The 288,358-nt window shown below is 36.9% G+C and overlaps 2 protein-coding genes and 1 pseudogene across 8 annotated transcripts; 1 reads left to right on the forward strand and 2 right to left on the reverse strand.

The window, feature by feature from the left end:
* Positions 1–70,904: 70,904 nt before the first annotated feature.
* CCDC59 (coiled-coil domain containing 59) lies at positions 70,905–78,217 on the reverse strand. Of its 2 annotated transcripts, XM_004280602.4 has the most exons (4): positions 77,986–78,217; positions 76,705–77,041; positions 75,505–75,604; positions 70,905–73,757 (listed from the first exon to the last, which is right to left on the reverse strand). In XM_004280602.4, exons 1-4 carry the CDS (start codon positions 78,137–78,139, stop codon positions 73,596–73,598), a joined length of 753 nt encoding a protein of 250 aa, XP_004280650.1. In that variant the 5' UTR covers positions 78,140–78,217; the 3' UTR covers positions 70,905–73,595. The 2 variants fall into 2 exon arrangements, with proteins under 2 accessions (XP_004280650.1, XP_049550103.1); XM_049694146.1 differs by lacking the exon at positions 75,505–75,604.
* A 61-nt stretch (positions 78,218–78,278) lies between these two features.
* Positions 78,279–209,871, forward strand: METTL25 (methyltransferase like 25). 6 transcript variants are annotated; one of them, XM_012537039.3, is made up of 13 exons: positions 78,279–78,579; positions 97,162–97,326; positions 97,810–97,916; positions 105,254–105,853; positions 108,466–108,613; positions 143,060–143,154; positions 146,607–146,636; positions 151,343–151,416; positions 163,547–163,640; positions 175,096–175,170; positions 175,721–175,792; positions 177,333–177,441; positions 198,642–209,871. In XM_012537039.3, exons 1-12 carry the CDS (start codon positions 78,324–78,326, stop codon positions 177,423–177,425), a joined length of 1,809 nt encoding a protein of 602 aa, XP_012392493.1. In that variant the 5' UTR covers positions 78,279–78,323; the 3' UTR covers positions 177,426–177,441; positions 198,642–209,871. The 6 variants fall into 6 exon arrangements, 4 of the variants coding, with proteins under 4 accessions (XP_012392493.1, XP_033263024.1, XP_004280651.1 ...); XM_033407133.2 differs by lacking the exon at positions 198,642–209,871 and adding an exon at positions 179,171–180,346; XR_004477331.2 differs by lacking the exons at positions 177,333–177,441; positions 198,642–209,871 and adding an exon at positions 172,917–172,988 and having other exon boundaries at positions 175,721–175,784.
* On the reverse strand, positions 79,703–81,779 carry LOC101279423 (LIM domain-binding protein 2-like; annotated as a pseudogene).
* Positions 209,872–288,358: the final 78,487 nt, after the last annotated feature.

Raw genomic sequence — 288,358 nt, forward strand, 5'->3', positions numbered from 1 at the left:
CAAAGCCCAAGACTGTTGTAGGAATCTGAAAATGAAATTTAAGGTAGACAGACATCCAAGATATGACTTTTCATGCTTTTATATTTTTAGTATCAGCACTGAAGCTGAAATTTTCACTATTTTGTTGGATTTATCTTGGATGTACTTTAAGCATCAAGAATAAAATGACAAATCCCATCAGTTATTTCAAAACTTTAATCTATAAAATGCCTTGTGAGGTTCCACATATGTCCATAGAAAGATAGTAATGTGTTCTGATAAATATAGGTAACAGAGTATTCCCTTTTGTCTTCGGCCAGTCCACTACACAGATGCATCCTTGGCCTCGAGGGGCATATGTGAGGTGACATGTTTATGTATGCCTAGAAATCCCTGTTTGGCAATCCATCCTCTACACCTCCTAGGCTGAGAACAAGTTGGGTAACTGGAAGGAGGAAAACTGTGCTGAGATCAAAGTAAATAGAAATAAATCCCACAAGAGCTCTTTTGATAAAATCCAGTTTTCTTTCCTAACTCTCCACTGCATTTCTGAAACTTTGCTTAAAAACTACCCATTTTGATGACAGAGCCATATGTTTTTGTTTGGGCTTTTAACATAAATGTTTATAGAGCCCTTACCATATGTTAAGGTATTGTGCTAAATGGTTTAAATGGATTATCTCACACTAATTTAAAAAGATATATGCACCCATATGTTCATTGCAGCATTATTTGTAGTAGTCAAGATATGGAAATAATGTAAATATCCATCAGTGGATGAATGGATAAAGAAAATGTGATCCACACAGAAACACACACACACACACACACACACACACACACACACACACACACGCTGGAGTACTATTCAGCCATAAACAAGAATGGAATTTGTAACAACATGCATGGACATTGAGGTCGTTATGCTAAGTGAAATAAGTCAAAGAAAGACAAATACTGTATGATCTCACTTATGTGTGGAATCTAAAAAACAAGACAGAAAAACAAAACAAAACAAAAACCAAGTTCATATATAGAGAACAGATTGGTGGTTGCCAGAGGCGAAGGGACGGGGTGAGTAAAATGCGTGAAGGGAGCCAAAAGATACAAACTTATAAAATAGATAAGTCATGAGGATGTAATGGAATAATGTTATATGTCAATTATACCACAATTTTTAGAAAAGACAGTTCATTCACAATGTAATTTAACAAAGACTATATAGTCATTCCATATTTTATTAACTATTTTATTCATATATTTAGACCCTATCTCATCCCACAAAGGAATTGAGTTGTTCAGACAATAATAATTATGAAATCCAAATACATTGTATTACATCTAGCTTTAAACATCTGGAGTGAGGAGAAACTCAGCATATACAGAGGCAGATCATTCCTTCAGCTAGGAATTTATTTAGATAGCTTTTTCTCATATATTGAGCCAAAATCTGTTTTCCTATATCTTCTACTTCTTTATCCTAATTTGGGGGCCATTTTTTCTAGCAGCTGTATTGAGATTCACATACCATATGATTCACCCATTTAAAGCGTACTATTCAGTCCTTTCAAGTATATTCACGGAGCTGTGCAGCCATCCCTACAGTACATCTTAGAATACTTTAATCATCACAAAAAGAAAACTTGTACCATTCAGCAATCACTCCCCATCTCTCTGTTCCAATATCCTGAGCCCAGGCAACCAGTAATCCATTTTCTGTCTCTGTAAATGACTTAGTCTGAACATTTAATAAATATGGAATTATACAATCTGTGGTCTTTTTTTTTTTTTGGACTGGCTTATTTTCCTTAGCATAATGTTCTCAAGATATATCCAAATTATAGCATATATCAGTACTTCATTTATTTCTATTGCTGAATAATATTCCATTGTATGAATATACCACATTTATCCTTTAATCAGTTGATCAATATTTGAATTGTTTCTACATTTTCGCTATTTTGAATAATGCTACTGTAAATATTGGTGTGTAAGTTTTTTTGTGGACATATATTCTCATTTCTCTTGGGTATATGCCTAGGAGTAGAATTTCTGGGTCATGTGTTAACTCTACATTTAACATTTTGAGTCACTGCCAAACTTTTGGTTTGTTATTTTTCTGAACATAGCTCTATGAGATATATATTTAAAATTATATAAAGTATACTTGTATAGTTTAAGGTATATTAATAAAACAGATACCTAATTTAATCAGTTGAAGAAATAGGACATTGACAACATCCTGGGAAGTCTGAAATTATGCCTTCCTCTATCATGTCCTTCCCCCTCCTGCCTGGAGATATCCAATGTTCTTACTTTAAAAAAAATAACCCTTGCTTTTAACAATGTAATTAGTTTCTGTTTTTTACTTTAATTGAAATAATATTGTACATACTATTAAATTAGTTCTCTTATCATATTTGTCAGATTCATTCATTCATTATTACATCTAACTGTACATCCAGTTTCATTGCTATATGACACCCATTCTATGGGTATACCACACTTTTTTTAATTCATTTTCCTGTTGATGAACATTTGTGTTGCTCTCAATTTGGAGTTATTTTTAAAACCTGTCAGTATAAAAATTTTTACAGTTATCTCCTGATACAAACATGCAGGAGATTCTCTAGGGAATATATTTGGAAAGGAATAACTAATTTTCGTATCTTCAGCTTTTCTAGATAATGTCATACTATTTCCCAAAATATTTACCAAAAAAACCTATACTTCACATTCTTGCCCCACAATTTTTTTTTAAATTTCATGTCCTCCTCTGGTGAGTAATGATGTCTAGTTATGACTTTACTTTGTATTTTTTAAATAATAAATGAGATTGACCAGCTTTTTATTTGTCCATTGACCGCTTAGATTTCCTGTTGTGTGAAGTCTCTGTACAAGCCTCTTACCCATTTGTCTATTGAAGTGTCTGGCTTTCCTCATTAGTTTGTAGGAATCTGTATACATTATGAATATGAGTATTTTATTGGTTATATACACTGCAACTTCTACTCAGTAATTGTCTTTATTCTTTTTATGTAAAGAAATTTTAATGTAGTGAGACTAATGGTTAGGGGTTTCCACATCTAAACAAAGAAATATTTCTGTATATCAAGTATTACATAAATATATTCATTGGATATTCTAAAATCTTAACTTTAGTCACCTGCATTTGACTTTTGTACAAATGCAGAAAATGGTATGAGCAACTGGTTATCATTTCTGTTCATTTCTTGACAAACATTCAATTACCCCACTACCATAAGTTGAAAAGGCCATCATTTTTTTTTCCTAACTGCAGTTAGGCACACCTCTGATATATATGCCTGGATCTGTTTCTGGACTCTGTTCTATTTCTTTGGTCTATGTATTTAAACTTGTTCCAATACAACACTTTATTTTATAGCTTTATAAGGAGACTTAATATCTGTTAGAGGAAGTTCACCAACAATCATATTCTTTTTCTTCAAGAAAGTCTTGCTTCTTTGCATTTCATGAAAACATTAGAATTAACTCCTCAAATTCAACAACAGCAGCAGCAACAAATCTATAGTGACCTCAGTGAGAATTGCATCAAATCCACAGATTAATTTGGGAAGAACTGATTATCTTTACAGTACTGTTTTCCAGTCCATGATCATAATATACCGGTTTATTTAAATATATAGTGACCTTCAAAAAATGTCATAATTTTATCCATAGAGAGCTTGCACACTTTTGTTAAACTTGTTCCTAAGTACTTGATATTTTTGTTGCTATTGTGATGTTATATTCAAAACTTATATTTTCTGTTTGTGGCTGATATAGCATTGTATAGTGATTTATTGTTGGGTATTAATTTTGTATCCAGAAACTTTGCTGAATCTTTTCATTATTTGCATAATTTATGTGTATAATGTCAAACAGAATTAGTATTATTTGGCATCCAGATTGCAGATCTCAAGAGAAAGCTTTCAATATCTCATGAAAAATTGGTATTTGGTAATAAAATTTCATGAGCCTTATTAAATGAACTAGAATGTTTCCTCCAATTCTAGCCTCTCCAAGAGTTTGCATAAGACAAGAATTTCTTCTTATTTAATCTGATAAAAGCCATCTGGGCTGAGGTTTTCTTTGTCAAAAGATCGTTAATCAACTCATTTTATGTTTATAGAACAATTCCTGTTTTCTCTTGCATTGACTCACTTTGAAAAGCTATATTTTCCTAGGAATTTGAACATTTTTTCCATATTTTCAAATTTATTGGCATAAATTTATCATAATACCATCTTTCTGTTTACTGTCTGTAGCACCTATGCTTATGTTCCTTTTTGCATTCTTTATAGAGATTATTTATGCCTCCTCTCCTTTTTTCATGATCAAACTTACCAGAAGTTTGTCAATTTTATTGATCTTTTCTCTTCAAAACAACTTTTGGTTTGGTTGATACCTCCTCTTTTATATTTGTTTTCTAGATCATTAATCTCTGCTCTTATATTTATTATATTCTGTCATATAGTTTTGGGGCTTATTTTGCTGTTCCTTTCTAACTTTTGGAGACATGTAGTTCACATTAACACTCAGCCTTGTTAGCTAAGGTAATATTTACAGCTCCAAATTTATAATTATTACATTAGCTATGTCCCCTTAGATTTTCTATTTAGTATTGTTTAATTAAATTTAAAATAGCCTCTCATTTCCTCTCATTTCTAATCAGAATTTCCACTTATGATTTTTTTCTTTGAACCGTGAATTACTTAAAACCATGTTTCCTAATTTTCCATTTTATGGAGATTTTCTTGTTAACTTTAAAAAAAATTACTTTCAATACTTAAATGCACTTTGGTGAGATAACATGTTGCACATCATTTCAGTCCTTTTAAATTTTTTGAAACTTTACTTAGGGAACAGTCGATTTTTAAGAATTTTCTCACATATGCTTTAAAAGTATGTATATTCTTGAGTTTCAGAGTCTACTAGGTCAACAATATGCTAATCATATTGCTCATATCACACTTATTGTTTGGTCTGTTTGTTCTATCAACTAATGAGAGATGTCTGCTAAAATCTACTACCATGACTGGAGATATATGTATTTATTGTGGTAGTTCTAAAAATTATTCCTTCATATATTTTGTATATATGCCTATATGGGTACTTGATGCCCATATATGTATAATTTTTATAACTTCCTTGAGAATTGAATTTTTTACCTCTATGAAGTGGCTGGCTCTATTGCTAGCAATCCTGTTATACACAGTCAGTTTCATCTGATAGTAATAGAGCTGCACCTGTTTGCTTTTGGTTACTGTCGGCATGGTAAACTATTCATGGTTGGAGGATTATTTTGTTGTTGTTGTCTTTACTCCCCAAGTGATGAGAATTTTTACTACAACTCAATTCAAAATTCCACATGTGACCATAATTTCTGAAGGACTTGTTTTTCTTTTCTCCTGCTCTGCTAAGTGGCAGAGAAACTTTTTTTGTAAGATCTGGGGATGAGAGTGTGGGTAGAGGCAGCTTTAGCTCCTTGTTCACACTTACCCTGAAGCTGTAGGCCTTTGGGGCCTCAGAATTCCTGCATTAATCCATACATCGCCCCTACCCCACCCCACCATGTTTTATAGTATCCTCAGCTTTGACTCCACATATAGTTCCTCACAAGGTCATCAGATCTGAAACTAAAGATAGCCTAGCCCAGGAAAAGCCCTCAGGGAAAAATCACCTTCAGCGCAGCCTACCTTTCAAAGTTCTTGGGATCTTAATTTGCCACTCAACACATTTGTTATTCCTCTAAAAACTTTATAATTATTCTTTCTATATCTTAACCGGAAAGACTGTATATTATAATAGCTAAGAATGCAAATGCTAAAGTCAAGGTGACCTGATAAAACCCAGTCTCAACTGTCACAGTAGGGAAATTTTACTTCACCCATATGTCTGAAGGTCAGTTTATTCAGTGGTTCAAGGACATTGTCAATGATTGGGGTCTTTTTATCTTTCTTCCCTGCTATAGTTCAGTATGTTGGCTTCTTCCCACCATGGTCTCTAGATGACATTGGCAACTTCAGCCATCTTTTCTTCATGGTAAGGTCCAAAGACCTTAAGAAACATTCTCTTTGTCATGTTTCTAAGAAACTTTCCCACCCACCTCTCCTTACAGGTCAAAATATTCTCTTATGCCCATTTCCAAACCAATCATTGGTAAAATGGTATGGAGGCACAATGATTGTCTTAAATCAGTCATGATTCTGGGGCTGGGGGTGAGGTTTTTACCCTTGAGCACATGGCTGCTATAAAGACAGTTAATAGCTGAAGAAAACCAGGGTCTTATTAAAAGGACAAGGAGGGAGTTGGCTGTGGGTAGAAATAAATAATCTTGTTTTTCTTTTCATTATTATCATTATTATTATAATTATTCAATATATTAATTGATAAAATGTATTTCATAGAGGACAGCCAAAGCTGAACCCTGAAACACTGTTAGAAATTCTCTTATATGTTTATACTACTTCATTAATCTGGACCCTTTAAATAGTGCTCCCTGATCGATTATTTTTCTAATTAACTGTTCAAGCATCTGTCTTTTTTTTTTTCTTTATCTTTTTCACAAGTATAAGATAAAAGAGCTTGTCTATTGACTTACTAAAGTTCAGAAACACTATACCTAATGATATTGGAGGGGAGGGTGTGAGGTTGATTATCAGTCTAGTATTTCTGTCATATTTCTGTCAAAAAAATTTTATTTGGACTGATATGATTCATTTGAAATGACTCCATCTTGGCTCCTGATGTCCACTTTCTTTCCTTTTTTTTTCTTTTGGTTAAGAATCAATATCAAGTCATAAGGTCTCAAGGCTATAGTTATGCATTCTACTTTCTTCTCTTCGATATATCAATAACTTTCTTCAGCCTTCTAGATCCTCTCCACGATTCCTCACAGATTATAAATATTAATACTGGCGGCAGCTGTAACGGTGCGGGAAACATTTTGGAGCAACTTGCTATGTGGCTAGGCTTGTGCTAGGATCTTTAAATATACTAAAGTCATCTAATCCTCAGAGCAACCATGTAAATTTGGTATTGAGTTACAGAGAAGACAAGTTACTTGCCCCAGACAAAAGCATCTTAAATCTGGAGCCCACACTCTGGGCTATTGTGCAGTAATGTAATATAGCAGGCAGTCCCTTCAGTTATACCCTAGTCCTATAAGGAATAATTCAAAATATGGTCATTTTTAATCTTAGTTCTCACCAAGATCACACCAGGTTCTACCATACTAAGTTTGATTATTTTCTTTATCCACCTAGCATCTCAACCTTACTTAAATTGCTAAATAAATTCTTAGTCACTATCTTATTAATATAATTTGCTTCTATTGATGCCGTAATTTCATGTTTGAGATCCCCTTAGGGCTGTAATTTATACTACTCCCACTGTTTCCTAATGCTAAACCAATGTATTGGACCTTATTTGTGAAAAAATTCATAAAACCTTCACATCAAAAAAAACTGACAAATGTCAACAAAATATGTGTGAAAACTTACAATAACCGTACTATAAATCACCTGTATGATGTAGTAACAAAAGTGAACATTTTCAACCTTATTTTTAGAACATGTCTGTATGTAAAACAGGAAATATTTGATTACGTTCACCCTAAGTAATGTCTGGATGTTAGCTGGCTTTAAGGGAACAAAAGTTTAATATCAACAAATAAAATTCTCTGTTAAATTCACACACATTTTGTGAATTTAGAATATTTTTATAGGAATTACAAATATAGCTATATACAATTAAGTGAAATGATCCCATTCCATCACTTTTTCTAAAATGTAAAACCTTGTCCATGTATAATGTATTGCATCACTGTAGTCACTTTTTAGCACAGCTTTGGTTTTCATCATAAAATGGCAGTCAGTGAGTTACATCATATGTCCAAGGCATCATTTGTATTCTGCCTGTAGCTTTTTCTAAGTCCAGAACATTTTTCTATCCCCACCCAAATGTCAGTACACAGCTGTACTTCCTCCCAGTTTTCTCAGTGTATATGATTGCTTCTTGGTTCATCATAATAAAATATACTGTATCAATATCCATATATAGCAATGTTAGCAAATCCAGACTGAGCCTCAGATTTCATAGGCAGTAATGTAAATACCGTTAGGAGGGGATGAGTAACATACACAGCACTCTCAAGTTTTCCCTTTCCAATTGTTCTCTCTGTTTATCTTTCCCCTCTTTTACTGGATTTCTTTGGTTTTCTGACCCTGACTAGATAAGGCAATGTCTTATTCTTAAAAGTGTGGTTTGATGTATAGACAGCTTTGAGAAATTAGTAAACTATGCATCATCTCACTTAAAAAAATGCCATATGTACACATGTACATATACTGACACACAGAGGCAAACTAAATGTAACAAATCACCTTGTTATTTTGATATCGTGCATTCACAATTCAAGTGTATTTTCTCACCTGCTAATGAAGAATTCCGATTAGATGACCTCTAGTCTGGCAAGCTATGAAAAGAAAAAAGAAACAACTTCTCATTACATAAATTTCCCACACTTGGCTGTATGAAGCACTGTAATCATCTCTTTTATCAGGGACTTTGAGGAAATTGATGAAGAAACTATTTACATCTGAGGGGGTAACAATTGATGCCACTGGTAATTAAACCACAGACTTTATTTTCCTTTTCTCACTGTTTCCACCCAATTAAGGCACAATGACCCTCTCCTAGGTGTCATTTGGGTCTCAGATGGTGGCCTTATTACTAAGAAAAAAAAGTGCTAAACATTAATTAGGGAGAATTTTTTTTCACTTTTTTGGGTTCCAATCTTAACACTTTATTCTGTTTGTATTTATTTTAAAATAGATGACTACAGGAAATTCAGCATAGAAGTCTTGTGTCACATGCACAGTCCAAAATGTGGCTTGCAAATTTTCAACTGCTCTGGTTTTCTTGGTTTGGAGTAGGATTTTCTTCTACATTTATTTTCTTGTCCTCTGATGAGTTCGTGAAAAGCTATGCCTTTTGCACCCATAGCTAACAAGTTCCTTTCAAATGCCACCTCACTTTTCTTGGTGGTAGAATATCTCTCAGGGTTTGATGCATAGCCCCAATCTCTGGTTGTATGCTGAAGGGGAGGAACTGGTATGGTACAGAGTATTATGATAATCTCAAAATCAGTATTCAAAAATAGGCAGTATATAATGAAGGGGTGAGAGAGAGAGTGGGGACACAGACAAAATACTAGATCTGTGAGTATAATAATGACCAAAATCTGACTCAGTCCTTGCCCACCTGAAGCTCACAGTCAAGTTAGGTAAAACACATTAATCAAATAATCATACAGCAAAGAAAACGTACATGATGTCTTGAGAGTTTGCAGCTGGGGAGCTGAACCAACCTGAAAGGCCAAAAAAGCTTCCCTGAGAAAGTGATACTTTGATAGATGAATGGGAGTTCAGTGGGCAAGGGAACTCTGACCTTCCCAGGCTACCAAGCAGCTGGAAGAGCTTGTAGCTGGAAGAGATATGGCTCATTTGAACAAATAAAATAAGTTCACTGTTAATGGAACAGAGGGAAAAGAGAGGGTGATTGAAATAGAGACTGGAAAAGAAGGTGGTATAAGACCAGAAAGAGCCTTATAGACCCAGAATAAAGATTTTGGTCTTGAACCTGAAAGCAATACAAAGAGATAAAGGTTTGTGTCTCTGTAAAAATACAAAGTCATGACATTAAAAGATTTATGTTTTCAAAGATCACTCTGGCTACAATTTTGAGCTCTATCCTCAACTGTCTGCCTTTTTTGGAGCTCGGAGTTGTTGCTGCAGAGGATTAAAGCAACTTACTCTTCCATCACACTGAATACATCAGAGTACATAGTGACTTGTTTTTCACATCTATATTGAATTTAAGGTATTTATTCCCATCTCTCATGCCTAAAGCTGTTTAAATTACCATGGAGATGGTTTGTCTACAGTCATAGCATCACAGCAACTAATCTTAAGTGGCAAGCTTCTCTTGGTGGTGTCTCCCTCTGGAATTTATTAAATGAAATCTACATTTTGCTTTCTAAGAAAAATGCAAGCTCATATATTTATTCTGACACCTATCTGATGATTGCATTTAATTACATGTAAGAGTCCCAGTCAATAGACAGGCATTTATATGTATAACAATTTTAAATTGTATTGCTAAGACATTTGCACTGTTTTTGAGATATATCTTAATACATGGAAATAGGAAATAACTAAATATTATGCCATGCTCAGTAACACACTTAAGATTTTTTTCTGAGATAAACGTGATTGTCTGCTTAAGGCATCAATTCAAAGCAATACATCATACTTTTAATATGAACATTACCCAGTTTCTAACCCCTTTGAGCTATTTTATTTCAGTAATTCATTATCACTTTTTCTCAAATCTTGATGAAAGAAAAGCTGAAATTGCATAATTTATGTGACTAGGAAATTAATAAATAAGCTAAGGAAATACATCATCAAAGCACAGTTAATTCTAGAATACTTTCTTCACTGGTCCTCTTCTTATGAGCTGAAGACTTTTACAGTGAAATAAAGCACCAACTGTCCTGTCTGGACAAGTCTTGACAATCTGTCATGTATCTACATCCCCTGATGCCATTTGTCATTTCTCCTCTCAATTTGTAGAAATTCTAAAAATACAAAAAGACTTTCTAAGACTAGTAGCATTAATATCATGAAACAGGCATGCTATTTTTTTTTTTTTTTTTTTTGCGGTACGCGGGCCTCTCACTGTTGTGGCCTCTCTCGTTGCGGAGCACAGGTTCCGGACGTGCAGGCTCAGCAGCCATGGCTCACGGGCCCAGCTGCTCCGCAGCATATGGGATCTTCCCGGACCGGGGCACGAACCCGTGTCCCCTGCATTGGCAGGCGGACTCTCAACCACTGCACCACCAGGGAAGCCCAGCCATGCTATTTTTAAGTTTTGTTTTCTGTTGCTCTTTTCTGGTAAAACTAGCTCCATGCTTCCACCCAGTGAGGTTTCTTCACAAAAGGACTAAAGAAAGAAGAGGAGAAAGAGAAGGAAGGGGAAAAAGAAGAATAAGAAGAGGGCAAGGAGAACAAAGAACAAGGAGGAGGACAAGGAAGATGAAGGGGGAGAAAAAGAAAAAAAGCACTTTTTTCTTTCAAATCTTAGTTGGAAAACCTGAGTGTCTGCCTTTGACCCCAGGGCCATTTCCCCAAGGACAGCAACTGCTGAGCTGTACCCAAAAGTGTCTGACCTCTGTTTAACAGACTGTGATCTTGCTATGGGCAGGAATCCTAGTAATACAAATGTCTGATTAGCAATACCAATCTAATATTGCATTTGACAATATTTCATTCTAATGCAGCAATCTAGAAAGACATGTATTTGAAGCTCCAATTTAATACTGTTTGAAAATACGTTCAGAATGAGGCCATTTTAGTGCCTTCATATTTTAAAATTTCTTTCAGAGGTATTATTTTAGATGGATACAGAAGTATTTTATATAGAAAGATATCTAAAGAAATATAATTTGCATAATTTTCCCCAATAGATGCAGTTTAAGTGAATTTCCAGAACTGGCAAATATGTAAATACCATTGATTCATTTATTCGATAAACATGTATTGAGCATATAACAGTGGTGGGAACTGGAAATATAAGGATGATGAAAAAAATTTGCTGCCCTCACAGAGTTTCCTTTATTGTGAGGAGACAGCATACAAATAAACAAAGAATATAATGTCAGACAGTGGAAAGAGTTGAAGAAAGTTAAAACATGTTAAAGGAATATTATAAATAATTTGGCCAGGGAATGTCTCTGAGCAAGTGACATCTGAGCAAGGAACAAAATGATACAGAGGAATAAGATGTTGTTGAAGAGCATTCCAGAATGAGGTTATACAGTGGGAAATGGCTGTGAGGTGGGCATGTATTCAAATAACATCACAACAGTAAATTGTACTTTTGCCAAGTAAGTATATAAGACCGAAAATTATAAAACATTTTGAAGGCAGTCACTGATTTCTTATAAAACATAGTTCCAATTTAACCAAACACTTTGAGAACCATCCATATTCTCCTAATTAAAGTAAATAGCAAGAGCTTATTAATAGTTTTATTTCAATTACTTTGAGGTGGTTATGAATTTTCAAGGCCATGTCCCTGGATACACAGACTAAAGTTTTTGTTTTTCTGTAACTCACCTTCGTCTTCATTTTGAATCAACACTTTTCTTGACGGAAAAGCATAATCTTATTCAATTCCAAGTCAGTTATTTCAGACCCTCTCCCTGAATGACATAAATTCAAGAAGGCTTACACAACACCATGACACAGAGGTAGGAGGTTGGAGGGAGAGGTAGGAAGTAGGAATGTTTTATTTTCTCATCTGTTGAAGTTCAAATTCCTGCTTGGTCTTTTGATATGTTCCTTTTATGACACTGGCAACTGTGGAAGAATTCTGCCTTCTCATTAAGTCAACAGCCACATAACCCATGGTTGTTTCCTGCTCTGTATCATTGTTATCACTTTAAAGATCCTTTAGGTCCTCATCATTCTCAGATGCAAAAGAAAACAATGGTTGCTTCCCCTGTCCTTTGAGAGTATGTGATGATAAAAGATGCATCCCCAAATCTCGTTTCAGAGGAGGGTTTGGGGCCCAGATGTAGGGAATGTGGTCAGCAGACAGTCTCTAGCTGTCAACCCCTTCTCAGTCAGTCTCAGACTCAGTGAGCTGTCCTGCCTGAGGTCACACATATTGCTGGATGGTCTATACCCAGTGAAGAGCAAGGTGGGGAGATAGAGACCCAGCCATTTCAGCCAGTCTAGGAAACTGACTGGCAGTTCTTGTTCCAAAGCTTCCCATGAGGTTGGCCAAGGCTGTAACACAGACTTATCCTATCCTATCCTGTTTCTTCCCTCCTTCCTTTCAAAGATTTTAAACCCCTAATAAACATCTTGCACCCCAAACTCTGTCTTAGCATCTGCTTCTGGAGCACCTCACTTGTAAAAGGGTTTACATCAATTTGTTGAGCCTACCACACCCTCTTCTGCCCAGGCATCTGATACAATTGTTCCAGTTCTATTTTCCCACACCATGGTTATCAGATGGATGTGCCATTCTGCCACCCAGGCAACCAGGGGGAATGTCTGCTTTAATCTCCCAAACTCAGAGAGGGGGATGATTTTTACCACCCAGCTTAGAACTAACACCAGAATGGGAGGCAAAGCATGAGGGTCCTTCCCAGTGAAATCATTCATTCTCAGCAATTTCTTTCTTCTGCAACCCTTCTCTCATGAGACCTCAGAACTGCAACTATAAAAATTGGTTTAGCAAGAATTCTCCCACACATGCATTCAGATTCTGAATCATGGCTTTTTGTCTAACTTTAAAAGTAAAAATGTGTACTTTTTCTCTGTTCCAGGACAACTCACCCCCCACCCTCAAATGATGGGTGAATCATGTTTAGCAGCCGGAGTTAAAGGGAAGGGAGAAGGTCACAGAGTAAAAGTAAATTCACAATAAAAGAAACATACGTTTCCAGTGAGATCCAACCTCCATCTCTCTGGGGCAGTCACAGGACACACACCTAACCAGTCTAAGCCCTTCCCTGGGCTTCTTAATAACTGGAACAGAATGTGGGACACAGAGTTTTAATACCTAATAACTAAGCTGCAAGAAGTCCTAGATACTGCTAGGCGTCATGTACACCCCTCCCCTGCTCCTGGGCATAGAAAACTCACCTGCATGACAAAACGCAGAGGAAAGGCAAGATAAAAGATCTAGGAGATCAAACAAAACCATCCTGATGACATTCAATCCCCTGAATCAGTACCTATGGACCCCAGAATTATCCTATTCCTGCTTTCCTGAAGCTGATGTTTGGCTACACCTTGGACTCTAAAACCTCTCCCAGAATCCTTCCAATATTTTTTTCCATAAGTTGGTATAAGCTGGGGTTCATTATGTGGAAACAAAATAATACACCTTACAAAAATCATTGGAACATTTGAATGTCCAGTGGTGACTTTTGGCCTGTGAAATGTACCCACTTACACACACACACACACACACACACACACACACACACACACACACAGAAGATTCTAGGCCAAGGAATAATCTGATCTCTGAATGACAACTTAATATACTCACATACTCCCAACTCAAAAAATTTATTTCCACCTGTTATTCCTGGGCTATTTGTGTCAGTATCATTAGCTTATAAGAGCTGAGAAAGATGTACTTGATTTTCCTAGTGTTGAATGTCATATGTATTGATACTTCCTTAAGGGAGTCCAAACATTTCTGGAAAAAATTAGTTTTCTAGTAATGCACTTACCAATGAGAGCATTCAATGATTCCAAAAATCACTGGTTCTTAATATTGGTTCTTATTTTCCATCTTTGACATCACCTAGTCATTTTCACACATCCCCTGAAGAAGAATTCATCATTTCAATGATTCCTGATAGCATAATATATTCTCCAGTGTCTGTAATTCAAATTTCACTTTGAAAACTTTCTCAGCTGCTTGTGCTTGAGATTGACAGACCTAAATGACCGTGGCTGCTGTAGAAGCCCAGAAGAGCTCTAAATTTTGGCTCTTATTCCTATGCATGCGATTCTTAAAGGAGCTCTGTCCAACAGAGCACAACTATTCACTCCTTGTGGATAACAAAACCTCAAGAACCACATTTAAGGTGAGATGTCTTTACTAAGAGAGTGGGTATGTCACAATATAACAAATGCAACCAACTGCCACAACTTAACACTCCATGAATTGTGTAGTTAAGTGGTGACAAAGATGGTATTTGCTGTTCTTTGTGTATCTCAACTGCAGGACTATTGATAAACCTAGACATCTAACCTAAAACCTAGATATTTAAGCCAGGTATCTAACCTAAAAATAAGAATACCTGACTGTGCTGGAACTGTCAGTCCCTAAAAATAGACTTTGCCCTATTTTTGAATGAGGAATTCACCATCACTCAGCCTACCTTGAACCTCATCTTCCTCACCTGCCAGCAACACAGACTGATCTAGTTGCCTAATTGATTCGCTGATATCTGCATGAACTCCTATTTGCACCCATAAACATATTCCATTACTGGTATTCTTCAGTATGTGCATTTCTATCTATAGGTCCTTTCCATGAAGGTCCATGGACACCTTTTCTGATGATGCCACAGCCTTACCTGGAGCCATAACACACTCCACAATATCTGTCTGGACTTTTCTTCACCCATGTTTGCCATCTGGTAATTCAATAAGTACTAATGGTGATGTCCATACCTGGGGGAAAGACTACCCTGAAAAATTCCAAAGCTTTTCCTACTCTTCATGCCAACATACATGGCACAACCACAGGGGAGTACATTAGTGAACTTAATTGCCTTTGTGCCAGCATCATCATCAAGGACTCTTTCCACAAAATGACCCATTTGATATCCTGCTTGAAATCAGTCACCATAGTCAAAATGTTCTCTAGTTGGTATGATAGATCTGAATACACAGCCTCACAAAGTAGATATTTAGGATTACAGGAATGGTCATTTTCTATTTGTGACATGCTCTCATAAATAAAACCAAATTAAAGCTTCCTTATAACACCATAATGCCAATAATTTCTACCCAGGACTAGGCACGTAAATAATAGCTACTGAAAATGATAATAACCATGACAGTTATAGTTTGAAATATTCAGCATATATTTCCTAATTGCCTACAATATATCATACTAGAATATAGAGAATCAATAATGACGAAATAATTTGGATGTCTACTGTCATGGAATTTAGAGACTAGCAAAAAAGACCAATGAACAGTCAAGTACAAATAAATGTTTTTTAGTGACATAATAGAGGAAATAAGAAGTACAGGATGCTATAAGAGCACGTAATGGAAATGAATTGTGGGGAGGGAGGGTCAAGAGAAGCTCCTTGGAGGAAGTGGTACTTAAATTCAATCCTGAAAAATTAGACAATTATCAAAGGAGTTGAGGTGAAGGGGAGAGAAGAGAAAGAATCTGTGTTCCAAGCAGAGGGATCAGTGTGGTAAAAAGGCTGGATGTGAAAAACAAAACAACAAACTTGGAGAACTTAAGGAAATTCATTCTAGTGGCACAAAAATAAACGCATGAGAAGGAAAGAACTGGATGGGCAAGTACGGGGCAGATAATGAAATTCATTTAGTAAAAGACACGCTAAGAGAATTAGAATTTATGCCAAGAGCAATGGGAAATCACTAAAGAGTTTTTATACAATGGTATAATAAGATTTGTGATTTAGAAAGGATGGCATGGATACAATGTGGAAAATGTCCTATAAGAACACAGAACTATCCTCATCACTGCCATAATAAACTCTACTGCTTTTTGAATCCACTTTCTACTGCCCATTAATGTAAATGCATTTCTTGCAATATGGTAAAGTAGAAAATATAAAAGCCCTCAAAATACAAAACCCATAAGACATTGAATAGATATAAAAAACATTTTTAAATACATAGTAGATCAGAAGAAAATATCAACATTTCAAGGAAATTTGAAAAAATGAGTAATTCAAACATGAAGAGTAAACTAAAATTCAAAACTGTAAACACCAAGTTGGTACTGTGCATGGGTAGAATGTACTGCTGCTCTAACCAAGAGCCTTATGGATTACCTGCCTTGAGCCCTTGCCCCTCCCCTATAAAACTAGTATCCTCACAGGGGGCACCTTCATGCAAAATGAAAAGCTATAAAAATGCACCCATGAGAGGAAAATGAAAAGGTAGCATATCTGTTCTCCTAGTCTGGTTCTGTAAGAGAGAGGAAAAGAAATCTGTGCTAAGAATTTGTGATCACAGGCCTGACCTCAGTCCAAGTTTGGTGTTTGAATTCCCATCACTTGCTGAATCCAAATCTCCAAAGCTTGAAATTAATATAAAATTTTGCCCAGTGGCTGATAAATTTTTAAGACTCTTGGTAGAATTAAATGCAAAAGTCATTCTTAAAGGATACACCCCAAGTCCGGGCAATAGACGATTGCCTGCAAAGGATGAGCAGTCCAAAATTAGAAAGCACACAAGGAAACTATCCATTGAGAGCAAAAATCAGCAGATACTATAAACAGCAGGTAAGACCCCCAAGACTTCAGATAATAGAACAATCTTATGTAAAATACTAAGTGTATTTAAATGATTAAGTGTATATAGAAGGGAATAGAAAACCTAAATAAAAATAACAAATACAATCAGAAAAATCCAAGCAGATTTGGAAAAGAGCCAAATATACATTTTATTTATTTATTTTATTCAAACAGAAAGTTACAAAAATATAATCATCCTTATCAGTTCACTCAGTCCCATATAATTAATTTTTTTTCACCTTGATCTTTTGTTAGCACTTTTATGAATTCATAAGTTTTCCATTAGAGTTCTGAAAATGCTTATTCATTCAGTTCAGCAAGATAGTCAGTTACCAGAAACCTGTACTTGTCAGAGTCTTTTCCATGAATTCCTTGAAGATGAAACCCTTTTATAGGAACATTATTGCAAAAGCATCAGAGTACACCCAGAACTGTCTGTAAATGACAAAAGACTTAAAAATGACCACGGTTAAAGATTTGATGAAAGTTCATAATAATGTAATTGACAAGGAAATTTAGTTATTTCTGAGATATACATTTTAAAATAATAACTAGAATTATGACTTATTATAACAGAACATACAAGATTTTTAGGAATTTCATGTAATGTCTGAAACATTTATATTAATATATTTCCATACAACTAACCCAAAGAAAGTTTAGTATTAGTTTTTAATTTTTTAATTTAATTTTATTTATTTTTTTATAAGCAGATTCTTATTAGTCATCAATTTTATACACTTCAGTGTATACATGTCAATCCCAATTCATCACACCACCATCCCCACCCCTACTTTCCCCCCTTGGTGTCCATATGTTTGTTCTCTACATCTGTGTCTCAACTTCTGCCCTGCAAACCAGTTCATCTGTACCATTTTTCTAGATTCCACATACATGCGTTAATATACGATATTTGTTTTTCTCTTTCTGACTTACTTCATTCTGTGTGACAGTCTCTAGATCCATCCACATCTCAACAAATGACCCAATTTCCTTCCTTTTTATGGCTGAGTAATACTCCATCGTATATATGTACCACAACTTCTTTATACATTAGTCTGTCAATGGGCATTTAGGTTGCTTCCATGACCTGGCTATTGTAAATAGTGCTGCAATGAACATTGGGGTGCATGTGTCTTTTTGAATTATGGTTTTCTCTGGGTAATATGCCCAATAGTGGGATTGCTGGATCATATGGTAATTCTCTGTCAATCCAATAGAACACATAAGGAAAATGTAAGCATAGGAAAAAATAACATAAAATAAAATGGTCAAAATAAATGAAAATAACAATTACAATACACATAAATGTAATTTTTATTTATTTATTTATTTTTTGCGGTACACGGGCCTCTCACTGCTGTGGCCTCTCCCGTTGCAGAGCACAGGCTCTGGACGCGCAGGCTCAGCAGCCCTGGCTCACGGGCCCAGCCGCTCCGCGGCATGTGGAATCTTCCCAGACAGGGGCATGAACCCATGTCCCCTGCATTGGTAGGCAAACTCTCAACCACTGCACCACCAGGGAAGCCCATAAATGTAATTTTTAAATCCCTAAAACATATGGGCCCCCCAAAAATGCAGATGAAAGGATAAAGGAAAAAAGGACAGCAGATGCTGTCAAATAAAAATAAGAAATACTAATAAAAAGAAAAATAGCATAAAACAAAACAGAATTTATGGACAAAAGAAAAAATATGTAAAAGTGTTATCAGGCATAAGGAGTGATTGAATGATAAAAAGAAAGATTTTGACAGGAAGATGTTATAGTTATAAACTAAACTATATGTGTGTACCTAATAACATAACTTCAAAGCATTCTAAGTTCTTATTTAATTGACACAGCAAACTCATAAACTGGGTATTGTTAGTGTGTACATTTTACAGACGGAGAAATTTAGACACCTAGAGGTAAATAATTTGCCCAGACTCACACATCTAGTACACGATAGAGCTGGGACATACCCATTTGTACCACAGTTATTCGAGATTCAAAAGGTCATAAAAAAAAAATAGAGTGGAAAGCAACTCCCACAATTTATGATAAAAACAACAAATTCTTCTTTGATATTTTAGACAAAAAGTAGAAAATGAACATATGTTTCCTGGTTATCAAGCTACAGACTGACCTGAGCATTTTCATGGAGTCCTTCCTCTCAGCTCCTATAGCACTATGTCCACTCCTCTGGCACCTTACTGTTGCCTCATACGGTTAATCGCCTTAAATATATTACAAGGTCTTTGAGTTTAGAAGCCATGGCTTAGAGTTCTTTGTTGCATCCAGAGTACCTTATAGAATATATTATACATAAACTATATATACATCTTTCAGCCAGTGTCTGACAAACAGCAGGTAATCAATAAATGTTAGCTCTCTGAACCTCAAAATGGGGTGGCATGAATGAGTTTCATAAGTCAGGCAGACAGGTTTGAATACCGCCTCTGCTACTACTTAGCTCTGTGACATAGGTCAGTTTTCTCAATTTCTTTGAAATGTGGTTATCTCATCCGTTAAGAGTCACACAGTATATCCACCTTAGTGCTATAAGCATTAGTGAGAATAGTGTGTGAATAGACACTGATACATTGTAGGAGCTCAGTAAATATTACTTATACTCTCCCTCCATTAGAAAACTGATTTTATACGGTCTCCATCTTAGAGGTTTGTATTAGGCTTCTCCAGAGAAACAGAACCAATAGAGGCTGAGAAGTCCCACAATCTGCCCTGCAAACTGGAGAGCCAGGAGGCCAGTGGCATAATTCAGTGGCCTGAAAGCCAGAGAGCTGATTGTATAGATTCCAGGTCTAAAGCCTTGAGAATCCAGAGCACTAAGGGCAGGAGAAGATCAATATTCCAGGCAGACAAAAACTGAATTCAACCTTCCTCTGCCTCTTTTTTTTTTTTTTTTTTTTGCGGTATGCGGGCCTCTCACTGTTGTGGCCTTTCCCATTGCGGAGCACAGGCTCTGGACGCGCAGGCTCAGCAGCCCTGGCTCACGGGCCCAGCCACTCCGTGACATGTGGAATCTTCCCGGACCGGGGCACGAACCCGTGTCCCCTGCATCGGCAGGCTGACTCTCAACTATTGCACCACCAGGGAAGCCCTCTTTTTTTTTTTTTTTTAAGTTAATTAATTAATTTGGTTGCTCCAGGTCTTAGTTGTGGCTCACAGGCTCCTTAGTTGCTGCTTGCCAGCTCCTTACTTGTGGCACATGGGCTCCTTAGTTGTGGCATGCGAACTCTTAGTTGCAGCATGCACGTGGAATCTAGTTCCCTGACCAGGGATCGAACCTGGGCCCCTTCATTGGGAACATGGAGTCTTAACCACTGCACTACCGGGGAAGTTCCAGAATTCAATTCAAGCCCTCAGTGGATTGGAGGATGCCCACCCTCATTGGGAAGGGCCATCTGCTTTACTCAGTTCACCAATTCAAACGCTAATCTCTTCCAGAAACGTCCTCACAGACACACCCAGAAATAAGGTTTAACCAGCTATCTGGACATCCCATGGCCCAGTCATGTTGACACGTAAAATTAATCATCACACTTTATTACAGACATTAGGTCCAGAGTCAACAAGAGAATTGCTCTTGTATCTTCCTGAGTATGAAATGTGAAACACAGATCTCATCGACAGCGCAATCTCAAAATATCAGCAGTAGTCCATTAACACCAAACGATTTTTTGAAACACAATTTTAATGGACAGGATCTAAATTCAGAATGGATGAACATAGTTATTGTGACCACTACATTTTAGCAAACTGAAGCTACTTAGACAATAATAAGCAGCTCACACAGAAAAGAAGTGCTTCAGGAACATTAGAGGAATAAGATGACAGAGAATGACTAAAAGGTAGAGAATAATGCAGCCAGATGAAAAGTCCAGCACCTGCAAGTTCACCCTAGTGTGCTGCAATCAGGAACAGAGAGTTTTCTGTGTGAGGTGAGTGTATTTTAATTAGGTACATTTAGGCAGATAGTGCATATAAAGTTGGGTTGTTGACACTACGAATTCTACAAATAGCAACCTGTTTGAATAATAAGAAAAAAAATGTGCATATTTTCAAACTGCATTTCTCTAGATTGGACCTCCCACAGCAAGACCACAGATTTACAGGTTTTATTCTGAAAGAATAAACTATCCTTATAATAAAAGAGAAGGGTCCTCAGGCCCTGAGCCTTCTGACCTCTACCTTCAGTCAGATCCAAGGAGTAAACCAAAATTGGGAGAAGCTTATCAACTGTTATGAAACATAGAACTTAATCTATTTTATGAAATTTCTTTGTACTAGTGTTTGTGTCTGATACATCTTTACTGCCAGCACCTGGCATCATATGTAGTAGGGATTTTGCTTCAGTATATTACTGAATTAGCCTAATTATGTTAAAAATAAACATCTATACTCAAACCATTTGAAACTCAAGTCAAACGTTGAAACTCATGCTCAACAAAGGATAAAAAATTTTGAACCCATCAAGCCAGTTGGTAATCAGCCTGTCTCAACATTTCTCTTTGGTGTCTGTAAATTCTATTTTTCTCTGATTGATCACAGATTCCAATCCTCCCTCTTTAAATATACTTCCACCAAAGTATAAGAAAAATATATTTACTCATGGAACTCCTGGCTTGACGGTACTTGGAAATCTCTCTCCTAGAACTCAATAATAAGGCATTTTGTTGTTCACAACTTGCAAATGTTGCTATGCAACCACATCGAGGGAAAGCGGGGTTTCAAGCCATAGGATACAGGCACACGAATTGAGGTGTTAGAATAAAATTAGTTGAATGTGTATATGTGTGTGCAGGCAAATACTGTTTAAATTATCAAACAGGGCTTCCCTGGTGGCGCAGAGGTTGAGAGTCCGCCTGCTGATGCAGGGGACACGGGTTCGTGCCCCAGTCCGGGAGGATCCCACATGCCGCGGAGTGGCTGGGCCTGTGAGCCATGGCCGCTGAGCCTGCGCATCCGGAGCCTGTGCTCCGCCACGGGAGATGCCACAGCAGTGAGAGGCCCGCGTACAGCAAAAAAAAAAAAAAAAATTATCAAACAGTAATAAGCTGTAAGTATAAAGCGGTTTTTCTGTGAGGAAACAAAATGAGCCAGAAGAAGCAGATTTTCTAGTTAGAAGCTTATAAAGTTCTTACAGTTAATTAGGCCTATCTTTTAATTTGATCACTCAAAGTGCAGCATAGGCGTAAGGCGAAAAAGAAAAGAACAGTGGGTGGACACTTAGCAACTAAATTGGGCAGGCAGCACACACCAGTATAACTCTCTTTTTTTTCTTCTTCCATTGTGGGTAGGAAGAGTGTAAGAATATATAGAACCAGAATTTTTACTAAACCATGTGTGACAGTCATTGTAACAAGATGGAATTCATGATATTCAGAACCTCACACTTTTAGGCAAGCAAAATTTAAGGATACACTTAGAAATATGTGTGAACAGAGCCTACATGATCTGTAAAGGCAAAAGCAAAACGGAGGAGTTCAAATGGAAGTTTTCTTCTCCTACCGAAATAGATTCCCCCAAACACCCCAAAGGTTTATGTGCTGAAAAAGTTCTTTTAAAATTTTTCTCACTTGGGAAAATAGTAGTATAAATGAAATTGTTTTCCTAGAATCTGGTTGAGCAATTGCACTGCCTTTATCCTTGCCCTTCAGCTAAAGACCACCAGAAACACATCTATAATTGAACAAGTTGGGTTGATTATTCACTGAAGCAAAGAGGGAAGCTGCATGGGGAACTGTGGATCATCTCAGTAAGGGGGTGTTAGAATGTATTAGAGGGTTTGGGCTTTGGCTGGGAGCTTTTGAGGAGAGTCTAAGAAAGCAGGGCTTCACTCTAGATGCTATCAGAAAGCAGGGATGTTTCTGTGGTTGGGTATCGCAATAAAGCTCATCTATATGGACAGCCCACCAAAGTAAGGCTAAAGCTGTAATTGGTAATGAAGTAGCAGCCCTCATGTTAGCAAGGGGAGGGGGACGCTTGCCATTTTGTGGATAGCACAGTGACCTTGTTTTCGTATGTGCTTAAAAAGTTATGAGGTGTCCTTGTTTTGTCTCACTCTGTCATGGTCTCAGAGTGGCCTTGTCTGATGTTGGTGTTTTATTGTTTCTGTGCAATGGGAGAACCACTAGCTGTAAGTACCAGGCCAGCACCAAATAACTCTGAAGCCTAGAGCTGTGTCACAACAGTTCCCCAATGTCAAGGGCTACTTTTTTCTTTCTCACCTCTGAATGCTTTTGGAATAATAAATCTTTTACTTATTGTGAAATTAGAATGTACATATGAACTAGGCTTGAGATCTTTGGGTACCATGTTGGATTTACCATACGAAGCAAAAGATTTACCACCACACGTTATATGATCTTCTTTCGTTCACATTATCATAGATCTGTTTTCTCTGGAAATCAACACAATCCCCTCTGCTCAGTAACTAGGCTGCCTATAAATATAAGTGACAAGCACACCCCTACTGATTAAATTACTACAACAGTCAACATTTATGTAGTCCTTATTTACAGAAGAGCTTTATATCATCTTTTCTGTTATTCCTCACAAAAAGAAGACTATGGATGACCTAAAGAGAGCCGATGGCTTTCCAAAAGGCACAGATTAGTGGGACTGAAACATGAAGTCATATTCTGAACTGAGAATCCATTCTTAGTATGTTCACCCTTAAATTTGTACAAACTAATGTTAAACAGCATGGTGGCTGAGAGAGCAGCTCTGAGACCAGGCCACCTCCATGTGTTTTCTCTTCTGCCACTCACTACCTTTGTGACCTTGAGAAAGTTGTTCCACCTCTCGGTGCCTCAGTTTTCATGTAGTATGAGCTAGATACTAAGAAAAGAGAATTTTTCATAGTATCTAGCTCACAGGTTTGTTTCAAAGATTAAATAAGTCAGTATGTGAAATGAGTTGAGAACAATGCAGACTCATCATTAGCATTTATTAAGTGTTAGCTATGGTTCCAGTACCTCAGCATGTGACTTTATTGAAGATTTGGCCATTAAAGAGTTAATTAAGTTAAAATGAGGCCATTGGGGTGAACCCTAATCCAATCTGAATGGAGCCCTTATAAGAAGCGGAAATTTGGACACATAGAGAAACACCAGGGCTGCATGTGCCCAGAGAAAAAACTATGTGAGGATACAGCCAGAAGGTGGCCATCTGCAAGGCAAGCAGTGAGGTCTCAGAAGACACCAAACCTGCTGACACCTTGGTCTTGGGCTCCCAGCCTCTAGAACTTGAGAAGATAAATTTCTGTTGTTTAAGCCACCCAGGCTGTGGTATTTTGCTATGGCAGCCCTAGCAAATGAATGCAGACACATTTGTAAATGTTAGCCATTACTAATGGTTGAACAATCCCAACAAATTTGTTTCCAGCTCTTAAAATTTGTACATAAAGATATTGATGAGATACTGAAAGAGAACACAAAATTACTCTTTCCAATTTTTAAGAGCTGATATCTTCTCTTAGATTTTTTAACTGTTGATTTCTTTCAAGCTTCTCATAAAGATCTCTTTCCTCCTGTCCTCACAGATTCCACCTTATATATACCTGTATATAAAAGTATACATTTATTGCTTCATGCATTTAAATTAGTATATGATATAATCCACATAGTGAAGATAAAAGGAGAGCAGTTAAAGAGGAATAGAAGGATGATAAAGCCATAAATAAGTCTGTAACTAAGCTATAAATGAAAGGTAGACCATGACCAGTCACCAGGAAAAGATTCCTTCTGTTAGCGCTTTTGTTTTGGAAATTAGCAAGACCCAGTAAAGAGATTTTTACAATCCACAGCCACATACCTTCCAGCCTCTGCTGGAAGAGACACTTACGTCTACTCTGGACATAGAAAGTTAATCCATGCAGATACTGGGAATGCTCAACCAGTTCTGACAATAAAAATGTTCTTCCAGTATTGGCATATCTGAGAACAGTTACTTCCAGTGAAGCCTCTCAGCCATGCAATCCTAGGTCACCTAAAACAAGGCCAGCTTCTTCTCATGTCTGCAAATCTCTCTTTATCCCTTATTTTTCTTTGCTAATCTTCTGTTCCTTCTTCCCTCAAGCTGTTGACTCCACTATTTCCACTGTACATTCTAGCACCTCGCTCCATTACTATTTAGGGGGAAGAAAAGAACTTGGAGTCAGAAGAACCAAGTTTGAGAACTGGCAGCTGTGTGAAATCACCTAAGCTAATTATTCCTTCTATTTCTCTGCTTATTCCTCTGTAAACTCAGGGAGCGCTGGCCAGGAAATAAATTAAGAAAAGAAGTATATTGTATGGAAAAAATATAAAAATAATAAATATTGTATAGAAAAACATACATTAAATATATTGTATACAAAAATGTAAATGTTATATATAGTACAAATATATATGTTTAGGAAAATATAAATTGTATATATTACATTAAAAAGGCATCAAGTCATTAATTTCATATTTTCATCAGAATCTATGTAAATTATCAGAGATAGAAAAGAGAAAACAAAGAAAGAATATGGATAGACCATGGAATACTGTGGATTCTTTTACTTACGAGAGTAAGGGTAGCCAAGAACAACAAGGAAACCAATCAAGTTGAGTTAAATGTCTCTTGCAAAATTGCAATGTACAAAAAAGCCTCTCCTGGTTGTCCTGGCAATAGACACCAACCCCACTCCTACTTATGGCAATAGCATTAAAATAAGAAAAAGCACAAGTAAATAGAGCAAGCATTAATTAGAAGTAGATCCATAAAAGGATAATGAAAGAACTGGGGAGGAGTGTGAGAAAGATTGTATCACCAAGACTGATGTCATTATGGGGGAGAATATGACCCATGTATAAATGGACTAACTTGAACCTGTGAACTTGAGAAACCATCTGGACCTATTCCTTCTCTCACTGTTATTTAGGCTAGGCTGCTGAAATAAAGAGAATTAACAATAATTGAGTAGCTTTAAGAAGACAAAAGTGTATTTCTCTCATCTGATAGTCTGAAAGGAGCAGTCCAGGTCAAAAGGCTGCTTTGCTCCATATGGTCATTCAGAAACCCAGGATCCTTCCTTCATGTTCGTCCACCATTCCTCAGTGCCTGGTCTTGAGCTTGGGAGGGAGACGAGATAGCAGAGTAGAAGGATCTTGAGCTCACCTCCTCTCATAGCACACCAAAATCACAACTAACTGCTCAACAAACATGGATTAAAAAAAGACTGGAATCTACCAAAAAAAGATATTCTACATCCAAAGACATAAAGAAGAAACCTTCGTGCCTGGTCTTTATCATATGATTAAAGTCAGGTCACTGTCACATTAAGATTACATTTGGCTAATAGGCAGAAGAGATTGTAGTGGGACATACCCTAGACTAGGTCCAGAAGTGACACACATCACTTCCATTCACATATTTTTAGAGAAAATTTAGTCACATGACCATACCTAACTTGGAAATAGAACTAGCTGTGGGGTTTGGGGGGTCTAGGGGAGTTGAGAATGGAATCTGCCTCAATATCAAGGCAACAAAATCATGCTAAAATAACTAGAAAGAAAGCTAAATGGGAATTAAAGATGTGCATCTATCTAACTTGGACTTTTTTGTGTCTTTTTCTCACTGAATAAAAGTAGATATAATAGAAAAATGTCTACCAATAGCTAATTCACATAAAAATTCTCAGAATTTTCTAAAAACAGTGTAAAGCATATTCAAATTCTTTAGGGGAAAATGTGTTATAAAGTGTAAATCATCACCACATGTTGTTTGGGATATTTAATTGAAACAAATTTTGTAATTATTTTATCTTTTCTAATCATGTAAAAATGTAATTCAAAATCTGTTTTATGCAATTCCAAATCACTTTAAATCCTGTTCTCATTTTACATATTACAATAGCAGGAACCCAAAAGAAAACTTTTCATTTAATAAATGCAATTCAATATTATATGTTTTTGTGGTTACCTAGGTAATAGTTGCCATAGCTCTGGAATGCATAATCAGTTTAACATTTTATTCATAATTGGTGCTACACTATAGCTTAAGATCACTATTTTAAATACAGTCATAAACAAGTGTATTAACCTTCGTGTTATCTGTCAGTACCAAATATGCCTATTTATTCCATCAGGGTCAATATTTCAAGTGCCAATTTATAATCTGTTCTTCTATGCCTATTCCCCTCAAGATCAAGAATTTTATAAAATTTCATAATTGTATATCTATATGTGTATTGGTCTTAAAGATGCTAATAGCTATACAACTGAATCTATATAAAAAAGAGATAACAAGTGCATTTCTATTCTAAGAATATATATCGAACATATAAACCCCCAACATATTTTTAATATAAGATTTATTTCTACTAATTAGGTCAACTGTCATAATTAATTTAGCCAACCACTCTCTATCTAGGAAAAACAAAAAATTTGACCTTAATTTACATGTATAATTCCTAGATCTTTAATTATTGGGTTGTAATTCATTCTGAAGAACTTAAAAGTTTTGATTGGTGTCATACCAGGCATAAATGATTACCTCTTTTAAGCTGTTTGGTAATTTTAAATCAAGAAGTATCATTGCATACCAGAGTAAGCAAGAGCCTAACGTCAGACTTGCAATCAAATTCTATGTCTGAAACTAGCTATGTGATTTTGAGCAAGTTACCTGAAACTCAGAGCCTCACTTTTCTCATCTATAAAGGAGTTTTTAGGATCATTTTTAGTATTAAATGAGATAATGTATGTGGAAACAATCTAATAATAATGGCATGTGTGAGCCCATAGCAATTACTATAACTTAACTGCCAATTAATTTTTCCTCTACTTGGTTAATTATAGATGCAGAAATGTAAATTGTATGCTGTCTCAAACAAAAAAATTTATATAATTTATATTGATACATTTAGCTCTTGGCATCTAAGGTAGAAACTTTTGCATTAATGAAATTTATCCAACTCTTTTTATCAAACACAGTATTTATAAAGACTTTAGCACTACCTATATTCTAAAACTGTAACAGTAGAACTTGACTGGCTTCATCAACTCACTAACTTATTTCAGATCTCTCATCTGTAAGAGAAAATAAAAAATGTAGTCCAAAGAGCACAATGTATGCTGCCTTTGAAAAAATAATCTCTTCTAGGGTTAAAATGTAAACGCGCACACACACACCCACACACAAACACACACACCTTTGCATTGCTTCTCTTTGCTCAAGTTCCAATTCCCTTTTTCTTAACCTTGCTTTCAAACAAGGCTTTCCTCTCTGCTATGAGCACAATGAAACTGCTCCTGTCAAGGTCACCATTGATTTCCATTTTACCATTTCCAAAAGTCAATTCCCAGCCCTCATCTTACTTGATCTCTTAGCAGCATTTGACATAGTTGATCATCTCCCCCTTTAAAAAAACTAAACAAAAGAAAACCAAACAAACAAAAACAAAATCAAAAAAATGTTGGCTTTCTAGGACACCATATATCCTGGTGTTCTTTCTTACAGTCTGACTGCTCCTTCTCTTTCTTCTTTGCTACCTACTCCTCTTTATCTCTATTTTTGGATTGTGGAGTGCGTTGGGTATACTTCTCTATTTACACTCATCCACTCTCATTGCTGTAAATTTCATCTATACTCAAATGTAATCTCATCCAATCTCATTGCTATAAATTTCATCTATACTCAAATGGCTCCCAAATTTAATCTCCACTCTACTTCTCTCAGCTTCATGATAATCTTTTTAAACTAATTGTTTACATGTCAACTAGAAATCTAACATACACTTACACTTAATATATCTGAAACAACTCTTTTTCTCCCCACTAGGACCATGAACCTGTTCCTCTCCCGTTCTTTCCCCCATGTTTCCTCAGGCCACCAGCCCAGAAGTCATCCTTGACTTCTCTCTTTTTTCATCACCTGCATTCAACTCATCAGAAAGCCATGGTGTGAAAATACACAAGAATCCTACCTCTTCTCACTGCAGCACCACTAATACCCTCGTGCAAACCACAGTTCTCCAATGTGACTTTTATCAAAATTTAAATCAGATCATGACACCCACCTGTTCAAAACGTTCCATGTTACTCAGAAAATATCCTAACCATGGTCTTAATGTTCGTATTTATTTTCATAGCCTATCTTCACAATCCCACCCCCTAACTCTTTCTGTGAATTTTCTTCATTTCAGCCACGCTGGCTCATTCCCATGTTCTGATCTTCTCACTGCTATCCCCTCTCCTGGAATATCCTTACCCCAGATCACCAAAATGATTGAAGCTAACTTCCAAATTTCTGCTCCATTATTATCTTATCAATGGCCTTCCTCACTAACCTATTCAAAATAAACTTCCCACTTTTTCTTCTTATCCTATTTTAATCTACAAAAAAAAAAAATGAAATGAATTAAAAGATGCTCCTCTCAGACCTCCCTTCAAGAAAGGATCCATTGCCCAAAAGTGAGGAGTGGGCTTAACCAGCAGCCCAACTATTAACTCCTTCAGAACCTGCCTCAGCTTTGAGTACAGGTGATATGCTTCTCTGGGTGACATCAGCCAAAAACGTGTCAGTACAAAGACCCAGCCATTTCTAATGAGAATTCTTTGCTCTAGAGCGCCTCAATTGACTGGTAGGAATATTGTCAGGGGCAGCATCATAGCTGACCTCTGCCCAACCCCGATTCCTTCCTTTTTTGTTCACTAATGTTAGTCCCCAATAAACCTTTTCACTCCTGTGTCCATTTCAGTGTTTACTTTCTAGAGCACCCAAGAGACACAGCAAATTATATCATATACTTGTTTATTGTATCTCTCTCTCAATAGAATGTAAGTTCTATAAAAGCAGTGAGTTTGTCTTTTCAACTGTGTATGAAAAGACATACATAGTTCCTAATGCCCAAAACAGAATCTAGGATAAGATAGGTAATCAACAATTAATTATGACTAAATAAAGAATGACTTTGAATAAGAGAATTTACTAAAACATAAACAATATTATAACACCATTAATAAAATGTAAATAAAATAGGAAAAATACCAACCACAATTTTGCCATCCCAATAAATCATCTTTAAATTATCGTTTTTTTCTTTAGCTACATCCTTACAAAATTATTTAGTTATATACTTTTAGTCACAACATCACAAATACAATTTTTATTCTATTGGTTAATTTTAACTTAACAAAATTTTTCTAGATTATCATAGAATGTTCAGATTATACATTTCTAGTGGTATTTATGTTTCATGAGAGAGATATAGGATAATTTATTAAATTGTTGAGGTTTCTCTAAATGAAATTTTTCAGTATTAGAAGTAACAGCACAGTAAATATCCCTTAAATGTCTGAATATTTTAGCAGTGAACAGAGCTAGGTTGGATATTATATCAGTAATATTAGGTTGGGAATAAGGAATTTTTTAAATTATTATATGACCCCAGTTTGTTGCAATTTGCCAAAAACAATGCTATGGATGTTAGAAAAGACCTCCTCATTTTGGATGGGCTTGGCAGAAATAATATAAATTAAAGGGAGAATAAGAGTTTATCATGACCTCTAGAAGTGTCTTTGAATTGTCTTTGTATGAACTCTAGAATTGCCTTCTAAATGGACATGCAGACTTAGAATTATGTTCTCAAGCTCTGTGCATACATGCTACAGATGCTAATAAGATATTGTAACTAGGTAGTGCAAGGTTCATATCAAGGCAGTTTAACATGCCTGGTCATTAGAGCACAAGTTATTTAATTTTAATAGCAAGAGACTTTTTCTAAGTTTAATAATCTAATAATGGTCTCAGAAAATTGACAATGTAAAAAAATTATATTTTATCACATTTTAGTAATACACTGAGTAAAGCATGATTTGAAAATGTATAATCCACTGGTACTTCCTAGCCCTTGACAGAGACGAGTAGAAGCTTCATGACATATGAGGTGATAGAGTAAGATCATTTGAGAATCCTTAAGTATCTGCCATACACTATAAGATCATTTACTGAAATTATTAAATACTGTTTCACAAAAACTCTTAAATACTCTTGTTCTAGTGCTCCAATTAATTCCTTGACCTATTTGCAACAAAGCTTCGTAAGGACTTTAGTCTTAACCTGCAGTACAATTGAAATTATTATATTCAATGTAATCCCATTACGAGAGCAATACATGTATTTCATTGTATTTAGTTAAGTTAGGCTAAGCTATGGTAACAAATTCCAAAATTTCAGAGGCTTAACACACCAGAAGTTTTATTGCCCATGAATCAGTGTGGCTCTTCTTCATGCAATCATCTAAGACCAAGTTTCTTTCCATCCTAAGGTTTTATCATTCTCATCAGCCTCTGCAAGTAGTCAAAACAAGAGGAAAGAAAGCATGGAAGAGGCCAACCTACTATTGCAAAAGCCTCAAGGGGCTTCCCTGGTGGCACAGCGGTTAAGAATCCACCTGCCAATGCAGGGGACGTGGGTCCGAGCCCTGGTCCGGGAAGATCCCGCATGCCAGAGAGCAACTAAGCCTGTGCTCCACAACTGCTGAGCCTGCGCTCAGAGTCCGCGAGCCACAACTACTGAGCCTGCGTGCCACAACTACTGAACCCTGTGCGCCTAGAGCCCCTGCTCTGTAACAAGAGAAGCCCACGCACCACAACAGAGAGTAGCCCCCGCTCACCACAACTAGAGTGAGCCTGCGCGCAGCAACGAAGACCCAACACAGCCAAAAATAAATAAATAAAATAAATAAATTTTTTAAAAAACCTTCAGACGAGAATGACACATATTATTTCACATATTTATAAATTTCACATATTTAGCCATATAACTACACTCTAATCACGAGGGAACTAACACAATCTAAATATGTTCATTACTACAGTCTTACTAATGTAAAAGGAGAGAATGATTTTGGAAGAAAGAGTCTCTTAAATATTTATACAAAATTTAAACACTACAAACTATACTTAAAAATTGTACTTAAGACCACTCCTTAGAGATAACTACTGTAAAGGGTTGTTACATATTCCAACTTACTGTATTCATATGTTTAAATATATTTTAAATGAGTCCATAGTGCGCCTAACATTTTTCAACTTTAGGATAAAATTTAAAATTCTTAATATGGCTAGCAAAATGCTAAATAGACAACTTCTTGGCTTCGTCTTCCCATCCGTCACTGCACCCAGCCACATAATCCTTTCTTCTGTTCTTAGAACATTCCCATTTACATCTGCAGTTTCTCTGTCTGGAACCTTCCAGTTTTTTCAGGACTAGAGCCTTTCCTTTCTTCAGATCTCAACTCAAAAGTCATCTTCTTAGAGAAGACTTCCTTCAGCACTGATCTAGGATAGTATCTTCAATACATTGACTCTATCTCATCAACCTATTTAATTCCTCTTTAGCATTTATCACAGTCTGAAATTATCTTATTTATCTTCATTGGGAGATAAGTTCCAAAAGAAAAGGATGTTTCTGTCAAGTTTGGTTTGTCTGGTGTATAGAATGGTACCTCGTATACAATAGGTGCTCAGTAAATGAAAGAGTAAACAAATGAATGAGTGGTTCTATGACTTTGTAACAAACCAACTGAGAATTTAGTGGTTTAAAACAACAATGATTTGTTATTTCTCACCACTCTGTGGATCGGGAACTCAGGCAATACCCATCTCAGTGGTTCTTCTGCCCTAGATGATATTGACTAGTTTCATTCAGAAGCAGTTGCAGTCAACTGGAAGCTCATCTAAGAGATTCTCAACCTTCAGAATGTCTCTCCATGTGCTGCTAATCATTCAGTCATCTAGCCTGGATTTCTTTACATCACGTCTGCTGAGATCCAAGAAGGGGAAATGGAAGCTGCAGTATCTCTTAAAGTTTAGTGTAAAAATCCCAGAATTGCACTTCCACCGCAGTCTGTTGGTCTAAGTAAGTCACAGTCTAGCTCACATTCAAAGAGAGAGAAAATAAACCCCATTTCTTAGATTCTGTGCATGTACAGTGAAGGGAGAAAGTATTGACAGTCATATTTGGAAGCCATATACCATATACCCCAGTATATGGAAATGCTGGCATAAAAGATATCAACATTTTTTAAATCGATATTGCCAAACGGTCTACAAACAGGCTAAAAATATTGTTTTGGAGTCTGCCCTAATTTGCTCAGCAACCCTCTCCTGGATGGATCATACTTTGATTCTTATAGATCAATGAAAAGGAAATTTCAAGTCACAGAAAAACCAAGCTAAATCAAATGTCTTCAACCTGTCTTTAGTCCAAATTAAGCATAATGTACCTAAATTATTTGAACATGACCACTCTGATTTGGGATTTCTGACTGAAGGTGGGAGTCCACCCCTCTGAAGCTTCCTGAGCTCCAGAGATATTAGAAGGTAAATGAGGAAAAAGGAGAAGAGGTGCTCAGATCCATTATCATTTTCCCTGGACAGAGAGTGATGCTGCTGATGAAATCTAGCCACGGTCCCCAACCTTATTCCCTTTAGCCATCTGCTCAAGCAAAATCTCATTAGAGGAGCTTAGCTAAGAGATAAATGCTTTTCTCTCCATTAAGTAAGGTAGGTGGGCAATTTTCCTGAACAGTAGAGACTCGAGAATGGGCTATAGATTTGTTATTCACTCTCCCTATTAGGAGAGGTGAAGATATATACTTATAAAAGAGATCTCAACCTAGTATATATTAGATTCCACTGGGAAAAATGTTTTAATTAGTAGTGTCTATGCTCCACTCCCAGAGATTTTTACTTGATTGGTTGGGGGTATTTTCTGAAAGTTACCAAGGAGTTTCTCACATGTAGCCTGAGTGAGACCTCTACCTTAGAGTAAAGAGTTTGGTAACAATTGGAAAACTTCACTTATAAACAATGTCTATAGTATTGTTTTTCTCCAGACCCATTAAAAGAAAAAAAAAATTTACACAGCTGACATTAATTAGAGATTCTCCTGAAAAATTCCCCCATAGCAAATATTTGTTACTCCTACCCACTGTGTTTAAAAGTGTCTATTTCCTCACACCCTGCCAACATTAGATATTATTAATATTTATTTTTGCTGCCTTTTGTTAAACTAAGTAGAGACAACCACTTAAACATTGTTTCAATCTGTAAATATGTATAGAAAATAAATATACACAATAACATTTTTACTCCTTTAATTCTTTAGGTTAAAACTGATGCTACAAATCTTTTGCTTGTAATAAAGCAACATGACCTTTGCAAGTCACTTAAATTCTCTGTCTCAAATTCCCTGTCTAAAATAAAGGTAATAATATAGATTTCAAAGTGTTGTTACAAACATTTAGTGAAATAATATATGAAAAGCGCTTAGCAGAATGCCATACATAAAGCCAACACCCATTAAGTGATAGGTGTTTTCATTCTATTATTGTTGTTACCTTCTGCTATATATATTATGAGGCACATGTTATCATTTGATAATTCATTTCATGTTTTCATAGATAAATGCACCCTAGTCAGGCTTTGTCTCCATCATTTCACAAATACTGTTTATGTCAAAGTCACCGATGTCTTACATTAAACCAAATCCTGTCTGCTCTTTTCTGATCTTATCAAAGAACAGAGCCTAGTATTCAATAAGAATTTGTTCAATGTATACACAAACTTATTAACTCTCTTTATGACAGAAAAACTAAAACTTGAAGAGCTAGTGCAAAATATCTCTGGGCAAAAAAATAAGAGTAATCACTTTCCCTGAAACTTTGCATATATTCTTTAATTACTTCTAAGTAAATTTGTCAATCAATTAATGTTTATTCAATTGCGAATTAAGTGCTGTCTGGAAATAAACAACAAAACATTAGGCATGATCCCTAATATCAAGGTGTTTTAAATTTAGATGAGACGAATAACTATACATAAAAAGTTAACTACCAGGCAGCAAACATTAAATGCTAAAGAATGACACAAATATGAATAAGGAGAAATAGGTTAAGATTCAAATGCATGTACTTCACAGGATAATAATCAGGAGCAGTTATTTTTGTTTTCTTCATTGTTGAAATGTAATTGCATTTTTTAAAGATTTTGATGCCCAACCGAATATGTAATCTGGTAACAAAATTTTGAGAAACCCTTAGAAAACTATTTCAGACAATTCAGGAAAAATAAAAACAAAAATTTTAATGATGCTTATTAAGAAAAATAACTAAATTGCCCGGAGATGGAAACAACCTAAGTGCCCGTCATCGGATGAATGGATAAAGAAGATGTGGCACATATATACAATGGAATATTACTCAGCCTTAAAAAGAAACGAAATTGAGCTATTTGTAATGAGGTGGATAGACCTAGAGTCTGTCATACACAGTGAAGTAAGTCAGAAAGAAAAAGACAAATACCGTATGCTAACACATATATATGGAATTTAAGAAAAAAATGTCATGAAGAACCTAGGGGTAAAGCAGGAATAAAGACGCAGACCTCTTAGAGGACGGACTTGAGGTTATGGGGAGGGGGAAGGGTGAGCTGTGACAGGGCGAGAGAGAGTCATGGGCATATACACACTAACAAACGCAGTAAGGTAGATAGCTAGTGGGAAGCAGCCGCATGGCACAGGGATATTGGCTCGGTGCTTTGTGACAGCCTGGAGGGGTGGGATAGGGAGGGTGGGAGGGAGGGAGACGCAACAGGGAAGACATATGGGAACATATGTTTATGTATGACTGATTCACTTTGTTATAAAGCAGAAACTAACACACCATTGTAAAGCAATTATACTCCAATAAAGATGTTAAAAAAAAAAAAAAAAGAAAAATAACTAAATTGAAGTCATCTTCAGGAGGATTAAGTGTTTGGGAGAGGGAAAAGAAACCTGTGCTGTTTTGGGCAGAAATTGACACATTTGGTTGTTCTGCCTCATATACATATTTGAGGAATTATTTGAAAGCTAATTATGTATTTCATAGTTGTAATTTTAAAATAAATAGTTAATTGCATATTCCTAACTGCAGAGATTTCTACCACATATGTGTGTTTCCCAAAAAAATAAATGTTTTTCTTCAGAGTAACTGTCTCTGAAGTCATGACTCTTTAGGTGAGTCTAAATAATGCAAATCAAAAAAGTGATATGATTTTTTTAAAAAATCATAGTGTGGCTAAGCTTATCAGATTAGTTTATTGTTTGTTAGGAAGATCTGAGGTAATATAAGCTCATCAAATGCCTAGAGAAAATGAAGGATGCTGTTACTGGGGAAAAGGTCACAGAAAAGGGAAATGTAAAAATAAATGTTACCTACTTTACACTTTTGAAAACAGCTGGCCTGGTCATCCACCAACAGCAAAGTTCTTTAATTATTCTTGAAAGAAATGGCAGGGAGGGTCAAGTTTAAGTATAACCTATCAGCAAAAGACAACAGTCCTCAATTTTCCATGAAAACAATTCAGTAAGATGTAGTCTTGAAGTCATCCTGTATGGCCATATCACCATGGTAACCTCCAGCTCAGTCTGGATGATGTCTGCAGAGCATAAGAACATTCCTTTAAAGAGAGAAGAATGCATGCATGTCACACACATACAAGCACGATGCAAGAGAATAAAAGATTCATTTACAGGAAAGTGCAAGCTGCATGTTGTAGGCGCACAAAGTTTGGATAATAAAACCTTTCTGAGTCTCTTTTCTTATATGAGGCATGCAAAAATTTAACCCCAACTACTGAAGCTGGGAGCATCTCCGATATGGCAAGAAGAAAATACCTATAAAATAAAATGTGAGTAATAGGGGAATATTTTTCCTGGCTACATAATCCAGAAAGTTAGTTTCCCCACCCAAAACCAAGGTGGGAGAAATCTGATTTCTCCTCTGGAGATACAAAACACCTTTTTTTGGAAGCCATGTACCTCTATTCCCAGGCATTACTGTCTAAGGCATTAGTGAAATATATTTGCACATAAGGAAAGCTGCATTTAATTCAATGTTGACAATAATACATTTATCCATGTGAGAAATAAGCACAGACAAAAATAGTTAGAAATAATAACAAACACTTTTATAATGCTTATTATTTAATAGACACTTTACATATATTTACTTTCTTAATTCTTCCATCAACCCTGTAGTATAGGTGCTATTATTTTCCCTCTTTATAGACAAAGAACTAAAAACACAAATAGGTTAAGTAATTTTCTCAAGGCCACGCAGCTAATAAATGACTGATCCAGAATTCAACCTGAGACAGTTTGGCTCCAGAGTCTGTATTCTTAATCACTATGATAAGCCTATATTACCACACAGAATTCTTTTTTCTTTAGATTCAAATGATAAAATGCCTCAAGTCTGCTGTTATGTTAGTTACCTATTGTTGCATAAAAAATGGTTTAAAACAATAAGTAGTTATTATTTCAAAGTTTTTGTGAGTCAGGAATTCCGGAGTAGCTGGGCTGAATGTTCTGGCTGAGGGTTTCTTATGAGCTTGCAGTTAAAATCCTAATGAGGCTACAGTCACTTGAAGGCTTGGCTGGGGCTAAAAAATCTGCTTCCAAAATGGCTCATTCTCATGACTGTTGGTAGAAGGTCTCAGTTCCTTACCACCTGAACTTCTCCATCTAGCAGTTTGGTTAGCCTTAGCACATGGCAGCTGGCTTCTCCCAGAGTGAGAGTTTCCCCCAGAAGAGAGAGCAAAACAGTAGCCAAATTGTCCCATACCATCACTTCAGGCATAATCTATTGGTCACACAGAATGCCGTATATTTATGAAAGCCATACACAAAGGTATGGGTATCAGGAGCAGAGGATCACAGGGAACCACCTGGGAGACTGCTGATCATAACTGTAATTTGAATTTATTTGATTAATGCAAGGCAGGGCTGGGACAAAAAAAAGGCAAGTGAGGTGTCTATGGGCTAAAATTTAAGGAGGCACCAGGGGCCTACCCTGCACTTGTGTGACCCAGAGAAGGAGTACTTCTGTATGTTTTGTTCCCTAGGCACCTTTCTTGCTTCACCCTAGTACCAGCCTTGGTACAAAGGATAACAGGTTTCCATGTTTTAATTTACTATTTTTCCAATTATTTAGTACTGTCGGTTTGCACGTTCAGGGGCTTCCCAGATGAAATCCAAAATGGGCCCTCGTACAGAGAGAGCATGGAGAGCGGAAGAAAGAGGCAGACACTCCAGATTGGTAGGTGGCGGATTTATTAAGCAAAGGAACGTGAGGATTGACTTGGGCACTGCAGAATGAGCAGATCTCTGCTCCATCTGCCAGAATCTTAAGAGTTTATACAGAGGCCTTAATGTGGTTCAGATAGACACTTGGTCACGTGGTCTCAACAACACATTGTTCTCTCAAGGTTTGCTCCATAAACACTCTAATATTGTGATATTTGAGTTACATTTATGCCAGTTTTTCTGGGGCAGTGGTTTATGATCTTACCCTAAAAAAGTTAAAATTACTTCTTCATCGTGAATTACAGCATAATTTATTCAGACTTTGCAGTGTTTGCTCCTTTGTCCTACAAAACTCTGTCATCATTTTTAAGTGCAAGAATGTGACCTTCATTACTAATTGTAATCTGGCAATAAGAACAAGGACTAAATTTCATTTTTTGAATTTAGTTTTGTTTCATTGAACTTTATGAAAAAGGGATAACAAAAAATTTATGAAGTAAACAATAGTATAAAGTAGTGACAACAACAAAAGAAATAGTTTATCCCTACTCTGACATATAAACTTCTTTTTTAACCCATTTTCTCCTAGTCATGGTCTAGTTGCACACAATAAATCCCAGCAAAGATATACTTGTTTGGTTTTTCACTTATATCCTAAATATTTATCTATGTATTATGCACTAACCTTCTCTATATGCACTATTGCCACATAATTCTTATATCATTTCACATCTTGTTTTTAAAAGCGTCTTATTTCAGAAAATTTCAATCACATAGGAATGTAGAGATATTGGTCTAGTAAACCCTTTTACCATAACCCAGCTTTGACAATCATCAGTCACCTAATCAATTCTAAATCAGAAACTGTTCAAACCTCACGAAATTAAATTAGATATTTAACTTGAAAATTAAGTTTTTAAAGCATTTCTCAACTCCATGAGAGACTTTCACTATTTTACTGGTACATATGAGTAGCCTACCTCACCTTGAAAGGATACTTTCCATGGACTGAACTGACAACTAGACAAGAATGAACCAAATGTCTTTGAGTTGCCCAAAAGGCTAGACTGCATTAGAAAATTCCAGACTGTGTTATATATATTTTAATAGATGCAAAATCATATTAGAAGAAATTGAAAGTCACCCCAAATTGAAAAATAGCAAAGCCTCTAGAATCGTCAATTAATGGTGACTTGTTTATCTTTTTCAATTGCTTCAATCATTGTAAAAAAAATAATTTTTAAAGAAAAAATGTTTGAGAAATGATAAATCTGGAGAAAAAAAAGAAAAAAACAAAATGTATTTTGTTATCTGAGACCTGGGGAGAGGAGCTATTGACTGCCGAGTTCAATTAAGTTTCAGAGAAGAAAGTCAGAATTAGCAAATCCTTAACAAGCCACTCTGGCAGGAAGTTAATTTTTGATTAAATAACATGATTATAGAGTGAGGGAGCTTAATTCATAGGGAGATATTGGATGATATCCAAATATATTACTTATTTCTGAGAATTAAAAAACAACTTGAAATAGCATGAAATGATCTTTTAAATAGCATTAAGATAACAACTTAAGAATTGATAGCAACTAGTGATATCTACCTAATACTTAAATATTAACTATTAGCATGGGTTTGGCAATGTAATTCATACTAATATATTTTTAAACTTTTGTTTAAAATATGGCAAAGAAGTTTCCATTGTTGATTTGAACACACATAAAATAGGTAACAATGAAACCTACACTCCAGAGAGTTGATAGCAGCTGTAAAAGGAAAACTGGACTAGGTACCAAAAGATTTAGATTTTAGCTTTAACTCTTTCTCTAAATTCTTATATATTTGGACCTCAAAATAGTTTGTGTAAAAAGTATTGACCTGAACTAAGTTAAATAGATGATTAAGCTAAAATTAAAAAAAAGATTCTCTAACATATGCAATATAAAAGGATAATAATTAAATGTACATGGTAGTTCTGTTTAAGGTTCTATTTTCAAATCAGAAATTATAGAAAAGCTCCAAATGATCTGTCTGTGTTGAACTTATATTCAGAGAGGGGGAAAAAAGTATATGTTACTGTATGATAATGTTACTATATAATATCAACCAGACAGGCTTTCTTCCAAAGCATAAAAATAAAAATACATACTCAGCATAACATAGCCATTCTAATATACATTACTAATTATCAGATATGTATTAACACTGCTTGATATACATTTCGTTGTAAATCCAATTTATATTCTCCATTTGTGATGCAGCACTTATTGAGTCCAATTATTGAACTTTTGAGCAACGATTGTAACTAGCCTGGATTATTTGATACACTCTGGGACAAGGCCTATTTCACTACAGATTCTGAGTAGGAAACAGAAAATACTCTAGATCTCAAAGCGTAGTCTCTGGTTCGGCAATCCGGCAACTTCTTATATATTGATATTCTTGGATCCTACCCCCATGCCTAATAAATCAGAAATTCTGAGAGTGAAGCCAGGTAATCTATGTTTTAACAAGTCCACCAGGTCACTCTGAGTCACACTAAAGTTTAAGAACCACTGCTCAAGATATTTTATGTAAAAGTGAATGAAATACAGGTTAGGTGCTTACAGAATCATTGAGAAGGCTACAAGAGCAAGCTCTGAACAGGGTCTCCAGAAATAAAGAACAGAACAGAACTGACTCTATGGGAATGACCACCTCTGGGTCCACTTCTGGAACAACTGATCTCAAGAACATATGCTGTACCTTCAGGATGCTGAAACTCAGAAACCACTGTTACTGTGCCTCTCAGTACCGGAAGCTGTGGAGTGGAGCCTGAGACGCAGCAGCACCTCACATCTCCATGACTTTATTTCTCACAGAATAACAGTCAAAGCGGACAGGAAGATTGCCTCTGCCTCCCAAATCTGACACCAGTGCACATGGAGAGATCCCCTGTGCAACTAGAAACATGGCTACATGGGAATAACTTAGTGCCGACACTGGCATCCAGTAGGCATCATAGTTCAATCACTACCTGGACATGATCTATACTGTTTTGAAGTACGTAACTAGCATTATCATTTGGTTTCATCACGGTCTTAAAGCATAATTTAAGAGCTACCGAGGAAACAAAGGTTTAGAGGCAATTTAAAAGAATTTTAAAAGAATCACAACTAATTTGCTGCGCGTCATTATCATCATTTATGAATTTGTACACTTGCATTTTCATTGGCTAACTTGAACAAGTAAAACAATGCCCAGCTTTACCTTGGGAAAACACACCTAAGCAATTTACATAAAGATGACAAATAGATAATTGATTGATAGGTAGCAATAACTTACATTTGTATAATATAGTACTTTACTCTCTATACACTATAATTGAGGTAAGTAGAGTATAATATATGCATTTTCATATGAAGAAACCAAGTCTCAAAATTATAGATTGCCACACGATTGTAGCTGAATAATAAGTAAAAGAACGTATGTCTGGGCTTCCCTGGTGGCGCAGTGGTTGAGAGTCCGCCTGCTGATGCGGGGTACACGGGTTCGAGCCCCGGTCCGGGAGGATCCCGCGTGCCGCGGAGCGGCTGGGCCCGTGAGCCGTGGCCGCTGAGCCTGCGCGTCCAGAGCCTGTGCGTCCAGAGCCTGTGCTCCACAACGGGAGAGGCCACAGCAGTGAGAGGCCCGCGTCCCGCAAAAAAAAAAAAAAAAAAAAAATATATGTCTTCTAACTCCTAGGCCAGTGTTTATTCCAACACACTTTAATGCCTGACTATATGTCCTCTGAGAATTCTTACAACACACAGCATTATAGAAGAAAATAGGTGCTGAGCCAGGGACAGGAAAATAGTGTGAGTGCAGGGCAAACAGGAACAAAGCAGGGGCCTAAGGCTGAGTTTTAAATAACGATCAAATTCAAATGAAACTGTTGCAAATCTAATACAATTCTAGGTATATTTGTATATCTGTCAAGATAGGCTTAGCTATGCTGAGATAACAAACAACCTCAACATCTGAGTGGTTTAAAACTATGAAGGTTTATTTCTTGCTCCATTGAGGGATACATGGGAACCCTAATCTGGCATATCTTCATTCAGGAACTCAAGCCAGTGAAGTAGCCATTAACTGTAACACTGCAGATCATCCAGCCAGAGGAAGAGAACACTCTAGAGAATTTCTTACTGGTAGTTAAATGACGCACTTCACTAGATCACACATCACTGACCAGGAGACAGCACATGGTCTAACCCAACTACAGCGGAACTAGGAAGTGCAATCCTGTTACATGCTTGCAAGGTGGAAAGAAAGCTGTAAATACTTGGGAAATAGAATGAATGTCTACCATAATGTCAAAGGCAAATTAATAAAGGAAGTTTTTATCAAGAACTTGGAACTGAAGGTCAGAGACAGCCAATTAAGATAGATGAAGCAATGTTGATATAAACTTGGTATCTTTGAGTAACCATTTTTCCATTATGGTCATAGGGAAGTAGGAGAAGCCAGTCTACAAAGGAAAAAAAATGTGAGGCAAGTGTTTAGAGCAAAACAGAGAAAAGTGACAAATTATAGATCAGGGTCCTGATGGCTTTCTTGATCTTGACTATAAGTGATTTGAGACCCCTTAGCTGCTCTTGAGTTCCACTGGGTAACTCAATATATATCATTACAGTTCCTGTTTTTCCTAAATTCACTCAACTTGGTTTCTGTTTGCAATCAATAGAATATTAATTAAAGCAATCATACTAATTATTTCCATAGTATTTCTCTATCAAGTAAAATGCAATATAGAGTCCAACTAATATACTACTTTCTCACATTAATGGGCCTTACTTTATTTTCCCTGCCCACAACATACTGATACAGAAAATTATTTTAATCTGGAATTGCTATCACAGTATTAAAGAAAGGAAGATAATGGTATTAAAGAATTTGGATATTTTTCTCAAAGTTAAAAAATTGAATTCCATTAATCTATATGAACTCCAATGAAAATAAATTGTAAATTTTTTAAAGTGTTTTGCCAAAACAGAAACAAACAATGATGAGATTTTTTTAAGAACTGACAAAGTGCTAAATGACCAATCAAGTCATCTAAAATTTAAAATATTAAAATAAAATTCATATCAGCCAGAGAACAAACTATTAGAATGTATAATGATATTCAGAGAAATGGAACACTGTTCAACTCAAGCAAACAAAATGTTCAAATTCAGAATGACATGTAAATTACTCCTACCAGCGAAAGTAGAATATATAAGAGAAAATTCCTAAAGTTCCTAAAATTCTTAACATGATTCTTCCAGGAACATTTCGTAACAGCTACATATGTCATGTCCTTGAGTGCAGCTGTGATCTTCCATATATTCTCAAGTTGCAAAGTGACAATTGTGGGACACAACCCTTTTTTTGTTAACTTTATATGCAAGAAAATCATTTGGTTCATATTGTGAAAAAATTAGACAGTCATGAGTAAAGGCTGTCAGATAGTCCAAGCTGTCAACTTGGTCTAAACATTTCTGAAAAGACAAAGTAATTTGACCAGAACTGCCAAAAATGTGCAACTGCTTTAAGTGCATGCTTGAATAAATATGAAACAATATTTGGATTTACTGATCAAAGATAAGATTTTGTGTTACATTTATAAAATTTCATTCAAAAATGTTTTCTCTTAGTAAGATAGCCAACAGTGCTTTTAAATATCAAACACTGGAATCTATTTCTTCAAAAATGCAGCATAAATAAAAGTATGATATTAATCACACAAAGGTTAAGTTTGATGATCTGAAGTAAAACACATACTGCCTATGATAAGATTGTGATTCAATCGTTATATCTTCCTGCATAATCCCCCTAATTTGTAGCAGCAAATCATACGTGTCTAAGCACAGTATTTTACAATATTTTTCTTTTCTATTTACATGGGTTATAAAAATTGTGATTTTTCTTATCATTCATAATCTGTAGTCTCAAGTAGATTCAAAATACTGACCAGCCATAAACATTAGCAGACAGAGACCCAGTGGTGAGTGGCTGTCTGCAACATGGTGGTATTGATTTATTTTAAAAATAGTTGAGTGTCTGCTCAGTGCCAGACATTGTTTTAAATGCTTGGGATTCAGCTAGGAAGATGACAGGCAAGGTCTCTACTTTAGTAAATGTTAATAACTTGTTAGAAAGATATTTTAAAACAAACAAAAATATGGGATATAAGTGCTATGAAGAAAAGTTAAAGAGAGTAAAATTACAGACATATAATGCACCAATGCCACTGCTCAGGACTCAAATTGGATATTCCAACAGCCTCTTTTAACCTCACTTCATAACCTCAACATTAGAGTATTTGTTTATCTATAACATGTGTACACAGTAATAACTAGTTTTCCATGTAAAACCATAGCTTAAAAAATGTATTTATTAACATTAGCTTGGTTTTTCCTCAAAATGGAGCAACAGAAACTTTTTTATACCCATTTTAAAATAGAGAAAGTGAGCCTCAGGGACCTTAAATGGCTGGCCCAGGTCTATGTGACATGCAGGGACTTGAACTCAAGTGCACTGAAGAAAATTTTATTGCAATTCTTTGCTATGTCAGGCACGTGATGGATATTATAACAATGAATATGGCATATCCCTGACTTGAGTGCTTTATCCAGGATATGGTTCACTGTTCTTAATCCCTGGGTATAAACACTAAAATTAACCTGGAAAAAAATCTAACCCATAGATAACATAGGATCCTCTGAAATAAGTCAGAGGCTTAGTCTCTGTCAGTCTTCCTTCTGGTAGATGACTGTATCACCTCCAAACCGTCAGAGATTGCATGCAAAAAATTCAGGTTTTCCATCTTAAGATTGAACCTTCCTTTTTACAATTTATAAATATCACCAAAGATAAATAGAAGAACCAGAGAGCAAGCTCGAGAGAGAACATTAGCAGAGACATCCTTGTTTTCTGCACACATGACTGACATAGTCACACTGGAAGACTGAGGTGGGGGTTCCCACAGCCCTAGTGGTCATCAGCAGAGTTGTACTCAGCGTCCTGTGCAGGACGACGGAAGTGGCTCTTCTTACCATCTTAAATGTGATTTGATACAAATAGCTTCTCGGGATCATTGATGTGCTAAATGGCTTTTGGAGAAATGGACTTAGAAAGCTAATTGAGAGGCAGTCCAATAGATTTCCCTAGAGGTACACTAGTAGATTTTCATGATGAACAGTGTTGCTACAAATGGAAGTGTTCATGTTGGTGATAAAAGGCCTAATATTGGCTAATGTCCACAGTAGTACAGAACAATCAGCAAACTTTAAACAAATGCTTTCATTTATGCCTCCAATAATATAGGTGAGGTTTGCAAATCAAGTCTTCCTTGACTCAATGAATTCATGTTATTAATAAACATGAAAGTATCTTTTTAAAAGTATATTTGACTTTATTGTACTCTATATCGCAGGGAAATCTCTTACATATATATCACTTGTCAAAACATTACAAATTGCATAAAACAGCATTTAAACATTAGAATTAAAATAGTAAAAGGGGAATAATTCACTATTTTTAAATTCAATTCTCTATCTTTATCCTCCTCTCAGAATTATCTAATGGATATGGCTAATTACCTTGGAGAATATGCTTCTATACAGTTTTCTTGCACTAGGTTGTTGGAGGTCATTGAGAGGATGTGACTACTGCTTGACCCCAAGCTGGCTCTAGGCAAGTGTAGACTCCCCAACCCCTTCCCTGTTTTTAAAATGTCCATTCTGCATACCGTTCCCAGAGCAGTTTTCAAGAACAACGCCTTGAGAGAACAATGTGTTGTTGAGACCATCTGGACCGTGTACCTGACTGAATCCAGTTAAGGCTTCTATAGAAACTTTTAAGATTCTGGTGTGTGGGTGTGGAGATCTACTCATCTTGCAGATACCCAAGACAAGCCTCATATGTAATTTCCCTTGCTTATTAAAACTGCCACCTACCAGGACTTCCCTAGTGGCACAGTGGTTAAGACTCCATGCTCCCAATACAGGGGGCCCGGGTTCTATCCCTGGTCAGGGAACTAGATCCCACATGCATGCCGCAACTAAGAGTTCACATGCCACAACTAAGGAGCCAGCAAGCCACAACTAAGGAGCCTGTGAGCTGCAACTAAGACCCAGCACCACTAAATAAATAAATATTTAAAAAAGAAAAAGAAAATACAGATCTCTCTCAGGATAGCCACAGCTTTATTAAAAAAAAAAATGCCACCTACCAACCTAAGTGCTCATAAATGGATGAATGGATAAAGATGTGGTATATATATACATATATACATGTACAATGGAATACTAGTCAGCCATAAAGAAAGATGAAATCTTGCCATTTGCAACAATATGGACGGACCTGAAGGGTATTATACTAAATGAAATAAGTCAGATGGAGAAAGACAAATGCCATGTGACTTCACTCACGTGTAGAATATGAAAAACGAGCAAACAAAATAAATGAACAAACCAAACAAAAACAAACACATAGATACAGAAAGCGGAGTAGTGGTTATCAGAGGGGAAGGAGATGGAAGGCAAAATAAGTAAGGTGATCAACTGTGTGGTGACAGGTGGAAACGAAATTTTTGGTGATGAGCACTCTGTAGTGTATACCGAAGTAGAAATACAATATTATACACATATATAATACATAATGTTATAAACCAATGTTACCTAAATAAAAAGTAAATTTTAAAAAAAGAGAAAAAAAAGCTGCCTCCTTTTGTGTGTGTTGGGGCAGGGGGCATTCAGATTTCACCTGGGAAGCTTCCAAAGTCACAAACCAATGCCAGTCAGTCAAGGTACAAGTAAATGAGGACAAGACCCCAGGAATCTGTATAACAATTTTGTTCTCAACAATTCCTTTCAAGGCTCTCATGCAATCCTGACACAGGCCAGACCCTTGTGTGGAGCCTATTGTGCTCAGGGGACATGGCCATGCATGTGCTGTGAGCCTGGTGCATAGAGGATGCTGGTTCTCAGGCAGCCCAAACACAAGCCCCCAGCGTGAGCACCTGTGCCCAAACAGCAAGGATAATCTCCCAAATTCAAACTCATGGCTTAACAGAGCTTGGCACTGTTGGAGCACTCCATGAATACCTATTTAATTAATTAACTAATGATAAGGGAAAGTGGCAGAATCCAAAAAGTGAGCATAATACTGTCAAATTTTAAAAACAGCAAAGCAAGAAGAGTCAAGAAAAGATGATGAGACTTTCCTATTTAATTAGTATGCCTTTGATGAATCATAAAATGTGCAATATGCTGAAATCATGTCAGTTTAGACTGACTAAAGGGAGTCTACAGTACATAAGGCCCACTCCCTTGTTCTCAGATAGGTGAATTTCTCAACTTTCCAACAGAATGGTTCTCTCATCTTTTTTCGAAAACCTCCAGGGACAAATGATTCCACATCATCCTGAGCAGATTGACATGAAAATTTCATGAGAATAAACCTAATGGTGTTAGATATAAAATTGGTGATTAATCACTGTGCCATCTTGAAACTTAATTTTTCTTACTCTCCTAGTAAATCCTTTATAAGGACTGTTTCTTTTTTTTTTTTTATGAGTATGTTGAAGAATTCACACAAAAGGTAGAATTCTCACTTCCCTTTAATTTTTACAAATAATCTTAGAACAATTCAGGTAACTAAGGTTTTGGGGGGAAACAGTTCTTACTTGTACATAAAGAACTATTACATGCTCCATTTTTCTGTAAATAATTCCATTGGCTGGATTAACAAACACTGTCACAAAAACACAGAATTTTTTTAAAGCCATAGATCACTGCATATATATTTACAAAAAGCCATAAACAAACATGCATTTCTCCTTATTAGAACTTAAATAGATGTTTGAACATTAAGGCAGTGATGATTCTAAAACATAATGAAATTCTAAGTTAAGCCTTTATGTTTGTTTTGAAACCAATATTCATAGGCAACTGTGACCAAAGCAAACTTTTATCTACCACGTTGAGTTCATCTACCCAGGATATGTTATTTATCCACTACCAATAATTCTTCTACAGAAAGGAATTAGTAGCAACACCATTGATTTACTTTAATGAATTCTTAGGAGTGCTTCTATTTAATTTTTATTTATTTTTCTGATAATAATAGAATTGTAAATATAAAAATTAATATCTATTTGTAGAAATTTTGGAAAACTGAAAATTATGAAGAGAAAAATAAACCACTTGTATTCCTGACAACCAGCATTCCAGCGCTAAATTCTCCTTATATTTTTGGTATATTTCCTCTTGGACATTTTTAATTCACAAATGTAAGTAAAATTAGGGTTATTTACTGAGGGTATGTGTGTCAGTAGCTATATGTCTATACACAGATACACAACATATGTTTAAACAGTTTTGCATCATCATTCTTAATGAGACATTAAGTCATTTACACAGCACACAATATATACTGACAACAAACAGGAAAAAAATGTGGCGCAAAAATGAAATGGATATATCAAACTCAGAGTAATAGAGTTACCCTGATAGAGCTTTAAACTTAACACTAAGCTTCCTGGCTTAAAAAAGATTTGATACAACAAAATCAGGTCTACCTCTGCTATCACATAACAAGTGGCCCACAGGGCTTTTGTAACCTTTGCTTGGTTGAATTACTGCTACTGAGAGATTCAGTGAAGCATATTCTACTTCACAGCGGTCTCCATCATTCTGATATTCACAAATATCAACGAGCAGCAGCCTGCAGACAAAATCTTTCATTGGAATAACAAAGCTTTTTCAAAATATCCAATATAAACTAGCCCCTTTATAAGTTCCTAAATCATCAACCCCCTTTTATCTTACACGTTTGCAGTGTTTTCTAATTTCTTACACTTTAAGGAAAGAAGCACATCAAAAATGTTTAGAAACGTTATTCATTCAAGACTTTCCTGTGTTTATCTGTATGTTCTAGCATTTTTTTTTTTTTTTTTTTGCGGTACGCGGGACTCTCACTGTTGTGGCCTCTCCCGCTCTGGAGCGCAGGCTCCGGACGCGCAGGCCCAGCGGCCATGGCTCACGGGCCCAGCCGCTCCGCGGCACGTGGGATCCTCCCGGACCGGGACACGAATCCGTGTCCCCTGCATCGGCAGGCGGACTCAATCACTACGCCACCAGGGAAGCCCCGCTCTAGCATTTTAAATGAGTGCTCATGTGATCAAAAATAAGTGACAGAATACTAAGGTTATTAACTATTCTACAGTCACTTTCTCTGAATTTTTCATGAGTTTGATTTTCAAAAATAAGTTGGAATTACATTTACTCTACTCCATACATTATTTCAGTTTTGTATTATCTGCATTGTATGTATAAATTTATGCCAAAAATTATCCTTGTTCAAAAGAAAATTTAGGTTCTTCTATAGGTTCTAAACTATGTGACTTCGGCTGAAAAATAATAATAAAAATAATAATAATAATTTAAAAGTGGGAATTCCCTGGTGGTCCAGTGGTTAGGACTTCGTGCTTTCACTGCCGAGGGCCTGGGTTCAACCCCTGGTTGGGGAACCAAGACCCCACAAGCTGCGTGGTATGGCCAAAATAATAATAATAATAATAATAACAATAATAAAATTATGTGACGTATGGTGAGCCAACAAATATTTAGGCAAGTTTTGATTATATAGGCATAAACTTCTAATAATAAAGATATTTGATGGAATAAATATTTTGAATTCTTAAATTTATTCCCTAAATCAGTAAAAGAACACGTTTAAATAATTTTTAATTCCTCACTAGTAAAACAATACCTTGTACACCCTCTGCTGGCTTGAAGAAATAGTTTAACTGTAAAAAGACATTCATATATTTGTATAGTAATCTAGCATAGAAAAAACAGAAACACTTTAAAGGTTACATAAAGACTTCAACTATAATAATAATTCAAGTAAAAATAAGCATATTTATTCTATTTCAGGCTAAAAAATTACAGTTTAGTATCATAAGAAGTGAGTGTTGAAAGAATATTAACATAAGATCACAGTAATCAAAACAATTTGAGGCAGGCACAAGAAAAGACAAAAAGTGTAGAGTAGAGCATCCAAAAGAGTGTATTAGGAATTTAATAAATGACAGACATGACAGTTTAATCAAGTGGGGAATGAGGACTTTGATAACAATGAATGGTGACATAATTAGTCACATTTCTGGAAGAAAGCAAAGATTAAACCTTTACCTCTGTACAAAGGCAAGTTCCAGATGAAATTTTAAAACTTTAAACTCTAAACCCATATAAACACTAGAATAACATTTTGGAAAATTTCATAGCTCTCGATGGGAAAAGTCTTCCTCAACAAGACAGGAGATTCAGAAGTTATTAGGGAAAAGGTAGTCATATTTAACTACACATACATTGTCATAAGAGGAAAACACCATAAACAAAGTCGAAGGCAAGTGATTTGGGGCAAATATGGCAACAGATATGATAGGTAAAGACATATATTCCCTCAGACACAAAAAGGGTTTATAAGTTGGTAAGAAAAATACAAGGAACCTAATAGAAAAAAGAAACCAAAGTCTTACTCTAAGGAAATTCATAAAAGAAGAAATCCAGATAGTCAATAAGCATACAAAAAGCTGCTCATCCTCCCAGGTAGTTGAGAAAAGTGAAAGTGAAATGCAACCTCACAGCTGTTAGAATTCCTATTATCGAAAAGATGAGGAATAACACGTGTTGGAGAGGATGTGGAAAAAAGGGAACCCGCATACATTGCTGGTAGGAATGTAAATTGGTGTTGCCACAGTGGAAAATAGTATGGAGATTCCTCAAAAAATTAAGAATAGAACTGTTATACGACCCAGCTATTCCACTTCTGGGCATTTATCTGAAGAACAAGAAAATACTAATTCGAAAAGGTATATGCACCCCTATATTCATTGCAGCGTTATTTACAATAGCCAATATAAGAAAACAACTTAAGTCTTCATTGATGGATAAAAGGATAAAGATGTGGTATGTATACACAAGGAGATACTACTCAGCCAAAGAAAGAATGAAATTCTGCCATTTGCAACAACATGGATGGAACCTGACAGCGTTTTGCTAAATGAAAAATGTCAGACAGAGAAAGACAAATACCATATGATTTCACTCATATGTGGAATCTAAAAAAAAAAAGAGGAACAAACAAAATAAAACAAAAACAAACTCATAGATACCGAGAAAAGACTAATGGCTGCCAGAGAGGAAGAGGGTTGGTGGGTAGGTGAAATGAGTGAAGGGTGTCAATGTATGGTGGTGGATGGTGACTAGACTTGTGGTGGTGATCACTCTGTAGTGTATACAGTTGTTGAACCATAATGCTGTACACCTGAAACATAAAAAATGAAAATGAAATGCACAGTGAGGGTTACAAGTCATTAATAATATAATTATCTTCAGCCTCGTGCTAATTAGCAAAATTTTAAAATACAGTAACATACAGTGCAAGCTGCTTCAGTCTTTTAAAAAATATTTGGCAATATCTATAAATCAGACACACACACACAACTTTCGATGAAGTAATCCTACTTGGGGGAGTCTATCCAATAAAAATAAAAGTGCCACAGTACAAACATGTCAGGCCATGTGTTTAGTGACATTTAAGGTGATATATTTGTAATGGCAAAAAATAGGGAGCGTTCAAATATCCATCAAAAAACTTTGGTACAGTCGTTCTCTTATGCAATTATTTAAAGGAAGATGTAATTATATGCATATATATTGATCAGAAAGAGATATGTATTGATCATAATGACTCATTAAGATGAATTTAAGAAAAGCCATAACAGCAATAGGCTTTTTATATACAATTTTTTATGTTTGTGTGAGCATAAAAGACATTGAGGAAGAAAAAGAACTAGGCCCTTTAGAGTAGCTACCAAGTGGTAGGAATGAAGAGGGTGGGAGCGAATTTTAACTTCATTTATATATCTTTGAATTTTTAATTAGTTAAAATGATTACCAATACATTCATAATTAGAAATTTTAATAAAGAAGATAAAATTGAAAAGAAAGAATTAATACGAAGTATTTATCTTTCAGGACATAAAGTACATTCTGTACATATTTAAGTTATAGGCTCTATCTTAATTCCTCTTTGTTTTTCTCCCCTTCCCTCCTCCCCGCCCCTCAAAAAAGTAAAAGAAATTCTATCCACCCAGCAGTGTGTGTCCATGAAATATGGGTGGAGAGAAGTGACAAATGGCAGGGGAATTTCCAGTATGGAGTAGGGGAACAATGACACGCCAAGCACACATATTTGAGAAAACTCCCCAAGGGGTATTGAACCCCAATCCCGTGCTGAGAACTACAGTTTTACAGATTAGGTAGGGAAAACCTTCTCCTCATTTGCTTACCATGAGTTTCACTGGCGGTGGGCGGGGGGACTGGCTGTGATCACAGGTGCCAGCAATACTGACTCCCAAATAGCTTCAAAATTTTTCTAGAAAAGTAGTGTAGTATTTTTTTCTCATCTTTGGCTGCACATTAGAATCAACTGGGGGGCAAACAAACAAAAGAATAGTGTGTGCATGCTGGTTGAATCAAAATTTTGGAGTTGAGGATTGTTCCTCCTCTGCTAGTAGTTTTTAAAAGCTCTCCAGATGATTCTGAAGCACAGGGGGGTTGAGACCATTAACAGGGTTAAGCGCCTTAAACCTAGTGCTGAGACAGTTAACTAGAATCCGCTGCATGCCTCGGCCAGACTGCCTGAAGGAGGTAAGAAGATGGTTGTTGCCAGATAGAAGAGAATTTGAAACCAGGAACTTTAGACACACTGCTGTATTTTTTTTTCTTTCCATTAATTTTTAGAAACAGTTTTACTGAGGTATAATTTGGGGGCTATCGTGAATAATGATTCTTCTATAAACTTTCGTATCCAAGTCTCTGTATGGATATATTGTATATTTTTTCTCTGCTTTTTAAGTAGATACCTTGGAATAAACTCACCAAATTGTATGGTAAGTGTATGTTTAACTTCTAAAAAAACTGCCAAATATTTCCAAAATGTCTGTACCATTTTACATTGTCACCATTAATGTTTGAGGATACTGAGACAATTTTCATGTATCTTTCATGTTTCTGCACATTTTATGAGCAGAGCAATTGACTGATCTCTTGTCTCAGGCTATCTCTTTTTAAGTATCTTCGTATAGTGAACAGCCTTGAAAAAGCCAGGAGCACGTTTGCTTACTACCTAGCGTAATAAGATAATGTCTTCCTCTGAGGCAAAGATCAGCAGATTTGAAGATTCAATTTCAGAAGATTCAGATTCCCTAAGCTTAGGGCTCTTGAGCTGTGATAAATGTCCACTGCACTCACAGCATCCCCTTGGCCCTTACTGCCATCACCCTGTGGAAATTAGGGCTCAGGGACCTGATGCAGGAAAATAATACTCTGGCTACCACTATTGTTTTAAGTGATAAACTGTCCTTTGTCTCAGAGTCAAGGGTCTTATGTCTTCTGCCAGCATCCACAAAATGTGGAAGGCTACTTTGTTAGCTTTCATGTAGGGTGAAATCTCAGCCCTTTCATGGTTTTTGGCAGAGAGTTCTAGTTTCTCCACATCATCATCAACCCTTGGCATTTTCCCTTTTGGATTTTAGCCATTCTAATAGGCGTGATTTTAATTTGAATTTTCCTAATGACTAATTAAACTGGGCATCTTTTCATGTACCTATTGCCCTCCTTATGTCTACTCTGGTGATGTCTTTATTCAATCCTTGCCCCTTTTTTAATTGGGTTGTTTGTTATTATTAAGTTGTGGACGTTCTTTATGTATTCTGGATGCAAGTCCTTTATCAGATATATGATCTGCAAATACTTTCTGTGGCTTGTGTTTTCATTTTCTTAATGATGTCTTCCAAAGAACAAAATTTTTCATTTGATGAAGTTGAATTTATCAATGCTTTCTTTTTTGGATCATGCTTTTGTTGTCATGTCCAAGTAACCTTTGCCTAAGCCAAGGTCACAAAGATTCTCCTGTGTTTTCCTCTAGAAGTTTTATAGTTTTAGCTTTTACATTTAGACCTATGAGCCATTTCAAGTTTTATATAGGTCAAGGTTTTTTCTTTCTTTTTCTTTTCTTTGTGTGTGTATATGTGTGTTTGTGTGTGCATATGGTTATCCTATTGGTCCAGCACCATTTATTGAAAAGATAATCCTTTCCCCATTGAATTATCTTGTCACTTATGGAAAAAAAAAAAAAAAGCAAAACCTGATCATTTCTACATAGGTCTGTTTCTGGGCTCCATGCTATTCCATTCATCTTTATGTCTATTCTTACGCAATTTGCAGCATCAATAAGTGGGAATCTGGTTTTATGGTCTATTTGATAATCTCTCCTCATTCTGATATTTTTGGTTGTTCTAATAATTAACTACTTCCATTCATCAGTCTTATCATCAAATGATAATTTCTTATTTCCTTTCATATTTTCTTGAGGGCTCTGCTATACACTACATACAAAAAATTGAGACAGTCTCAGAGACTCATTGAAAGGGACTATACCAGGTAATCTTTTTAGAGACAGACTCATGGTTACAGCCTTTGGAGTTTAAGTGAAAATTGCTCAGACAATTTTTAGGCAGCCCGGAGGACTGGATTATGATTTTCAGGAATCGTTCTCATTCAGAAGCAGAAGATTTCAAGAAAACAGATCCAGAAGAACAGGAATTAATTACATAGAATCAAATACACTAATGAGGCATATTTACTTGTAGTTATTTCTTTGGACATACTGTTATTATTATTTCTAAATATCTATTTTCTGATGTGTTTATGAGGATGCCTTTCCTTTTCTTATTAATCCATTTCTAGCCCTCAATTTAGTAGACTATGCTCTTGTAAATTGAAATGAAACCTTTAGAAAATGATATCTGAGTCTCACTGACCTCTAGAATTTAGAAAGAGATGCTTTCATTGAGTCTTACTATTCATGACAATTCATTTATTTCATAGGTTCAATAAAAATCCATCTTTCATTTTACCCGGACACATTTGACAAATTGACAGTGCAACCAAGGTCATAATAGAGTATTATATTTGATAATATGTCGCAGAAGCTCACCATTAAGGAATAAGTGTTTCACTTCACATATGGAACCAATGTCCACAACATACTCACACCAAACTGAACTGGCATCTATTATATGAATTACAAGATCCCAGTCCCAAACTGATAAGAAAAGTCACTTCCTGGTAGGCCAGGGCTCTTAGACTATTTGGGTGATTTCAGAAAGAGAGTTCACCCAAATTCATAGGGACTGCAAGAAATCTTATACAAAGAGACTTTTGTGCTTGGTTTTCTAGATTCAAAACAAAAGAGCAAATAAAGATTTTAAAAGTCCAATCCTATATTCCTTATGAAATTTCTAGATAAAAGTTAATTTTCTAAGGGCTTCCCTGGTGGTGCAGTGGTTGAGAGTCCACCTGCCGATGCAGGGGACACGGGTTCGTGCCCCGGTCCGGGAGGATCCCACATGCTGTGGAACGGCTGGGCCCATGAGCCGTGGCCGCTGAGCCTGCGCGTCCGGAGCCTGTGCTCCGCAATGGGAGAGGCCACAACAGTGAGAGGCCCAAGTACCACAAAAAAAAAAAAAAAAGTTAATTTTCTAGCCTAAATTTGCTCAACCCTGTATTTTCTATGAGCCTTTATTAATTAGCACTTCTCAGTACAGTAAGCCTATGTAAATAATTAGGTCAAAACACAATGACACCAACCATTTTTGTGGTTAGGCATAGTCTTTGGAGATTACTTATGATCATACAAGGACAATGCTTGAGAAAAACTGTCTAAAATTTGGAAATAAGATGATGGGAGAGCAATATATCCTTTCAATGTCATATTGGAATATTGTTTAACAGAGAAATCCAAAGAATATTTTATTACCCAGAGAAATCAATAATTCTGTTGTTTGTTTGTCATTATCACCTATCAATTAAAGACCCAGACCGTATGATTTTACACGGTAACTTGTGTATGTTTGTCTTTATTTTCTTTCAGTAGAAAATATAATCCCCCAAATTATGGTTTTATTGCTCTGTAGGGTATTAACCAGTTTTGTATCTAACCAGAAAGCTTATTTGGTATTATTTTTCCAATGACAACCCAACATCTGTTCCTTTGAATAAACTTAACCTTCCTGCTAGTTACCTCATTAATGAATTGAATACATTTTTACAAGTGTTCATTCGATATTTTATGATAATATTCTTAAACTTTAGAAAAATATACTCTGACATGTCCATGGCACAAAACTAGAACTCTTGCTCTAGCTGATTAGGGAAGTCAGAGAAGTCTGTCCATAGAATTGATAACTGAAATTCATTTATTCATTCAACAAAATATTTATTCAAAAGACAGTATATATTTTAAAAATATTTATTAAACATTTACCACATACAAGGCTCTCTTCTAGACATTATAGATACAGTGGTAAATATGGCATACCATTTCCCTGCCTTGAGGAAACTTATAATATTCACCTGAAGAGACACACAGTAAATAAAATAAATAAGATACATGTTAGTTAGTGATAAGTTTTAAAAAATAAGGCAAAGGAGGGAGATAGGAGATATGTATTCGGAGGAAAAGATTGCAATTTTACTTCTGATAGTCATTGTAGGTGATCTTTAATAAAGACCTAAGGAAAGATGATTTAAACTCTTAAGATTTATTAAGGAAAGAAGTCTTTTACTATACATGGACACATACACGTATATCTCACCATTCACTATATTATAAGTTAAAATCACACAATTTCAAAATATTTATTTATTTAAAATTAATGAATAAGATAGAGAGGCTTACATGCTAACATAAGTAATGCAGTTTGTGAAAAATAACTATTTTTTAAAAAATAACTATTTTCTAAAATAAAAAACAATAAGAAAAATGGCATTACTCCATATTTTTGCAAATCTCTTATTTTTTTCAGACTTAATAAAAGGCAGTTGGGATCCCATATATGTTTCTGTATCCAATTTGTTGCAATATGTTGTTTTGGTTGAAGTATATGAAGGAGTTCCTGCTTCACATATATATATAGTTGGGGAAAGAAGAATTATTTTAATAAAGGCTTTGGGGATAATTAATTTAATTTTTAATAATGGCTGTGGTTAGCAGCCAGTTAAAATTCCACACCTACCAGGCTGGCAGCCTCCTCAGTAATAAATACATTTCTTAGAGCTTTGATGAAGGAAGTATTCTCAAGTATCCATCTTTGGGATATGGTTGGAAGGGGCTGAGTGGATTCATTCCAACGTTTCTGTCTTTTTGAGCCTTCGGACTTCTTCCTTTAGAGTATACCAGCAAAGGTCAGGCATTTCCACATGTAAAATGTGGGTTATTGATGAGTCCAGGCTTCAATGAGCCAATTCATCAGATTATTAACAACTTTTCACATGCTTAGGCCAATATATCAAATTTCATATTCTGGCTGAATGCATCCATGACAGTGATTCAGCCTGATTATGCCTTATATTTTATCCTCCTTGGTCTAATCCCTTAAAATCCACTCCCACACCCATTCTTTAGTTTCTTGCCAATAAAGATTGGAGAGGTCCTGAACTCCTTTGGGTGTGTGGGCCATCTCCTCATAGAGCAATCCTCGTCCAGAAGCAGTGATGGGTGTGTTGTGAGGGGAGTTAGTTTGTGATGCAAGTGCAGTCATTGAAAGGCTTTTATGCAGAAGAGGGTTTTTTTTTTCCCCTCTATGTCTTGTATTTGAGTGAATTGATGGTGGGAGTGGGGAGAACATCAAAGTTCCCAACTTCATCCTTGCTACTCAAATGACCCTTTCTCATGGTTTAAAACTCCACCCCTTCTGCCACCAATACTTTTCTATCAGTGTAAGAGACCTGGCCCACTTGAGAATTTATTTGAATTCTGAAATCCTCAGAATTGGACCTTGGACTTGGTTCTCACCCTCTGGCCATAGGAAATGAGGAACTCCTTCAAGACTTCTTTTTAAACTTTCTAATCATCTATGCCAGATATTTTTAGTTTTCAACTGTTCATTTGCCACGTATATACTCTCTAGGGCCATCAGAAAGAGCCAGGTGACACCACAACTTTTATTATTATTTTTTTTTTTTTTGCGGTACGCGGGCCTCTCACTGTTGTGGCCTCTCCCGTTGCGGAGCACAGGCTCCGGACGCGCAGGCTCAGCGGCCATGGCTCACGGGCCCAGCCGCTCCGCGGCATGAGGGATCTTCCCGGACCGGGGCACGAATCCGTGCCCCCTGCATCTGCAGGCGGACTCTCAACCACTGCGCCACCAGGGAAGCCCACCACAACTTTTATAATCACTGTTTTTGCTATAACAACTGAGTTTTACATCCACTTGAATTCCCAATACTGTTGCCTGCCCATATACTTCATCACATGCTAAAATAAGTGATCATGTGAGTAATCATAATGTCACTGCATGTCATGGATTACCCATGTCCATTCCCAGCACTCCTCAAATATGTGAGAAATCTATTTCCAAAATTTGAAGTTCTGCTTCCTGAGACCAATTTGGGTACCAGTTATTATACCAGTCAAGGTCCTGGCAGGAAACAGGTGACATAAACTGGAGAAGAGATTCGTAAGAAAACTATGTACACAGGTACAGGCAAGGTGTAGAGAAACCACAGGATATGATTTGATGTCATTTCCAAATTCTTACCCTCCCACCCTGCCCTTAGGACTTCATTTCAGTATGTCACACAAAATACAAATTTGGAAGTCATCCAAGATTATCCCTTTTCTATTACATCCCACTTTCAATTAATTAAGTACATCTAAAATAACTGCTCTTCCCTACAACATTGTTCCTACCTAGTGTGGCATAACGGTTCAATTCTTACTGAATCATGAGAATTTTAGTACAACATATATTGCATATACAGGAGCATCAGGAGAGGATGTTAAAGAAATAAGAAAGTAGTAGGTCATGGAGAAATCCATTGTCATAATGAGGTCATTTTCTTTAATTCATAGCAAAAGGAAGAAAACGGGGTTAGCAGAGCCCTTTATATTTTTATATTATTTGTGTTGTCACAGTTGAACACTCAACTTGAGAAAATGCATTAATACAACATCAGCACAAAATATGTGAATTTTAATATGTAGCACATCCAATTACAGCACTACAAAGAGAATTAGGAGAAAAGCAGCTATAAACATCCAGCTGCAGAGTTTAAGCAGTTTCATGCTGTGACTTTAGATAATGCAAATTTTATGTTCTCATCTCATTTTAGAAAACAAAATGCATTATATTAAAGGTCAATCTGTATTATAACCGGGGAATTATAAACTGTAACACAATTCAGAGAACATATAGACTTTGTTCTTTATTTTGATCAGTATTACTGGGGAAATGTTCAATTGCATTACATGAAATGAAGAAGGCCAACCTGTCTAAAGGTCTCCCTATCTCAAATATAGTACCATTTATTAACTATAAAGTATTGGGGTGAAACATGTCCACAGCTCTCCCTGCCTATGCTGTATTGCCTGTTTATTTATGTTAACTATTATATATATAACTACGTTAACTACAAAATGTGAGGGTAAAGAATAACGATTGGTCGCCTACCTGTGTTGTAGTAACATTTGTTAATATATAAGTGTGGATTGTTACATTACTTACAAATTAAATGTAAGCTAAATTCAAGTTTTTTACTTAGTCCATAAGGGATTCTTCAGGCCAGACAGCCTTTGTACAATTGTCTAGCTTTGGTTCAAAGAGGACTTATCTGTTAGAAGGAAAGAACAAATGTCATGTGTTCCAGAAAAGGGCTCATTAAATCTCAGGATGATAGCTGGACATTTTTGTTATTCTGAAATTAATCATTACATTGTTAATGGTTCTTTATATGCACAGGAGGGGAATAAATCAGACTTAAGAAATACATGGTCCGGATCCCCATTCTTCCTGTAACCTATGCCCATCAAACCCACATTCTTGGGTTCCTAAATTTGGATATCCATTCTTTTTTTTTTTTTTAATTTAAGGAACTTATAATTCCAGAATGTCATTTTGAGACCTAATGTTAATTGCTTTCAACAAAAACAAACAAAAAAACATATTTAATGAAAGCATATTTCCTCTCTAGAATATCTGTATAAGATTGAATCTTCTAGAGAACCGAAAGTTTCTAGAAACATACTACAATATATCAGGATATTATTGAAAAGGAATGTGGTCATTATTTTGCTTCTTTTTTTTTTTTTTTTTTTACTGAAGTATAGTTGATTTATAATGTGTTAGTTTCAGGTATACAGCAAAGTGATTCAGAGATACATATATATATATATATATATATATATATTCTTTTTCAGATTCTTTTCCATTATAGGTTATTATATGATACTGAATATAGTTCCCTGTGCTATACAGTAGGTCCTTGTTGTTTATCTATTTTATGTATAGTAGTGTGTATTTGTTAATCCCCAAAGCCTGATTTATGTCTCCCCACCTTTCCCCTTTGGTAACCGTAAGTTTGTTTTCAATGTCTGCGAGTCTATTTCTGTCTTGTAAATAAGTTTATTTGTATTATTATTATTTTTTAGATTCCACATGTAAGTGATATAATATGATATTTACATTTCTCTGTCTGACTTACTTCACTTAGTATGATAATCTCTAAGTCCATCCATGTTGCTGCAAATGGCATTATTTCATTCTTTTTTATGGCTGAGTAGTATTCCATTGTATATATATATATACCACATCTCCTTTATCCATTCATCTGTTGATGGACACTTAGGTTGCTTCCATGTCTTGGCTATTGTAAATAGTGCTACTATGAACATTGGGTTGCATGTATCTTTTCAAATAGTTTTCTCCAGATATATGCCCTGCAGTTGGATTGCTGGCTCATATGGTAACTCTATTTTTAGTTTCTTAAGGGACCTCCATACCATTCTCCATAGTGGCTGCACCAATTTACATTCCCACCAGCAGGACAGGAGGGTTCCCTGTTCCCCACATCCTCTCCAGCGTTTATTATTTGTAGACACTTTGATGATGGCCATTCTGACTGGTGTAAAGTGATACCTCAGTGCAGTTTTGATTTGCATTTCTCTAATTATTAGCAATGTTGAGCATCTTTTCATGTACCTGTTGGCCATCTATATGTCTTCTATGGAAAAATGTCTATTTAGGTCTTCTGCCCATTTTTTATTGCATTGTTTGCTTTTTGATATTAAGCTGTATGAGATTAATATCAAAATTAATCCCTTGTTGGGATTTTAGAAATTAATCCCTTGTTGGCCTCATTGTTTGCAATATTTTCTCCCATTCCATAGGTTGTCTTCTTATTTTGTTTATGGTTTCCTTTCTTGAGCAAAAGCTTTTAAGTTTAATTAGGTCCCATTTGTTTATTTTTGCTTTTATCTCCATTATTCTAGGAGATGGATCCAAAACAATATTGCTGCGACTTATGTCAAAGAATGTTCTGCCTATGTTTTCCTCTAGGAGTTTTATAGTATCTGGTCCTATGTTTAGGTCTTTTAATACATCTTGAGTATATTTTTGTATGTGGTATTAGAGAATCTTCTAACTTCATGCTTTTACATGTAGCTGTCCAGTGTTCCCAGCACCATTTATTGAAGAGACTTTCCTTTATCAATTATATATTCTTGCCTCCTTTGTCATGGATTAATTTACTATGAGTTTGTGGATTTATTTCTGGGCTTTCTGTCCTGTTCCACTGATCTATATGTCTGTTTGGGGGCCAGTACCATACTGTTTTGATTACTGTAGCTTTGTAGTATAGTCTGAAGTCAGGGCGTCTGATTCCTCCAGCTCTGTTCTTCTTTCTCAAGATTATTTTGGCTATTCCGGGCATTTTGTGTTTCCATACAAATTGTGAAATTATTTATTCTAGTTCTGTGAAAAATGCAATTGGTAATTTGATAGGGGTTGCAGTGAATCTGTAGATTGCCTTGGGTAGTATGGTCATTTTAACAGTATTGACTCTTACAATCCAAGAACATGGTATATCTTTCCATCTGTTTGTTTGTCATCTTTAATTTCTTTCATCAGTGTCTTAAAGTTTTTGGAGTACAGGTCTTTTGCCTCCTAGGAATAAATTCCTAGGTATTTTATTCTTTTTGATGCACTGGTAAATGGGATCGTTTCCTTACTTTCTCTTTCTGATATTTTGTTGTTAGTGTATAGGAATGCAACAGATTTCTGTGTATTAATTTTGTATCCTGCAACTTTACCAAATTCATTGATGAGCTCTAATTGTTTTCTGGTGGCATCTTTAGGATTTTTCTATGTATAGTATCATGTCATCTGAATCCAGGTGTTGGAGCTTCATGTTTTTTGGAGCCAGTTACACAAAGTGATTTTTTTTTTTCTATCTCCCATTTGTACAAAGTACCATTTCAAATTAATTAAAACAAAATATCCTTTCTTTAAAAACGGTGGTAATTATCATAGCTTTATGATAAAACAATATAATTAGGAGCTTTCATCTTTCAATAAGCCTATGTAAGAAGGAGTTGGAAAAAATAATCATATTTTTTTCACTCTCTTTCAGATCTGAAAGATATACAGTACTCTTTTTCTATATTTTCTTTCCATTAAAATTGAATATTTGTGTGATCCAAAAGAGTTTTTTTAATTTTTTAAATTTTATTTTATTTATTTATTTATTTTTTTTGCGGTACATGGGCCTCTCACTGTTGTGGCCTCTCCCGTTGCGGAGCACAGGCTCCAGACACACAGGCTCAGCAGCCATGGCTCATGGGCCTAGGTGCTCCACGGCATGTGGGATCTTCCTGGACCAGGGCACGAACCCGTGTCCCCTGCATCGGCAGGCAGACTCTCAACCACTGCGCCACCAGGGAAGTCCAAGAGTTTTTTTTAAAGCACAAAAAGGAATACTTTGTAACATCCACCTGATACACATTATGGCTTAGTTTAACATAAAATATGTTATGAATTTTTGTATAGATATTTTATGTAAGACAGAAATGTAAAGAAAATTTTATTCAAAAAGTGGTTAAAGGTTTTTATACACAAATTTCATTACATTGTTTTTCATTTTAGGATAGTCATAATCTAAAAGTCAATAATTTGCAATTAATTAGAAAATTATGGCTCAACATTATTAAATATTATTTACCTATAAATAATTAATATAAGGATTTATCAGACTATTTAATGATATAAAAATATGTTTGTAATACAGTAAGTGGAATATAAGACACTATACAGGGAAGATGTATACCAATGCATTAGTAGTTCATAATTTTACATAGTTTTCCTTTATAAAAAATCTGCATTTTCATCTGACTCTAATATTATTTAGGGAAAATCTATAATATTCATTTACTTATACATTTTTTTAAATGTACTGCTGCTTGGCTTATTCTTTAGCATAATTCATACTGTACAAAAATTTGTTGGCCACCAGATAGCTAAGAGAACCCTTTTGTGTATACATCTGATACTGGAAAATAAGAAAAGACAAGTATAGATAGTTCTTAACTATAATTTTTTTAGAAACATGTTATATGTGAGTTTGATAATTTTGACTATCTTTTCTTCATTTTTATAATTGTAAATGAGTCACTGGCTTAAAAGAAACTTTCATCAAATAAGTAATGAATATCATTCCTATTTGGAAACAAGATGCTTGAATCAACTGAAGTGCCATTTTGAAAACTTTTTTCACAAAGAACAAATTTTGAGGAATTTATTTGTGGTGAATACTATTCTCTGTATGAAATGTATGAAGCATGGATTGCACATCAATTTATTAAATTTGATTAAGGGAGTATATTACAAAGAATGATAATTTCCTCAATGGAAAATGGCAACAATAATAGTGTTTATCAGAGGACTGATAAGGGGAGTAAATGAGATAGTGTATATAAAGATCTTAGTATAATTTTGGGCAACTGACTATATTTTATTGCAAACAAGTTGATTTAATCGATGTGTAACATCTCAAAGAAAAAATGAGATACACAATATTAAAATAATAATTAGGTAACTTACTATGTGTCAGTTACCAGTATAAGTGCTTTGTATGAAATAACTTATTTATCCACTTAAATTACTCTATGATTTACATATTATATCAGGTCTACAATCTTTCAGCTATAATTTTGAAAGGCAAAAGTCTCTGAAAACTTTGTTTTGTTTTGTTTTTCACACAGGCAAAAATCTGACCTGAATTGATATGAGGCTATTTTTATTCTTGAATTATCTCTTAGTTTGAATATTTATTCATTTTGCTGCAGTAATTTTAATATACTGCTTGAATCCCTACTGTGACTGTTATGTAAATATATGGTGTTTGCACTGAATTACCTATCTAAAATCCAAAACATTCTGAATTTGAAACACCCTTGGACCCAAGGGTTTTGGAAAATAAGTTATGAACCTATATTATCATGCTCATTTTACAGAAAGGTAAACTGGGGCGCAAAGGCAGTAGTTTTTTTGTAATGTCACACAGCTTGTAAGGAGTAGACTTGTGATTAATTTTCATGTAAACATTTAACATGGTTCTAAATGGTTTTCTCATCATTTCTTCCTTTTCCACTGACTCCAAAGTCTGCAAAGATTATACTGGTCAACCAAGAAGAGTCAGTTGAGACTAGACATTAATTTATTCAAATGTGTGTGTGTCATGGTTACTCCAAAGTGGTGCAAAATGCTGTGCCAGCATGTACTATCCGAAAAAAACCCAACTGTGGCTTACTGTATAATAATCAGTCTGAAATGTGGAATTACAGGGTAAGCAAATTTTTCAAAGGGCTTAAATATCTGTCTTGATTGAAATTTCACAGATGGAATTTCTAGAGTTATCCATGTAGCAGCTTGGGGTAGATGTTAGGAAATTGAGTTTCTGTCTCTGGCTTAGAAACCAAATCGTTGTGTGACCTTGAGTAAATAAGTAGTATTTTACTTCATAGATTCCCACTTCTAAATTATATTTAGAATTCTGTTTCTATGAAATATAAATGAAATAAATGTACATGAGTACAGTTAATTGAGCCATTTTTAGTAAGGCCTAAAAGTAGTATTTATTACTATTTCAATGTGTAATCTTGAGGCAGTTTGTCCCATTTCATAGTATCAGAAGCCAAACTCGAAATTGTCATCTACGGTGTGTCCCAAGATTGAACATTTAAGCTAGTTCTCCAACTCTTTAATAACTTTTTAAAAAGTGGCAAAACAATAATTTTGTAATCACAACTCTAAACATAAATTCCATCCTTAGTCAAATTGTAAATATGTAAGTTGATAATTCAAACATATTTGTTCCTGTCATACTTTACATAAATTATTAATGTTCCCTGGCTTTAGGCATTATTGGGACAGTAGAATACTGCAAACTCTTAAACTATTTCAATCAAGAGCAAAGACCTATTCTCTCCTTTCCCACTAGATTAGTGGTTTCTCATTTTGAGAACAATATGTATTCCATTATTGCTAAAACTTCTTTGTATACAAAAAGGTTGTTGTCATGACTCCTGTGGATGGCTTACTTTTTAGGCCACTAATGTAAAAACATTCTATTAAATCAAATAATGTGGATAAGCCTTCAGAGTTGATGATAAGAGTATACACCCTGGGAAGCATATAGAAATATCCAGAATTATGAATTGTGTTAATCCATATTGCAGAATATATCTCAAAAAAATAATTTTAAAGGGCTAGGCATGGGTTGCTCTAAATTTTAGGCCTCTCTTCTCTGATTCAAAACTTAGATTTGTTTTTTTAATTAATTTGTTAATAAAGTATATCAAAAATAAATTTGCTTGGAAAAGCAGTTTGGGGGTAAATGTAATAAGTGAATTTAGCAGTAGTTTATCACTTTTTAATAAAGGAAGCAGTTACTGTGAATGTTTACAATTTAAAATGATACACTGATACTACGCCAAATTACATGTAGATTAGGAAAAAAGAAATCCAAACTACTCTTCTCAAAAAGCAAGCATAAAATGCAGGTCACACAGATATGCTAATGCTTTTAAAACAAAGTCAGGTTTTAATCTACATTTAAAAGCACAAAAAGTCACCTTCAAATCCTACTGCCATGGTATTAACTCAAGCAGAATTTCTAAAAGACTTTCTCATAAGGATGGCAAGTGGGAGTAAATGGTATTAAAGATCTACTTGACTTTTTCCACTTCTATGAAACCAGCTCCTTCTACTAGTTTCTCTATTTCTAGTGTATTAATATTACATATACTATAATAATAGTATATGATAATAAAATAATTTTAGTATGCATATGTATAATAATAAAAGACCAAATATAGGAGGCTCTCACAAAAAAAGTTTGGGGGGATAAGAAATGGAGTTAGGTCTTCTATAACCCTGAGATGGTGAACAGTCTCTGTTCCATATTAGGAAAACAAGATCTCTCAGTGACGTCCATTGGATGGCTATATCTGGATTGGTGGGTTAAGTAAGCCCTAGGCTGGTTAGAGTGTTTGTATGGTGCCCGTTTTAGGATTCCACCATCAAAGCACCTCTGCATTATATGTGATTTCCCCAATTTGGGATTATGGCATTTGGCTGCCTCTGCTTTGTATGTAGTGTACCCAAGGTCAAAGTTCATCTGTCCCTTCTTGTGGTTATCCCTCTATCCCAGAGGAGAAAGTTTGACCATAAGGAATTCAGTCTACTCTGGCATAGAATCATCTTTGAGTGTCACTATATATCAGAGGTTTAGCAAAAGCTGATTCATTAAGATAACAATTTTCTGAAACCTATACAACTGTACTGTATTACCATAAACACAACTGCAAGTAGAAATTTTCCTTGATCCAAGCAAACCTTCTAGCCAGTGATGAACTAATTTTGGTGGATGGACTATTGCTTTGCCTTCACTAATGGATTCTGTACAATCTGTAAGGTTGACATAAGGTAGGCTAAATTTCTAAGCCTAATCAGCTAACAGGTAACATGCAATAAGCCCTGGTTTCACCAACCTGATATAGGGAAGAAGGAGTTACTCAAAATCAAACCTTAGAAAACTTGCACTGAAGACCCTTGGTATTGTATCCCACTATCATTTTTATATTATTTTTTATTTCTTGCTTATACCTGAAAGTGACATGTATTTGTGTTGATCATTATCTATTATTGTTTTTAGCCTCTGAAATTGAGTTGTAACAAAAGTTGTCCCCACTTAGACCTCATGGCCTGTGCGGGTTTTGATCAGGTAAATTGGGCCTCTGCAGAGAAACACAGGAAAGTTTTCCCAGACCTCATATGGATCATGGTCATTGGGGACTAGAGTAATCACAGATGCCTTGCATAATAACTAGAATTACAAGATACTGATAGCATGGAGATATTCAGTAAAAAAAAAAACAAACAAATTTCCCATATACCCAAGTGTTTCTGCACTAAATGCTATTGCAAAGGCACAGGCTAACTATAACCATGTATTTCGAATACACCAAGAACTGCATATGGTTAAACTCAACTATGCTGAAAGAAAACAATGATCTAGTGATATTTGGGTTAAATGACCAAGAATACCAGAACAATAATTACAAAAAGAGAATGATTGTTTTAAAGAAATTCATTCAGCTGTCTTATTTTGTCAGTTTCAGGCATGGGCTATATATCCATTGTCATCTCCTTGGTTCACAGTTCTTGGGCAAAGTGACTGCTTCTTGTCTGCTTCTGGAGACTTTTTTGACTCAGCCTGTTTAAGGTCTCATGTGAGTAGAAATCCACTGATTTGGTAGTTGGTAGCTTGGTTGGCAGTTTGCTTGCACTGTGAAACATGTGCCCATAATAAGAACAGAAATGGTGTTCAGTAATGTCGAAAAGCATTTTCAAGTTGATATGTGTTATGGATTGAATTGTGTCCCCCAAAAAGGATATATTGGAGTCCTAACCACCAAGACCTCAGAATGTGACCTTATTTGGAGGTAAGGTCTTTACAGAGGTAATCATGTGAAAATAAGATAATTAGGGTGAGTCCTAATACAACTGGTGTCTTTATTGTAAGGGAAATTTGGAAACAAAGGCATGCACACAGGTAGGACACCACGTGAAGACTAGAGTTTGCTAATACATGCCAAGGAGCCAGAGCTAGAAGAAAGACGTGAAGCAGATTTTTTCCTAGTGCCTTCCCAGGGAGCATGGCTCTTCCAACACCTTGATTTCAGACTTCTAGCCTCCATCCCTGTGATGGACAATTCTGTTTTTCAGAAGGTTGGTCTGATTGCTGTGAGTCAACTGTAGCTGGCTTAAATTGAGCAGTTATCCATCCGGAGGTTTGATGGGGAAGGACGTCAACTTGGTGGGGAGAGAAGCTTCTCATACAGCTGGGGTGGTAAAAGCTGCTCATTTAGCCTGTAGCCCTGCAAGGACATTGCCGTTGGCTTTTGGTCTGCCTATGTGCTTCTATTTAATAACCATTTTTTTCCTTGTGAGTTTTGAATAGCTTCTACTAAATCATTGATATTGTTCCCACAGTTAGTCAAAATATCTGAAGAAGTCACAAATCCTTTAGGTTTCATGACATTTCAAAATCATGAGCAATTCTAAAAGCATATCTTTTGTCTTTTGCCACAATAAAGGCTTCAGTCAGAGCTATTAATTCTGCTACCTGGGAAGATCAAATATTATGAAATGGAGCCCCTTAATGGCTGCATTTTCAGCAGATACAAAAAAAGAGGAGGCCTTTGTAATTTCTAAAATAAAATCCATCTATAAACCATATTAAATCAAGATGAACTAAAAGGGGTTCTGTAAGATCAGTCCTGGGCATGCTTTCCTCAGTTATTGCTAGAGTCACATGTTTCCCCTTCATCCTGAAAAGAAATCAAATTACAAGAGTAAGGTTTGAACTATGTTAAGCAGTGATGTGTAAGAGATAAAAAGGGCTTCATAAATGGAAAAGTTGCTGATAGAGAAATCTTGAGTGTTGTCTAAAAGTAACAATGATTGTTCAGCAGGCGCAAACCAGAGTCAGTGAGAAGCAAACAACATATTAGCAGAGGCTTCAACCAGTCTGACAGCTGCTGCCGAGTTCTGCAAGCATAAAAAGTATGCCTCAGTTACTAAACTAAGGACTAGGTTAAGAGAGGCAACCTACAGGCTCCGGCGAGCTAATACTCCTAATGTATCATCCTGTCTCTCGTGAACAAAAGGAGAAGGGTTCAACATGGTTAGGGGTACCCAAAGTGGGGGACTGTTGAAGAGAAGCAGTGAAAGCAGAGAAAGCTGCTTTCACTTCTGCTTCGCATGGAAGAGACTCAGGAATTGTTGCTTTAATAAGTTCATGAGAGGACTGAGCTACTTTTTTTTTTAATTAGGCATTTATTGCTCGCAATAACCAGTTAATCCCCCCAAAATTCTTTTCATTGTTTTTTAGTTTAGAAAGTTGGTCAAATGGAATCATCTCTGTTCTGGTGAATGGAAAACATCCATGGCTGACAGATTCTGACCCAAATAATTTATACAATTTCTTAACAAAATTATAGCTTTTTTTCTACATGGTTTGTAAAGCTTTTCAGCAGATATTGAAAAGAGCTATATGAAGTCTTCTTGTGAACTACTTAGATTAAGAGGGCACAGTAATCTACATATTGTACAAGGATGAACTCTCAAAGAAAAATTAAATCCTTTGTTTAGACTGACTTGTTTAGATGGAAGGAAATATGAGAATTCTGTAAATCTCTGAGGTATAACCATCTAGATATACTGTTACTTTTCCCGCAAAAATAACAAATATTAACCGTCTTTATCTATGTGTCTAGTAAGGAAAGCTGCATATAAACTGACCACTGTGAAATATTTACTTTTTCAGGGATGGAGGACAGGGCATATTTGTGTTGGGAACTACTAGGAATCTAGAGATCACAATTCTATTGCTCACCTTGAGATCCTGAACAAATAGGGGTAGCCTTTTCTGATCGGTTTCTTAACTGGCTGTGTGGGAGTACTGCAAGCACTAAGATGTGGCCATCCTTATTCTAATAGACTCAGAGGAATGAATTTTATTCCTGAGATTTCTTCAAGTTTGAATGGATACTGGGATGACCTCAGTGGGGGTTATAAGGATTCATTTGAATCTTAGTAGGTCATTTTCCAATATTCTACTCACGTCAGTAGAGTCAATATTCTATTCACGACTAATCCAAAAAGTAGAAGGATGCTAACATTGCACCGGAGAGGACGGTACATGTGAATGAACTGCTATAACTTGGGTTGTTCTCATGTGGTGCCACCTGGCAAACCTTTAATTTCATGATGTTGTTACAGAGCAAGTCTCAAGTAAGCTTGCTGGAGCAGAGGCACACAATGGAAATTCGTAAAACTTGCAAGACTAGTAAGATCATAGATTTCAATGTCTTTTGGACGCAACCTCCCCAGTTATTTTATTAGTACTCCAAGGAACAGGTTGAGATAAGTGGTGAGATTTAAAACAGAAAACGAAGCATCCTCATTGAAAGGCCTGCATACAAATAGATATAACGCAGACAGTGCTGTATCTTGAGTGTCATTGTTGGGTCCCTAATTTGACTTCACAAGCCCCTTTCTCAGTTTCAGCAGGCAGCCACTTTTCCATTGCCTTAATCTCTTTAGAGATGTCACATTTCCTAGAATGTTTTATACCTACCATGTGACTGAACCATTTCCCTCCTAGGCATTTACCCAAGAGAAATGAAAGCATATGTCCGTCCACACAAAGACCTATACACAATGTTCACAGTAGCTTTATTTGTGGGAGCCCCAAACTAGAAACAACCCAACTATCAATCAACAGGCAAATGAATAAACAAATGCTGATGCATCCATACCATAGAGTACTTAGCAATAAAAAGGAACTATTGATAAATGCAGCAACACGGATGAATCTCAAATTTGTCTGACTGAAAGAAGCCAGACAGAAAAGAGTACCCAGTAGATAATTCCAATTTTATAACATTTCTGAAAATGCAGATTATCTATAGTAACAGAAAGCAGATCAGTGGCTGCTAGGGACCCATCTGGGGAGCCCCTGATAGGATTGATGACAAAGGGCCATGAAGAAACTTTTGGAGATACTGGTGATGGATTTGTGATTGTGGTGTTGGTTTCATGAGTGATTACATGTGCCCAAACTCACCAAATTATACATTTTAAATATGTTCAATTGATTATACCTCAATATATCTACGTATGAAACCCAGGGTCACTAGGCCCATGAAGTGTGCATCTCTGATGTAAGGCTCTCAGCTCCGTGGGTGACTCGATCAAGTGTTCTCAATGGCAATTATCCAAATACTTAAAGAGAGCCCAGTGTTAAACTGCCAGTAAAATGCAGATGTCCCACATTTTACTATAAATATTTCCCTTTCAAACTCCTAGGGAGAAAATAAAGTCTATATATTAAATTACCTTTCAAGTTAATGTCCAAAGGCAAAAAACTCAAAACCCCAAATCCAATTCTCTTGCCCTTATAAGGTAAAAGTCCAACAAGTCCCTTCCAGTTTCTTATTTTGTTCACTCACAGCCAGAAATGTTAATGCCTAGATGGATTCCTACAGCAGCTGCAGCCTGTGTGTTTTACTTGGAAATGGATGTAGCTCATTCAGCTCCTCAAAAGTTAATATTAATTCAACATCAAGTCTATGGTGTGCCTCAATTTTTAAAAGGTCCAAAGAATAGAACATCCAAAGTAATTATAACACTTGCCTCACACTCACCAGATTTACACAGCAGTTATCCTGGACAAAACTATGTTCCCAGAACCCAAGATTTGTTATTGTCAAAGACAATTCATAGTACAAACTCTATAGTAGAAACTCATGGGTCTGTAGGAAGGAGAACTGGGGATGGCTTCAGCCTCATCATAATGCCAACCAGTTTATGCCAATTGTCAGGGGTCCATGCCCTGCACACTTCAAATAAACTGGAAGAAATTTTTCAGCAAGAAGTTAGATTTATCACCATGTATTTAGCATGGCACACTGTATCTTCTCTCTGGCATTTCAAACACTGATAGTATCTTGTATAGATTTGCTGTGGTGCAGTCCCAATCACAGGGTGTCATTTGTGGTCCTGATCTTTCCTATCTAGTATTATCAAAATCTCTTTATATTCAGAATTTGCTCTTTTACACTGCATTTTATGACTGGCATGATTTATTTATTTACTTATTTATTTTAACATCTTTATTGGAGTAGAACTGCTTTACAATGCTGTTAGTTCCTGCTTTATAACAAAGTGAATCAGCTATATATACATATATATCCCCATATCCTCTCCCTCTTGAGTCTCCCTCCTTGTACTTTTTAAATGCAGAATGCTCAGTACAGTGGGAGGACTTACCAAAACCCTAATGCAATATTGGGCTGCATCTGTTACCACTTATAAAGGATTGCACGTTACTATGCAATGTTTTACAAATATTATTGCAGTTCTTTTGTTTTAATGATGATAACCAAGCCTTTCTCATTTTACAGTGATTGCAAGGAGGCAGGAGAAGCAGTATTCCAGTTCTTTCCCTTGGCTCACAAACCTACCAACAGAGACAACACTGGTAAGGTCCAGTAACAATGTTCTTACATGATAGGGTCCCGCGGGATCTGGAAAGCTTAATTCCTGCTGTGACACTGCTGGGTTACCATCATCATTCAAAAAATATTACACTAGCAAGCTATGTACATCCACTTAAGGAAAAGATTATAAATATCAAACTCTGCTTTATAAAGACCTCACTATAATATGGTGGGGGCCAAAGGTAGAAACCTGCTTACAGGTTTCTGGAAAGACCATCCCCCTATAAAATGTACTTAATTTAAAATAAATTAAAAAGTCGAAGGGGAGTCTCTGCCTCCTTCACCATTCCATTACTATGGAATTTCAAAACTGTAATAGTTGATTGCTAAATTTAAACATTTGATTGAAATGATTCGTTGAAAGCTCTGCTCCCTTATTTTCAAAACACTTTATTTCATCTGAATTTCATATGGTATAAAAGTTATTACATGCTTGAACCTGTTGCTCAAATAGCAGGTTCTTTCAGTTCCTTTTTTTTTTGGCCATACCAAGCAGCATTCGGGATCTTAGTCCCCCGACCATGGATGGAACCTGTGGCCCCTGCAGTGGAAGCATGGAGTCTTAACCACTGGACTGCCAGGGAAGTTCCCTCTTTCAGTTTTGAAGGCCAACCTTCATTCAGCAGCAAATAATTAAGAAACAAATCATATATAATGCAGAGCATATATAGAAAATTTTCTTTCAGAAAAACAAAAAATATTTGGACATTTTATATTTAGTATAGCTTAGCAATCCAGTCTGTGTTGACAAATTTAGTTAACTGTTAGGAGGGACAGTACATATACAAGAGAACTCATTAGCCAGCATATATTTTAACCCTTGATTAATCAGGCAACATGTCTGACCTAATTTTTTTCTTGTATTTTTTTTAGAAGATACTCCATTTGTAAATTCAAGTTTGGTTGCCCCTTTTTAGTCTTTTTGCTCAATATTTTGAACACTTCCATTTTCTTCTTTTTGTAGAGCCTTTGAGCTTCTTCTCTCTCTTGTTTTCTCCTCTCAAATTCCTGAAATTATTAACATATATAATTTTCATTAGTAACAAACAATAGATATTGTTCAATAATTTTGTTGAAATAGCTATCACCATGCAAACACTTCAGGTTTGTCTTATATTTTGCAAAATGTGAGGTGTTACTTGTAAGTGCAGCAGTGTACCCTCTTTGCCGCTATGATACATGCTATGCCATAGAATAATGTAAAGTTAGTAAACAATTTTAATTATTTGTATACAAATAAAATTAAAGCACAAAGAAGGCACATTTATTTAATGGTTTCACATTTAATTAGATCCACTGAAGAGTCAGAAGTGACGTTAGAGGTTATCTAGTCCATGTAACACAAATCATTTCCAGAATATCTGGTATTCTTTTAAATTTGCCATCTGATCCAGATTTAATTCAAGAAGCATTTATTGACTACAAGCTATATATATGTAAAATATTGTGCTAGGTATTATGGTTTTGATTATTTAAGAATTAATCATGCTCATTTGACTTGCTAAGATAAAGACTCAAATTCATTGGAGTTTAAAGAAAAATAATTTGAAGTTATATAAACCTGAAAATCACTACTTGAAATACAATATTCTTAAATATAAAAGTTAAAAATTCTTAAATAATGTAATATGTGAACTGTTTTTCAGTTTCCCCTGTAATGCATATAGCCCCCAAATGACACAGCCTTACATTTGTATGGTGACATAATTAACAAAGTGCTTTCATATACGTCACAGCATATTCCATCCTTTTAAAACTTTTTATGCTAGGATTTATCTTCACCTTACAAATAAAGGGCTGATGCTCAATTTTCACGGTTACAAAGATGTAACATTTATATATACATAAAGGAAGTTTTTTTTGAAACAGTAAATGTTTTTCAGTATAATGGTCCATATTCCATCTGGTATACTATTTCCAAAGGTGGCAGGTATCAGAAGGTTGGTTAAAAAAATGCATAATCTTAACAAACTGTGAAACAAAGGTCCAGTTTTTCCATGGAGAAATGTTTCTGCTTTACCCTAGTCTGCCATCAGTTTAAGAATAATCATACGAATTTTAGATGTTAAACTTCCAGATTTCTTAATTACACGATTTGTAAAGCTAAGACATAAAAGAAATTATATGTCAGCACCATCTTTGGGCTATTTTTGATCGATGTGCTCTCCTTTTTAAAGTGATAGATTAATATAGCTTCAATATAAGAAACAAGAAACCACAAATAAAATAATTTTGTTGAAGCTGTGGATATTTTTGTTCTGCTCATTTGAAAAAGGCTGTTATAATTTTGGGTTTCTGAATGATAACAAAGTGTGGTAACTTTTTGCTAAGTTAATCTAGTAAGGTTTTTAATAAGCAAAACCAACTCTTTAATGTAAATTTATGAAAATCATCTACATTTTTAAAAAATTAGTAGTTCTCAAATTTTATTACGCATAACCTCTTGAGGCACTTGTTAAAAAAAATGCAACTATCTGGACCTTACTCTTGAGAAACACTGTCCCAGATGCTCATATTATTAACCTATGAGCAGTACCTTAAAATCCTATTCTTGACTACTACTATCACCTCTCAAGGGTAATATAAACAGTCAAGGAATCTGAATGTTGAAATTCTCCAGCTCTTCTCAGATTATTCACTTACTCAGCAAATACTTACAGAGGGCATACTATGTGCCCCATATTAAGAAGAAAAGCTTACATTTACCCTTAGGATAAAGGAACATGAATCTAAATATTTTAAAAGTAGATCTTACTTGTCTCTTAGCAGCACGCTTAGCTTGTATCTGCTCATACTCTTCCTGTGCTTTTTCATTTGATGTTTTCTTTTTATTTTTCTTTGGAATAGTAATGGAACTTTGCAAGATAAATGAAAACAAATCACAAGTATTAAAAATAATATAACCAAAATTATGACACAATTATGTCAGACAGTATTTGTATAGTCAAATCTCACTAATGCAACTTAAGGGGTGGGGGTGAAGAGAATTTGAAAGAAAGAAGACATTAATTTTATTAGTAAAATGTCCAAATAACATATTAGAAATTTTGTTACAGCTTTCAAGATATAGAAAATAGTAAATGGAAAGTCTTGGAGAAATATTTCACCCAGGGAAAATACAGAAAGCTCTGAAAGATCTGAAAATGTTTAAAAACAGGAAACCAGCATATGAATGGTAGAAATGACAAACTGAAAAAGGCATTAATTTGAAGGACGTTATGAAGGACCTTGGGGGTGTACATGAACTTTAATCCCAAAGTTCTTTGACCAACTTGTCTCTATTCCGTTTCATTTATTTTTTTAATTGCAACCAAGTCTATGTCCTCTTGGAAAAAAAAAAATCCAGGTTAATAATAACAGTAGTAGTAGCAGTTAAAACTCATGTAGCACTTCCCATGTATCACATGCCTTTTTAAATACCTATATAAATGAATTCATTTAATCTTCACAACATCTGAGATAGGTCTAAGATACCATAGCGTGTAAATAATCCATTCTGGGGTTGTACAACATGGCAGCTATAAATTACATACTTACTATTATTATTTGCATTTTAGAGGACATTGGGCACCAACATATTAAAGCCAGCTCCAAAGTCCACGATGTTAAGCACTACACTATAATACCTCTCAAAAATTAAATTATTTTTAAAAACATACATTAATAACAGGAGTTAATCATGGTCCAAGTAAGTTAAATGTACTTGAGAGGCTGAAACCTAAAACCCAGGTCTCTTAATTCCCATTCCATTACTTCTTCTATTAAGCCTACCTGACAATTTATAGTCATTTAAGCTAACATGAAAGCCTCCATGAAAATATTTTCACATAATTACCTGTGGCTTCTAATATGCCTTAAGAAAAATCCCAATTAATACAGAAATTGTTCTATAATCTCTTTCCTAAAACCCTACTTACATCTACAATGAAGAATTTCAAAAGATGGTAATACATACTTTATTCTTATGCTACATTGTTCTTCTGGATGAGGCTGCTCAATGCTACAATGTTCTTCAGACAAAGCCTGGTCAGTGCTACACTGCTCTTCTGGCAAAGGCTGATCAACTTGTTCTTCTGACAGAGGCTGGTCAACTTGTTCTAACAAAGACTGGTCAGATTTTCTAAGCTGCTTCCTGAGTCTTTCCTCTTCAGCTAAATAGAGATGTTTCAGATGATCAGGGTACCGATCCGTGAACTGGGATTCCCGTGAGGTTTTAGCCTTCTTTTCCTTCCATATCAATTTCTTGTAATTTTGCTGAATTTTTAGTTTTCTTCGAAATGCAAAGCCTTGTCCTGTTGAAGAATATATCAGTCATGAATTACTTTCTGAGAAAATAATTTGCATGAAAAATGTAGTTGCTAAATTAAAATTAAAAACTTTTTATATCATCACGTTTAGGTGCTAGAATTACATTATGTTTTGCTGTAAAACGTTATTTCAAGAAAACAAGTTTAAGCTAATGGAATGAACAGTATACTGGTCCTTTGCAAAAAGACCAGGCTAACGGTAATTGTGCAGAACTAAAGAATCTCAAAGAAGGAAAAAAGAGTAGAGTGTTGCACAACTCCAACTTATTGTACTCACAAACAGATTTCTTAATTCATCTAAAACACTTAACCTAGGTCTTCACTAAATACCTCCGGGAAAAAACCCTCGCATCTACTACCTTACGTTAGAGAAAATACGACTGATTTTCTAAAGTAATTCAACGCAAATTCTCAACAGCAATTATCAGAAAACTACCTATTTAAGATTTATACATTCCAAATGGGTTTTTTAAGTACTTACAAACAGCAAGACAAAATGAAAAACACAAACTAAAACGAAGCAAACACAGTAAGAGAAGACTGGAGGGCTCTGGGGTATTTGTAATCAGCAAGAGTGTGGGGCAGGACATTTCCGGCCTCGCCTTCTATCCTTTACCGTAATACATGCACAAATGGACTCATAGATTCTCTCTGCTTACGGTTTCACGGAGAAAATGTAGACGAAAAGAGTTCTCATTAAAAAATGGGATTAAGTCGAGGAAAATGTTGAAAGATTTAGAGCAACACTGCCTCGCCTTCCCATCCAGAACTCTGAGACGCCCACGGCTTCAGCAGATTTAAGAATAGATTTCTCTGCCCCAAGTACGGCTCGGTCTGGTTCCTAAATCCTTCCCAGCTTGGGCGGATCGCGTATCCTAAAATTTCGCAGGCCCGAGGACTTGTAAAAGGCTGCCTTCTTACATACATACCCTCGCGAACGCTCCCCGCGAAGGCCTGCGGATAATTAGGTCGCCACGTCCTCCGTTTCATATTCTTATTTCTGAATCCGACCAGTGAAACGCCTTCGCCACGCGACCCAAAGCTCCCTGTCTGCCCCCTTGCTGCATGCCTTACCGGCGCCATGGCACACCAACCGCGGCGCCAGAAAACCACAACTGGCGCGGTAAAAAATACGTCATCAGGCAGAAGCAATCAGCCGCCCACCCACAGTCCAGATCGGAATTCTACTTATCCGGCCTATACTTTCCACTGAGCCCTTGCCTTGCGGCCACGTTTGCGCCACCTACAGCCCGGGAGGGTGGGCGTCATGGCGGCTTCTGGGCCGCTCCCGGTGACCCAGGACCTGCCCACGTTGCATGCCAAGTTGCAGGGGCTGCTGCGGTTCCTGAGGGAAGCCCTGTCCATTTCCAGTGCACATACGGTGGACTTCTACACAGAGTCCGTGTGGGAGCAAGTGGTCGACTTGCCCCCGGAGACAGTGCTGGCGGTGCTGAGATCGGCGGCGGCGGCGGAGGCCCAGCCCTCGGAGGCGCGCCTCCAGGTGGAAGCCGAGAGTGGATCAGGTGAATGGAGGGTGGGCGGGGCGTTCAGGAAGGCGGAGAGACATCCCGCCCAGTGAAAGGTGGTGTACCGTAGCGGAAGTCGAGCGGAAACAGGTACGCGGCGGGACTGGCACTGGCGGGGCAGGGATGCGCTGCCTGGTAGCGAGCGGAGCCCCTTCTCCGCTTCCTGGAGGCGTGGGGCTGGACACTCCTCCCGAATCCCCTGTCTTCCATGGGTGCTTGTGTATTTCCACAGTTTAAAGAGAGCAAGAAACATTGCTAGGACCTTTCTTCATTTAGTAATTAAACAATCATTTTCTTAACTGGAGGGGAACAGTGCTTATAGATTGCATGTGGAGCACAGCAGAAGATAAATCAACACCTAACAATCAAGATCATTTCAAATGGTGATTATAGCCGAGAAGAAAATAAAACCAGTCAACTGTGATAGCGACTGTGTGAGGAGGCTGCTTTCACCTGGTTGGTCATGAGCATGAGAAGGCGCCGGCTGCAGTGAGCCGCAGGAAGGGATTTCAGGCCCACGGAATCGCGGAGGCCCAGGGCAGGAAAGAGCGGGGTGGGTTGAGGTTCAGATGCCTGAGTGGCTAAAGCCAGGTGCCGGGCAGTGGCAGGTGCGGCCAGGGAAGTAGGCAGAGCCGGATCGCGCGGGGCTCTCTGGGCCTCGGAAGGATGATGGGTTTGAAGTAGGATGAGAAAGCTTTGGGCAATTTAGTCAATATAGTGCCTTAATATACTTTACATTTGAAAAGATAACTGTGATAGTTATTTGAAGAACAGACTAGTGGGGCAAATCTGAGAGGCCAGTTAGAAGGCCATTTCAGTAATACAAGGAAGAGATGAGATGATGGTGGGCTAGGATGGTAGTACTGAAGACCGGGAATATTTGCTATCTCTTTTGAAAACTGTTTATAAAATATCTACTACTGAAACTTAGATTCTACTAAGGCAAGTACATTTTGGAAGTAGTATGATGAGAAGACACCAGCAGGATCCTGGGATTTCTTCTACTTTGTTTCCAGGCGGTCCCAACCTTGCCCTTGCTGGTGAACTTTATTCACTTGAGCATTCTCTGAAGGCAAAGCACCACTGGGGGGCCTTCCTATGATAGAACTTGGTAAATAGTGGTTTCTTTAAAGTCACTGTTTATTGTTGGAAAGTTAGGCACTTTTTTTTTTTGGTCGTTAACACAGTTTATTATTGGCACACTTAACAGTAAAGCATACATAAAATCCAGCTGTTTTATAATACACGGAGCCACTGTCTTTACACGTATAGAGAAACGCATTAATATGCAAATGGGAAAATTAGTTTTTTTATAAAGTTTCACATAAATACACTGGAATTGCTCCCAAAGAAAAGTCCTCATAAAAGAACCAGGTTAGGGCTTTACAAAATATTATACAGGAAATATACTATGAAAAGAAACAACAGTCAACTCAGATACAACAAGAAAAACACAAAAGAGTTTCAGATTTATTAAACTGCCCACAAAATTAATGGATTACATGGCTTGAAAATATTTGGATCAACAGAAATTTTACAAACGCCTACATTCTCAATGGGCCAAGTGCCTTTCTTGACATAAAAATCTGCCTTGGTGCCTTTGATGACAAAAAGACCTTTCTTGTTTCAGCACTCGGGCTCGATTGAACCAACTCAGGATGGAGGACCAATTGACATTAGCTCGGCCATAAATTACCCTGCTGGGCCCTCTTAGCTGTTACCCTATGAAAGAAAAGGTGAAGGGGGAAAAGAAGATAAAGGTACATTTAAATTACTTTCCAAAAGTGAATTTTTTTCCTTTTCTTTTTTTACTGAAACAAGTAACTCTCAGATGCAAGTCAAAAAGCAGAAAATATTTTACAATATTAAAAAGTCTATCTGTAGTTGGGTTCGGCATAGAATGAGATCCTGAGCACTGAGGGTTTATTAACAATATGGCGTTTGTTGGATGGTTGGGTGGGGCGGGGGGAATGAAATTAACAAATGTGGTTAAAACCGAGCCAGGAGAAGCCTAGCTTTTGCTCTTACTTTAATTACGATCACTGCCAGTATCTGTGTTACCTGTGAAGGCCTCCAGGGAGGGGTCATGGAAGTTTATTTGGAATGATCCTCTCAATTAAAAAAAGAAAGAAAGAAACTCAGATCCCTGTGGTTTAGAAATAGTTATTTGCATGGAAAAGTTTTAATGTCTCTTCCTTTCTCTGCTGTGAGTAAGGATCTGAAATAGTGATTGTAACTCACAGGGGCTATTGACAGTGGATTCCGGAGCTGGTCAATCTTACTGGGAAGCTTGGGGTGGGGGGTTTTCTGATTTGGTCTCTTGAGTGGCGGGAGGTTTACTGTTCCATGGGCTACTGTTCCCCAGGGCTGGTGAACTGGTGAAGTCTTCCTCGTCGTCCATGCCGTTGGCTGCATCATACTGCGTGTTTTCTAATCTAGTGATTAGTCTTTTGTCCTCATCCCCAAACTCCCCTCCCATCAGAGTTGGCTCTCCTACCACCATCAAATCCTCTGAGGAGGACTGAAAGTGACTCCTTCAGGGCCCCTCAATGCTTCTCCTTAAATTGGCCAGAAGGGGTCACTGCTGTTGAATGACACAGGTCTCCATCCCTCCCAGGGTTGAGGCTGCAGTTCGGGATCGCTCCTAGCCCAGGTACCTGACTGGACAGACTCAGGTTGGCAGCTGGCGTCTTCTTGTCGCCCGTGCTGTTGGCAGTGTTCCCAGTGCTGCTGCTGGAGGTGCTGCTGCTGGAATTTTTTTCTTTTTGTCTGTTTCGTTGTCGGTTGCCTTGTGGGTTCTGGCGGCGCCACCATCCGCCGCCACTTCTGAAACAAGCAGGTCTTCAGGCAGTCTTGTGGACTGAGGTTGTAAGTTTTATGTCTGGACATCAGTTCCTGCATTGGCTCCAGTACTACACACAACCTGAGGTAGTTGACGGTGAAATTTGTTAGCCCCATCCTGGTGTTTTTGGACAGCTGATCCAGGACTTGAGGATCTTGTGCATGTAGGGCAAGAATGCTTCTTGGGACTAACTCTCTGTATTGTCTAATGGTAAAGTGCCATGTTTTTATTCTCATGAGATCATCAAAGGTGAACTCCAAGGTCAGTCTGCCTTCTGTACACATCTTGGTAAACATGGGCTTCCCGTGCTGGGTGACCATCGCGCGCTGTCTCAGTCCACCGTGATGGATGAGCTGTGGTAGGATTCTTTTGAGTGTTTGAGAATGTAATACAGCTCAGTATTACAAACACAGTGCTAAAGTAACGGGGGATGAGGGTCCTGCCGATAGCTGCTAGTGTTGGAGGGTCTCCTGCGGAGGCAGGGGGTGGCTGTGGCACACCGTGGGGACAAGGACCCTGGCGGCAGAAGTTCTGGGAAGTACTCCTTGGCGTGAGCCGTCCCAGAGTCTGCCATTAGCCCCACCAAAGAGCCGGGTAGGCTCCAGTGCTGGGTCGCCTCAGGCCAAACAACCAGGCATTTCTTCAGTTTACTCTCATAATGCCTAATACCTATGATAACGTGGCAACTTAAACTCCAAAAGAATTTAAGATCGTGTCTGTCCTGCTGTATTCCAGCACCTAGTAAAATACCTAGCATGCATAATTAAATACTCAATGAATATTTGTTGCATGAGTTAATGAATGACTCATTCTGGCTTCCAAAAGAGTAAAAGAAACTAATTAAATATGAAGCCCAAGACTTTCATATGGGTTTAGCCTAGGCTTCATACAGTGGAAGAATTAGATTGTTTACATATCCTAATAATAACAATAATAGGATTAATTGATATTTACTATTTTCCCTGCAGTGTGTTGTTTGTTTGCATATTTTCCCTTTTAATATTTACATTAGTCTGGCAAGATGGGTTCTGTTTTCCCCATTTGTGAAATTGCCAGTTGAGGAGGTAATATACTAGGGGCACAGCTTGTAATGGAGATGCAAGCCTGGGTCGTTGGACTCCACAGAGTCTGAGGTCTTTACCACTGTGATAAAGGTTTTTCTGGATTATTTAAGATTGAAGTACAAAGGGCATTTATTATCAAAACTGATATTTTGATGACATGGATACATTTCTTATGTTTTGTTTTGTTTTTATTGTTTCCCCTTCAAGAATGTAAGAATTGTTTTGTTCACTGTTGTATCTTTAGTGCCTAGAATGGTGCCTGGTCAGAGTAGGTGGTTGATAAATATTTGACGAACAAATAAATGAATAATGCCACTTATTTGTTCTCTCAGCTAGGAACAAAATACATCTTTTGAGAAACACAACCAATTTTGTGTCAACTCAACAATAATGGAATCTAGACTAGATTATTCACCTTTGAAATGTCTCTGACCCTGCCGAATTTTATATACAAGATATTCAATTGTACAAATGGTCTGCCACCTCCAGTATTAAAAATAATGAATTTTTTATAATATATGCTTGTAAGGAATATTAATTTTTGTTTATGTAAAGATTATGTAAATATGGACATTTTCTCCATTACTATATGAAGTCTGTTGTTTGTGTCAGAGTATTTTTTTCTCTTTGACCAGATTTGTATCTTATTAAAGAAGTGTTAGTTTCTCTATAAGTATAATTTAGCACTTAATTTTTATACTGTTGAGTCAGACAGGGTACAGATTCCAATTCTACCAGCTCTGTGACCTTGGGGAAGTTTGTTCATTCATTCATTCATTCATTCAGGGAACATTTACTTAGTGTCTGCTGTGTGCCAGTACTTTTCTAGGAACTAAGGAAATAGTAAATAAAGCAAATAAAAATCCTTATCTTCACCTTGCTTGCATTCTAGAGGGAATAGAGATAATTTTTTAAAAGTGCCACAAAGAATCAAGTAGCAAAGAGAGGAGTAAATAAGGGGATGGGCAGGAGGAAGATATGTTTGCAATTGTAAATAGGTTTCCTAGCAAAACTTCATGGAAATAACTCTGGACAAAAAATCTAAATAAGGAGAAAATGGAGTCATGAAGCTATCTGGAGGCAGAGCATTCCAGATAGTGAGAACAGGGAGTGCAGAGGCCCTGATGTGGGAGCAGGCATGGTGTGATCAAGGAGCAGCAAGGAGACCTGAATGGATTTCCATTAGGGTCTCACAAGAAGTGTGGTTTTCTGCCAGCTTGATATGAGGAGTTAAAAATGCACAGTGTGTGAAAGTACACTAGCATATGTTTGGCATAATCATTTGGTATTTTATGAGACCAAGTTGTTTCTGAAAATCCTCAGTGTAGCCATTTCAGTAGATTTCTCTTGCCAGGTGATATTCTGGCCTGGTCAGAGTCCTGAAAGTTTCTTTTCCTCTGTTCATCTAAAAAGAACTAGAGAGAAAACAGTATTAATTCTCCACAATTAAAAAGGAAAGATGGTGAAAATAACTATTTTAAGGGCATAAATTATGGGTGTTGTGGTTTGAATTGTGTCCCCCCCAAATTCATAATTCGAAGCCAAAAACCCCAATGTGACTATATTTGGAGATAGTCTTTAAAGAGGTAATTAAGGTTAAAAGAGGTCAAAAGGGTGGTGCCCTAATCCAATAAGAAGAGGAAGAAACACCAGAAGGGTGCACACAGAGGAAAACTATGTGAGGACCCAGTGAGAAGGCAGTTGTCTGCAAGCCAGGGCGAGGGGCTTCACCGGGAACCAGCTAGCTCCGCCAGCACTTTGATTTTGCACTTCCAGTTTCCAGACTGTGACAGATTTCTGTTGTATAAGCCACCCAGCCAGTGGTATTTTGTATGGCATCTTGAGCAGACTAATGCTATGGGCTTTGCAGACTGACTGCCTGGTTCAAGTCCTGGCCTCACCACATACTCGTTTGGTTAGCTTGGGCTGCAACTCTTTGTGCCTCAGTTCCTCATCCATAAAATTGGGATAAATAATTATAGTACCTACTTGATGGGGCAGTCTGAAAGTTATGTGAGTAAATACATGGTAAGCGTTAAGCGGAATGCCTAACAAAGAGCAGCACTTAACCCACGCATTCACTTGACTCATGTTTACTGAGTGCCTTCTACCTACCAGGCCCTGTTCTAGACCCTACTGTTATGATACTGAACACAATAAAATCCCTGCGCATGCGGAGCCTATGTTTTAGTGAAGGTTGATACCCAGAAAACTGTATGTACACGCGCACACACACCCCACTCGTTTTCCAGGAAGGGAAAGTGAAAAATGGTCTATCTGAGGGAAGAGTGTGTCGGGCCAGGTGAATAGCAGGCACCAGGTGGGCACATGCTGTGTGTGCTGGGAGCACAGCAGAGCCATCCAGGTGAGACTGATCAGAGATGAGGTTTGAGTAGCGGCCTGAGGCAACTTCATGTGGGACTTGCAAACCATACTGAGGGCTTGGCTTTTACTCTGAGTGGAATGGAATGCTCTTCAAGGACTTCATGAGGGGGTATGCTGTGTGATTTATGTCTCAGAGGGATGACTCCGGCTTCTTTGTGGAGAAGGTGAGGGTGGAGGAGGTGAGGGTGGAAGCAGGAGGACAGGATAAGGCTATTAAAATAGTCCAGGGTGGGCTTCAGGTAATGGCTGCTTGAAGAGGTCAGGCAGTTCCTCCAGCAGGTAACAATGACAAACACTGACCGTATTATTAAAAACTATTGGAAGGTTCTGGAAGGTGACCAAAGGGGGACAGAAATACGAGCAGAGTTTGCTGTTGGAAAACTGCTACTGATTGGGAAGAACTGTGAACTCATGACTTTCTTGCTGGGGGTGCTTCAAACCCCCCTAGATCTGGCAGTCTGGAACGACATTCTTCCCAGCTCAAGATGGCCACAACAGAGTTCAGAGATGAGAGCAGATGGAAATTTAAGAAGCACATTCTGGAAGGAGGGCCACAGAAGGGCTGAGATCTAAGATGTGAGTATAAACTCTGGCTAAAACCCTGGATGAAGTATAGACACACACCCCCTCCCAAACACACACACACATGTGCACATGCGGGCACGGGAGACTAAGAGAATCCAGCAAAAACACTGACGAAACTAGGGGGATCGTGAACCCTTGAAAGACAGAGCTCCTGGCAAGATGTGCAGACTTGCTGCACCTTTGACAGAGTATATTCCCCAAGCTGTGTACACAGCTTGGGTGGCAAAAATCAAAAGCCTGATTGAATTTCTGTATCAATGGGCAGAATTCAGGGCTGGCAGAGTAACTGGAAATTTAGGCTGGGGAGCGTTGGAAACAAATGTAACCACAGAGAGGATGAGCCCCCCAATCTGACTATCAAATCCACCCAAATCTTCATCTGCCTGCTGAACTACGCAGGCTCAGGGATACCCTCGGGGGCAGGCTAATCAGCAACTGAGCAGAGACACCAGCTGCTGCTCACTGAGGGGGAGATAGATTTCAGTCTGAGTCCAAGCAAGTTCACTTCTTAGTAGAATAACAACAACAAAATCCTTAGAAAAACAAAATAGATCCACTATAATAAATTATCCACAATTCTGCTTTTCAACCAAAAACTACTAGATGTGCAAAGAAACAGGAAAGTATGACTCATACTCAGGAAACTGATTCCAAGTGAGTCCTGATGCTGGATTTAAGTAGCTGTGTTCAGAGAATTAAAAGAAAGTGTGACCCAAGGGGGGAGAAAATGAGTTAATAGGAGCCGATCCTGATTGGGCTCAGATGTTGGATTTAAGTGGCTATCATAAATATGTTCAAAGAAATAGAAGAAAACAGCCTAAGAATTAAAGGGAAACCCAGTATTAATATTAATTATACGACCTCCCTTATAATTGTTTTCATTGGAAGCGTACACACTCATTGACAATTATATTGTTACACACGACCTGTTGCTGATGACACGCTCTCACACAGTTTCTGTGGGGTAGGAATTCAGGAACAGATTAACGGATGGACCTGGCTTAGGGTCTCACGGTTTCACAGTCCACTTGCTGGTGGAGCTGCAGTTGCTGAAGTTGGTTGAGGTTGGGGAACTTGCCCCCACAATGTCTCACTCACATAGGGGGGTAGTTGGTGCTGCCTGTTGGCACAGGGCCTCAGTTTCTCACCATGTGAGCCTCTGTGGGGCTCCTTTCATGAAGGCCGTTGTGTTTGCACGATGTTCTTGTTTTTGTCTGTGCTCAGTCATGGTTGTGGACTTCGCATGGTCACAGACTTGGTCTGATATTGGTGTACTACTGTAAACGCTTTCATGTTTAATAGGGAAGAGTGTGGTCTGTGTGCCAGCGCCAGCTCCACCCCAGCTATAAGCTGCTATCTCTCTGTCACAGCTGATTGTTATTGTTGTTATTTTTTTCCTTTTTCACAAGTGTATTACCAATCTTACAAAGTTGTAGTAAAGCTGAAAAATGATGTAATCTGGCTCCTAACATAGAACTGGGAATATAGCATGGATTCAATAAGTTGTGGCTAATAAATGATGAGGGTTGTGGTAATGATGATGTTGGTGGTGATGGTGTAATTAGGTCTTTCTTTCCTTGGAAAAAATAAATTGTCAGGAACTTCTGGAAATGTATGTGCTCCTATAACACCCCATATACTCTCCCATATCAACACAGGTCATCCTGTTGTCATCGTCCACTGGCTTGTCCCTATCTGCAGCTAGATTATAAACTCTCTAAAAACAAAAGTACAGTGTTTGCCTTTTTCAGTTTTGTGTTCTTAGCACATTGAACAGTTTCTGCCATATAGATGAGTAAATTATTCTTGAAGATCGAAGTGAAGCATAGATCTATAAAGAATGTTATTGAAGGTACCCATGGAAATATGGTACTGAACTAGATAGCTATGGTGTGGTTTCTGTCCATATTATGTTTGTCATCATTGTTTTTGTATGACTTGATCCAACTCATAGGTTTTTTAACTTAATTTGCTATTCTTTTCCAGTGTGAAAATGCAGTACTTCATTCAGTACATTGAAAATTACAGAAAGATACCATGAGAATCTGGAGATAAAATCAAGGCAGGCATCATTTCAGGCTAAAATTTCTGAAAGTTTATCACATATATGGGTGAGATTAACCATCTGCAGAAAAAAGCCAGTAGTGATAGCTTCTAAATACTGATAAAATGAACAGTCTCCTATATCTCCTCTCAAGGATTAAGATTTTGTTTTCCCCACTTCAAGGGACCTAGGCTGTGTCCTTAGGAAGTAATGACTACATATATAAATCTGTAACATTCTCAAGTGAATTATCTTTTGGTCTTCAGGAGTTAATTGGTCTTCATAAGTATAGAAAAATCTTCCAAAAGGCAAAACGGAAGAGATTCTGAGTTAGGATAGCCAAAATACTTTATGAAACCAACATAGATCATGACTACACAGGCCACTCAAACAGCTACCCAGCTTGATTAAAATTTTCTTTAAGAATATCTGGCTTTATTTGTTCTAGTTGTAATTCTAAAATTAGGAGACAGTGTCTCATCAAATGAGTGATATGGGTTATCTCAATGTAAAGTAATAAGTTTATAAAGTCAGTTTCTTGTAACTTTGCTTAGAATCAGTTGTGGAAAACCTATTCAGCTCTCAGGAAATCCAGGTTTCTGTGCCTGCAAAGCCATCCTCTGTGACTTTGCCAAAGCCCAGGGCTGCTCTAAGACTCTTTCAAAGCCTCCAGGGCCTCTCTTGACTCTCTTCTTTCAGCTTCTTGAGGCCCATATGCTACTTCTCCTGTTTCTTGTTATCTCAACTTACATGATCCTTACCAGGATTGGGTGCTGAATAAATGTTTAGAATTGGTTCCTTTTGGTGAGCATCTGCATAATTAATTTACTGTCATTTTAACTGAACAACACAGGAAGTTTTTGCCTATGATAGATTATTTTGTTGCGGTTTCTCTTAAAGTATTTTTATTGCACCTCAATAAACTAAATTGCTTCTTGGCCATTCTAAGTATTTTTTTCTTGGTGGTGGTGATGGTGGTGATTATGGTGCATTGAAATTGTGCTCACATTTAATTTGAAACACATGAAGCCAGAAAGCATGTTGGAAATAGAAAGTGAGAACAACAGAGAAATAATTAGTGTCGTCTGTTTTACTCTGTCGTATTTAACTTTTATCCTTTCACTTTCCATATGTATTTTCCTGAACACTATTTTCCCTTTTTATATTTTTCTGGGTCTTTTTAGCAGACTTCAAGTGTGGAAATAATTTCATACAACAAAAAGATAGTGGCAACTGTCAGCCCAGTTCCTGGGTTGCTACTGTAATTATGGGTAAGGGTGACAAAAATGCAAACAGATCTTTGGGAACTCAGGATAATTTGTCATCATATTTTATTTATTTGATATATATAAAGTGCTTTCCAATTGTTCCTTTTAGGTAGGGCCATTTAGAACTTGAATTTATATTCTAGTTTTTAATGGTTACCCCCCCAACTTCTGATTTCCCCCATATCATTCAATTATTAAGAAGTTTAGTAAAACAAAGTTCATGAAGATTCCTCTTATCTATGGCAATTTTTTCCCTCATTCTACTTAAATTATGCTTATATTTAGCCAATCAGAATAAATGTGTCTTCTGTTTGTTTAGATATTCACTTTTATGTTGCTTGGTACTTTAAATTATTTATTTATTTTTGTTAGACGGGCATTATCTAAAAAACTCAGACTAGTAACTTAGACCATCAACAATAAGAGAGGATCTGTTTAGTACTAAAAATACTGGAGAGAAAAGTGTTATCTTTTCAAAGTTAGATTAATTTTAAAACTATGAAATTTATATTAAGAATTAATAGCTATCTACCAATGAATAAAAGAATAATTTTACGTTGTTTTAAATATTTAAAATGATCTCTAGAAGCCAGAGAAAAAATACTTAGTTGAATTGTCTGTTATAATATTAACATTGGGTAAAGTAAAAGTTGAGGAAGAGTAAAAGATAGTGATTCTTAATCTCTTAGGTCACAAATCCCATTAAAAGGCTAATTCAAATGAACACTATCATACCTCTTCCTTAAAAAGAGGCATATATGCTCACACATAGATGTAAAACTTTACAGATAGCTTTCGGTGATTCATAAGCTTCTTTAGCTCTTAGACCTCAGGATAAGAACCGCTGGTTGAAAGCATTATTAGTATTACAAAGCTCTTTGACTTCATCTTGCTTTAGACCAGCACTTGTACTCATTCTTCTTCTTCTCGTCGCTTTTTGTTCCTTATTATGATATATATTTTCAAACATTTCTTTAACTAATCTTTATGAAGTTCTGAAACTTCCCTTGTGAGGGGAACTGCATTTCCGATATAGCTGCAGAGTATTAGACTGGTATCTTTAGGCAATACCAATAACAGTTACTGAAAATGAATTCTTCCCTCTTTCTTGATCATTAAAATCAGAGTGGCGAATGTAAGGTTTAGGTGGGCATTTTATTTGTTTTTTCTCTATTGCAGTCACCTTAAATAATGGTCCCTAAAGAATAAAATTGATCTGGTTTTTATGAATTATACACATCATTTACAAAAATTAAACAAGTAAAGAGCAAGATCGGAGCAAGATCTGCTGGAGGTATGGTAGGAATTAGAGAAAGTGTATATTTAATGCAAACTCCTCTTGCAGGTTCCTTTTACTTGGCACCTGATTATAACTGAATTCAGTTGAGTAGAATAGACACACATCTATTTTGTGTTAATGTTGGAATGTAAGTAATGGAGTTTAGAATAAGAATAGCAGATGAAATTAAACTCAAGTTAATGAAATGTACAATGGAAAGTACAATTTTAAGAGACAGGTGTGACTTAATTTTACTCTCTCAAAATCCCTTATTAGTAATTTAATTTTACTTACAATTACTGTTTATCTGGGACAAAAAGTCTTTATTTTTCCTGCCTCAATAATAAACAAACTGTAAAGTCTTTTTTTATTCTTGAAAGCCTGGAAGTCTAGGCCCAAGTCAATGTGTGTATAGAAAGGAAATACTGGTCTTCTCAGTAAGAGATCAATGGCAGCGTTAGTTACTAAGATACTGCCATCCTTGAGGCACTGTGGGGCAGTGAAGCCTGCCGTGGTGTTCAGAAAATGGCAGCGAAAATAGGAAATGAGATCTCTGAGGTGGGAACAAGAGAAGAACAAAGAGATTGATTTCATAGCACTTACTGCTCTGAAATAGGTTCGTTTTTATTCTTTACAATTATAAAGCAATTTTTAAAGTTTTAGAATCTAAAATTTATTTTGTATTTTGCTAACAAAATCATATTTGGTTTATTAAATTGAATTTATTTTTCAGAAAATGTTTACAAATATTTAATTTATTCTTCAGTGCTTCTAATTTTAAATGGAGTTTGAAGTTGTGGAATTTCTAGTAATCTATCTCTTGGTTTTGGTTATTTTCTGAAAATAGAGACTTCTGATGTAGGAAATTAAAACACTGTAGTAAAGCAGACTTGAAACTATATTAGGTCTTTAAGGCATGGTCAGGATTATAATCTATCTACTGAATTTCACTTCAAATTTAGTAAGAAATATCATTGGTAATAAAATTTCTCCCTTGAGCTTTCAAGCTGATTCTAGGACATGGTGTCCACTGCTAACCACTGGGCTCCCAAACACTGAGAAATTCTTGCTTTCAACCTACTTACACTGTAGAACCCAGTGCTGGCTGTTGGACTTGCACGTTGTGTCTCAAGTTGCAGCTTACCTGTCCCTAGTCATGCTTTCATTCTAACAATGGAGGGCTTGCATCCAACTTCCAGAGCCCAAACTTCCTTTCTCCCAGCAGGCCCCATGTTTAGAAACTGAATGTTTGTATTGATCATTATTTCAAGTTCTTCTCTAGTAGCCTATATGGTATTCTGGGCCTAAATATTTGAGTATTTTCTGCCCCACATTCTTCCAACAAAGTCCCAAGTGCTGTGTTAGGACACTCAGTTACTTAATTCGGACTTTGTGCTTTGGGAGTTGCCTCCTATATTCTAGGCACTGTTTTAGGATGGTGTGTGTGTGTGTGCGGGTGTGTGTGTAATTAAATACTTACATGTATATATGTATATGTACATATTTAAATATATGCCTATGTGCATATATATGTGTACTCCTTAAAATACTGTAAAGGAGATATTTGCCCCCATTTAATAGATGAAGATATCAAGTCTTAGAGCAGATAAATAGATTGCTCATGGCCACAGAGGGAGAGGCAGTCTGAGAACCAGAATTCAGACCGAGTTCTTGCTCATTCATTTACCCATTCATTCATTGAGTATGTACTATGACAAGCATCATTCTAGGTTCTCAGGATACAGCAGTAAACAAAAATATGTCCTCTTGCATGTTACTTACTATGTCAGATGGTGATAAGTGCTATAAAACATTGATACAGGATCAGTGAGGAATGAGAGTTGAGTGAGGTTGCAGTTTTAAATAGGGTTGTCAGAGAAGTTTTCACTGAAATGGTGACATTTGATTAAAGACCTAAAGGAGGTGAGAGACAGAACCATGAAACTATCTGAGAGAAGATGGTATCAGACAGAGGAAAAAACAAGTGCAAAGACCTGAGTAAGCGCATCCCATGTGGCATCTCAAAAGAATTCTAACTGGGAATTGCTGAGCCCTCTGGAATCCACACTGAACATTCGTGGCCCACATGCCTTGTAAGTGATAAGACACTGTATCCCGTAGATGAATCATGAGTTGTTAACAAATTAGCTTTATCAGGTTCAGTTATTACCTTGCACATCGTAGGCATCCCAGAATTGTTTATTGTTTAACAAGTTTATTTTTTATATACCAAATCAATTTTCTAAACTTCTGTTTCTTTGTATGATATTTTTATTTTCCTTCAAATTAAACTATGAAAAGGGTTTGTTAGAGTAGTAGTACTGTGGTTAGATTTTCCTGTTTTTATATTTAATTTGATTTCTATAAAAACTTAGTTAATGTGAAAATGCTTTTGAAATGGTTCCGTGTAATGGAACATTCAGTGTAATGTTAATATTGGCACAATAAGGATATGCATATCAATTTTTGTTAATTATATCATTCCTTCTAAGAGCGTGGTTTACATGTTGAGATAACATTCATATGCAGCCATAAATTATGTTGGAGCTTATGCAAAAAGTTTCCTAGCACATAATGGAGTAATATAAATTGACTTATTTTAAAAAGCAACAGTATATATTCTGTTTCTTCCTTAAATAGATTATAGGGTTATGGATATACTTAAACATTCATAAAATTTAAAATATCCTATATATAATTTTCATAGTTCAGCAAGACAGCTTTAACTTTTGACTGAAGTCTACGAAACAAGTATAAAAGATTGAAGCCTAAAGTCAACTGTTGGTAGAAGCCAAAGCCTTAAAATGTATAATTAAACTTGCATTGAATATAAGTAGATTTCCATTTTAGAAAACATGTTCAATTCAGCACAACCAGCACTTACTGAGCATTCTGCTATGGGAGTTGTATTGTTAAGGAAAAAAATCACTACTGCGGTAACACTGGTGGTACTAATAGAGTTTGAACCGCGGCGGTGATGGGGGGGGAGGGGGGTCCCAAATGAAAGACATTTTTACATTAGGTTTAATGGGTGACTGGATATGTGCATTGAGGGTACAAGGAGCATTTAAGATAATGTAGACTTTTAACTTCGGCACTGAGTGACTGATGACACTATTAAACAGGATAGTAAATAGGAAAAGGGAAAGGTTTGGTGAGCTTGAGAACTTACAGTTCAGTTTTGGGCTTTTTGAATTGGAGACATCTGTAGGACATGTAAAAGTGAGTCCATAACATTTCTATGTCCTTGTGAAGATTGTTATTAAGAGGGCACTGTTGACTTCTTCTTGAAATTCTGGACCATAGGACATTTTTAGGGTGTGTGATAACAGTAGTGACCTTTGCCCTAACCCCTGTAACACAGTTAAACGTCAGAATTTAGCACATAATTGTATTTTATATCACATTCTAAATGTTTTAAATCACTTTTGTCTCACCTTGTGATTGTAAACATTAGGGCTGAGATGAGGTTTTATGCTCTTCTAACAGGCTCCGAAGTACTGTTGAAGTCCCTGTAGTGGCCTCAGTGAAAACTACTACCCCAGAATCTTAGAATTTGTTTCTCTCAGTGTATCTGGTGACGCTACAGTAGTAAATGTATTGAGGAATTGCTTTCGTTCATCCCTTCATTGATTCCCTACTTACTGAATACCTGGTATATGCAAGGTATTATTGCCTTACAACTGGGCATGAAGCAGTAGGGATACTTTGTTTCTAGAAATAGATAACTACAACAACATCTTATCATAAAAACTTTTAATTTTCTTTTCAGAGACTTATCAGTTGTTTTAAATGTAGAAATTACTCTTTTTACTTCATGAAATCTTAAAATCACTTCTGGTAAAGAGGGAGGTGTTGAGGGGAGTGAGGGAAGTGAAAGAATTAAGAAGATAAATGAGTTTGAAACTGTCTTAAAGATATTACCATGTATTGATCTCTGCCAGAGGGAATTCTTGTTAGACCCGATTCTGACAGTCAGTCTGCCTAGCACTTTTTTAACTGCTGTCTTTCCTGATTTCATTTGTTACTCACTGCAGTGGCATGTTGATCGAATGTGGGAATTAAGAACAAGGTCTGCCCACAGCCTTGGTTCACATGCCTTGCTACTTAGTGTTTCTGTGAACCTGGCTAAATTGCAGCCTCTCTAAGTTTTGGTTTCTTCCTCTGTAAGTGGGGATATGAGCACGATGTAACTAGCTTGTAAGTTCGTTCCATTAAATGTCAACTGTTTGGCACAGTGCCTGGCCCGTAGTATATGTGCAATAAATGTTAGCAATAATAGTGGTGAGATAATTGTGAATCCTAACAGTACTCTGTCTTCCTTAAAGTGCTAGATAATATTCAAGTAAAATACCAGACATTTAGTTTTGAAATTTTTTTATTTTAAATGTCAATATTATATATTCATTGATTGTTTCTATTTTATTTTTAGCTTTGAAACATTATTATTCATTTCTCTATCTTGAAATTTTCATAATCCAACATGTGTATGTATAACCTTTCTACCTTTCCTTGTATATTGATCTCTGCTGTAAAAAAAAAAAAAAAGGATAGGGTTATACTGATATCATATTTAATAGAATTAACTTCTCCCTTGCCTCTCTGGTGCCTTTGCTCCCTCATGCCCAAATAACCTATCTTGTAAGAAACTTCTATGGGTGTACAAAAAATAAGAGTAAATAAAGACAGAGCATGTAATAAAGCAGAACAAGTACTTCCAGTAGAGGGAGATATTGGCAAAACAATCAAACCGCAGAATATGCAGGTGCAATGGGTATCAAATTTAAAAATGAAGCTTTCCCTGGGTAAAAAATTTAACTAATTAAGAATTTAAGTAATAAGTTGGGTAACACTGTGGTTTTTATTTTGCTAGTTGCCAAACCCAAACTCAGTGTGCAAGTCTCTGGGAATGCACTATGAGTACTACGGATACTATTACCGTCACCACGGAACTTTCCTCACATACTGTTTCAGAGATAGAAGTAAAGACAAGATCATTGACACCTCTCATCTCTCTGAATCTCTAAAAATCGCAAGTAATGGAGGTTATAGGCTGGATCATTTGAAAACAAAGTTACAAAAGCTATATTTTCATAATTCAAAAAGATTTTTTTCAGAGTTCTAGACTATCTGAATAAACTGGTGTGGCCTTGAGTGACATAAACCAATGGACTGAATCAGAACACTATCCTTTTTATGAAAGGAAACATTGTTAAAAATTTAATATCTTTGCAGTTTAGATCTCCAAATTTCTGAAATTACTAGGAGGCCTATAATTAAAAGCAAATTAACAACATTAATTTGGCTTGGATTGGAATTTTTTCAAATATTTTTAGTAGGATAGTTAAATTGATTTGAAGCTTTACTTTTCCAACAGAAACATCACATTTCTTTCTGTTGGCAGCACTGTCCAATAACTGACTACTATAATAGCCCCTCTGCACTTTGAAATTTACTACTCTTATTCTATCACATGCTAAGAAATTGCCGCCCTGGAACTTGGGGATGTTGAGACTGCCCTTAAACCTGAGAGGCTCACTTAACAGTTGACTGAGTTTTCCCCTCTGTATCATGCCTAAATATTTTGATGTGGATTTTATTACTTTTTGGCTGCATTAGTAAATTCAGTTTGTAAAATGTCGAAAGAACTTTATATAATACACAAAATGTATCTTAAATAAACGCACTATAGTAATCTTGCAGTTTAAATTTCTATTTAATAGATTCAGAAATGGAAGTTATACATCTCTGCTGATTTTCTAGTTAATTAATTTGGTAAACATTACTACCATCAACTTAATAGATATTAGCTTTCAAAAGGTACTGTCTTAAACATGTAGTTTTTAGTTATTTAGCATTCTGCAAGCCTTCTTCAATTTTCTTTTAATTTTTGCCAGGGAGCATCATTGTTTTTTGTATTTAAGTAGGTTTTTATAATTTCATAGGTAACTTTGGAGTTTTTTGAACTACTAATACATATCAGAATGCCTTTTTTTAAACCTTCATAAATAAATTAATATGCATTAAAAATGGCTATAGGAAAATGAAACTGAACAAATAAAAAGCAAATCTGTACTGATGTGTATCCATTAGAGTAGTTAAGATTATGCTACAGTAATAAGCCTAAAAACTCAGTGACTAAAAACAATGAAAGTTACTATTCATGTATGCCACATGTTCATTGTAGTTTGACAGCAGTGATGCCTTTGTTGTCGTCACTTGGGGACTCAGGCTGAGGCAGGTTCTATCTTGACAATTGCAGTTCTGGGCAAAGAAAATGTAGTGATTCTTTTGATATTTTTAAAACTTCTGCCTGAAAATGGCATAGTTCACCTTGGCGAGATGTAACCACATCTGAGTTCAACAGGGTGAATGATCCTCACGCAGAGAGGGACACTGGATGTTGCAAACAGTGTGGCAGTTTACTCTTCTAAAGTGAGCATTCAGCAACTATCAGTAGTTTCTGTATGAAGCTTAGACAATGTCTGGTTTGAAACTGACTATGGGAAGAAAGTGAACTGTTTTCACCTAATCATAACCAGATTAGTTTTAGAAGTTGTATTGACAGTGCGTTGAACACATATACACACACGCCCACACAATTCTACATGGTCCATATGATGCAGGAACTGTTTTACAATAACATTTATACCATTGAGAATATTGCTGTTGTTCTACATGCAGTGTGCACAGGGAGTAACGACATTTGATGGACTGACCTCCTTTAAATTCACAGTTGTACGTCAGCCAGGACCATTCATAAATTTAATGAGTGCATTACAGTTTAGCACGGTTTTAAATTTCTTTCTTTCTTTCTTTCTTTTTTTTTTGGCTTTTAAAAACACAACAAAAAGGCCAAATTTTAATTTGGAATCTAAGTGTATAATGGTATAGTGTATTAAAGAGAAAACTGGCTGCTACAAATAGCTAATAGTTTAAATAACAAATATAATGGAAGCATTAGTGATATTGCCAAAATTCACACCAAAATGAAAATATTATAGTTTGTTATAAGATCGGTGATTTTTGTTTTTTGTTTTTTAAATCTCCAACAAATTAGCTAGTGATTATTTATTTTGTTGCTAACAATTCTTTTCATCTTGATTTTTTAGATACTACTGATTTTCCGAAAATATTTTGTGAAACTTCCCAGAAGCTGGTGAGTGTGGAAGCCTTTGCTCTGGCTGCTAAATATTATTCTGTACAAAACTTGGGAATATGTACTCCTTTTGAACAGTTGCTTGTAGCCCTTCGTGGAAATCAAAAACAGAGAACTGGTAGGTGTGTTTGTGTGTGTGTATGTATGTTTTTTAGGCATTTAGAAGCAATATATTGTTCATATATGTATATATTTCCAACATTTTCTTAATTTATTGTTAGACCTTATATTATGAGCCCCGATAGACTGATTTGTTCTAAATGAGTAGGTTTTCTTATGCACCATATTAAACAGAAAACTTAGGTATAGATCTCCATATTTTTTTCCTACATCATAGTCTAGTTATCAGTCTTTTCTTTTGTAGTTAATTGTTTTATATTTCAAGGAACATTTTTAAGAATGTTATATGAGTCTTTTCATTTTATTAATTCAAATTTGATTCATAGCAGCTAAACTAATAGAGATCCATCTTACAGACACCGCAATAGGATCTCTATTATTTTCATATTTAATTATAGAAAACATGAGCATCAACTGATGATTCTTATTAAGTTTTGTTTCTTTAGTAGCAGTACTTTAATTTTGTTTTATTTTTGTTCAGATGAAAATGTGAAGCCAGATGAGTTTATGAATTTGAAAAAATCTCATGAAGTTCAGGCAATGTCAGAGCTCATCAGCAGTGTTGCTGATTACTGTGGAATAAAGCAGGTAAGAGTATTTCCCTATATATTCATGTGTTTAAATTATTGCCATTTTGGGGGGTATCATTCAAATTTCCTTTTCTACTATCACCGTCTAGCCTTTAAAATGTCATTAAGTAATAGCTGATGTGAGATGTCACATCACATCTGATCCTTTAAAAATGCTCTCATTTCCCAATATACTGCAATAAAAACAAATTTATACTAAAAATAAGATATGACTGTTAATGTTTTGCCACAAATTTCACTCTTTCCAGAGTAGATAGCAGCTATGGTAATTCTTTTTTTCTTATGTTGTAACTCCAATTTGAGGCAGCATTATGAAGATGGCATTCTGCAAAATTGTTTACCACTAGGTGTTCTCAAGGACCTGGGTTACCATGCTGTGGTCTGGGGCACCTGCCTCATTATTGTAACATAAAGAAACTTGGATTCTTTCATAGTGTCAGAATTATAATGCATTCCTGTTGTAAAAAATAGCCTTTATGAAGGGTAGTAATGTCTGAAAATAGATGTTAAAATAAAATCAGTGATTGCCTCCATTGGCCTATAAAAATAGTAAGTTATTTTTCTTATCCCTACAAGAACATCTATGGGGGTAATGGAGGATTTTTTCCCTTCTTCAGTTTTTATTAGGTGTTAGAATCTTTTCCATGTATTCTTTCAGACTTGTGGAGAGTTTGAGATTGATTAGAAAACGATCACAGCTTGGGCCAGGCATGCAGAACCACTTATGGCAACATAGATCTCTAGAGTAGGAACTAAAAGGCAAGAGCCGAGGTAATCGTTTTCAACCTTTTCTCCAGTGTATCATATCTAAGCAGTACCTATCAGGATCGGTGACGGGCTCACCATGACAGTAATACTCAACCGGAGTAAAAAGGGCAAGTACACAGTAAAATTTAACAAACTGCTGCTGTACTAACACATGGATGAATATTAGAAACATAAAAATGGTTGGGAAAAATAAGCAATTTACAGAAGACTATGTATTTTATGGTATCATATTTAAAAAGCTCTTAAGCAAAATAATGGTATATTCTTAATGCAAAAAATATATGCAAAAAAACCATTAAAGAAGCAAGGGAATCATAAACAGTAATATGAGAATAGTTGTTACCTCTGGTAGGGGAAGCAGGGAGATGGGATATGGAAAGACAACATAGTTATATGAAATGGAAATACTAACATTCTAGTTCTTAGGATGGCTGGTGGGTTCATGGTTATAGCAGACGCTACTGGAGGCCTTATTCAGAAACTCTTGGGCCTCACCATTTCATGGTGTGCCGGGCTGCTTTCTACCTGGCAGTTTCTACATTTCTTTTCCTGTGGGTTTTCTCTGTCTGCTGAAGCATGGCACTGCCTGCATACAAGTTCTGGGGATTAATTCCTCCCTGTCAGCATCCTTGAATTAATGACTAATACACGTTGATAAACAGATACATCAACTCCTGGACTTTCCAGGTGGGGTGACTATGAGGTATGTGTTCTACAGTAGCTCTCCAAGTTTCTCAGTGTGATTAAACCCAGGTTGTCCTAAAGTGGTATTTTGCTTAAGAACATACTATTTATTGGGCTTTCTTCCTTTCTCTTTTTTCTCTTCTCTATTTCCCTGTCAGTGTTTTCTTCACCTCCCAAATAAATCACTCATACTTAAATCTTCGAGGGATATTTATTATTGTGCTTTATAACTTTACATTTCAACTACATTTATTCTTTTATTTATATGAAATATTACACAATAAATAACTTTAAATTAATAAAGTGGATTTATTTTATTTCTAAAGTGCAGAGAAAAAAATTTGAAATAGCATAATGTTTCATGTTAGACCTTCTCTAAGGGAACTTTTTTCATAGTGATGGAGATTGTATCTAGTGAGTGAAAAAAACCTGTATTAAAGACTTACAGGGTCTTTCTCTTGAAATTACTTAATAGCAATATTTGATTCTCAAAATAGTTAAGTTTGAAATGTATGACGTGTATACTATTTTTACTTTTAAAAAGCAGATTTAATAAATGTAGGTTTCATGGGGATAGTTGGAAACCCAGATACTAAAATCTTAACTTTACTAGTGACCAAAAAGAACTAGAGAAGAGAAAAAAACAATTGGTTTTTGCCTCAACCACATTGCTCCCTACATGCCAAAAACCTTTGCCTCTCTCATCCCCATTACCAAGGCTTCTTACTTCTTAATTTTTATTTCTAAAATATGTTCATTCATTCACACTTGAATGCATGCGTTCATTTATTAAATATTTCTTTGGCTCCTACCATGTATCAGGTGCCATTATAGATGCTGAGGATACAGTAGTAAACAAAACAAAACACATCTTTGCCTTTATGTCATTTATACTCTAATGAGGAGAGATAGATAATAAAATCATTATAAGTATATTTTATTGTATATGTTGATATACTTTAAGGAGAAAAAAAATAAAAAGGAAGTAACTAATTCAGGGATAGGGTATTAAAGCTTTTGATTAGGAAGAGAGGGGCAAGTAAGACCTCATTGTAAAGATAACATTTGAGTTAAGACCTCCTTCAAGAGGTAAGAGAGTTATCCATTAGAATATCCGGATAAAAAATTTTTTAGATGGAGGGAATAACACATTCAGTGGCCCTAAAGCAGGAATATACTTGGTGTATTCTTTTCTTTCTTTCTTTCTTTCCTTTCCTTTCCTTTCCTTTCCTTTCCTTTCCTTCTTTCTTTCTGCGTTGGGTCTTCGTTGCTGCGTGTGGGCTTTCTCTAGTTGCAGCGAGAGGGGGCTACTCTTGGTTGTGGTGTGCGGGCTTCTCTTGTGGAGCACGGGCTCTAGGCACGTGGGCTTAGTTGCTCCGCGGCATGTGGGATCTTCCTGGACCAGGGCTCGAACCCATGTCCCCTGCATTGACAGGTGGATTCCTAACCACTGCGCCACCAGGGAAGCCCCACTTGTTGTATTCTTGGAAGAGCCAAGAAGCCAGATTAACTCCAGTGGTGAGAGCAAGGACAGAGTAGTAGGAGCTGAGGTTGGGGTGGCAGAAGCAGGTCATGAAGTTGTAGAGTCTTAGAGGCCATTGTGATGATTTGGGCTTTTGTCCTGAATGAGATGGGAAGCTGTTGGAGCCACTGGATCACTCTGACTGCCGTGTTGAGGAGTGTTATGAAGCAAATATTGGGTTGGCCAAAAAGCTTGTTCGGGTTTTTGTAACATGTTACAAAAAACCCGAACGAACTTTTTGGCCAAGCCAATATTTCCATTACCTTTGCACTCTTCGCATAGTCTTCATGACATTCAAGCTGGTCCTTTTCAGAAATTAGCTCATATGTAAGCATGAGCTTCCAGAGTTGAGGCAAAAAGCTTAGTAACAAAGGAGGTTAGTAGCAGGAGATAAGTTTAGGGAAGTGATGAGAGATTTTACTTAGAGGCGTGGTATGATCAGTCTTTGTTTTGCTCTCTTGAAAATAGACTCAAGGAGGGAAGGTGAGAGCAGGGAGATCATTGAGGAGGCTGTTGCAATAACCTAGACTTAGAGTGCAATTGGTATGAAATACCCTTGGTAAGGCTAGGGATTTTTTCATAATTCAGGTGGAGGGTATGAGAGAAAGAAAGGAGTCTTGTTCTCCACCTGGGTATGGAGATACTATTAACTGTGATGGAGAAGATTATGGGAAGGGTAGGTTTTACAGAGACTATCAAGAACTTAGTTTTGAACATGTTAAATTTGAGATGCTTATAAGACATTCAAGTGGAAATGTTTAGGTACACTGTTGGATATGAGTATGAAGTTCATGGTAGAATTCCATACTGGAGTTATAAATTTGAAAGTCATTAGCTTATAATAGTAGTTAGATCTCCAGGTCAGTCAACAAAATATAACTCTCCTATCTGAAGTATAGTACCATACTAATACTAATATTAAGAAATGTAATCACTATGTGTAGCAATATTTCTGTGAGAAAGTCTTCTAAGCAGAATTAGGAAACAAGGAAGATACCTCCCACCAGGTATTACACTGGAGACTCCTCTATCTTCAAACCTATAAGATGATCCAGGAAGGAAAAGACGGCTGTGAATAAGGGGTAAGAGATCAGGATTGTGGAGGTTTTGCTACTCAGATAAGAGAGTTTGAAGGCAAAAATATGTATGATTTATGTAACCTTTAATTGCAGAGTTTGCCATTCTCTTGCTAACACTGTATATATTACTGAAAGGCCAATTTGGAGAGGGATAAAAATCAATTTGGGTCAGTAAGATATAAGTGAGCTGATAGATTTTTCTAGGAAATTTTGCCTATTACTGAAAAGGGTTTCAGATATTATATTGTGAAGACATGATTCTTAGATTTTCCCCAGCCATCTTGCAACCAGAGGAATTACAAATACGTTGGCCCAAAGGCCATATGTGGTTGAGCCTCTGGTTAGTTCAACTACTCTACTGCCAGATTTCTTAAGTGAGGTGAGAGTTTTCTCAGTGATGGAAATTTGATATTCTGTTACTTGCAGCCAAAATTTTCCTCATTCACAAGTGGAATCGTTATATGAAGATCTGGGAACAAACTCAATTACCTCTTGGTAAGAAAACATCTGTATTGGGGGGAACAAATGTCCTGGTGCTTACAAGCAACCCATTGGTTGCTAGCATTAAGCTGCCATTGGCATCAGTGAATGTGTTTTTGTAGAAGGAAGGGAATGGAGAGCTTTGCTTTCTCTAGAGATTCAGATATGGGGAAATTGATTAATAGAATTTCTACTCTATAGCCCTTGTATTCATGAGTATGGTATCTTCAGTTAGATTGTAGTTCCTTAGGATCAAGATATATAATTCTTCTGTATTTCCCATAATACCTAGCCTAGAGATTAACATTAAAAAGGGGGCATAGGTAATTATTTGTAAGCTAGACATCATTTATTGGAGTTTTACCTATGAATTGCAATTTTGCTTGAATTGAAATTTTTGAGGATTTCATTGACGCTATGCATTATTTCAAATATAGGAAATTTTCCTTGAGTGGCTCATACTTATGTCAGGATTTAATTGATTTTAGGAATTAAAGATTAGATATAATGAGATTAGATAATGATTTCCTATGATAATATTTCTGTAATCCATTTATTTCTTATGAAATGACATGACAATACAGTAAACAATCTTGGTAATTTTATATGTCTTTTATCATTTTTAGTTTTATTGAGGTATAATTTATATATTCACCAATTCTAGGTGTACACTTTGATGCATTTGGTAATTGTATGCAGTTGTTTAGCCACTGTAATAAAAAATATTTCTGTCACCATAAAAAGTTTCCTCATACCCTTTTGCAAGATATTTCCTCCTCCATTCTCAAGGAATTACTGCTCTGCTTGTAGTTTTGACTTTTCTAGAACATCGTATAAATGGAATCAAATAGTATGTAGATGTTTGTGTTTGACTGCCCTTTAGCGCATAGTTTTTAGAGTCATCAATATTTTTATGTGCATTGACTCTTTATTCCTCATTTTTGGGTGTAGTATGCTACAGTATAAATATACCACAATTTGTTTTTCTATTCATTGGTTGATGGATATTTGAGTTGTTACCAGTTTTTTTGGCCGCTATGAATTTATTCACATACAAGACTTTGTGGACATGTTTGCATTTCTCTTGGGTAAATAGCCCAGAGTGGGATTTGTAGGTTGTATAGTATAAGTGTATGCTTTAACTCTGTGGTAAACTGCTGATGTTTTCCAAAGTGACTGTACCATTTTACATTTGTGTGTATCTCATTATGATTTTAGTTTGCAATTCCCAAAAGAGTAGTGATATTGGGCATCTTTTTATAGTGGTCATTTGTATATCTTCTTCTGTGAAGTGTGTGTTCAAATGTTCTGCCCATTTTTTAATTGGTGGCTTGTCTTATTATTGAGTTGTTAGAGTTCTTTATATATTCTGGATACAAACCCTTAGATATATGTTTTGCAAATATTTCTTACCCTTTTTAACTATGTATTTTGAATAGCAAAGGTTTTAATTTTAATGAAGTCCATTTTTCAATTATTTCTTTGTAGTTTATGCTTTTTATGTCCTACATAAGAAATCTTTTTCCCTCCCAATGTCACAAAGATATGCAGGAATTAAAGATATGCCTGCTTGGCATACAACATGCAAAAATCTTTTTTTTCCCATACAAACATCCAATTATACCCACACCATTTGTTGAAAAGACTATCTTTTCCTTTGAATTACTTTAGTTGTTTTGTCAAAAACCATTTGACTATATAACTGTGGGTCTATTTCTGGACTCTGTTTATTCCATGGATTTATATATCTATTTTTATACCAGCACTACACTATTTTGATTACTGTAGTTTTTTTCTTTTTTTTTTTGCGGTACGCGGACCTCTCACTGTTGTGGCCTCTCCCGTTGTGGAGCACAGGCTCCAGACGCGCAGGCTCAGCAGCCATGGCTCACAGGCCCAGCCGCTCCGCGGCACGTGGGCTCTTTCCCGGACCAGGGCATGAACCCGTGTCCCCTGCATCGGCAGGCGGACTCTCAACCACTGCGCCACCAGGGAAGCCCTGATTACTGTAGTTTTATATTGATTCCTGAATCAGTGTAAATCCTCAAATTTTTTCTTTTCAAAATCGTTTTGGTTATTCTAGGTACTTTGTCTTCTCATATAAACTGTAATACCTGCTTATGAATTTCTTTTAAAAACCCTGCTTGGATTTTGATTAGGATTGCATTGAATCTATATGTCAGTGTGGCAGAATTGCCATCTTAATATTGAGTCTAACTATTTCATGAACATGGTATATCTTTATTTAGCTCTTTTAAATTTTTCCTATGCAATGTTTTATAGTTTTCAGTGTATAGGTCTTGCATAAGCTTTGTTAAATTTATTCCTAGATTTCTATTTGTATGCTATTTTAATTCAATTGGTTTTAAATTATTTTCTAATTGTTTTTTACTACTGTGATGCATATGTTCTGATGGTTCATTATTCATTTCTAATGAGCTTGTATCTTGACACATTGCTAACTTGACTTACTAGTTCTTTTAACTTTTGTATGCATTCCTTAGAATTTTCTACAGATACAATCATGTCATCTATGAAGAAAGACAATTTTACTTTCAATATTTATGTCTTTTACATCTTTTCCTTGACTTATTATTATACTGCTTAGAACTTCTCTTAAAATGTTGAATAAAAATAATGAGAGTTGTTGGTTTTTAATAATAATCAAAAATTAAAATTAAAAAAAGCATAACAGGTTGTATAAATTATACACTCCTTTACTTGCTTTTTAAAAAGAATATCACGAATGCTTTCTATTACCATCTGACTAAAATCCTTTTAATTCATTCTGGTTTTCTTTAGATAATTGACCTGGGTTCTGGAAAAGGCTACCTAAGCTCCTTTTTGTCCTTGAAGTATGGCTTAAAAGTTTATGGAATTGATTCCTCAAATACCAATACTCATGGAGCTGAGGAGAGAAACAGGAAACTGAAGAAACATTGGAAAGTCTATCGTAGGCGGTCAAAATTAGATGTCAATGGACTGGCATTACAAATGACAAAAGAAAGGAAAGTGCAAGATGAAATTAAATTTAAAGCCGATATTGAGGGAGTATGTAACAGCAGTACTGCAAATCAAGAAAAGATGTCGACCTCGGACTTTCTGCAAGATTTTTCAGGCTCTGTAATTTCTAACATCAGAAAACAAATGGAAAACCTACATGTTTACTCACATCGAGAAGAAAATTTGTGTTTTGAAAATGCCTTTTCTCTTAGGGACCTTTTGCCTATTAATGCCATAGAACCTACTTCTTCATCCCATATACCCAAGAGAAAAATGTCTGAAGCAAATAAAGAGAGAAGAAAAATGACATCAAAGTCAAATGAATCCAATATATATTCACCTTTAACATCTTTTATCACTGCTGATTCAGAACTACATGATATTATTAAAGATCTGGAGGTAATTTTATTGTTTTAATTCCTTAATTTCATTTATATATAAAGGCTCTAAGACATAGAATTTAGTTTTAATGGTAGCTTACTTAACCTGCGTATCTTATTTGATTACATTAATATAAAGGACCAAGAAAATAAAATTATGTTCAGGCTTTCATGATTTCCACAGCTGTCAAAACCTGACAGTCTGACAATTATGATTTTCCAGAAGGGAGTACCCTCCACTCATTTGTAAGCCTAAATTAAACAGAAGTACTAATACAAAAGCTAGTCAGCTAAGTTCTCGTTATACAATTTATGAGTTGTTAAAATTCCAATCCAAGAAAGCTCTTACATTTTATTTAAATTTGAGGTAAAGATGTACCTAGGGCAATATTATGTTTAATGTTAGCCTTGGTAACCAAATTTGCAATTTTCTTGAGCAAGACCAACTTCTGTGTATTCTTAAAAAATTTGAACTTTTTCTAAAGTACAAGTATGTCAAGTTATGCAGAGATAATATATCTTAAAGGCAATATTGTATGTGAAAACAATATTGTAGAGGAGTTTTTAGAAATCGTTTGGCCTGACTCATTGTTTTAAAAAAACAGGGTAGTCTTTGAAGTTATAATATTCTACTCTTGTTAAATTTTTTGAAAATTCTTCCCTAAAGAATGAATAAACAAAAGATACCAGAATTCTTTATAAATTTAAATCCTTGTTTGGTAGCTAACCAGTGTTTTGTTACTTTGTCATTTTAGAATGGGGAATTTTTCTTTTTCCCAGATATTTCAGGATTTCACTAATTATGGGAAACCGGTTAATCCTCATTAATTGTTTTTCCTATATATGAAATCAGTAATTAAGTTACAGCTTAACCTTCTGTTAGGGTTAAACAGCCCCAATTACTTTAACCTGACTTAAAAATGTATATATTTTTAGTGCTTATTATCATATATTTATGTTTTTAAAAGTCTTCTGGAAAATATATGATCAAAACTATATGCAGACTTTTATAAGCATTTGACTTATAAAAGATATGCCGGAAGATTATTTCTTGGGTCCTTAGTTAAGTAGCAATTTAATAACCAGAATTAACCAATACCTCCCATCTCCTCCCCTCTCCACCCTACAACACACACATACAATACTTAAATATTTTACTGTTAGGATAATATGCTGAGTGTGTATTTTTGTTTGCCACCTGCTGGTATTTTTAACTAACCTTGTGTGATGAATACACTGAAAAATGAGATTAAATATTTTGGTGTTATCTTTAGGGAGAACTAGCCTAAAAGAGAGAGATTTATGTCTTTGTTATCTACCCTTAATTAGCAATAAGCCCTTTCTCTCTGAATTCCTTTTTTATTTATAACATTATAATGTCTAAATAAAACCTACCCAAACTATGTAATCATTGAGAAAAGCAAAATAGTTGCCCAACACTCCAGAAATTGTGCTTTGAAGAGAATGTTGGTTGAAGCGACAGAATGTTCTATCAGGTTGAAGCAACTTACAGGTACAGTTAATTTTCTTTAGAAAGGTAACACTTCAGCTCTGTCTATGTCTACATTATATGGGCTAAAATCACATTTTTGGTAAAATAACTTAAGTGAAAAAATTGTATTTGTTCTGAAGATAGTTATAAAAATATACTTGATTACAACTTAATGTCTATTATTTTGAATTTATAACATGATGATGTTGATGTAAGAATAGAAGACGTTTACTGAATTTTACTGGATGCCAGAGATTGTACAAAGTCATTTACCAGTATTAACTTATAAAAGTCTTGCAATAACCCATTGAGGTGAGATACTATTATTAGCCTCATTTTACAGAAGAGGAAACTAAGGAACTGAAGAGTTAAAACAAACAAACGATATATTGATCAAGATTCTGTGAGTCCATGCCTATGCACCCATTCTGTATGTGTATACATCTAAATTACGCTTTGGGTAATTAGGAGAACATTTCATAGAATTTTTACATAAAATTCGTGTTACAAAATTTAGAACAAAAACTTTATATTGAATTTAATCTTGTCATATTTGATGCAGTGAATGAACTAAGTAAACTTTTGGTGTTGGTGTTACATAAAATTCGTGTTATAAAATTTAGAACAAAAACTTTATATTGAATTTAATCTTGTCATATTTGATGCAGTGAATGAACTAAGGAGACTTTTAGCAACACTTAATTTTTTTTTATGACAATGTTTTATAAGTTTCGATGGGTATGGGTGAAGAAGTGAATTTTTAAAATTGACTAGTAAGGTATTAATGTGTCTCAAATCATAAATTTGTCCTAGTAATGCAGGCTATGTTGTATTGATCCAGCGTTAATTTGAGTAGTCATTAAGCAAATATTAGTTGTAAAAGAAACCAGAGAAAATTCAAATGAGTAAGTAACCAAAAACACTAGAAAATCAACTGAAAGTTATGTCAGTTTTGGTAAAAGATTGGTCATTTTGCCTTTAAAGGCAATAGTTATTTGTTATGAAAATAAAAGACATACAATACTTTCTAGGTAAAATTTCATCATTTTAAAAAGCTCTACATCTTCCAATAAACACTTAAATGTTTTTTAACCCTCCTTTTAATTTCCAAAATTTATTTTTTCTTCTCATTTTTTAAGGATTGTTTGATGGTAGGTCTGCATACTTGTGGTGATCTTGCTCCAAATACTCTGCGAATATTTACTTCCAAGTCTGAAATCAAGGGAGTTTGCAGTGTGGGTTGTTGCTACCACCTCTTATCTGAAGAGTTTGAAAACCCACATAAAGGTACAATTCTTCATATCCCATAATTTTATTTATTTGAGCATAATGGCTGCTTTGTATCTCTCCTTTTTTTGTTGTTGACATTATTGTCACTTTGAATTAACATTTGAGATAATATCTGATATTCTTGCAATATTAGAAATGTTACATCAAATGAAATTTGATGAACTATCACTTGCGTTGTATTTTATTATAGATTTTTTAGTCATAGTATGGTCTTAATGAATACCGAAAACTGCAAATATGTGAAATTTTTGTGTGGTGTATTTTTAGAGAACTTCGGTTTAAAAATATTTGTAAGATATACATTTACTAAGGTAGTAAAGCTAAGTTATTTTGTCATAAATATAGAATGGACAAGGTTTGTTTTCATTTCCAAAGCCTCAATTTTGTAACGAATATTGATATTTGTCCCCTCAAAAAGTTTCTTACTGTAGTTTGAAGGATCAAAATACTATGATTTTAAAAAGCTAGAAAACTGTGCAATTGTATGAAAACTGCTCCCTGGGCTGAGAAGGTGCCTGAGGAGCAAAGTACAGAGTACGTTGACAGGACTGAAAGCACCTACAACCCTTCATCCAGAGCAGCTCCTGAAATTCCTCTCTTTGATCCATTTTATATGTTATATCTCTTACTAGACACATGGCTTCAAAACCACAGGTTCAGGTTAGATGGTTATCTATTGATATTAGCAGTTCTCTTTTCTGTTAGTTTAGTGAAGTGTTTATCAACATCCAGTGTCCCTTGCTAAGAATTTTTAGGTCAGGAAGTTGTGTGAATATAGATGGTATTGCTTGCTCTTTTTCTCAATTTTAAAACCCAGATGACTGTAAAAATTTGATTATTTGTCATTTAGTCATTTCCAACAGGTAAAAATGATGATTGTATGATTCTACTGAAAATTGCCTGGGTGAAACAGGTCATCCTTAAAACTGGCAAAGGTTTTTGGGGAAAAGAGTTAATTGAATTTGAATTTTTTATGTCAGGGTTCTAAAAAGTATCTTTTAGGAAAAGTACACAGAAGTAAAATTGTCCATATATAGAGATACACAGAGTGAGAGAAAGAAAGCAAATTGGCAAAAAGTTAACAATAGTTTAATTTAAATGAAGAATATATGTTTGTCATGCCATTATTTCCAACTTTTCTCTGAGTAAAAAAATTTTCAAGATAAAAATTGGGGAACCTAAAAAGTTATTTATTCTAAAGTATATACCCAAATATTTACATTAGTTTTTAGCCCTTTTTGTGCATCTTTCCTAAAAGAAATGAAAAAAAAATACTTTAATACAATCACAGTTTTACAGCTTTTAAAATATTAAATGCAAAGTGTTTTCCTGGATCAGCAAGCATAAAATTTTGGATAGGGAAGTTTTTGTTCTTAGTTCAAGAGCTTCCTGTTCTATACGTACAATGAAATGGGTTTTTTTAATAATTGGCTTAGTTCAGGGTAGGTGTAGCCATTTGGTGTGTCTTTCAATTCAGAGATACTGTCTTACAGTATAAGATCTTTAATTTCAGTTGCCCACTTCCTTCTTTCACTTTATCATCATGCCCCCCCAAATGCCTTCCCCTTCCAAAGGGCCTCCCTCTCCTCTTTAGGTGATACATCTTAAGTCTGCCATCTCTGGTTGGGCTGGACCCTTGCAGCCATTGCTCAGTATCGTCAGGTCTCAGACCTAATCTCTGTACTTTACACCATGAGTGGGGATCCTCTCTTTTGGCAGCACGCTCTGTTCTCTGTCACGCACATTTTTCTACATCTGACTCTCCTTCTGAAGTGATCTCCAGACCTGGTTCTGCTGGCTTAAGATGTTTATTTCTTCACTTACATTTAAATCAAAATGTGTAGTGTACATGTGGCTTATGAGTAATTTTATCTATTCTCTGTCTGGTTTTTGTTGAGTATGTAAAGAAATTCAGATTTAAGTGGCTGTCGTTATTTTATGACAACCAGGATATGTCATTGGTACATTTTTCATCTGATGTCTGGTTCTGTAGTTCTGTTCTTTAAGGGGGTTGGCAGAAGCTACTTGCCAGGGTAGGAAAAAAATTAAGAGAGTGACCAGTTGCTCCTGTGCCTGTCCATTTTCTGTCAGTCTTTAGGTACCTTTTTTTTCCCTAGTCAAATAGTTGTTTAATATTCTTAATTATACGTATTTATAATGTGTTTTAATAAAGTGTAAACAGACATAAGGGAAGATATATATTTTTAGAGCTAAGTAAAAAGATTAGAGAGAGACCTTTGGGTTATGAGACCACTTTAGTTAACTTTTCTAACACACTATTGCATTAAATTGTTTAGAAGAATTTATTGACCAGGTGTTCAGACTGAAATGAGAAATATCTTTGAATAAGGCATATTCAATAGAGAGGCCTTTGCACAATCTGAAGGAAGAAGAAGGGTTAGTGCATCCACATCTTCAGCCTCTCCCACTTCGTTTCTGCCATGGAAAGATTTGATAGATTTATGAGTAGAGTGTAGACACTAGTTTTTATTCACTTTTGTATCTTCAGAACTAAGCACATTGCCTCAAACATGGTTCATGTTGATCAATGTTTGTACAATGTGTGTTGAATAGATAATTGAGTGGCAGTTACCTTGTTCACTGCATCGATAGGATGACTTTGGGCCCAGGACTCAGGCAAGAAAAAGTGTTGGAAAGGTTTGTTAATGACAGTGACTGGCAGCCACAAACTCTCATTTTCCCTTCTTACAGGCAGAGTTAATTCATGGAAAGGCCTTCCTGTCAAAAATATCTTAACCATTGAGAATCATTGAGATTATCAGGTAAACAATACTAAGCTTAAGTGGTTAAAGCTAATAGTAATACCTTAATGTTATTTGATTTCCTCATAAATACCTGAAAAGAACAGAGGGTTGGGAACCTTGCTCGTCAGAAAAAACAAAGAGTAAGCAGGAAGAAACAGGACTAAGTGATATGATGAATTAGGTGAAGATGTATGCAATGTGAGTGCCTTCAAATACTTTGGAAGGAAAGAGTTGGAAAGCCAAGAGATAGGAGAAAAATAAGTGATAGGAATAACAAAAGCAACCTTGGTTCATGTTGCAGTTTTGTCTAGCTTTGGACTGCCACATTTTCTCATCTCAAAAACCAGCTGGCAAAAGTCACTCCCTTCTCTCTTTCCCACACCCCTGTTTCCATTTTTCTTGCCTTATCTTGGCTATAGTAAAAGGAGAGAAGATATGAACCATCTCCTGCAATTTTTATAACACTGTTTCTCAACTCTGGCTGCCCAGTTGGATCGTATATGACAGTTTCGGTGTCTAGATGCCTGGGACCCACTTCTGGCCTTCTAATGTATAATCTCTAAGGGTGGGATTTGAATATAAGTATTTTTAAGAAGCACTATAGGTAATTCTGATGAACAGCATCGTTGAAAACAAGTGTTTGTTATGGTTCCTAAGAAGACAATTTTAGAAGATGTTCTATAGAAATATATTCAAGGTTATTCGTAGTTAAACTCTCCCATGCAGAAACTTAGGTGGACTCTGCTCATGTGCTCGTTTGCATATCCAAACCAAAGGCTGAACCCAGAAGGGTCCACAAGGGTATATCAGAGTCTAGAGTGCAAAGTAATTAACCACCCCCCCAAAAGTCCTTGAAGCATAGAGCTCAGAGTGAAAACCCGGGGAAACCAAACATAGAGGGCATAAATGCACAATAAAGTTAAGGTTTAGAAACTAGACAAAATCAAGGGGAAAAATGTAGAACAAGAAAAGAATGTCCAAGATAATTATTATGAGCACCACTAGAATTTTGATAGCTTAACTTTACTGATGAGCAGTGATGTCTGTGTGTGTGTGAAGGCAGACAACAGCAAACAGTTTGTTCTTGTCTATTTAGCAGTGACTGTTTGCAAAGATGGAATATGGATGTGGTCTTATTTTGTATATATGGCATATGCTATATAGTCCTAGTATTCCTTGCTAAAATAGAAATCCACCACTGTACAGTTTGATCATTATATTAAAATAACTAACTTATAGGACAAGGTGTTCGCATGGACAAGGTTAGAGTATTTCCTGTCATATGTCTAGGACTAGGTTCCATGGAGTTATATTTCTGAATAATCAAGTATGGCATGTATCTCTCCCTTCATATCTTACACACCTGCCTCTAACCCTCAGTTTGTTTGCACAGCTGTTTTTAAGTTTGGATTGGGGCAGTGTTGCCCTTTGGGATGTAAATTTGAGTTATTAATAGTCCAACATAGTACAGTAGAGAAGTCTGGTATGTACACTGCAACTTTTTATGATGATGTGTACTATGTAAACAATATGTGTTTTACATGAATATGTTTACCCAGTATGCTGTGGTAGACCATAGAGGTGGTCTGTCATGAATGTTAATTTTCAAAAATACCTCAAAACTCTCTGAGCAATTATGAATACCAAAGTTCTACCATATGTTTTAAAAACTGCTTTAAATATTTATACATTATAAGCCAGTAGTTCCTAGGAGAACACGAAATACCAGAAACAGTATTATTTAATGCAGTGCTTTATAGAATATATATGTTTTCCCAAGCTTGACTTGTTTCAGTGTTTTGTCTTAATATTATCATTATCATAATTAATTTGAAATATTGATATTATATCTTCCCCCTGAAGTTTGAGAGAGAACTTCTTTTGGTTGTTTTTCCCATAAAGGTAGAAACATGCTGAGCAAACACTACTGGTTACCTATCCAGATCCACATCTCTCTTCTTCCTTACTAACTGAACTATGATTTTGTTCAAGCATCAGTTATTAGGAAGATTGAGCCCTGCTATAGCCTCAGAAATACGTGACTCTCAATCTAAATTAGTTATGGTAATTCCATTTATTTAGGAAAGGATATGAGACACAGTTCTTATCAATGAGGAGCATATCTACTAGAGAGTTTCCTGGGAAATTTTTTTTTTTCTGTTAAAAGTGAACACAAGACAGAAGCAGCACTTTTTTTCTGCCTCTGGACTTTATCATGTGTATGTGTTTTTTCAGCCTAACGTGTCAACCTGCTATGTATTCTGCCAGAAATTGATGTTAGTGCTGTAACTGAGTCATTCAGGCCCAGTCCAAAGAATGAATGGTAATTTTCTTTTCCTGTATGTTTATATGATCATATCTGAGGCCTAGGAGTGTAGCACGAGTAGAGAAAGAGCTGGGGTCCTAGAAAGTCAGATCAGGTGGTTTCATAGAGCTTACTGAGTGGCCTTAATAGGAGCTCCTTCTAGAAGCAGCCCTTGTCTGGGCAGAGACTTGTGCTTGGTCTCTCCCTACCTCTTCCCAGCCCAATGTCAGGGAGTCTGCTAATATCATTAATGCCTCCAAATACTGCAGATCTGCAGAGTCAAATATGAGTGGTGTAACCCTTGAAAGCCTATGGCCTACCTTCATGTTTACCCCGGCCTTAATGTTTTACCGGGGAATTAAGGTGATCCTCAAGGGGCCCTCCATCTCCTTTTGTTTTTTTAACCAAAGGAGGGCTATAGATCATCTTGTAGTGGCATCTTTCAATCTGGTCCTGCCATTTCTGTATCAAATAGAAATTTGTTAAGGGGATATGATACCTTTCTTACTGTAAATTGTTTCTCAATATGTCACCAGTAGGAATTTTAAGGGAGGAGGCTAGATTCTTATATAGTCATCTTCAATGTCTTTTAGAATTAACAATTGGTTTCATTGCTTTAAATTTAGAGGTACTTCACCTGGAAAGGTATCTGGATGTTGAAGGAAAATACTTTGAGCATGTTATTTGAAATTGTAACATACTGCTTAAAAATAAATGTATCTTATATTTTGAGATCTTTTGGATATTCAGTATATACTGTTAAAAACTCCTAAGATAGTATTAGCTAGTTATTATCAGCATTACACCATGTATTGTAGCTACAGAAAGGTATGACTAATTTCTTAGTCAAGTAAATAGCAGTGAATTAATCTCATCATTGCAGCAGTGCACACAATTGCTGTCTTTTCAGTAAAGATTTAACAGTATTTTCGATCTCATATAATATGTATTTTATTAATCAAATCTCTCTGTTTGCTTTCATCTTTTAATGCTAGAAGTTTGGAGGATGTAGAAGAATAAAGTGTGGTTTCTTTTTTCAAAAGAGCATGTGCTTTACTTCCATTTCCAGCCGTGTATGATTTTTCTGAGGAACTCTCCTGCTATAGTTCAGCTAGACCCTGCCTAAATTAGAACATGTATTTTTTTAAGCATTGCTGACTCTACAAAAATAAGGGAAATCTCCCTGGATCAAGAAAAATCAAAACTAAAAAATTAAAAGGAGAGAAGGGGAAGAGAGAGGAAGAGGAGTTGAAACTAGAGCAGGGAACTGTGAGCCATAAGATAGCAGATGGTATTGTCTTGAGGCAAATGCTGTTCCCATTGGGATCTAGAGACTAACATTGGGCCCCTACATGGTGGGGGAGCTGGACCTGAAAAGCTCATACTAAGCCATGACCTTGAATAAGACAAGGCAGTCTTCCGTCAGTCCCGTGCTGAAGCAAATTCAAATCTTTGTGGGGGAATACTTCCCAAATTCTGGCCTTTGGAATTTCTACTGATTAAAATCTACCAAATGTAAGCTCAGAACTTAAAAAAAAAAAAAAAGGTAAATCACCAAATCTGGCTGGCTAGGTATCCTGCCTGCACCTCACTCCATTCAACTAAAAATACTGAATGTAATGAAATTTCATTTCTTAAAAGCATTGAAATACTGGAAAGATACATAGTATTTATCAGGTCAATATACAGGAGAAGGTAGGAGTCCACAAAGATGATGGAAATGCTGAAGCTACTAAGGGTATTTGTATACCATGGCAAACTTGAGCTTTGGTTTCAAAGCCCTGCAAGGAGTGGGTTACAGATGATAAAACTTGCACTTAGGCAAACACAGAGAGGAGTCCCATAGGACAGACTCTCGTAAGTTGAGACCACAAGGATAAGGACTAAAGTTAGAGCAGCTGTAGTAGAAATAGAGTAGATTGAAACATTTAAGATTATGTAGAGGAGTAGAGATAAAGGAGAAGGATTGTCAAGGACTATTATCAGATTTCTGTTCCAAGCCACTGGGTAGGTGATGGTACAGCTTACATGATGGGAAAAACTAAGGAAGGACCAAGTTTCAGGGCAAAGTTTTGAAGATGCTTAATAATTTGAGATAGCTTTATATATGAGTGATCATATTTTGGGGAAGTTTTATAAATACAGACATCTAAATACATGGAAATGGAACTGTTGTAGCATAATCACATAGGATTTATTTTTCTCTTATTTTCCTAGAAAATCTGTAAGGTAGTAGCTGACATTGGTTCATATGGTTCAAGGGTGTGAGGGCCAAGGTCTCTGCAGTTTTATTGGCCTTTCACTATGGTTACATAATGGCTGCTGCTGCTCCAGCCATTGTAGTTCAAATGGAAAGAAATATGAAGATGGAAGAACTTTTCCCATGTGAGACAGCATCCTTTAAAGAACTTCCCTGGAAATTCTACCCAACAAGTTCCTCTCCTCCATAGGCCGTCTCTAGAAGGCTGGGAAATGTAACCTCCTAGATGGGCACACTGCAGCTCCAAATAAAATCAAGATTCTGTGAGTAACGAAGAAGGAGAAACTGGATATTGGTAGGCATTTAGCACTGTCTGCCTCTGTGTGTGTGTGTGTGTGTGTGTGTGTGTGTGTGTATACACACATGTGTAATATTAATGCATGAATAGGTCCCTGGAAGGGGGAGAGTGGTAAGGAGTGTGGGTAATATAACAGTATTTACATGTAACAGAATGTAATCATATCCATTGTCCTCTTCTTTCTTTTAATAATATAACTCCTCTTAGTTTTAGTAGAGCAAACATCACCCAGACACACAGCTAGAGTCCCTGTCGTCCATGTGAGAAAATTCAAGCCAGTAGAATGTGAGTCAGATAATGTGTGCAATTCATTTATTTGTTTATTTATTTATTCTATTTTTATTTTTTTGCAGTACGCGGGCCTCTCACTGTTGTGGCCTCTCCCGTTGCGGAGCACAGGCTCCAGATGCTCAGGCTCAGCGGCCATGGCTCACGGGCCCAGCTGCTCCACGGCATGGGGGATCTTCCCAGACAGGGGCATCGGCAGGCGGACTCTCAACCACTGTGCCACCAGGGAAGCCCTGTGTGCAATTTATTTAAAAGGGAACTGCTTGCCCCCCTATTTTTTTTTTTCACTCTTCCTACTGGCTAAGGAATAACAATCACCTTGATACTAAAGTTGGTAGCTAACTCTTCAAGGATGTCAGAGCAGCCTGACCCATATGGGTCTCTGGATAACATGCTCTATACTGCCTGCCTCTCTCTGTACTATGACAAGAGAAAAAGATTTCTATCTTATTTAAAGACCTATGTTCTAAGCTCTTTTGTGGTACCCTATCTAGTACAGGTAGATCTAAGGTCTTGTTCTGAATGCTTCTCTTTTGGTGAAACTTTTACCTTGAGACTGTAACTGTTGGGCACTATGAATATACAACAAGCCAACAATAATTGCAACAACAAAGAATAACAAATTTTATATATATGAATATATACGATTTATAAGTGATTTCTTAGAGGTAAGAGAAAAAGAGACTATAAGTGTTAAAAGAGCTATTCCAGCCAGAAGGTAAAAATTATTTCCTGTTAGGAAATCAGGAAAAGCTTTGTGAAGATAGTAACTTTTGAATTGAGCTTTGTGGGGTAGGATTTAGGTAGACAAAAATGTGGAGAGGGCTTCCCTGGTGGCGCAGTGGTTGAGAGTCCGCCTGCCAATGCAGGGGACATGGGTTCGTGCCCCGGTCCGGGAAGATCCCACATGACGCGGAGCGGCTAGGCCCGTGAGCCATGGCCGCTGAGCCTGCGCATCCGGAGCCTGTGCTCCGCAACAGGAGAGGCCACAACAGTGAGAGGCCCGTGTACCGCAAAAAAAAAAAAAAAAAAAAAAAAAATGGAGAGGAGCATTCCAAGTATTAGGAACAAGGTGGGTTAAGGCATGGCAGGGCACTCATTGGAGATGGATGAATATTCTAGGTGATAACCTGATTCATATAAAGTACAGAAGTGTGATATGAGGTGGAAAAGAAAAGCAGGAGTCAGTTCAAAAAGACCTCATATGGAAAGTCCATTTTGGAAATGAGAATTTTGAGCAGAACAATAACATGACCAAAAGCAGAAGTTGTTAAGGCCTGTGATTTTTCAACCATGAGATTCACTGGGACGCTAGCAGTGAACAGTGGGGAAACCTGAAATCGTGGGACCAAGGTTAGGAGAACTAATGCGAGAGAAGCATTCACCGCAAAGGAGGTAGCTAGCTGCTGATGCTGGTATTCAAAAGGCAAACTCCAGTCAGATATGAGCTGACATTTATCATCAAAGGGTCTTATTGGAAAATTGGAGCACATGCAGGAGGAGTTTCTGATCAGATGTAAAACTACACATGATGGTTAATAAATACTATGGCAAGGGCTTTCTCTGGCTCTCCCAGTATATTGACTGACGTTTGGACAGTGAAAATGAAAGAGTTCTACTTAAAAAAAAAAAAATGATGAGCATTTACTATGAGTGAAAAACTATTTCAAATATAATACTTTACTTTTATTAATTACTTTATTCCTCATAATACGCTGCAAAGTAATACAGTCATTTCTTGGTATCCATAGAGGATTGGTTCCAGGACCCTTGTGGATACCAAAATTCATGGATGCTCAAGTTCCTTACATAAAGTGGCATAGTATTTGTATATAACCTACTCATATCCTCCTGTGTACTTTAAATCACCTCTAGATTACTTATACCTAACACAATGCATATGCTATGTATATAGTTGCCTGGTGCACAGCAAATTCAAGTTTTGCCTTTTAGAACTTTCTGGAATTTATTTTCCAAATAGTTTCAATCCATAGCTGGTTGAATTCTGTAGATGCGGAACCCATGGATATGGAAAGCTGACTGTACTGTTATCATCATGTTCATTCTCAGATGAGAAAACTAAAACACAGAGAGGTTAAGTAACCTGTCTAAGATCACACAGTTAATAAGTGAAGGAGTTAGAATTTTAGCCCAGTCATTCTGGCTTAGATTCACACTCTTAAAACTCAGAGCTGGGGTAGACGGATAGGATTTGGCCTCTGGGGAGATTCTGTTAAATTTTAAACCATCAGGGCTATAACCCAGTGTGTTAGCATTCTGAATGGTACCAGTTTTATCAGAGGAATAGAATCTAAATGAGAACCTGAGACAAAATTATAGGCAGACTGTGTGGGCATAAATAGGGGTGAGTAGGGGAAGATGCTCTTCAGGGAGTACACAAATGCTAGTTCTTCCAGGGTACAGAATAGAGGCCAAGCACTAGTTCTAGCCCTCACCTGGCTTTAAGAACAGTGCTCCTTAAATATGGAAAAGCTTGGTTAGTTTGAGTTTAGCAGCTGGGTCGGGACATTGATTTGGCAGAGACTGAGACAGTTTGGGGATCGGTAAATGTGTACTGTGGGTTCAGACAGTTCCCGAATCCCTGCCTCCCTGTCTTCAGTTTTGTGCTCTATAACTTGTTCACAGTTGAATAAAGTGACCTGATGCTGTTTTCCTTCTCTGGGATATGGTTAGGCTGAGTTGTCTTTGAGTGTCCCAGCTCTTGTAAAGTGCTAACCTTTCGTCTGAAGGAGCAGCATTATCCTTAAAGTCCTTTATTTAGTGTTAAGGTTCAGTAAATATAGGTACTCGTAAGATAAATGTGGCATCTCCCACTTTTTCTATAAGCTGTCTTTTTATGCAGATATCAGCTATTTTGTTTATTAAGATTTTATTAAATTGATGTGACTTTAATAATTCTATCCTATTTTAATTTCTCCTTTCTGTTTTGCTTTATTCCCTGTACTACATAATTAGCTTTTGTTTTTTTACATCTTTATTGGAGTATAATTGTTTTACAGTGGTTAGTTTCTGCTTTATAACAAAGTGAATCAGTTATACATATACATATGTCCCCATATCTCTTCCCTCTTGCGTCTCCCTCCCTCCCACCCTCCCTATCCCACCCCTCTAGATGGTCACAAAGCACCGAGCTGATCTCCCTGTGCTATGCGGCTGCTTCCCACTAGCTATCTATTTTTACGTTTGGTAGTGTATATATGTCCGTGCCACTCTTTCACTTTGTCACACCTTACCCTTCCCCCTCCCCATATCCTCAAGTCTGTTCTCTAGTAGGTCTGTGTCTTTATTCCCGTCTTACCCCTAGGTTCTTCATGACATTTTTTTTTCTTAGATACCATATATATGTGTTAGCATACGGTATTTGTTTTTCTGTTTCTGACTTACTTCACTCTGTATAACAGACTCTAGGTCCACCCACCTCACTACAAATAACTCAATTTCCTTTCTTTTTATGGGTGAGTAATATTCCATTGTATATATGTGCTACATCTTCTTTATCCACTCATCTGCTGATGGACACTTAGGTTGCTTCCATCTCCTGGCTATTGTAAATAGAGCTGCAATGAACATTTTGGTACATGACTCTTTTTGAATTATGGTTTTCTCAGGGTATATGCCCAGTAGTGGGATTGCTGGGTCATATGGTAGTTCTATTTGTAGTTTTTTAAGGAACCTCCATACTATTCTCCATAGTGGCTGTATCAATCTACATTCCCACCAGCAGTGCAAAAGGGCTCCCTTTTCTCCACACCTTCTCCAACATTTATTGTTTATAGATTTTTTGATGATGGCCATTCTGACCGGTGTGAGATGATATCTCATTGTAGCTTTGATTTGCATTTCTCTAATGGTTAATGATGTTGAGCGTTCTTTCATGTGTTTGTTGGCAATCTGTATATCTTCTTTGTAGAAATGTCTGTTTAGGTCTTCTGCCCATTTTTGGATTGGGTTGTTTGTTTTTCTGTTACTGAGCTGCATGAGCTGCTTGTAAATTTTGGAGATTAATCCTTTGTCAGTTGCTTCATTTGCAAATATTTTCTCCCATTCTGAGGGTTGTCTTTTGGTCTTGTTTATGGTTTCCTTTGCTGTGCAAAAGCTTTGAAGTTTCATTAGGTCCCATTTGTTTATTTTTGTTTTTATTTCCATTTCTCTAGGAGGTGGGTCAAAAAGGATCTTCCTGTGATTTATGTCATAGAGTGTTCTGCCTATGTTTTCCTCTTAAGAGTTTGATAGTTTCTGGCCTTACATTTAGGTCTTTAATCCATTTTGAGCTTATTTTTGTATATGGTGTTACCAAGTGTTCTAATCTCATACATTTACATGTACCTGTCCAGTTTTCCCAGCACCACTTAATGAAGAGGCTGTCATTTTTCCCTGTACATTTCTGCCTCCTTTATCAAAAATAAAGTGACCATATGTGCATGGGTTTATCTCTGGGCTTTCTATCCTGTTCCATTGATCTATCTTTCTGTTTTTGTGCCAGTACCATACTGTCTTGATTACTGTAGCTTTGTAGTATAGTCTGAAGTCAGGGAGCCTGATTCCTCCAGCTCCATTTTTCGTTCTCAAGATAGCTTTGGCTAGTCAGGGTCTTTTGTGTTTCCATACAAATTGTGAAATTTTTTGTTCTAGTTCTGTGAAAACTGCCAGTGGTAATTTGATAGGGATTGCATTGAATCTGTACATTGCTTTCGGTAGAAGAGTCATTTTCACAATGTTGATTCTTCCAATCCAAGAACATGGTATATCTCTCCATCTATTTGTATCATCTTTAATTTCCTTCATCAGTGTCTTATAATTTTCTGCATACAGGTCTTTTGTCTCCTTAGGTAGGTTTATTCCTAGATATTTTATTCTTTTTGTTGCAATGGTAAATGGGAGTGTTTTCTTGATTTCACTTTCAGATTTTTCATCATTAGTGTATAAGAATGCCATAGATTTCTGTGCATTAATTTTGTATCCTGCTACTTTACCAAATTCATTGATTAGCTCTAGTAGTTTTCTGGTAGCATCTTTAGGATTCGCCATGTATTGTATCATGTCATCTGCAAAGAGTGACAGCTTTACTTCTTCTTTTCCGATTTGGATTCCTTTTATTTCCTTTTCTTCTCTGATTGCTGTGGCTAAAACTTCCAAAACTATGTTGAATAAGAGTGGTGAGAGTGGGCAACCTTGTCTTGTTCCTGATCTTAGTGGAAAAGCTTTCAGTTTTTCACCATTAAGGACGATGTTGGCTGTGGGTTTGTCATATATGGCCTTTATTATGTTGAGGAAAGTTCCCTCTATGCTTACTTTCTGCAGGGTTTTTATCATAAATGGGTGTTGAATTTTGTCAGAAGCTTTCTCTGCATCTGTTGAGATGATCATATGGTTTTTCTCCTTCAATTTGTTAATATGGTGTATCATATTGATTGATTTGCATATATTGAAGAATCCTTGCATTCCTGGGATAAACCCCACTTGATCATGGTGTATGATCCTTTTAATGTGCTGATGGATTCTGTTTGCTAGTATTTTGTTGAGGATTTTTGCATCTTTGTTCATCAGTGATATTGGCCTGTAGTTTTCTTTCTTTGTAACATCCTTGTCTGGTTTTGGTATCAGGGTGATGGTGGCCTCGTAGAATGAGTTTGGGAGTGTTCCTCCCTCTGCTATATTTCGGAAGAGTTTGAGAAGGATAGGGGTTAGCTCTTCTCTAAATGTTTGATAGAATTCACCTGTGAAGCCATCTGGTACTGGGCTTTTGTTTGTTGGAAGATTTTTAATCACAGTTTCAATTTCAGTGCTTGTGATTGGTCTGTTCATATTTTCTATTCCTTCCTGATTCAGTCTTGGCAGGTTGTGCATTTCTAAGAATTTGTCCATTTCTTCCAGGTTGTCCACTTTATTGGCATATAGTTGCTTGTAGTAGTCTCTCATGATCCTTTATGTTTCTGCAGTGTCAGGTGTTACTTCTCCTTTTTCATTTCTAATTCTATTCATTTGAGTCTTCTCCCTTTTTTTCTTGATGAGTCTGGCTAATGGTTTATCAATTTTGTTTGCCTTCTTAAAGAACCAGCTTTTAGTTTTATTGATCTTTGCTATCATTTCCTTCATTTCTTTTTCATTTCTTTCTGATTTGATCTTGATGATTTCTTTCCTTCTGCTAACTTTGGGGTTTTTTTGTTCTTCTTTCTCTAATTGCTTTAGGTGCAAGGTTAGGTGGTTTATTTGAGATGTTTCCTGTTTCTTAAGGTAGGATTGTATTGCTATAAACTTCCCTCTTAGAACTCCTTTTACTGCATCCCATAGGTTTTGGGTCATCGTGTTTTCATTGTCTTTTATTTCTAGGAATTTTTTGATTTCCTCTTTGATTTCTTCAGTGATCACTTCGTTATTAAGTAGTGTATTGTTTAGCCTCCATGTGTTTGTATTTTTTACAGATCTTTTCCTGTAATTGATATCTAGCCTTATAGCGTTGTGGTTGGAAAAGATACTTGATACAATTTCAATTTTCTTAAATTTACCAAGGCTTGATTTGTGACCCAAGATATGATCTATCCTGGAGAATGTTCCATGAGCACTTGAGAAAAATGTGTATTCTGTTGTTTTTGGATGGAATGTCCTATAAATATCAATTAAGTCCATCTTGTTTAATGTATCATTTAAAGCTTGTGTTTCCTTATTTATTTTCATTTTGGATGATCTGTCCATTGGTGAAAGTGGGGTGTTAAAGTCCCCTACTATGAATGTGTTACTGTCGATTTCCCCTTTTATGGCTGTTAGTATTTGCCTTATGTATTGAGGTGCTCCTATGTTGGGTGCATAAATATTTACAGTTGTTATATTTTCTTCTTGGATCGATCCCTTGATCATTATGTAGTGTCCTTCTTTGTCTCTTCTAATAGTCTTTATTTTACAGTCTATTTTGTCTGATATGAGAATTGCTACTCCAGCTTTCTTTTGGTTTCCATTTGCATGGAATATCTTTTTCCATCCCCTCACTTTCAGTCTGTATGTGTCCCTAGGTCTGAAGTGGGTCTCTTGTAGACAGCATATATATATGGGTCTTGTTTTTGTATCCATTCAGCCAGTCTGTGTCTTTTGATGGGAGCATTTAGTCCATTTACATTTAAGGTAATTATCGATATGTATGTACCTATTCCCATTTTCTTAGTTGTTTTGGGTTTGTTATTGTCCGGCTTTTCCTTCTCTTGTGTTTCTTGCCTAGAGAAGGTCCTTTAGCATTTGTTGTAAAGGTGGTTTGGTGGTGCTGAACTCTCTCAGCTTTTGCTTGTGTGTAAAGGTTTTAATTTCTCCATCAAATCTGAATGAGATCCTTGCTGGGTACAGTAATCTTGGTTGCAGGTTTTTCTCCTTCATCACTTTAAATATGTCCTGCCAGTCCCTTCTGGCTTGCAGAGTTTCTGCTGAAAGATCAGCTGTTAACCTCATGGGGATTCCCTTGTGCGTTATTTGTTGGTTTTCCCTTGCTGCTTTTAATATGTTTTCTTTGTATTTAATTTTTGACATATTGATTAATATGTGTGTTGGCGTGTTTCTTCTTGGATTTATCCTGTATGGGACTCTCTGGGCTTCCTGGACTTGATTAACTATTTCCTTTCCCATATTAGGGAAGTTTTCAACTATAACCTCTTCAAATATTTTCTCAGTCCCTTTCTTTTTCTCTTCTTCTTCTGAGACCCCTATAATTTGAATGTTGGTGCATTTAATGTTATCCCAGAGGTCTCTGAGACTGTCCTTAGTTCTTTTCATTCTTTTTTCCTTATTCTGCTCTGCAGTAGTTATTTCCACTCTTTTATCTTCCAGGTCACTTATCCGTTCTTCTGCCTCAGTTATTCTGCTATTGATTCCTTCTAGAGTTTTTTTAATTTCATTTATTGTGTGGTTCATCATTGCTTGTTTCCTCTTTAGTTCTTCTAGGTCCTTGTTTAATGTTTCTTGCATTTTCTCTATTCTATTTCCAAGATTTTGGATCATCTTTACTATCATTATTCTGAATTCTTTTTCAGGGAGACTGCCTATTTCCTCTTCATTTGTTAGGTCTGGTGGGTTTTTATCTTGCTCCTTCATCTGCCGTGTGTTTTTCTGTCTTCTCATTTTGCCTATCTTACTGTGTTTGGGGTCTCCTTTTTGCAGGCTGCAGGTTCGTAGTTCCCATTGTTTTTGTTTTCTGTCCCTAGTGGCTAAAGTTGGTTCAGTGGGTTGTGTAGGCTTCCTGGTGGAGGGGACTAGTGCCTGTGTTCTGGTGGATGAGGCTGGATCTTTTCTTTCTGGTGGGCAGATCCACGTCTGGTGGTGTGTTTTGGGGTGTCTGTGGCCTTATTATGATTTTAGCTAGCCTCTCTGCTAATGGGTAGGGTTGCGTTCCTGTCTTGCTAGTTGTTTGGCATAGGGTATCCAGCACTGTAGCTTGCTGGTCGTTGAGTGAAGCTGGGTGTTTGTGTTGAGATGGAGAACTCTGGGAGATTTTCACCATTTGATATTATGTGGAGCTGGGAGGTCTCTTGTGGACCAGTGTCGTGAAGTTGGCCCTCCCACCTCAGAGGCACAGCACTGACTCCTGGCTGCAGAACCAAGAGCCTTTCATCCACACGGCTCAGAATAAAAGGGAGAAAAAGTAGAAAGAAAGAAAGAAAGAGGATAAAATAAAGTAAGATAAAATAAAATAAAGTTATTAAAATAAAAAGTAATTATTAAGAAATAAAATTTTTTTAAGTAAAAAACAAAACAAAAAACGGACAGAGAGAATCCTAGGACAAATGGTGAAAGCAAAACTATACAGACAAAATCTCACACAGAAGCATACACATACACACTCACAAAAAGAGGAAAAGTGGAAGAAATAATCAATCTTGCTCTCAAAGTCCACCTCTTCAATTTGGGATGCTTCGTTGTCTATTCAGGTATTCCACAGATGCAGGGTACATCAGGTTGATTGTGGAGATTTAATCCACTGCTCCTGAGGCTGCTGGGAGAAATTTCCCTTTCTCGTCTTTGGTCGCACAGCTCCCGGGCCTCAGCTTTGGATTTGGCCCCACCTCTGTGTGTAGGTCGCCGGAGGGCATCTGTTCTTCGCTCAGACAGGACGGGGTTAAAGGAGCAGCTGCTTCGGGGGCTCTGGCTCACTCAGGCTGGGGGGAGGGAGGGGTACGGAGTGCGGGCGAGCCTGCGGCGGCAGAGGCCAGCGTGACGTTGCACCAGCCTGAGGCGCGCCGTGCGTTCTCCTGGGAAAGTTGTCCCCGGATCCTGGGACCCTGGCAGTGGCGGGCTGCACAGGCACCCAGGAGAGGAGGTGTGGATAGTGACCTGTGCTCGCACACAGGCTTCTTGGTGGCGGCAGCAGCAGCCTTAGAGTCTCATGCCCGTCTGGGGTCCGCGCTGTTAGCCGCGCCCGTCTCTGGAGCTCCTTTAAGCAGCGCTCTTAATCCCCTCTCCTTGTGCACCAGGAAACAAAGAAGGAAGAAAAAGTCTCTTGCCTCTTAGGCAGCTCCAGACTTTTTCCCGGACTCCCTCCAGGCTAGCCGTGGCGCACTAACCCCCTGCAGGCTGTGTTCACGCCGCCAACCCCAGTCCTCTCCCGGCGCTCCGACCGAAGCCCGAGCCTCAGCTCCCAGCCCCTGCTCTCCCTGGCGGGTGAGCAGACAAGCCTCTCGGGCTGGTGAGTGTTAGTCGGCACCGATCCTCTGTGCGGTAATCTCTCTGCTTTGCCCTCCGCACCCCTGTTGCTGTGCTCTCCTCCGTGGCTCCGAAGCTCCCCGCCTCTACCACCCGCAGTCTCCGCCCACAAAGGGGCTTCTAGTGTGTGCAAACCTTTCCTCCTTCACAGCTCCCTCCCACTGGTGCAGGTCCCGTCCCTATTCTTTTGTCTCTGTTTATTCTTTTTTCTTTTGCCCTAACCAGGTACGTGGCGAGTTTCTTGCCTTTTGGGAGGTTTGAGGTCTTCTGCCAGCGTTCAGTAGGTGTTCTGTAGGAGTTGTCCCACGTGTAGATGTATTTCTGATGTATCTGTGGGGAGGAAGGTGATCTCCACGTCTTACTCTTCCACCATCTTCCCCCTCTCCCATAATTAGCTTCTTATTTTATTTCTAATCATTTTCTGTGTGGGCTACATGGGCACTGAGAGAAAGGAGGTTGAGAAAGCTTCAGGATGAATTCTGCCTGTAATGTAGAGGTATGTGACTTCTGAAGAGCCACATCTTGGAAGGCAAGCGAGTGGTTAACCATACCTGTATCAATTTAAATACTTTCCCCTACAAATAATAGCAAGTTTACTTATCAGTGGCATAAGCAATAAAGTCATTATCTCACATAATCAGCAGTCAGGAGGTAGCAGTTCTAGGGTTGGTTCACTGGCTTCCTGACATCAGGGCACTGGGCTCACATCTAGACTTCCCTCTCCGGGCTACAAGGTGACGGCTGCAGTTGTAAGCATCATGTCTTCATGAGAAGTAGGTATGAATTAGAGCCTTTCTTCTCAAGCATCTCTCTCCTTTTGTCAAGGAGGAAAAAAATCCGTCCAGAAATTTCTTAGCAGAATTGCCTCATGTCTCATTGTCTAGACATAATTCACAGGGTACCTTCTGGCTGCAAAGGAGTCTGACAAAGTGAATATTTGACTTTTTCAGTTTCTGTTTTGGGGCAAGCAGAGTAGACAGGCGTTAAAAATGACTGTTGAATAGCTTCTAAAAGGATCTGCAGAAACATCCTTTTTCTTCTCCCCCCACCCCGGCCCACCCTACCAGCAGCTCCTTCCTTCCTTCTTCCCTGTCTCCTCTCTCTGTGTCCTGATTTTGGGGGTTGAGAGGAATAACTCTCTAAAGGAGAGGTGCAGTGATTTCTCCATATATTCTTTTGCTTTGGTACCACCACATTATTCAACCATAGGTTGTTTAGTTTTTCTCTCTCATGATGGACTCTGAGCTCCTCTAAGAGAAAAAGCTTATCTTTAAAATTTTTCTTTTAATGCGTAACACTCACCATAATATGTGGTATTATAGTAAATGCTCAATTAAAGAAATGGCATGAAATGAAATTATAAATTAAGGAAAAACTGATTCAACACTGTTTAAAACTAAAGAAGGAACAAAAGTATTTGATAAGACATCTTGAGAAAAAATAATTATGTTGAAATAAGTAGTTTGAGAATTAAAGGTATTAGGCTGGCTTTGCCCTTCATAGCAAAGTTAAGAAACAGGTTAGGGAAGTTTTACATTCCAGAGATCACTAGAGCAAAATGATGAAAACACACTACCCTGGTGAGATAGAGGTCTTATTGAACTTTAAACCTCTATAACCTCAGATTATAAATTATAACTCCTCTCTTTATTATTCCTTGAGAAGAAACAAAAAGATTACAGATATTCACCTATTAACTACAATATTTTTTTCTCCCAAGCATGTTATCTTTCACCACAAAGCATATGATGACCACAAAGTTGTAAACCGTGTTCTTGGAAGAAAATTGTATTTGTTCTCTTGATTATAGTAGTGATTCTGCATTTGTTTTACTCAGACCCACATTAAATATATTTTATATCACTACCTAGTATGTATATAGATAGATAAATAGATAAATAATACTGGTACTGAACTTTTATTAAAAAGTACTTTTTATTCTTTTTAGTTAATATTTGTTCTTTGAAAGGTGTGTGTGCTGGTATTCTTTATTCTATTTCTTCCTATTGTGTAAAATATTGATCACAATCCACTAAATTAATTTCATGATCCAGTAGTGGGTCGTAGCCAGTGGTGTGACGCTAAATGTTTTAATGGTTTGCTCCATCCCTGAATAAAAGCCCTAATATGTAGGGTTTCCTGATTTCCATGATATAAATACACCCAGTTTGGCCAGTTTCAAGCTATCAACCTGTTGTCACTGAATGCTGAACTGGGAAGAGATGACACAATCTCTCTCTCTCTGGAGCCAACTTCACTGCACCACTGGCTTTAACACACAGTTTGAAGTAAACATAAATTTATGTTTGTTATATGTAAGTGAATTAGTTGTCTTGTTGATGCTAGGAGAATGTTGCTCTTTATGGTTGAGCAGGTATTCCTGCCAATGGTGGGAGGTTTGGTCGATGCATGATGCAGATACACAATGCACAGTGAAGGGAGAGAGGAGGCCAAAGGACAGAGAAGACTTTTTTATGTTTAACTTTTTCTTGTCTTGCCATAAAATACAAATTTTATTTCACAAGAGTATAGGTCTGATTTACATAGTTGAATTATATTTATCCTTTTAGTTTTAATATATTCAAGAAACTGGTAAGATATGAATGCTTCAGAAATCTGGGCAGTTCAGTATAAGTTCAATATGCCTGTTATCCTTAGATAATATTTTGAATACCATATACAGTTAACCTTATTTAAAGGCTAAAATGAATATCAAGAAATTTTCATAGAATTGTGCTATAGCCTTTGATGCTTATTTTAAGCTATAACATTCTAAGGTGAGAAATAAGTTTCCAAACTTTTACAACTAAAATTCAAATGTTATCTTTACTTGAGAGTGTGTCAGTCTCTACCTGGCAAGTCTTCAGATACCCTTGAAGAGTCTTTGTAAGGAAGCCTAGGGAGTCTTAGTCAATCCTTGAAAAGGATAACAAGGAACAGAGACTGAACTTCAAAACAAAAGGGTTGGTAAATGATATATATTTGACTTAAAAAACAATTTTTTTGTGTGAGAAACTATAAGCTGCCTATCAACGTAAATTTTATTTTTATTTTTATAAAGCATTATAAAAATGACACAGATGCGTGTCACACACACAAAATTAAATTTTAATAAAGTACTTTGTACTGTGAATAAACTAAAAATATTAAGCATTTATTTATTTACCTTTTAACATAAGTAATACATAGATATGTTATCATTAATAAAAAAATTCTGACAGTATACAAACATGTACAATAAAAAGTTAAAGCCCTTTTTTGGCATCACTACCCACAGTGACACTGCCTTCTCATACTTCTTTCTATGCATGTACATATACAAATACATATATGTACAAATATTTAGGATTTAAGATAAATGTAATGATTCACTAATTCATTTGCCTATTCTTCTAACAAATATTTATTGCATGTCTACAATGTGCCAGGTACTTTTTTAGGAGCTAAAGAAATGGAAGGAAAAATGTTCCTGCTGTCATGTCCTGTCATTCGATCCTAGTGGGTAGAGACAGCAGAGTAATAAGCAAATAGATAGATAGATAGATTTATATCTATCTATCTGTCTATCTATATCCTAATATATCCTAATGTACCCCCTGCCCTGCCTTTCCCCTGTGGTAACCATACATTTGTTTTCTATGCTGTGAATCAGTTTCTGTTTTGTAAATAAGTTCATTTGTATCATTTTTTTTTAGATTCCACATATAAGTGATATCATATTATACTTGTCTTTCTCTGACTTACTTCACTTAGTATGATAATCTCTAGGTCCATCCATTTTGCTGCAAGTGGCATTTTTTCATTCTTTTTTATGACTGAGTAATATTCCATTGTATATATGTACCTCATCCTCTTTATCCATTCATCTGTCAGTGGATACTTAGGTTGCTTTTATGTCTTGGCTATTGTAAATGGTGCTGCTATGAACATTGGGGTGCATGTGTCTTTTTGAATTAGAGTTTTCTCCAAATATATGCCCAAGGGTGGGATTGCTGGATCATATGGCAACTCTCTTTTTAGTTTTTTAAGGAACCTCCATACTGTTTTTCATAGTGGCTGCACCAATTTACATTGTCACCAGCAGTACAGGAGGGTTCCCTTTCTCCACACCCTCTCCAGCATTTATTATTTGTAGAATTTTTGATAATGGCCATTCTGACTGGTGTGAGGTGATACCTCATTGTAATTTTGATTTACATTTCTCTAATAATGAGATGTTGGGCATTTTTTCATGTGCCTATTTGCCATCTGTATGTCTTCTTTGAAGAAATGTTTATTTAGGTCTTCTGCCCATTTCTTGATTGGGTTGTTTGTTTTTTTGATATTGAGCTGTTTGAGCTGTTTATATATTTTGGAAGTTAATCTGTTGTCGGTTGCATTGTTTGAAAATATTTTCTCCCATTCCGTAGGTTGTCTTTTCATTTTGTTTATGGTTTCCTTTGCTGTGCAAAAGCTTATAAGTTTGATTAGGTCCCATTTGTTTATTCTTGCTTTTATTTCTTTTGCCTTGGGAGACTGACCTGAGAAAACTTTGGTACAATTTATGTCAGAGAATGTTTTGCCTATGTTCTCTTCTTGGAGTTTTATGATGTCATGTCTTATATTTAAGTCTTTAAGCCATTTTGAGTTTATTTTTGTGTATGGTGTGAGGGAGTGTTCTAACTTCATTGATTTACATGTGGCTGTCCAGCTTTCCCAACACCACTTAATGAATAGACTGTCTTTTGTCCATGTATATTCTTGCCTCCTTTGTTGAAGATTAATTGACTGTAGCTGTGTGGGTTTATTTCTGGGCTCTCTATTCTGTTCCATTGATCCTATGTCTGTTTTTGTGCCAATACCGCACTGTTTTGATTATTGTAGCTTTGTGGTATTGTCTGAAGTCTGGGAGGTTTATGCCTTCAGCTTTGTCCTTTTTCCTCAGGATTGCTTTGGCAATTCTGAGTCTTTTGTGGTTCCATATGAATTTTAGGATTATTTGTTCTAGTTCTGTGAAAAATGTCATGGATAATTTGATAGGGATCACATTAAATCTGTAGATTACTTTGGGTAGTGTGGCCATTTTAACAATATTAATTCTTCTAGTTCAAGAACATGGGATATCTTCTTATTTCTTTGAATCATTTTCAGTTACCTTTATCAATGTTTTATAGTTCTCAGCATGTAAGTCTTTCACCTCCTTGGTCAGGTTTATTCCTACTTTTTTTTTTTTTTTGACACAATTTTAAAAGGGATTTTTTTTTTTTTTTTTACTTTCCTTTCTGATATTTCATTGTTAGAATAAGGAAATTCAACAGATTTCTGTACGTTAATCTTGTAACCTGCTACCTTGCTGAATTAGTTTATCTGTTCTAATAGTCTTTAGGGTTTTCTATATAGACTATTATATCATCTGCATATAATGACAATTTTACCTCTTCCCTGCCAGTTTGGATACCTTTTATTTATTTTCTTGTCTGATTTCTGTGGCTAGGACTTCTAATACTATGTTGAATAGAAGTGGTAAGAGTGGGCATCCTTGTCTTGTTCCAGATTTTAGCAGGAAGACTTTCAGCTTTTCCCTGTTGAGTATTATGTTGGTGTGCATTTGTCATAAATAGCTTTTATTATATTGAGATACGTTTTCTCTATACCCACTTTGGTGAGAGTTTTTATTGTGAATGGATGCTGAATTTTATCAAATGCTTTTTCTGCATCTATTAAGATGATCATGTGGTTTTTGTCTTTTCTTTTGTTGCTGTGGTGTATCACATTGATTGATTTGTGTATGTTGAACCATCCTTGTGACCCTAGGATGAATCCAACTTGATCATGGTATATAATCCTTTTTATGTGTTGTTGCATTCAGTTTGCTAATATTTTGTTGAGGATTTTCGCATCTGTGTTCATCAAAGATACTGGCCTGTAATTTTCTTTTTTGGTAGTATCTTTGTCTGGTTTTGGTATTAGAATAATGGTGTCTTCATAGAATGATTTTGAGAGTGTTCCCTCCTCTGCAGTCTTTTGGAAGAGTTTGAAAAGAATTGGTATAAGTTCTTCTTTGTACGTTTGGTAGAATTCCTCAATGAAACCTATCTGGTCCTGGACTTTTGTTTGTAAAGTTTTTTCTTTATTACAGATTCTATTTCAAGTCTAGTGATAATTGTTCAAATTATCTGTTTCTTCTTGATTCAGTTTTCATGGGCCTTATATTTCTAGAAACTTGTCCACTACTTCTAGGTTGTCCAATTTATTGGCATATAATTGTTCATAGTATTCTCTTATGGTTTCTTTTTTGTATTCTGTGGTATTGGTTTTTATTTCTCCTCTTTCATTTCTTTTTTTGTTTATTTGGTCCTCTCTCTTTTCTTCTTGGTGAATGGCCAGAGGTTTGTCGATTTTGTTTATCCTTTCAAAATCCCAGCTCTTGGTTTTATTGATTTTTTTCTAACTTTTTTGAATCTCTATTTTATTTGTTTCCTCTCTGATCTTTATTATTTCCTTCTTTATGCTGACTTTAGGTTTCATTTGTTTTTCTTTTTCTAATTCTTTTAGGTGGTAGGTTAGGTTGTTTATTTGAGATTTTTCTTGCTTTATGAGGAAGGCCTATGTTGCTATGAACTTCCCTCTTAGGACTGCTTTTGCTGCATCCCATGTGTTTCGTATGTTTGTGTTTTCATTGTCATTTGTCTCAAGGTATTTTTAAATTTCCTCTTTGATTTCATTGTTGACCCATTGTTTTTTTAGTAGCATGTTGCTTAGTCTCCATGTAATCATTTTCTTCTCATTTCTCTTTGTGTGGTTGATCTCTAGTTTCCTGTTGTTGTGGTCAGAAAAGATGCTTGAACTAATTTCTGTCCTCTTAAATTTGTTGAGGCTTTTTTTGTGAAGGGACACTGTTTTATATGAAGCAGTCAGGGAAGACCTTGTTGTTAACATAACATTTGAGCAGACATTTGAAGGATGAGAGAGGGACCAATGCAGTTATTCTGGAGAAATAGTGTTCCAGGCAGAGGGAATAGCAAGTAAAAAGCCCAAAGGGAGGAGCTTGCCTGCCTTTTTCAAGGAACACTGCAGACACCAGTATGGATGAAACAAAGTGTCAAGATCAGAAGCTGGGAGATCAGTTAGGAAGCTGATCTAGATGAGAGATGATGGTGGTTTAGATCAGAGAGGAGCAGTAGAAGAAATGGTTAAACTCTCAATATTATTTTTAAAGTATTGCTAGCAGAACTTATTGACAGATTCAATGGGGGTGTGAAGGAAAGAAGAAAGCCAAGTGTAATTCAAAGATTTTTGGCCTGAAACAATGGGAAAATGGAGTTGTCATTTAGTGAACTGAATACGACTGCTGAAAGAATAGAATTGAGGTAGAAATTGTTTAGTTTTGGACAGGTTGAGTTTGACCTTCCTTTTAAAAATTCAAGTGTGGAGGCTATATTATCAGTGGATAGATAATTCTGGGTTTCTGAGGACAAATCTGGGTTAAAGATAAATCCCTGAGTTATTAACATATAGATACTAAGTCTGAGTGAGATCACTTAGGGAGCAGAAATGTTGAAAAGAAGTACAGAGACTGAACCTAGGAATATTCCAAAGGGGTTTGGGAAGATAAGGAGGACCAGCAAGGTGACCTAATAAGGAAGAACAGTACAGTGTTGCTCTCTTACTTAGCAATGTATCTTGGAGCTCTCTCCATTGTTAACATATATAGATTTACTAAATTTGTTTAATACAGGACAAAGTATTCCTTGGAATGGATGTACCATATTCTATTTTGCTTCTGCTATATTGATGGTATTTTTTTTCTAATTTTCTCCTCTAACTATAATTTTTATCTAGTTCCATAGTCTATCTGGATTATTTTTGTTTATTTGCAAAATGGTTTTATTTTTATATTTTTCTGAATGCTATTTATTGAATAATCCATGCTTTCACACATTGATAGGAAATAACACCTTTCTCAAATAGTGCATTTTTAGGTTCTCTTCTTTTCCCTTAATCTGTTGGTTCCTGTGATAATACTATACTGTTAAAATTACTGTAGTTTATTTGAACCTTTGAAATCCAGTAGAGCAAGTTCCCCAAAGTTCTTATTTTTCAGAATTTTCTTAGCTAACCTCATTCATTTTTCTTTTATATGAGTTTTACTTATTTATTTACTTTAAAAAGAGTGACCATTTTACTTCATTGGTCTGTGTAAGACATACAGATGAAATTTTATATTTTTTAGAGACCAGATATAGGGTTACTGAGTGAGTTTCCCCAAAGAAGACATTTCAGTCACAAAGGGCTCGCTAACTGCAGCTCATTTATTGTCTGGGCTCAGCAATGGAAGCCAGGATATTCAGTGCACGTATGGTGAACAATGCCAGATAGGAAAGTCGAACAATAAGGCTTTTGTTTCGTATTTTGCTAGAGTTCTTTCTAATATTTCCAGTGTAGATGTGAAAAGGGTAGACCATCTTTTAGAGAAGGAGATAGTTAATATTTAAAAATCTTATTTAATATTAACAATTAGGAAGCATTTTAAAATTTGATGATGAAATATTTTATTTATCCAGAGATCTTGGCAAGAGGAAAATTGAAATGTTGATCACATCAACAATTTAATAAGGCTTAGGTAGAAAAGTTTACTTGAGTCTTCATTTGGGATTAAAGTATATGTGGTTTACAGTGCAAATTCATAGAAAAGTTGCAAAATGTTTTATGCTTAAAAAGAGTGATTTTTAAATTATCTCATTTTCTTTATAATGTATAGATCAAAATAAACATTGCTGACCAGATTTAAAGTAAAAGCTGATTTTTTTTTTTTTTTTTTTTTGCGGTACGCGGGCCTCCCACTGCCGTGGCCTCTCTGGTTGCGGAGCACAGGCTCCGGACGTGCAGGCCCAGCGGACATGGTTCACGGGCCCAGCCACTCCGCGGCATGTGGGATCTTCCCGGACCGGGGCACGAACCCGTGTCCCCTGCATCGGCAGGCGGACTCTCAACCACTGCGCCACCAGGGAAGCCCTAAAAGCTGATTTTGATAATTTGTGTGTCAAATGAGTCAGATTGTTAAAGTCCATTAAAAAAGAAAAAAAGCCTGTTGGGATTTTTATTGACATGCATTGAACTTAAAGATCATTATGGGAATAAATTATGTCTTTGATATTTTTTTCTCTTTGTAACATAAATTATCTTTTCATTTATTTGGTTGTTGTTTCAGATATTTGTGTTAATCTTGCCCAGTTTTAGTTTGGTTTATTCCTAAGGATTTTGTTGGGGTTTTTTTCTTCATATAAGAAATATTTATTGGGTGCCTGACACATGCTAGTCACTATTCTAGGGACCAGGGGTACAAGATTGATCAAAACCAAGTCCCTGCCCTCATTAAGTTTATACTCTGATAGAAGGCATCAGGGAATAGAAAAACAAATAAATAGATACATAATGTCAGGTTATAAACAGGAGAAAAACTAAACAGGGAGAGGAGGGTCAGATATGTGAAGAGTAAAGCAAAATCTCTCAAAAATCACTTTATAGGGCTTCCCTGGTGGCGCAGTGGTTGAGAGTCCGCCTGCCGATGCAGGGGACATGGGTTCGTGCCCCGGTCTGGGAAGATACCACATGCCGTGGAGCAGCTGGGCCCGTGAGCCATGGCCACTGAGCCTGCGCGTCCGGAGCCTGTGCTCCACAACGGGAGAGGCCACAGCAGTGAGAGGCCCGCGTACCGCAAAAAAAAAAAAAAAAAAATCACTTTATATATTTTTTCCCTATCTTTTTTTCCTATCTTTCAATAATAGTCATTGTGGTTTTAAATAAGATAGTCTAAAACCCTCTATATACAAAGGTATAATGTAAGTTGAGATTATTAATTTAGGTGACAAAAATTTGTCTCTAACAGCATAATACCTGTTTATTTTTCCTAGATAAAATTATATGTCAGATTTCATTTAGGTCTAAAGAAAATTTAAAAGTGTGTATTTTCAAAGTAGAGTGAGGACATGTAGATAATCTTGTTTCATCTGTGTAATTCTGTTGATTCAGTTCAACAAAGTTCTGTAGTAGGCAGCAGAGGATGTATGATAAGTGAGATACTCTCTTTCCCCTTAGGGAGCTCATGATGTAGTGAGGAATTCACAAGCAATTACGTAGAACTTTCTTGCTTGTCTGAGAGTGATATATTCGTGACCTATAGATTTTAATCAACTACAGATATGAATTATTGAAAAGATGAATGAAAGAAGTAATGAGTGATGGATGTATAAACCAAATGCTATTAAGACTAGAAGAGAGAGTAATTTTTCATAACTAAGGGATAAAGGAAAGCTTTCTAAAAAAGGTGACATTTGGTCTTCATTTAGAAAGATGAACAAAGAAATTAGGGCCAGATTATGAGAGTCATGAATGCTATACTGAGGTCTCAGAATATTATTCAGTGGAAAGCAAAATATACTTTGTTCCATAAAAATATTTTTGAGTGTTTAATGCAAAAGAGTTGCATACATTCATTTACATTTCTGAAAAGTAGTAATTTTTCGCATAATAGAAGATAGACTGGCATGGAGCTAGATCAGGACAGGGAGACTGGTTAGGGAGTAGTTATAAGAGTCCAAAGCAAGGATACTTTAGATAAGAACAGTAGGAGGAGACAACAATTTACCAGGCCTTTTCAGAGATAAAACCAACTAACATGGTAACCAATGGTAGGGAAATGTGGTAGGGTCAGGGTAAGGGTGGCGGTGAAGGCTAAAGATGATGGCAGGGTTTTAGGTTGGTTGACTATATAATGATATATCATTATGGGTGAAGATCAGATTTGTGGGCTTAGGAAATGAGTTTATTTTTGCATATTTTTCATTTTAGAAATGTTCAGCAAATAGTTTAAAATTCTTACATCAAAATCCAGAAAGAAGTTCAGACTGAAATAATGTGGGAATTAAATTTAAAGGAGTAGATGTAATTGCCCAGAAACTGGAGTGAGGTATCTACAAGCCAAGGATTGCCAGCAACCACCAGAAGCTAAGAAGAGGCAAGCAGAGATTCTTTCCTAGAGCATTTGGAGTGAGCATGATCCAACTGATACCTTGATTTCAGACCTCTAGCCTCCAGAACCGTGAGAGAATACATTTCTGTTGTTTTCAGCTACCCAATGTGTGGCCATTTGTTATGGCAGCCCTCTGAATGTATTACAGGGATCATGAGTACGTATTGAGATATGGACAAGATTGTCTAGGGAAAGAGTATAGATAGGGCAAGAGTTCAGACTAATTTTAGGCAATTTAGATAGACTTAACTATGCCCAAATTTTACTTTAAAAAGCTGTAAGACCAGGCAAATGTGATACTTGGTTACCATACAAAATTTTTAGTACCCATTACATTCTACCTAGCCGCTTCATACTTTTGTTTACCAGATGAAGGCATGTGAGTTTATGAGCCTTTATTCAAAGAAGTATAAAAGGGGCTTGGGGAATGAGAGGATTAAGCCTTAAGAACATTTAATAGACAGAAAATAATGAGCTATCAAGGGGCTATGAAGAGCATTAGGCCACAAATAAGAGAGAATGATACCATGGAAGCCAGATGAAGAGAATGTTTTAAGGAGGGAGTATCAGAAGCTCTCGAAAATCTACAGTAAGAAAAATACCCATTGGGTTTGGTCTCAGATGCTGGTGATGATGGAAACAAGAGCTGTTTGAGTGGCCTTTGTAGATCTTTTCAGAAAGATACTGTTACTCTTAATATAGAGGAAGGACAAGAAGGCAAAAAGAAAGGGAAAAAGAATTTTTTAGCAGGTATTACATTTACCCAGTCAAGAGCTAATGAAGATTGAAAACGAAAAGGAGATATAATTAAGAGGATGCGTATATAAGAACTTGGAGATTAAAGGAGAGAAGAATAAAAGGTTGTTCTAAAATTCAAACTTGTTTAATTAAGTGGATAATATTATTAACACAAGAAGGAAGAACTAGTAGAACATCTACATTTACAAGAGTAATGTATTTCTAAAGCCAGCAAAGACTAAGAAACTGGGCATATATGCAGAGAAAACCATAATTCAAAAAGGCACATGCACCCCAATGTTCATTGCAGCAGTATTTACAGTAGCCAGGTTATGGAAGCAATTTAAATGCCCATCGACAGACAAATGGATAAAGAAGATGTGGTACATATATGCAATGGAATATTACTCAGCCATAAAAAGGAATGAAATTGGGTCATTTGTAGAGATGTGAGTGGACCTAGAGACTGTCATACAGAGTGAAGTAAGTCAGAAAGAGAAAAACAAATATCGTATATTAACGCATGTATGTGGAATCTAGAAAAATGGTACAGATGAACCCATTTTCAAGGCAGAAATAGAGACATAGATGTAGAGAATAAACGAATGGACATCAAGTGGGGAATGCCGGGCAGGAGGGTGGTGGGATGAATTGGGAGATTGGGATTGACATATATACACTAATATGTACAAAACAGATAACCAATAAAAACAAGTAATATCTCATGTAAAAAAAAAAAAGACTAAGAAATGAAATAGAAGAAAAAAACAAGAGGCTTCATCTACTCCAAAATTATCATTTAAAGATAGCATGAAAGTGCTCGTAAAGGAAAGCAACTTGATTCACTGATAAGGAAGTTTAATGCCCAGTTTAACTAGATTTGAATATAAGTATATGAACACAGTTAAATAGGAGACCGAGACTTAACAATAGAAATGGTGAACACAGTGACTTTGATACAGGATGTAGAAGGGAGCCTCATTCTTCACTGCAGTCAGAATGAAGCTGGTGAAATAGATTCTAAAGATTATATTGAATCAGTATATGAAAGGCTTTGTTTGAGGGTGTCTCTCTGTATCAGTTTTTTGCACTTGTTCTCTTACAAATTGAACAGCTGTGAGGCTACTGTGACCTCAGTCAAAGAGGAAACTGTGATGCAGACTCAGAAAACTTCAAGGTGATTACACAATCATTGGGTTGTCCAGAGGAGTGAGTCTTTAATGTGGTTTCACATAGCCCTGAGCCAAGGCTGGCAATTGCTGTAAACTGCCCTAGGACCTTAAAGTTCATGGGTGTTTTGGATAGAGATTTGGGGAACCATGTGCATGGAGTAAGACTGCCCTTCAGCTGTCTTTCACACTGTTATGTAGGGTTGAAGGGAGAACTTTCTTACACACAGGTTAAGGGCACCCTTCTGTAGGCCTTCACTGTGGTGGCAAAGAGAAGTCTTATGAGCCCTAAGGAAGACAGTAACCCTCCTCCCTACCTCGTCACCTTCATCAACACAAGTTAGGGAACATGCTTGCCATCTTTCAGCCTCCATTTCTCCAGTGACAGCCCTGTGTGCTCAGTGTGTGACTGCTCCCCTGCTGGCTTCCATGCTATATCATCTGAAATCAAGAGGAATGCCAGGAGTCCTGTGTATCCGTGTCTGCATCTTCCCTTTATCAACTGTCAAGGCCAGAACTCTGTATTCCCCTGAAAAATTCCTTCCTCCGCCCCTACCACAACACTCACAGCTTCACCACTATCTCTCTAGGGATGGTAAAGACCAAATCCCATCGTGCCTTTGATCCCCATTCATGTCAGCCCTCACCAGAAACCCTGGCCTCACGATTCATTCCTGATTTCTGGGATTCTCATCAAATGTATCTCTATATGTCCTTTGTTCTGACTAGTCTTCTACCTCTCCTCAATTCCAAAATTTTCTGGAATTTGGTCATTCATTACTAAAAGTGTCTTTATCTGCAGCCTATTCTCTGAAAATTCCTTTACTGTCTAATCAAAACTTAGCTCTTTGCTGAGGAAGCATACTTCCCATCCTCATCGAGCAGTGCATTTTTCTGTCTCAGTTCCCTTGTATGAGGTAATTAGCCTCTCGATTGCTACTTCAAGACTGTATGCATCATCTAATGCTGTTTCAGAAATCACCACAAAACTGAATGGCTTAGAGACAGAATAAATTTTATTATCTCTTACAGTTTCTATAGGTCAACAATTTGAGAGTAACTTTGACATGGATTTCTTAGATTTTTTTTTTCCTGGAAATAATATACCCCTTCCATTGTAATATATTTTCCAGAAATACTCTTCCCATTTCAATCTAATGATAAGTTATAATTTTTCTCAGTCAGTTTTTTTAGATTATTATTGGCAGAGGAAATTTCTACCTGTTTTCAGACAAGTAGACCTGCTTTTTTCCTGGCAACATAAGGTGAATTGCAGAGCAATGATGGCGCACTAATTATACTTTTCATTACAAATGCATTGCTTGTTTCTTAAGTGGGATTCTTTTCATGTTCTGTAGTAAGTTGACTTTCATTTCTTCTTTTCCCCTAGTAGAAATTTATTTTGTAGGTATTTGGTTGGGATATTATAAGTTGAGAAATTGCTGGCTAATCATTTTAAATGGTAAAATGTTCTGGTATTATGTTTTTGGAGATTAACTGTATCCTGTTGGAAGCACTTTGTTTGTTTGTTTTTCATTGTCTTCCCCTAATATTTACATGGCTTGCTTCCTCGTTTAAATCTCTGCTCAAATATCACATCCTCAAAGAAGACTTCTGTATTAATTAGGGCAGAAGTATTCAACTAGTGTGCTGTGGATGCTATATGGGAGTTCCCGGGATACTGCTTCCTTCATCCCATAGGTTTTGCCTCAACACAGTTATCTGTTTATTCCACTGTGATGTACAAAATTTGCCATATTCCCAGAGGGCTGAGCTACAAAAAAAGTTTGGGAAGCATTAAGATAAAGATTTAGGTGCAAAATGGGTTCAAACCCAAAGTAACAGTGACTTCAACAAGACAGATGGATATTTCTGTTTCAGTCCAGAGGTAGACAGAGTTAGTAAGGGAGCTCTGCACCAAAAAGCCTTCCAAGAACCCAGAGTCCTTCTATTTTGTTGCTCCACCATCTGCTTGCCAACATGAACACATTCGAGGGATGAAGTAGAGTGGAAAGTGTGGGGGAAAGATCATGCCCCCCCCCCACTCCTCTTTGAGCATTTGCACACATCATTTCTGCCCTCATCCAGTTAGCCAAAACTTACCCTCTAGCTATCCTAGTGACTGCATGGGAGTCTGGGAATTGCAGTCTTTAACCCGAGCAGCTGAATAGCCAGGTAAAAATTGAGTGCTGTTACTACAAGGAAGAAGGAGAGAACAGATGGGGGAAGGGAAAGAACTAGCTGTTTTATTGGTTAGCACTTTTCCTAACACTCTCAATAAAAGACCACAACCCCATTTCTCTAGCCCCTTACCCTTTACAGTAAAGTTTAGATATTTCTTTCTTCAGTTGTAAGAAAAAAATTGAAGTACTTAGAGTAACCCTTTGATTTAGCAATAATCATGTTTCAGTTAAATCATAAAGCCTTCAGTAAAACTCAAACTGCTGTTTCAAGGCATCTTGGAAATTGACAGAGAAGTAGTCCAGGGTCCCTAGTTACTGGATAGGCTTCAAGGGCTCCATGATTCCTGGGCACTTGTAAAGTGAAATTGTTTATATAGCCTGGTGGTTAAGAGCATGGCCCCTGGTGTCAGACTGCCTGGGTTTAAATTCCAACTCTGCCATGTGCTAGATTTGCAACTTAGGCAGTTTTCTTAACCTCCCTGTGCTCACTTTCTCTATCTGAAACATGAGAATAATAGTATACCTATTTCACAGAATTGCTGTGGGGACTAGTTAATACATTTAACGCTCTTAGCATTTAAAGCTAGTTATTACATTTAAAGCACTTACAATAGTGCCTAACAATATTAAGTGCTGTATAAATACTAGCATTATTATTATTTATATTCCTAGGGCAGGGTCAGTATCTTCCATCTGAGTATCAATAACGTCTATTGTAAATCTTACTTTAATACCTGAAAGAAATCACTATCACAGGCTTATGATCTGCATGAAATTTAAATTTTCTCTATTTTAATAAAAAATCATTTGACCTTTCATAACACAGAAGTTTATTTAGTGGAATCTACCTCAACAGTATTTTCTTTTAAAGCATTTTCTTGTTTTCTAGTTCCTGTTTTACTTAACCTAATAGAAAATTTATATTCATCTCAGTTTTCTTTTAATTGCCACAGTTTTGATAGGCTTAAGCTTTTCTAGACTTTAATTTAAAATAGAAATTTTTTTTTTTTCCTTTTGAGAAACCCTGTGCAGTTAATAGTTGTACATAAGGGGCTTACACATCTGCAAGTTGCACGTGTAACTCTGTTAGTGAGTTGGGCAGCAGATACCTGTGATTAAGCAGAAAATGTTGATTTTTTTGTTGTTACTCGAACCATAAATGCAGTTGAGCCAACTGAATCACAGTTGAAAATCTTACAGCCTGTCAAGGGAGTGAAAAAATCAGAGCCTATACAGCTGTTCATTTTCTGGAAAGTGAACATCGTGGCTGGAAAAAAAATTGGTGCTTCAACATTGTTAGGAATGAATTAATATTGTTCTATAATAAATTGCCAAATGTCACATTTAATAAACCATTTTATTAGAAAGTCGGGTCAGCAGTAAATGCCCAGTATCTCATTACTTATCTTCTGTAGTTACACTGAACATGCAAAGTATTTCCATTTTAAATTGCTTTTGCTAAATATTTGAGAAATAATTTTGGCAAATTGGTTGGTATCAGACCTGGAGCTTAAATACAAAACAGCTGTTGTTGAGAAAATACCATTTTCATAACATTAATATGCTTTTAATTAACATACTGGAATGAACTGTTAAACATTACCACTTACATGTTTAACTACTGTTTGACTTTCAAATGACTGATTTGCTTTCTCAATAGATTATTTACTTTAACTAAAAGAGGAAGAATTTTATTTAAATAATCCGTATTTTTATTCCGTCTGCAGAATGTACCCAAGAAAAGTGGGGATTTCCAATGTGCCACTATTTAAAGGAAGAGAGATGGTGCTGTGGCCGGAATGCCAGAATGTCAGCATGTTTGGTATGACTGTTTTTTTTCCTGGACTTAGAGTTTTATCCAGATGTTGCAGAATTATATTTATTTATTTTTGGCTTCATTAAATGCCAAATTTTGCAGAGTGTCATAATTAATGTTTTTGTGCATTGCAAATTATGAGGAAGAAAATGACTTACCTTTCCAACATTACTCTGCATGCAGTGTGATAACAGTTTATAATTATACTATAATTCTACATTATAGTACTTAATTTCTTAATATAATTACTTTAATTATCATATAAAATGTACCAACAACCAAGTCTTAAACACAGAATTACTGTAGTGCTTTATCCACAGCTCTGTGGTATGTTTGTGTTTGTTTGTAGCAGATCATTTGGCCTCCTAATTTTTTATAAAATGGGAAAAATATTATTAAGCTACCTGGGATATGAAGTAACTATCTAGTTAAGTGAAATCTTTATTTAGCTCGTGTCCTTAGACCTAGAACACTTTAGCCACAGTCTTCTCTGTTTGTGGTGTTATGTTGGTTTAAAAAGGAACAGATGCCAGTTAAATGGTATAAGTGGACTTTGTCATCATAAATTTAAAATACAGCTTTTAAAATAATGTGTTTAATGCCCAATCCCAAGATAAATTAACTATTTTGTAGTCATTATCTCAATATTTTTTATATTGCCAGTAACACAGCAATATAAAAAAGTGTTCTAGTGTTCTGGGTCACATATCTGAGAAGTAACTTCGAAATCTTATTTATGCTCAAATAATGATTTCCTTTTGTGAGTCCTCTTAAAATACTTTTCTGGGAATTTGGCTTTCTTTCATTATATTTGTAAATGATACTCATTTAGGGTCTTGTTAGAATGGGAGGTCATTCTTGGAATGACTTGGTTCCCAGAATGCTGGCAGCTTATACCCTCTAGGCAAGAAACTGAAATAGTCTTTTATAGGGAATCTGATTAGCCTAAGAGAAAAGACTAAAGGTATTGGCATTAGGGATTTCACAATGAAATAGGACCTTTGTGGTGAGATCCACAATTAAAAGTCCTCACTCATAAGCACAGTGCTTCTAATCAAGTTTATGATTACCACATTTTAATTATCAAAAAGCCAAGAATCACTAGTTGTCTAAGAAAGTCTAACATGAAAGAAAAGAGATCAGATAAACAAATAGAAGAGTAGCAACTTGGAGGAAATGGATACTATCCAAAGTAAAATAAAATAACTATTAGTATCCCTTAGAAAATAAAATGATATAATATATCCACAAAATAAAAATGTTTGCTATAAAAATAAACATTCAACAAACCAAAAAGAAGAGTTTTTGAAAAATAAATTCCAGAATGTAGAATTTGTCAACCGTGCCACACTTAAGAACTTTGCCTGACCAATGTCAGCTTCTCATGGAATGCCCCTCTCCTAAACTCTATCCCTGTCTTTGCTCACCTTGACTTCTTTTTTTGATGCTAATCTAGGAAAGTCTAAGGAACATATTTCTTTTGGTGCATCTTGTTTTATTGCCTTTTGCTCCATAACTGACCTTTTCTACAAATATTCAAAACTTAAGGGGTTGAGAGAGAGACACACAGAGAGAGAGAGAGAGAGAGAGAAGTATACCTTTCTGGTGACACTTTCAGATAAATTGTTAAGGGTACTAACCAGAGGGGAAAATTTAATTACATTAGTGCAATCTTGTCAGCATACTTTTAGCCTGATAAAACTGTAAAATATTTTAGATTAGTATGAAACGAACACTTGGTATATTTATTGGCCAAGAAAAATTATTAATGTTTGTAAGAAACTGCTTATCACCTACCTGATTATCTTTTATTATGTAATCAGAATTTATCATTGGTATTTCTAAAACAAACACATCAGCAACACATACCAAAAGTAGTCCTGAGTTATATGAGATTTTTATTGATGCCAAATCATTTATTATTAAAAACTTTTGTATCTTTATTATTGATAGTTCGGCCTTTTAGCAAAGCAAGTAACACAAAAATTTAATCTGAAATGAACACAACCAGTACTGTAAATGAAAACTCAGTGTTTTCTTCAATAACATACTTGTTCTGGGCCTGTTGCTACTTAATTTAATACAAAAATTATATAGTAACTATCTTCTGTATTCATAGCACTCTGGTTCTTGATGTTCATGAAGGTATCCTTGAAGTCAATGGAAAAATTACATTTTTTTTTCTTCAAAAAATTTCTTTAAAGCAAGCTTTTATACCATGAACTCATTTTCCCACTAACTCTTCATGGTGTGAGGGCATGAGAAGTAAACCGGGGTTCAGAAAACAAGTTTTTAGTTCCTATTCACCTGCTAACTAGCTGTGCAGCTTGTGTCAAGACCCTGCCATTGTCAGTGACCTCGTGCATCTGAGAAAATTGCACTTGGGATAATCTGCACATTTTCTTTCAGTTTTAAAAGTACACGATTCAGCTGTATCTAAAAAGTATTATTTATAAAGACATAGCCATCTGAAGCAAATATGAGTACTTTAAATGTGAGTAGGAAGTATATGCACTGTTACATTTTACTGTTTTTCTTTATGTTTGAAATATTTTCTAAGGAAAACTTTAAAAATAAAATTTTAGCTAAAATGTTATATCTAATTTAGTTATAAAACAACGTAAGTGTAGAAATGCATGTCTAAAAAATTGAAAGTTTCAGAAGGCCCTATTCCATTTTTAAATTATAACAAATCCTTTCATGTATGTTAGATTATGAGTATTTATGAGAAATATTGGGAAAATTTTATAAAATATTGGGAAAACTTTATAAAATTTTATAAATATTGGGAAAATTTTATAATTTTTTTTATAAAAGTGTTTTGAATTTTAAATAAATATCAGTGTAAAAGCAGCTACCTATAAAATTGCAAAAATATGTATTACTTTCTCTTACGGTGACTTGATCATATGTGAATTTGATTTGAATTTGACCATGCAGACCAAAAATATATGTACTTTTCTAAACTAAGATTTCAACTATAATCAGTTCAATATAATCTTGTTTAATAAAAGATGAAATTATACGTTTATAAAAAATTGGAAGAAAGTAAGTTAAAAAGTAGTATGTATATAAATATGTTTATGTATGTCTATAAATAATAATAGTTTTGGATTTATTTGATTGTTTTAGCTGCAATAAAAGTGAGCCAAGAATATGTCATTTTCTTTCTTTCCTGTTTTCTAATTCCTTCTAAAATTCAAGGAGTGTATACAGTTGGGGTGTGTATGTGTTTGTGTGCATGACACACATCCATATATCAGCCCTAAATTATACAAGTGTACCAGTTAACATTCCTTAATGTTATTAACACTTTTAAGTGTATAAACTTATATGTTATCATTTAATTAATCTTTTTAAATGTCACTTTTACAAGCCCTTATACAGTGTGTTTATAAGTCTTATAAGACAAGACTAAATATATCAGCTGTCTTTGTCTTATTTTTTTCTCCTTAAAGGCACTGGAGCGCGTTGCAGTCGGCCAAGGGGTAAGTGAGCGTTTTTACTCTAATCCAACTGATGAATGTGATAGTTTTTCTCAAAGTACTCTTCATACTTGACCTGCTGATGAACCTAAAACCTGATGGATTTTTATAAGTATCACCTGTTCTTGTCACCTATTCATATTCAAACTTATACATGTTCTGTAAGTTTACTTTAAAAGAGAATTTACTTTAAAAGAGAATTCTCAGGAAAAGTAAATTGAACTTTTAGGAAAACTTCCACATTATACTCTTGTACTAATGTCTCATTTATTCATACTATATTAAACAGTCTATAAATATTTCTAAAGAATGTTATTACTGACTGTCAGGCTTTTATGGGCTTAGTTCAAGCAAAGATAAACAAGGTATAGCATTCAATTTATTTTTTAACTATAGTCCAAACCACACATTTTAGTTGGTTGTTTTTTAACTTTCTTCTTTATTGACTTCATTAGTCATTAGTTGCAAAAACCAAATGGGTTTTTACATATAAACAGATGTTAAGTGTATCCTTCACATATTCATGTAATTGCCTTTTCCTCTACCTTAAGATTTATGAAACATATTAGGAATTTTAAAGTATTTTTTTAAGAGTTCCTTTTAAATTTTTCACAAAAGTTTTCTTATTGCCCTAAATTTTAGAAATTTCTCTTTTGCTTATTTTCAGGGAGGATTAATATGTCAATTTGAATTTTTAAAAATAATAGTAGCATAATAGTAGCAACAAGTATCATTTACTGAGTGCTTTCTCTGGGCCAGACACAATGCTAAGAATTTTGTGTGGTTTTTTTTTTTACTCATTATACCTATCTGAAAATTGATAAAAACTGATTTTTTAAAGGCATTTGAGCATATTGTTTAAGTGTGTAAGCTTTAGTCTCAGACTGCTGGTTTGCATCAGCAGTCTGCTGGTCTTCATCAGTTACTGGCTTAGTGATCAGAGACACATCATGATTTCTCCATAGCTTAATTTATCTGTAAAATAAAAAAATAATAATAAAAAAATAAGAGTAACAATAATACCTTCCTCATAGAGTTTTTGTTAGGATTAAATGAGTGAAAGATGTAAAATGCTTAAAACCATGTCTATCACATAGTAAGTGTTCAATAAATATCAACTGTTGTTACTGTTACAGGTGGTTAATAATTATGATCATGAAAAGAATACCTAAGTTTAACACAGAGCTTACCAAAGTACTGTTCAAAGTTTTCTTCATCAATTTCTTCATCAATTCTTCATCAATTCTTCATCAATTAAAGTGCTGCATACATGGCCTGTGAGATCGGGACTATTATCCCATGATACACATGAGGAAACTGTTAAGTAGTGAACACTGAGATTTGAGTCTCTTGACTCTGGAGCCCTAGCTCTTAACTACAGTACAGATCAAAATAGTGGTTCCTTTGGGGTCTGGAAGAGGAAAGAGCCTTAATCATAATAGTGCCCCAACGCACTTGTGCTCTGTTTTTCAATTTCCCAAGGGCTTGTTCATGTTTACAGTCAAGCTTATGAGTTGGGTAGTCCCCAGACTTACATGAGAACATGATATACAGCAGAAGTTTAGTAGTGCATTCTAGCTCAGTTAATTGCAGTGTTCTTTTAGCTTAGTGCCCTTTCCACTAGACCTGTAAAATGCATGTCTAATATATATATACACACAGACACACACACACACACACATATATATATATATATATATATACACACACACACTTTAAGGGTGTACTCTTTCTGCTCCCTCCCATTTTAAAATGCATTAAACTGTTAAGTTGATTTATCACTTGTGAAGAAAAGAAAGTAAACTCTGAGCCACATCTAGCTTATTCCTGGAGTAGTCAGGCACAGGCTGCTTGGGAGATGTTGACTTCCTTCCCACTTACCCCCATCTGTATTTATCAGGATGGATAGTCCTAGTTATTCCAGGAATGCACATTCGAAGGCACTTCATAACTCTCCTTTCTCTTAAGAAACAGCTGTAAAGCTCTTATTTACTCAGGGTAACTTGGGAAATGATGATTTTATTCTATCCTGTTTGTGTTCCTCTGTGCATTCCATTTTTGTATGTTCTCTTGCTTAAAATACATTTCTTGGTCTTTTTTGGTGGCCTTTCTACAGTCAGTTTTTTGTTTTTTTGTTTTTTGTTTTTTGCGGTACACGGGCCTCTCACCGTTGTGGCCTCTCCCGTTGCGGAGCACAGGCTCCGGACGCGCAGGCTCAGCGGCCATGGCTCACAGGCCCAGCCACTCCGCGGCATGTGGGATCTTCCTGGACCGGGGCATGAACCCGTGTCCCCTGCATCGGCAGGCGGACTCTCAACCACTGCGCCACCAGGGAAGCCCTACAATCAGTTTATAATAACAATATAAATATACATTTATTTCTAAATTATTTGGATACCATTTTACATAATTTTTCTAAAAGGCATGGGAAAGGAGAGCTTTATTTTTAAGAGTTTCTTTGCTTTCCTAAATGAAAGTATATGATAAAAAAATGAATGACACCCTATCCCTGCCAAAGTGTCAGAGAGGCAAAATAGCATCATGACTTGGTACTACTGGGACATCAGAGCTAGGCTTCTTCAGTTCAAATAACAGCTTGACTATTTTTAGGAGTTTCATATAAAATTTACATAAAAATGAAATTCCTCACAGGGAGATCAGCTCAGTGCTTTGTGATGGGGGTGGGATAGGGAGGGTGGGAGGGAGGGAGACGCAAGAGGGAAGAGATATGGGGACATATGTATATGTATAACTGATTCACTTTGTTATAAAGCAGAAACTAAGACACCATTGTAAAGCAATTATATTCCAATAAAGATATTAAAAATAAATAAAAATCCTACCTATTATAGCTAATCAACTAAAAAGTTAAGAACTTTGTCAGTCATTTATAATACTAATATTTCACTTCATGTAATAGTTTATTTCCCAAAATGCCTTGAATTTCAGTAGAACAGTATAAGAGTAGGTGTTAATATATGAAAAGGGATTTCAGCATTTTTGTGAGAGAACTGAAAGGATTTGGGGAAAGTGGGGAGCAGATGATAGAGATTTGGGGTACTGAAGAAAAAAATTACTCAAGATGAAAAAACATCAAATGGAAAATATATCTAGAGAGAGGAAATTCTTAATGAAATGTTTGGAGAAATCTTCAAGAAAGGAAAGTTTAGAAATCAGATTTTGTCTCAAGAAGTTGTATTTGGAAAGAGATTTTTCATAAGGAGTGTGCCTTTTGAAGGTTATAAAGTTCAGTGTGAGCACTCAAGTATGTATTTGTGTCTGCTTTCATTGAGTTATTTTAGGAGTTGAGTTGGGGACTGTGGTATCCCTAACACCGTTTCCTACTGTAATCACCCTCCTCACTGTTGTGAACATCCAGAGAGGATATAACTTGTGTTGTTCAAAGTGCTCTGTCAAGACCCTACAAGTCAGACATTCTCCAGTGACTTAAGAAGGCAATGCCGTTGGGTGAAGACCCAGGAAATAATTGTTGACCCTCGACTCCCAACTTGTGGTTTTTTGTAGTCTCAGCACCTGGGGCCCATAGTGTAGGAACTTGATGTTAGATGGGGGAAAGGGACAGTAGAGTAGGTTTTCTGCCTGAGCACACAGGCAAAGTTTTATTTTCTGTTAAACTCCACCTGAATCCAGATGTGTTCTCATTGAAAACAAATGGAGATAACAATTTGGGGCTCAGAAGGAGAATAGAAGTTACAAAAGGATAACTCAGTGAAGTACACATTCCACTGAACTCTATCTTTAAAACATTACCCATAGTTGGAGAGTTTTTAGTTTTTAACTTACTTGACTTCTCAAAAGCATTCAGTATTGCCAGCCTCCCTCCATATTTGCTCATTTTTCCTTTTTTTTTTCGATAATAACTTTGCATGGAAGCAAGGTGGTTGTTGCTGATATCTCTGTTGGATGGGGATGTGGATGGAGTTTTGGCAACTTTTTGTATTTTCTTAGTTTAAGGGTACCTCTTACATTGCTACAGTGAAGCACTCTTTCTTTTATGTATAGTACTTTTTTACCTTCTACTTTGAAACTCTTATGCGTCATTAGGGACCTTCTCTTCAGCCATTCCTTTTTTCCTACCTCTGCACCTTCACGGACACTTCCTGCCTCTTTTTCCCCAGGAAATGAATTCCTGCTGAGACTTCAGTCTCTGATCTCACGTCCTTTCCAAGGCCCTTCTTTTCAACTCTGTAGTAGCAATGCTGTGATCTTTTAGGCCTCAGACATATTTTAGTATGTCCTTACTTAGGGTAGTACCTTCTCTCTCTGGCTGTGAATCCTTGGTAATATCTCTAATCCACTACCATTAGGAAAGATGCACATTCTTATCTCTTTTGCACACATCCTACATGTCTGCTCTCTTATACAGGACTGACTTGGTTGGTCATGAAGTTTATTTCTACGTTTTTAACTGATAAACACTCCATTTGGGACATTAGCTAATTTTTCTTTGATTATTCCTTTTCTTCCTCATTCACTACTACTTCTTTTATAGTTTCTTCTATTTTCTCAATGAGAACTAGCCTCCAAGTACATTGTAACTTAGAATAGAAAAGTTATAAAATTATCCCCTATGTTTAGCAACAAACTCAGGTTTCTGACATTCACTTATGGTTCTGACTCTCAAGTATTGATTTGATTTCTCTTTTTTATTTGTTTCTTATGCTCATATGTATCTGCATTTTTTTCAGCTGCCTACTGAATCACTCTTCTATCGTGCCGTACTTCAGGATATTATTAAAGATTGTTATGGCATCACCAAATGGTATGATGATTTCATTTCAATAAGAATAACTATCCTGTATTATAAGTGAAGTGACTTTTAGTTTTCAGGTGAATTCATTCAGGGTCATTGTTATTAGTAGAAGAAGCTTTGAATTTGAACGTGATTTCAGTAAGTAACAAAGAACTATGCAGCAACGGTATCTTAGGTTAATCATTATTAAAGTAAGGGTTCTAATGATTCACTTTTGTCCTGAAAGGTTGTTGTGATGGTAAAGAAATATATGTAAAATGTACTTCAGAATTTGAGAAATATTGAAATGTTATATGTAAGTAATTCAGTGAATATAATATTATAATATGAGCAGAGGTTATATTTAAAATATTTCACAACGACTACAGCATAAACACTTAACTAATTAGAACAGATATCAATCTTAAATAGCCAGTGTGGCCATTCATGTCTCTACTGGTAGAATAGTAGCCTTGCATATGTTTTGTTTCTGTTTTCCCCAGATAATGGCTGCCTATACAGAAAGGCAAGGATTAGGAGAATTTTTCATAATATTTGGTTTAACAACTGCCATACTCAAGCATACATCCGCAGTCCCTTCAAGTTTCATGAATGTTTCTTCGTACTAGTTATCGTTTTAGGATTCTGATTGCCATTTCGTTATAATAGGATTATTCTTCAAACTAAAATAGGGTAGTTTTCAAGTTCTCAAAAACAAATCCAAACTTATTAACAGAAATAGAAGCTATTTTCAGATTAGGTATAATTTCTCTAAGAAAAATAGCCTATTTTTTTTACTAAAAGAAATTATGACATACAAATATCTACATATACCATTGATTTTTTTTTTTGGTGGTACGCGGGCCTCTCACTGTTGTGGCCTCTCCCGTTGCGGAGCACAGGTTCCAGATGCACAGGCTCAGCGGCCATGGCTCACGGGCCCATCCGCTCAGCAGCATGTGGGATCTTCCTGGACCGGGGCACGAACCCGTGTCCCCTGCATCGGCCGGCGGACTCTCAACCACTGCGCCATCAGGGAAGCCCAATATACCATTGATTTTAATTGTCATTTCTATGTAGATAACTCCCAAATCTGTGTCCCTATCTCCATTCTCTTTTCCATATATTAATCTTCAAAATGTCTGAAAGTGAATTTCTCATGGTTTCCTGAAAACTGGTTCCTTTCTCTAAACTCACCCCAAGATGCTAACCTTGTTGGAAAAAGTCACAAAATTGTGCAAATTCATGTCTACTCAAATATTGACTGCCTGCCTTCCTTTAAGACCTCAAATCTGTTCATTACTGTGTTTGTTGTTCTCTTGATGACCACTTAAGATCATCTACACCCTTTTCTGAACATTTCTTCTCACTTAAAAATTCAAACCTCTCCAATCCTCCACATTCCTGCCTGCCTTTATTACTCAGTAGATGTTATTTAAAACTTCTTTGATTCCAGATCTTTATTGAGCTTTCAGCCATATTTGATCATGTAATAATTGTTTTCTCCAAACTCTCGTCCTCATTGTCTTCCATTAAGCTGCATTCCTCTAAGTTTCCTTTTCCTACCTTGAACTCTCATCTGTCTTCTGTAAGCATTTTTCTTCTTACTCATCCCCTTGGTATATCCAGAAATTCTCTAGTGTTTTATACTTAGCTGCTGTCTCTTTATATTTCCTCTTTCTCTTAACAGTTACCCTCACAACAAATAACTTAAATCATGTATCCAGCTCCTACGTCTTTTTTGAAGTTCAAATCTCTATTTCTCAATATAGAGCAACAGCTTCTGAACAGCCTCACTTAAGTACCTTAAGCACCTTAAAAATACACCAGATTCAGCCACAGCCAAAAAACAAAGTCAGCTTCCCACCAATTCTGTTCCTCTTTCTTCTGTCTCTTGACTTCTTTTGTCATTTCTGGGGAATTGCATGACCATTATCAAGCTTTAGAAGTCTTAAAATCATATTTGATTCTTTTCTTTTCTCATCATCAAACCACACATTCTAATTAGTTGCCAAGACTTGCACATGTTATATTTTTTAACCCAGTGGTTGTTCATTGTGGGTCAGGCAGCCTATCAGGTTCTGAATGCATAGGATGTGGTGTCCACACAGGAGTCTTACATGTTCTAGTCAGGATGGCATGTGCAGAAACCAAAAAAATGATAGAAACCTGTTTCCAGTAACAGCAGACTAAGTAATTAGGGCTAACCCTCCTTCTGAGAAAAACTAAAAATGCTAGAGATGTGTATATATGCAAGTGTGTGGTGTGTGTGTACAAGTATGTGTGTTTGTGTGTATGCAAGTATGTGTGTAGTTAAATTTGTTATTAATTGGTTTGAGAACATCAGAGACTATCAAGGAAATTAAAAATTACACAGCAAATATCTAGGAGAAGATGGAAACCAAGAGAAATGAAGCCAGCTTTTAGGGCTTCATTTTCCCCCAGATGCCATTTCTTAACTACGGAAAAGGGGAATTCCCTGGCAGTCCAGCGGTTAGGACTCAGCGCTTTCACTGCCCAGGCGCGGGTTCAACCCCTGGCCGGGGAACTAAGATCCCGAAGCCGCGTGGCTCGGCCCAGCCAAATTAAAAAAAAATTAAATTAAACAGCAATAACAACAACAAAAAAGAACGATCAATAGCAGCAATGTTTATGAGAGCAAAAGTCTAGGAATGAAAATTTCATTAATAGGAGAATGGATAAACTGTTGTGGAATACTGTGCCATAGTGAACATGTATGAATTACAACTACATGCATCCAAGTGGATGAATGTTGTGAATCTAAACGCTATAGAAAAATCCGTACATAATTTGGAAACAAGCACAAACGGTATAATTAATTCAGGAATGTAAATATGTGGTAAACAATCAAGAAAAGCATAAGAATGATAAACACAGGCAATATTCAGTGGTATAGTATCCTATGGGAGGGAGGACAACTGAGTGGACAAAGTGATGAGGTGGGGAAGATGAGGGGCACATAGGAATTTCTAGAGACTGTTAATGTTCGATTTCTCAAGTTTGGTGTTGCATATAAGTGTTCATTTTATTGACATTCTTTACACCTTATACATAGTATTTTGTAAATACTTGTTTGTGTTCAACAGCAGTGAAATTATAATCTCATTTCAGGCAACACCCCAGGGTTAGTTGAACTACATATTATACTCCTAGTATCTGTTACAGTCACCTCATTATAGTAATAAGGAAAATTAAGATAAAGTGGTTAAAAGCTTGTCTTAAGTCATACAGCCTAAAAGAACCAGAGCTAGGACCAAATTCATAGTCCACAAAAGTTTTCTTTTTGCTGTCCCATGCTTCTTTTTAGTTTAAATTCTTTGGGATATTTTTAATATGAGTGGAGTTATAGGTCTCCTTGTATTAGCCTTGTTAACAAGATTAACTTGATTGGAATCTCTGGCCAGCAAGATTACTAAAGACAGAAAATAAGATCACTGAATTATTTCTTCTGCATTTTGTTTAGCTTTTCTTGCTAATTAAATAAATTGTCTTCAAGTGATATACTGTTTCAGACTACTTGAAATATTATTCTGAAAGTTTCTTTAAGTTTAATTGTTTATATAACATAAGATTAGAAGTAAACTTTTTTCATGGACTTAAAAACTGTAGCATTTTTACTCTATTGTAATTGTGAATCCGCATTTAACACTTATGTTAAAACTCAATAATTTATATAATTTTTAAAATGTTATAATTAGTCCTTATCTGGAAACTTTCTAAGGGAATAAAATGCCAAAGAAAGCATTTAATGGGATATGGGATAAAAATCCTTTAGAACACTTCAAAAGAGAGCAGAGAAATTGATGTGTATACTTTACTTACTTTATTATTCTCTTTCATAATGAGTACTGTAAACAGCTGTAGAAGAAATACATAAATTTTGATGAATTAGTTTAACTTTCATTTTGATTTTGCAGTGATCAAATAGGTATGTGAAAAACCAGATCATGAAAACTGGCTCACCAAATTAAAGCTACTTATTTAGTCCATAATGTGTGGTCAGATTTTCAGGTCTGTATCTTTTAAATTGAAGAGTATTTTGAAGATTTTTGTAACTTCATTAAGTGATTGCCATTTTCAGCAAAATTTTATGTTAAGTCTTAAGAAATACTTAAAGGTCCTTTAAGTCTTTCAGTAGGTATTAGCATAAAAAACACAGTAAATAACTTCATAAATATTTTCTGATGATGGAGAAACTGAACTTTGATACTTTCTGTCCTTCATGTGCTTATTTTTATTTAGTATATGTCTACTTTACCTTTTCCTATAATTTCCTAAACTAATGTTGCTTCTTTGGAAAATGCTACAAGGAAACCATGTTCTTACAATTGTATTTTGGGGAAAGCATGTGGGTGGTGTTGGATTCACTTGAGTAGAATTTTAATTAGATCTAGTGCATTCACTTTTATTAAAAGAAAGAATACTGATTCCTTTTTAGCATGCTAACCGTGCTTTATTCTGACAGAGGGCCCCCTTTTAATCTGTTCTTCGAGTCCCATCATTTATCTTTCAGAAACAGTTATGTCACTTTTCTCACTTCAAAATGTTTGATAATTTCTCTTCTTTATACTCAAAAACTAAAATATCCTTATTATGGCATTCAAGGCCATTTCTAAGTTGCCACTAATGTCCTTTCCAGACTAATTCACCACCCCATTCTTCCTTCTCTGCACCTCAAGCAGCTGCCCATGCACACTGTTTGTACACTGGATTATTCATCATTTCCATGCAATTATTTTTGGACCTCGTATGCTTCCTTGGAGCTCCTTTGCCTGCCTGAAATATTCTCCTCCCCATTTCTGCATCTTTTCTTTCCCTGACCTCTGGCAGGTGAAATCCTAGGCATTCTTTAAAACCCAGTTTGGAAGACACCTCTGGTATCTTTCTCTTCTCCGCCTCACTCTCTCCTCCCATAGTACTTAGTCTGGGATTCACTGCTCTTATTGAATCTAAATGTACAATGAGTTGTTTGTGTCTGCTCCTCTGCCACCTGGTGAGCCCTGGTGGCCAGTTTTCAGCTTTATTAATTGAAGTCGTCTATCATAGTGGTTAAGAGCACAGATTCTGAAAATCCTCTTTGGAACCATTTTCCCGTCCAACTACTATCCCATATCTGTTCTTTCCTTTACTGGTAAACTCCTTGAAAGTGCTGCCAGTTTCTTTCCCATTTCACTTGAATTCCAATCAGACCTTACTTCCATCACTCCAGCAAACTCCCCTTTTCAGGGGCACTAATGACCCCATGTGGCTAAATCTCCTGGTCACTTCTCAATCCTCAACTTACTTAGCCTGCCATACGTATTTCACACAATCTACCACTTTTTACTTTCATGTGCTAGAGAAAGTCCCTCATAAGATAGTCACCTTTTTCTTTTTTTTTTTTTCCAGTTTATTTTGCTGACTCCTCTTCCTCTTTCAGACCTCTCGTTTTTGGAGTGCTTTTTTCTATCAGTTCCTACTACCTAGGTGATCTCATCATGTCTCATGGCTTTCAGTACCATTTATATGCTGGTGAATCTCAAATCTAGAGTCCAGTTAATAACAAGCGTATTCTTCTAGTTGCTCAGGCCAGGATAACTTTGACCTCTCTCTCTCACACTGCCTGGATCCAGTCCTTCAACAATTTTATAGTCTGTCTAATTAAATATATCTAAAATTCTACCACTTCTTAACCATCCTCAGGGCCACCACCCTGGTCAAAGCCACCATCATCTCTCATGTAGATTATTGTAATAACCTCCTAATTGGTCTTCCTGCTTCTATTTTTGCCCTCTAGGGTCTGTTCTCCACACAGTAGCCACAGTGATCCTGTTAATATTTTTAAGTGAGATCTTGCTCACTGTCTTCCCATGGTTTCTTATTCACTTGGAAGTAAAGCTAATATTTTCACTATGACCTACAAAGCCTTATATGATGGAGCTACTCATTATCTCGCTGATCTCATTTCTACTATTTTCCCGTTTAATGTCTGTACTGCTTTCCTTGGTATTACTTGAAAATACCAGGAACACTTTCTACCCCAGAGCCTTGCCACATAATGTGTCCTCTGCCTGGAATGCTCCTCACCAGATATCCACATGGCTAGTTCACTCTCTTTCTTTAGTTCTTTACTCAAAATTATCATCTCTATGGTATCCACCATCACTCCTCTCTAACATTTCTTATCTGCTTTCTCTCCTCTGTCATCAGCTTCTCATTAGCTCATATTGCCATACAGTTAGTCCCCTACATACGAACGAGTTCTGTTCCAAGAGTGTGTTTCTAAGTCCAGTTTGTGCGTAATTGCAACAAAGTTAGCCTGGGTACCCAACTAACACAGTTGGCTATATAGTACTGTACTATATAATAGGCTTATAATACTTCCCACACAAATATACATAAAAAACAAACAAACACAAAAAATAAAACATTGTTAATCTTACTGTACAGTACCTTGAAAAGCACAGTAGTACAGTACGACAGCTGGCATCCAGGGGCTGGCATCGAGTGAACAGGCAAGAAGAGTTACTGACTGGAGGAGGGAGAGGAGGTGGGAGATGGTAGAGCTGAAGGATCATCACAATGGGAGACAGAGGGCGAGCTGCAGTTTTACTCACGCCTGGCGTTGATGGCACAGGTTCTGGTTCCTTGCTGGATTCAATTCTATCTACCCTCTTGAAAAAATGATCCAGTGATGTCTGAGTAGTAGCTCTTTCTTTCTCGTCCTAGAAGACATTATAGGAATGGATCGCATTCTGAACAGCTGATGCAACCTTTGTGTACCATTCTACATTCAGGTTCTGTGCCTCAGAAACGGTAACAGTGTCTCCTCAAATAAAGAAAATCCCCTTGCGTTCCCTGCGACGTGAATCTCTTCAGTTCTTCAGTTACTTCTTCTTCCTCTTGTCACTCCACTCTCGATTATTTTCACCTTTGTTTCCATCATTATCGCTTGGCGCTTCTTAGCAGTACCAGCTACATCACCGCTGCTTTTACACTTGCTTCTGGACATCCTGGGCTTGTAATAAAGATACTGTACTACTGTACTCTATACAGTACTGTATAGTAAGATACACAAAAGCACAACCACTTGTAGAGGATTCACGCACATGACAATGTACGCCAGACACATGAACTAACTTACGTGATTGGACAGGCAGACTCACGTTCAACTCTTTATCGTTTGGTCATGTGACAACCACCACATAGTAGATAGTTTTAGGATATAGAATCAGAAAGAAGTTTTGTTTGGCGTGGGGATTTCGGTTTGCTTGCTTGGCTTTTTCAGACAGAGAAACTTGAGCATTTTCCGATGATAAGAGTAAAGACTCAGTGAGTAAAGAGAAGTTGAAGATACATCAGAGGAGGCAGAACAAGATGGCATCCAGATCCCTGATCTTAGGCATTTTCTTACAGAAAGCAATTATATTAACTATATTAATTATATTAACTAACAGAGAGAAGGATTTCTATTTATCTTCACACACGTCAGCAAAAATTAAGACTGCAGTGATTCTGTGATGTCATAATGTATAACTGTAAAAGGCAGACTCCAAATCTTTAGCGTTAAATAATGAGAAAAATGCAATAGGCACTTACTAAAAATTAAAATTAAAAATGGGATTGCCCCATATTCCATTCGTTAACGGTCCTATTCTTTGCTTTTACTTTCTATATAGGTAAGTTTTGAGATTTTTTTTGCACCTGTCTCTTTTTTCTCTTGTTTCTTAATTACTAGAATTGCAGTATTTACCCTTAAAACTATAGACCCTCCTAAAGTCTGATGAGTGAAATATTCTTTTTCTTGTAGCTGCAAAAGAGCAGACTGCATTCTACATCATAAACTCTCTTTACAGCTATTATTTTTAAGAAGGTTGATTTGTAAGACACCCAGACTTTAGAGATTAGTGCCATGTCCTGCAAAAGTAACCTTTTACCTCCTGAAGTTCTAAAAGCCTGATTCATTATACTAAATCTTGTGTTGCTTTGATAATAACATTTAAATTGACATTCTGTGTCCTGTAAAATATACTTTTTTTTTTCTTAAACCAAAATGGACTTATTGGTACTTCCCTTCTCCTTCTTTACTGTGAAAGTAATAAAACCATTTTTTTCTGAATTTTTTAACAATAGCACTCTATTTTTAAATACAGTCTTACATAGAACCAAATAAATTTAATAAATTTTAGAAAAGGACTTATTTCTTACACAATTATCCTTTTCATATTTTATGGAAAATTGTAACCCTTTAAAGTACCTCTTTGGAGTCCTTAAGGAGAACAGTTTTAAAAAAAATTGTTGTAACCTATTTCTATATTTTACATGTTGGCCTAATTTTAGTATGTTACTTTTGTAATTTTATCATTTGTTTTATCAGTTGCTGTTCGCAGTACTGTTGGAAACTGAGACATTTTGAAACTTAATTCCTCCTCTAAGAAAGCTTACCCTAGTCCATTCCAGCAGCTAAAGCACTCCCTACTCTGTGCTGTATTCTGAGCACCATCTTGTGCTTATCACATTGAATTATAGCATTTGTTCACCTGTCTTCCTTTATAAACTGTGGATGATTCTACCCCTAGAACCCAGCACAATAACAGGAAAATGACCTCCATTCACTGATTGTTTGTCAGACACTGAGCCAAGCATGGTACATACATAGACTCTCATCTTCAACCTTCTACTGCTGAACAAGGAGAGGCAAAGAGAGGTTTTTAAGTGGTAAATACGTGGTAGAGCAAGGAATCACACTTATTTCACTCTTGAGTTCACATGGAGTCTGCCTACTTCTGTTTGTCTATAACACAGATGTAGACATTCTTCATCTGCAGTTTAACAATATCAAGTATAAATCCTGTTGAAGAATTGTGCCAGAGTTAATATTTAATAGTAGTTAATATCCCAGACTCTGAAGCCAGACTTCCTGAATTCAAACTGTGGGCAGTTTACTTAACCTCTCTGTTCTTTAGTTTCACCATCTTTAAAATGGGGATAATAGTGGGACCTACCACATGGAGTAGTAGTAAGGATTAAATAAGTAAATGCAGCAAAGGACTTAGAGGTCCTGGCACATTGTAAACATGAAATAAATACTAACTGTTATTATTTGTTTTGTTTACATTGCACTATTCCTTATATATTTGTTCAGTAGTTCTCTCTATATATATTTTAAATCACATTTGATTATTTGTATAGTTAAGCCTGCCTTCCTAACTCTACTTGATTAGCAGATAGATCTATTTACTGTATTAACGCATTTCATGTTATAGTCTGACTAGATGTTTTTGTTTCTACAAGCTGCAAGAGATATTTATTTAATTATTTAATCCATTTATTGAGATCCTGCTATATTGGAGCATCTACGCTAGGCACAGGGGATATGGTCATGAGCAAAACAGGTGGAAACTCTGCTCTCCAGCTGCTCAGAGCAGTGATCTCAAACATATTTTTAAATTTCACATCTCTGTCAATAAACATTCTTGAGCATGCACCCCCAAAATGAATACTTAATTATTTGTAAGTGATATATGTGTCTTTCTACTAGTCTATTGTATAGATTTTTAAATAAACTGAAAAATTGAAAGTAAAAAGGTAAAGATAAATAGAAATTAAAATTCTAATATTCTCTTTCCCTTGGGGTGTGTTCACCCCTCTTTGGAGTCCACTGACTTAAAATAAAGACAGACACTCAGAGAAACAAAAAAGAGTAAGCATGTGAAGGAATAGTTCTCTGTGTCAGGAGCCTAACTTCATCTGGGAGGCCAGTGAAGACTTTCCTAAGGAAGCAACATTTAAGATAGGATCTGAAAGGATGAGTTTGGGATTCCTTAGGCAAAAAGATTAGGGGTGAAGTGTAACACAAATAGTGTTTATAGACAAAAGCATGATGTGTTCAAGAAACTAGAAAGACTGTCATTGTGAATGGAGAGGCAGTGTCCTAGGAGTGTTAGAGAGGTTGTCAGAATGGACCAGGTGGTACAAGGCTTATTATATACTATGTTAAGCATTTAGATCTTAATTCTAAGAGTCATGGGAAATACTGGAGGAATTTAAGGAGAAGTAACATGATCAGATAATCACCTTTCTAGTTCTATTTGGATGATATTTTTCTCCCTTACTGGTTGCTGCTAAAAACAGGTCCAAAATAGTATACCTCAACAAAGGATTTGAGGGACAAGTCTTATGTAGCAAATTATTGCTTAATACACTAAAAGTAATCTAATAATCATGTTGTGAGATTTTGTAACAGAAAAGGGGTAGTATATTCTGAAAAGAAAAAGTAAGACGAGGGCAAATAAAATTTTAAATGTTTCTCTTATTTTCAAGCAATCTGAAATACAAAACCCAGGAAACAAGTCGATACCACCTACACTTATACTGTCTACTGTCTTCAGCTTACAATGGTTAGCACTTTCCTGTGAGCTTCTCACTCTGGCTCTTTTAACTTTGTAATCGAAGAAAAATCCAAATGATAATTCCAATTATGATAAAAACAACAATCATGACAGCAAAAAAACAACTCACATGGTGGCACAGTTCTGAGCACCTTACATGTGTTACCTAATTTCATCCTCACAGTGACTTTACAAAATTGGTACTATTAATATCCCGTTTTTATAAACAGGGAGCTAGTAGGTGATAGAGACAGACTGGAAGCTACACTCTTATCTACTGTGCTCTGCTTTCTCTCTTAAGCTACTCCATTAGGTGGTGATAGATGGTATAAAATAAGAACCAGGTTGAGAGTCCGCCTGCCGGTGCGGGGGACACGGGTTTGTGCCCCGGTCCGGGAGGATCCCGCATGCCGCGGAGCGGCTGGGCCCGAGGGCCATGGCCGCTGGGCTTGCGCGTCCGGAGCCTGTGCTCCGCTGCGGGAGAGACCACAACAGTGAGAGGCCCGCGTGCCGCAAAAAAAAAAAAAAAAAAAAGAACCATAATCACTATCTCATGGGAAAGAATTGCTTGCCCCTCTGGATTAAAAAATAATAATAATAAAAGTTTAAAAACCTTTTAATATGAGGAGCAGGAAGTTAATATTAAATGGCTTTTTTTCTTTTTCGGGCTACACAGTTTATCATTTCAATATACCGTGATACATAAGATGTCCATATCGATTATATGATATCTCTTATATATAAATGTGTAAGATCTGAGAATTACACAAAAACTAATAAAAAATATAATTTCTGTTTCCTGGAACCTATACCTTTTCAAATGACTATTATTTCAAAGCAGTTTTCTGAGCAGGAAAGTGGTAAATGAAACTGCTCTTCTAACAAAATAACATGACAATGTAGGCAGGAGTGAAGGGACAAACATCAGCTTTAATTAGGAAGTAGCTGTAATAATTAGGACATGAGGTAATAGCAAGTGTAATTAAAGTGGCCATCTAGAAGTGGAGCTGAAGTTATATATTTGAGGTATATTTCAATGGAAGAATTGGTAGAGCTTCATGTCTGACTAAGCATAGGGATTAATATTTATACTGCCAAGAGTAAATGAGCTTTTATTCATTGTTTTTGATATTTGGAGGTGGTAAATTTTTTATTCTCTTGATTTTTACATTATACTTAAATACAACCAAAATTGTGAGATGTGATAGTCCAGCATTGCATTATTTAAATTTAAAACCATCTCATATTTTGTTTATGCTGTAATGAAAATCTGCAGGGCATAAATGAGATCAAGTCAGACCCAACTCAGCAGCATATGGTGCTTTTCCAATGGCTGGCATTGAAGTTCTGTTTGCATGGCTGTTGGATGTCACCACTATTAGCAGGTGTTGCCATGAAATGTGCACTGTAATGTTGAGCCAGTAAAGTGAAAATGTGCTTTGCAGCACAATGGAACCTTTCGAAATACCTATAGTTCCCTTTAAAAATGAGACTTTTTTAATACTAAGTTTACAACTTCTTTCTCATAGTATTGTCTGCATAATATTGTCTTCCACTGTTGTATGTTGAAGGAATTCTCAAAAGCAGATCCCGAATATTTTTGTAATATGTAAACTAAAAGTGTTCACAAAAATATTACTACATTATTATCACATGTGGAGCTTGTGCCATATGCACAGAAGGTATTTAAAAATATTTCATGACTGAATTTAAAATCATCTATAATTTAAATTGGAAAAACTAAAGAGTGATTTAATTTTGTTTTGCAGTGATCGGCATGTTGGTAAAATTTATTCCAAATCCTCTTCCTTTCTGGATTATGTCAGAAAGTCTCTAAAGAAGCTTGGATTAGATGAGTCCAAGGTCAGTATATGATTACCCATTGTTTTTATAAGAAACAAGAGAACTTCTATGGGGTTATGAATTGAGATAATACAAAATTATTTGCCCTCTACTTTTCTCTTATTCATGAAAAACATCTAAATTATATTGAAACCAAACTTCAGTTACCTATATTCCAGTTCACCTTTTCTGTCAATATTATACGGATAGTTTGCTGTTGTACACCTCCAGAGTGATTCCCCTTTCAGGTTTATTCAGGTAAAAATGTGTCAATTTTCAAATCAAAATAGACTTAAAAAGCAAGAGCAAATGGGAATTGTAAGTACATCAGGAGACGATGGTTTTAATTTTAAACTGCATGTATTTAAAGGCTGTATAACCCATTAAAATTAAAAATCTTAAATTCAAAAACCCTTTGAATGGGAGAATCCTGGGAAGTGGTAATGTCATAGAAAGCCCAGGGTAATAATTGAGAACATATTGTTGAAGACACAAAAGGTAAGCTGATGGACTAGTGGTAATAAGTAGTCTAACACTGAGAAAAAAATAACTCTCAACATGATTCAAATGAGTTATTAACTAAAATATTAAGTTGAATCTGGATCACTTTGGTATTTTGAATTGATTATAAATTGAAATAAAGAATAAAATAGTTGGTTAAGGAATGGTGATTAAGGTGGTTAAGGTTTCTTCTTGAAAGAGAAAAATTATACAGATATGGTTAAGTTATATCAAAGCCAGAGGGTATTATTATTTATTGTACCAGTTCTCCATTTACTCCCCAGTTGCTTTACTACTTAAAGCAATTAGACTGGTACGAATAAGTTTCCTCCTCTGTAAAATAGCTCTGAAAAAGCATTTCTAATTCATAGGATTTAAGAAAAATTAAATGAGGTAATAGACATAAAATGCTGAATACAATGTACATAGTAAGTGCTAACTAAATAATACTAGTTTTTATGATTCTTATCTTTGTATATGTACTACTTATAATAATACAATTGATATGACTCCTATAAACATTTTTATTTAGTCACCAAAATGAAGATCCTTCTAGTCTTGCATAAATAAGAATAGACAGTGTTATCTTAGTTATTTTATTTCTGTTTTTTTAAATATTTTTAATCAGACTGGTCTTCCTTCCAATTAGTCTTTCTTAATGCATATATTTACTTCATGTCTCAATTCCGCATCTTACATTTACTATCAGGAACACAAACCTAAGCATAATTTTTACAAATATAGAGCTAAGTTTTTACTTAAACTAAAAATGTATTATCCTTTGTCAAAAACCAAACTGTAAAAATCCAGAAAGAGTGTTACTTATTTTTCGTGATGGCTTTCTCTTCCCAGGTTTGTCTCTAATAATAACCATAGTAAATGTTTCTTAATATGCTTATTATATTACTGATTAGAATATTAATAATAGCTAATATTTACTAAGCACTTACTATATTATAGTTATTATGCTAAAGACATCATAACATTATCGCATTTACTCTTCACTAAAAGAGTAAGATACTATTATTATTCCCAATGTAATGAACTAGAAAGAGAGGCTTACAAAAAGGCAAGTCATTTTCTCAGCGTTGAAGAGCAAGAGGCAGAGCTGGAACTTGAACGCAGATTCAACTTACATCAGAACCTCCACTGTCAACCACCACTGTACTGAGAAGTGAAATTAAAAACAAAAGGAAAAAGACTAATGTAGCTAAGTATCACCATAAAATATCAGTCTTAAATGATTACCTTTATTAGTTAGTAAAGACAATTAATAGTGCCCTGCTGATTTTTCACTTAAAACTATTTAAGTTCATTGAAAGAGAAATATGTTGAATAAAATGGGTGAGGAAAAGAAAAGGAACAAGAAACCCAAGCTGGAAGGGGAGGAAAGTACAGAACCTAATAAGGCATTTCAAAGGTTGGGGGGTTAGAGGAAGCAAATAGATGAGTACGTGTTTTGAGGGGTTTTTTGTTTGTTTTTATGTTAAACAAGAGGAATTGAGAGTTGTGTCTGTCAGGCCAGAGTGGTTGGAAATAGGATAAGTTATTAAAACCAAGCTTATATTTCTGATATAATACAAAATCCTATTATTTTTCTCCCACATTATGAAATATCAGTGCTAAAATGAAGGTTTTGACCACAAACACAATAAGAAGAGATTTATGAATAGTTTTATTTAAAAAATGAAATTAATTTTCACAAGATTCTAATTACTAAAAAGCATCAGAACCGCTTAAATTTAAAATATTAGATATACCAAAGTGTTTAAAAGATCTTTGACTAAATTTATAATCATTTACTAACAAACTTTTATATATAATTGAAAGTGTGGTGAATACCACTGATGTGTTTCTGATCTCTCAAAGCACATCTCTTCATATTCAAAACTATGTAAGCAAGTGAAGTGCCTAGAAACCTCCTAACATGCTCTGATACTTTCTTAGTCACAAGAAATCATGTAAACATGAGGAAAAACAACATTCCCAGACAAATCATCATTCCAAACACCAGAACAGAACAGCATGTGCTGAATATATAAGTGGTTCATACACAGCTTAAAATATCAATCCATAAGCCCTGTAGTCAGTTGTGACAGACAGCATTGGACATTTTCTCTTAGAGCAGGATTTTGTCAAACTCAGCACATTTGGATAATTCTTTATTGTGGAGAACTAACCTGTGCGTTGGAGGATGTTTAACATCTTTGACCTCTACCCACGAGGTGTCTGCAGTAGCGCACTAATTGTAACAATCCAAAATAAATAAATTTTAAAAAAATCTCCAGACATTGCCACAAATGTCCTGGGGGTCAAAATCACCCCCAGTTAAGATCCGCTGTCTTCAAGCATTTGTCATTTTAGTGATTCCATTAACATTCCCATTATAGACCCCATATTATCTTAAAATGCCATGTTACACCAAGAAACATAGAGTGGGGAAATGGGGAAAAGCAGTGATTCTGTTCTTATATTTTGAAGACTTTTTATCAAAATGATCCCCTCCTTGATTTTTAATTTTTTATAGCCTTAACCGTTTAAGGGTGATATTGTTTCACCCCTGCATAAGATACAGTTCTGTTTAAGAAGAGTGTTTAGATTTCACAGCAAAGCCAAGCCACTGAAAACAATAAATTGTGGCAGAACATCAGCTACCTTATATCTGCAAGTATACTGTTTATAATAGATGGACTGCTTAGAATGAAATTTTACAGTAATATTCTTTGTAATTGAGTAAAGTTCAATTACTTCTTTATAAAATATTTTAATACAACTTTACAGTTGTCTAAAATAACAAAATCCTAGTGATTAGCTTTACCTAGACCTTAAAAAAATTAGGTATTTTTAAATTTTATCTTCTGTCCCAAACTTTGGCATCTCACCAAATTTCAGAAAACCTTTAAAATTGTATTCAAGTTTTCATATTCATGGTCCACAGCATTTTTTTCTTCTTTTGTATTAATTTTCTCTCTTCTTCCTTCCACATGCATGTACTGCACACACACGGATACATGAGCATACACACACACACACACACATCTGTAAATTTTTGAAGCATCAAATTTTAAAAGCAGCAAAACCACTATTGCTTGCTAGACAAAGAACAAGCTGGAGCATTTGTCCATACGAAGGGGAAATAAAAGGAGCTTATGTTCTAGAGCTTGCATGTATGTGTGTTTGTGTGCTGTATACCTATGATGAATATTCAAATAAATATTACTCTCAGATATTGAGAATGAAATAGACACTAAAACTGGTGATTTAATAGGAGTGGGGTGTGTGCTGTTGAATGGACAAAGTTGAAAATCACTAAGATAGAACCTTAGTGGAAGGGATAGAGGATAACTCAGAAAATTATCCTTAAATATTTCTCCTAAACAGGCCAGCAAAAGCAAAACTTTTGAGACCAAAATCATTTAGTTATTCACCAGCAAACATTTATTTTGAAGAATCTCCCATGTGCCAAGAAGAGTGGAAACTCTGGAGCTACAAAGATAATTAAGACATAACCCATGAGAAAAGAAAACAAGTAATTATAGCATGAACTTACAATGTTAGACATATATTAAGTATGTATGCTTGGAGTGACTCACTCTGCCTGTAAGATTTCTCAGAGGACATTGATGCCTTAGCCTGGTTTTGAAGGGTGCATAGGAGTTCATTAAGCAAACAAGGTGGGAAGGTAGGGAGCAGGGAATTTCAGGTGTGTGTGGTGGGGGGAATAGCTTGTACAAAACCACAGAGAGTAAGAAACATGATTCTGGACTCAGCACAGCTGGAGCATAAAGCAAGTAGAGGAGACAGTGGTGAGAGATGAGGCCAAAGGATTCGGCACATGTGGAGAGACCAAATAAACTGATCTTTGGACATTAGATCAAAGATTAATTAGTAGTAATCATAATCACTAGGTGGTTTCAATATAAGTGGGAGGGCAACAAAAAATACAAGGAGCTCATAAACTTCCATGTAGTAATATTCAGTGGTTCCTCGGTATTCATGGGGAATTGGCCCCCCACTGATAACAAAACCCAAGGATGCTCAGGTCCCTTATATAAAATGGTATAGTACAGTCAGCCCTCTGTATCTGTGGGTTCCACATCTATGGATATGGAGGACTGACTGTATCCAGAAATGATTTACGTTATATGAGGTCACCTGACCCTAAAGAAACAGCGAATTCCTGATACAGTTTAAATATATATATAGGAAGCCTGTCATCTTTGGTGATATGCAAAGAACATGTGCATTATTCCCATAAGTAAGTTCCTGCTGCTTTTTACAGCCACTATGATAACACAGGCATACCTCAGACTGTGGGTTCAGTTCCAGAGCACCACAATAAAGTAAATACCGTAATAAAGCAAGTCACGTGAATTTTTTGGTTTCCCAGTGCATATAGAAATTATGTTTACACTGTACTTTAGTCTATTATGTGTGCAATAGCATTATGTCTAAAAATATAATGTACATGCCTTAATAAAAAATATTTTATTGCTACCCTCTTGCACTGTTGGTGAGAATGTAAATTGATACAGCCACTATGGAGAACAGTATGGAGGGTCCTTAAAAAACTAAAAATAGAATTACCATATGACCCAGCAATCCCACTACTAGGCATATACCCAGAGAAAACCATAATTCAAAAAGACACATGCACCCCAATGTTCACTGCAGCACTATTTACAATAGCCAGGACATGGAAGCAATCTAAGTGTCCACCAACAGACGAATGGATAAAGAAGATGTGGTACATATATACAATGGACTATGACTGAGCCATAAAAAGGAATGAAATTGGGTCATTTGTAGAGACATGGATGAATCTAGAGACTGTCATACAGAGTGAAGTAAGTCAGAAAGAGAAAAACAAATATCGTATATTAACGCATATATGTGGAACCTAGAAAATGGTACAGATGAACTGGTTTGCACGGCAGAAATAGAGACACAGATGTAGAGAACAAACGTATGGGCACCAAGGGGGGAAGTGGTGGGGGTGGTGGTGGGATGAATTGGGAGATTGGGATTGACATGTATACACTAGTATGTATAAAATAGATAACTAATAAGAACCTGCTGTATAAAAAAATAAAATTCAAAAATTCAAAAAGTAAATAAAAATACTTTATTGCTGAAAACTGCTGACCATCATCTGAGCCTTCAGCAAGCCCTAGTCTTTTTGCTGGTGCAGACTCTTGCCTCGATGTAGGTGGTGCTGACTGAGCAGGGTGGTGGCTGCTGAAGGCTGGGGTGGCAATTCCTTAAAATATGGCAACCATGAAGTTTGACCCACAGATTGACCTTTCACATTTTCTCTGTAGCAGGCAATGCTGTTGGATAGCATTTTACACACAGCAGAACGTCTTTCAAAATTGGAGTCAATCCTCTCAAACTCTGCTGCTACTTTATAAACTAAGTTTATATAATATTCTAAATCCTTTTTTTGTCATCTCAACAGTCTTCACAGCATCTTCACCAAGAGTAGATCCCATCTCAAGAAACCACTTTCTTTGCTCATCCATAAGAGGCAACTCCTCACCTGTGAAAGCTTTATTGTGAGGTTGCAGCAATTCAGTCACATCTTTAGGCTCCACTTCTAATTCTAGTTCTCTTGTTGTTTCTGCCACATCTGCAGTTACTTCCTCCACTGAAGTTTTGAACCCCTCAAAGTCATCTATGAGAGTTGGAATCAGCTTCCTCCAAACTCCTGTTAATGTTGTTATTTTGACATCCTCCCATGAATCATGAATGTTCTTACATCTAGAATAGTGAATACTTTCCAGGATGTTTTCAATTTACTTTGCCCAGATCCATCAGATGAATCACTATTTATGGCAGCTATAGCCTTACAAAATGTATTTCTTAAATAAGACTTAAAGTCAAAATTACTGCTTGATCCATGGGCTGCAGAATGGATATTGTGTTAGCAGCATAAAAACAGCATTTTAATCTCATTGTGCATCTCCATGAGAGCTCTTGAGGTGCATTGCCAATGAGCAGTAATATTTTGAAAAGAATCTTTTTTTCTGAGCAGTAGGTCTCAACAATAGTCTTAAAATATTCAGCGAACCATGTTGTAAACAGATGTGCTATCATCCAGGCTTCGTTGTTCTATTTATAGAGCACAAGCAGAGTAGATTGAGCATAATTCTTAAGGGTCCTAGGATTTTTGGAATGGTAAATGAGGTCAGGCTCAACCTAAAGTCACCAGCTGTATTAGACCCTAACTGACAAAAGAGATTTCAGCCTATTCTTTGAGGCTTTGAAGCCAGGCATTGACTTCTCCTCTTTAGCTATGAAAGTCCTAAATGGCGTCTTCTTCCAATATAAGGCAGTTTCATCTACATTGAAAATCTGTTGTTTAATGTAGCCACCTTCTTTAATTATCTTAACTAGATCTTCTGGATAACTTACTATAGCTTCTACATCAGTACTTGCTGCTTCACCTTGCACTCTTATGTTACAGAGACAGGTTCTTTCCTTAAACATCATGAACCCACCTCTGCTAGCTTCAAATTTCTTCTGCAGCTTCCTCACCTCTCCCAGCCTTCACAGAATTGAAGAAAGTTAGGGCCCTGCTCTGGATTAGACTTCGGCTTAAGGGAATGTTGTGGCTGGTTTGATCTTCTATCCAGACCACTACAACTTTCTCAGTATCAGCAATAAGACTTTTGTTTTCATATCATTCATATGTTCACTGGAGTAGCACTTTTAATTTCCTTTAAGAAGTTTTCCTTTGCATTCTCAATTTGGTACCACATCCACCTACCTTGAGTTCTAGCCAAGGGTATATCAGCAGCCTCAGTCCTACCATCTACTGGTGAAAATAAGGTCAATTGCTAACCTATCTTCTGATCAGGTAGTGTGTGGGGAGAATCTCTGAACAACTATGTATCTCTCATCCAATCATACGACCCATTCCCCATGAAGTTGAAGTCTGGTCCACCTTTGCGTACCTGGACCCCCTTATATAGATCTATAAAAAGATGATTTTAATAAATAAATGGAAGAGAAGAGAAAAATCTTCCATGGAAAAGAATTCTAAATAATTTATTTGGATATTGCACCCTCACTCCTTAAGTGTGGGCTGCAAGTTGTGACTTTCTTCCAAAGCATACAACGTGGAAAGGGGAAAAGGAGGAACAGTACAGTGAAGAAACCTGACAAATACTATCTCAGCCAAGTACTCAAGGTCAATATCTACAGTGATAAATCATATGGATCGTATGTACCCTTCATATGATGTGAGGAATATCATCCTTAATTCTGTGGTCTTCCTCTCAAAGCCCATAGCCCCAGTCTAACTATGAGGAAAACATCTGACAAATCCCAGTGAAGGAACATCCTACACAATGCTTGACTGGTACTCCTCAATACTGTCAAGGTCATCAAAAACAAGGCAAGTCTTGTGAGTCAACTATACTCCAATAAAAAGAAAAAGAAAAAAAAATAAAAGGCGAGTCTGAAAAACTGTCACAACCAATAGGACTAGATACAATGTAGTAAACTGGATGGGATCCTGGAACTGAAAAAGGACATTAGGTAAAAAGTGAGAAAATCCGAATGAAATGTAAACTTTAGCTAATAGTAATATATCATTATTGGTTCATTTACTATAACAAATAACTGTATTGTAAGGTGTTACTAATAGGGGAAACTGGATATAGGGTATATCTAAACTCTGTTATCTTCAAAATATCTTTAAATCTAAAACTTCTAAATTATGTTTATTTTTTTAAAATAATGTGAGCAAAGCTAATGTTTATTGAACCTTTGCTTTGTGCCAAACATTGTGCTAAAAGCTTTGTTTATATTATCTCACTGAATGCTAAGGATGACTTTATGAAATGAATAGTTATCCTCATTTTATAGGTAAGGAAATTGAGACATAGGTTAAGTGGATTTCTTAAAGCTCAAATCTAGGAAATTGGGGAGGAAGGATTCCAATGCAGTCTGTCTAACTGTAGAGCCAGTGCTCCTTTTTGTAATATGCATATAACTTAACAGACATTGAGCTCAAGAAGAATGCTTAGCATTTTTCTAAAACTAGTGTTCATCAGACAAATAAGCCTACAAGGAAGAATAAAGAGAAAACTCTGTGCTTGCCAACAGACAAAATAAATGTACTTCTAAAGCAGATTGAAGAATTGAGGTTTGAAATAAAGGCAGAAGAAACTCAAGGAATGATGAATCTACTGAGGCATTTAAAGAAGAGATGCTTATATCCAGAACTTTGATTTTTGAAACTTTTGCAGACAGGATGAAGTTGATCAAGCATTTGAAGTGTGTTGAATCATAGGACATATACTAACACAGGGGTCCCCAACCCTCGGGCTGAGGACCGGTATAGGTCTGCAGCCTGTTAGGAACTGGGCCGCACAGCAGGAGGTGAGCAGCGGACGAGCAAGCGAAGCTTCATCTGCCGCTCCCCATCGCTCCCCATCACTCACATTACCACCTAACCCATCGCTCCCATTACCGCCTGAACCATCCACCCCCCACCAACCCCCCTCCACATCCATGGAAAAATTGCCTTCCCTGAAACCGGTCCCTGGTGCCAAAAAGGTTGGGGACCGCAGATCTAACACATAAGCTGTATTGGAGTTAAAATGTCAAAAAAATTGTAAGAAAAGTAAGGGAGAAAACCTAAAGCTCCTCAATATGACTGCTCCTTCACTGTCTCTCACCCAGTTTCTCTTTAGGACTGGATATCTCCCTGAACCTAAATGACAGCTCACTGAGCTAGGGCCCTGTTATACAGCTCAACTAATATTGATCCCTTTTTCTGGAGTCTAGGAGATGGGCAGCAGGGAGCAATGGAATTCATGACCAAAACTCCCAGCTGCCATTCAATGTGCACTTCATCTTGTAAGTTTCCATGTATGTCCTTGCCTAAGTATGATCTACACTCAGGCACTTCCTCAATTCTGATGCCTCCTTTATCTCTAGGGTGCTTGCCCTATCTTGGCTCTTACTGGATTTAACACCCAATAATGTCATCTGTAAAATAAGACCATGAATATACATATGTTACAAATTGATATTAGAATTAAAAAACAGTGTCTTCATAAAACTTCCATAGATTCTCTGATCTAATCTTATGAGACACATATTAATATAATTATATCCACCAAACTTTTGGTGTAAGAACAAGGCCATTTATTTTGTTTTGTGTTTTGCACACAGCTTTGCGTATAGTTTTACTAGTTGGATTTCTACCGTAACGTCTGTCCATCAAACATACCTGTAATGCATAGTTTACAGTATCCAGCTTTGGATTACTCAAAGTAAAGCAAAAGACTTCCACTTTTCTTTTTTAATAGAAAAGTAAAGGTGATGTTCTCACCTTTTCTCTTCAAAATTACACAAAAGCAACAAATAAAAAGAGAAATAGAAACACAAACTCCTTTTTGACAAAATCAAAAAGCATATTAAATCTCAAACCATGTACATTATGAAGTACAGTGAAGGTAAAGAAGGATGCAGAAAGATGCCAAGAGAAATTGCGCAGGGTTACAGATCACCAACAAAACCAACAATATAGTTCTTTAAAGTAGCATATCTTGAGGAACAAAATCAACAATTCCTAGTTTGGAGCAAATGCAGTTGATGACCAGGGTGGTGCTTCTCGGTTTGACATAAAGGGGAGGCAGAATATTGGAGAACCCAAGGAGTCACATTGAAAAACCATGTTTGTAGGAAGCAGTATGCTGATGAGGCAGGATTGAAAAAAGATTGTGAGTTCTGAGTTGTCCTGTAACTGCTGATCTCACATGACAGGACAGAAGTGAAGACTAAAGGCTATAATTCAAACACATACACAATTTTTTTGAGATGAGAGTTTTTGCTGGCTTGAACTGCAGACCTAGATCTAGTCCAATATACTCTACTGCAAAAATTTGGTCCAGGAGGTACTCATTTGATTCAAAGATGGGCAAAATTTTAAAAAGGGTTGGAGAGAAGGCCATAATCTACTTGGGTTCTATACCAAAGGGGAGATCTTTTCTGGAAAGCTACACTAGAAATTGGATGAGACGAAGCTTTACTTGTCACTGTTACCTACTCTTTTGTATTTTTTGAATTCAAAAGAAATTTCATGTAATAGAAAAAGAATAGGGGCTTTGAAAAAATATTTAAATATTTTCAAGGAAATCTGAATACAAATCCTTTCAGATTTTGGACTCTTTTTATTCAGTCTTTCATTTGTTTTGACCACATATAATTTGAGAGCAATTTCTTCTGGTGACGTTCCTTTATCGGGCCTTTCACAGAGGCATTCAACTTATAGAGAAACAACTTTGCCTTTTGTATTTGTATCTCATTGGTTTTGTAATATTTATTCATGTCATATTATAATATAACTGGAATAACAAGTTTAAGAACAAATAAAATTAATTCAGTAGGCATAAAGCTCAACTGGTGGGAACAGAAACATGTAAATGATCTAGAAAGTGGCCTACTAACCACAAAGGTTCAGTGTACTATGGGTGTCATATGTTTTAGAGAAAAAAAACAGCAATGCTTGTTGATGGATTTGTTAAGTGGATGTTAGAAGAAATTACCTTAAATATGAATATATGTCCTCACTGTATTCCTTTTGCCTTTGAGATATTCTTTAGGATATATAGTTTTAGATATATTGTTTAAATTTTAATTTTGTTCAAGAACTGTTTATTGAGCTCCTACCTACTGTGCACCCCAAGCATAGAAACAAGTGAAAGTAAGTATTTCATCACTACTTGTTGAAATCAAACAAAGTTAATAGGCTGTTATTGGTGATTTTACTTAGGATATACTGAATAACCTATATTGGTACAGAAGATTTAAATGAAAGAATTTAGTTATATTGACTTGTTTCATGGATATCCTTAGAGCTCTTCAGACACCTAAGGTTGTTTTAAATTGTTACGTTTGTTTTACTTTAGGGTATGTTTGATTAGTAAAAAATATTTTTAACTGTTATTTTATCTTGAAGCTGCCAGAAAGAATTATAATGGACTACTATGAGAAGTACAAGCCTAGAATGAATGAGCTGGAGGCTTTTAATATGGTAAATCTCAGAATTGAATATGTTGCTAGACTTGAGTAGGCTCCTATTAAATTTTTTTATGGGGCCAACCAATCTGTGTTGTTTTTCTCTTAATGTAGAAAAACCGTTTTGGATCATTTCCTATTTTAGAACTATATTAGGTGTCAGTAATGTAATAAAGAGAACACATGGTAGATTTCTCTTAAAGTGTATTATAAATGCATGGAAAGAAGTTTTAGAGTTCTTTGAACACATATTGGTCTCAATGCAGTTATTTCACAAGCATTCCTTTTAATGAATTTCATTCTTAGTACCCCTTTAAAAGCTTTCTATCACATATGTATGATTGCTTTTGGATTCTATCCCAAAGTCACTCAAAGGACATTCTTTTCCTTTTACTATTAAAGAAAAGCTTTTGATCTCTGAAGTATTTATTTTCTGAAGATGTACAATGAGTATTGGAGATTTGGCCTTATATGAGTTTCTGTAGATACATTTTCTTAAACAAGTGTTAAGCTAGTATTTTTGTTTGTTTTAAAGTACCACTGTCCTATCTTATACTTTCTTTTAGTTGAAAGTTGTTCTGGCTCCTTGCATAGAGACATTGATTCTTCTGGATCGGCTTTGCTACCTGAAAGAGCAGGTAAATTATGTTAATTTTAAATGCATAACAAATATATTTATTAAACCCAGTAATATGGATCTGCTTATAACTAGGATAACATTCTTTCACATAAAACTAGTAAGATAATTTTTCTCATTATATTTTCCAATTCTAAATATTCTTTCCATCTCTTTTGAAACAAAAACATATGTACAACAGATGTTTCCAGCAAAGCTACTATAATAAAGTTTACATTCTTTTAATTTTATGGTAACTACTATACAGTAGACGATGCACACAAACCATCATATATGACATATAGTATAGCTAAAATTAATAAAGGCAAGATGTAAAAGATATCATTTTTATGCTTCATTTTATAAGAATCACCTTTTAATTCACTTTTGAATTTTTGGACATATGCACTCTGCAGTTTAGAAATTTCCTTCTCATCAGTGATAATTGCTTCTGTTTTTTTCACAGTCTTATTTGTTTTATCTTTGTTGAATGACCAAAAAATATGATTTTTTGTTATCTTTGGGAAAAATGTGTTTTTCAGATTCTACTCTATGATCAAAATAATGTTTTTGAGCTCTTTAAAATTAAGCCCATTTGTGGATTCAGCCTTGTTTCCAGTATAAACTCTTTATTTTAATAATTTTGTTTTATCATATGGAGAGCTTTATTTCTTTTCAGCAAACTACTTGGAACAGATGGATTTTAATAATTGGTATTTTTATGGAGAAAGGCAATTTTTAAATATTTACATAATTATGTACTTTCCTAAGCTACTAACTAATTCAAAATCACTGGGATCTTTTGGTTCTCAACTTGTTAGTTCACAGAATCAGCCTTATTTTACTAGGTACTCATCATTTCCCTTTCAAAACAATTTCCAGTGACCTAAATAAAATAGGTAGGCAAAACAGTATGCACCAAGTTTAACAGATTGGTAACGAAATGATAGGAATCATATAATTGTTCATTTTGTTAGTATTTTAAATAATATTTTACTATTATAAAAGTAATATACACTTATGTTAGAAAATTTAAAATGAAGAATATATAAAAAATTAAAAGTAACGATTATCTCACCTTTCAGCATTAGCTGTTAAATTATTGATATTTTTTTAGAGCTTCTAATATATGTTTATTGCATGTATATGTATGAGCATATTATTTCTACTTTAGAATTGGAATAAATTGTAAATGCAGTTTTGCATCTAATTTCTTTCGTTTTATTTAGAATTTTTCCATCTCATTAAATGTACTACAGAAGGTGAATAATGTTTCATCATATAATTTATTTAAGTAATACCCAGTTGTCTCTAGCCACTTCCAGTTTTTCACAATTGCAGCAAGGAGTAGCCTTGTGGTTCACTCTCTATGCATATCTTTATTTCCTTAACATAAAGTCCCGAAGGTGAATTTCTAAGTGTTAATTTTATTCAACAAAGAATAATTTTCTTTTATATAGTTTGTTTTTCATGTAGTTTTTATATTCCAGTATGTAGTCTAACATCTCTCATTTTTATCTTCAACAAGTAGTTGCCTATTTAAATCACTTACCAATTTGCAGGATGATATTGCGTGGTCTGCACTCGTGAAGTTGTTTGATCCTGTGAAATCTCCCAGATGTTATGCCATTATTGCACTGAAGAAGCAGCAGTGATTTCAATTGAAGCAAGGTATTAGATGTGTCTGTTTGTGGAATCAATTGCTAATTTTGCTTTTCTAAACATTAATGCCATGTTACATAAAGATTTGAAAAAATTGCTATATATTTTAAATAGGCAATAAAACAATAGCTAACAACAGAATGCCTTAATCCAGTTTCCATTGTCAAAGCATACATTAATTTAAAAAGAATCAAGAACTCATGAAAATATTATAAAAGGATTTGACCTACATTTCTGAGTTAGTACGTCTATAGGACATTGTAATCTGAGCCTTGTTTCCTGTTCAGTATTTGAGACCCTTGCTATTTGCTGCATATCACATTTTGACTTTTTACCAACTTAAAATCAGATGAAAGGTATAGGTATAGATACAGTAAAACTAGCTGGTCCTGAAGATCATTAGCATTTTCTTTCACATTTTGGAAGGATTTTTCATGTTATCAGGAGAGAAAAAGTCACGCTTAAATAAATACCCAGGAAGCAGGCCAGACATTAAAAGTGCTTAATGTAAAGCATATTTTTTACTGTGTTTTAATCTAAATTACATAAGGAAATATTCTGTGTCCTTAAAGGAATATGTGTCTTATAATTGGGATATTCACTTTAAGGATTCTTGGGGCTATTTATCTTACTAAAATAAAGGATGGGTTGTCACTTTATGAATCATCTGGTGCTCTGTAAAAAACCAATCTAGGAGAAGCAGGAGTGAATAAGAAAAGACCCACACTCTGCCCAGTATGGTACAGAGTCCTTTCATTAGCAGAAAACTTGAGGTTTCTAATACACACAGAAGAGATGGACAACTGGGAAAAAGCTTCCTTGATTCTCAGCTAGAGACTGCATAAAATTCTCCCAGAAGAAGAAGTAACTGCTTTCTTAAATTTTAGATGAGAATAATTTTTTGCTTTGGGTTGTGATACTGAGTTTGTAGCCAGTATATGTGTGAATGATCAGGTGCTTTGTGTACCTAGTACAACACTGGGAAAATTAGCCATTTTTTAAGTTTTTTATGCTGAAAACTTTAAACATGTCCAGAAGTGGAGAGTAGAGTATAATAAATCCCCATGTACTCATCACAAACTTCAGTAATTATAAACATTTTACCAATCTCGCTTCATCAGGACACACATGAAAGTGCACACAGACACACATTTGCCACCCATACTCACCTTCCCTGGAGAATTTTAAAGTAAATCTCAAGCAATTTGTTATTTCACATAAGTACATAAATATATATTTCTAAGTTAAGGATTTCTTTCCATAATAATCTATTACTTACCCTCATTCACATTTCCGTGATTAGCTCAAAATGTCTTTTATATCAGTTGGTTCAATTCAGAATCAAAACAGGGTTCACACATTTACATTTGGTTGATGTGTCTCTTTAGGTTGCTTATTTTATTCTATTTTATTTCCTTATATTGTTTGCTATATGAGTATCTAACTCAGGAGCAGAAAACCGTTCCAAGCCTACCTTCTTTCCTTTCATAATTTTAACTTCTATGTAAAATTTTAAACTTTTTTCCTGATGCCCAAATGTTTATATAACATTCATTTCTCCTTATAATAAAGAAAAAAAAAAGAACCTTATTTAGGTAAAGCTCTACTTATATGGGTAAAGAGAAGTGAATTACAAATGTTTTAATACCAAGGAAAGTATGTAGTAACTTCCTAGTGTTTCAAAACATTGTCAGAAATTGCATTTACCAATTAGAGCTTTCCATTTTTTATTAATCAGAGACAAATGTGAGATTCCAGCATCTCATCAACAGGAGATGATCTGTACAGTCACACTGAGATGATAACATTTCAGCAGAAAGCAAAGAAATACAATATTTTGGTAGGACTTTATACACGTGAATCCCTGTTGCACTGTTTGTACACTCATCTCATAAAAACCACTCTTTGAGAACTCGTTTACAAGTTGAATGAAAGAGTGGTGCATTAGCAGGAGCACCAGTTCTGACAGTTACCTTCTGGGTGAGTTAAAGCAAGACGCTTAATATCTCAGAGCCTCATTTGTAAAGTAGGGTTTTATTTAATATTTATTTTATAAACATTTATTGAATGCCTACCATGTGTCAGAGATTATGCTAGGTAGGCACTGGCAGTATGGAGGCAAACAAGACATGTCCCTGTCCTCAGAGTTCAGTGAAGAAGACAATAAAATTACTAATTACAGTAATTAGAACTATAATTACTGAACAGGGCTGAGAGGATCAGGGCATAGGATTCTTTAGAGTATCTTTAAATCAATAGACTTAGGGGGAAGAAGGACTCAGTAATATTAGTACCATAGTTTAGATTCATGTGACTTAAGTTGTTTTGTATCCTTGCCTAAGTCACTTAACTATTCGGTGTGCCTCAGTTTTCTCATCTGTAAAAAATAATGTAAGAATAGAATTTACTCATAAGGTTATTAAGAGGATTAACGGACTAAATATATGTTATTCAACTCCCCCAAAATATCTCCAGCCACCCTGTTAATCAAGCAAAACTAAATTTATTAGAATTCTCTTCAGCAATAGAGGACTTCCCCTTGACAGTCTTGACTGTCTCTGAAGGAGGAAGTCAGGAAAGGATATTTATAAGATTTGGAAGTCTGGGCTCAAGGAGCTTAAGGCAGCTTTTTTAAGGTGGAGAACAGACTGGGATTGGGGAAATTTCATGATGTAAGTTTTATGGTTAGTATCTATAGCAAGGTGAGGGTCTTGAACCAAGTCTTGATAAGTAAACTGTTGCTTGATAAGTGAACTCTCTGCCAAGGAAAGCAGATTGTTTGTCTGAGATGAATTAATATATGGGAATTTCCTGAAACAAACAATGAAGTTATTTATTGGTTTACAGTCTTATCTTTCCTGGGGAAAGTTTTCTTGCAAAAAACAAATAAATCATGTTGAAACAGGTGGTCTCAGTTCTTCCTGGCACATAATGCATAATATAAAATCAATAGTTGTGTTTTTTAAATGTCCTAGAGGGAGAGAAATGGGAACTTATTTATAAGTTATGACATTGATTTTGTAGGGGAAAAAAATGTGTTCTAGATTCTAATCAGACAACTTACAAATGGATTTTTAGTGTCCCCATTCAAAATTTGAGGAATTGTCCACATTTAAAAGTGGATTTGATTACTGGATGAAGAACATTACTTTATGCTCAGTAGTATGTTTCACAGCAATTTTGCTTGCTGACATAATCTGTCATTTTAAGATTAATATTCATTTTTAGATTAATTTCTAACAGTGATTGCTCTGTATCTATAGGTATAAATGCTGAGACTTATGCAAAAGACCTCCCACACTACATGTATCTGTTGATTGTTCTTTAATTGGCGTTTCTAGCTACTGTGCATAATTATTATTATTATTATTACCCTCTTTAACATGCATAGTTATTCCAAAGTCTTTGTCATGAGGCATGAGGTTTCTTTTTTTCCCTGGATGGCTATGAGCTAAATTGACTGCGTTTTTTTAATACATGTTTGTTTGTTTGTTTTAATTGAGATATAGTTGGTTTACATATTGTATAAGTTTCAAGTGTACAACATAGTGATTCACAATTTTTAGAGGTTATACTCCATTTATAGTTTTTATAAAATATTGTCTATATTTCTTGTGCTGTATATCCTTGTAGCTTATCTATTTTATACATAGTAGTTTGTACCTCTTAATCCCCTACCCCTATCCTGCTCCTCCTTCCTTCCCTCTCCCCACTCACAACCATTAGCTTGTTTTCTATATCTGTGAGTCTGTTTCTTTTTTGTTATTCTAAACAAAATAGAAACTAGTGAACAAATATTCGCTAGTTTGTTTCATTTTTTAGATTCTACATATAAGTGATAACATATAGTATATGTCTTTCTCTGTCTGACTTATTTCACTAAGCATAATACCCACCAAGTCTATCCATTTTGTTGCAAATGGCAAAATGTCATTCTTTTTGACAGTTGAGTAGTATTCCATTCCATATATGTCTGTGTATACACATATATGTATATGAATAGTACATATATAAATAAATATATGAAATTTCCATATGCTCTATTTTTTTCCTTCCAGTTTCATTGAGATATAATTGACATACAGTACTGTTTAAGTTTAAGGTGTACAGCGTAATGATTTGACTTACATACATCATGAAATGTTTATCACAATAAGTTTAGTGAACATCCATCACCTCACGTAGATACAAAATTAAAGAAAGAAAGAAAACATTTTCCTCGTGATAAGAACTTTCAGGATTTACTCTCAAAAACTTTCATATATAACATATAGCAATGTTAATTATATTTACGTTGTACACTATGTTCCCTGTTACTTATTTATCTTATAACCGGGAGTTTGTACCTTTTGACTGCCTTCATCCAATTCCCCCTCACCCCATCCCCCTCCTCTTGTAACCACAAACCTGATCTCTTTTTCTATGAGTTTGTTTGTTTTTATTTGTTTTTAAAATATAATTTACCTACAGTTAACACTATGTTAGTTCCTGTTACACAACATAGTGATTTGATATTTCTGTACATTTCAAGATGATCACCATGATGGCTCCAGTTATTATCTGTCACCATAAAAGATAATGCACAGTTATTTTTTTAATTGAAGTATAGTTGATGTACAATGTTCTGTTAATTTCTGCTATACAGCAAAGTGATTCAGTCATATATATATATATATATATATATATATATATATTTCTTTTTTTATCAATATATTCTCTTCCATCATGGTTTATCACATGATATTGAATATAGTTCCCTGTGCTATACAGTAGGACCTTGTTGTTTATCCATTCTATATATAATAGTTTGCATCTGCTAACCCCAAACTCCCAGTTCATCCCTTCCCCACCCCCCAACCCTTGCCAACCACACTGTACATTTCATACCCATGACTCATTTGTTTTGCAGCTGGAATTTTGTACCTCTTAATCTCCCTCACCTATTTTTCTCCCTCCCTGTCCCTGACCCACTCCCCTCTGGCAACCACCTGTTTGTTGTCTGTATCTATGAGTCTGTTTCTGTCTAGTTATGCTTATTCATTTGTTTTGCTTTTTAGATTCCACATATAAGTGAAATCATTCAGTATTTGTCTTTCTCTGTCTGACTTACTTCACTTAACATAACATCCGCCAAGTCTATCCATGTTGTTGCAAATGGGAAAATTGTGTTCTTTTTTTATGGCTGAGTAATATTCCATTGTGTGTGTGTGTCACATCTTTCCATTCATCTCATTCATCTACTGAGGAGCACTTAGGTTGCTTCCATATCTTGCATATCTTGGCTATTGTAAATAATGCTGCAGTGAACACAGGGGTGCATTTATCTTTTCAAATTAGTGTTTTTGTTTTCTTCAGAGAAATACCCAAGAGTAGAATTGCTGTATCATATGAAGTTCTATTTTTAGTTTTTTAAGGAATGTCCATCTGTTCTCCATAGTGGCTGTGCCAATTTACATCCCCACCAACAGTGCACGAGGGTTCCCATTCCTCCACACCCTCTCCAGCATTTGTTGTGTTCTTTTTGTTGATAGCCATTTCTGACAGGTGTGAGGTGATATCTCATTATGGTTTTGATTTGCATTTCCTTGCTCATTGGTGATGTTGAGCATCTTTTCATGTGCCTTTTGACCATCTGTATGCCTTCTTTGGAAAAATGTCTATTCAGATCCTCTGCCCGTTTTTGATTGGGTTGTTGGGGGTTTTTTTGATGTTGAGTTGTATGAGTTCTTTGTATATTTTGGATATTAACCCCTTATTAGATGTATCATTTGCATATATCTTCTCCCATTCAGTAGGTAACCTTTTCATTTTGTTGTTAGTTTCCTTTGCTGTGCAAAAGCCTTTCCATTTGATGTAGTCCCATTTGTCTATTTTTGCTTTTTTTTTGTTTGCTTTGCCCGAGGAGACATATCCATGAAATATTACTAAGATCAGTGTCAAAGAGCTTACTTCCTATGTTTTCTTCTAGAAGTGTTATGGTTTCAGGTTTTACATTTAAGTCTTTAATCCATTTTGAATTTATTTTTGTGCATGGTTTGAGAGAGTAGTCCCCTTTGATTCTTTTGCGTATAACTGTCCAGTTTTCCCAACACTGTTTGTTGAAGAGACTGCCTTTTCCTCATTGTATATTCTTGCCTCCTTTGTTGGAGATTAATTACCCATAAAAGTGTGGGTTCACTTCTGGACTGTCTATTCTGTTCCACTGATCTGTGTGTCTGTTTTTGTGCCAGCACCATACTGTTTTGATTACTGTAGCTTTGTAGTATTTGGAATCAGGGAGCATGATACTCCCAGCTTTGTTGTTCTTTCTCGAGACTGTTCTGGCTTTTCAGGAACTTTTGTGTTTTCATACAAATTTTAGAATTATTTGTCCAAGTTCTGTGAAAAATGCCATTGGTATTTTGATAAGGTCCCATATGCTTTAAATTTAAGAATTATACATCTAAATACCTTTCGAGTCAAGAAAGTGGAAATCAGAAAATATTTTGAATAATAATGAAAATAATTGAATTGAATTATAATTTTTCATTACAGATCATTGTAATTTTCATTACAAATTAGACATCAAAACTTGTAAGATGAGCTAAACCATGATATAAGGAAATATTAGCTGTGAACACATAATAGCAAAGAAAAAGGCCGAAAATCAAAAGATTAGTAGTTAGTGGAAGAAAAACACACAGAGAGATAATTAACACCTCTAAAAGTTGGTTCTTAGATAACTAATGAAATTGACACAACTCTGAAAGAGTAATCATTTAAAAAAAAATAAAACAGTTAAATAACTAAGGAATATAAAAGGGAACATCACTATAGATCCTACAAAAATTAGAACGGTAATAAGAATATTATGAACAGCTTTATACTGATAAATTTGAACATTTGTGTAAAAAGGAAATTTTTCTCAAAGAAATGCAATATGCTAAAATTGCCGAAAGAAGAAAAATAAAACATAAATAATCATATAACTGTTATATTGAATCTGTAATTAATCCTCTATTAATTTCCTACATCTCAATAAAAGTACTTTGTGGATGTTAAATGTAATTCAGTTACCTACTATCTTGTTAGTTCGCAACTATGCGACTATAACACTTAAGGTTGGGGAGAAAGATATAAAAGCTGTTGATAGTTCCTAATCTTCAGGAGTTCATAATCTAGTCATTGAAACACATATGAGAGGCATATGGAAGAGTTAAGAGTTAGATAATGACATTTGGGAGGAGAAGAAGAAAGTGTCTACATAAACACACAATGCTTTACCATGAACTATGTCCTAGATTGTTGACTTCTGTCCCATTCTTCCCCTTAATTATAGTTTCCTTTGGGTTGTTTCTAAATGTGATCAGTAGAATGGCTTGTTTTCGTGGAGGAGAGGACTGTTTAAGAAATAATCTGTTATGTGCTCTGGTTAACGTGTGACCAAAGGAACTGAAAGTCTCCAAAGCTTCCCAGATGATTTGTACTTGGCCAGTGATACTACTGGCTACATGTATGGGAATTTATTAGTTGATGTATTTATCTCAGTGGATTTCCTCATTAAGTTTGCAGATGTTTTTTCAATGAAAGACCTTTTTTTTTAATTGTACTGTTTTTATCAGAATTTTCCAATGAACAATCCAGAATAAGAGAGTTAACACATTTCAGCACAGAACGGAGTAGCATGTATTTAAAATTCATGGGAGGAAAAGCCTTTAATTTGTACTCAGACAGTTATGATTGAACATGTTGGATTTTAGAAAAATAGAGGCAGTATGGAAATTCCAACCTGAAATTCAACACATTGCTTTCCATTTAGTCAACATGGGGTTTGGTGTGCATCAGTTAATCATGTTGAACTAAATGCACATGTATTCAGAGTTAGCTGCCCTCTCAGGAAAGAATCCACTCTTCTAATACTGCCACAACTCTTTTAAGAAAATTAGTTGATGGTGGTTTTCCATCGAGTAAACTATACTCAAATAATGTGTTTCAAGGAAAGATAAAACAATTCCAGATCCATTTGATTATGACAACAGACATCTCTGGTGCTCTGGTGACTTCAGACTATTTCCAATTTTAGTAGACAATATAACTGTGCAGGTAAACCTCTGTGAATAAAGGCATAAGGGACAGATTTTTTAATCATAAAGAAAAAATGTTAGTGCTCTATTTCCACTTTAATCCAAAAGGAAAGGAACTAAAAATAAAATTGAAGGCAAAGGAGAGGGTTCACTTTTAATGTATAGGATGTTGACCATCTTTTTATGTATGTAAACAATGCCTTTAAAGGCTCCACATTTACATTCATATTACCAGCTTATACTATGTTTGGGAAGTTATCCCTTCACAGCAGGTTTTACTGTACTGAAGAGTGATATTTAGTAGTTTTGAGGATCGGCATTTACAGTGTAAGAACTGAAAGCTTTTACAAGGTAAATGATTTTCTTGGATAACTTTTCTCTAATTAATAGCAAATACTGTCCGTTTCTCTTGAAAATAGACAGATCTGAATTTTTAAAAGTATGCTTCATATTTTAGATCTCTAGCGCAGTTTTTTTTTTTTTTTTTTTGCGGTACGCGGGCCTCTCACTGTTGTGGTCTCTCCCATTGCGGAGCACAGGCTCTGGACGCGCAGGCTCAGCGGCCATGGCTCACGGGCCTAGCCGCTCTGCGGCATGTGGGATCTTCCCGGACCGTGGCACGAACCCGTGACCCCTGCGTCGGCAGGTGGACTCTCAGCCACTGCGCCACCAGGGAAGCCCTCTAGCGCAGTTTTAATATACGCTTTTGTTAATGAGATTCTTGGTAATGTGTTTTCATTCTAATAAATTGGTTGCAGATGCTTAGAGAAGAAAGGATTTCATTAAAATTGCTGCTGTTAATAGCATACCTCCTACCTTTAAGATTAATGAAACAATAGTAAATTCAACCAATATCTCCTTACTGTTCTATTATTATGAAAATTAAAACTTTATATCTCTTGGAGCTTTTTTTAGTTAATAAATAAAGCAGTGTTACAGAGCTTCTGAAGGTCATAGTAGCCTGGTGGAGTTACATCAAATGCACATTTAATTTATGTCTTGATTTTTAGATTCTAAACTGTCTACAAGATGCAAATGAATAAGAAGGGTAGGATAGCTGTTTGTCAGGGCCAAAATAGAAATGCCATCTAGGAAATAGAAGACGAAATCTCTCTGACTTTTCCAGAAACAGAGTATATGTGTTTCTGATCAAGTAAGACATATAAAGTCCAACAAAACTTTATTGAACATCTATAAACTGGTGTTTTCACACTTAACCTCAATTCTCAGAACAACAAATTAATTCAATAGCGTGTATTAGGGATATAGATTGTTAGTATCAAAACAGTAATATACACCCAAGGGGCAAGCAGTAATACTTGAGAACAGTTCACCCATTTTTCATTCACTCTAGGGTTTAATTATTATCTTGAAAGCATAATGACTTCAGTGCCCAGTGTCTGCTTACAGACTTCCTTTTTGTTCTTTCCTTTTGTCTAACCCTGTGATCTCCAGACTTTGGTGGGCCAAAGAATTAAGGTGTATAGTACTATATTCAAAACTAAACAAATAACCATGTAAATGTATTTTCTATAAAAATGTGTTACAGGAAACACATTTAAGAGATCTTTCAGCTCACTGTCATAGACTTAAGAAAAAAAGATTCAATGATAAGAATCCCATTGACATTCCAAATAATGTATTTTGTTTTTACTACTTTGGATAATAGATTCATACTTGGCTTTTATTGTCTTGTAAGTATATGCTAAGTTAAAATCAGAACTTTGCAATTTAAAGTTAAAAGTGGCAGCCCGAGGCCACTTTTGAAAGAATTGAACACCAATGATAGTGGTTAGTTTGTTTTGTTTTGTTTTTATATCTTTATTGGAGTATAATTGCTTTACAATGTTGTGTTAGTTTCTGCTGTACAACAAAGTGAATCAGCTATATGTATACATATATCCCCATATCCCCTCCCTCTTGCGTCTCCCTCCCACCCTCCCTATCCCACCCCTCTAGGTGGTCACAAAGCACCGAGCTGATCTCCCTGTGCTATGTAGCAGCTTCCCACTAGCTATCCATTTTACATTTGGTAGTGTATACATGTCAATGCTACTCTCTCACTTCGTCCCAGCTTCCCCTTCCCCACCCCGTGTCCTCAAGTCCATTCTCTATGCCTGTGTATGTATTCCTGCCCTGATGCTAGGTTCATCAGTACCGTTTTTTTAGATTCCATATATGTGTGTTAGCATCTGGTATTTGTTTTTCTCTTTCTGATTTACTTTACTCTGTATGACAGACTCTAGGTCCATCCACCTCATTACAAATAACTCAATTTCGTTCCTTTTTATGACTGAGTAATATTCCATTGTATATATATGCCATTGTATATATATGCCAGATAGTGCTTAGTTTTAACTTACTTGGGAAGATCAGTGAAAACCAAGAAGCTTCCTGCCCATGATATTAATTTTAATTTTAAAATAAATCTTGGGACTTCCCTGGTGGCGCAGTGGTTAAGAATCCACCTGCCAATGCAGGGGACTCAGGTTCGAGCCCTGGTCCGGGAAGATCCCACATGCTGTGGAGCAACTAAGCCCGTGCGCCACGACTACTGAGCCTGCGCTCTAGAGCCCGCGAGCCACAACTACTGAAGCCCATGTGCCTAGAGCCCGTGCTCTGCAACAAAGAGAAGCCACCGCAATGAGAAGCCCGCACACTGCAACAAAGAGTAGCCCCCGCTCGCTGCAACTAGACAAAGCCCACGCGCAGCAATGAAGACCCAACACAGCCAAAATAAATAAATAAATAAAATAAAAAATAAATAAAAATTTAAAATAAATCTTAAGATAATTACTAAAAATAAACCTAAAGATAATTGCCAATTATTAAATACCAACTACTTTGACATTTTATATATCATATATACAAGGGCCACCCCAGAAGAATCGGAGAGGGGGTTTTATAAAGAGGCCTGTAAATGAAATTTGAAAATTCCAAAGAAAATTTTAAAAACAGCGAACTAAATAGATGACCACACAGCATAATGTTAGGACGATAACATTCCAAAAAGCTGGTGGGCATATAGCAATGCTTAAAACTTCAACATATGAGTTATAGAGTATATTTCTTAGTTACCAGTACTGATCTTTCTGGACACCAGAGTGATAAGCTAAAATTGTAAGAAATTATTCCAGTATGTAATAACACTTCTTTTTACATTGAAGTCCACGCCAGTGGCATGCTTCCTTGTCCAAAGATTAGCTTCCAGTCGTAGAAATAATATGGGAAGCAACGATTAAGCAGGAGATTCCCTGCATCACCTTTTCTTCCTCAAGTAAGCTGAGCTTAGAGTTGTATTACGCAAAATTGCACTCTGCAGACCAACAGCATCAGCATCACCTGAGAACTTGTTAAAAATGCAGAATCTCAGTCCCTACCCCAAACCTACTCAGTCAGAATAGGTATTTTAAGAGACCCCCAAGTGCTTAACATTTGAGAAGACAGCCTCTTTAAGGCTCCTCTGAGAGAGTTTTATGCCCAAGAACACAGAAGACCCTGCCAGGCCCCTTAGTATCTGCTGCATTCCCAGGTTAGGGAGCATGCAAATCCCGAGGGTGCTCACTCACAGCCCTGCCCTAAATGGACCACATCTTGCCTCATGCTCGAGAGGTCTGTACCTAAGAATATTAGACCTCCCTCTCTTCAGTCACTGCCGAAGAATAAATACAAAGGAGACCAGAATTTCACAAATTCCTTCTGCCTTCAGCTGACATTTTTTAACAGGCATTACTGCAACAGGACTTGTTAATAAATTTGGGGATTGAATTGTGGGGTTTTTTGCAGCCATTTCTCACAACTGACTAAGGCTATGTCTTTTCAATATAATGTAAAAGATTTAGTTTGTAAGTAAAATTTAAGAATGTGAAAATGTTCTGTATTATCTGTATATTTACCATAAAACTCTAACATATATATGAATTAGGAACAACTCTTCAAAAGGCCTTCATATCTTTTGGTAGATGCTCCACATTTTATTCCGTGCTTTTTCTGTTTATCTCTGATTATGGTATCTTTCACCCATGCGATCTTTTCATATTAATAAAGATAGCAGACCAGTTGGCATTGGAATTTTCATAGAATTTATTTTAAAAATCAAGATACAGTGAATCTATTGAGGCAAACAAATCGGGTTCCTGGGCTAAACCTCAAATTGAGTTAACATACAAGCTGTCATTTTTACAAATCCATGAAAAATAAATGAGGAATTTGGCTCTCGAATAATATGATCATGCTATTTAAAATTCTTTACTTTCTCTCTTTTGGTTTAAAAAAAAAATGAAGAAAGTATAGTTAAATTACTCACATTCCCACCACCAAGTAGTTATTTTCAGTCGGTCCAAATGCATTTATTGTTTATATCTGCCTTAACAATCAACATACCATTTATATTCTGCCTCTTTTACTTAATATTATGTAAGAAACATTTCCCCATAATTCTATACTGCCTTCATCGTGATCATTTTTAATGACTTAAGAGTCCATCCTAATGACATATACTCTATTTACCCATTATTTTATTGTTGGACCTTCCAACCTCTTGCTATTGTGCCTAAGACTGTTGTGAATACATTTGAGCATATGACATTCTCTTCTTCAATCATTTACACTGTACGACTACATTCCCAGAAGGATAATTGCTAGTTAAAGGTTGATAATACTATTAAGTGTATCATACACATTAACTATTTAGGAACTCTGCTTTTTTCAATCCAGGGCCAAATTTGGATTTAGTTCTTTTCATAAAAGCTGCCAGCTTGGGAAATCATTGATGGTTAAACATAGAATCCACAGACAGCTTCAATAACAATGAACTGCAAACCCTGAATAGGCTCCTGCCTAGATATTTGTACATAAAATATAAGGAAACATAGGCAAGCAATCTACTAATGACTAGACAGAAATCAGTTCAGATAACTGAGGTCTACATAAGTGTGCCAATAAATTAAATTCAAAGATACCCTCCAAAACTGCACAAATGACCATTCACCAAATATAAGAATAAATACAGGGCTTCCCTGGTGGCGCAGTGGTTGAGAGTCCGCCTGCCGATGCAGGGGACACAGGTTCGTGCCCCGGTCCGGGAAGATCCCACATGCCGCGGAGCGGCTGGGCCCATGAGCCATGGTCGCTGAGCCTGTGCGTCCGGAGCCTGTGCTTCACAATGGGAGAGGCCACAACAGTGAGAGGCCCGTGTACCGCAAAAAAAAAAAAAAAAAAAGAAAAGAATAAATACAAAGAACTTTTCTATGTGCCCCATTTGATTATTAAAAAAATAATAATAACCTACAATTTAATCTTTCTTGTAACCTCTGTTTTTGTCTTCCCCAAAGAATCCACCTCCAGTCTAGTAAATGCTAAAAGCACATAGTTTAACTGAAATTATGAGCAGCCACAGAAGGCCAATTTAAACAGATGTCATAATCAAAACAAATTTTACCCCACTTACATGTATTAGTTAATAGATGTCAAAATGGCCAGCTTGACAGGAAGAGAAGAAGGAGCCACTTCAGTTACAGATTTCATGAAACCCCCCCAAGTAGTTCCTGTTATATGCAGTCCAAAGGTGTTGCATAAGCCCCTTTCTGGCAAGTAGGGATACATCATCAATTTCTTTGACAGTTTTGGAAGTCTACTATTCAAATTGCTCTTTCACCATTGCAGCCTCCATGGAAGCTTCCAATATGTTAACATAATTCCAGATTCACTATTCTCAAGTGTGTTGGCATCTGAGAGCTCTCTGAAGGAGTCTCCTTGAGTAGCCAGATCTGTTTTTAAAATTTTAGAGGTTACTCCAACTTTATATTTCTCTTATATACCTACGTACCATTATACAGAGTGTCCTTGGCAACTACTCAAATTTTAAAAGGTTTTTAAAACTCCAAATGACATGATGGATTTTAATAATAATGCCAACTAAATATTTATTGAGTGCCTACTCTATGCTAGGTGCTGTTCTAAGCACTTTGTATTTATTAACTTATTTTATAATCTTTATAGCAATCCTAAGAGGAAGGGACTGTATTATTTCTGCTGCTTTACTGAAGGGAAAATTGAAGTACAGAAAGGTCCAGCAACTTGCTCCGAGTTGGAGGAGGCATGGGAATGGTAAAGTCAAGATTCACATTCAGGCATCTGGCTTCAGAGTCTAACTGCTTAGCCACTACAGATGCTGTCTTACTTCTTGATTATTTGAGGGTCTTCTGTGTTGGTCTTAATGATTTGGTTTCCTCTTGAGACAGTCAAGATATTGGTGGATGCATAATCCTATAAACTTCAAGTAATTGATGATTTCTTGGTTGTCCTGCCCCTAAAGGACAGGTCTCATAATCTACCAGTCAGATGGAACTGTTTTTGCAAATGGCAGGAAAAATATTTGTTTTTTTCTGAGACACCTAAAAAGAGTTTCATTATTAAAATGAAGGGAAATATGTGTACAACTAAAATCATAGGTAAAGTGTTCTTGAATTTTCTGCTCCAAATAGTAATAGATATTTGCTTTATTTTTTTATATTGGAAAATTAAAGCTGAGAGTTAAAATCACTTTTTCCAAAATCATCTAACTAAAACTGGGAGGTACTAAAACTCAAAATAAATGACAATTATAGACAATATTCAGAGAAGGCCACTCAGTGACATGTCTGGAACAAGACAGACAAGCCCATTCTCAACATCTCTCTTCTGGCTAACATGTAACTCCAACTTCATAGCAGTGACTACTCTCAACCCACTTTAATCCTCCTGCCTTCTATGTTAAAAAAAGAATAAGTAAGACCAGTTATTGAATTTCCCTAGCTTTTTGACAACCTCCAATTCAAAACTGGACCTCATGTTTTTAAATCCTTCCTACAACCATGCATTACAAGCCCAAATCCTATAAGAAGTTCCTAAAAACTCTCTCTTACTGAGACAACCCCCCATTCTCCTGGAGTGCATGCCCCCCGGCTGCGGTCAGCGAAATAAATCTAGTTCGGACTACAGTTTTGTTCTTAGTGCCCTTTGGTTGATGGGCTATAAAAGTTTCTAGATTGTTTCTCTAGGTGGAAGGTGGTGCTAAAGCACACTGAAGAGCAATATTGGGGAGAAAACTAAAAATTCCATTTCAGATATGTTGAGTGCAGGATACTTTTGAGAAATTCAAGGAATATTAAAGAAACACGGGTCTAAAAGGGTCTGTAGAACAAAGGGAAAGCATGGATACAAATGTAGAAGTTATCAACGTATAGATGGAAATTGAAGCTAGAACATGGATGAGATCACTCAGTGCAAAAAGCATAAGGAGAAAAGAATGGAGAAACTAAAACTCCAATATGAAGTTTCGGTAGAGAAGTGTGAACAACAAACGCGGCTGCGAAAGCACATCCAGAGATAAGGCAGAAGGACCAGGAGCAGATCATCATGTGAATCAAGGAAGAGGATATTTCAAGGCCTATGGAGTAACCAATGGTTGGAAGCATTTGAAAGATCCAGTAAGAAGAGAACGGGAAAATTCCCACTGAAGTCCGTCATTGACATTTTTTGTGAAAGATTTTTCAGAATTTTGATGGAAGCAGAAGCCAGAATAAATGGCCGTGGGATAAGTATGAGGTAAGCTAAGTGAAGGAAGAAAGAAGGGTCTTCCAGGAGGAGGGACAGAGTGATAGTGCTGTAAATAGTGGTTAAAAGAATGGGTTCTCTGAGACTGAGTTCAAATCCCAGTTGTGTCCCTCACTAGCTGTGTGACCTTAGTTAGGTTAGTTAACTTATTTGTGCTTCAGTTTTTCCATCTGTCAACCGGGGGAAAAACAGTAACCACGTGCAGTTATGAGCAGAAAGAGATCAAGTAATAGAGATCCTTGTATATAGTAACGTCTCAATAAGGACAAGCAACAATTATTGCAAAAACATGAGAGAGCATGACTCCATTAGGGGCTTGAAAGTTGTTTAATGTGAATGGTGAGTATGGAGATAAGACCAGACAGCTTGACAGGGTCCTAGGCCTGGAAGCCGTGAATGACATGCCAAAGAGATACATTGCCTCTCAAGGCATAGAAGGTTCATTGAGGGAGTTTAGGAAGAGAGTGATGTGATTATAGTTCTAGTTTAGAAAAATCGCTCTGACTATATAGCCTACAGGATGGATTGGAGTAGAATCAAGCTGAAGGCTAGGGCAGCAGTTAGGACCCCATTTCAAAAACCTAAATGAAAAGAGATAATGCCTTGATTAGGGCAGCGGAAGTAGAAATGGAAAAGAAAAAAGTTAAATCAAGGAGGTAAAATTATCATGACTTGGTTACTGATCCTATATTGTAGTTGAGACAGAATGAAGTCTAGGATACTCACCCTTCACCTCCCCTCAAGTTTCTAGCCTGGGTGACTAGCTAAGTAGCACAGCCATTTACTGAGGAAGAAAGTCTAAGAAGGAACAAAGGTCTAAGGGGTTGCTTATTGTTCAATTTTGGATATGCTGTGTCTGATAATACCCACATGTTGAAGATATCCAATATGCAACCTGGAACCCATAGGAAACTTTGAGCTGAAGATCTATTAATGGTTGTTTAAATCATGACCGTTCAAGGGGTTACTGAGGAAGAATATCTAGAAAGAGAAGAGTATTGAAAAAAATGTCATTCAGAGAGATTATCTAGGAAAATAACATTAGTTGACAACAGACAAATGCTAAATCTTCTTGGGAATTTCTTAGAAGACAAATGATGGCAACTGCTATAGCCAGCTAACATCCAGCTTCTTTTATTCAACAGTGGAGAATTTACGATGAGACGGGCAGTGGGGACCAGGAGGAAGGCTAACCCCCCTCTCCTCCACTCAGGCTCCCAGCCTCTCCTCACGGTCCATGTGATGTGAGAAAATAAGCATCCGGCACTGGAGAGTTTGGCAAGTGGTTCCTTGAGAGTTAACCAAGCTTCAGGGTGGTAGGTGTTTGGTGAATAAGGTGATAGTATAGGGTCGTTGGTTTTCTCTAAATAAGGATTTCCAGAAGCCCTCGGTGGAAAGGACCACAACAATGGGGGAATGAGTGAGAAGGGGGAAGAACACAGTAGGTTACATGTAAGAGCATGAGCGGACAAGATGATGGGTGGTGCATGTGTTTTGTCCACTCAGGAAGGATGGCCAGGTGAAGGCATGTAGTCCAAGCTTGTGGTATTTCAAACAGAGGCCATGAGAGGCTTCCGATGGTCACTTTCTGTCTCTGCGCATGGTAATTACCTCATCCCAGGCAGTAGATGTTGCACACTAGCCCAAGTCAAACCCTTTGCCTTAACTTTTTGCCTGGTGAGCTCTGCTCACGTTTCACAACCCATCTGAAATATCACCTGCTCAGGAAAAACCAGGACTCTCATTGAGCACATAATGGATATTGGCAGGATATTAAGCAGTTAGTGGGAAAATGATCACACTGAAACAATAATAATAATAACATTGAGCCTTGAGTTGGGAAGCCTATGTTCTCTTCCTGGTTTTGCCACCAAGTATGTGACCCTGGGCAAGTCACTTCACCTCTTCAGGTCTCAGTTCCTTTATTTACATAATGAGAGAGTTTATATAATGAGAGTCAATGAGACAATTTACATAATGAGAGTCAATGAGTTCTATGATATTTTATAAGTAGCCCATGACACCATGGCCATCGCTAGGTTGAGGGGCAGAATGCAGACTGAGTGGGCTGCCCCAGAATGCTGGTAGGGCTGACAGAAACCCCTGCTAATAGATCAGCATTACAGATCATTCCAAAGAAAGCTATACCATAAAGCAAGACTACTAGCAGCCTGGCTTTCCTTGGTGTGCTGCCCTCAACAGCAGAGCCTGCTCAGTCTTAAAGGACCAGGACAGTTACCCTACTTTGGATTCTCTATGGGATATGTTTAGGTTATCTCAGAATCTGCAGGATCATTCAATTATCAGTTAACTCTTAGGGAGGAGAGAAGTGAAGGAGCGAAGGGAGTGAAGGGGGAAAGACTGCGGAGTGGACTTCAGTGCCCTTTGCCAACCTCTTACCTTTCCTACAATTTACCCACATCACTTCTCCTTCCCTCCTTCCCACAGTCTTATTCAAAGGGATCCCTTCTCCTTTTTCTAAGGCTAGTTCTGTTATCTGTGTTCATAGGTCCAAACCACTGCTCTAGTACAGAACAAGGGCAAATAACTAAATAATAATCATATGTTTGAGAAGGAAAAGAAAGGACAACCACCACTAGACTCTGTCCTGTATCAACATCACTGCCCTTCCTTTATATTATAAAGTTTGAGGTAAAGATCCTGATTAAGGGGAAGCCACAGCTCTATGTCTCCAGTTCCTTCCCTCATTCACTGCCAACTCACAGCAACCAGATCCCCCCCCCAATCCCAGCAACTGGCAACCACATCACCAGATCCACAGGATACTTTCTTGACTATACTACCGTGTCTGCCATTGTTGAGGAACCCCTTCCGTAAACTTTCTAAAACTACAGATATCATTCAGCCTAAGTAACCACATTTTTTTCTCTTTGCCCATATCTCCTGTCAAAGGGGTGAACACAGACAGCCATGTTTTATACCCAAGACTCTCAGGCCCGCAGGTGATGGGAGCATGAGTACACACCTGGTCAAGGCAACCTAGATCCTTGATGTGACCTGAAGAAAGGTTAGACCTATCAGATTCTCCCTTTCTCGGGAGTTTGAAATAGACAAAAGTATGGGGTGGAAGTTGAAAAGTCATGGTATATAAAGAGATTCTAGGGGCAGTGTTTGACCATGTGAAGCCAAAGTTATGAGGGTCAGAAACTGAATGAGCAGAGAAAGAGGTCATTAGAGAGAAGAGAGAAAGCCAATACACAGAAACAGGAAGGCCATAAGATTCAGGGAGATGGAGAGAACATCTGACCCCCAAGAGTTGCTTCCCAGAAGCCAAAAGAGCCACTGCTCCTAGACTGTTCTCCTTCCACTATCTGTTCTCTCTCTGCCTTCTTTGAAGCCTCTTCTCTATTTGTGCTTTAACTATTAGACTTTTCCATTGAAGGCTCTGTCCTTGGGCCTTTTTCATTCTACACACTTTCCATGGGACATGGTCCTGGCTTCCAAAAGGACCTGTATCTGATGATGCTCAGATCTGAATTTCTAGGCTACCTCTCTAGGCTACCTCTCTCTCCTGAGCTCTAGACCTGTTTATTCATCTGCCTGATGGACACTGCCACTCCCATGGGCATTCCACCAGCACTTCAAAATCAACATGTCTAAAATTAAACTTCCGGTCAAACCTACTCTTCCTCTAATACTCCTTTTCAGTGAAGTAAACTTTCAGCTGAAAACTATAACCACCCTAGTGGTTATAGTTTATATATATATATATATATATATATATATATATATATATATATATATATGTAGTTTATAGGTTATAACCTCCTTCCAATCCATTGGAACATTGAGTCATGTTCATTCAACCTCCTACCTTTCTCCTCACTGCCTCTCCTCTCCAGTCCCACTGCTACTAAGTTCAGAGCCTCATAACTGCCCTTTGGTTTCCTTGGCATGAGTCTCCTACCCCTGCTTATAACTCTTCTATGGCTTTCCAGTTTTCTGACAGGAAAATCCAAACTCTTAAACAGGGCGTCCAAATCTTCCATGATGCTTCCCTTGCCTAGTTCATTCGTATAGTCTTTCTCTGCACTCCATCTAACCCCAGTTTCAAATGATCCAGACTTGCTGCAACTCCCACGGCATCTCAAGTGTTGCCTCCATCTGGACTTTGCTCTCACCGATCCTTCTTCCAGGAAGGCTAGCATCCCTTTCTCTTCCTGCCAACACTTTCCTGTGTTCTCCTTCAGTATTTATGAGCCTGCCCCCACATTTAAATACTCTTCTTTTATTATGCCCCAGTGGTACTCCGCACAGATGACTGTGACATTTATCGCGCTTAATTTTAAAATGTTTGTATTCCTCTCTTTGACCTAGAAGGGCAGGAAATCTATCATTTTTACTGTTTGCCCTGTGCCTAGCAGTGAAAGCGTTCAGAGCATGCTGGCGAGGAAAGGAAGGAAATGAATACACTGATCCTCCAGGGGGAAGGAAACTAGCCTATCCTCTGAGAGAATCGAATAATGCCCAGTAAGTGAAGCCATGAAATTTTATGGTCATAATTTAAAACGTCCTTCAAAAAGAAAAGAAACAACAACAAAAAACCTCTCCTACAGAGAGCAAGAAAGAGCACCTTCCTCTTCCTCAGAAAGTATAATATCACTTCAGCAACTGGAAGCAGGAACCCCTCAAAGATAGGCAGCCTGTTTCCCATAAGGATAACTGAGCAAGATGAAGCAATTTCCTCAAGTAAACAGAAACCCTCAAAAATATAAAGATTTTTCATCTACACCCCTATCTTACCAAGATGTGTGGGTGGAATTTGCTCCATTTAGACCCTGGTAAACAAAGTGAAAAATAGAGCCCATCACAAAGGAATGGTCCCAGTGCCCCAGCAGACACAGGCAGGAAAGGCTCTGTCCCAGCTGCCAACAGTGCTGCAGAGTCAGTTGGTCCCTCACTAGCTGAGCAGCCCCTGCTGCTGGCCGGCTGAAGAAAGGCTTGAGGGAATGTCTCTTCATAATTAATCCAGGTGGGAGAAGACCTCTACCCCTCTAGACTGGGTCCCGTGGGCTGAAGTGTTGAAGGAGAAACTGGGATGGTGAGTCTGTCCACAGGTGTCCCTCCCATTTGTACCATGGTATCTAAGCACGCTCTCAGGTACCACTCACTAGTCCAGGAGGGAAGGAACCAACTGAAGCCAAGGATGCACACTGAAGAGGCGCTGAGGAAGGCACAAGAAGTGGGGAGGGGCCCTGCCAGAAGGGCTGCGTCAGCCAAGGGCTTTGCACCTAGTAACTTCTGTCGGGGGAAGAGGGAGCCTGAGAGAAAGAACTTTCGCCTGCCGGGATAAAGTAGTAAATGCAAGCTGAATATTCTCATCAAGAGTGGGAAGCCGCTTGACTTCTGCATGCTGAGAAGGATTGTCTTCCGGACACATCCGGGGGAGTTGGAAGGCAGGCCATGCATATTTCCCCCGTTGGCCATTCCTCTGCCCCAAGGCTGCAGGCAGAGGTAAGTTTCATGCTTGCACAGGTTTCCTCTGTGTGAGTCTCTTCCCATTCTGGTTAATGCTTTCTTGTTCTCTAGGTTTCCTCATATGTGTCAATTCCTGTGAGAAGCAGTGGCTGATATTCTGCCCACACTTCCACCGCCACCCAGGCGAGGAGTAAGAACATCATCTAGGTGGCTGCCATGTGGAGAGCACATGAACAGTACGTTACCAGGCCTACTTCCTTATCTGCCTGCAATTCTGTGCCGAAATGACTCAAAGGCAGGAACCGTGAGAAACACCACTGAATCTCCAGATTCTGACATGGAGCATTGTTCAGTCTCACATGTTTAATTAAGGTTTATTGAACCTTTATAATATAAAATATGTTATATATCGTAATTATATATGGTATAAGATGAAATAACCCAAAGCTTGTAATATTGCAGTGTTCTAAACTGAAGCGTAAAAGACGCTCTGAATGGACCTCTCAGGCTGGAGGACAGCCTAAGCAGTAGGTCTATGAAATGGGAATACAGAGGGCAGAGCTAAACCATTTCTGTGCCAGAGACCCCTTGGGCCCCTTCTCAAGCAATGTTTTTTAACATATAGTAAAATACATAATTTGACAAAGGAAGCAAATCATATAGAGATAGTTAATAACAGAGCTTTTAAAAATGATAATTTAGTAATATGTGTGTTTATTACTCATTAAATAACAAGATCAAGTAGCAGTTCTAAAAACTACTATGGGGACTTCCCCGGTTGTCCAGTGGTTAAGAATCTGCCTTCCAATGCAGGGGACGTGGGTTCGATCCCTGGTCAGGGAACTAAGATTCCACGTGCCACAGGGCAACTAAGCCCACATGCCACAACTAGAGAGCCTACGTGCCATAACTACAGAGCCCACGTGCTGTAACTACAGAGCCCACATGCTCTGGAGCCCACTCAGTCACCACAACTAGAGAGAAGCCCGCACGCCGGAATGAAGAGCCTGCGTGCTGTAATGAATGATCCCATGTGCCGCAACTAAGACCCAACACAGTCAAAAACAAACAAATAAATAAATATTTTAAAATAAATAATAAAAACTACTATGATTTTGAAGTAACAATAGATGTGAGCAATATTTGAAGATATCGGCCATAGCTGTAATGTGACATGAAAATATCTGCACCTTCTATTGGCAAGAGCTTCAGGTACTGCCAGTCATACTGAGGTTTTTTGTCCACGTTTATAATAGAAGGAAACACTGAATTTCATTCAGAGGTTAGTGAAAATAAAGAAATAGGTTTTCTCCAAGATCCATGATCATGGATGCCCTGAATTCTATCTGTGGATTCCCTGGGTTCAGTATACCCTCTACCTGTAGAACACAGGAAAACAGACCACCTAAAATAACAACTATGAATAGCAATTCTTCCATATTTAGAGGAATGATATCTCCCCAAATCAGTGTAAGCCTCCACCTACACTATATGATAAACAACTATTTCAGGAGTACTTAGGTTTATGAAGGATATCAGTATTCCTTTATATATTTAAAATGTAAAATTTTATAAGGCTTACTATAAAATTATAGTGATCAAGAGTGTGATATTTGTTTAAAGACAGTTAAATAGGTGAATGGAACAAACTAATGAGTTAAGAAATAGGCCCGCATATATATAGGTGGTTGATTCTCAACAGAGGTGTCAAAGCTATTCAAGGGGAAAAACACTCATTTCAACAAGTGGTGCTAACAAATAATTAGGTATCAAAATGAAAAAAAAAAATCTCAACCCTTACCACGTATCACATACAAAAGGTTACTTGAAATGGATTTTAGATCTAAATGTAAGAGAAAACTAAAAACCTAGAATAGAATGTAGGAGAAAATACTTTAGTTAAGGAACGGCTCCTTAGGACACAAAAAAACATAAACCATAAGCAAAAAATCTGACAAATTGGTCTTCATCAAATTTAAAATGTCTGCTCTTGAAAAGACACTTAAGAAAATGAAAAGCAGGATACAGATTGGTAAGAAATATTTGTAAAGCACGTTCCTGATAAAGAGCTTATCGGCAGAGTATGTAAATATTAAAACAAAAACTCAGCAAAAAGAGAGGCAAAAGATTTGCACAAATATTTCACCAAAGAAGATATGCAAACAGCAATGAACACATGTAAAACTATTCAACATGATTAATCAACAGGAAAAGATGAATTAAAAGGAGATAACCACTACACACCCATTAGAATGGCTAAAATTAAAAGGATTGATAATACTAACTGTTGGAGACAATGTAGAACAACCCGAGCTTTAAAGATTGCTGATGGAGATGCAAATGATACGGTTATTTTGGAGAACAGATTTTTATAAAGTTAAACATACCATATGACCCAACAATTCCATAGATGTTTTCCTAGGAGAAATGAAAACAGAGGTCCATACAGCAAATGTTAATTGTTGCTTTATCCATAATAGTCAAAAATCCATCAACAGCAGAATAGATAAAAATATTGTGGTACATTCATACAATGGAATACTTCTCAGCAACAGCTAGCAATGAACTGCTGCTACCAGCAACAACATGGATGAATTTCAAAAGCATTACAGTAAGTGGCTAAGCAAAATAAGCTAGACACCTGCTGTACATGCTGTATTTATATGTCATTTATACAACATTCTAGAAAAGTCAAAACTGTAGAAACAGAAAACAGATCAGTCACTGGTTGCCACTGGGCTGTGGGTGAAGGGAAGAATTGCCTACAAAGGGGCATAAGGGAACTTTCTGGGGTGATGAAAATGTCCCATATGTTAATTTGGGTGGTGAACACACAACTTGCATGTGTGTCAAAATTTATTGAACTGCACTTTAAAAGGGTGAATATTATTGCATGTGACTTGTATCTCAATAAAACCCGGCTTTTAAAAATTCTAAAGTTTTATCAAAGAGAAATGATAAATGATATTTTGTTACTAGAGCTAAATTGTCATGTTAAAGAATCCAAAATCAGGATTTTCCACCCAAAATGAAAGGCACTTGTCCATACTCTAAATACAGAGAGGAACAGATGTATTGGCTCAGTATCTTATTGGTTTTGTATGCCATTTGGAAATTGGATTGTTTTGACAAATTACTTGCTAGCCAGGAAAAGCATTAAGGGATTATTTGTCCACTGTGATTTCAGATTTTCCCTAATGATAAAATCATTTGAAATAAGAGGGCAGCCAAAGTAGTTTTACTCAGGGAGATATTATTTCATACATAGACATGTCAGAAACAGCATAAGCAAGAAAAGGAGATTACTCCAATTTTTATTTTAACTTCAAGTGTTATAAATAACAGCAGCAAACAATTTCAATGCTAAATAGCACAAAATTCAGATTTCCTTTTAAGAGCTTCTCAACTTAAAGACTTGAAATCATTTATTAATGTGGGTGTTGTAAACTTCACGTTGCAATTTGAATCTTTACTTCTCAATGCATTTTTTTAATAAGTTTATTTATTTTACTTTTGGCTGTGTTGGGTCTTCATTGCTGCGGGCAGGCTTTCTCTAGTTGCAGCAGGCGGGGGCTACTCTTCATTGCAGTGCACGTGCTTCTCATTGCGGTGGCTTCTCTGGTTGTGGAGCACAGGCTCTAGGCACATGGACTTCAGTAGTTGCAGCACATGGGCTCAGTAGTTGTGGCTAACGAGCTCTGGAGCGCAGGCTCAGTAGTTGTGGCGCATGGTCTTAGTTGCTCTGCGGCATGTGGGATCTTCCCAGACCAGGGATCGAACCTGTGTCCGCTGCATTGGCAGGCAGATTCTTAACCATTGTGCCACTAGGGAAGCCCTCAATCCACCTTAATACCTACTTTAATGCTATTTGAGGATACCATCAGATTATATCGTTGATTTTACTTGTTTATGGGCTCTAATGTCTTCCTACTGTTCTATAGAACATTTTGCTTTAATAGAATTCTATGTATTTCAAGAATTTCTTTGCAGATAAGTGGTGTGTCCTTCAATAAAGCAAAGAAAAACTTTAAAATCTTCATTAAAGCAATATTCTTCATTTATTTGTTCATAGAACATTAACATTATCTTCCTTATCTAAAAGAACTCTTTTCTCAACTGCAGTTCATAGGATGAAGACCCACCACTTATTTTAAATGAGCTTCTGTGTAACTATCAAATTAAATGAATTAATATTTACCTTTGTGCTTTTTAAAAGTATTGTCATAACATTGGTTGTTTTAATGCACTAGCGGTAGATAGTTTAGTTTATTTTTATATTCTATGGTTTTTTTTGCCAGAAAGACTAACTAAACTGCTAGATTAGTGCATATTTTTATATTTTTCTGCAGATATACTTGATCTCTGAGTAATTATTTGCTGTATTCACATGAGGTTTATTCTTTTGTATCTCTAGGTCTACTGCCATCTAACACACTAGCTGCTAGCCACGTGGGATTATTTAAATCAGTTAAAATGAAATGAAATAAAATTAAAAATTCAGTTCCGTGCTCACACCAGAGAAATTTCATGTGCTCACCAGCCACATGTGGTCCGTGGCTATCCTATGGAGCATTCCCATCATCACAACAGTTCTAGTGAACGGCGCTGGTCCAGATCAGGGTCAGAAAACTTTCTTCTCGTAGGGCCGGATAGTAAATATTGTAGAGTTTATGGGCCAACAGGCAAAACTGAGGTTACTGTTTAGGCACTTATATAACCATTTGAAAAGTAGATTTATTTTAAAATGGAAAAAACCTTCTTAACTTGCAGGCGGTGAAAAGCAGGCAGTGGGCTGGAGTTGAGCCATAGTTTGCCCAGCACTGGTGCCAGTCATTCAGTCCTTTATCCATTAAGAACATCTTTTTTGAACAGATCTGTGTTTTAAGTGCTGGACTAAATATTAAGTTTAGCATAGTGAACAAGAAACATAGTCTCAGCTTTCACGGAGTCCAGAACGTAACAGGAAAGGCACTACAACAAAAATTACACAATTAATTAGTCAATTATTATAATTTAACAAATAAAATGAAGGAGCTAAACAGGATTTTATGAAAGGAAGTAACAGGGGAACCTAAACTGGTGTAAAAGATTGAGTTGATTCTAAAAATTATCTGCAGCTAACATTATATTTTTAATGTATAGCAACTATTTAGACTTTCCAGCTGACCCATGTGAAGAAAGCACTGTAAAAATTAATAAATCTAGATAATATTTCTAAGTGGGCTGATGTTCAAATCTATTAATTCTTACATGCCATCTGTTTTATATGTGAATGATAGAAATTATATTTGCTAATATCACATTTACTGATGTTTGGTATTTTATTTTCCTCTACTAGCATCTTTTATTAGAATAAAAGTGTATAAATTAAATGCTTCCTTGTAACTAGAAAAACTTGCCATGGACTAACTCCCCAAATGGCCCCAATTTTCTATTAATTCTTTATATCAAAATTCAAATTGAACCCGTTGTTAAAGAAAACAATGTGATGCATATAAACCTAGGCTACTTTGACAGATATTTTTTTAGAACATACGACTTCTTTTCATTTATGAGAACTCAGTATACATAATCAGCACAACAAAACAAAATAAAAATATACACTATACTGTCTTCCCATATAATGGCAGTGTTTCTCAAGATTATATTTGATTTTCTGAGGTCTTTATGGCACTTTGCAGCTCTTTTAAATGTGACCTTTTTTATGGTGGTGTCAAGAGCTTGCTGTAAATCTAAATATTTAATCACTGAGCACGTGAGAGAGAGTTGAGTGAGCAGAAGCCATTCTAAATTGAGCACACACCTTGAATGACAAATAGGCCAAACTGAAATTGTTTATAGATTAAATCATGTGCCTTATATCTGCTTTGTTTCAATAAATAAACCCCAAACTTAAATGCAGCTGATTATACATCAAGATGAGGACAAAATAAAGGGGATAAAATATTTCCTAAAACTCCATTTTCATGACATGGAGTTTAATTCTTCAATTTCACTGAAATTAACAGATCCTGCTGACTCAGTTTTAAGCTGTTCTTTTATGATGACAAATGATGTACAGCAAGAAACTAGAATTTGACCTTCCCTTCGCAGCTTCTTAGAACAGTGCATATTAGAATAATGCCAAGAAGAGTGGGGTTTAAAAACAAATTTAAAAATCGTGACTGAATCCATCAAGAAAAGATTCCATATGTGACTCACTAGCTGCAGCGCTGCTTTTCTCTCACCTTTGCACAATTTCAGCGCAGAGCTGCTCTGTTATTCTGTAACGCACTTCATGCAAAAATTAAGGATTCTGGCTCCCTCAAGGCAAATGTCCTCAACTCATGTTTACTGAGTAAGAAGAAGAGTCATATCTATTTAACTCAGAGTGTTGAAGGCCTAGCACAGAAATCAGGTCTTAATGTCATCGGGGATGGAGTCAAATTGACAACTGGCACACATTTTCCTCGTGAACCATGGAACTTCTAGGCATCCAATGGTAAATCTGTAGATGAGCTCACCCTGTGCTTCCATCTGAGGTTCCTTCAGTCTCCAGGAAGGAGCTTCGCTCTGGTTCACTACACAGCACCATCACTGCTGAACCCGGTGCCCTTCTGCTGGTTCCCGTTTGCTTGAACTTTTGACACAGGAATTGGTGCTGGTGCAGAGGTGGACGGGCATCATAATCGGCTGCTGGAGTCATAGGAGGTGATGAAGTAGGAGGAATCGGCCGTCTCAGATCTGCTCCACCCTTCATTTCTGTATAGAATCTGTGTCAGCTGGATCCCGATGTCCCAATCCTGATTCTTGAGATCTCAACCATATCAAAACGTCTTTGGGCACAACTCAGGTTCTCTACTTGCATTTCAAATGTTCCACTGTTATCATCTATCTCTGAGACCCTCCATGTTTCCCTTTGATTCCTCTAGCCCCAGAAGAAAGCTGAAAGATTTGCTAGGATCTCTTTCCCCCAGTAGAAGCTCTCTGGCTCAGCCAAGATCAATGCTCAGACCTTAAAGAAAATGATGACCAACAGCTGCCAGCTTATTTCAGGAAGTGATTGTCCTCTTTCTGGAATTTTTGTTTATGCCATTTCCTTACTTTCTGATATCTTTTAAAATATGTGCTTTTTTTTTGTAGTTTATTTGCCCTTTTTTTGGTGGTTGCAGTAAAAGTGTTGGTTTGCTGTGACCTACTACATCCTGCCCAAAAGCAGACCTATTCAAGTTACTTTTAAGATGCTGGTATATGTCTACTCGACCTCATTAACACCTCTGTTCTGTACAGCAAAGGGGAAACCTGTGACAAGGTAGCTTCTTTGGTGAGGGGTTAGAAATGAGTATAAAAGTATGCTTTAGGGCTTCCCTGGTGGCGCAGTGGTTGAGGGTCCGCCTGTCGATGCAGGGGACGCGGGTTCGTGCCCCGGTCCGGGAGGATCCCACGTGCCGCGGACCGGCTGGGCCCGGAGCCATGGCCGCTGAGCCTGCGCGTCCGGAGCCTGTGCTCCGCAACGGGAGAGGCCACAGTAGTGAGAGGCCCGCGTACCACAAAAAATATATATATATGCTTTATAGAGTCTGGAAACAAACTCTAATCCTTTTCATTGGTATATATTTTAAAAGATACAACCAAGAGACATAAAACTTCAAAAAAATCAAAAACACACAAAAGAGCCAAAGTTGGGCGTTGTCCAATTACAGTGACCTATCTTTTTTAAGACAGGAATTCCTAATGTCTATTTAAATATAATTAATATATTGTATTAATATATTTTATTATATATATTTTTATTAATAGAATGTTTAGGAACTCACTTCCCACACTCATTTCTGTCCTTTCACACTTGGAGTAGCAGACTGTCAACTGAGGAAAAGATGGAAGTATGTTACCTGTGTTCACACATCCCCACCTGTCCCCTGATATATACATACACCACCCACACGTGCATACACAGATGGCACTAATGGCAAGTAAATTTTATCAGCCTACCCTATTCTGTTGTTTGCTTAAAGGGCACAGATTAATACTCTTACCAGTTCTGTGGGTTTTTTTTTCAAGTAAGCTTTTTATTTTGGAATAATTTTAGGTTTACAGAAAAGTTGCAAAAATGAAGTTCCCGTATACCTCTCACCCAGTTTCCTCTAATGTTAATATCTTACATTCAGACCATGCATTTGTCAAAACCAAGAAGCCAACATTGGCACATTAGTATTAACTCCAGACTTTATTCAGATTTCAATAGTTTTCCACTAATATCTTTTTGTTTCATGATCTAATCCAAGATACCATATTGTGTTAAGTGTTTTGTGATTGTTTTTTCAATTGATGTTTTGTAAAGTTTCGCATTTTCTTAATTCAGTGTCCTGTTTGTGCTTCTATATAATCCTTTAGTTTTCATTTGGGAATTGTTTTGAGTGCCAAAGTGTCATGTTTTTCATACTCCAAACTCCTAGGTAGGCCTCTGAAGACAATTTGTCCTTTATTTATGACACTATATATTAAAGTAACTGAAAATATTCAAAATAATGCTTACTTTGTGCAGAGTCCATGAACTCCAACTGGAACACATAAACGTCAAATTTGAGCAATAAATTTTGATTGATTTTGAAATTCCATTTAAGGCACTATTTTTCTGTGTAGAATCTCATGGAAAATATTTTAAAATATTATAAAAAATTGTTTCCTATGGGATCTGAAAGTTCTTTAGATAGATTTTTCATAGAATGTCTAAACGATTTAAATACCATTTCAGATTGTCAGAGTGACGGATGTTTTTAAATTATTTTATTAACAGTGATTTATCACTCAAGTTTACAGTACTCTGAACATCATTTTTTTTGCTTCAACTGAACAACTGGCATTTTTCTGTTTTGTTCTTTTCCTTGTTGTGTACTCTACTCTGGAGCACTTTCAAATTTCAAAAAAGAGCTTTTATTTGGGGGCCATCAGTGAATGGGCATGAGCCATTGTATTCAATGAAATAAGCATTGTGTGATTGAAGAATAACTAAGGGGATGGATCATGGTTCCATTAAAAGTACCAAGACACTCCTGGAAAAGCTATGAAAATATGCTCTTCCATTAAGGAAAAGCACTTATCAATGCTGCCAGTCCTGGTAAAGATTGTCTACTAACATAAAGCAGACATTTCTTGTAACATACATAAGGAGGGCATTAGGCTTGATCACAGCATAAGTATCTGACAGGTAGGACTCGGACATCTGAAGGTAACTTTGTAGCTCTCATCAACTACAGTTGACTGCAAAACTTGGCACCAGTTCAAGGGGGCAGCCATGCTCTGATTAAAGGTCTGGGCCTACAGATCCGTTTGGAAAGGTTTCGCATTAAGATGATTTAGCCTAAAGAGAAAATTACTGAAGCATGGGTCCCACACTGGTGACTTGAAATCTTATTTTGTTTGGCCCAGACAGTGTGTTTTCTCTGTTTGTTTTTAATATTTGAATTAATTGCTGAACTCTGAAATGTTGGGAGGTCACACTACCAAAATCTGGATTGCCCTCATTTCTACATGTCAGTAAGAAGCTAGAGGTGACGAGCAGGCCCTTTCTCGATGGGGCACTTCCTCTCCAGCCACACACAGTCCTCACCACACGTGATTGTCTCCTAGCCCTTCAGCTGCCAGTTACCATCACTCCTCACACAGCTGTTTTCCTGTGATGAAAAGGCTCTGTTTCCACGGTGCTCTTCAAAGTAAGAAAAACAGCTGTGTTTGAGAAGGCAGCGTTCCTCATTCAGCGATGCTCCCAACCGGCCCTGAGGATATTTGACCTTGTGACCCTGGGTAAAAAGGTGAGGTCATGTTCACCAGAAGGTAACATCCCACTACCCTGACTTTCAAACTGGAATTGAGATATGAGTCCAAACATGGTGATTTTTACCTTTAAATGACTTTTCCCTTATCCCCTGCAGTAATGGCATAGTGGTTTTATGCCCAGACACTGCAGCTAGACTACCTCGGTTCAAATTCCCACTCTGCTACTTATAATAACGTACGCTTAGGCCAGTAACTTAACCTTTCCATTCCTCAGTTTCCTCAACTATAGAAGGAGGAAAAAGATAGCACCTACATCACAGAGTTGTTGCAAGGATTCCATGAGCCAGTGTGTGGGAGCACTGGAACCAGAGCCCGGTTCGTGTAATGTGGCATTAGGATTAGCTGGTGCAGTTGTACTCACTTTCTGACTGTGCTAACGTGTAATTTATTATACGTGGCTCACATTGCCTTCTAAGTTATAACTCATCCTGGTGTCTGATCTCCACCCACGCTCTGCACCTCCAGGGGTCTGTGCCAGCTCTAGGGTTTGGCGGTGCATTTGCATTTGGAAGGAGGTAAATAAGACAGTGAATAAAATACATTCAGAAATGATAGGGACCTTAGAGACCACCTAGTCCAAGGGCTGGCAGACTTTTCCTATAGAGGGCCAGATTGTAAATATTTTGGCTTTGTGGCCAGATGGTTTCTGTGGCAACTACTCAACTCTGCTGTTGTAGCCCAAAAACCGCCATAGATACAGAATGTATGGGTGTGGCTGTGTTCCAATAACTTTATTTATGGACACTGAAATTTGAATTGCATTTACTTTTCACATATCATGAAATATTCTTCTTCTTTTGATTGTTTTTCAACCATTTAAAAATGTAAAAACCATTCTTAGCTCACAGGCCATAAAAAACAGGTGGAAGGCTGAATTTGGCTGACCCCCAATCTAGTCCCAAACTTACAAACTCCAATGCTTTCACCTGGGAATTCCACCTGGGAATTTTTGGTTGCAATGTGAAGCTACCGGGCCCCCACTCCAAACCCACTAAATAAAAATCTCCAGGTGGTGGGCAGTGGAATCTTTACTGTGAACATGTGTGTGATCCCCACCAGTGTGCCTCTAGGAACCATACTTTGAGAAACTACCCACGGCCTTCCAATATGGAGACTTCATGGCCCTCTTCATAGATCTAGAAATGATTTACAGAGGTTGAATACAACACGCACCACATTGCAAAAGTGAATGGGATCACTTGTGACCTAAAGTATTTAAATGTATTCCTTACATTCTATTATTTTTTTTTTTTTCAGAGTCTCCTGTTCACAGAGGTCATTATTTCCTTTTACTGTGTTGGAAGGATGTGGTATCATCTTGAAATTACCCTAAAATCACTGCACATTAGAGAAATCTCATTTTGTGTTTTTTGTCAATGTAAGAACATGTGCATGTTTATTGACATCCTTTGTGGTGACAAAAGAAAAAATCTGAAAAAAATTTAAATGGTCTAGTGAATAAAATCTGGTGATGCTTACTTGAAATTTTATGCCACTATGTAAAGAATGTGTTTGAGCTCACATCCCTGGAGGAGGGATGTTAATCACATACAAAAAAAAAAAAAAAAGCAAGAGACAGTAATGTGTACGATATGATTCCACTTTCATTAAAAAAGGAAATACACTGAAGACACTGGTTACCTCAGACAGATAAGAATAGAGGGGGAAATGGAGGATGAAGGACACAACTTTTTCTTTAAACATATCTTTATCGTTTGACTTTTTGTAGGAATAATTTTAAAATAGAAAAAATTTTAAGTGAAAATTGGAAACAAAATTTTGAATAACCTTGATAGCCTGTTTGTTTGGGACAGGAAGCCATTCCCCTGATGAGAAAGAGAGGTCAGCTTCTGAGAGTCACCAATTTGGACAAAGTGGAAAATTTTAATTTAAAATGTGAATCTGGCTGCAAAATCACACAGTTATCATCTTCTTTTCCCAACTTAAGTCAGCAGTTCAAGAGATCCTTTGATGTGGAATTCCATGATATAAATCTCATCTACAGTCAGGTAGAACCCTGACTTTGAACAAACCCCTGCTTTGATTAAACAAGAAAGAGGCAACCCATTCTGCTTTTCTGGTCTTTACTTTTAATAGAGTATAATTTTAATACTTTTAATAGAGTATAATTTTAATAAGAAGTCTGTGGTTTGTTGCATTACAGAAAGTTTCTTAGAAAAGTAATCTATCTAAATAATTGCTAATTACACAGCTCCTGTTAGACTTCCACTTTGCCCTGCTATTTTTTCAGCAACAGATTTCTTAAGAATTGTGGAAAGCACTGTTATCAAATGCTAGTCTAAATTATTCCATCTCATTTGGACACAGCTGTCATTTCCATATAATTATATTTGAGCATTAGATAACTAATGCTTTCTGAAGTCGAGAGAAAAATAGATGAATCTAATAAATCTATAAAGGAATTCCAAATTAAATATACTCAATTCAAAGTGAAAATTTCAAGACAAAAAGGGGAACTTCTTTTTTTAATTGCAACTTATCCATTTGTTCACATGCCATTTATTGAGTGTTCACTATGTCAGGACCTGTGCTAGTAAATTTATATGTGCTATCACTCAACGGGAACAGCTCAGAAGAGTTAAGTAACATGCAGTCACACGCTAATAAATGCACAAGCAGTGATTTAACACAGGTATGTATGTACGGACCTGATATTTAACAAACATCATGGTAGCACGGTGCCGGGCACTGTTCTAGGTAGTTTATGAATATTAATGTATCAAATCCTCTTAATAATTCCAGAGGTAGGGACTTTTTGTCCATACCACTTATAGGTGAGTTCACACACCCAGAGGGAGGCTAAGTGAATGATGGAGCTGGAGCTCAAACCCAGCCCAGACCCCAGAGGCCATGCTCTAAACCTCCCCACTAGATGGCCTTGTCTGTCCTACGGGCTTTGTTGCCCACTGCACTGGTCTGCTTAGGAAGGCAGACAGACTCATAAGGACAGAAATGGAATGAGTTGAGTGCTGAAGTCAACAGCAGTGGCTCTGTAGCATTTGGAACTCTGTCATATGAAGTGACTGAAAACCCAACCCAATGCCTTCAGAACAAAAGGAGGAGAGGGAATTTATTGTGTCATGCTTTGGACTGAATTTTATCCCCCCAAAGCTCCTAATGCGGAGGCCCTAACACCCAATGTGACTGTATTTGGAGATAGGGCTTATAATTATAAAAAGAGGTAAGTAAGTTTAAATGAGACCATAAAGGTAGGGCTCTGGTATGATAGGATTAGTGTCCTTAAAATAAGAGACACCAGAGACCTTTCTCTTTCTCTCCCTCCCTCTTCTCCCCCTTCCCCTACTCCCTTCTCCTCCTTCTTCTTCTTCTTTCCCTCTCTCTCTCTCTCTCACTCTCTCTCTCACACACACACACATGCAGACACCAGCATAGAGGCTGCCTGTAAACCAAGAGCAGAGGCCTTCAGGTGAAACCTACTTTGCTGGCACCTTGATCTTGGATTTCCCAGCCTCCATAACCATAAGAAATAAACTTCTATTGTTTAAGTCACCTAGTGTATGGTATTTTGTTATGGCAGCCTGAGCAGACTAAGACACATTATGGCTCTGAAAAGTCCTAGGGCTAATCTAGTTCAGATACAGATGGATTCAGGGGCTCAAATACTAATATAATACTCTAGCATTTTCTCTCTTGCTCTCTCACTCTCTCTTGCTGTCCCTCTGTCCCTTTCGCCCACTCTTGTTCTTCTTTCCTCTGAATTGATTTCATTCTTAGCTCAGCATCCTCTACATGCCCCCACCCCTCAAGCTGACTGAGCGATTCTAGGTCACTAGCTGATCCTAATGATTCTGACGCATGATCCTAATGAAATCCCAGGGGGAAGAATGCATCTCTTCACCCGCAGTTCTAAACAGAAGGGTTGCAATCAAGCCTTACAGGGTTTGCTTGGGTCAGATACCTATCCCTGCACCAATCACTATGGATTGGCTAAGCCTGGGTTACATATCTCCCCGCCGGAGCAGGCAGCCTGGGGTCAGCCCCTTTTGAACTATTGGCTGTGCGTGGAGGAGCGTGTCTCCCCGGGAGGAAATCAGGATGGCGGCACCAGGAGAGAGAAGGGACGCCAGGCCAGCAATGCCAGTAAGTCCACCACAGTGTTTGTTATTAACCTTCTACTAACTCACTAATTGTCAACAGAGTCTGTGCAGTGAAATGACTTGGGGTTTGTAAAAACTAGATGCCAGAGGCTTACCCTCAGCAATTCAGATTAGATGCTTTGTTCAGAAGCCTTTTGAGGATGTATGGACCAGAGGCTCTGGTCTGAGATACTCTTCTTTTTTGTTTGGTAACTTAATGCTGAGATTCAGTCTTTTCAGATACAACTTATTGGAAACTAACAAGAATGTTATGATTAAACATGTATTTGGTCTTTGTCCCTGTTTCTGGCACAAAGCTTCTAAAACTCTTGAATTTCCTAAGTGATAAGGGTGATAAAGGTGTCTTAATATACCTAACAAACCCCTCTCAACCACACCTGAGTTTATGTCAATTAGGTAACTTTTGTAAGCACTTAAGGATAGTGCTGGTTGCCAGGGGAACCAACCCAGTGATTAAAGGGTTGGAGATTTCAATCCCACCCCACCTCTGGGGAGGAGAGAGGGACTGGAGGTTGAATCAATCACCAGTGGTCAGTGATTTAATCAGTCACACATATGTAATAAAGCCTTCATAAAAACCGTAAAGGACAGCGTTGGGAGAGCTTCCAGGATGGTGAACACGTGGAGGCTGGGAGACAGTGGCACACTCGCCATTTCTCCATACCTTGCCCTACACTCTTTTCTACCTGGCTGATCCCGAGTTATACCTTTTAATTATAAACCAGTAATCTAGCGAGTATTTCTGAGTTCTGTGAGATGCTCACTGGAACCTCCAATCCATAGCTGGTTGGTCAGAAGCACAGGTAACAACCTGGGCTTGTAACTGGCATCTGATGTGGGAGAAGGGGGCTTGTGGGACTGAGCCCTTAATCTGTAGGAGCTCAAGCTGTTCTCTAGGGAGGGTCAGAATTGAGTTGAAGTGTAGGCCATGCAGATGGTGTCAGAGAATTGCTTGTTCGTGGTGTGGAAACCCCCCACGCACACGTTAGAATTGGTGACCAGAATTTTTAGAGATACTCCCAATTCAACCACTTTTTAATGTTTGTGTAAAATTCGCCTATTAAAATGCAGCTGTGTACCAAAAATGACATTCCCTTTCCTAAAAACTAGCAAGTAAAGGAAATAAAATTGTCCTTTGAGAAACAAATTATAAGATATACAATCAGTGGATTCGAGTATAAATCTGCAAAGCAAACTAAAGGAGCCAGAACGGAGCTTAAGTCCAGCAGGACAACAAGCATGCAATGCATTCTTATTATTTTACTTTTGTGACTTACCATTTATGCGTGGTGCTGAAAATATTTACTTCCAACAGGAAAAGAATTACAGTGTGCTTTTCATCCACATGCAACTTTCTCCTCACTGCTAAATTTGCTAACTTTACCGGCCATTGATACCATATCCCTTTATTTCTGGGTTTTGTTTCGTTGCCTGTGTGAGAAATAAGCATGGAAACAAAATCAAAATGAAACAGAGCAGAGTACAAAAGAAGAGAAGAAAGAATAGAGTGTGGGAAGGCTGGGAAACCCCATTCTGCTGAATTTCCTAGCTGAAGAAGCAGCCTGGACATTCATAGAAAAAAAAACTGGATCTCATCTGGGATAGCAGTTGTTCAGTTTGTGGGAGTGTTCAAATATGTATGAATAAGCGTATTAACAGAGGAGTGAACTCTTACTCTGAAACTGCTGGGGAAAGAAATGGAAAGGAGCGTTTAAGTAGAAGTAGGAAAAGAGTTGCGATACCCTCTTAGCCGTAAGCAACAGAAAATAATTCTGGCCTTACATTTAAACAGAAATGGAGTTTTTTTTAATGAATAAAGTTTAGCTCATAGAAGCACCATAAAGCCAAATAACCAGGCTTAGAATGTGGGCAGAAACAAGGTCAGACCAAGGCCGAAATCATGGTACAGGCCAGTGCGACGAGATCGCCGCTGCTGCCTTCATGGGAATCTGGACCGTGCAGCTGGCTCGTCCAGCCCTGCACACTGGGTGTCATTGTCACATGCATTCCATGGCCTGTTTTACACAGTCAGTGTAAACTGTGACTTCACGAACAGCAACTCCCTCATGTAAAGAAAGTTAATTGTAACCAAATTGTATTTAACATCTTAAAAATGTGCAATTTATCAACATCTAATAAAATGAACATACTTATATTTTATCACCCTATAATTCCACTTTGGAGTATATGCCCTGGTGAAATGCACTGAGTGTGCACAAGTATCTACACACCCAAGGATGTTCACTGGAAAATAATCGTCCTCTTCAATTTTTTTTTTAAATCAGTGCCTTAAATGCAGATTAGAAGAATGCTTATCAAATGGCCAAAGCTGGGATAGAGAAAAAATAATTTCTAAAAATCAGTCTGAATCAGAAGAGAGATTCCAAATATTTTCAGAAGCCTGGAACACTAGGGTAAAACTGACAAAATGGAGTATAACAAAGTACATTTTTTTTTGCTTCACTTTTTAATAACCAGCTATATGAGTACAGAATAAAGAGGACCTGACTTTGGGGGCTATTTCCTAAGAAAATAACTTGAGACGTCTGAGTTGACCACAAACCTAGTATGCACATTATATGATGGCTAAAGTAGCTCTGCTCTCAGGTTAGATCCAGCCTTGTGTTCAGTTCAGGAGGAGGGAAATCGACAAACCAGAAAAACTGCAGAGGAGGGAGATCAAGATGAGAAGTGTGATACATTATATGAAAAAGAATAGAAGGAAACAGTAATATTTAGGCTGAAAATAAAGAATATGGGAAGATGTAACTGTTTTCTAACATTATGTGGAAGAGAGAAAAAAACCTGAAAACCACAGAATTTCATGATCTGTGTTCCTCCAGGGGATAAAACATAAACAAATGGATAGAAATTACATGAACATGGATTTTGTTTTGATATAAGGATAGACTTTGTAGCATCTGTAGGTTTCTAATAGTTTAATGAGGTAGTGAGTTCCTTACTACTGGAAGTAATGATGGCTCTCTTTTTATTGGGTCAGATTTTAAATATTTAAACTTTATTTGTTAATATTCTTTTGCATTCAAATTTTTTACTTTTCAGATAAGAAAATAGGCTTTCAGAGTAAAGAGAAAGGAACACTAATAGCTTGGTGAATATTCTATATTCAAGATTCTTTATCTAACTGATCTTAATCAGAAGCCATCAGATTTAATTACAAAATAACCTGGTTTCTGTCTCTCTCCTTTTAGTCCTCAGTGGGGCTGTTCCTTTCCCTATTTGGATGGCATCCTGGGCAAGCCTGTGACTTTACAAGTTCTATTTAGTTAATAGTCCTACGCTCACTCCAAGTCATAAACACAACCTAATTTATGATTTAAAACATGTTATTAAGTGTCCATTGACAGATGACTGGATAAAGAAGATGTGGCACATATATACAATGGAATATTACTCAGCCATAAAAAGAAGCGAAATTGAGTTATTTGTAGTGAGGTGGATGGACCTAGTGACTCATACAGAGTGAAGTAAGTCAGAATGAGAAAAACAAATACCATATGCTAACACATATATATGGAATCTAAAAAAAAAAATGGTTCTGAAGAACCTAGGGGCAGGACAGGAATAAAGACACAGATGCAGAGAATGGACTTGAGGACACGGGGGGCGGGGGGGAGGGTAAGCTGGGATGAAGTGAGAGAGTGGCATGGACATATATACACTACCAAACGTAAAATAGAGAGCTAGTGGGAAGCAGCCGCATAGCACAGGGAGATCAGCTTGGTGCTTTGAGACCACCAGAGGGGTGGGATAGGGAGGGTGGGAGGGAGACACAAGAGGGAGGAGATATGGGGATATATGTATATGTACAGCTGATTCACTTTGCTATACAGCAGTAGCTAACACAAAAATGTAAAGCAATTATACTCCAATCCCTGGGGACTCCCTCCCAGATCCCTCCGCTGAAACCCTCTTACCATGGGCTGGGCCTCAGCTTTGACTGAGCCTCTCCATCCTGCTTTAGACATGTGCCTGCCGTCTCCTTTCCCCACGGACCGTGTACTCGAGTGGAATCCCTTTAAAAACAACCAGGCTGACCTCACAGCCATAGTTTCTACAACTAGTCCCCATGATCCGTACACCTTAACTTGATACTGGGCAGGTGCAGTTACTGCCCAGAGGCAACTCTCTGCTCTGTTGTCATCAGCTGCTCTCACTCTCTCGGCACGCTGTGGGCTACAGTCCCTGCGGCCCAGGAACACCTACTGTACTCTCTGAGTGGTTCCAGGGAAGCCCCTCTCACCAGGCTTGCCTTGGGGAGGCTGCACAACCACACCCCTCCCTGCGGGGGAGGTAAGAATGCAGCTCTCACCCAGGAAAATCTCCTGATAGACCCTCTCCAAATCCCAGCCCTTTTGTTCTTTTCATATCGCTGCTCTCAGTGAAGGACCCAGGTAAAGGGCTCAAAACGTCAGTGGACTCGAGTACTTTCTTTCCAATGGACTCGAGAATTTTGCATTTTGAAGATCTATTATATCTGGTAGCTACCATACCTTGGTGCCCTGGTCAAATTTTTAAATTAAACATCCCTATTATACTCATTTATTCCCCTCGACAAACCCATTTGATAAGCCTCAATATCCACATTTTACGGAGAGGAAAAACTGAGGCACAGAGAGATTAAATAATTTGTCGAGACCATGATCATACAGCTTGTAAATCGTGAGACTGGATACTATAAATGCAGAATCTGTTATCCACATGTGCACCATACTGTGTTGGGTTAGCTGGTTGTGTTGTGTAGAAGAATCAAGCTACGTGTATCATTTTCCTTGTGGGAGCAAAGGGAGGAGGATTGTTGCTGCTGCACTGCTGGAACCAAACATCAATTTCTAATTAACGTAGTTCAGTCAGTGGCTGCTCAAAATCTCTCCTTGGAGGAGCAATACATCCTGACGCATGCAGCCAGAGAGCAGCTGCATATGTATGTTATTCAGCCAATTTAGCTGTTGGATTTATATGACAAAGGATCACAATAAACAGTTACTGAGCACTTACTAAGTGGCACTCACCCGGATTCTTTCATCCTTTCCTCATAACACAAAGGTAGTATGTTTCCCATTTTACGGATGAAGAAAGAGAGACCGGAGGAAAGGCACTGGGAGAAAACACCAAAGACAGAAGCCAGACTTCTCGTTCCTGTTCCATCTCTCGCTAGTGCTCAGAGTTTGCTGATCCGATTCCATGACTTCTTAGGGCCATATTTCTCCTCATCTATCAAATGGGAAGAATAACGTACATCCTATTTGCTTTGTAGGATCCTTGTGGTGTCAAATGGGACAATGGGTGGGGAAGAACTTTCAAAACCAGAAAGTACTGTCCACATTCAGGGAATCATTATGACTACGTGATTCCCAGCCCGTGAAGGCAGCTGCTGCAGGTAAAACTGCAAACTCTGCCTTTGCCAAGGGTCGCAGGACAAGGACCGCAGTGCTGTTGTCCAACATGCATGGCAGACGAGAGATTGTGTCCTGAAAGTCATTTAAACAGAAGGAAAGGTAACATAATTAAAACAAAGCAAACCCCTCAGAAATAGTGTTGTAGGGCTGAGACAGGGCCCGGCAGAGAAACCTTTGGGATACTTGCATTGCTCTTGAGAACTATTACAGAGCTTGAAAATGAGAGCCAGGTGGAGGAAAAGGGAGTAAGGCCACAAAAGATGAGCAGAGAGAGAAAAGAAACACAAGCTCACAAGTTTGGGGACAGTGAGAATAACAATACCGAAAAGTGTTTTTAAATCCACTCAAAAATGACCAGCGATTCTAAGATATGACTGGATGTTTGCAGAACACAACAGCTGCTGCATTCCACAGTCTAGAAGGGAAATAATGGAAACTTTCTTTTCTCTTTTCCAACAAGACATAACAGAGGCAGAGCTGATGTAATTAATGAAAAAAAGATGGCTATTTGAAACAGTGAAGGCGCTGAACAACAGAATGGAATGGAAATGAGGCCCACATTTAGGGACAATTCATTATTTATCTGCTGTTCTTTTTTATGTTCACCACGTTCTGCTAATATTCCTCTCTCCAGGGAGACTACCAAACCAGGTTGGTTAGCGATACAAGCATGAGCAGTTAGACGCTATGATAGAAACTGCGGGTAGATGGAGTTATTCCTTGAATATCAATTAACAGAGTCCATCCAACTTGAAGACTCTTACAATTGTATACTTCAACTTAATGGATCTGTTTTCAAATTCCCTTTAATGGCCCTTCTGTGTCCATAATATCTACTTTTCCAGACATCCTTAGTAGAAACCATTATGGACAATGTATGTAAAATCCCCTAAGGAGAGCATATGGAGGAGAGACTGTGGATTGCCAAATTTAGCAGCTCTGGAGAGAGTGTTTTTGAATTAAACTTGAGTCTATGGGGATTACAGTTCATTTATGACTGGCAAAACATATCTTCCGCATTCTGAAAGATAAATTCCACTGATGTACATGTGGATTTCACAAGTGTTTCTCAAAAACCAGAAGACAAAAAAAATAATCTTCCCACAAAATGTAGAAGTTCTATAATAGTTTGGAATTATGATAAGTCACATGTTATTTTAGCCATATTCTTACTGTCAAATAGGGGATTTTGTAAGTGCTATACGAACTCTGACCTGAGGAAACTTGGTTCAGAAGTTGCATGCCTGAGATGTTAGGGTAAAATGACCATTTTGAAAAACTTAAAGGACTGACAAGGCGGTGACAACAGTCTTTGGTGTTTTAAAGATATGTAAAAAAATTTCAAAAGTTTGGGGAGGGGGGAACCAGAGTATTGTCAACTTTTTCTTTTGCCAAATAAGATCAGTTTTAATTTTATTTTTACTTATTTTATTCCATTATTATCTTTTTTATAAAAAAGATAATTGATAGCACAAACAAAAAGTTTAAAGTGCAGTTCTTTAAATTTAACGAACTTAGCTTCATGAAAAATCATCTTGGTTTATCGTAGTGTTCTGATTTCATGGTGGACCAGGGGAAATACAGTAGCAAACCAGAGATGGTCTGAGGAGCCACAGCTGAAAACCACTAGCCTGATTCACTTCATTAGCACAAGCTAGTTCTCTATCCTAAGCAACCATTAAAATCTATTTCAAAAACTTCCAACATCCAGCAAACTCCTGTAATTTAGGGCAAAGTGATTAAATCTTCTAGTGAATGTTACATTTATTGGAGAATGGTGTTTTATTCTGTACCCATTCAATAAATTTCTTGAAAAACAATTTTTTAATTTCCATTTTCAAGGACCTGATATAGCTAGGATTTTACCCATCTTCTAATAGTTAAAACTATTATCTTATCTTGAAATGCTAGTAAACTTCTAACTTACATGCACAAAATACTCTTAATTCTAGCTTTCCTTTTTTCATCCTGAATAAAAAAGCTTTTTTAATACTCTTTTTTATAGGTTAAATCAAACCATGAACTCCATGAAACTACTAAGATTGCTTGTTTTTTGGCATTGTCTTGTGTTTGTGTTAGATGTCTAATATTAAATGTTCCTATGAGTGAAGAATTAAGAAGCCTTATTATTCAGAGTTTTTTTGTTTTGTTTTGTTTTTTTTGGCTGCGTTAGGTCTTTGTTGTTGCACGCAGGCTTTCTCTAGTTGCGGCAAGCGAGGGCTACTCTTCCTCATGGTGCGTGGGTTTCTCGTGGTGGTTTCTCTTGTTGCAGAGCACGGGCTCTAGGCGCGCGGGCTTCAGTAGTTGCGGCATATGGGCTCCGTAGTTGTGGCTCACAGGCTTAGTTGTTCTGCAGCATGTGGGATCTTCCTGGACCAGGGCTTGAACCCATGTCCTCTGCATTGCCAGGCGGATTCTTAACCACTGCGCACCAGGGAAGTCCCTATTCAGAGATTTTTGATGTTGCAACATTTCTAAATGGAATTTGGCCTATTTTAAAAATAAGTTTATTAATTCTGGTGGAGCACATTTCTTACCGTGTACTTAATTTTGAAAACCTTGATTTGGGATACTTATATTCAAGCACACTGAGTTCTTTTTCCCACCTGTTTGAAAATTAATGTTAGTACCCCAATACTTTTAGGAGAAGAAAACTAGCTAAATCTTTCCTCTGGCAAGATCTGTGAGCAATCATCTTGAGTATTAAATTATTAAAGGCCAGGGAAGGAGAGTGTAGTTTTTTTCCTCCTTACCCTGTTACTCTAAAAGCCAACATATGCTTAAATTCTATCTACACAAACTAAGCCTAAAATCCCAAGCCAGGTAATCCACACACGAAAAATATTTTTTTCCCATGGGAAATTAACCTGAATCCTGGAAAGTAGGTCTAGGGAGGGGAAATGCTGATGAAGAGACTTTCACGTTTTTACTGGTATCAGTTCATGAATGTTTGAATTTTTTTTCAACAAGCTTGTCTTCCTTTTGTAATAAGTAAAATTATCAAGAATTGTTTTTGAAATCTGAAATATGTGTTTTCCTGACTCTATAGCAACTATGCTTTCATTCTCAGAAATAAGTAAAACACAGGTGGGAGGTGAGGGTCAAAACCCAACAGGTTTCTTGAACTGAAGAAATTATTGAATATAGAATTTGAAACTGCATTAAAGCTAGCAGAGATCTGTTACTTTTCTTAAATATTTACTCTTCAATTCATGCCAGTAATTTTCCCTAGACCTCACAAAAGCAGCAGCTCTTTGCTGAAATTGTCAAAATGACTTTGGCTACATTATTTGAGAACCAGTAGAGGTCGCCATGTACCATGTTCTATCATTTTAGGGGGAGGAAAAGAACTGAAAATCTGATTGGTTGGTAAAAACTGCACAAAGGGGTCAGAAGTTTTCAATATGAAGCTTTTCTCTTGGAAGCTTTGCATAATTGAATCAATATTCAAGTCAGGAAAAAAAAAGTATAAATACAAATAATGGATACAAGATGCTGGTGTTATAGAACTTCAAAACACAGAATTTCTTAGAAATTACATTAAAAATTCTTCTAGTTGACTTAGTTAATACAGATCCTTCTTTATGTCAAAATATTGGGACAAAAACCTCAAAAAGTTATCAGTCCCAACATGGTAAAATCCGTATATTTGTAAGTGGCTTTGTGGTCTCTTTCTACCACTATGTTTGGAATGCTTAAAAATCTCAAATGCTTGTTTTTGCCCCCAAATATCCTGTGACTTTCATTCTGTATGTTAGATTTTTTTTTTAATGTATTAGTTTTCTCAACTAACAATATAAGTTACCCTGTCACAGAGTTAGTATAACTAGTGGCTATCACAGTTTACAAAGAATATTGAAGCTTGATATGTAATTACTGCTGCTGGGCTTCCCAAAGATAGTTTAAAGTTTAATTTATTTTCTTTAAGGCATGATTGATTTGTGAAGAAAAGACATAGTTTGGAGGTAGAATGTATAGATATCTTGAAATAATAAAAAATCAGCCCTTGGGAATTCCCTGGTAGTCCTGCGGTTGGGACTCGTGCTTTCACTGCCGGGGCCCAGGTTTGATCCCTGGTAGGGGAACTAAGATCCCACAAGCCACGCAACATGACCAAAAAAAAAAAAAACCAAACCAGGCTTTTGGAAGAGAGGATAAGGGAATAAGTTTAAGCCTGGTAATTCTAGAATAGACAAATAGGTAGATATATAGGGATATGCAACTCAAACTAGGGAAATTTTTTCCTATAAACAATTTTCTCACAGAGAAATGATTGTTTCAGAAGTTAGTAAGCTTACCATTGCTGGAAACTTTCAAACAGATTAGATACTCACTTGGTGAGAAATGTGTTAGTGATTTAATTTCTCAGGTTTGGGTGAAAAGCTGTATTAAACTTCTAAGAAAAAACAATTTTAGTTCTTTAAAAATTTTTTTATATTGGTGACAGTGTTATATTAAAATTGAGTGATATTAGAATAATGCTAGCCGATGTGACAAATAAGTCTGAAAATGTTAGTGGCTTAACACAACCATTTCTTTTGAACTCAGGTACTGGTCCAATGCCGTTTATTGATGGTTGGTGGTTGACTTTCCTCTATATGGAGATTCAGGGACTCAGCTTCTGTCCATCTTGTGGCTCATCATCTCCTAGGGCCTTGAAGTACTTTGCCTCCAGCCAGGGGAAGGGGAAAGAAAGAACAGGGAATGTACACCTACTTCCTATCTTATTGGGGAAATGACACAATTACTCCTGCTCATATTCCATTGGCAAGAGTGAGTCATACAATTCCATATAGATTTAGGGAGAAAGGGACTTTTCCACCATCCATCCCTTTCACCACTAAACATTTGTGAATGCCTTTCTTCTTAGACATGAAACAAAATCATTACCCCTTCAAGGATGTCAACTCAGAAGTTACACTCAGTAATTTCATCCAACTCAAAGTTCAGAAAATTTCAATGACGTATAATCCTCTCCATTAGGTATGAATGTAACTCTTCATCATCCGGTATCGATGTCTGTTTCCTAAAGTAGATTGCATCATTGGCCCAAATCATGACCACTCCTTGCATCTGCATCGTTTGCCATGTAACTTTACAGTGTCCACTCATTGTGGGTGAAAGGTTGCACCCACACTTTGAGCTCAGTCACATGACTTGCTTTGACCAGTGGGACGGTAGCAGACAAGTTGTAAACAGAAGCTTGCCCTCTACTACTAACATGAGAACATGCTCAAGGCTAATCTACACAAGGATGAGCACACACGAAGCAGAGCCAATTGCTCCAGCCAAGGCGTCCTAGGTTATTGACAGCTAGCCAAGCTTCAGATATATGAGTGAGCTAAGCCAAGACAGAGCCACCTGGCTAAACCTCAGCTGATCCTAGACAGGTGAGCAATAAAGATTTAATGCTGTAGGACACTTAGGGTTTTGTAATGGTTTATTGTGCAGCCTTATTGTGGTAATAGATAACGGATAGCTTTCCCACAGTAGACTTTCAGCACTTAGTGAACAGAAACTTTATTGTTTTGTTTTCCTGTTTGTAGTGTGGATAATATCTATTAAAGTGCTTTTCCAAATTGGAATTCAAATTTTTGTTGAGCTCAATTTCATATATCACAAGATTTAGCTAGAGAATATGCTTGAAATAATGTCAAACATAAGCATAAATCACTTTTTATATAGTTCTAGCACTTTTAACTTTTCAAGTCACTTTCAGATCTCCTTTCATTTGATTTTCATAGCAATCCTGATGTAAGGTAAAACAGATATTAATTCTATACTACTATCAAATCTCTGTGACTGAGTGACTTGGTCTGATGACTATGGGTTAACAACAGAACACACTGGAATCCATATCTCCTGGCTCCTAAAATCTGCTCCCACTGCTGAATAGGCCTCATTAGAGAATTAAGGACACAAAATTTCCATTGCTATTCTATGATAAATATAGTTGTGACATTTTTGCTTCATCAGTGGATAGTTTCAAGGGTAAGCTTTCTTCCTTCAGAATGATCCCAGCTTATGCCTGTTCTCTCTAATGGAATGCTAATGCCAGTATTTTCTATACCAATTAGAGGAGCTGAAGAACTAAGTGATTGGTAAACAAGAATTGGATGTAAATAAATTTTGGCCTATAACAGAGTTTTTCAACCTCAGCACTATGGACGTTGTGGGTTAGACAATTCCTTGATCGGAGAGGAGGGGTACCCTGTTCCTTGTGGAATATGTAGCAGAATCCCTGCCCTGTACCTAGTGTATGCCAGTAGCGTTCCCCAAGTTATGACAACTAAAAATGTCCAGATATTGCCAAATATCCCCCCCACCATTGAGAAACATGGGTCCACAGATTAAATGCAACCAGGGTTTTACTAGAGTGTCAGATTCCTTGGACATGAGAGCTGACATCTAAGGGATGAGTTCGTGCAACCTTTTCATTTTATAAGAGAAGAAACTACACCCAAGGGTTATGATGCAAGGCCATAAGCCTGATTAATGCCATGTCTTTTGACACAATTCAATCATTTCATATGCTGTATATCTGCTCCCCTGTACTCTGCAAGTGCAGTCTCAGAATTTTGAATAGCCCATTCAACTTCTCATTCCTGTTCTGGGTCCACGTGATGATTTATTAGCCTTCCTTTGGGTTTCCATAGGAGCTTGATCCTACCCAGACAAGGTCACAGGTATATTCTTAACTGACTTCTCTTTTCTACCTCTTTAATTCACTCACACACTTGACCATATTTGCCATTCTTCCCCAGGCCAGACCCAAGTAATAGTCTTTTTTTTTTGTCTCTTCTTTTCAATCTGTATTTTTAGGCCCAGCTCTCCAGCTGTTCCCAAGATGCTAACTTCTTTGACTATCCCTAGATATTATCTTCTTTTTATCCTTTTCCTCTTTCAGGCCTTCTTTGCAAACAACCTTTACCATTCCACAGTTGTAGACCCTGGGGTACCAACTGTCTCAAGGAAAGACCTCCTACAGCCAAGAGGACCTTTTCGACACAAGATCTGCATATCTCCTTTCATTCCCATCACCCTCCCAAATCCCCAATCAGATATTCATGAGGCATATTTTCACCTTAAAAGACAAATTGTCAATTTGTCCTTGGACTTCTCCATTGCTCTCTTTCTGGATTACTTGTACGTCCTATTCCAGCGCACGAACTCTCCCCTCACTCCCCACTTGCAGCAGCTCCTCTTTCTCGTCATTGCTGTGGGGCACAGGGTGTATTTTCTATCCCAGTCCCTTCTTTTAAACATGTAAATGAGCAAAACAAAATAGCTCTCTATCAAATGTGTATTAACAAATTCAGTCCTTTGGGAATGCTGCTCTAAGAATTGGGTGGAAAACAATTATTTGATAAGGGTGCAAACTACAATAAAAAGTCCATAATTAAAAACTAGGTATCATAGTATTCAAAGAGAAAAATGTCATCTATTTGTATTCAGGAAATTGACTCCTTTCATTCTAGCTTATCCAGAATATAATCTGGTTTCCAATGATTATGTACTAACTAGTTATAAAAATTTGCTACCATGTGGAGTAAAGAGAAAAAAATAGCATGCCACGGAGCATTCAGGTAAAAGGCATTTGGAAATTATAAACTCTTATCACTTCCTTTAAGAGGGGTTATTCATTTTCTTTTAAAATTATCTTGATTTATTTAAGAAAAAGATGAAGGTAGGGAAAGATTTGAGAAAGGAAGAGACTCAAAAATCTCTGTAGAGATTTTAGCTGGGGCAAATAAAAACAGAAATGATTTATAAGTGAGGATGCAAGGTGCTGAGCAACTTCTGCTCCAGAAGGAGCCTTAAAAAAGAAGCTGAGTCCAAGATCTATAAAAATAAGACAGAAAGGGGCTTCCCTGGTGGCGCAGTGGTTGAGAGTCCGCCTGCCGATTTAGAGGACACGGGTTCGTGCCCCGGTCCGGGAAGACTCCACATACCGCGGAGCGGCTGGGCCCGTGAGCCATGGCCATGGCCGCTGAGCCTGCGCGTCCGGAGCCTGTGCTCCGCAACGGGAGAGGCCACAGCAGTGAGAGGCCCGCGTACCGCAAAAAAAAAATAATAATAAGACGGAGTATATGGGTATATATAGTTCTGAATGTCCCATTAACATGCAATAGATATTAATAAATATCACCTGGAAAATTTAAAGTTTTAATTCTCAGCTCTGATTTCAAGTTTCATACGGTTTTCTTGATTTCAGGAAAAGTAATTTCCAAGTTTGAGGAGGTTCTTCTGGCTTGCTGTCTGGATTAGAAAGGAACAGTTTTTATACTTATCATATAAGCAAATAATTTTTAATGAAAACATCTTTTCAAAAATGTACTCACAGCTATATGTTTTTAAGATACCTACTAATGAGAATTTTATTTTAAGTAAACATTGTTCCTGGGTCTAGGAAACCACAAAGTGTAGAGGAAAGTTGACAGTGATCAAGTAAATTTAGGCTGTGGTTATGTGTTTGTACGTGAAAGTTGGCTTTGTAAAATTTAGTCGGTTTGCCTGTATTCCTCTTAATGCTTCATGAAAACATGATGGGCAAATAGTATAATTTACTTCTCATTTTTTATTTATTTGTGAGTATTGGCAAGAGAAAACATGGACTAACCAGAGCAGGCCTCTGATTCTTCCCCCTCAGTAGCTGCTAGACAGCAGGAGGCCAATCAGTTACCCATGGCCCCAATATTGCCCTGTAAATAACAAGCAGGACACTTCAGAGAAACATACGACAATAAACATTGATTTCTTTTGTTATGAGTACAGGACTTGGCTGGTGTCTGCAGATCTCAGCTGGGCTCAGCCAATCTGAATTGGTCTTGCTTCTGCTTCTTCAGCCAATTGGAAGGCTAGCTAGGAGCTGGTTCTTCTAGGATGGCCCCAGCAGGAGCCACTCTGCTCACCCCCAAGGTTTTCTCACTTCCCTTTAGCAGGCTAAAGGGACTTACTCTCATTGTGGTGGCAGGAATCCAAGAAAGCAAGCAGAAGTGTACAAGGCCCCTTGAGACCTAGGCTCAGAACTGGAATTACTTGGCTTATGACAACATACTTATGACCAAAGCAAGCCACAAGTCTATAGCCTGGAGCCAAGGCTGGGAGACAGACTCCAGGTCTTCATGGAAGGAAGTGGAAAGTCATATCTCCAAAAGGGTGGCAGAGAGACGGGTAGAAATTGAGACAGTTTTTGCAACGAATCCACTACACGGAACAGCAACCCTGGTAGAAATGGAAACTGGAGAGGGAGAGTGTATCTTAAGGCTATATTTTCTTAGCAAGCACCCTGCTTTTATGTACATTATATATTTATTAAGGGAGGTGTGATGCTATCTCCTTTGAGGCACACTCGCTACTGACACTATTTTATATTTTAAAGCACCGTGGAAAAATCAGACAAAGCAGTTCAAGTTTGGGTATATTTTAGTAATTCAGAACTTCATTTATCTAAGCCAGTTTCTCCACTACCACAACCTAATATTGTGAATCTTTTCTTTAATTTGTTCTGCGTACATAAAAGTTAGGGCTTTTTTTTTTTTCTTTAATCTTTCCATGGAGAGTGTGATTATTGTCTCTCTTGTTCGTGTGTATATACTTCCACTAGTACTAATTCTCCTTGGTGATAAAATCTCTTTTTCTGTTTTTTCCTTTCCTTAAGCATGCATTCCTCCTCCTTACAACAGCAGCACTTTGATTTTTCTATGGGGAATTACCCCTCTTCCTTTTCGTGAAGACTGCTTATGGCTGTCAAGATATAGGGACATAACTCAAACTAAACCAATGGCCCCTCTGCCCAGGGAATTTTAATACTTGGTTCCTTGGCGCCTTCTTTAATTCTATGAATTACTTCATAGCTTTCCAAGAAATTTCCTTTTGCAGGTTATCCAGATGTGTTTTCTGTTCCTTACAATCAGGGAACACTGAAAAATGCATCTCTTACATTTTACTACATAGGTGCTTTCCCTTACCTGCAGTAATTTACAGTATATTGTTATCACTCCAAGTTCTTATCTATGGAGTATAACTTAGGTATTTTTACCTTAAAAAAAATATATAGGTATATTTACCTATAACTTAGGTATTTTTACCTTTACCTTTAAAAAATTTACCAATACAGAAAGGTATTGAATATTTGGATGGATGAGCAGCCATAGGAGATGTTGGAATGGGGATCATGGTGGAACATATAGTGTCTGTTTATATATATTGACAATAAAATGAAGCTAGAGATAGTAGAAGGGGTGTGATCTTGGAAGCTAGACAGATCAGGGTTCTAATTATAGGTGAGCTACATACTAGATTACAGTCTTGGGTAAGGTAAAACATTTAGTTTCTTAACTATCAAAGTGTGACATAAGATTTTATCATAGTAATCCTAGTGAGAATTAGAAATAATATAAAAAGTGTTTGCCACATTGTAGGTGCTCAAGAGTTTATAAGTATTAGTATTAAGCATATACATAGTGAAGAATTAACTTTACCCAAAGAGCAGTCTGTCCTTGTCCCTGCTCCTGGGAAGTAAACTCTAAACCCATGGAATTTCCCGTGTAATAAGAACAACTTTGTTATTCATGGTGGGTCTCTCAGAACACACCTGATATTCTATGGTAATGAGGTGTCTCCATCACCCTGGATACTTTATGTTAGCAAGCTGACTTGAGATGGAGTCTGGGCACACTCAGACACCATCCATCTGATGAAAGGATTGAGACTTTGAGCCATGGGTTATCAGCCTGAACTCTGGGGAGTGGAAAGGAGTAGACACTGAGTACAACCACATGGGCAGTACTTCAATCATACCTATGTAATAAGGTGTCAGTAAAAACTCTGGACACTGAGGCTCAGATGAACTTCCTGGGTTGGCAATACTTCATGTACAGATTACCACATCTCGATGCTGGGAAGGGTAAGATGTCCCTGAGGACACAGAAGCTTCACATTTGGAGCCCGCCCAATCCCAGATTCAGCTCTGTGCATCTCTTCCTTTGGCTATAATAAAACTATAATCACAGGTATACCTTTTTCCTGAATTCTGTGAGTCATTCTAGTGAATTATTGAAACTGATGATAGTTTTGGGAAATCCCCAAACTTGCAGTTGGTGTCAAGTCTTGAACTGAATTGTCAGTCTGGAAGATTGTGGCCTTAACCTTGAATGTGGCTAATTCTGAATAGCATATTTTATTCAACCAAGTGAAATGAATGTTACCTCCTTGAAACTGAGAAAGAAAATTTGGGTTTTCTTCTAGGCATCTGGGAATGGTAACCGGAAATTAGTTGTATTTAAAACATGCAAATACAAGTATTACTCTTGTAATTTAGTGCATGTATTATATGTTACCATTGTTTTATTTTGGCAAATGTTATAAAAGAAAAAAGCCAGGCTTTCCAGGCAGGATGGGCCAGGAACTACCCTCAGCCTCGGCTCTGAATTAATTCCCCCCCCACCTGGACGGTAGCTTTTGAACCCTCGTGATTGTGGCTTTTCTTGAGAGGCTGTCAGCCCCACCCACCCACCTCTCAGTTCCTGTGCTGTTGGCCGCACAGCTTCCAGGTGTCTGCTCCTCTGGTGAGACGGGGCCGGGAGATTCTCTCCTCAGCTCCTTGCCTGGGTGGGCAAGTCAGGTTCTAGGGCCAGCAGACATCCTTGTTTGAGGGTTCCATCAAGTTCCCCGGTCAGAGTGCTGCCGCTGAGCAGAGCGGCTGCTTGGGACTACTGCTTGGGCACTGCGGAAAACCTTGTTGGAATGTGACATGTTATCACTTTGGGACCATTGTCCAGCTGCTCCTGACTTGGCTACATGAAGGCTCAGACTGTCCCAGTCTCTGAACTGAAGAGAACCAATACTATTAGCATATTTCTCACCACTGTGAATGCAAGGTGATTCAATGAGAGTATCAGGAGGACATCTATAAATCCCAGACTGGCATGTGCAAGTTCTGAGGAATGGTGGAATAACCCAATGTATCTGGGTGACCTTTGGAGACAGCTGAGACATGGCTACAACAGGGCAGTGGCTGACACCCAACTCAGCCCATCTTCTCTAGCCGTGTGGCTGACAGGGTCTTGGTGCTCTGGCCGGCTGTCAAACCTTAGCCTCTGAGCTGGGAGAGCCGAATTCAGGACACTGGTCCACCAGAGACCTCCTGGCTCCATGTAATATCAATTGGTGAGAGCTCTCCCAGAGATCTCTGTCTCAACACTAAGACCCAGCTCCACTCATCGACCAGCAAGCTCCAGTGCTGGACACCCCATACCAAACAACTAGCAAGACAAGAACACAACCCCACCCATTAGCAGAGAGGCTGCCTAAAATCATAATAAGTTCACAGACACCCAAATCACACCACTGGATGCAGTCCTGCCCACCAGAAAGACAAGATTCAGCCTCATCCATCAGAAGACAGGCACCAGTCCCCTCCACCAGGAAGCCTACACAGCCCACTCAACCAACCTTACCCACTGGGGGCAGACACCAAAAACAACATGAACTACGGATGTACAGTCTATGAAAAGGAGACCTCAAACACAGTAAGTCAAACAAAATGAGAAGACAGAGAAATACCCAGCAGATGAAGGAGCAAGGTAAAAACCCACCAGACCAAACAAATGAAGAGGAGATAGGTAGTCTACCTGAAAAAGAATTCAGAATGATAGTAAAGATGATCCAAAATCTTGGAAATAGAATGGAGAAAATACAAGAAATGTTTAACAAGGACCTAGAAGAGCTAAAGAGCAAACAAAGAATGATGAACAACACAATAAATAAAATTAAAAATTCTCTAGAAGGAATCAATAGCAGAATAACTGAGGCATAAGAAAGGACAAGTGACCTGAAAAATAAAATAGTGGAAGTAATTACTGCAGAGCAGAATAAAGAAAAGAGAATGAAAAGAATTGAGGACAGTCTCAGAGACCTATGAGACAACATTAAACCCACCAACATTTGAACTATAGGGGTCCCAGAAGAAGAAAAGAAAGAGAAAGGGACTGAGAAAATATTTGAGGGGATTATAGTTTAAAGCTGCCCTAAAATGGGAAAGGAAATAGTCAAGTCCAGGAAGCACAGAGAGTCCCATACAGGATAAATCCAAGGAGAAACACACCAAGACACATATTAATCAAACTATCAAAAATTAAATACAAAGAAAAAATATTAAAAGCAAGGGAAAAGCAACAAATACATACAAGGGAATCACCATAAGGTTAACAGCTGATCTTTCAGCAGAAACTCTGCAAGCCAGAAGGGTGTGGTAGTACATATTTAAAGTGATGAAAGGGAAAAACCTACAACCAAGATTACTCTACCCAGCAAGGATCTCATTCAGATTCAATGGAGAAATTAAAAGCTTTACAAACAAGCAAAAGATAAGAGAATTCAGCACCACCAAACCAGCTTTACAGCAAATGCTGAAGTAACTTCTCTAGGCAGGAAACACAAGAGGAGGAAAAGATCTACAAAAACAAACCCAAAACAATTAAGAAGATGGTAATAGGAACATACATATCCTTAAATGTAAGTGTATTAAATGCTCCAACCAAAAGATATAGACAGGCTGAATGGATACAAAAACAAGACCTATGTATATACTGTCCACAAGAGACCCACTTCAGACCTAGAGACACATACAGACTGAAAGTGAGGGGATGGAAAAAGATATTCCATGCAAATGGAAATCAAAAGAAAGCTGGAGTAGCAGTTTTCATATCAGAAAAAATAGACTTTAGAATAATGAATGTTATAAGAGACAAGGAAGGACACTACATAATGATCAAGCAATCAAGCCAAGAAGATATAACAATTGTAAATATCTATGCACCCAACATAGGAGCACCACAATACATAAGGCAAATGCTAACAGCCATAAAAGGAGAAATCAACAGTAACACAATCATAGTAGGGGATTTTAACACCCCACTTTCACCAATGGACAGGTCATCCAAAATGAAAATAAATAAGGAAACAGATTTAAATGACACATTAAACAAGATGAACTTTATTGATATTTATAGGACATTCCATCCACAAACAACAGAATACTCTTTCTTCTCAAGTGCTCATGGAGCATTCTGCAGATTAGATCATATCTTGGGTCACAAATCAAGCCTTGGTACATGTAAGAAAAGTGAAATCGTATCAAGTATCTTTTCCGACCACAACGTTATAACACTACATATCAATTACAGGAAAAAAACTGTAAAAAATACAAACACATGGAGGCTAAACAATACACTACTTAATAACCAGGAAATCCAAAAATACCTGGAAACAAATGACAATGAAAACACAAGGACCCAAAACCTATGGGATGCACCAAAAGCAGTTCTAAGAGGGAAGTTTATAGCAATACAATTCTACCTAAGGAGACAAGAAAAATCTCAAACAACCTAACCTTACACCTAAAGCAATTAGAGAATGAAGAAGAAAAATACCCAAAGTTAGCAGATGGAAAGAAATCATGAAGACCAGATCAGAAATAAATGAAAAAGAAATCAAGGAAATGATAGCAAATATCAATAAAACTAAATGCTGGTTCTTTGAGAAGGTAAACAAAATTGTTAAACCATTAGCCAGACTCATCAAGAAAAAAAGGGGGAAGACTCAAATCGATCAAATTAGAAATGAAAATGGAGAGGTAACAACTGACACTTCAGTGATACAAAAGATCATGAGAGATTACTGCAAGCAACTCTATGCCAATAAAATGGACAACCTGGAAGAAATGGACAAATTCTTAGAAAAACACAACCTTCTGAGATTGAAACAGGAAGAAATAGAAAATATAAAAAGACCAATCACAAGCACTGAAATTGAAACAGTGATTAAAAGTCTTCCAACACACAAAAGCCCAGGGACAGATGGCTTCACAGGTGAATTCTATCAGACATTTAGAGAAGAGCTCACACCTATCCTTCTCAAACTCTTCCGAAATATAGCAGAGGGAGCAACACTCCCAAATTCATTCTACAGGGCCACCATCACCCTGATACCAAAACCAGACAAAGATGTCACAAAAAAACGAAAACTACAGGCCAATATCACTATTGAACATAGATGCAGAAATCCTCCACAAAATACTAGCAAACAGAATCCAACAACACATTCAAAGGATCATACACCCTGATCAAATGGGGTTTATCCCAGGAATAAAAGGATTCTTCAATATATGCAAATCAATCAATGTGATACACCATATTAACAAATTGAAGAATAAAAACCATATGATCATCTCAACAGATGCAGAACAAGCTTTAGACAAAATTCAACACCAATTTATGATAAAAACCCTCCAGAAAGTCAGCACAGAGGGAACTTACCTCAACATAATAAAGGCCATATATGACAAACCCACAGCCAACATCGTCCTCAATGGTGAAAAACTGAAACCATTTCCTCTAAAATCAAGAACAAGACAAGGATGCCCACTCTCACCACTATTATTCAACATAGTTTTGGAAGTTTTAGCCACAGCAATCAGGGAAGAAAAAGAAATAAACGGAATCCAATTCTTAAAAGAAGAAGTAAAGCTGTCACTGTTTGCAGATGACATGATACTATACATAGAGAATCCTGAAGGTGCTAGCAGAAAACTACTACAGCTAATCAATGAATTTGGTAAAGTAGTAGGATACAAAATTAATGCACAGAAATCTCTTGCATTCCTATACACTAATAATGAAAGATCTGAAAGAGAAATTAAGGAAAAATTCCCATTTACCATGGCAACAAAAAGAATAAAATACCTAGGAATAAACCTACCTAAGGAGACAAAAAACCTGTATGCAGAAAACTGTAAGACACTGATGAAAGAAATTAAAGATGATACAAACAGATGGAGAGTTATACCATGTTCTTAGATTGGAAGAATCAACATTGTGAAAATGACAGTACTACCCAAAGCAGTCTGCAGATTCAATGCAGTCCCTATCAAACTACCAATGGCATATTTCGCAGAACTAGAACAAAAAATTTCACAATTTGTATGGAAACACAAACGACCCCAAATAGCCAAAACAATCTTGAGAAAGAAAAATGGAGCTGGAGGAATCAGAATCCCTGACTTTGGACTATACTACAAAGCTACAGTAATCAAGACAGTATGGTACTGGCATGAAAACAGAAATATAGATTAATAGAACAGGATAGAAAGCCCAGAGGTAAACCCACACACATATGGTCACCTGAACTTTGATAAAAGAGGCAAGAATATACAGTGGAGAAAAGACCGCCTCTTCAGTAAGTGGTGCTGAGAAAACTGGACAGCTACATGGAAAAGAATGAAATTAGAACACTCGGTAACACCATACACAAAAATAAACTCAAAATGGATTAAAGACCTAAATGTAAGGCCAGACACTATCAAACTCTTAGAAGGAAACATAGGCAGAACACTCTTTGACATAAATCACAGCACGATCCTTTTTGACCCACCTCCTAGAGAAATGGAAATAAAAACAAAAATAAACAGATGGGACCTAATGAAACTTAAAAGCTTTTGCACAGCAAAGGAAACCATAAACAAGACCAAAAGACAGCCCTCACAATGGGAGAAAATATTTGCAAAAGATGCAACTGGCAAAGGATTAATCTCCAAAATATACAAGCAGTTCAATATCAAAAAAACAAACAATGTAATCCAAAAATGGGCAGAAGACCTAAATAGACATTTCTCCAAAGAATATATACAGATTGCCAACAAACACATGAAAGGATGCTCAACATCACTAATCATTAGAGAAATGCAAATCAAAACTACAATGAGGTATCATCTCTCACCAGTCAGAATGGCCATCATCACAAAGTCTACAAACAATAAATGCTGGAGAGGGTGTGGAGAAAAGGGAACCCTCTTGTACTGTTGGTGGGAATGTACATTGATACAGCCACTATGGAGGAGGGTATGGAGGTTCCTTAAAAAACTAAAAATAGAACTACCATATAGCCCAGCAATATCACTCTGGGCATATACCCTGAGAAAACCATAATTCAAAAAGAGTTATGTACCACAATGTTCATTAAAACACTATTTACAATAGCCAGGACATGGAAGCAACCTAAGTGTCCATTGACAGATGAATGGATAAAGAAGATGTGGCACATATATACAATGGAATATTACTCAGCCATAAAAAGAAATGAAATTGAGTTTTTTGTAGTGAGGTGGTTGGACCTAGAGTCTGTCATACAGAGTGAATTAAGTCAGAAAGAGAAAAACAAATACCATATGCTAACACATATATATGGAATGTAAAAATCAATAAAAATGGTTCTGAAGAACCTAGGGGCAGGACAGGAATAAAGATGCAGACATGGAGAGTGGACTTGAGGACCCAGAGAGGGGAGGGTTGGGCTGGGACGAGGTGAGAGAGTGGCATGGACGTATATACACTACCAATTATAGAATGGGTGGCTGGTAGAAGCAGCCACATAGCACTGGGAGATCAGCTAGGTGCTATGTGACCACCTAGAGGGGTGGGATAGGGAGGGTGGGAGGGAGACAGAAGAGGGAGGGGTTATGGGGATATGTGTATACGTATGGCTGATTCATTTTGTTATACAGCGGAAGCTAACACACCATTGTAGAGCAATTATACTCCAATAAACATGTTGAAAAACAAAAACAAAAACAAAAACATTTTTAAGGACCTTCATTGTTCATATGTAATCTAGTCTCCCAAGATTCTATCCTCCTTTTCCTAATGTCTTATATTCTTAAATCCATTAATTCTACCAATGGGATCTTCAGAAATATAACACTTCTATATGGAAAAAGACATATTTTCTGGTCTTAGGCTGCTGAGCAGAGTAGAATCTTTCTGAAACTTACCTGTAATAATAATGATCATCATTTAAGTAGTGTCTGTCATACGCCAGACACCATGCTCATTATTTTGTGTGTACATATTCTAATGTTTATAACCAGCCTGGAACATATTTATTATCATTCTTTTTTAAGTTGTTGATTATTGAACCCAAGAGAGACCTTTCTAAGAACCTGTTGATTAAGTGAAGCTAAGTTAATAGACTTACTGCAGTAAGGGAGAACACCACTTTGACATAGTCTTAAAAGAGTAGGGAAGAGTATTTACAGGGTTTGGAGTCTGTGATTAAGTGGTTTAGTGTGGTCTTTCCTTGCAGGAAATTTATTGGAATTGGGCAAAATTGTTGCATAATAATTCAAAATTAGAAGACACATCAAGATGAAGGTTTTAAAGGAGTCTTTATTTATTTATTTTTTTAGAAATGGTGTAAGGCTTTATTTATTTTTTAAATATTTATCTATTTATTTGTTTATTTGGTTGCACCAAGTCTTAGTTGCAGCAGGCAGACTCCTTTTGTTTTGGCATGCGAACTCTCAGTTGTGGCCTGCATGTGGAATCTAGTTCCCTGACCAGGGATCAAAGCCAGGCCCCCTGCATTGGGAGCATGGAAGCTTATCCACTGCGCCAACAGGGAAGTCTCTTAAAGGAGTCTTAACAGTAAAAATTTCTGATAAGTGAGTTGTTTGCTCAGATGAGTAATCTATTGTTCTGATAGAAGAACTGCTGGCCAGAATAAGCAAACTCTTTGCCCAGAAAACTAATTTGCAAGAATTTCCTAAAGCAAAAAGTGAAATTATACATTAGTTTACATTCTTATCTTCCTGGACAAGAATTACCTGAAATAAATAATTAAGTCGTATTGACAGAGTTGGTCTCAATTTTCAAAAATGAGGAAATTTAGTAATTTTCCAAGGACTACACCCAGAACTCAGTAGGTCTGAAGTCTCCGTTAATTCCACAGTGCTAGGTTTTCCCTCAAAATATCTTTATATATCCCTGAAAATAAGACTGCACGTAGCCACACAACTTCACCACCAAGGCTAAGAACTATTAAAAATGATTAAAGAAGGCAATTTAGGTGATACAAACAAGCTTTATTTAATACTTCATGAAGTGGACAGTCTCCATTTGCAGAGCAGTAAGGCAGGGGAGAAAGTAGCAAGCATTTAAAGAGGAAAGAACAAGGGACAAAGAAGAGAAAACTAGAAAATGAATAAAGAACAAAGAAATAAGTAAAAAGCCCAGAGTTGGTTTGGCATTTGAGGAATGGCTTGTTACTGAATCAAACTCGGGTCCCCTTGCCTGCACAGAACAAAGCCAATCTACTGACACAAGATCGTGGTGAAGGAAAGTACAGTGTTTATTGCAGGGCACCAAACAAGGAGAATGGGCAGCCCATGCTCAAAAGACCCGAACTCCCTGATGGCTTTCAGGCAAGGTTTTTTTAAAAAAGTGTTAGCGGAGAAGGTCGTAGAATGTATGATCAGCTTGTGTACCTTATTCTGATTGGCTGGTTGTGAGGTAACAGGGTGATGTTTCAAGTATCTCAATCATCAACCTTCTGATTCCAACCAGTCTGAGGTCTATGTGCTTGTAGGTCAGCATATGATCACCATTCTCCATCAGGTGGGGGTGGGTCTTAGTTTCTGCCGAACAACTCAAAGATATGCATCCGATCATTACCTATATCCCTTCAGGAAGAACTATGAGTCCTGTGACTCTATTGTTCTAATCATTAACTGCTTGAGTCTGCTCTTTGGAACTGAGGGAAGGTCTGGGAGACTGAAGTTATTTTCTGCAGACAAGAAATGGGGTACACAGAGGGGCTTTTGTACCTGGGGAGGCCCCATAGGGTCCTGCTTGCTTTCAATCCCCTCTTTTCTTTGCTGTTCCTCAGTTCTGAGGGCAACAGGGATGGGACAAGAAAGGGAGTAAAGTTTTGAATAGAGAGATTAATCATAAACTCAGTGGAGGAAGTCAGTTTTAGGGGGACTTGGTTTCAGGCTGACTGGCTATAGTGTGTTTCTGATCAAGCAGAACATTTATAAGGACACAAAAATTATCCAGATTTTAATTTGCTGACGTGGCACTCTTGGCAGGACAGCTCTATCTTGGGCCTTGATGGTTATTGCAACAGAACTAAGGTTGCCTACATCAATATTTCTTTACTATCATTTTCCAGGAAGATAAGGCTACAAACCAGCAAATTACTTCATTGCTTTGTGGAGGAGGAAAATTAATTTTCCTTCTACCCTTCTGAGTTATTGGTTGAGAACCCCCTGTAATAAAAGACAGATTAACATGAGAAAAAACATTTTTTTAATTACATAAACACATAGGGGAGCACCACAAAGATATGAGACTCAGAACGCAGCCAGACAATTGAAACTTATATGTCATCCTGAGCAAAGGCAAGGGATAGGGAAATGAGGCTTCAAAGGGGGAAAGGCCATTCCTGGAAAGGTGAGAAGAGCAAATATTTGGTAAACAAAAGTTATCCTGCCAAGCAGATAAGTCTCTCAGGTAAAAAGATTATCTCTGGTAATAAGTCTCTTCCTGATACAGGCCCACCTTCTAATGTAAATTTCCTTTATAAATATAGATTTTCCTTACAAAAGCCTAACTCTACTATGTTTTCAGAGCTTTTCCAGTGTCTGCAGTTTCTTAAAAATAATCAGCACAAAATAATCCTTATACCAAATAAGCATATTAGAGGGGTGGGGGAGGGCACATTCTGCTACTTTTCAGCTTACTTCAGGGACTTCAAGAAAATTCATTCAGAAAAATAAGCTATTCAACCAGTCGCCTTCTTAGGACAATAGCTTGCTCATCTGGCAAGCTGCTTGCTGATGAAATAATCGGTTATTCATCAAGAATCATATTCATCTCCACCTGTCTGTGATTACCAGTCTTAAACTATTTATATCGTGAAGTTTGCCCAGTCCCGAAGAGATCCCTGACTTGAAAGACTAGGATTAAACCACAGGAGCCCAGACTTTAAACCCCTGTAAATATCCATCTCTGACCTCTTCCTTCAGAGACCCTCTTAAGACTCTATCAAGGTGATACTCTCTCTAACAGTAAGGACATAATAATATAATAACAACAGTAGATAATGGCCCAGGTTTGCCTGGTCACCAGGTTATTCTGGTGGTTATCTATGTCTTTTGAGAGTTGGCAGTTGACATCCTTCAGGATCTGACATTCTGCCTTATGGGCAGGGGCTGTTTAAATGAATGGTAAATTATAAATAGAGATACCACTTGACATAGTGCACCATGGGTTACAAAGCACTTCAACATACATCACTTGATTTAATCATTAAAAGAACTACTTGAGGTAGATATTGTTATGATGCTTCCTTTAATCCTTAACATTCTTTTATAGGTCAATAAACAAAAGCTCAGAGAGAGAGGCCAAATGCTTTGGTAAAGATCAAATAGCAAGTAGTCAAGATGGGACTTGATGTGTAGATGGCCGTACCATAAAATTTTTTTTCAAGTTGTTTGTGTTCAGTGCTCCCATATCAAGTAATCTCTCTTTTGTCCCAATATCCTTGCCCAGTTTTCCACTTCCAGATATCTTCAGAGCACCTGCTCAAAGTTTCCTCACACCGATCTGCTATTTTTGCTTCTTTGACTCTTCTAATCACCTCTTCTCTAGGAAGCTTCCCAAGCAGATCATGGTGTGACCTTCCGTGGTTTGTAGTTAAAAAGTTAACAATTTCTTTGCTTTTTCATATTAATGTAGTTTATTTCTCCGAATCTATTTGATGTCCTTGTCGTCTAAAAGGCAGTCTTCCTAACTAAAAGGGCTGCTATAACTTCCTTGATAAAAGTAAATTCAGGCTTCCCAAGTTCTCAAATGAAAACAATCTCTATGTGAACAGGGGTTACTGAGCCATCGACTGACACTGAGATTTAGCTTCCTCTTGAATGTCATGACACATCATTGTGCCACTACCATTGTGACCTCAGGGGCCGCTGCTACAGCTTTGTTGGATTATTCTCAGCCAGGGACACAGGAAAAGGTTCTCTAGGTTGTGTTCTGCACATGGGCTCCCGACAAACTGAGCTAGTGTTGGTAGAAATACAGCTCACATTCCCCTGGCCAGCCTTACCTGCCCAAAGGGGAGTCCTTTTTCTAATTTGCACAAAGGCAGCATGTAAATTAGTGAGGCTCACATGCCCTGAAATATTTGCCTAAGATTTAACTAAATGAAAATAGTAGAGAAAGTAACTTACTACTGAACAATCTAGTACATAAATGTATTTCCAACTTGCACTTTTCTCCTGAAAATCTTCCTCTTGACCTCTGGACCAGGATTCTCAACAAAGACCACATGCCCCTAAAACAGAACAGCATTTCAAACCTTTCTAGAGTCCTTGGGCAAGGAAAATGGGAATAATAAGGATATATTATAAAGTCTCTGTGAGAAATATGGAGTTTTTAATACCATGCTTGGCACATAGTAAGTACTCAGGATTGGTAGCTATAATTATGATTCAGTAGCCTTTGACTTCACTTTTCCTCTTTATCATGCCCAACTCCATATTCAAATTCATCAGTGAAAAGATTAGACTTTTAACACTAAACAGAATTTATATGCCTTTAACCTGACTCTTGACCTTGAATCTTAACACAAAGAAATAAACATACCTTTCTTCTAAGAAAATAAAACATGAATAATATTTATAAAATATTTATAGAATATCTATGAAAGAGCATTTTCACATATAATGTTGGAGTGTATATACTAAAAGTACTTACTAGATATACATGTTATTAAAATGCCCATATCGTGCCAAAACAAAATTTTAAGTGTGATAGATTTTTATTTTAAAAATAAAAGCTCTTATGTGTATAATGCTTCTTTTTATAACTGCCAGCTGTAATCCACCAAGAGTCAGGGTGCCTGGTCATTTACCAGGACAGAATTCAGACTCTTAGAAAATATGCCTGTCCCCTTTGACTTAGAGAAGGCAGGCAATCCTTCCAGACATGTCACCAGCCTAGGACTCATTTCATTCTCCTGCTTGGAAGGACTGATAGCATCTTGTGATTACATTTGCTTGTTGGTGCAGCCTTTTATAAAGAACTAAAGTGTGCCACGGAGTGTCATTTAGACTCAGTCAAGCTGGATTGATATAAAGTAGAATGTGTTAGAGATAAGAATGGAGTGATATTTTTAGATCTTTTTAAATTTAAAAAGCTTTAAGCCACCATTAGCACCTTCATTAAAGTAGCATTCAATTATGAGATGGGTTTTTATGCTTATATAATATATCAAATTAAGCAGAAAAAAATAACTTTAAGACTTCTTATTTTAACTGGCTTTACATTTTACAGGTTTTGGAAAAGTAATTCTTAATTTTTCAATTAATCTTTTTATTAAGGACTCCCTGTATGACTGGCAATTCACTGAATACTTTGAGAAAAACTGAGATTAGTCTAAAGTAGTGAAGACATCCTGTAGGGGATCGCAGTTTTCTTATTCTACTTGGAAACAAGCCTGGACCCCTATCTTCTTCTTCATCCCTATTATCTATCATGGTGTAGATGAGGGTCCCATACCCAAAAGCCCAGGGAAACCAGATAGGTAAATAAACAAAGGGACATGTGCCTGATATCGTAGTTGTTACTTAGTTCCAACCAATTGAAATTAAAGGCCAACCCAGTTTGAAAAATCTGCATATTTATGGAAATTCTTTTCTATTTTTAAATGTTGGCAACTAATTCAAATTAAAAGAAAAAAGTATATTCTGTAGGTCTATTCTGTGTGGGCCAGCACGAAAGTAGCTATGATCCAGAATCAGAGCATAACCTACCAGGTGCAACTCTGACTTAGAGTGAAATGAAATTAGAAGACAGAAATGTTAGAAGCATTAAAAGATAACAGGCAGAAAGAAAAAAAGTATACTGAATTCTTTGGTTACAAATGACATAAAATTCAACTCCAATTGGCTTATTAAAGGGGGACCCATTTATTATCTCACCTAAGTGAAAAATCCACATGTAGGCAGGGCTGAATCTAGCAATTCAAACGATGTCAGCATCGTTTCTCTCCAGTCCTTCCCTCATCTTTCCAAGGTGTCTGCTTCATCCTTCAGGGTTTACATGGTGACCTCAGTATATTCAGGCTTGTCCATTAGAGTTGAAAAGTAGCTGCCATGTTCTAAACTTCACATCTTCTACCTACACACATCACATCTTCTACCTACTGAGAGATGATAGGTTCTTTAGCTCCTGCAGAAGAGAGAGTAAATTTCTCCTTCCATAAAGGGCAAAATGTGTCTCTTTGTATGTAACTACCTCCAGTGAGGTTGTGGGCCCTACCTTGGACCATAATGGCCAGGAGATGGAATCACCATTTAACTTAAGCCACTGAGAGTTTCAGGGGCTTCTCTGGAGAACCCAACCCAATAATACATAGCTGAGAATAGCAAGGGTAGTTTCACACCATTTTCTTCAGGGATTACTGCTGTAGGGAAAGGGAAATAGAATCACAAACAGTAATTATACACCAGATTAGGGGGAAGCTATTAAAGAAACTGAAAGTAAAATACAAATTAGTAGGAAAAAAAGTAAGAAAAGTTAGTGCCAATAAATGTGAAATCTTCAATGTGGAAGGTGTGGGATCAAAGGCAATTGCTACAGGGAAAAACCATGTAAGAACAGAGAATACTTACTCTGAAAGTGCTAGAAGAAAACATGGAATGATTTTTACTTTTATAATTTTGAAGTGAGAACTAGTTAACATACAAAATTCAGAAGCAATAAAGAAGCAAAATAAATTTAACTATGTAAAACTACAATAACACAATTTTATTAAAAATAAGGTAAGTAACAAGCTGGTAACATATATGCAACTCCTATGACACACAAAGAAATAATAGCCTTAATCTTTAAAGAATACTTACACATCAAAAGAAAAGATAAACCCAATAGGAAACTGAGTAAGAGGGAAAAAATATTAATGAGTATTAATGAGTGTGATCAATGAGTATTTAAGTGATACCTTGATATTTCACTTTGTAGTAGTTTAACTCCCTTTAGAGGGCAAAGGTGACTTCAGTATACAAATCTGAAAGAAATGCCTTTTTTTTTTTTTTTGGTAAGACTATTAGTGAAAAAAGTCTAATATTCTGTCTGATAAGAATTTGTATAGAAAATAGCTATAAAAGGTAAATAAGAAATGTAAATCAAAAGAAGCAGATGTTATTTTTTTATATATTAGATCAGCAAAGATCAAAAAAGTTGGTGTTATACAATGTGGCAAAGCTGTGAGGAAACAGACCTCTTCACTCATCCTTGATGGGTGCAATCTTTTGAAAGGACAATTACCAGCATTGCTCAAAATTTAATTGTACTACTTTACTGTTACAAAATTTAACTTCAAGGATTATATGTGTCAATGACTTTCAGTCAGGGAGCACCAGGAATGCACATGTAGTTGAACTGGTTGGATTTATGACTCATTATAGCAAAGTAGAAGGGAGCCACAGGGAGCCATGAGGTGCCTCAGTAAGAGGGTTCATTTCTAACTCCCTGTTATAGGATTTCAGCTTTGATTGGATGCTTTTGGGGAGAGTCAAAGGAAGTGAGACTTTGAACTAGATTGGGTGCTGTCAGAAAGTCAGGATAAGTCTATGACTATCTCAATTAATCTTATCTAGAGGGAGGGCAGACTAGAATGAGGCTAAAGCTATAATTAGTAAAGAAACAACAGCCAGTCTTATTAAGTGGAAGAGAGGCTGCTTGGTATTTTGTGGTGTTTGTACAGTGACCTTGTTTTTGTCTGTGCTTAGAGAAAATTACGAAGTGGTCTTGTTTAGACTAATTTTATCACGGTTTCAGAGTGATCTTGTTTGATGTTGATGTTCCATGAAATTGTTTATGTCCAACAGGAGAATAATATGGTCCAGCTGTGAGTGCCATGCCAGCTTCAAACAACAGAATCCTATCTGTAAGTGATATCTGGGCTTTCTTTATCTTTCTAACTTAAAGCTATACTTTTACTTATACAAAGACATTTATGTACAAATATGTTCAATATAGCAATACTTATAGTAAAACATTCTAAATATTTACCAGCAGCAGAAAGGCTAAATCACTGATTATTATAGTTATATACTGGGTCACTATGCAGCTTTGAAAAATGATGTAAAAATGTGCTGATAGGAAGAATTCTAAAACATTGTTAGGTGATAAAAGCAAAGTATAAAATAGCATTTGTTTCTGTTTGTGTTGAAGGTCATTAGGGTTGTTTGGTAAATATTGTTTCATCCCCCTTCCAGGATAGGAATATATTTCCTGATCTTATGTTTAGACAGGGCTATGTTACTAGTTCTTGTAAATGAGTTATCAATAAGACATGAACCATTTCTGAACTGTAACATTTAATTGTTCATCTAAGGTCCTTGGTAACTCTCTTCCTTTGTCATGGCTACTGACAATGGTCCAGATGAGGGTCTGGATCCCAGAATAAGAAAACCATGAATCAGAGCCTCAAGTTGACCTGCAATAGAGACACAACATGAGAAAAAAAGCCTTATTGTTTAAGTCACTGAGATTTGGGGATGGTTAGTAACCACAGCATAGTCTAGTCTATCCTGGCGAATACAGTATTAGACCAGAATTGGAGTGCTACAGTGAAAAAGGGGGGTGGGAAGGGCTGTGGGATGAATTGGGAGTTTGGGATTGACATATATACACTACCGTGTGTAAAATAGATAGCTAGTGGGAACCTGTTATATAGCGCAGGGAGCTCAGCTTGGTGCTCTGTGGTGACCTAGATGGGTGGCATGGGGAGGGGAGGGAAGTCCAAGAGGGAGGGGATATATGTATACATATAGTTGATTCAGTTCATTGTACATCAGAAACTAACACAACATTGTAAAGCAACTATACCCCAATTAAAAAAAAGAAGAATATGTGGCATTGGGTTAGGGGTTGGGTGATGATCAGTGAGAAAACTTTTATCGGAGGCTGTAAGGAGGAGGGTCCATATTATTCAATAACAAAACACATGGTAAAATTGTCATCAAAAAAATTATAAAGCAGTTAATATACCTATTAGAATTGAAGTCTTAGGGGAAGAAGTTGAAAGACAAAATGTTAGTAGCAAGTGTTAGTTTCCATTGACTACATTTGGCAAAGTATTACAAGAAAGACGTAAGCTCAGAATAGAATTAGCTGTTTCATAAGCAGGAATACAGTTGCACTTTCAACAGGTAGTTTCAAGCCATCTTTTGTTTCAGAAAAGTTCTCTTGATTTATATTTTCTAGTATTTTTTATCTTCCATTGCTTTAGTTTTTGTCCTCAGGATCCCCTTTTATATGTGTGTTTAGTCTTCTTTGCTTGTCATCTATAACTATCACTGTCTCTCGAATACTTTTTAACACCTTACTTCTTTTTCATTTTTCACCTTTTACTTTCTATTTCTCTTAAGGCATTCATTGTGTTTATTAATTCCTTCAGGTTTATTCTTCAATTCTGAAATGACTTTTTCATTTATCAATAATTTTTTACATTTGTGAGCTCAAATCACAAATTTTTCTATTTCTTATTCTGTTCTCCAATTATCTAATTTCTAAAATTTTAGAATTAAGATTTCTGTTGTTTCATGGCTATTAATATTTTCTTAAATCATTTTATCTTTGAAGAATTTGGTTACAGTTTTCATCTATTTTTGTGTTCAAATTCTCCTGGCATGCCTTCATTGTCTGTAGGGATATTATTTTGCTCTTTAGTTTCTTTCTTATTATAAAACTGTCTCTTTATAAAAATCCTTTTCTGTTGTGCTTTTCATTTGTTATGCATTTTTCTGTATTAGAAAGGGAGGAATCAAGATAGCTTTCCTAGAATCATAGCTCTAGATTTCCTTCTGTAATATTCAAAATGTGTTCAAAAACAAAAGTTGACATTTTCCTGAGATCTGCTAACTCTGGTTCCTTCTCCCCAATATTTTCTTGAACTTTTTCTTTTAGTTTTTTCCTATTGAAGTTCTACTCTCAGTACTTTTTACTTGATGCAAGATTTGATACTGGAAGGGAATTTTAGCTGATTACTCTCAAAGGTTTATAAAGCCCAGATTTGTCCAACACCATCATGCATACCATGGTCCCTTAGCTCGCACTGTGAATTAAGGTCTGCAGTTCTCCCTCCCAGTTCCAGCTGCTAGCCTCGAATTTTCTTGATGAGTTTACCAGTGAGTACCTGCTGGTAATTTGGATACTTTTTAGCTCTGGAGCCATCAGAAATTTTTGTCTTTCCTCTGCTTTCTCTCATATCACTGTTGAAATGGTGTGAGTCTTCTTGGTGGTTGTGGTTGGTCTTCACTTGCTCATATTCGGGAGTTTATAGTTAACCTAGTGGTAGATGTTGTCCATGTGTTTTAGGTTTTGCTGTCCTAGTCTCTATACTTGTTTATATGATGAGATTTGGGGAAATTTAAAAATTCTGCCACCATCTTCCCAGAGTCCTCTACCTTGAATGTTTAAACACCTACCTTTTTGGTTTTATGCTTTTAAATGTTTTTATTCTTTCTTAAATATATATTTTATCATATTTTTATATGTTCATATATATGTGTATGTGGGTGTGTGTGTATCAGTGCAGTCACGTGACATGTTAAATGGAAAAAACAGTGTAAATTTATGATATGCATTCCAACTTTGTAACTATTGTAGGTGACCCAAATCTCATTTTAATTCTCTAGTATCCATATTTTGATCTCTAATCTATACGCACACATGTGCACACGCACACGCACACACACACACACACACACACACACACACAATGAGGACTCCTTGAAAGGTAGATGATGCCAAATTTTAGGGCAGAAAATAAAATCAGTGTGGACCTGGGCCATCTGTTTATTTGTACTAATTTCATAAATAAGGAAACTGAACTCCAAAGGTTGTTGCTAGACACAAGCATGCTTTAAAAATGTCAGCAGAAAAATAAAAATGTCAACAGAAGTGCTGAAATAAAGGGAAGCAAACTACAGAGACCCTTACTAGTCAAATTTATACAGTTTGAGCATTAAAATAAGTTTAATGATAATAATTCTTGTGACAATTATAATAGCTAAACAGATTGAATATAAGAAAGTCTAGAAGTTCCTAATAATACTCAAACAAGAAAAGTTTATAGAAGATCACCAAAAGTTATCACAATATACAAGAAGAGTGTGTCTAATAGAATATACTTCATATTTTATTGATCCAAATATATAAGGTGTTAACATACAAAAGTATTAACTAAATATCTATCTATAAAGTTTAGGTATATACTTTCTTTGATTAAAAGAGTCCATAAGAAAGCCAAGTTATCTCAGCAAAAGTAGATTCAGTAACAAGAAAAGGAAAACCTGATCAGCACATGTAATTAATCAGATTCAAAGGGTGTCCACAGCTAATCAGCTTCACTGGTAACATACAATAATCAAGTAAAAGGAGGGTTCAACAGTGTGTTCTAAAATGATAAATTAACCAAATGTACAAAAGAGTAAAGCTGACTATGCAGACACAATCCCTCATCTCCTAGGAGCTGACAATTCTTGATGGTCCAACTAATTAAAATAAAATACTAATAAGAAATATAGAAGATTTTAATAGTTCTGACAAACCACACTAATGTATCAACATGACAAGGCAATGGATAGGATAAAACTTAGAAGAATTCCTTACCTCTTTGAAAGCTACCAAGTCTCAAAAAATTAAAACTTTTATAAACAAAGCAAAAAAATTAAAAGCCTCACAATGTAATGATTAGAATTTTATTAGAGAAAGGAATTTACTCCAGATTAGCAGCCTAGAAATCACCTTAGAATGCTCAGCCAGAGCCATGTCTCAACCAAGAATTAAACTTTTCATAACTCGTAACAAAACCTGATTAGGCTGAAATGATACCATTTTCTTAAAGATCTGGTAAGATTATCAAAACCCCATGTAAGAACCTTAATGGAAGCCTAGGAAGATAAGACAAAAATATAATAAAAAGAAAGACAAAATAATATATTATATCATATTATACTATACTATATATATAATAAATATAACTTTATTTCTGGCTTTAGAGTAAATGTGTTTATTAATTTGTAATCATTGTAGTAGTATGTTGTCTATTTTTAAAAGGTGTTTAAGACATTGAAAGTAACCTAAAATATAGTGTTTGGAAGTATCTGATAAAATATAAAAGTTTGGGGAAATTTGCTAAATTCTTTAACTTTGTTTTATTAATTTCTTTAAGTAGTTTTTAGAGGAATTTAAAAACTGATTATTTACTATAATCATAAGATTAATAAATTAGGTACTAATAAAGCCAAATATTAGTGAGTGTTACTCTCTCACATAAAGGGCCATGATATAATAAAAACTATTGATAATATTCTAGTCAGGGGAAAGCAGAAATTTAAAAAGTAAATGAATGAGTGAGAAAATTTCAGGTAGTTTGAAAGAAGCAAAGTAGAGGGATGCAACAGAGTGTTGGAGATGCATTACTATGGACTGGGGTCATGGAAGATCTCACTGAAGTTGTGATGTTTGGGGTGAGACCTAAATGATAAGAAAACACCAGTCCTGTAAAGACCTGGGGGCAGAGAGTTCTAGGCAAAAAAGAGCAAGAACAAGTGTCCTAAAGCAAATGTCCTTTGCTGTATCCAAGACTTAGAATGAAGGCCAGCATGGCTGGAAAATAATGGGTGAATGTCAGAATGGTAGGAGAAAAGACCAGATCATGTAGGGCCTTGTGAGCCACAGTAAGAGGTGGGGATTTTATCCCCAGCACAGTGAGAAGTCATTGGAGGGTTGGCTGCAAAGGAGTCAGGAACCAATTAACTGTTCCTGTTTGGGGAATAGATTGTTGGAGAGCAAGAGGGGAGGATGGGAGGTCAGTTCTCTCTTTACCTGGATCCTAGTTCAAGTACTCCCTTGTCCCATGAAGCCTTCCCTGCTCACCTGAATGGAGATAACATCTCTCTTCTTTACACTTGGTAACACTGCATCACTACTGTCTTATGACATTCATTATGTTCAGTTTTGTATTTTAGGGAGCTGTGATGTTTCATCTCCCCTTGAAAATCTTAGGATATAAGTTCCTACAAGGTAGTGACTATACCCTGTGTATCTTTGCATTTGTAATAGAGCTTAACTTGGTGGCTAACACAAAATGGATATTATGTGAGGATGAAGAAGTAAGAATTTATTTTGCTTATGGCAATACATAGAATCAATTCAGCTACAGCCTATATAACTATTGAAAGAATTAAAAGATAAATGACCGTTGGTTTCTACATTAACAGAGCATGAAGAAGGTGGGGGGAAATATGTCTCAACTTTTTATTCAGGGCCAAGTCAACATCTGTTCTGGATAAAATAGAGAAAATATAACTGTTTTAAAAACATAAGGGTTTAATTAATCTAGGTGGGAAAATGGGGTTGGAAACATTACTGTCAGTTTGACTGACAGAGTTCCTTTGGAAAAAAAATGAAGAAAGAAGCAAATAGCTTCTATATTCTATGTTGTTGGTAGAAAAAGAAATTCAGAAAGCACATCATGCAGTATTAAAGGGACAGAATTTCATACATCAGAAGAGCATAAGCTGTACCAGGGAAGGCCAGGACTAAGGAGAGGTATTGGGGTCAGCACAGAACGGTGAGCACGGGTGAGAAGGAAGAAGACTTCAAAAGTGTGTGACACGAGGGCTACTAATCCATTAACCATGTTCCGAATAGAAGCAGAGGAAATGCATCAGGTCTATAAAACCACTAAGTTATAAACTTCTTTACTTACCTGGGGAGAACTCTGTGAAGTTGGAAAAACAGTTTTAGGGGAAAAAAAAAAGGAATATTAGTTATCTACCTAAGCTTTGTATTTTGTAGGTGAGGAAATGGCATTGTAGAAATATGAAACAACACACTGAGGTCACACAGCTAAGTAGCAGAAATACTGAAATGTGAACCCAGATTTCCTAATTCCTGCTCTTTGCTCTTGCCAGTATATACTCTGCAAATTGGGTGGTTACAATCCATTTCCCCTTATTTTTGTCATAGCACTTTAAATTTTTTGGGGGGGTGGTTGGTGGGGATTCATTCTTGCCCTTGTCTGTCATCTTCAGGGACTGTTGGTCAAGTTGTCCCCCAGCTAGGGCTTGAGTATATGACCAAATGCTGACAAATCAGACTCATTCTCTGGGACTTTGAATCCTGAACACGCTGATTCTAGGACAGGAAAACTGATGGAGCTGAATCATCGCAGAGGTGGCAAGCTGACAAGCCTGTCAGTGAAATTCAGCTACTTGGATCCCTAGAGCTACTTCATTTTTGCTCCCAGTGAGCCCAGTTCTTTCACTTTTCCTTCTGTTTTTAAATTATCCCACGTTATTCACATTTATTTATTTTTTTATTATATTGTTAAAGCTCTTGCTTAGCATAGCAGAGTCCATTTCTTTTCCTTACAACCCAGAAGCTCTAATTACTACTCTGCTTCTAGGAATATAAACATGTCAGGACATGAGATGAGAAATTAAAGAAACAGTGAAAAAGGAGAGGAAATGACCGAACTGAAGTTTTACAAATAAGGCTGAAGGAGAATTTCAGATTAGGGTGTACATGTATTCATTCGTGTAGATTTAATACAGTTTTATTAAATATCTAATCTGTGTCCAGCAGCGGTGAGATAACAACCTGTGGGTATCCAAATGAATGGAAATAAAAAGATCCCACAACACGTCAGGGACTCAATATGTGAGCTGGACAGCCAGATGTAAAGAAAGTGGGACCCACGAGTGAGGACTAATAGACTGGTGTCAGGAGCAGTCAGAACAGGATCTACAAGAGGACTGAGCTACTTGGATCCCCAGACACACCTCATTCTTACTCCTCCTGAGCCTGGTTCTTTCACTCTTCCTTCGATTCTGGAAATTCTGAAATCGATTTCTGCATCTGAGTTCATAAGCAGCACGAAGAACAGAAGGCACAGAGATTCCTTGACTGTCTTTCCATCTCTTACCTGGGCCTTGAAGCTCTATTAAAATGTCACTGGAAAAAATGATCCAAGAGACGTGACTGGAATTCTTGCCTGATGTTACATTTACTACCCCCGAGCCAGACAGTTAAACTTGCTAGGCCTCAGTTTCCTCTTCTATGCAATGAAGAAACAGCACCCACTCTGTTTACCTCCTGAGTTGTGAGAAATACATGAGAAAATGGATGCAATGGTTTAGTATATTGAGAAAAAAGACCAAGAGAAAAATGTTACTTTCCCTTCAGCATCGTTTCCAACCATTTCTCTCTCAGCCACGGCAGAGCGAGAAGCTTTAAAAAAACAGTTAGCTAGGGCTTCCCTGGTGGCGCAGTGGTTGAGAGTCCGCCTGCCGATGCAGGGGACGTGGGTACGTTCCCCAGTCCGGGAAGATCCCACATGCCGCGGGGCGGCTGGGCCCGTGAGCCATGGCCGCTGAGCCTGCGCGTCCGGAGCCTGTGCTCCGCAACGGGAGAGGCCACAGCAGTGAGAGGCCCGCGTACCGCAAAAAAAAAAAAAAAAAAAAAAAAGAAAGAAACAGTTAGCTAAAGAAAAGGAGATTGAGATAGTGTTCCGGCTTCAAAGGCCAGCCTTCCGGTTATGTAGCTCCTAGAAACAAGGACAGAACAGAGGCTCTGAGAAGAGTTTTGACAAAAATTAAAGTGCAAGAAAGGTATACCATGACTGAGAAATTGCTGGAGTATTCATTCAGAAAATATGTGTATTGCCATGAGAAATCATTAGTTTGAGGATGAGAATATATCTTTTATTTCTGAATCTCATGTCTCTAGCTTATGTTTATCACAAATAAATACTGAGTAAATGAATGAACAAAAATTACTCTGGCCTTGACCCAAATGCATATACTTGCCCACTGTGATACTCCTATCTCTTAAAGTAGTGACATTAATGTGCTGTTCAGAAGGGCAAACTAGTTACAAAGGTTTGCCTATATCCTTCTGGAGTTTTGTAATTTTACATCACTGAAGTAAAATGATAGAAATACAGAACGAGAGAAAAAGACTGGGAATAAACTAGTAACAGTAAACAGTAAACAGTAAACTAGTAACAGTAAAGTAAAATAAACTAGTAACAGTAAATAAACTAGTAACAGTACTGTTACTTTATTAGGAAGTTCAATTCCATGAAAGCAAGAATGAGGGAAAGAGAAGTAAAGTAGGGAAGGAGGAGTCAAAAATTAAAGTGGTACATCTCTGAGCTGGCCAAACGTTAAATCAGGCAACTGATTTCTTGGCTTCAGAGAGATCTTCAGAGAGGCCATGTGATCTACTATGTCCCAGAACAGTCCATAGTCAGGGAAGATGAGAGAATTATTCTGCTAGCCTTTTCGTGTCTCAGGTCTCTCTGTTCAAGCCCTCCCCACATCACAGCACCTCAAGATTGTGTTACCCACCTATCTGGGAAGGTTCTGGAACATCTATAGGTTCAGTAAAGCTACTTGGTCAGGTTCTTCTTGCCAGCACTGGCACCATGGTTGGGCCTCTTTATACTGTAGTTGTAGCAGCAACTGCAGCAGAGACCTGGCTCTATGACTGTGGGAGTGGATTGAGCCATTGGTAGGGGTGATAAGGGCAAGAGGCCAAGCAGATAACTAAGGCACACAGGGAGAACAGAGTGGCTGCATGGATCTGAAGGAGTACTTACACTGAGTCCAGTATAACTCCCAAACTCCTTTTTCAGGAATTTACGTTAGCCCAACAAAGCGAGGGAATAAATGTGAGAGGCAGGAAATAGAGAAGCAAAACTGAGGATTAATGAAGGGGAAGAATGACAGCTACGAAGCAAGGCTGGAGAGCAAACAATGCATAGTGGAGCCGAAAAATGGAGGCCTTTCTATGAAAGATCTTCATAAAAATATGTTTAAGACATGATAAAATCAAATTGTTCAAGAAAAAAAGAAAGGCAATTAGAAATTCCAGAAAGCAAAACCAAATCAAACAGCAAATTCCAATAACTGATTGGAGAGCTAGGTATACATTCTAATAACCTTGAAAATCTAAAAGTGAAAAGTGTAAGTGTTAGAAGTTAAGCTAAGGTAAAGATTTGAAGAGATGAAAGAAAAGCTAGTGACACTCATTTTCACCTTACAAACTAGGGATTTGAGATGTTGGTGATCAAAAAAATGAGATGAATGAACATTAAGTAGAATTATTTCAAGTGACTTTAAAAAGTAATTTGACTGTACATTCCTAGCAGGATTTAGTCTAAGAACAAAAGAAAATCATGAAAAAGCATTGGACAGCATTATGTAATGATATTTTAAACTACTAATTATATGTTGAAGAGTAGAGAAAATAAATAATTGTGCTAATGTCTTTAGGAACCAAGGTTTGTAAAATAAGAAAGAGAAATACAAAATCAATGAAATTAACTAAAATCCAGGTAATGTTTTTATTGGAATGTCAGTACACCTTATTTATTTTTATCTTGTTAAAAATAACAAAATATAACAGCTTATTTCATACCTTTCTATATTGAAAAGGCCTAGAAACAGTGACAATCTATAAAAGAACAACTGCAGTGCCCAGATTTTGGTCTCTAAATATCATCTCTCTAAAAAGATCCAAGGATCCTTTTTAAACTGGTTCCATGTCTATGACAGGACATATACAAGATGATCCTGAGATATCTTGTTGGACTAAAAGCAAGGAAACTATCCAAGACTACAGGAGTCATGTCAAAAGGTCTCAGGAGCCAACTTGAAGAAGTTCTCACTGGTATAAAATGGAAAATTGGGCATTGAAAAGAGTAATGATCACGCTGTTTAAAACAGATCACGTATGTTAAAAAAATCCGTGAATTCTTCATGATACTAAAAACAGAAAAAGGCAACCTCATTGGTTTGCTAGAGCACCACCTTATTATTCTGAAAGTTGGTAAATAAAGGAAATAAATCAAGCACTTACCTGCCTTTCCTATACAAACCATGTTTCAAGGTAACAAATAGTTAATGTGGAAAAATTCTTTACAGTAGAACAGATAATTCAGAAGACATAGGAAAATTAAGAAAGTCAACATTTTATAATCCTTAGTGAAATAACAGATCTGGTCAAAGATCATCAGTGGCTGCTAAACCCATTGGGTAAATGTTGATGGGGAACTTTATGATAGATGGAGTAGACTGACATTCCCTGGACCCACTAATTAATCTTCTCATCACTCAAAGAGGAGTCACCAGATCTGACGCCTCTTACTCTAATATGATATTATAGGATGTACACAGCACCATCCATGAAATATTATTGCAAAAAATTTTTTTAATATGAATTTAATTAAGCCTGTAGGTCTAACTACCAGTTTTGTAGAAAGCATTTTAAAAACTACTTATTAACAACATTATGACATTACACACCCAATTCAGCTCTTTCACGTTTCTGTCTTCTCTTTCTTCATGTGAGGAAAAACTGCTAGTTTGAACTACCATGGAAACTATATAATCATTATTCTCAAGGATTACAAATACTTTGTTCTTGAAGTCCAAAGTGATCTCAAGAAGGGTATCTGAACTTCATTCATTTACTTATTCAACCAAGATTTATTGGCCATCTCCAGGCCCAGCGCTGCACTAAGTGCTATTGATTCAGAAATGCACATCAGAGTCTCTGTCCTGGATTTGCTCACAATTCCCTCAAAATCTAGGACTCCATTTTTAGAGATAAATTAACTGAGCAGAGATATTTGGAAGGGAGTAATGGAGAGAGCTCTGACCTAGTTATATAAATATCATAGTTGGTAAAGTAGACATTAGACATGACCCAGGGCATTATTAATAAGAACGTTAAGAGTTTTAATTTTGGAAATTGAAACATACGTTTTTGTGTTGCATCATAACATGGCTTATTCTCAATTTGTTCATGGCTTCTTTGAAAGTCACGTTTATATAGAATTGCTGGAATTAAAAGAAAAATCAAAGTCTTTAGCATTTAAACATGAACTGTTTTAAATTGGTTGGCACGTTATTTCACTTAGAGATTTTTTGTTTTAAAAAAACTATTGCAGATAAAGGGTTTGGGGATGAAAGTCAACCAGAAGAGTAATAAATATTTTGTGTCATTAGTCAAAAATGGTTTTCTAGGCAGGTCAGCTGATTCTTAAATTTTTAAAAAGAAGAATAATCGAATCTCTGGAATTTTATTCTCAAATGACAGAATTCAACAAGGAATTTCTTGTAGTGGTTGCTTTCTTCATATCAAGCAAAGAGATTATATGCAAGTTTGTCATGTAATTGGAATAATATGTCACCTTTGTAGAGGGACTTGAGTTGCATCATTCTGTCCAGTAAGCATTTTTCTATCATCTTGGCTGGGGAGAAAGCTCAGGAGAGTTCCTAGTCTTTGAAATAACTTTGAAAAAGAACTTTTTATATTTTATAGAATACATTTTTCAACAAATTAACTAGAGTTATGAGAGTTTGGAAAAATAGGTCCTCTGATATTCCTGGGGTTAGTGAGAGTTTAACTTGTTTTTGAAAAGAGTCTTTCTGTTTTATTGGCCCTCTGTGGGCAGCTTGAAAGACTACTTCTGCACTTAAACTTGTAACAAAGTCTCACTTTCAGAGGAAGAGACCAATGTAGCCATTTGAACCTGGCAAAAAGAACTCTTTAACTTGCCCTGAGGACAGTGGCAAGAAGCTAGAATGTAGAGAAAACAATTAGGACACCAAGAAATGGACTTCCTGGAGATACTCTGAGCAACTGTATGGGAGATTCTTTCAAGAGAAAGCTCTGAACAGGGGATGTGAATATGGTAATATAGATTGAGATTATCTCCCAGCACCCCTGTTCTGGGAAATTCTTCTTGTCTCAGTTCATCCCCTTGGCCCTATCTTTGAGTACCTTGAATTTTAATACTTCTTGGTATCCATGTTTCTTGCTACATACACAAAAACTCAGAGATAACTGGCCAATAGGGGAAAAGGAGGAATAGTGAAGCAGAGGCATAAAAGGATGAGAGAAAAGACATAGGAAATAGAGAGAGAGTCCTGAATATTGGCATGCTGGACGATGTTTAACAATCAGCTCCCTACTTAATGAAAAAAAAAAAAGGGACTAATTGTAGCATTGGCCAAAATCTATGGTATGAATTTTTCTACCATGGCTGATTTAAAACAACTACCAATGGGATGTTACCAAATGTGAGTTGGAAAGAGACTCCTAGTAGCATACCGTTATATAGTATTTCCAACATACAGATACAATAAATCTAAATAATTTCAGGAGCCTATATAATAGTAAAATACAAATAGATAATATTAAAATCAGTAAGAGTAAAAAAAATTAGGAATTGGTGAGACCCAATTATTTAGTATCTAAATAATGCAATGTAATAATAACTGTAAGTTTGTTTAACTTAATTTTTAATAATGACTGTGTTTTACAACCAACTTACAAAATTCCTAAATTTCATAATCGACTCTGGTGATCTGGTAGGGCTGTTTCTGGTACACCAGTGGTCCTGATGGTATATTCATGCCTGGTTTCAGGTGTCTTGTAAGTCCAGCAACCCCATTTTCGTCCCTGGCTTACCTAAGATAGCTCAGTGCCTTTATAATAGGTCTCTCTCTCTCTGTTACACATAACTCACCTTGGATTTTGGCCATTTGTACCACAGGTAGCTGTTTTACTAGGAATTGCATCTCACTACAATTTTAAAGAGAGTAGGAAAAGGAAAATATATAAAAGAAGCCGCTAACAGCGTTTCCTTTTTGCTGATGCCTTGTGTAAAATATTGTGGTTAATATTTTGAAATAAACTAACTTCAGTTTCTTTTCCTCATGGTTTCTCATACGGATTATCCTCCCACCATCCAGGCAGCCACAGTAGCTTTGCTTATGAATGCCCTCAGGGCCATTGAGAATATAACTGAGAAGAAGGCATGGTTCATCTTCAAGTTTCAAATTAGGCCTTTTAAAAAGTCCATGGTTTAAGCAATAGTCTTGAAAACAAGCCTTTCTATTATAGAAGCTAGGCTTTTTTGAGTGATAAAACGTTTTGATGATTTCCAAAGCTTGAGATCCTTGGAGTTCTCAGAGCACAATGTTTATGCATAAATCAGAGAATGAGCAGGGAATCTGTGACAGTGTAAAAGCAATTTTCTATCTCAGAGAGATAGGGAAGTTAGGGTAATAAGGGAGAATTATTAAGGGCATGGCTAGACTTTACATTGTGGATCCCTGAAGGGTGCTCATATGGTCTACATTTCTGGAATGCGGTTGGGTGGGTAGCAGCATAATGAAAACGGTGATAGAAACCCAGAACATATTTGAGAGGCTCCCAGAATATAAAAGACAACAGGTTTCTGCAACGTACTGAGCAGTAAAGTAGAATGCCTGGGTCTAAAGGCAGCCTCAGAGATTCCCCGAATCCCAAGGAGAAGGGAGGAAATGCTGAGAACAGTGGTTTGGGAAAAGCCTAATAGTAGGGGGAATCGATGTATGACCAAAGTTCAAATTAACCGGAGGCTACTGCAGCACTGGGACTCTGGCAGTGAATGTTACAGAAACCAACTGCTGTTTCCAGACACATTGAATTGCCCCTAGCAGAGGCCAGGAAGAACAGAAGATGGTATTTGGATCAGAGGTAGCAATTTGCCGGTACTGGCGTTACCCCTGGGAACTCATAGTGCTTCTACAGAGTACAGGCGAAAGAGAAAGGGATGAGAAGCACAGTCTGAATTGACTGAGTAACCTCGAGGTGACTGTATTTCACAGTGAAAGGGATGGAGTTCTCCTGAATTGGTAAAATTTTATTATCTACCTTTAGTAGATACAGGTCTTGTGAACAAAGTTACATTGTGTTGTACATAGAGAAACTTACTTTTACTTTTTCACACCTGAGAGTCTTCGAAAATAATTTTTATAAGTACTTCCCACTAAAAATTTCTGGTTCAGTTTAGGCTTAGGAATAGGGATCAGAAGATCTGAGGGGTTTTTATTCTTATTATTTTTTTAATTGAAGTATAGTTGATTTGCAATGCTGTGTTAGTTTCAGGTGTACAGCAAAGTGATTCAGTTATACATAAATATATATATCCATTCTTTTTCAGATTCTTTTCCCTTATAGGTTATAACAAAATAGTATAGTTCCCTGTGCTGCACAGTAGGTCCTTATTGGTTATCTGTTTTATATATAGCAGTATGTATATGTTAAGATTTAGAGATCAGGTATTCCTTGCCCCATTTTATACCTTGAATTCTACCTAAGAAAAAAAGTGGAGTTCAAGAACAACTGAAGCACGCCCTCAGTTTGTCTATGGGATTTACCAGTTGCTGTGAGGCTATATTCTATTCATATAAATATGTAGGACCCATAAATACCTGTTGGGGCAACAGTTTTCCCCATCCAGTTTTGATATTTCCATCAACATGTGAAGATTAGAGTAAGTCCAAAGTGAAATTTAGGATTTGTCCATTCTAAATATTTTATTCTGAATCCAGGATTCAGACTAAAATTTTGTTTTGCTTTATTTAAAATAATATGAATTTTTTAATATTACTATAATTTCATTTGCTTCACTTTCATATTTTCCTTTATTTAATTCTATATATTCAATCATTTTTATCATTTGTTTAGTAACATAGCATTTGTAACCAAGATATATTTTTTGCTTTAAAGCTAAAGACTGTACTGAATCTCTGTTAAACTCTCAGTTGTTAAAGCCAACTCTCTAAAACATTTCATTTTATAAATACTTAAATATCCCATTTCACAATTTCTATTAAATGCATAAATGAGGTTTTTGCAGTGTTGGCACCAAACACTGTCCATTGAAGTAAAAATATTCTTCCAATTTTCATTATTTTACTACAAGGTCTTATGATATGTTATTTGATTCTCTACAAAGTTTATTTGATAAATGAGAGTAAATAAAAGTTTATCAAGAAAATATTTAAAGTGATTTACATCATCCAGTGACAATTGAATACAGTGACTAACACAGTGCTAAATTAAAACATCTGGAAATTTTGCTAAAATTTTGCCTGGAACTCTCAACTTTCTCCCTAACCTTCCTCTAACATCATCTGTACAAAATTCAATAAGATTTTTGTCATTTTTCTCATTAAAACTGTTCTTCTCAGGTAATAAAATTAGGTTATTTTAGCTCTTGTTCTTTCTAGCTTTACAAGATCAACAAAAGTACTAATATATATATATATATATATATATATATATATATATATATATTTTTTTTTTTTTTTTCGGTACGCGGGCCTCTCACTGTTGTGGCCTTTCCCGTTGCGGAGCACAGGCTCTGGACGCGCAGGCTCAGCGGCCATGGCTTACGGGCCCAGCCGCTCCGCGGCATGCGGGATCCTCCCGGACTGGGGCACGAACCCGTGTCCCCTGCATCAGCAGGCGGACTCTCAACCACTGCGCCACCAGGGAAGCCCTAAACTATATTTTAAATAATAAACTTCAGATTTTAAATAAATTATTAAAACATTTTTATGTGAAACAGTTGAAGCTTCATTAATAATTTAAAAGTTTGAAATTCCATTGTCTCAATATATGTTTTCTGAGCATATATTGTTAATTTATATACATACATTATTCACTTAAATATGGATTCAACATAAAGCTCTCCTATTATGAATTTCCTGGGGAAAAATTGTTTCAAAGATTAAATCCCACTGAAAGTTATAGTCTAAAGACATAAATTTAGAAATCAAATTGTTCTATTAGTGAGGTAAATTTCCAAAGAAATGAAAGTACAAAACCTGTAAGTTAAAATCTAAGGGAATTAAAATTTAAAATCAAATGTACTTGTTCCTATGAATTAAAATTCAAATAAATTAAAACTCAGGGTCAAAAAGTTAATAGGATACAGAATATTCTAACAGTTCTAGACCAAAAAATTTAGAAAATAAGGCAATCCCCAGGCTTGATGCAGTCTACCAAACCCAGGCTTTAGTGTTATCAAAGACCATAGCAGAAACTCAAGCACTCATGAGGGAGAAAAGGAGATACAGAGAACTTCTTGTATGTTTCAACCTCACCAGGTGAGAATCAATCCAATGTCAGCCACTCACACACAGTCTGTGCCTAGGGTCCTTAAAGTTAGTTGCAAGAAATTTCCCATTTAGAGATTAATTTTGGCAGTATGATTATACTACAACTGGCAGGAAATTAACCTATGCATATGATTTTCTCTCTCAGAGAGTGACATTTTTGACATCACTGCCTTTTGCAAGTTCAGAAATTTCTTATGGTGGTAGCCCCAGTTATCAGGTCTTAAACTGAGACCTTTCTGCATGTTTAATACTGCTTAATTTCCTTTTACTCATTGATCCTGGTGTTTTTGGTCCTCCAATGCTGAATTGAATATAACATAAATTGTGTCTACCCACAAAGACTCTATATCCAATATTTTCAGTCCTGCTACAGAAACTTTTGACAATGCCTCTTGCTGTGGAATTGCTTAAGTCAAAGAAACTTGCCTTCTGGGAAGATTTCTCCTTTATCCTCCACATTTGTTTCAGCAGAAAAGTCATCCTCAACCTATTCAAATATTGAAGCTTCTCTTGAGTTTATACTATGTACCTCTTGGGTCTAGGGTAGGGTAAACTAATATCTCTGCTATGTGCTCCCAAGACATGGAAATTTCTCACAATTTTAATGTGCTGAACATGAATAACATTTCTCTGTTATTATATCTTTTTCTACCTCAATTGTCTCTCAGTTCTTTTCAGGAAGTTGAATATGCTTTTTAAATAGATCCTTTTCTTCTCTAACCAATATAAAATTAGTACCATTTACAAAATCTCAAGAGCTTGGTTTTTTTCGCTATTACTCTGCTCTCTGGACAGACATTTATTTATCTAACCATTTTTCATAAATTTGGTTCAGTGAGGATCTTTCATAATAAGAAATAGGAAATGAGTGAGCTCTGGTCCTGCCAAAGCAACTATTTTTCAGATAAGTCTTGGCCACCTCCGTGTCTGTGAATTGGATATTCTCACCCAGGAGGAATTCTCCCAACAGACCAACATCTGTCCAAAGCCTGACCTTGATCTATTATTTTCCAGCTTGGCTTCCCTTGAATAATTTTGTTGCACCTTCTCTTGGAATCTCAATTACATAAATTTCTTAATCTGGTTCCCCCAGGACACAGGCAATAGTTGTTGCTTCCCCACCCAGAGTAAGAGTTTCATTTCACTTTGATCCTCTGTAATCCTTTGAATATTTTATGATGGTCCTCTGGTCTTCCTTTTGCAGACCAGTGCAATTTATTTTAACCATTTCGAACCGCTGTCACAATCTTTAAGGGGTAATTTCCAGAAAATTCTTACTGTAGATGCTAATTGTGATTTTAACAGGGTTTCCTTCTGTACTGCATTTTCCTAGATTTCTATCCCTTCTGGGGAGGTGTATTCCAGGAAGCTTTCTGAGAACTTGTCTCTCTTTCTTTGCTAGATTCTGTCATAACCCAGCACAGTTTTCAGTTAATTAGTCAAATATGAGCCCCAATCACATTTTTTTGTTTGTTTGTTTGTTTTGGTTTTTTTTGTTTCTTGCGGTAAGCGGGCCTCTCACTGTTGTGGCCTACTTCCGTTGCGGAGCACAGGCTCCGGACGCGCAGGCTCAGCGGCCATGGCTCACGGGCCCAGCCACTCCGCGGCATGTGGGATCTTCCCGGACCGGGGCACGAACCCGTGTCCCCTGCATCGGCAGGTGGACTCTCAACCACTGCACCACCAGGGAAGCCCCCCAATCACATTTTCAGAACGGTTAGAAGCATACTTATCTCCCTTGTGCTTTTATCTCTTTCTGACTTAGCCTTCATCATTTTTCCATTCCTATCTCTCTGCTTTAAAATTTCAACTTCCTCCTAAGGAAAGAGTAATTCTCCCTCTAGCTTAATTCTTGGTTCTTATCTTGCTGATCCCTTTCTAATAATAAGACTGAAGGATGTTTTTTAAACTACTCTGGTTTCTCCTTGATTTCCTGAACAAAACGAGTTCCTAGAACCAGAATATTCCAGGCACAAGACTCTCAGTTACTTTAGTCATTTTAGAAGCCTGGAACTCTGTATGGATACCAAATACCCCTGTATGTGTGAGTTAACACTTTGTATCTCCAAAATCTAAAGACGAAGTCAGAAAACATATCTTTAAGTCCAAAGCCAACCTGGTACCACATAATTGAAGAAACATTTAAGGGTCTGTAAACAAATGGCTTGAAGGCAAGGAGTTAGCCCATCAACCTGGGGCAAAAATCAGGTTTTATAGGTTCGAAGCTTTATATAATTTTGAGGCCCCCTTTTAAGAAAAGAACACAAAAGTTTGGGCAAAATTAGATAAGAAAAATATATAGCCACTGAGAATGAGAAAAAAAATCAGTGTATAAATTTTAAAATCTGAATAATGTCACCAAATCTAGAAAAATAATATATTTTATTAATTGCTTAAAGCATCTTGGTAATAATTTTCTCTGACATTTTTAGTGGCATGCTTTTTGATCGCCTCTTCTTACGATAACGATACATTCACAGAATTTTCTATAGAGAGTATAGAAAGATAATTCAGCCTATTCTTAGGTTGATTGAATTTTTTTTATTCTTTATAGAACCCATCAAATACTTTACTTCACACACAGGTATATTTAGTATTCATCATACTGCTATGGAGTTGTGGTCTACAGAGAGGAGTTCTGTTTTATTATTTTCTACCTGAATGCCATCAATATAAGAAAAACAATGATTACTAGGTATATTTATGAAATGTATTTCTGATGTTTGGGAACTTCCATTTTGACCAGGGATTAATGAGAAAGGAATAACTGTATCTAATTTTCTATGTTTATAGGTGGAAGAATAGTTCACATGTCAAGCCTTGTTTTTCTTCCTCTGCTCACATGTTTCTGTTCTATCGTGATATGAACTTTGGGCCTGTACCTTTGTATATGTTTGCTTAGTGAGTCAGAACAGTGAGCACTGAAGAACTCCCAGAAGTTATTCCTACCCAGGGATTACAAGCAATAACTTCTTTGAAAGTGACTATGAACCACATAAATATATCTCACTAAATCCAATTCCAGTGTATCTCCAAATCAATTACCCTAAGCAAGACTCCAAAGCAGCCTGCAACAATTTGTCAAAAGAAGCAGTCTCTAAGCAACTGCAGTGAAAATGTCTTAATTCTCAGATTCCATAAAAACAGTCATGTGAGCATATTGGAAGGGGCCCATGCAACTGAAGGGCCCTGAAACAAAAACTTAATTAGCTTCGGAATGAATCTGCCCCTCTCCTCTGCAGTTTCTTACCGGGGTCCTAATTGGTAGTTGAAAGCACAGGAAAATGGCACAGAATCCAGGGCAGCATAGCTTTTCTCCCTTACCCAGGTCTAGCCCAAATGACTTGAAGCTAGAAGAAATAGAACTCTTGTAACTCACAGAAAACGTAGCTGCTGTTTAAAACCCTGGCTTACCTAATTTATCTAATAATGTAAATAGAAAATATTTCTTTGGCCTCTGTTATTCAAAAGTTATTCATCAAAAGTCTGCCCAGGCCACACCATCTTAGGGAAGTCGATACCTGCATATTTCAAGGTTAAACCAAAGCAGCCTGAGACTTGAGTGTGCTCTCCTAAGGCTGATTTGGCTGATATTAAAACTGCCTTTGCTGGTGGATAAGGCAAACAAGGCTCAGTGACAAGCCAAGGTGGGAGGAAAATCCTCACCCAAATTCTCGTGCTCAGTATTATTTTGATCCTCAAATTCCACTAAATTCTGTTTCTCAAGCTCCCTGGTTATCAAAGACGCTGGGGCAAAGGAAAGGCATAAAGAGGTCTCCACTTTCTAGCTTCTCTTAGCATAGGTTGCTCCCTGACAGAAGAGTCTGACATGTGGGTTTGCAGGCAGATACTTCATTCCTGGGAAGTGATTCTAGAGAATGGTAGTGAAGGCTGAAGACTGAGCCCCTGACATGAAGGAAAGTCCATACAACAGTGCTTTTTTTTTTTTTTCCTATATGATACTATTTATATGTGGAATTCAAAATCTAATACAAATGAATGTATATACAAAACAGAAATAGACTAATCTTAAATTGTTGGATATCTAGGTTGTTTCTAATTTTTCACAATTATGAAAATTCTTGTAGAATAATCTTTGTGCATCCTCCTCAGAATAAAGTCCTAGAAGCAGAATTGTTGAAGAGTGCATGCAATTTTAAGTTCTTTAATATGTATTGCTGTAACAGGGCATTCTTGAAAAGTTCATGACTGGGAGCAAATGGGTCTTGATCTCATTTGGAACATATGCAGATCCATGTAATATACACCTTAGAACCGTGCCCCAGAGAGAAGGAAGTGTTATCTACCAGCTCCTGTTCCCCCATTGGTCAAAGAGCGTTAACTTCCTTGCACATCATGTTGTGTATGCATGAGGGCAGGGCATACGTAATTGGCATGCAAGCTTGAGTGCTAGGAGAGTTTTCTTAGGCATCCAAAGCTGTAGAGTTTGAGAAGCCCTGGGGCAGAGAGTGAGAAAGAAGTACAGCTGAGGTGAATTGCTGTCAGGGTACACTTACACAGAGCTGGTGACTGCAGCATGGCTGGCATAAAAGGAGGGCCAAAAGGATACGAGGCTGACCGCAAGAGGTATCAGACCCACTGCTAAAGCTCTGAACCAAGAAGGAGTTTAGACAAACTGGCTGATGGGGGAAAACACCACCTTTTTTTTTTTTTTTTTTTTTTGCGGTATGCGGGCCTCTCACTGTTGTGGCCTCTCCCATTGCGGAGCACAGGCTCCGGACGCGCAGGCTCAGCGGCCATGGCTCACGGGCCCAGCCGCTCCGTGGCATGTGGGATCTTCCCGGCCCGGGGCACGAACCCGTGTCCCCTGCATCGGCAGGCGGACTCTCAACCACTGCACCACCAGGGAAGCCCAACACCACCTTATTAATATTAAAGGTGATACTGAAAAATATGGCTTAGGTGCATGGCCACAATGTACCTCCTTATATTGAACCTCAGACTTAGACACTCACAGGTGACACTTGGCCACCACTGAACTTCCCACTGGGGTCTGCCCCTACAAGACACAGCACGAAGGAACAGAGGAGAGTGTATGCTTCCTGCAGGCAGCTGTCTCTCGAAAGGAAGAGCGAGATGTAGGAGTTGACTGAGCTGCGCATGCTCGACCCTTTGTCCAAAGGCTCATGCAGAAGAGGGAGTTGTGGGGTTGAAAGAGGGAGAACGTTTCTGCCAGTGGCATTTTCTTCAGGAGTAGGGAAGAAGCATTCCTTTCTAGCAGGGTATTATCCTTGTTTAAGATTGTTCTCCACCAAAAGGAGAGCCAGGTTCACATAGGGTTTAGGAGAGAAGAACCATGGAGGCACTAACTCTGCCCCCGACCAAGGAAAGCAGTCACCTGCGTGGCTCTGTTTAGCTCAGGCCTGGAGCGCTGCACTGTGCTCTAGGGCCAAAGCCTCAGAGTGATAAGGGCATGCACACAGCATGGGCTTGTCTTCTTGGTGACCTCTAGGAAAGGGTGACTTGTGGAAGGATAAGACGGGGTATTCAGGGTCTCAGGTCCTTCCCTTCTCTTTCTCTGTCACCAACTCTAAAATAAATTACAGCCATCTGACAGTCAATAAGTGGTCAGAATTTCCGGATTAAGGGGGTAAACTCAGAATTATCCTTTAGAAAGAAAGGAGGAAAGTCACAAATATTTCTTGGCCTAATATGTATCAAGAATAATATTAAGTGTTTCGCAAATTGTCTCCTTTAATCCTTACAATAAAACTGTGTATTATCAACTTAATTTTACAAATGGGGAAGCTTATACCAGGAGATACTGGAAAACTTAACAAGTGATAAAACATTGAGCTGAAATTAATATTGTTTGACTCCAAAACCTATATTTCCTAAACTTTATTATATCTAATATAGGAACATTAAACAGTATTAGTATGACCTTTTCCCTATTAAAAAAAAATCCCAAATGGATTCATTATAAAGGAAAGTATCTTTTCCTTTCTCTCTCCTCAAGTTGCAATATCAAATAAACTTTTGACAAAGCTGGAACTCCCATTGCATGGGGTTGTTTCCATATGCAAGAGTCTGGGCTTAACATGCTATGTAATTATTTTCAGGTTCTAAAAATAAAAATCTCGTGCCAGTAAAGCACATAGGGGGAAGTTTTCAGTCTTTAGCATGAGCAAAGAGCCTGAGCACTTAAATGACATCTCCAAAATTCTTAACATTTCCAGACAACTGAAATGCTAGTTCATACAGCTCATTTCTAGTTGTCAAAATTTCACATTGCCATTAACGAGAGGCAATGAATGCAAGATTCTTTTCTGAAAATGCTTCATGTGTTAAGAATCACTCAAGAATTCATGACATAGTACGCCCTTGTACTTTTCCGGCCATAGAAAGAAAATAAATTGAATTGTAATGGTAACTATAGCTATCTCTAGCTACATTATAAGCTTGTCTGCCCTTCTACAAGAAATTTTCACTTTGCAAGAAGTTTTCCAATTTATTTTACTGAACTGTTGAAGCAAAAGCAAGCATATCTGAGCTTTTTATAAAAGTTTAAGCAAATTTATTTTTTTAAAAAGAAGAAAGGAATATTGCTATGAACCTATATTCTCAGAAAGAACCCAAGAAGACAAAATAACACAGCAAAGGCCAAGGAAAACAAAACAAAACAAAACAAAAAGCCTGGGAAAAAGTTTAAAAAAAAAGTCAGGCACAAGTCCAAAAGCATGATGGAAAGGCAAATTTATCCCATTGAAGAAATGAGAAAAGCAATAGTTAATCCTCAATTTCCTTTTTCTGACCTGGAGATAAGGAATCACACAAGTATCAAAAAGGCAAACGATAAAAGACTACGATTCATCCCCAGCATCCCCTTCCCTTTCAGTCCTTCCCTGATCTCCCTAAGCAGAACCCACACCCCAGCTTCCTCCTACCCAAGACATGCATACCTCCACAATTGCCAAGAACAAGGCCCTGGGCACTCTTACGTTTGGTGGTCCCACCCCACATTATAGCAAACATTAAAACACATCCGGGGACTTCCCTGGTAGTCCAGTGGTAAAGAATCCACCTTCCAATGCAGGGGACATGGGTTCGATTCCTGGGCGGGGAACTAAGATCCCACATGCCGCAGGGCAACTAAGCCCGTGCACCACAACTACTGAGCTCGTGCACCTCAACGAGAGAGCCCACGTACCGCAAACTACAGAGCCCACATGCCCTGGAGCCCATGCGCCACAACTAGAGAGAGAAAACCCACACACCTCATCTAGAGAGAAGCCCGCGCGCCACAATGAAGAGCCCACACTGCAACAAAAGATTCTGCATGCCTCAACGAAGACCCCGCGTGCTGCAACTAAGACCTGACGCAGCCAAAAAAGAAAATAAATAAATGTTAAAAAAAAACAACACACATCCACATCCTGCAAAGTTGACATGATTTAATAATAGTTACCTTTTTGGAGCACTTACTTGCTGACAGGCACAGTCAGAACACTTTATGCCTGTTCCATTGTCAAACCACCCTATATGTAAGTGTTATAATTACCCATGTTCCACCAGTAAGGAAAAAATGACTAAATAACTTGCCCAGGATCACATAACTAGGAAATAAGAGAACCAGGATTTAAGCCTAGGGCAGTATTATTCAAAAACATCATAAACTATCACTAAACTATCATGACATAGTGGTATGTTCTATAGGTATTTAAATAAATATGTATTTTAGTTTTGCAGTTGTCTTTTCATAATTTGGAGCCAGTGCATTTTTTTTTTCAAGCATCGTAATGTTTCACAGTCCCTTTAAAAAAGCCTATGGTCCCTTTGTTCTGTTCCTATAGTGACTATTAAGTAAAACAACAATACTTCCCTTATCACATCATGTTTTTCTTCCTCACCTGTCTCCCTTTCTAGAATGTCAGAAGTTAAATAGTACAGTGTCTTACACAGAGAGGCATTCAGTATGTGTTTAACAGTCAAACTGAAGAGTGGCGATAGAAGGGAGAAGAACTTAAAACTGAGTCATTTGCTAAGGACAATTTGCTTAAAATTAACTCAGGGCTGGTATTTGGAGGAGGGAAGTGCTCTAGGGAAATGGCCAATTAGCTAATCATGCAGTAATAGGGAAGGGGGTTATTGAGGCAATGGCTTGGATATCATGTTCCCAAATCAAGCTTATAAATTCAAAAGGAAGGTTATATTGAATATTTTCCTAGAGAACTTCAAAAAAGGGAATACATAATCCCTCAGAAGTTGGCCAACAGGCAGATGATTGTAATTAACATCTCTCAAGGGGTCTTATATCTCTAATATTTTGTTGTCACATGCTTTGAAATTTATATTATTTGTATAATACCAATATTTAACCCCATAATTGTATTATATCAATTATAAGTGTTTCATTGAGCCCACAAATGTTATGTATTATTTATAGCAGGTCATTGTCTTTTCACTTATTTGAAGCCATATCCTATATCTTTCAAACTCAAAGGATATTGTTAGAAATAATTCAGTTACCTTGTTAAGGTAATCATAGAGACTCAATAGTTAAAACAATTTAAGTCGTATTTATTCAGCTTCAACTATATGCTTATCATTGGTTCAGAAGTGGGGAAATACACCTCTTACTATTTTGATGAATGAAAATATATATGCATACCACTCAGTAAAATAACAATGTTAAAACATACCATCACTGTTTGTATGAATGCTATAGAAACTAAGGGTCATAGAGGAAAGAGTATCAAATTAGTAGGACTGAAATTATTAAGGATGATTTTCCTGGGGAGAGCAACATTGCAGAGGTTTTTTTTTTGATTATTCATATATATTCTTATCCTTTTTTTTTAAACACCTTTATTGGAGTATAATTGCTTTACAATGGTGTGTTAGTTTGTGCTTTATAACAAAGTGAATCAGCTATACATATACATATATGCCCATATCTCTTCTCTCTTGCATCTCCCTTCCTCCTGCCCTCCCTATCCCACCCCTCTAGATGGTCAAAAAGCACCGAGCTGATCTCCCTGTGCTATGCATCGCAGAGTTTATAAGCATATGAATTTTAAAGCCCAAAAGACCTGGGTTCACATCAATTCCCACTACCTATTTTCTTTGTGACTTTGGTCAAAGTTATTTAATATCTCATTTCTCAATTTCCTCACCCATGAAACAGAAATAATAGTCACTCATTGAGATATGATGAAGATTCAAATGCGACAATTACTGCAAAGCACTCAGAATAGAGTGGGGCTCATCCAAGGAACTTATTAATGATGTTGAGGTAATTAATGATTAATGATGTTGAAGTAGTATTTGCTGTCATAGTCCCAGTCTTAGCAGCAGTAGTAATAATAGCAGTAGCACTGGTAGTAGCAGGAGCAGTATTATTGATAGTAGTAGTAGTAATGGGAGTCATAACAATAATCCGTTGAGCTGAGTTGTGAATATCAGCAAAGAGTAGAGGAGAGAACACTCTAATGGTGACAACAGGATGGACATAGATTAAGAAATAATTATGAGTGTTTTTTATTTTTATCAAAATATAGTTGATTTACAATGTTATGTTAATTTCAGGTGTATAGCAAAGTGATTCAGTTAAACATATATATAACTGGGTGTGTATATACATGTATATATATATATTCCTTTTTAGATTCTTTTCCATTACAGGTTATTACAAGATACTGAGTATGGTTCTCTGTGCTATACAGTAGGTCCTTGTTGGTTATCTATTTTGTATACAGTAGTGTGTATATTTTAATCCCAAACTCCTAATTTACCACCCCCCTTTCCCGTTAGGTAACCATAAATTTGTTTTTTTATGTCTGGATTGTTTATTTTTAGATCAGTGAGTTCACCTGAAGTGTAAAAAATGATTACAAAATAATGGGAAATAAAACTGAATAAGTAAATTAACAGTTGATTGCAAATTACTAAGACCAGTAATTTTCTTTTGTTTGGAGGTGAGAGTGGGTGGGTAATCATGAAATAATTCCTCTAATAATCTTCAGTTGTCATTGTGATGCCTCTACCTGGCTGAATGGGATGGAGAGTAAGCTATTATCTTGAATGGAAGGAAAGGAATATTTGAGGCAGTTTTGTTATCTCTCACTTAGTAGTCAAAGGAATAAGAAGGAACCTCGAGTAATTTAGGCTGAGGATGCAGGGACATTCTCAACCATTTGGAAGCGTGCTGGTAGATATTTCCTATTATTCGTGTGATATCTTCAAATCTCTTTTGGATCATAAAGATTCCTGAGGGGGAAAATAATCTAAGAAAGCAGGACTTGCAGGGAGCTGGAAGTTTCTAGCCCAGTTAACAAATAACTTTATGCAAAATAACTTTCACACTAACAAGCAGCTTCAAAAGCAGCTGGCAGTGGTTGCCATGCTACCAAAAGTGAGCTCTATGCCTGTCTTCAGTTATTTCTGCTTTGGAGGGTATTTTGTGCCATTTGTGCCTCAAGGAAAACCAGGCAGTCAAGGCTGGACTGGGCTGTTTGGTTCTCTGGGAAAAGAAGAAAAACACAGATCACTGCCCAGGGGAACAGGGCTCATTAGGAGACAAAGGTGACAGGTGTTTGCTCTCTGAAAAGACCAGTAGCTATAGAAAAACTCAGCTGTGGTGGATTTCCAGTACATGAAGCCTGTTAGCGGAGGGCAGATAGAACAGACTGAGAAGGGAGGGTGCAAATAGTGTGACCAAACATCCTCATTTGCTTGGGACTAAAGGGTTTCCAAGGATTTCAGACTTTTGATTTTAACGCTAGGACAGTCCCGGGCAAACTGGAATGGTTGGTTACCTAAGTACAAGCTGAGCCTTATTTTCTGGGCAGGTAAAATCTTATTCGATGGGCAGCAAAACCATATGCTGAATGTAGATGTACTAGCAGAACCCAGAGATGATGCATCAAACTAACACTTAAACCATGAGCCATCAGTGGGTAAAATCATAAAGAGTCCACCCAAAGTCACCAGTTGCTTCCTACGTAAGAATAAAGAGATGTGTAACGTTTATTGATCAGTAATAATGAATCTGAGATAATATTCAAGAACATAATAAATTGCTACTTCTTGATCTTGAACAAAATTGCCCTCAATCACAAACTACCAAGTTACTGAGAGTGAGTCCATTTTCCTTTTTTGCTGGGGAGGCTTAACATCATAGTGACTGTGCTCATGGGACTTAATATAAGACAGATCTGGCTTCAAATTATGGCTTTATTGCTTTTACACTGTGTGATCCAAGGTAAATTTCTTCACATCTCTGTGAATTAATTTCCTTTTCTGTACAATTATAATACCTATTCCAAAGTGTTGTAGAAATTGAAATTAAATTAGAACAGTAAATGGAAAATGAGTAGTCAACAAATATTGAAGGCTCTCTTGTTTAGTCTACTTTTCTCTTGGATCTTCTTTAAGTCAGGTTTCAATCACAGATAATAGAATCCCTTAACCTACTATAAACAGAAAGGGGTTTATTTCAGGGAATTCAGTGCTTACAATATCTTTAGATGTACTGAGGAACAGGTTCCAGGCTGAGCCCACAGAGCAGATCCCCAATCTGCAGAATTGTTCTTCTTCTGCTATAATCAGGAAAGCTACCTTCACTTCTGTAGGACAGCTAAAGTAGCACGTTACCTGCTAAACTGGGAAGTTGTCCCTACAGCTGTTGGGTCCAGAGCCAGCCACTTCTGCCATGATCTATGCCTGCAAACTGGCTATCTCACACCCTGATTCTCTTCCCAGAGAATTCAATTCTGATTCAGTGTTTAATGAGAACATTTCGTTGGTGAAACTGAAGTCATGTGAAGAGCCCTAGCTACAACGTTGTCTAAGAAATGTGTGTTTCTTCAGGCTCTTGGGCGTTGGAAATTACTTCAGTTGAGCTAATCCATAGCTTCCACCACTGCTCTTATAAAATGGTTAGTTTTATGTGTCAACCCGACTGGGCTAAGGGATGCCCAGAAAGCTGGTAAAGCTTTATTTCTGGGTGTGTCTGTGAGGGTGTTTCTGGAGGAGATTAGCATTTGAATCAGTAGACTGAAGTAAAGAAGAGCCACCCTCACCCATATGCATGGGCGCCATTCAGTCTGTTGAGGGCCTGAGCAGAACAAAAAGGCAGAGGAAGGGCAAATTTGCTCTGTTTGCTTGAGGTGGGAAGTTCATCTTCCCCTGCCTGTGGAAATTGGTTCTCCTGGTTCTCAAGGCCTTCGTACTCAGACAGGGATGTACATCGCTAGTTTCCCCAGTTCTCAGGCCTTAGGACTCAGACTGAATTACATCATTGATCTTTCTGGTTCTTCAGCTTGGAAATGGCAGATTGTAGGACTTCTCAGCCTCCATAGTCACATGGCCCAATTCCAAATAATAAATCTCCTATCTATCTATCTACCTATCTATTTATCTATATGCTATTGGTTCTGTTTCTTTGGCGAACCCTAATACAACTTCTGTTTTCCACAGTTAATTACACAAATGAGCAAAAACACTTATAACCATGCATTGGAATTTGAGTAGAACCTTTCCAAGATAAAGCAGTCCTTGGGTTCTTTGGTTTAAATAGGAGAGATTCTTACTCTAAAAACATGTTAAGATAAATTTTTTGCACTGTGCTAGTGTGTGCTTATATCTTTCTGTGATATGGGTTTAGTGACTTCACTGGTACTCTTTCTCCCTTGATATTTGGCTGAGCTTTGAGTATGTCAAATCCAAAATTAAGATCAGGGTAGAACTCAACAGCCTTCTGGGAAGCAATCATACGTTCCCAGTAACCATGGTCTTTGTCAATGATAAATAAGAACTCAAGAAAAGAGAATGTAAATCATGTCACCAAAAAACATTTATCTGGCTTCTGTTGACATGAGCATCTTGGCCACTTTTACTGACTAAAGTGGCCTTATCTACAACATGCATGCATCCTGCTCCCCTCTGCAGAAATTATCATCCAGAAGGATTTCAAAGTAAAGAGAAATTTATATTTGAGAGTTGTAGCATCAGAACTTTATGGGGTTATTTCTAGAGGTAGGAGGTCCTTAGAGATATATTGCCAACAGCAGAGACCTCATACAGAAGTCAGAGAACTCAATGATTAGCACTGTTTTTTATTTGTAGATTAGAGGAGTGTGATGTGAAGTGAAGAAGTCCGTAGGGGTGCAGCTCCAAATCTGCAAAGCAGGGACTGAGTTGGGGGATAATTGGAAGCAATAAATGTCTTTGGGGGTCCAACCAAGAATGACCACATTTCTAATTGAACCATGAGCCTGGAAGGTACTGTTGGTGTATGTTAGCCATTTTCCTACCTCCCAGCCTTCATTATCTTCCTTTCCTTCCAGCATCCTCCTTCATCAGCTTCCTCTTGCTCCAGAAACTTGACTAATCAGGTGCAAAACTATATGGTCGATCAGTGTCTATTTCTTAATAATTATCTGTTGTTGAGTTGAAAGTTCCACATTGGCCAAAGAACTTTGCAACTCTTCAACAAGGTAATTGCCTTGCTAAAGGAGATGTGAAAAAAAGAACAGAGAAATTTACTTCTTCTGAGTAAGCTAAGATCATCATGGAGAAATGTAAGAAAGGAAAACAAATGGAAAATATATATATATATTTGAGTGACAGTTTCATTCTGAGCAGAGGCATACATTTGACATCCTAAATCACAGTTGGATATGACAATGAGTAGGATTAATTAAGCATCACCAGTCAAGAAAACAATAGGAGCACAAAAAAAATTTTAAGGTTATGCATATCTTCCAGTTAATAAACTTCTCTCTAGTGTGTTATCTATTTAAAGATGTACCCAAGTCTTTTCTTTGAATTCAAAAGAGTCAGCGTTTAGAAATAATGATTCTACAATGCAATGGCTCTTGAGTGCATGTAAATGATGTGTGGTTGCTCCAAAGAACCCTCATACCAGGTGCAAATGACAGACACAACAGGCATGATGACAGAGAGTTTTTGTAAATAGCAACAGGAGGGTTACTTTACTAAGGGTTTCAGCATCCACAGCTGTTTCCCTTCAGCTGATGTGACTGAACTACTTTGTTAACAGACCTTATAATACTCTCTCTGATTATGTTACTCTCTTCCTCTGTTGCATTTTTGAGTATCAGGTTGATACAACACTGAAAAGGGACATTAAAAGATTCTGATGGAACCTAGAAAGATTTCAAACTCAGTGGTGTTTGCTAGGTGCTATGCTTTTCTCTGTTGTTTGTTTTAACTTAAATGAAACATGAAAGTTTCAGAACATGAAAGTCCTTCAAGTGTTATTTTTTACTGTGGAGTGAATGAAATTTTATTTGAGACCTGCGAAGTATACGGTTCAATTGAATTTGGCAACGACACAGTCTTTGTTCAGGGATTTGAGTCAAATCACTTTCATCAGATCGATTGTATTCATGACTGAGATTATTTGAGTTTGCTTTTGTTTCAGTATTTGATACCACGCATGCTGACATGTTCTCTAGCAGGGTTATTGTTGGCCATAGAAACCTGGGTCAGCGCTAACAATAGCAGACCCCTCTGGATGCGTGGTTGAGTGTGCTGATTCACCATCTGAACTGGTAGAGGCTCTTCACGTACCTAGGACAGCACTTATGTATTCAAAATGGTACAAAGTGAAGAGTCAACATCAACGTTTAAAAACAGCATTTATCATCAGCCAGTTAACAGAATAAAATGCCTAATATATCAGCGCTGACTAAAGCAGATTGCAGTATGACTTGCTGGATACTGATGATTCAGTGACATTTTCCCATGACCTGGTGATGAGTTATTCCTTCACTAGTTTTATTAAGGTTAATAAAACAAGGAGGATGGATCCCACTGAGATTAAGGCTTTGTGAAGGTGAACAAAAGACCACTAGCTTCTGAAATACTGTGAGCATATATATTATTCTTTCCTCAGTAAATTTATGTTTCAATTAATGAAAATACCCCAAAAATATTCTTCTTGAACTTAAGCTATTCTAAGATTCAATTCAGTAATCTGATCTTTAATGAAAATTAAAATTTGAACTCAGGAATTCTGAAATATTAAGAAAATATCTGTTCAGTGACGTCCAAGGGATGACTGATGTGTTGAAGACATGTGGGAATATCTATTTTCAATTGTATACTCTTAGTTGCTGGAAAAATGCTAATCAAAATTAAGTTTAAGTGGTTGCTAAGCATCATGTCAAGGTATACACTTAATATTTTTAAGGGTTATAAGGAAATTTTGGAGTTCAAGCTTACTCTAAACCCAAAAGGGGGTAATCTCTGATAACAATTTAAGCTTTAGGAAACCACTGACATGCTATAGTCATTTCCTGATACTTTCTTTAGGTTGCCTATAAATTTCTTTGTGACCAGCAGGGTCCAAAGACACTGTAAGATGTTCTATCTGCTTCACAGACACAATCTTTCAAAAACAAGATTCATCATCTTCTTCTCTAAAAGCATCCATCCTCTGAGTTCCCTAGCCTGGTAAAAGTTCTCCAAGTCAGACACCTAGACAGTATCCCTGATTCCACCCTTAATTCCTCCCCCACCTACAATCCACCACCAACTCCTGTCAATTCTAACTCTTAGGTATCTTTTCAGTCTACCCACCTCTCTTAATACCAATGTCCCTACTCTAGGTCACCATTGTGTGCTCCTGGATTAGGACCACAACCACTTAGTGGATCTCCTTGCTCTTAATATTTTATCCCTTTGATTTTCCACACAGTAACCAAAGGGACTTTTATAAAACTCAAATCTGCCATGCTTCTCTTTAAATTCCTTCACCAGTTTCCCATGTGTCTTAGGACAGGGTCTACACTCATTGTAAAATAAAAGACGTCCAGTACAGCCTGCTACCTTGCCTATAAATGTGAATTTTGGCCTCCAGATTCTTGTCCATGCAATTCCATATGCACAGAAATAATCTCCTCCCTTAGCCTAACTTTCACTAGTCCTTCAGTGGAAGGTGTCAGCTGTATTATTTTTCCAGGAATCCATCCGTAACTCTTCCTCCATCCCCACATCAAGGTCACTGTCCTTCCATTGTGTATCCACAGCACTCTGTGCTTATTGCTCCCAAGACACTCTGTATGGTAATTACCTGTTTATGTGTCTGTCTTTGTCCATTTGATATAATCTCTCCAAAGAGAGAAACCTTATCTCCTCTATATAGCTCCAGGGCATAGACATATCTCATATCTTGCACATAATGGGTGCTTAATCGACAATTGTGGAATGAACTAATGGTGTGAAAATTGAGTTGAAACAATTTGTGGTATATAATCATCTAAATAATCTTTTAAAATCACTGTAAATACATAGCAGAATGGAGTAATATAGATTCTTTGAACAAGGGACTTAGGAATACATGGTGTCCACCTCTAGAAGTTTACATTCTAAAGTAAAATTTGACTGCTAGCCATTCCAAAATTTGTGCTTGATAACAAAGCCATCTATGAAGATGGAGTTAAACATATCTAACCAACAGTTCCATGAAACTTAGAAGGGAGCCAAGGAAAGCAATGAACAGTTATTAGAGCACAATATTATCAGAACAAACTGAGTTCATGTCTGGGGCTCTGTTACTTACCAGGCATGTGATATTTAGTTAATTAATCTCTTTTTTTGTGTGTGTGGTACGCGGGCCTCTCACTGCTGTGGCCTCTTCCGTTGCGGAGCACAGGCTCCGGACGCGCAGGCTCAGCGGCCATGGCTCACGGGCCTAGCCGCTCCGCGGCATGTGGGATTTTCCCAGACTGGGGCACGAACCCTTGTCCCCTGCATCGGCAGGCGGACTCTCAACCACTGCGCCACCAGGGAAGCCCAATTAATCTCTTTTTAAACAAGGATATGGTGATCCCTACCTCATGGATTATGGGCAGTATTAAATCAATATTATGTATGTAGTATTGACAATGCCTATCTTCTAAATTGGGAACTTATATTTATGTCATAGCATTCTACTTTCTACCTCAAGCACCTAGCCCATAATAGGTATCCATTAAATCTTTGAGTAATATTAAGATGACAAAGTATTAACTTGCACAGAATCCTAAAATTGGTATAAAATGACAAGATGGGGAGGGAGTCACTTAATGTCAGATATCCACAGAAAAGTTTCCAAAGAAAGTTATAAACTTTCTTGCCATGAATGTCAATGAGAGTATTTGAAATTCTAATTTTAAAATGTTTTCCATTAATTTTTCAGCAAATTTTTTGATTCAAAAAGTTTGAAAATCATAGGAACTTTCCAATCCATGGACTGCCCTAATAATTCCAGAGTTGAAGGACAAGCATACACCTGAAAGGCTAGCCATATAGTACAGAAACCTTTATAGAAGAAATATACTCCTTTCTTAAAATGTATTCATTGAACCCTTTTTGTCCTTACATTTGGTCCCAGGCACTGCATGGATGTTAAGAACGCTAAAGTGAATACTAAACATTCTTGTTTGCAGGAACTAACAGTTACATGGCAGAGATGGACAGATATACTGAGAAACACTACCATGTGATAAGTTCAGTGATAAGAGTTATACACAGATGCAGCTGTGTGGCTGTAGGTAACTTGGGAGATACTGCCCTAAGGAAATGTGTCTACAGTGGAGTCCCAGTGTTGTCCAATGTTGTGGAGAGGCATGAGGGAAAGATATTCTGGACATAAGGGGAGGTGAAAATAGTGTGGTGCGTGTGCATGTGTGTGTGCGCGTGCGTGTGGGTGTGCGTGTGAGTGTGTGTGTGCGTGTGCGTGTGGGTGTGTGTGTGGGTGTGCGTGTGGGTTGCATGTGTGTGCATGTGGGTTGTGTGTGGGTGTGGGTGTGCGTGTGCATGTGAGTGTGGGTGTGCATGTGGGCGTGGGTGTGCGTGGGGGTGTGTGTGTGGGTGTGTGTGTACTACAAGGTATACAATGCTGATGGAGTGGCCAGAGATGAGACTGGAGAGAAGACAGGGGCCAAATCCTGGAGCCCCTCAAACGATATGTGAAACCTTGGACTTTATTCTGAAGGCAATAGGGAACAGTGATATGTTTTATGCAGAGGAGTGTTGCCAAGGACATCTGTGCATTTTAGATAGAGCATGTATTCTGTAAATCAAATGTAGAAGACATTAGAAGCTTCCTCCTCTCTGCTCCAATAGGAATTTATACATAACTCTTATCAAAATATTTTGTAAATCTATTTGCTTTTATTATTTTCCCTAGACCTGTGGTTCTCAAACCTGAGTATAGATCAGGATTACCTGGAGATGTTGTTAAAACACAGATTATTAGGTAAAGTTGGGAGCCTGATTTTCCGTTTCTAATGAGTTCCAGACTGATGTTAATGATTCTTACCCTTGGCCGTATTATGAATATCCCAGCTTTAAACTATGATTTTGGCTTACTTATTATTTATCTTTGTTTCCCAAACATCTAGTCAAATGTCTGTTACTGAACAGGTACTCATTAACTATTTTCGAATAAACGAGTGAAGGAACGAAAAAATTCCAAGTACAGGGTAAATAAATACATTAAGTAGAATAATTTTGTTTTCTTCTTCTTCAGAAATTACCATAAATGATAGAGGTGCATATGTTAGTATAAACTGTGGGAGAAAAAACAAAGAATAACAATAATAATGGTAAAGAAGAGAGCTAAGTTAGGAATCTGAAGATCTCCATTTGCTTCCAGTGCCTACGTGAATAGAGTAGCTTTGAGCAAAACGTTTTACTTTCCACAGTACTATATCCATGCCTTAGTTGGATGATTAAGTGGACATTAGCAATACTCCTTTGAATAGGCCCTTTGAAAAAATCTCAGAATTTATTCATATAAAGCCTATTGAATTTAACTTTCATATAATGAATTGTGCAAATTGAATAAAAGTTCCAAATGTACTACAGCAAGCGTTCTCTTACATCATGTCCATAAATTCTTTTCTACTTGATAAATTATCTTAAAAAGAAACTCTATATTCATTGTAGCACTGTGCTGTGCTTCACAGGTGAATGCTTCAGTTACAGACTCTACTTCATATGGGTGGATTCTGTTTTGATTCAGAGGGTGAAGGACCCACTCTTGGTGTTTCTTTTTCCAGGATGGGTCACGTTTATGTCAAGTAATCCTTTCTTTCTCACTTTATACACAGTGACTAAATTTTCAAGATGGCAGGAATGCTTCACTGCTGCTATATATAGCCGGAATTTTTTTACTTGGTTAAGAATGAAATCTGCTTATCGCATAGTGTATTCCAACTAACTAGAATCAATAAGCAGAGACGCAGTGTAATCTCTCAGTTAAAATATTTTTGACAAAAATTCAAACATCCTCTTGGACATTGGTGTGAATTTACCCACAGTACTAGAGTTCAGATAATACCACATTCCCTGAAATTTAATCTGGTTCAGGCTCTACCCACCCAGAGAGTAGAAAGCCCAACTTAGTCTGTTTCTAGAAGATACTTCCTCTTCTCTTAAAATTATTAAAGAACAGGAGGATTTATAAAATCTAGAAGAGGAAAGACTTTGGGTATTAAGTCCATAATGGTCATGATTTGAGATTCTTTTCCAATCCACTGAAGAGCAGCTCAAACCCACCTCCTCCTGTAATGGCATCCATTCCCAGGGTGCCAAGCTCAACCACTGACCCTAACATCTATGGAGCTGTCCACAACTTCCCCCCACCTTGAAGTCCTTGCACTTCAGATATTTCCACAACAGAACTGACCTACCATCTCTGCCAGATCCTTCAAGTCTCAGGAAATACATTCTACCCTCTGGGATTATATTACTCCCTTTTTCCCAATTTGAATCACCAACTTCCACCTTGCCCTCTCTCTAATCACTCCAGGTTCATTCTCTGATAGAACTAACTCTGTAACAAAGGCTACCTTGTCACCTAGTTCATAGTTTTCCTTTCTTAAGGTGTAAAGCCTTAAGTCTCAAGATTTTCAATTTCTCGTCTACAGTGAACCAACTTCAACGGGGATTAGTGCAGTGGTCTCCTAGTAGCTCTCCTTGCTGCCTCTCTCTTTAATCTACTGCTCCTTTTGTATTTGCTCTAGGTAATCTGGAAACAGAACTGATCGTTTTAGAACAGTGGTCAGCAAAACGATGATCAAGTGCACAGGTCAAACCTGGCCTGCCTCTTTTTAGTTTTTTTTTAAACCATCCTAAGCTAAGACTTTATATTTACATGTTTCAGTGATTGAAAACACATTTAGTTAAAGAATAACATTGTCTGGGATGTAAAAATTATGTGGAATTCAAAATTCAGTGTCCATACACCCAGTTTTCTTGGCACATAGCCACATTCATTCATTTGTGGATTGCCTGTGGCTGCTTCCACATGACAATGGCAGAGGTGACTAGTACACACCAGTTGGCATGCCAAACCTGATATATTTACTAACTGACCCTCTACACGAAAAGTTTGCCAACTCTTGTCTTTGAGCACTGTTTGAAAACCTTCAGTGAACCACATCACTCAGTAAATAAAGTCCAAAGCCGTGGTCTTCCCCATGAAGTACCATGAACCTGTTTATTACTCAGCCCTCCCTCCTCCTTCCCTCTGCCTTTCACAGGCTCGACATCCAGCTTTCCAGTCACACAGTCGTTACCGTTCCAAAAAATGACCTTGATTTTTCATTTCAACTCACTCTTGCAGTGTTTCTTTCCCCCCATCTGCCTGACTTATTTCTGTTTATCTTCAAGACTTAGCCTAAATATTGTATTTAATCGAGTTAGAAACGTCCTACTCTCTGATTTTACTCCCTCCTAATTCTATTAGATGACTCATCACATTGAAATACATACAGGTGGCAAACATTAGCTTTGTCGCCTAGGGTCCATTCCCTCGTCTCGTGACATTAAGATCCTGATTTAGGTTTTTCTAGTCTCTACCTCCTTGCCTCCTGTGTAATCCCCACCACCTGGCTAAGCCAGTGGGTGCATTCCATCCGCTTAGCCATAACGACTGCTTCAAAGTACACCCAGGCCAAGCAAATCGGACCTAGTAAGGTTCGATTCCAGGACTTTTGTCCTCCTATGACGTTATTTGGTTTCTGTCAACCTCTCATCTGTAGGACAAAGTAAAGGCAAGCACAAGCCTGAAAACACTGGGGGCAGTGAAACATCTGGTGACATTGTTTGAGCCCCAGATGAAGCCATACCTGAAACCAGAGGGCCCCTTGAACATCTCGGTGACCTCAGTTAAGATCTCAGTAGGAACTCTTTGCTTGAACTAGTTTGGGACAGGCATTCCATCACTTGCAGCCGGAGGAGTGCTAACTGACATACTGTCTGCTTTTTCTCTAAGACTCACCTCTGTATCCCTGGCACATGCTTCTCTCCCTGACACATAGGATACACTCACTACATGTTCTTGAAATAAATTATTTTTACTTTCTTATGTTCCTGACCTGCTCGGAAGTAGGATGGAAATGTCCCACCTCCTGAAGTTACGTGCCGTCACTGCCTTCACTTTACCGCTTATCTACTTCAGTGGTTTTATCTGGGCTCGAGAGCCGACCGGCTCCCGAGTGCTCTCTTAGCTTGAACTTGAACTGCGATTAGTTCAACCTTACTGACATAGGCACAGGTTCTAGACGCTTTCTCTTTCAAACATCATTCTTTCGTTTCTGGTCTCAATGTTATATTCTTATCAAAGCTGTAAGATGCCTAAAGTAAGAACATGGCCTTTAAAAGTGTGTGGTCCTAGGCTGGAATACTGGACTGTTACATAATACTCATGATACCTTAGATATTTCTGACTCCTCCTTGTAAAGTGAAGGGAACTGTATCTATCTTAGGTTGTAACAGTGAAGGGAAGATTGGCACAGGCCTAAGCACAGTCACTGGTACATAGTTAGAACCCAATACATAGTTTTATTATTTTAATATAAAAAAACCTTGCTTTTTATGTTTTAGATGCAAAGCTTGTGGCATGCATTTAAATTTTTATAAAGAATTAGATTTTTTTTGCTTTGAGAAGTGGGTGTTTTTAATTAAGAATGATTTTGAAAAGGAAAGTCTGATCCCTTTCAGCTTCATTGTATTCACTCACTCTAGGTCATTTTGACATTGAGGCTGATTAATATGCTTACACATGTGAATTAATAGTTCAGGCTCTCGTGTGAGATTGTACACTTTCAGAGTCAAAATAGGTTTCCAAAAATCTAAGTAATATCATAAATCTAACTCCAAATTGTATAGATCTATGCATTGATGCCTTATGAAAATACCTAGAAAAGTTCATTGTACAATATACTTCTAATCACATTTATTCCTCTTTCTCTCCTCTCCTCTCCTAATTTCTTTTTTCTTCCTTTCTACAAAGGATCTGAGGAAGAAGAAAATATTGTAAAATTCTTTAGAAGTATAAAAAATTTCAAGTAGTATTACTTAAACTTAAGTAATACTCTGTAGGCCAGATTCCAGCAAAAACTGCCTCTCAAAAATACTTGCCCCTGGACTTCCCTGGTGGCGCAGTGGTTGAGAGTCCGCCTGCCGATGCAGGGGACACGGGTTTTTGCCCCGGTCCGGGAAGATCCCACATGCCGCGGAAAGGCTGGGCCCGTGAGCCATGGCTGCTGAGCCTGCGCGTCCGGAGCCTGTGCTCCGCAACAGGAGAGGCCACAACAGTGAGAGGCCCGCGTACCACAAAAAATAAAATAAAATAAAATAAATACTTCCCTGGTAGTAAAGTGACCACTACCACTGATCTGGAACCCCTATTCCACTGCTAAATTTATAGAAGGCCAAATCAGCAATTCCACCACACCTTTTCCTACCTGCCACCACGGCAGAGACAGAGTTGTGGATTTTCTTCTTAACATACACATCCAGCTGGATGTAAATGATTAGCATATAAATAATTCCAAAGCAAATAAACGTTTTCCATAGAAATTTCATTTGAAAAGAGACCTCTTAAACATTTGCCTTCAAGGGTAATAAATCTTTGAACTTACCAAATCGCTTAGCCAGCATGCATTAAAGGCATTTTTGTTTTGTTTTCATATGTATTATTCTTGCAATGTCTAGGACTGGAAATGAAATATGGATTCCTGCCAAGGATTACAGGGAAGGGGATTGTGTGGGGGCATATATACATGTAACAAGACAAGAAGGTGTTTCAGGTGAGGATGACAGGGACCGGATAAAAGGCAGGAATACATTGTTTACCAGAAGGAGATATCTAACCCCTTTACAAGGCTTTCTTCTGAACCAGAAACTGGCAAAAAAGAGAAATAGAAAAAAAGAATACATAAAATTTAGGAGTTGAGTAATCAACAGTCACCCTTAAGTTCAGAAATGCCAAAGCTGTCCAAAGTCAAAGTTAAATGCTATGTTCCATGGAAATAGCTGTGAAGATGATTTAGGAAACTGAGCAAATTATAGAGTTTGTACCCCTCATTTATTCACACTACTATTTGTATTCCATTCCAAGGCCAAATTATATTCCTTCGCACATCAGTTCATTGATGTCTAGACTTTAAAATAGTGCTGGCTTCAAAGCTCCAAAGTTTAGCTTTTGATTCTCAAAGAGGTAAACTATCACAGACTGCCTTGAGTATCATGCATTCTTAAAATTCCCTCTGGTGTGTTTGATTATCCTTTAGTTCAGTGACTGAATATCCTTGTCCTACCTGAGATGTAAATGAAGTCGATATGATGTCTCTTTTGCAGGAGTAACTATAAATGCTGTTCTCTTACATTCAATTGCTTTGATCTCTAATAATTGCATTAAATATGTCCAGGTTATAGAGAGTTAATAAAGAATAAAGGATATAGGAAGCTTCAATAGGAAAAGTAGACTCTTAAAGTCCCAGAATGTTTCTAGTTCATCTATTTTTACTTTGGATCAGATTATGGAAATGAGACCTAGAATCACACAAATATTAAAACCTAGATAAAGCTCATGAGATCTGACCCTAAATCCTTTCACCTCTTGCAAAAATAAACTCAATTTCATAAAGGGTCAGACTGAGCTTATAAAAAACTCCCTGGGAAGCCAAAGATGAATTAGCTTTGGGAAAGTAAAGGCTCTTTAAGACCCCACCACACTTCCCTCAAGGTTTGTTATTGTCATATAAACTTATTTCTTTCCCTTTTCATGCCCTTTCCCCTACACCCTTTCTTCCAAGCCAGACCTTTGAACCAGCTTGCCAGAGAGGAGGTTCGTGTTAGAGGACAAAGAGCAAATGTTGCTTACGTATAATCTGCTTTCTGGGCTTTAGAAACATATTGGAGGAAGGGAGAAGGGGAGAGTGTGTTTTGTATAGTGTGAGGTGGAGGAAGAGAAAAAAGATGGGTGAGAGAGCAAGAGAGAGAGAGAGTGACAGTGATGCCTGGAACAAGCAAGGCCTTAGTGGAGGATGGTTGAGAAGCAGACTTAGAGGAGCTGGACCTTGGGCTCAGGCCACCCAGCATCAGCAAACCTACCAGCGTTGGAGCCACAGAGCTGCCTGCCTGCAAAAAGCCAAGGGGGCCTGGATGGTGATTTCTAGCTCATTGATGTGTCCTTAGTGCCTAGAACAATGCCTGTCCATTAGTAAGTTCTCAATATTTGTTGAATGAGTGAATGAATGAAATCAGTGGAGAACATCATGAACTGAAGTGAACACTTTAATTTCTGAGGCCTTATATGTTTCTTGAATTTTTGTGGGCTTCTGAGGAATGACAAGCACCCCTCCCCCCGCCAAATAGTGACTTATATTGACTTCCTACCATCCTGGCAAGATGGAAGTTCAGAGTCAGATTTAATTTGATTTCTCTCACAACTACAGTTTTGGAGTGGAATGCATACCCATGCAAAGGTGTCTCCATGGTTGCTTCCATGTGCTGGCTATTGTAAACAGTGCTGCAATAAACACTGAGGTGCATGTATCTTTTCAAATTATGGTTTTCTCCAGATATATGCCCAGGAGTGGGATTGCAGGATCAAAGGGTAGCTCTGCTTTTAGTTTTTTAAGGAACTTCCATACTGTTATCCATTGTGGCTGTACCAGTTTACATTCCCACCAAGAGCGTGGGAGGGTTCCCTTTTCTCCACATCCTCTCCAGCATTTATTATTTGTAGACTTTTTGATGATAGCCATTCTGAAATAATGCCATTTGCAGCAACATGGATGGACCTAGGGATTATCACACTAAGTGAAGTAAGCCAAACAAAGACAAATATCATGATATCACTTATATGTGAAATCTTAAAAAAAATAAATGATTAAATGAACTTATATACAAAACACAAGTAGATCCACAGACATAGAAAACAAATTTATGGTTACCAAAAGAGAAAGCGGGGGCTAAGTTAGGAGTTGGGGATTAACATGTACACACTACTATATATAAAATAGATAACCAACTAGGACCTAGTGTACAGCACAGGGAACTACACTCAATATTTTGTAATAATCTATAAGGGAAGAGAATCTGAAAAAGAATATATATATATATATATATATATATATATATATATATACACACACACACATATATATAACTGTATCACTTTGCTGTATACCTAAAACTAGCACAACATTGTAAATCAACTATACTTCAATTAAAAAAAAAGAATCATAAAAAAAATGCATCCATGGGACACTAAATTCTACAGGAAGAGTCTTCAGAGCCTCTTGATCGCCCTGGGAGGGCAGATCCAGAATTTTCACTTATGTGGTATTTCTGAGTCTTAGGGTTGGCCATCTAGTTAGAGAAAGAGGTGAGATGAATCATGAAGCTGCATTTGCATAGCATTTCTCCTATGATTAAGGAACTACCAACCATGCATAAAAAAACATAGAAAAGGGTTTGTTGGAAATGGGGAAGGGAGGCTAAAGTTCTCTCAAGCCACCCTGGGGGCCATCAATGCTTTGTCCTACTTCATGGAAAGATACACACGTGTTCTCAAACACACAATCACGCTTGAACACATACACATGCACGCACATACAATGGAGTATCAAACCTTTATCCTGAATATTTTTTATTCTGCTATATTAATAAAACCCTGCTGAACTGAACTAATTAAGATGAAAACAGTGTAAATTAGTTTAAGCCTACTTTAAAGATATTTACCAGGCCCCAGCCATGGTGGTGTGGGGCTAAAAATAGTCCCCAAAATGTATACAAATGACCATTTCTCAAGTATTTGAAATGTTTTATTAAACATTAAATTAAATTTATATTTTAAAACTCTCCCCTCCACTTTCACAATATTTTTATTGATGGGTAGCTCAAGTCACCATTTAATGACCACAAATTCTCCACCTGGAATAAGTAAATGAGTTTCCACTGATTTAATATGTTAAAATTAGTGCCCAGAATAGTAAATAAAGGACTGAGAATCAATGGGTCTTGAGCCAAATATGGTTATCTTCAAATTCTACTATATGTCCCATTTCTCAAATATTTATTGGAAAGCATGCTTCTGAATATTTCATTCATGTTATGAAATCCACACATTAACACACATGGACACTGGTTAATTCAACAACCTCAAAAACACTGAAAGAATTTATGTTGTGCTCTTTGGTAATCTTTTATAAAATTATAATTTCCAAATAAAATAGGGTAACACCAGATAGAGAAAGCAAAGATCACTGTATCACAATGTTATAGCCTCTGCAGATCTGTGGCTCTCTTTCCTATTACGTAATAATTATGGGATGACAAATCATTGACATACAAGTACACAAGCAATAAATGGATAGATACATTATGTATGCTTGGGTTCAAAGACTAGTGGAAACCCAAGCTAGAGTATGAAACTGGTATTTGTAAATATCAGTAACAAAAATTCAAAAGGAACATGCAATGGTATATGCTTAAAATATACAGCCAAATTTAGACATTCTCTAGTAGGTCATGTACGTTTTTATACAGTATTTTGTTTTCATAAAAAGAAATCTGGAAACACATAAAAATAGGAAGAAAAAGAAAAGAAGGATGTTCATAGCCCTACCAATCTAAACACATCCAAAGTTAACATTTTGATTAATTTCCTTTGCCGTTATATATATTTTTTTATATAAATTTATTTATTTTTGGCTGCTTTGGGTCTTCGTTGCTGCGTGCAGGCTTTCTCTAGTTGCAGCGAGCAGGGGTTACTCTTCGTTGAGGTGCGAGGGGTTCTCACTGCAGTGGCTTCTTTTGTTGCGGAGCATGGGCTCTAGGGCACACGGGCTCAGTAGTTGTGGCTCGTGGGCTCTAGAGCACAGGCTCAGTAGTTGTGGCACACGGGCTTAGTTGCTCCGCAGCATGTGAGATCTTCCCGGACCAGGGCTCGAACCCACGTCCCCTACATTGGCAGGTGGATTCTCAACCACTGCGCCACCAGGGAAGCCCCTATATTGTTTTTAAGGCATATTTGTACTTTATGTTACATCTTTTAAAATTTTCTATAATGTAATAAGCATTTTTCACATTATTTATGCTTTTCATCACATTTTAATGGTTGAATAATATTCTGTTTAGTTGATATATCATAGATTGCACAACTATTGTCTTCAGTACTTCATAAGCCTTTTAGAGTTCTTTGTTGTATATGTTTCATGTTAAGATGATATTCTCCCTATCTCTCTCTCTCTCTCTTTCTTTTTCTTTCCCCTCTCACCCTCTCTATCTCATTATTGGAATTAACAATAGAATTTTGTGCTCTTTTTGTTGTCTGCATTTTGGTTTCTCACCCGTAAAATGCAAAGGGAAAGATGTGTCCCCTTAGAAGAGAGCTTAACAAACCTCAGTGCATAATAAGCATTCACTAAAGACTGTAGGATAAATAATTGAATGAATTAACAAATTATGACAGGAAATTCCTATTGGGCTTTAATTGTTTGAATTAGGAGATTAGAGGAAGAACAGCATACCAGCATACTTCCCTTATTTCCATTCTGACTCCATCCCATCCTGAGCTCTGTCCCATGGCTGGTCACCATCCATCTCTATACTCACCTCTGCCTTCTCCTATATTCACTTTGGATTTTAGATATATCAACAGGGAACCCTCCAGAGCAGCATGCATGTACTCAGAAATGATGAAGTAAAGTGAATATTGTCCATTCCCTTAAAAAATTAGCTAGGGGCTTCCCTGGTGGCGCAATGGTTGAGATGCAGGGGACGCGGGTTCGTGCCCCGGTCCGGGAAGATCCCACATGCCGTGGAGCGGCTGGGCCCGTGAGCCATGGCCGCTGAGCCTGCATGTCCAGAGCCTGTGCTCTGCAGCAGGAGAGGCCACAACAGTGAGAGGCCTGAGTATAGCAAAAAAAGAAATAAAATAAAAAAATAATAATAATTAGCTAGATCCTGTCTCTTCTCTTTCCTCCTACCTGAAATCTAAATTCCATTATTTTCTCACTGCAGAGAACATGCACAGCTTTCCACTGGTTGTCCTGTGCTCCTCAAACTAAGATATCAAATGTTCCCCTGATCCTGGCTACATTTCTTTCAGCTAGAGACATTAGACAGGTGATTTGAGTTACTATTCTAAGTTCATAACAAATGTTTTATCACAGTTGCAGCTTCCCCCTTCTTAGATTGCTAAATTATAGCTCAAAGTCCCCAGCTTCATATTATGAGTCACATTTATCCTAATAAGCTCCTGTATGTAAAATATGCCATTATATCTAC

This window comes from Orcinus orca, chromosome 11, assembly GCF_937001465.1.
Source record: "Orcinus orca chromosome 11, mOrcOrc1.1, whole genome shotgun sequence".
NCBI classification, from domain to species: Eukaryota; Metazoa; Chordata; class Mammalia; order Artiodactyla; family Delphinidae; genus Orcinus; species Orcinus orca.

What these genes read in the sequence shown, in the direction of transcription:
- CCDC59 (XM_004280602.4), bottom strand. Translation starts at nt 78,139, where the DNA reads ATGGCGCCGGTAAGGCATGCAGCAAGGGGGCAGACAGGGAGCTTTGGG. An exon ending in CGCGGGGAGCGTTCGCGAGG is followed by an intron (nt 77,042 to 77,985) that starts GTATGTATGTAA and finishes ATTCTTCAACAG; the next exon opens with GACAAGGCTTTGCATTTCGA. An exon ending in AGCGTGCTGCTAAGAGACAA is followed by an intron (nt 73,758 to 75,504) that starts GTAAGATCTACT and finishes TAATAATTTCAG; the next exon opens with GAATTTGAGAGGAGAAAACA.
- METTL25 (XM_012537039.3), top strand. Translation starts at nt 78,324, where the DNA reads ATGGCGGCTTCTGGGCCGCTCCCGGTGACCCAGGACCTGCCCACGTTG. An exon ending in GTTTGAAAACCCACATAAAG is followed by an intron (nt 108,614 to 143,059) that starts GTACAATTCTTC and finishes TTCCGTCTGCAG; the next exon opens with AATGTACCCAAGAAAAGTGG. An exon ending in AGCTGGAGGCTTTTAATATG is followed by an intron (nt 175,171 to 175,720) that starts GTAAATCTCAGA and finishes ACTTTCTTTTAG; the next exon opens with TTGAAAGTTGTTCTGGCTCC.